The sequence below is a fragment of the Doryrhamphus excisus genome, linkage group LG2 (assembly GCF_037039965.1).
Source record: "Doryrhamphus excisus strain RoL-2023G ecotype Guam linkage group LG2, RoL_Dexc_Guam_v1.1, whole genome shotgun sequence".
Lineage (NCBI taxonomy): Eukaryota > Metazoa > Chordata > Actinopteri > Syngnathiformes > Syngnathidae > Doryrhamphus > Doryrhamphus excisus.
In genome coordinates this window covers 10218073-10483032 of record NC_136358.1, presented here as the reverse complement: position 1 = coordinate 10483032, position 264960 = coordinate 10218073, and the positions used below count along the sequence as shown (strand labels likewise).

The 264960-nt window shown below is 44.1% G+C and overlaps 6 protein-coding genes and 1 long non-coding RNA gene across 17 annotated transcripts; 1 reads left to right on the top strand and 6 right to left on the bottom strand.

Moving 5' to 3' along the window:
• Positions 1 to 3740: 3740 nt before the first annotated feature.
• Positions 3741 to 54978, top strand: LOC131126084 (glutamate receptor ionotropic, NMDA 2C-like). The gene is made up of 16 exons (XM_058068266.2): positions 3741 to 3932; positions 10184 to 10541; positions 10674 to 10772; positions 20364 to 20429; positions 22991 to 23179; positions 23243 to 23583; positions 28710 to 28824; positions 31436 to 31647; positions 39247 to 39415; positions 41257 to 41410; positions 41623 to 41748; positions 46044 to 46273; positions 47047 to 47207; positions 47877 to 48064; positions 48526 to 48758; positions 50666 to 54978. Exons 2-16 carry the CDS (start codon positions 10200 to 10202, stop codon positions 52205 to 52207), a joined length of 4167 nt encoding a protein of 1388 aa, XP_057924249.2. The 5' UTR covers positions 3741 to 3932; positions 10184 to 10199; the 3' UTR covers positions 52208 to 54978.
• A 27363-nt stretch (positions 54979 to 82341) lies between these two features.
• LOC131126091 (rap1 GTPase-GDP dissociation stimulator 1-A) lies at positions 82342 to 85885 on the bottom strand. The gene is made up of 5 exons (XM_058068280.2): positions 85572 to 85885; positions 85215 to 85328; positions 84684 to 84806; positions 84434 to 84559; positions 82342 to 84365 (listed from the first exon to the last, which is right to left on the bottom strand). The coding sequence occupies exons 1-5, from the start codon at positions 85663 to 85665 to the stop codon at positions 83911 to 83913; spliced, it is 912 nt and encodes a 303-aa protein (XP_057924263.2). The 5' UTR covers positions 85666 to 85885; the 3' UTR covers positions 82342 to 83910.
• Positions 85886 to 85973: 88 nt separating this feature from the next.
• Positions 85974 to 89057, bottom strand: LOC131125261 (uncharacterized). The gene is made up of 5 exons (XM_058066625.2): positions 88890 to 89057; positions 87432 to 87877; positions 87161 to 87361; positions 86956 to 87085; positions 85974 to 86888 (listed from the first exon to the last, which is right to left on the bottom strand). Exons 2-5 carry the CDS (start codon positions 87802 to 87804, stop codon positions 86456 to 86458), a joined length of 1137 nt encoding a protein of 378 aa, XP_057922608.2. The 5' UTR covers positions 87805 to 87877; positions 88890 to 89057; the 3' UTR covers positions 85974 to 86455.
• Positions 89058 to 89184: 127 nt separating this feature from the next.
• Positions 89185 to 110297, bottom strand: kif19 (kinesin family member 19). 2 transcript variants are annotated; one of them, XM_058066618.2, is made up of 20 exons: positions 109941 to 110297; positions 109317 to 109397; positions 99504 to 99614; positions 99346 to 99433; positions 98017 to 98153; positions 97020 to 97145; positions 96756 to 96950; positions 96543 to 96689; positions 96347 to 96469; positions 95121 to 95277; positions 94863 to 95037; positions 94596 to 94794; positions 94253 to 94523; positions 94058 to 94182; positions 93828 to 93991; positions 93647 to 93752; positions 91023 to 91140; positions 90593 to 90960; positions 89692 to 89860; positions 89186 to 89623 (listed from the first exon to the last, which is right to left on the bottom strand). In XM_058066618.2, exons 1-20 carry the CDS (start codon positions 109977 to 109979, stop codon positions 89505 to 89507), a joined length of 3018 nt encoding a protein of 1005 aa, XP_057922601.2. In that variant the 5' UTR covers positions 109980 to 110297; the 3' UTR covers positions 89186 to 89504. The 2 variants fall into 2 exon arrangements, with proteins under 2 accessions (XP_057922600.2, XP_057922601.2); XM_058066617.2 differs by having other exon boundaries at positions 89185 to 89623; positions 94253 to 94794.
• Positions 110298 to 111221: 924 nt separating this feature from the next.
• Positions 111222 to 144116, bottom strand: ttyh2 (tweety family member 2). Of its 5 annotated transcripts, none has more exons than XM_058066619.2 (15): positions 143603 to 144116; positions 134825 to 135000; positions 132067 to 132178; positions 128116 to 128342; positions 127174 to 127269; positions 124479 to 124551; positions 122455 to 122524; positions 122327 to 122382; positions 120491 to 120583; positions 120328 to 120420; positions 120130 to 120272; positions 118928 to 119110; positions 118787 to 118865; positions 111969 to 111995; positions 111222 to 111721 (listed from the first exon to the last, which is right to left on the bottom strand). In XM_058066619.2, the coding sequence occupies exons 1-15, from the start codon at positions 143729 to 143731 to the stop codon at positions 111641 to 111643; spliced, it is 1638 nt and encodes a 545-aa protein (XP_057922602.1). In that variant the 5' UTR covers positions 143732 to 144116; the 3' UTR covers positions 111222 to 111640. The 5 variants fall into 5 exon arrangements, with proteins under 5 accessions (XP_057922602.1, XP_057922603.1, XP_057922604.1 ...); XM_058066620.2 differs by having other exon boundaries at positions 128116 to 128336; XM_058066621.2 differs by lacking the exon at positions 111969 to 111995.
• A 1582-nt stretch (positions 144117 to 145698) lies between these two features.
• rpl38 (ribosomal protein L38) lies at positions 145699 to 259480 on the bottom strand. 5 transcript variants are annotated; one of them, XM_078789121.1, is made up of 5 exons: positions 259471 to 259480; positions 147197 to 147223; positions 146607 to 146667; positions 146406 to 146528; positions 145699 to 145760 (listed from the first exon to the last, which is right to left on the bottom strand). In XM_078789121.1, exons 2-5 carry the CDS (start codon positions 147197 to 147199, stop codon positions 145735 to 145737), a joined length of 213 nt encoding a protein of 70 aa, XP_078645247.1. In that variant the 5' UTR covers positions 147200 to 147223; positions 259471 to 259480; the 3' UTR covers positions 145699 to 145734. The 5 variants fall into 5 exon arrangements, with proteins under 5 accessions (XP_078645247.1, XP_057922611.1, XP_057922612.1 ...); XM_058066628.2 differs by lacking the exon at positions 259471 to 259480 and adding an exon at positions 147426 to 147497; XM_058066629.2 differs by lacking the exon at positions 259471 to 259480 and adding an exon at positions 147334 to 147450.
• On the bottom strand, positions 237479 to 241670 carry LOC131125772 (uncharacterized). Of its 2 annotated transcripts, none has more exons than XR_009129062.2 (3): positions 241568 to 241670; positions 237880 to 238351; positions 237479 to 237797 (listed from the first exon to the last, which is right to left on the bottom strand). It is a non-coding gene; the product is annotated as an uncharacterized LOC131125772 (long non-coding RNA). The 2 variants fall into 2 exon arrangements; XR_013627034.1 differs by lacking the exon at positions 241568 to 241670 and adding an exon at positions 238576 to 238591.
• Positions 259481 to 264960: the final 5480 nt, after the last annotated feature.

The window sequence follows — 264960 nt, the reverse complement described above, 5'->3', positions numbered from 1 at the left end:
CAATCAATCATTTCCCTCATGCAGTGCAACACACCTTCTTTACATAGAGTTGATCGGATTGTCAATTGTGGCCTGTGGAATGTTGATCCACTCCTCTTCAATGGGTGTGCAAAGTTGCTGGATATCAGTGGGAACTGGTACACGCTGTCGTATACGCCGGTCAAGCACATCCCAAACATGCTCAATGGGTGACATGTTCGGTGAGTACACTGCCCATGCAAGAACTGGGACATTTTCAGCTTCCAAGAATTGTGTACAGATCCTTGCAACATGGGGCCGTGCAATATCTTGCTGAAACATGAGGTAATGTTCATGGATGTATGCCACAACAATGGGCCTCAGGTCTCATCAAGGTATCTCAAGGTATTCAAATGCCATCCATAAAATGCATCTGAGTTCTTGGTCCATAACAGATGTCTGCCCATACCATAACCCCAACATCCCAACATTGACAACATTGTCCCAACATTGATATCCATGTACATCACATGACATGAACTTATTTGATTTTTGATATATATTTTTTTCAATCATTTTGCCTGAATGTGTCCATGGGAGGTCGCACGGTGAGTGAGTGGTTAGCATGTTCGCCACACAGTCAGGAGATCAGGAAGACCTGGGTTGGAATCTCCGCTTGGGCGTCTCTGTGTGGAGTTTGCATGTTCTCCCTGTGAGTGTGAATGGTTGTTTGTCTATATGTGCCTTGTGATTGGCTGGCCAACAATCCAGGGTGTACTCCGCTCTCACCCAAAGACAGCTGGGATAGGCTCCAGCATACCCCCACCTGAGTGAGGATAAGCGACATAGAAGAGTGGGCATAAGTGGCTCCAACTTTCTTCCAGTTGTGTGTTTTGACAGCGACCTTGTGTGTCATTAGAAAGATAAGATTTGGAGATGAATTAGCTGCTCGGGACACTTTCCCTGACCCCCTGCTACCCCATAAAGTTGCCAAGTGAGAAATGTGCCTATGCACGACTTTAAGATTACCGAGCTGTCAGGCTTTGGGGCCGTTGTTTAGCTAGTGGCTAACTTATCTGTGGAAATGAAATGAAAAAAAAAGCCATTTGGGAAGACGGAGGCGGAGTTGCTTTTGGCTCGGAGCTCTAGTCAAGTTGCTGACGACAGCGCTGACACATGCAGTCCGACAGAAACGTCTTCACAAGAAGTCAAACCAGGCATCCGTGCAAAGCGCAAACACAATAATATGATAAAATGTGTGAGCAGCATTCTTGTGCCATAAACGCATCACGATCAGAGACTCATGGGTCGGGTCTCGAAGTGTTCTGTCCCACCTCTGGAGCGTCATCATCATCGGGCCTCAAACCTTTCTATTTCAGCGCTGTACCATGTGTATTTATAGCTGCCGAGGGCCTGTCACCTGACCACACTGCCTGCCTTTCATCAGCTGCGCCGCAAACAAACTCAAAGAGTTGTTAAAGCCTCAAACGCCTGTCGGCCGGCGTGATCGTGGCGAGCGCGACAAGCGAGGAAGAAACAAACGTCTGTCATGATCAACACGCTAAAAACAGGAGGTTTCATGCTAACTGTCATGCTAACTCTGTGCTAACGTTCCCACAATGTTACCACTCATGCATTATTTGCAATTCATGTTGAATTGCATCATTCATTCATTCATTCATTTTCTACCGCTTTTCCTCACGAGGGTCGCGCGGGGGTGCTGGAGCCTATACCAGCTGTCTTCGGGCGAGAGGCGGGGTGCACCCTGGACTGGTCGCCAGCCAATCACAGGGCACATAAATGGGCAGGAATTGCATCATATCGCAAGAAATTGCACCATATCATATCAGATTGCTTGATGTGAACTAAATGATTATCGCATCGTATCGTATCACAATGTATCGTATCGCATCGGGAAGAGGGTGCATCGTATCACATCGTATCACCAGAAAATTACATGTATTGTTAAAAGTATTGTATCGCTGGCAGTGCATCGAGATGTGTATCAAATCGTCCTCAGTGCTGAGATTCCCAACCCTAATGCAAACATGCAATGATGGCAAATAGGGGAATCATTACCAAGTAACTTGATCTCACCAGCCAAATTAGACGACAGCAAAGGGGGAAAAAATACGAGCAGTGACACAACAAGCCGTATTCAGCTCTCTGGTAGAATGCACAGCATACGAACAAAGTTGAAGATTTCAACGTGCATAGTGCAGCATATTGACAGGGGGGTGTAATATTTGACCATGGCCATACAGATGATTCCATGTAGCCTCTGTGCAGGTGTACCTAATGTAGTGGCCAGTCAATGGGTTACTGTTAACACTGTCTGTTTACTGCCAACAGAAAAATTGCTAAATTTTTAAACTGTGGGTGGCACGCCTGTTTTATGGTGACTTTGTGGAATAAGACAAAAATTAATTTCAAGGAAAATAGCACTCATGCTACCCCTGATGCATAAGTGGCTCACGTAACACAAGCCTGCACAGTGCTGTCCTGTCAAATGCACTGTACGTTACGACACAAGTGTACCCACTAAGTTTAGATCCAAACCCAAATGGAGGCCAGCTGAAGAAAACCTAAGAAAGTGGAGGCAGTGTGAGACGTTTTGAACTTGCCAATTGCACTCCGTACGTGAATGAGGCACCGCTCAGCTCCTCTGTGGCTGCGTGTGATTGGCCAACCACAGAGCGTGAAGAGTGAATACATAATGAGCACTTATTTACACATGAATACGGGTAATAACAAACTGTACTCCTTTCATACTCATATCCAGCAAAAATGCATTATCCCTAACAGATACTGGTTTGTAACAAGGCTCCTCCCTCACATAGACACCGTGGATACATAAAGAACAAAGAGTCCACTCTAGACATACGTATATGCAAATGTCCTTGCCATGAAGGGCATCATGGAATTGTAGAAATCATTGTGGGAAAAAAGGTTCATCCTGAGCATGGATATTGGATATATGGATATTGAGTCCAAGACCTCAAATGAGCACAATGTTTGGTCCCCAGGGTGCATCCACTGTTCCAAATGGTACCTGATTTCTTTTGCCAATGTGAGCACCTGACAGTCAGGTCTCCATCAGCTTAAAACCATCAGCTTCCTGCTGTGATGCAGTGCAAAACAACTGATGAAGATTTTGTGACCTGAGTAGTTTCGCTTCACCTGACAGTCATGTGATCGATTTTCATCAGCACCACTCAAACTTTCAAAATGACTTCCAACTCATTTTGGGGGATTTGGCTGATGTTCATGTGACATACGTTGTATCAGCCACTTGAAGGGCACAAAAAAAGAAAAGGGCTGGTGTGATGAGGAAAATGAATAATGGCGAGGAAAAGGGAGCGTGGTGAGGAAGAGGAGGAGGAGTAGGAGGGGTTGAAGTGAGCGAGCGAGGACGCAAGGGAGGCTAAATCCTCACGCTCTTATTTTCCCACCACACATGCCAACAGAGGAGGGATGAAAAGGTGAGAAGAGGCGGACAAACTTCCTCCAAAAAATCAACAGGATGCGGACCTGCTAGTCCACCGCTGACCCGGCGGATCTTATTCCTGATGCTTCCTGCCAAGAACTCCACTCTCATGCTGGTTTCATCCTGATTATCCTCATCCCCATCCTCATCCTCACCGCTGGACTTCCTGCACACACGCAAGAAAACTTTGTTGACTTCCCATGGATGCTCGGCTCTGGACGAGGGACCAGGGAAGGGTGGCGGTGGCCGGGAAGTGGAAGCGTTAACTGCCATCAACCCCCCCACCCATGTCCCTCCTCATCTCAAACATCAGAACCAGACACCGGAGCACAAAAGAATCAAAAGGAGGGTATTGAGTGTGTCTTGGCACAGCTGGGGGCCAGGAAGCTACGTGAATGCTGGAAGCTCTTAACTCCGACAAGTGACTGACGTTGGGAGGCGGGATGGAGTGGTGGGGGTTGTTGCTCGATGACCATGGGAAGCCCAGGTGAGCACGCACGCACGCACGCACGCACACACAGCAGCTTAACAATTGACCATTAAAAGCCAAATGATGTTCAAGTGGAAGACTGGTGTAAGAGTGGAATATAAACATAATATACATATATGTATACATACACACATACATATATATATACGTACATATATATGTGTATATATATATATATATATATATATATATATATATATATATATATGTATATATTATCGCATTTTGTCCATAGTTAACTCAAAATTGCATTTAATCGCAGGGAGAAATACCTTTTTATCTATAATAAGTAGGGGAAATCTCTTTGTGATGTGCAACTAAAATGATAATTACATAAAATTATTGGAACTATGGGCCATTATTTCAAAAAATACAGTCAGCAAGCATATTTTTGTATGACTTTTTTTTATTTATTATTAGCATATTAGCTTTTAAACTCGCCCACAAACGTTCAGCAAATACAAAATGTGAGCAAGTGAGAACTCTCACACTAACATGTTTTTGTTTATTTGTGTCAGCTCAAAATAAGATGTGTTTATTTATGATATTGGATTTAAATTCTAAATGTTTTTGAGTAAAAAAGCCTATTTAGGAACATTAAGAAAAGATTATTGTGAAATGAAAATACCTAAAAACATAGGGCAATAGTGCAAACATATCACATATCATAACAATTGCAAACCTAATGTCATTTCATTTCTCTTTTAAAACACATTAAGATACATAGACATTCATCATTATATTACAGTAAATATTATTTTATTACAATACTGGAACTATTCATTAGAAATCCCTCAGTTTTGGAATGTTTAATGCTAGTTGCGAGTTGTCCTACTTTTTCGACGGTCATTGAACGCAGCATCCATGTTCTCCGATTCAAAGAGGGCCATATGGATGTATTTGGATGTATTTTCCCCCTTTTTCGTTCAACTCATAATTGCTCCCGAATGCTAATACTGTGTGGGAATGCATAAAGGTAAGATTTGATGACTTTGAGTGCTAATGTGCATCACAGTGGTAGTTTTATGCTAAATGGCTAATGCTAGCAAAACACTGGACTTCAACCACGGTCATCACATTGACAGCCCGTCAATAGCAGCTGGAACTCCAATTTAGTTGGCAGTTCAATGCAAAAATCATCAGAGAGATATGAAAATGTGAAAAGCACTGGTTAGTTGGGCCACTCTTATGCCAAGGTAGCACTGTATATGACAATAAAAACAATACCTGCACCGCTCCAGTCTCTGGCAGGCCATGTAATCCACGATAAGTCAAACACAGGGACAGTAGATACAAATAACTTTGGTCTTGCTACAAGAGCCATCTACCAGGGCTTTGAAGCTAACTTTACCAATCTAAATACTCTTTTCTTTCTCCATTTCCCATCAATATTTGTTCCAGCTTGTGGCTACAGAGTTACTATGCGTCAACCAAACTACGGTGGGGGCCGAGGTTCAAACAGGAGGAATGCGGTTTTTTTCAGCCATTAAAGGGACCTTCCGTTAACGTCATTAACGCAATGACTTAGCCCAAGCTATAGTTAGCTTAGCTCTCTCTCTCTCTCTCTCTCTCTCTCTCTCTCTCTCTCTCTCTCTCTCTCTCTCTCTCTCTCTCTCTCTCTCTCTCTCTCTCTATATATATATATATATATATATATATGTGTATATATATATATATATATATATATATATATTAGCATAACGCTAACTTCAGCGACAATGAACATGCACATCAACACATGTTGATAATCCCCTGGTGACTGATGATGAGGAGGATGAGGATGAGGAGAATGAGGATCCCCATCCCATCAAGTAGATCCTCTCTGCTTTTCCATCTACTTTGGGTCTCAGCATGACCACGCCATCATAGCACCGATTATTGTATTCACTCTCTACCCTACTACAGTGTACTACCTCTACTCTACTGCAATACACTCTGCACAGTGTAGGGTACTATATTTTTTTTCTAGAGCGGTGTATTCAGTGTAGTGTATATATACTCTAGTGTACTGAACTCTTGTATACTGTTGTGTCTTGTATAGAGTAGTGTTGTGTAGTATTGTCATGTATAGAAGTAGTGTTGTGTAGTATTGTCTTGTATAGAGTAGTGCTGTGTAGGATTGTCATGTATAGGGTAGTGTTGTGTAGTGTTGTCATGTACAGTGTGCAGTGTGTTGTTGTATGCAGACAAAGGTGGTAGTAAGTGTTCAGAACATGGGAGCTATAGCAATGAGTAGCAGAGACTGCGAAGGTTTGATGGACCTCCATTTCCGAACAACAGTTTTTAACCATTGAGCCCCTTTGTGCTTCCTGAAACAGCATTATTGTGAAATAATAATAATTTGTTGTCACTTCTGGCTAACCTTACCTTTCTGTGACCTCTGGCTCTTCACAGCTTGAAAATGAAAATGTGCTGAAATGTGCTTTGTTTACACTTGTTCTGCACATGCCTGGTGCAGACAATCAAATAAATAAATATTACATCCCTCTCAATTCGATGCAATATGCACCTTGCTATCTCAAACTTGTTTCATAACTACACAGTGCATTTCACAAGACAGCAGGCACCATCGTGCATCAGTCAATGACTCTGTTTTATTGTCTGCTTGCTTGGGCTGGTTCAGCTGGTAATGTAAAGTCAGTTGGAAAACTTGTCGTACTTAGCGCGGTGCTTTTGAGAAAACTAGAGTTAACAAAGCTGACTGATTATTTCCCCGTTTGCCATGTTTGCATGAATCACCAAAGTGTCAAGGATCACTTTCATTACACATTACAGACTTACAATGTTATATGAGACTATCCTGTGAATACCTCCACCACTTCGCTACCATCTTGATCAAGTAAAGCTCAGTCAATCAGCTCCCAATCAACAGGCTGAGCATTTGAACGTGTCGACATTGCAGTATCAGAGATGGCTTTTGGAGACCACGTGGGACCAAAGGTTACTTTGCTCTCCTGTCCATCATTTCCAATCTCGACCCGTCGTAGCAACTGACGCTCGTCTGGCGGCAGCAACTAATAACCACGGCTTTTGTTTGCAGCGTGCACCTAAAGGCCCCCAGGAGCATGGAGACCTTATTTAGATGAATGAGTGATATGCAGCAGCATGAAGAGTGGTGCTTTTAACCCCTGTGTTGATTTGAAAGGCCGGGCTTTTCTATCAAAGGAAAGGGGGGGCTGTTAATTACCCCACAGATGATGCCGACATGACGCACATTATCAAAGAAGTGCAAAGAAAGCCCACCTGTGTGCTTTTATTGCTATGGAAATGATGTCACATGACCAATGGCTGTATTGCATTTAGCTACTGGCTACCTCAGCATGTGTTTAACACCACATCCATTGGGACCGCCACTTGGCACCATTGTTCCACAGTAATATTCACAACTGTGGAGAAAAGAAAGTGAGAAAATCAAGTTGCTTTCTTGTCCCACGAGCAGCCAAGGTGAGGACCTCTGTGGGGACCATGAAATATCGAGCCTGGAGCTCATTAGGGTTCATTTCCTCCACTCCCAGGAGTCCTAAAAGCTCCTTGTTGGTGGGAGGGGAAGTGCTTAACATTCACGAGGAACGTCCAAACCTGATTGGCCTGCCTGTGATTTCACCCCAACGCTGACCTCATCAATACTTCATGAGGCGTCCATCCTGCATAGCAAAGGCTGGAGGTGTCGGGCATCAGCAGGGACTGTACGTCATTGTGGATGTTATGTATATCATATCTTTATGTTATGAATACAATAATAACAACTACACTGCAAAAACAGCCATACTTGAAAGAAGCCCAAATTAGATTAACGGGACAACATGTCTTCTTTCAAACAGTTGGAGTAAATAACGTTTGCTTGGCCCTCATTCTTACAACTAGAATACTTTTCTTGTGACTCCTAGAATATAAAGAGTCCCAAAATGTACACCATGCTGGTGTATGCTGGTGGACCAGCACCAGTCAGGAATGGAGGATTTTCTTACCTCTTTTCCCTATTCTTTTATACTCCGAATAACCCCTACCACATTATACCACCATGTTAGTGAGACAATCATTTCAGTGACAGGAAGAGTGAGTACTCTTCTCGCAATCTTTGACGTTTTTTTCTTCTCTCTGTGAAGCCCAAGCTAGCAATGGTAGAAATGAAGTTTGAAAAGCTCTAAACGTTCTAAATGTTCTAAAACGTTTGAGCCTTGGGAAACCTTTGTCTTTGTGAGTATCTGTGTAAAAGGCACCTGGAGTAGCGATCTCGAATGTCCCTGAATCGTTATTTTGAATGTGTTTGTAAACTCTCGCAATATTTTCATGTTCTTTGGCTTTTATCATCAGACCAGGCAACTACTACAGTTTCACAGGTTAGTCACCAGCATCCAATCACCAGGATGCCAGCATCCAAGCAGTATACAGTATGTTGGTTTTGCTGGTCTTACCAGCATACTACATCTATCCTTGTCTTGTCTTACCAGCATCCGATACTGGTAGGCTTCTCCACCACACTAGCAGAGACCAAAAGGTTGCATGAGCACCCTGCTGGAAAAAACAGCATAGACCAGCATATGGAGCATACCAGCAGGAAAACACAAGGTATGCTGGTCTATGCTGTTCTGTGCTGGTCTATGCTGTTTTTAAGTAGGGAAATGATTCATAAATTCAGATCAAATTTGCTTTCATGAGGCTAGATGCATCAGGGCAAGGTTATGCCCAGGCTTTCGCCTTAAAATCAGCTATGAAAGCACCATTCTTTCACTATTTGACTCATTCCGAGATGGCGTTGCCATTTATTGAAAATCTATAAGGTTCCCGAGGGGACATGGAGAAAAGAAATAGAAAAAAAGAGTTTTCCATGATATTATCTATCAGAGAGATAGATTCTCAGACGACGGAATATGCTAGAATGCAAGAATAACATGCAGTATGAAATATGAATAATTCGCCAACATTAGCAGACATAAACCTTGCTTGAGTACTCACATCACCACTAGTGATGACCTAGTGGTCATAACAGGATACAACACAAAGACCTGTTTCAAATATTTCAAATACTTTTTTGCTCCAATGGTTTTTTGAAAGATGAAGTATTAAAATGTCAAAGTTGTGCAATGTTGATAAAGGAAAAGACTAGTAGGGTATAGTTTGTATAAATAAATCAGTGTTAACCTGCCCATTAAATGCTCAGCATTATTCCATCAGCGGCCATTCCTCGCTCTCTTGGCAGCGGCAGTGTTGCTTTTAGCAATCATAATCTCTTGGAAAGTCCTCATAATGCTCCATAACAATGACACTCATTTTTTGTCAAATACACTGGCAAGTAGAATAATATGATGTCAAACACTCTGATGATGATGATTTTGTCAAGTTGCATCTTGACCACAGAGCCTGGCTTTGTGGAGCCATGTTCTCGCCAGAACAAGGGGAGCTGGATGGTGGCAGCCATCCCATTTAACACGTCCAATCAGGATGGACCATTTCCTAGCCAGACCTCATTGCAGGCTTTGACTGGCCATGGAAGTTCAGGTGACTTGGACACCCCAAATGACGTTTGTGGTGCCACCTTTGGTTTGTGGTGAAGATTTGTGGTCATTAGCGCATTGGAGGCCAACCCTCTTTGAAATGTCTTTATCTGTACAAAGCACTGGAAGACTTGCTGGGACCAGCATTCTTCCAGCATGAATAATGACCTGCTAACCTAAACACCATAACCACATGACCCCTCGACACCGCAACACCTCACCTCAACCAACCACAGCTCACAGTGGTGCGCTGGACCAAATTACCAGAGCGTAAGGTGCATCACACTCTGCCACCTTGCGCCACCTTGCGCCACCTTGTGCCACCTTGTGCCACCTCACGCCACCTTGTGCCACCTTGTGCCACCTTGTGCCACCTTGCCCATAGGCTCAAACAGCACCACCATTTATTGTATTTACCAGAAAAATAACAGCACAAGCAACACAACAGGGATGCAGAAGAAGAGTTGGCTAACAGAAGAAAATACACACAACAGCATGATACGACATACAACAGTTTGGAAGCTTCCGGGTCGCCTGTGACTCATGTAGACATGTGGCGATGGCGAGGTGATTACAGCCATGACACTAGGGGCCGGATTAGAATGGATTACATGTGCACACGCTTTCACACACATAGTTTTCTGCAAGAGTCTAAATGCAGGGCTAATACTACAAAAGGGCAGGGGAGTGAAATAGTGGATGCACTGAAGGATTAAACGTAAAGCAGCCTGGATGATTGTCCTCTCTCTGCAGGCAGTAGGGTGCCAACATGGCAGCTCCCAGGAGACACCCTCCGCCCTCGACCTGGCCCTTCCTCCTCCTTCTCCTCCTCACCGCATCCCCGGGCACCCTTCGCGCCCGGCCCCTCCTCCTGCACTCGTCCATCAACGTGGCCGTGGTGTTCAGCGGCTCCAGCTACCAGAATGAGGTGAGAGGTCGGCTGAGCGGTGAGAACTTTGTGGACCTACCTGTGGTGGTGAGCCCGGTGACGGTGCTGGTCAATGACACCAACCCTCGAGACCTGCTGACACGCCTCTGTGATACCATGGCGAAAGAGAAGCTGCACGGCGTAGTGTTTGAGGACGACGTGGGGTCGAGTTCAGGTGCACAGGTAAGATGAATGAAATGTGCAGTACCTGTATTGGGAGGGGGGACTGTTACTGGTGCATTGTCACCAATCTGCTGAGGACAAGAAACACCAGCGGTGCCAATATCTTATAATCATCTGACTTTGTGTCTTCAGGTGGCTGAGGTGGCACAAATCCTGGACTTCTTGTCTACCCAGACCACTCTGCCAATCGTGGGCATCAGTGGTGGCTCAGCTGTGGTCATCCCGTACAAGGTACCACTGATCCAGTCTTACTGCCAAGATCTTTTCCCAGTAGTTTTCCCTCTAAAGTCTTGCATGCTGTGTAAGTCTGGAACCGCGGTGCACAGGCACCTGGTGAGGCTGGAAAAGACTGATGTGGTCTTTGATGACTTAGGACTGACTAAGAAAAGCTCATTTAAACATCCCCGCATCAAGAACGGGCTATATGATACACGTCAAACTCCCCTTTGCAGCCATCACCTTGCATGCTAGCATTTGACGGCAGCCTTTGACCTCATTCAGCCTCTAATCTGTTGGATGCGCGAAGCATGAAGTGCTGGGAGGAACAACTATGATGAGAAGAGATTGTCATCATTCATCTCTGAGTCTCATTTAACAGGCATCTCATTCTTTGATGGACGGCAGGAAGCAATGTTTCTCCTGCTTTACCCAACTCCCCGCCACTCATCTCTTCCTCCGCACTTGCTCCCCCCTCGCACCCGCTATCATCAACACCTCCTATTTTTAGCGGACGCTCTCTCACACGTAGACAAGCGAGGCAACAGCCTCGCCTCACACACAAACATGGCGATGGAGAGAGGCCTTGCTCCGGAGCACTGGAGCTTCTACCCTGTGATGCATTTGTTCTCATCTGGGGTCCTTTTGTTTTGCAATTTGTTTGAAAAAAGGGGCACCTTCTTTGTCAGCCAATCAAAGCACTGCAGCATGTTGAGCTCCGCCCTCTAGGGTATGGCACCTCCAAGAGCAATGCTACTTGTAGAATTCTTTCACCAGCACAGATCAAATAGCATGTGGGTGATTCCCCCTCCCCCACCCCCCCACGCCCGCCCCAAATCCCCAGCTCCAGGGGCTGATGCCTCATCCATCAGGCCACATGGCCCACAGGACCAGTGTCACCTATGGCCAGAAATGAGGGTTTTATACCCAATCGTGGCTTCTCCTAGGCTGGATTTACACCGCAGGTCTGGGCTGGTGCAGTAAATTGCTTTGGGGGACTTTGGGGGACACATTTTTAGAAAGCTGATGGAAGGGGGCCGAATTTCTACCTACACTTTGGTTTTCTATTATTTTTATTTTGTATAGAGAAATGTTGTATCAGTGGTGAGCGCGCAGGCGACACAGCTAGAAGACCCGAGTTCAATTCCTCCCTCGGCCTTCTCTGTGTGGAGTTTGCATGTTTTCCCCATGCATGCGTGGGCGTCCTCCCCATTCTAAAAACACGTTGGCTTCATTGGCGACCCCAAATTGGGGGAATAGTTGTTTGTCTATATGTGCCCTGTGATTGGCTGGCCACCAGTCCAGGGTGGATCCCGCCTCTCGCCCGAAGACAGCTGGGATAGGCTCCAGCACCCCTGCGACCCTTGTGAGGATAAGCGGTAGAAAATGAATGTTATATCTTGACATCACCAAATGGATAAAATCAGCATGAAGAGGTCATACAAGAAAATAAGCAATCTTGTCAAAGATACTCTATATGACATGAGTCTTCAGCTGTTTTTAAAGATCCACTGCAAAAAATATGTGGCTGACGGGGCAGCTTGGTTGTGTCCGCTGTGGCCGCCAGGAGCCAATGGCTGCTTGGCGTTTAGATGTGTTTTGATCTGTTATCCATACCGCCTACATGACACAAGAGCAGGAATGGATGGTGGAAAGAGAAGTTGACTGAGTGCATCTGACTTGTGTGTTGAATTCAATTAAGGATGTGTCACCAGGACCCCATTAAAAGCCTTAATGAGACCCTTCAGGAGGCCCCGGCCCCCGCGGCTATGAGATCTTATCCCCAAAACTCCCAAAGCATCGGCTCCAACTTTTCCTGCACTTTTGATCCATTTAGTCAAGCCGGCCCGTTTAACAGCCTTTGTGCTCCCGAGGATGAGGTGGCCTATGGACCACGACGCATCCTGCATGAGGCCTCCTTCTCCTCACCAAGGAGGTCTCACGCAACAGCGCAGATGGATCTGCCGACGACACGCTCCCCGTCGCTTGTAAAGAGCTCAATAGTGCTTGATTATCAATAATCATGGCAAAGGAAAAGAAGCAGCAGTCCCCTCCCTCCTCCCAGGACGCCTATTTATAGTTGCCATGGCCTCTCAATGGAGAACAACAAAGACGGAAAAGCAGCAGGACAAAAGATGGAAGGGAGGAGAGGAAGTCTTTTGTCACGTGTGAGAAGTAGCAAGGAGGAAATGAAAATGTGTGTGCGTGTGTCTGGCCACAATATTAGGTACAGGGGCAAACTGTACCTAATATCTACCGTACCTAATACTATGTACCTAATCCTCTACCAAGACAACAAAGGTCTGGTTGACGAATTCATTCATCACATAAAATATCTTTCATTCTTCATCTTTGCCGTGCTGACTACTCAAATAATACAAACAACAGACGTTAACAGTCGCAGTAAATAATATTACATATTACAAACAATAGACGTTACTTACTTACTACTTAGTTTGTTAGTAGCAGATCAAATTCCCATACGTCTTCAATGAACATTACTACTATTACTACGACTACTCCTACTACTACTAGCAGTAGCAGTAACAGTACCAGTAGTGGTAGCGGTAGCGGTACCAGTACCAGTACCAGTACCAGTAACAGTAGCAGTAGTAGTATCAGTATCAGTAGTAGTAACAGTATCAGTAGTAGTAACAGTATCAGTAATAGTATCAGTATTGGTATCAGTAGCAATATCAGTAGTAGTATCAGTATCAGTAATAGTATCAGTAGTAGTATCAGTATCAGTCATAGTAGTTTCAGTATCGGTAACAGTATCAGTATCAGTAGTATTATGAGTATCAGTATCAGTAGTAGTATCAGTATCAGGAGTAGTACAGACAGACAGACTTCCTTTATTGTCATTGCACAATAACACAGCAGTGAGTATCAGTATCAATATCAGTATCAGTAGTAGTATCAGTATCAGTGTAGTGTATTGTGGCTGACTTGCGAGGTGGTCAATGGCCTCCAAAGAGGATAGGATGGATGAGGATGGGGTGGAGTCAAGTGCATGTAATAAAAAGCTAATAATTATAATAATAATGTAATAAAAGATGTTTGCAATGACGGCTGGGATGCTGGAGAGCGTGGATGCATGTAAGTGAAGTCAGAGAAGTTGCTGGTCACCAAGGTGTGTGCTTATGTCACAAAGCAACATGAACTTGATGCATGTTTGATTTGTGATATTGAACATCGCTTACTGGATCACACTTTCCTTTTTTGGCCCCCTCTTCTTTATTTATTCAGGCCAGTTTGACCTCCTTTCAGCATTTGTCCCCCCCTCCCCCCACTCCCCTACAAACCTTCACTTCTAGCTCTGGCTCGGCCTTGGTGATCCAGAAAGCAGAAGCAGGCCACCAAAGAAGCTCAGCGGTATTCCCTACTGCTTCTTAAGAAACACCCCATCTTTGGCTGGCCAGATGTTGTCTGTCACACGCTGTCCTGCAAAAACAGCAACGATGCCAGGGATGCTCTGCTGTTTTTAAAGGAGAAGTACACTTTGTTCCCGATCTTTACATGAAACATGAACACATATTTTTTCCCCTTTTCTGTGCGTTCTTGCGAAAGAAAAAGAGTTAATATGTGCTAGCTATAGTCACGGAACGTAGTTCGTGCGTGAGGAAAGAAGTTCTGGAAATGTTTTAAATCATCAAAATAGGGCAAGATTCTATACTGTAAGTATTACATCTTATCATCAGTGTACTTGGTAATGCAACGTTAGTAGAGGTTTTCCGACAGGGCTTCATAGTTGAAAGAAGTACCTCCCATTGACGTGCATTGTTAGCAAGCTCATATTAACTTCTTTCTCATCAAAATGGTAAAGAAATATATGATGTTATATTCATGTTTCTCATAAGGATTGTGGATGATGGGCAAGGTCCCCAAAAACTGCAGCTTTCCTTAAGTAGCTGCTGCACAAACAGCAGGGGTCCGAGCACGCACCCCCCGTAGCAGCAGTTTTTATGCTGCTCGGATGACAGCCCGCCATGCTGTCTTGCATGTGTGCTATTTTTACGGCCACTCAGTGTTCTGCTGGGGCTCGCAGCCTCCCGGGGCGAGACCCAAACCACCCCAGACTGAGATTACACTGAATGACGGCAAGTCTGGCTGCGATACTCTTTTGGTATTCCTCAGGCTCACGGCTCCGGCGGGGGGATTGCAGTGGTGGTGGGGAGTTTTTCATCGCCTCTCAGCTGTGGGAGACGGAGGAAAGATGACAGCTCCTCGCCTTCGGAGACGAGCCCCAGAGAGTCGGCTCCCAAAAGGCGCTTTGACAGTTTAACGCAGAGGCTTCCCCGCCTTCTCCTCACAACTTCTTTATGGCCGCACGTGTCTGACATGTTTTTATCACCCTGATAACATTACTCCAAAGTGCTGCCTTCTTGCAACAGATATCACCTCAAATTGGGAATATTTGGATTGCAGCTGACGTTCTTGCACCTTCTTACATCACAGCTGAAGCCCCTCACGTCTCTCAAATTCTACAAATTGACTACACTTTGCATTTGGAACCATAAAACATACGACACTTATCCTAATCCAAGCTCTGAGCTTGTGCAGGCATACCGATCGACCCTGTGAGTGGACGCTGAACAGGACCCCCCCCAACTGCCATCAAATTAGCATATTTTGACATGCATATTTGATAAATCATTGATATGAGAAGATGCCTCACTATGCTATGAAAGCACTCCATGTCATTGTGGAATTAGTAAAGATGATAATCACACTCATTACAATATCCATGCTAGTTAAAAAAACATCATATCTGGCTCGTCTTGTATGTCAGCATGGATATGCACATATGCTAATGTATGCTAACACACACACTGAGAATATGCTAACAAATGCCACATTGCTCCAGCGTCAGAAAGTGAGCTGCTAGTACACACGCACACACACACACACACACACACACACACATACACACACATGCATATGTGAGAACAGATGCTTATTAAAAAAGCAGTGTTGTTAAATGTGAGCGTTGGTGAGCACATTTAGTGGCATTTTCTCCAGAAAGTGATAGCCTTTAAACAGTAGAAAGACTTTGTAATCAGGTCATGGAATTGTTATCGTCATTTTATTCCCAAATAATCTGACATCTTTGTATCTATGAACACAATTATGTCAACATAACGTGATGGTGAAAAGATACTCCAGCTGCTAGAATGGAAGTTGCTCTTTATCAGGCCAGAACCTGCACACAAGAGGAATGAAAAGGGGCATAACTACAGAGCATACACAGCACACAACGCTACCAACTACCAAGACTACACGGATGATTAATATTCACACCTACAGTATTTACAAACCACGCACAACCCAACTACCAACAGGCAAGCATTTTTTTTTATTTCGTACTGCTTATTTCGTTTTTGCTTTACAGAAAACAAAAACAAATTAATAAAATGGTAGAGTGTAGATCAAACAGTTGGAGTAGTGACATGGAGAGTTGAATAGAAGTGTTTGCAGCCTGGATTTGAACATTGCCAAGGTTGAGGATTGTTGCTCATCATCTGGAAGACTGTTTCAGATTTTGCCTCACCATGTTTAGTCCTGACTCTGGACACCCTCAGGGGACCACTACCTGAGCTTTTCAGAGCTGGAGATGGTTGATGTGACTTTACCATGTCAGGGATGTATTTTGGCCATCGAGACCATGAAGACACTTGTAGAAGCACAGCTGTTTTAAAGTCTATTCTCTGAGTAACAGGAAGCCGATAGACGATGGGCGATAGACGACATCCCCTGATCTGAACCCCCATCCGGGCAAGGAAAAACTCAAAAGCCATTAGTGAAAAAGAAACCTTGAGAAGGGGGATGCAGATGGGGAAATCCCCCTTCTAAGATGACCAGGCAGGAATGGATGTCGAGAGGTTAACATGTGACAATTAAGTATAAACAGAGAGTATAATAGTCCAGGTCCAAGATGTAATGCCATCAGGAGAGTTGGTCAGCCGCGGGTCTTGGGATGATCACCAGCCAACGCGGGGCCCGCATATTTGTTTCTAGCTCTCGGGATTGTCAGAAGACTAGCGTGGGTTTCTATACGGAGCATAGGGTACAACTAGGTCAACCACATAGACCCATGTCATATTTTGTAAACAAGAAAAAGAACCTTAAAGTCACATCTTAAATGAACTGGGAGCCAGTGCAAGTTGGCTAGTATTGGAGAAATATGGTCTCACTTACATGTCCTTGTAAGAAGTCGTGCTGCAGCATTTTGTACTAACTGCAGGCTTTTCAAACTTGCCATTGGAAGACCATAAAGCAATATATTACAGTAATCAAGGCAAGATGTGAAAAATGCATGGACGAGGGTCTCTGCATCAGAAGTGGAAAGAATAGGCCGTATCTTTGCGATGCTGCCAATATGAAAAAATGCTGTTTTAGTAACATTTAGTAACAATGTGCTTATGAAAGGAGTCGAGTCCAATATCACACCCAGATTTTTCACAGAGTCACTCTGGGTAATATGCTTTTATCAAAGCTCAGGGCGGTGTCCTTAAACAGGCGACTCTGGACATCCAATGTTTGATATCAACGAGACAAACCTCCAGATTAGAGCAGTCCTGTGGGTCAGTTAGCTTTAGTGGCACATACAGCTGAGTGTCATCAGCATAACAGTGAAAGCTCATCTTCTGTTTGCAAATGATGTTGCCAAGCTGCAGCATGTAAATGTTGAACAGAAGAGGGTCGAACACTGATCCTTGTGGAACTCCGCAAGTGACACCAGAGAACTCAGAAGTCACATCATCACAAACGACACGATGCGTCCGATCCCCAAGATAAGATCAAAGCCAAGAGAGTACTGGACTAGTAACACCAATGTGCATTTGAAGGCATTCCAGTAGTGGAGTGATGGATGATATCAAAGGCAGCACTGAGATCAAGTAATAATAATACTGAGGATGTGTCACAATAGATAGAAGATCATTTATCACTTTTGCAAGGGCTGATTCAGTAGAGTGGTTCACCCTGAAATTAGACTGAAGAGGTCCAAATAGATCCCTCAAAGCCATGTGATCATTGAGCTGTTTTTTACAATTTTTTTCAAGGATTTTGGAAAGAAATGGGAGGTTAGACACCAGTCTATAGTCAGAAATACTCCCAGGATCAAGGCTCGTTTTTTTCAGTCAGGGTCAAATCACTGCAGTCCTGAAAGCTGCAGGCACAGTCCTGGATGAAAGTGATAGATTTATAATATTTAAGATTGAGGGAGCAATGTGAGTGTGAATGGTTGTTTGTCTATATGTGCCCTGTGATTGGCTGGCGACCAGTCCATGGTGTACCCCGCCTCTCGCCCAAAGACAGCTGGGATAGGCTCCAGCACCCCCGCGATCCTCGTGAGGAAAAAGTGGTAGAAAATGAATGAATGAAAGATTGAGGGAGCTAGAATTGGAAACAGCTCTTTAACAAGTTTCCCAGGAAGCGGGTCAAGCAGACATGTTGGCTGTTTTGCTACACTAACAAGTTTTATAAGCCCATCAAGAAATACTTCTTCAAAGTAGAAAAAGCTAGTGGGACAAAGGATGGAAGTAGTCCCAGCAGTGGTCATGGTAGCTGACATGTTTAACCGGTCTGGAGGTAGGGTGTCCTTTATTTCATTCCTGATGAGCTCAACTTTATTTGCAAAAAATCTACGCAGACTCGTCGGCTGAGAAAGAGGAACTACTAGGAGAGGTCCTCTTCTGAGTTAGCATTGCAACTGTGTTGAATAAGTATTTAGGGTTATTTTCATGGCGGTCAATCAGTCTCGAAAAATATTTGTTTTTTGCCGCAACAGAGCCGGTTTATATTTGGTCAGACTATCTCCCCATGCCTGACGGAAAACCTCAAATTTAGTTTGCATGCCATTTGCACTCCAATCTTTGACATAACTGTTTCAGCCTTCGAGTTTCATCTGTAAACCAAGGAGTAAGTCTTTTGGGACAAGACTTATATCCTAAAGGTGCTACAGTATCAAGAGCTTCACATAACACCTTGTTGGAATCATTTATAAGATTGTCTATACCGCTATACTTCTCTACCTCTATAACCTCATCATCATATACGGGTTATGATGATGGTCATGATATACGGGAAATGATGATGAGGTTTTAGAGAAAGAGTCTCAAGGTGACTGATAACACTTTTGCTTGAAATACAATGATTTCACTTTTGTCTGAGTTTAGCTGGAGAAAGTTGTTTTGCATCCACACACTGATGTGTTTGATGCCGTGTAAAGTAAACATGCAGAGCCATGTTCACCTGCCGTCAGTGACAAGTAGATATGAATGAGGTTTGCATAGTTGTGGTAGGACACATTGCAGCTATGCATTAGCTGGCTTAAAGGGAGCATGTAAAGATTCCCGGTCCGGGGATTGACCCCTGGGGAACCCCACAGGTCATAGCCATTTGCTCTGAGACGCCGTTACCACTTCACAAAGTACTTCCTGTCCTCCAAATAGTATATGAACCATTTCAGAGCAGTACCAGAGATTCCCAGCCAGTTTTCTAAGCTCTGTAACAAGATCACATGGTCAACACTGTCCAAGGAAGGACCTGTGTCAGGTCTAGCAGAACTAAAAGTGAGACTTTGCCTGCATCTGTGTTCAGACGTATATTATTTGTCACTTTGATCAGATGTGTTTCAGTGCTGTGGTGGGGTGTAAAGCCTGATTGGAAAGTATCAAACATTGTTAGAGAGGAAAAAGTCAGTAAACTGTTGGTCTACAACCCTTTCTAAGACCGTTCCCGAGAATGGCAGCTTTGATATGGGCATCAAGACTGCTCTTCTTCATGAGAGGATTCATGACAGCAGTTATTAGGACCTCTTGAAAGTGAGATGTTAACTACATGAGTGAGCAGTAAAGTATTGTGGTAGTAAGCTAATCAGTACATACTTTAGAAATCTAGTGGCAAACTAATCAAGGCAGCATGATGACGGATTCAGACTGGAGATGATCTCTTCCACTGTTTTGTCAATGATGTGTGAAATGTGTCAGCTCCAGGTGTCTTGCTGGCTGCAGATTAGTTATTTGTGTTGTGGAATTACCTTGAACTTTATCATGAAATAACTCATTGTACTTGTAGACATGAGTTGTGAGGGCAGTGAAAGTGGAGGGTTTGTTCATGCCCTTGCCCTGTCAAAGTCTTCTTTTCTCCATGGCGCCTGAACCATTGTAACCTTGACGGGAGCAATGGTATCCAAAACATTTGCAACACTTGATGTATAAGAGCTCAACAGATCATCAACATTGGAACATGAGGAGTTTTCAAAGCTAATCCTTGCCTTAAACTGTGTCCCTGTGCTGTCCCTGAACATCCGCAGACCCACCTCTTGTTTGAGTGTAAAATGGATCAGACAAAGCAACATCCACAAAGTTGACATTTGACATAGCAACAGTGCAGCCTTTCCTTGGATTGACTTACAGAACATAAATATTTGCACATTTACATATAATATTTAAATATTACAAAGCAGTCCAGCAAAGCATGCTGGGAAGCAGGAAGTATTCTACCTACTTCCTCTTGAAGTGGGCTTTGCTGACTAGCATTGTGACTTATTGTTTTTGATAAAAAATATGAAAATTCCATCTTTTTTTGTCTTCTCGGCAGGCTGAGGGATCGTCCTTCCTGCAGATGGGAGCGTCTCTGGAGCAGCAGGTGGTCTGCATGTTTAAGGTACAACTAAAATATGCTGCCAAGCCGGCCATCTTTAATCGGCAGGCTGATTAACGATGCAGATGCCAGATTCCAAATGCATACAGATTGACTCATGATGTCAGGATTAGACGCCCTGACCTCATGGTTGTTTGGGGAATTAATGGGAACTTAGAATAGTTCCAGCAAAGCTACATCTGGTTGCTAAGACATTAGCAAAATGAAATGCTCAAAATGAATGCTCAAAATGAAAGTACGCAGATAGTAAAAACAGGAGTGAAATGAAGGTGATGACCATCTTAGTGTCGCGTGGACGAGCAATCTCAACTCAACAAAGCCAAAAAAGTGAAATATTCCCACCAATACCACTGACTGATTGTTGTGATGAGTATGATGATACACATATTAAAACATGGTGTTGCTGTTCTGCCAGTGGCTGTTTTTTCCAACAGTGTTGCTATTTTACTTGAAGGTAATGGTGCGTTAGAAGTTCTACTATACACCGTATCCATCAAGGACCCTAGAAATGAACAGGACTGTTCATACTGTATCTGGTATGCCCTGGATGGGCTTGGCTGCCATGATGGTGAGCGGAATCCAGAAATGATGCATTTATCCATTTTCCCAAAAGCAAAGTCTCTAAGACAGCAAGGGAAACTGAGCTTCCCCTAAAATGTCCAAAAAAGTGGTGAAATATGTAGTGCTGTGAGTAAATATGCCCGACAATAACATCATCTTGTGTTGACAATTAGCTACTTATCACGTCACACAGTCAGACGCTGGATGGGGAAGATGTCATTGGATAAATGCTGGGCTTTGTCCCACCCATCGGACCATCAGCGGCTCCCTGGGTCTATGGGGCAGTGGGCCGGCCCGGGCCATCGGCTTCTGCATGTTGATTGGATGATCTGTCTGAGGCAGAATACCATTTTCATTGACAATGAAATGAGTGAAACAACTTCAACTAGAAACCCCCACTGGTCCATTTTTTCATTCCGTTGTTCTGAACTGAACCAGAGATTTTATCGTTGTGTTTGATGACTCTTTTCCGTCACTCTGTGTTTTTTTCCCCAACGAGCAGCGGCAGCCGTGGAGCTTCTCTCACTGTCACTCACACAAAGTACACAGAGTAGCCTCGTGCGGCAACTGATGAAAAGGAATAAACACATTCATGATCTAGGCTGAAAAGAATGAGCTTGCCCTCCTTGAATGACCAGCAGGTGCCACTGGGTTAGTTTTTGTAAAAAACAGGACATGGCACAAATGTACATGAAGTCTATATTGTGTGGGCCTGCCACACTCAAGGCTGGTTCTATGCTTGCACATGTTGGGGGGCAGTCAGAAATGTTAAAGGGGCTTTATGCATACAAGGGCTGGGCAATATTTCTTGATTTGCTGTATCGCTATACTGTACATATAGGCTTCCAATGATAAGAAATTACTTATACCCGTATGAATGATAAACATAAACTAGCCGAGCTGATGACCACCCCTGATACATAAGACGAATGAAACGCTGTCATTGTGAGGAGAAGGAATGTTTGTATGGGGAATTATTTACTCAGCGGACCGCTCAAATGCAGCACGAAATCACTATGAACACTAAAGTGCCCCCTCTCGAACTAAACAGGCTGAAAAGGCGGTAAACAAGCCTCCACCCTCAGACCTGTTTAACTTGGGGGTCCCACCAAAGACTCTAGCATTAGGAATGGATTCATAATGACGTCAATGTTAGCTGAGAGAAGGAGCGGCAGTCAAACAGGCCAGGAATAATATGAACTAAATGCTAAAGTCTAAAAGTAAGTCCTGAGTGGGGACTTGAACATTTCTTCTGAGGTAGCAGCTCTAATATTAACAGGTAGGGCATTCCATGGTGTTTGAGCCCCAATAGAAAAGGCGCTAGAGCCCGCATACTTCTTCCTGGTTCTCGAGATTGTCAAAAGACCGGCGTGTTGTGAGTGTAGACTCTCCGACTTTGGAAATTAATTTCTTCTCTTCCCACGATGAAAATTCCAAAGGTTTCCTCTTTTCCAAATTCTGGATCCTACTATCTGGCATTACTCCATGATCTGGATCACTCTTCAATATTTTGTACAACCTGTTGGAAACATTTCCTGTTTTATTCCCAAGTGCTCTGGCCATTTTTTGTGGAGTTACCTTCACAAATTCCGAAAATGGTGGTATCTGGCAATGTGAAATAATCCTTTCAAATAAATACGGTATCCATACAGTATCTAAGTATCTATAAGTATTACTTTGTATGTTGGGAGTTATACATTTAGAATCCTTTAGAATCCCGCTGGCCTTCCTATTGTTAGTGGTCTTGTGGCCCGTTCCCTTTCATTAGGCTAGCAGTGCTGATAACCAAAGAAGAAAATGCTAACAATATAAACAAGAAGCAAGAGTGGAACTTCCTGTTAGGCAATGTTAGCGCCATGTTTTATTGTTGTTTTATGTTACAGCTGAGCTAACCATGCTGGAATGTTAGCTGAAACATTGCCCCCATCCTCGTGGATCAGGTCCGAAGTCCTAGGGTCCGCTGTGTTGTCCTGTTGTTTCGTTAACATGAACTTTTGTCCCAGCTCATGGAAGAATACGACTGGGGTGAGTTTGCCATCATCACCAGCTTGCTTCCCGGATACGACACCTTTGTGGACATCGCCGAGTCCTACACGGACACATCTTACTTCATGTGGAACCTTCAGGATGTCCTGTCCATGGAGATGTCTGTTGGTGCAAACGATGCGAGGGCCAGGCGCATTCTGCAGCAGGTAAGGTTAAAAGTGGAAAACCTTGGACATTCTTCACCACTTTAACCATGTTTTTGTCCACAGGTGGACTCTCAAGTCCTGCTGGTGTACTGCTCCTTTGAGGAGGCCCAGTTCCTGTTCCGCCAGGCATCTGAGGTGGGCCTGTTGGGACCAGGCTACATCTGGATCCTCCCCAGCCTGGCCGTGGGCAACCCCGAGGTCCCGCCACCCGCCAGCTTCCCCGTGGGCGTGATCGGCGTCATCACCGAGCAGTGGAGGAAGAGCTTGCGGCAGCGTGTGAGGGAGGGTGTGGCCATCGTCGCCAAGGGCGCAGAGAGCTTCAAGAAGCAGCGGGGCTTCATCCCCGAGGGACACGGGGACTGCAGCATGCCCGCTAAACACTCCGACAACAACACTCTCTTCAGGTATTTTTGTTGTTGCACACATTTATCCTTCAAACATCACGCTGACAAACTTGTGCAAAGGTTTAGCTCTTAGGACGAGACTGCCATAACAGCCAACTTTTCACTGGATTTGAACGTCTTATCTTCAAATAGACTACTTCTCCATGATGTTTTATGAGTGTGTAACACAGAAAAGGCTGCCTTAATTCTTTATATTTTTATATCAAATACCTCAATTTACTTAACACACATCATTATAATGGGAAGTTCCTTTCAGCATTTCTGAAAAGCTAGATGTTTGTCATAAAGGATGAATAGCATTTAATGTACCCTCTACCCGCCTCACCAAGAAAAAAAACATTTGCATTTCCTATTGCCTTGGTTGAGTAATAACAACAATCTTTTGTTTTTTTCAACAGACCTCTTAGTTTTTAAAGTCTCCAATTTTGTAGGCCAATTTTGCGCCGCACCTACGCCGTGCCAACGAGGTGTGGCCAGCGCACTTTGCAATTTTCATGAGCCCATCCCTCCACCTCCACAAGTGGCAAAGAGGGAGGGGAGATGGGAGGGTTTAACACAGCCGAGTGTAATCTTAACCAATCAAAGGCCTCTCATTGCCTTTAAATGCCCAATCACAGGCCACCATGCATCATTCACCACATACGCTCCCTGGTGGGACATGTCATCTGTTCCTGACAGTTACATTAAACACAACAGCAGGCTAACCCAAGCATCTTACTTGTTTTCCACCAGCATTCCTGCTGGTTACATGGCCAAATAGGAGACCCTTTGATGGTACAGTGAAGAAAATAAGTATTTGAACACCCTGCTATTTTGCTATTTCTCCCACTTAGAAATCATGGAGGGGTCTGAAATTTTCATCGTAGGTGCATGTCCACTGTGAGAGAGATAAACTAAAAAGAAAAATCCAGAAATCACAATGCATGATTTTTTAACAATTTATTTGTGTGATACAGCTGCATATAAGTATTTGAACACCTGTGTATCATCTAGAATTCTGACCCTGAAAGACCTGTTAGTCTGCCCATTAGAAGTCCACCTGCACTCCATGTATCATCCTGAATCAGATGCACCTGTTTGAGGTCGTTAGCTGCATAAAGACACCTGTCCACCCCATACAATCAGTAAGACTTTAACTTGTAACATGGCGAAGACCAAAAAGCTGTCCAAAGACACCAGAGACAAAATTGTACACCTCCACAAGGCTGGAAAGGGCTACGGAGCAATTACCAAGCAGCTTGGTGAAAAAAGGTCCACTGTTGGAGCTATCATTAGAAAATGGAAGAAGCTAAACATGACGGTCAATCTCAATCGGAGTGGAGCCCCATGCAAGATATCACCTCGTGGGGTCTCAATGATTCTAAGAAAGGTGAGGAATCAGCCCAGAACTACACGACAGGACTTGGTCAATGACCTGAAAAGAGCTGGGACCACCGTTTCCAAGGTTACTGTAGGTAATACACTAAGACGTCATGATGTGAAATCATGCATGGCACGAAAGGTTCCCCTGCTTAAACCAGCACATGTCAAGGCCCGTCTTAAGTTTGCATATGACCATTTGGATGATACAGAGGAGTCATGGGAGAAAGTTTTATGGTCAGATGAGACCAAAATAGAACTTTTTGGTCATAATTCCAATAAGCGTGTTTGGAGGAAGAAGAATGAAGAGTACAATCCGAAGAACACCATCCCTACTGTGAAGCATGGGGGTGGTAGCATCATGCTTTGGGGGTGTTTTTCTGCACATGGGACAGGACGAGTGCACTGCATTAAAGAGAGGATGACTGGGGCCGTGTATTGTGAGATTTTGGGGAACAACCTCCTTCCCTCTGTCAGAGCATTGAAGATGGGTCGTGGCTGGGTCTTCCAACACGACAACGACCCGAAGCACACAGCCAGGAAAACCAAGGAGTGGCTCCGTAAGAAGCATATCAAGGTTCTAGCATGGCCCAGCCAGTCTCCAGACCTGAACCCAATCGAAAATCTTTGGAGGGAGCTCAAACTCCGTGTTTCTCAGCGACAGCCCAGAAACCTGACTGATCTAGAGAAGATCTGTGTGGAGGAGTGGGCCAAGATCCCTCCTGCAGTGTGTGCAAACCTGGTGAAAAACTACAGGAAACGTTTGACCTCTGTAATAGCAAACAAAGGCTACTGTACCAAATATTAACATTCATTTTCTCAGGTGTTCAAATACTTATTAGCAGCTGTATCACACAAATAAATTGTTAAAAAATCATGCATTGTGATTTCTGGATTTTTCTTTTTAGTTTATCTCTCTCACAGTGGACATGCACCTACGATGAAAATTTCAGACCCCTCCATGATTTCTAAGTGGGAGAAATAGCAAAATAGCAGGGTGTTCAAATACTTATTTTCTTCACTGTATATTGGCGCTGTCATTGTTTTATCCACTTACCCAGTGGTGCACTGGACCAAATTACCACTGTGTGGGGTGTTCCATGCTCCGCCACCTTGCGCTGCGACACGAAATTAGAGCCCTTAATCTGGTTGACATGTCACTTCATGGTCAAAGTATAGAATTTAACAGAAATACTGCAAATAGTAGAAAGTCAGGAAAAATGCCAGAAATATCAGGATATTGGACAGATTTTTTTTTACTACAATCACCCCTTCAGCAGACCAATAACAATTGTCTCCATGGTCCATCGTCATCAGGTCTTTGTCTACCACCAGTGTGGTACCAATGTACCTGACCATCAAGGAGCTGTCCAATCTCTGAACCAGACCACATCATGTGACGAGGTTGTCACGAAAGACAGACATGAGGGTGTTTTATGGTCTCCACTTTGTAGCATCTGTCCCTGTTCACTGAGGCCAGTTTCATTCTTCATGCATATGGATATGGATGGAGTCCAGAACTGTCACTAGTGTCCTCTGCTTGTGTGGCCTGATAACCAGTATCCTTTCTTATTTGGGCCCTTATTACTGTCACTCAGATCTGCAGCTGAGTCTTGAGGATTTTCTTCAATGGAAGGACTGCGTGGTCTGGGTTGGGAGAATGTCTTGGTGCCTACCAGGACATGTGTCATTTACTTTTAAAGGAATTGGTTGTGATATTTTACAAATAATGATTTACAAATGTTTTACTCTTCATTTTTACCCCAATAACTAACTAACTGACCTGGTCATTTATGGAGGTAATTCGTGATGATTTCACGAATTCGTAATTCGTCATTTCTACAATAACGGCAGATCTAGATGGATGAATTGAGATTATTATTCACTACTACACACCATAAAGTGACAAATCAACCAATAATACCATGTCAACCAAACGATTCCTGCCTTTCAGACTTTCATCACAAAATGGCTTTGAAGATTTTCATCTTGTGAACTCCTAGTTGGTGGAGGGTGAAAAGTGACCAACTATTTATAGCCACGGTGCCATCTGATGGATTTCTTTAGCTTTGCATACCTCTTCCAAGTGGTAGAGATGCCTGAAGCCGTTGGAGCTCAGTTTGGTCCTACCTTCAATGACGTATAGTGATTTAAAAGGTGCTCAACCATTTGATCCACCGGGCAGTTAAAGGGTTAATAATTCAATTCCATTTACATGATTTTATCATTCAACTACATTTGAAAATGATTTCATAATTTAATTCAAGGCCGTGCGGTGGACTAGTGGTTGGCATGTAGACCTGGTTTGGAATCTCCGCTTGGGCATCTCTTTGTGGAGTTTGCATGTTCTCCCCGTGAGTGGGAATGGTCCTTTGTCTATATCAGGGGTCAGCAACCTGCGGCTCCAGAGCCGCATGTGGCTCTTCAGACTCTTTATTGTGGCTCCCTTTGCGATGCTTGAATATTTTTAACACCCGAGTGGGGAAAATGCACATCTTTTGTAATGAGTTTTAAAAAATCCAACTTTGTCTGAGACCATGAATGCATCCTGAGTGAGTTCTGACTGCTATCCAGTTCAGTACATGAAGAAAAACAAGTAATACTTACCTACAAATCTAAAAAATAAATTCGAGATAATTTAAAAACAGCGACATGGGAACTTGTTTTTACGTTTACAGTAGTTTACACATACATTTATGTAAGTTTATCTCCAAAACTAGCAAGAGTACTCCAACTCGTCTTTTCTTATCTGAACTACTTTGATACCCCCAAATTCCCTCCAATGTTGTTTTAAACATACTATATGTTTTGCGGCTCCAGGCTATTTTTCTTCAGTGGGCATTGGGTAAAATGGCTCTTTTCATAGTAAAGGTTGCCGACCCCTGGTCTATATGTTCCCTGTGATTGGCTGGCCACCAGTCCAGGGTGGACCTCGCCTCTCACCCAAGACAGCTGGGATAGTCTCCAGCATAGCCCCACCCTAGTGAGGATAAGCGGATGTAATTTCATTCAAATTTAAATTTCAAATATTTTTTAATTGAACTACACTAAGTTGTATTTATTCTTGTTAAAAATTTTTGAGCTTTTTTTTTAATAGATTTATAACAATTTAGTATTTGCAATGTTTAATTCAATATTAATAAATATAATGAAATTATTTTATTCAATTGTTGCTAGCTCATATTAACATCCATTTAAAGAACTAGTCTCATCTTGAAAAGATATCAATGATACTTTATTGAATTCATCCTACATGTTGTCTATGTTGAAAAAAGACGTATGAGGCCCAGAAATTTCTGCTGTTCATGATTAGTGTTACATGTGTTGGAATGATCCAAAACAAAAACATTGCCCATTGCACACAAATATTTGATTGTTGTCACAGATTTTTTTCAACTGCCTCAAACTGAAGTGAATATGGTTCCGGCAAATATGGCTTCCACCTCATTAAACATCCCCAGAGTCTTATCTTGAACTCAAGAGTCATTTTGCAGCGTTTCTTGCATGCAAATGAAGCATGATGTATTATTCAGAGGCCAATGTGTCACGGCCATGTAGCGTGGTACGTATATCCTGGTCTAACAAAGAGCCAAAGACCCCAACGGGAACAACACCTATTATCCCCTAATGATAATAACTTCAGCCTGGCCTCCCGGGGCTGTTGCAGGTTCCATTAGAAGGTGATGATTGCCAGTGTAAATGAATATGTAGATTTCCTGATTGGGAAAGAGATGAAAGTGTTTTTATTCCTGTAACGTTGTTTGCAGGCACATGTTGAATGTGACGTGGGAGAGGAGAGACCTGTCCTTCAACAGCCAAGGGTTCCTCTCCAACCCCTCTATGGTTATCGTCGCCCTGGACCGAGAGAGAGTGTGGGATAAGGTATCACTGCTTTGGAAAATGCTTTCACCATCATTTATGACCTCCAATGATTCTACTTCTTGCATTAAATGTAACGTAATATCCTAAAAACAAGACATGGAGATGATCAGGGTTGAGTGAGTGAATGTATGCTGAATGTACCGCTCTACCATTTCAAGTTTTCTTATTCATATGACAAGAATGAAGTTTGCATTGAGGAAAATGAAAGAAACAACTTGTGTTGCTTTGCTTTGTGTTGCTTTGTGTAGCTAGCTATAACGTGCTTTGTTTGTTTGTTTTGGCTTATTCCTGGTTACAGAGTGGCCACAGCGGATCTTGCTGATCCGCATACTGATTTGGCTTGAGCCCTTTAAATTCCGGATGCCCTTCCTGACAAATGCCGATGGTGCGTCCCGGGGCGTTCGTATATTACAGTGTATCTTCTCAAGGGATAATACTACAGAAATGAAACTGTGATAGAGAGCTCTGTGTACACACAGTACAGCAGTATATATTAATTGTCATTGAAGAGGAGTCAACACAGCTATGTTGCTAATGTCAAGTGACTTGCCTGATAGTGGACTGTAGTCAAGCATGGCGGGGTCTGCACGAGTGCTGCCGCCAACAAGGAGAAAGCAGAGCTTCATTGAGGGAAAGACAAATTCCAATTCTGTTACATTGTGAAGCAGAAACTGGGCCATAGGCATTCATGGCCAACAAATTTCGAATGTTTTATGCCATACATGCCATTTCCCCCTGCTTATTCGGGTCCGGGTCGCAGGGGCAGCAGTCTCAGTAGGGAAGCCCAGACTTCCCATCTCTTCCTGTACCACTGGGAGGACTGCAAGGTGTTCCCAGACCATCTGTGAGATGTAATACCTCCAGCATGTCCGAGGTCTGCCATGAGGGCCTCCTCTCGGCTGGGGGTGCCCGGATCACCTCACCAGGGAGGTGTCTGGGAGGCATCCGGAGTAGATGCCCAAGCCACCTCAATCGGCTCCTTTCCATGTGAAGGAGCAGTGGCTCTACTCTGAGCTGCTTCCGGATGACTGAGCTCCTTCTCCTTTGGGTGAGTCCAAACACCCAGGTGGCCTCTGAACAATAAGACTAAGTCTTATTGTTGACTTCTGCCGCTTGGCCTGCTTGGTCAGCTGCTTCAGGAGCCCCACTGCCATCCATGCTCAATAGGACTCCTTCAGCTTGACAGCGGGCCGGACCTCTGGTGTCCACCAACGTGGTCCGGACTTGCTGCCATGACTGGCACCAACCGCCTTGCAGCGTCCTCTGCAGCTCTGGTGGTGAGAGCTGAAGACTTAATAAACGCAAGACTCAGCCAGACGTTCCCACCACACCCTCACTACACGTTTGGGTCTCCCAGGTCTATCCGGCACCCTACCCAGCCATCTAAAACTCATCACCAGGTGGTAATCACTTGACAGCTCAGCCCTTTTCTTCACCCGTCTGATCAGAACATGCAAACGCATGTCTGGTGATGCAACTACAAAGTCGACCATAGCCCTGCGGCTTCGAGTGTCCTGGTGCCAAGTGCACTTGTGGACATCCTCATGTTCTAACATGATGTTTGCTATAGACCAGCTGTGGTTCATACAGAAGTCCAACAACATCAGACTGCACAGGTTCAGATCGGGCAGGTTGTTCCTCCCAATTATGCTCCTGCAGGTCACACTGTCATTGCCCACATTGGGGTTGAGGTCTCCCAGTAGAACCATGTAGTCACCAGCAGGAATGTTCCCCAGCACCCCTCTGACGGACTCCAAGAAGGGTTGTACTTTCAATTGCCGTTTGGTGCATACACACGAACGACAGGACCCTTTTCCCAACTCAAAGGCGTAAGGAAGTGACCCTCTCATTCTCCGGTGATGCCAACACGGAGGCGCTGAGCTATTAGTAAGCCCACACCAGCTCGTCGCCTGTCCCCTGTAGCAACTCTTGAATAGACCAAAGTCCATCCCCTCTAAAGGAGTTTGGTTCCAGGACCCAAGTTGTGGATCTGAGAGAGTCCAACTATGTCTAGTCAGAATGTCTCAACCTCCCACACAAGCTTGGGCTCCTTCCCCACCAGAGAAGTAACATTTAATGTCCCAAGAACCGTGGCCACCGAAGACCAGGTTGCCCAGACGCCACCCTTCAAAGTCACTCAAATCACCGCCCTTATGCTGGCCCCTGCAGGTAGTGGGTCTATAGGGGGATGGGCCTGGCCGGGCCCCATGGATAAAGGTCCCAACCACCAGGCGCTTGCCTGCAAGCCCCTCCCCCAGGCCTGGCTCTAGGATGCCCCAGTCTCTCACGTCCGGGTGGGGTGAGGTCCCTCCTTTTGCCTTTTTCTCAAAGGGTCTTCTGAATGACACTCTGTCTGGCCCATCACCTGAGACCCTACTAGGTAACCCAGACAACATAGCTCCAAGGATCATTCAGGCACTCAAACACCTCCACCACAATAAGATGGCGATTCACAGAGGAATATTCCATATTTCAGACAGTCCTGTCTGATATGTTTCTGGATAAATGTTGTATTCCAAACAGGCATGGGCAAACACACTGGCATCTTTGACGTGCCGATATTTTTTACTCTATATACAGTACATAATCTGCCGACTCTGCCCTCCCTCAGGTCGGTGCCTACTCCCGTGGCATCCTCCAGGTGCGCTACCCCGTCTGGCCCCGCTATGGAAACTTCCTGGAGCATGTGACCGATGATCGCCACCTGACTGTGGCCACGTTGGAGGAGCATCCTTTTGTCATGGTGGAGAACGTGGACCCTGGGACGGGCACATGTGTCCGCAACACGGTACCGTGCAGGCGCCAGTCCAATCATACTGAGAGGTACCCCTTAACCATTGTATGACCTTCTTCACCATTCTCTTCTCTGTGTCACGCTGACCTTCTCGTGAGGTATTGCTGAGATAAGATTTTGTTTGCAAGGTCAAGAGCGAGCTGTGGAGCTGACTTGTTTGTTTTGTTGATCAAAAAGCTTGCAAGCTGAGGCTAAATTTGGCAATTTATGCAAATTGCATGCACTCTCCTTGCTCTCGTTTGGAGAACGTCTCCATCTTAAGAGTCACTTTTGTGTGATGACTGAGCTGCGTCGTGCGAAAAGGGGACCGTTCACAGTAGTTTGCAGGTTTTGCTAAATCATTTCTATTTTATTTGTATTCATTTAATCCACAAATAGCTTGTGTTCCCTCATTCACCCCATGTGGGTAATTATTCCTAAATAGTTGACAGTACTGGCCTCTGGGACTCTGTTTAGTAGGGTCAATGATCAACATCTCAGTTTTATCGGGGTTCATGAGTAAAAAGTTACAGGACATCCAATGTTTGATATCAACGAGACAAACCTCCAGATTAGAGCAGTCCTGTGGGTCAGTTAGCTTTAGTGGCACATACAGCTGAGTGTCATCAGCATAACAGTGAAAGCTAATTTTATGTTTGTGAATAATGTCGCCAAACTGCAGTATGTAATGTTGAACAGAAGAGGGCCAAACACTGAGCCTTGTGGAACTTCGCAAGTGACACCAGAGAACTCAGGAGTCACATCATCACAGACGACACGATGTGTCCGATCCCCAAGATATGATCTAAGCCAAGAGAAGGCGTTCCAGCAAGCTATACCAACCTTTGTTCATCCTGAATTTCCATTGCATTTTTAACACCTTTTTTGTACACATTGACCATTTATTCTTATACATATATGTCAGCATTATTCAGCATGTATACCTGATTCCCCAACAAAAACACCAGGAATTAGGAAAGTTCACCTGCACTGTCCGGTATCCAGCTATTTATTTCACAGTCACACTGGATGATTTTTGGTCTAAAAAGTAACCGAATCAGTTGAAACTCAATCGTTTCAAATGGTATCATTGAATCGTATCGGCAACCATGAATCGTGAATGCAATCCAGTCGCTAGTAAAAGGTGTCCCCCCTACTTGCAGTTGTAGTTGTTGGCAAGTAGGCATGGAATGTAACTCCCACGAAAAGTGAGAATCAACAGTACAGTTTTTTCTTTTGGAAAGTTGCTCAATTTTGTGGTGAGCTGAGGCATAGATTATGGCAGTATCCCTTTCATTTTGGTGCAGCATTATGTTCCTATTTTCAGACATGTTCTCTGGGATAGGCCTTGGCAGAGGTCTGGAAGCCACGTTGTGCCATTCTAGTTCTTGACTTGGCTAACTTGTTACGGTATTCCTTCGCTTCGGTCGGCTACAATGTGACATATATAAAAGTGTAACATACCGTACATGTATAATATCCAGTGTCATGTAATTGAGCACCCCCATGCTTATTGACGACCAAGTGCAAATGTCAGCTGTCCAATATGTTAAATATCATCCTTCATCCACTTCAAACGCATGGATCATGCACCCAGTGCTTCATTCATTCTGGAGGTATGTACTGTATATATGTCACATTGATTGTCACTTAGGAAGGATGTATGAGTCCTGGGGGACACTGGGGGACATCCCAGCCGGGTCTGGCTACTGTGTCCCATTTGGAGCGAGCCCAAGCAGACTGGGAAGAAATAAAGCTCTCAGTGCACAGCAGATGTTCTTTTTGCCTTATTTAGCGTGGCTTTCATACAGTCATATATTTTGTCGGTTTTAGGACCACCACCATAATCAATAAATCCATCCGGCCTCGATAAATTGACACGTGCATGCATACATGTGTGTTCAGGGCTGTATGCTAAGTTGTTTCATTAAGAGCACACATGCTCCAATATTAAAATAAATTAGGAGCACAGAAAAACATGTGCAAATTACGGTGTGAAATTTTTGAAATGACACAATTTTATTACTAAGATCTGGGTTTTCATCTACGCTTGCATGCTCTCAGGGATTTCCTCCCCCATTCCAAAAACATGCTAGCTTCATTGGCCACTTCAAATTGTCCATAAGTATGAATGTGAGTGTGAATGGTTGGTCTTTGCGCTAACCACTCGTCCGTTGAGCAGCCACGAAACGAAAAAACAATGGCATTATAAAGAAACAAAGCAAAATGGCATTATATGAAAAAAATTGCATTATATTTACTGTAGAAAATAAAAACACTATTTTGTTTCTTTACTTTATTTGCCTTTTATTTAACGTACAAATGTGTCATATCATTTTGCCTGACCCTATCCAACAAAATGACAGAAGGTCACTGGGAAGCTAAAAGTACAAACAAAAGAGTACAAAGTAGCAAATAAGGATTACAAACTACTTACAGACAGTAGGCAACGAGGCATGACAAGGCAAACAATCTGACAGGGGAACAATGGAAGTGGAGTGGTATAAGAAGGTCTAATGGCTGATGGGCAACAGGTGTGCAGACCAGGAGAGCAAGGCAGGAGTTCGTAGCAAGACAGAAAAGAGACAACAGGGGCAGCAGACCAAAACAAGTGCAAATCATGATAGTATTCCCCCCCTTATAAGACGCCTCCTGGCGGCTCACCTGGTTTATCTGGATGACATGCGTGGAATTCGGTGATGAGAGAGTGGTCACAGATCCAGGAGCGGGAGACCCAGGAGCATTCCTCTGGTCCATATACCTCCCAGTCGACTTGATGGTAAACACCTCTTGGCCATTGACCGGAGGGCTGAGGTGGCGACTGGCTTGAAGCTAAGATGTGGAAGACCGGTTTGACTGGGGTCCAGCTTCCCAGAGACCCACGCCAGTCTCAAATCTTGTGCAGAAAGCCATACGTCCTGGCCTGGTTGATAATCCAGAGCCGGGATCCTGTGTCGATCTGCCAGTTGTCTGTGCCAGTCAGCCGTGCATCCCAGGGCAGCGACGGCATCCCGCCAAACACGATGCCTCGCCGCAGATGGTGGTGGATGGAAGGTATAGACACATCTGACTCCTGGGAGGGGAACAGAGGAGGTTGAAACCCATGAGCAGTCTCATACCTGTGGCCGAGCAGACGACAGCGTACTCGATCCAGTGGAGATGGGTGGCGACCCCAGGCAGAGGGGTGGCGATAGCAGACACAGCGTAGCATAGCTTCCAAGTCCTGGTTAGCACGCTCTGTCTGATCATTGGACTGGGGCTGGTGACCGGAAGACAGGCTTACTGAACGCCCTACAGAAGGCCTTCCAGACCTGGGAGATGAACTGAGGCGCTCTGTCAGACATCAGGTCAGCAGGTATGCCGTGGATGCGGAAGAGATGTTATATGAGCAATTGTGCTGCGATGACAGGAGACTCTTGACTCATGCCCCCACTGCAACACCTCGGACCTGTTCTGTTGGGAGGAACAGCTTCCCGGGGGGACATCCCTCAGGAATGGTGACGTGCTTGGCTGCATCTGCCAACTTCTTCTCCACCTCCCACTTGAGAGCTCCAACTACCCGGCTCACAGGTATGACAGGCTCCAGGGTGGATTCGTCTGTGGTAGGGAAGTAGATTCTGGAGAGTGTGTCAGGCTTGATGCTGCGGGAACCGGGTCTGTAACCGGGGAACTGGTAAATAATTTATTAAGTAATACAAATGTGGATTCAGCCTCAGGGGTCCATTCAAAAGGAACACCTTAAGAGATGTCAGCCTTGTGAGAGGTGCAGCTTTACTACTGTAGTCTCGAATGACTCGTCTGTAAAAGTTAGCAAAGATTCTAATTTGGTGGTACACGTTCCTCAAATCAAGTTTGTAAAAAGAACGTGGTGGAGTGGAGGGACGCAAAGGCCGAATCCATGAGCGGAAGGGCATATTTGTTATTGATGGTTATGTCATAAAGGCTGCGATAGTTGATGCACTGACAGCGTGTCTAATCCTTCTTTTGCACGAAAAAGAAACCGGCAGCTATAGGTGAGGATGAGGGACGAATAAGGCCTGCTGCGAGGGAAGATGAAATATAGTCCTTAAGAGCCTGCTGTTCCGGGGCAGAAATATTATATAGTTTGGAACTGAAGGCAGAAGGTGCTCCGGCTAAAGAGCGTAGGTTTGTGGGTGGTTGTGCGGGTTGTGGTATCGTAACCATGGGAGACCTAAAACTACAGGTGCCAACTGCGAAGGCATAATAAAAAAAAACGACAGCTTTGTGGTGGTCACCGGAGAGATGCAAGCCAAGGTATTCAGCCTGGTGTGTAACAACCGCTAAGCGGTGACCATATAAGGAGAGGACCTCCTTGAGGGTCATTGGCCCCTGAGTCAATAAGGCCGGTCACCTGGAGACTTAGTCCACTGCTGGACAACATTCCTGGCAGCTGCAGAACTGCAGCTGCTGTCTCCTAGAACTGGTAGGTGAGGAGTCAGTAGAAGGGTACTCACACACCATACGTTGAGTGGGTGAGGCAGGAGAGGAACCTGTTGACTGTTGATGCTTGGCTGGGGGGTGAGTTGGGCAGCGAGCGAAGTGATGATCCGGCTCCCTGCAGTAGAGGCAGAGGTGGAGCTTGACTTGGCGCGCCTACTCACTTGGTGCGAGCCAACGTCCACCCCATTGCATGGGGATTTTGGTCAGTTGACTTGACGAGCGGCGTGGTGGCAAGTTGAAGGGCGATCCCAGTGTAGATACCGAGCCCCGAAGATACCATCTCTGGAGAACGAGGCCCTCAGCATCCAATGGGGGGCGACCTGTTCCCTGCAGTCGCTGAGCCACTTGTCTATCCGCCCTGCTAGAGCGATGATGTCATCAAGGTTCTTAAGCGTCTCAAGAGGGATGAGGTGGACAGAAATGTAAGATTGGAAATGAGCCTGTACTTGGAGAGAACATCTTGATCCAGTGTGGTTTCTTCAGTCATGGTATGATGACAGCAGTTTTTAACGCAGATGGATTGTGGCCAGCCAGGAGGGTTGAGGATCTGGATGATGAACGGAGAGATGGAAGAGATGTTGGCCTTCAGGAGGGCTGTGGGAAAAGGTGGTCGGGTTCACTTTGCTGAGGACCTCCTTCACCTCCTTCTTTGTCACATCACAGAAGGAGTGCAGAGGCTGGACTGTCTCAGATGGTGGTCATCAGTTCGGGGAGGCAGGACAGCGGTGTATGAACGAGAGAGGTATGAATGGTTGTTATCAGGTTTTGGTCTAAAAAAGGTGATATGCACCTTTTTTCTGAGGTCTCTGAGTGGGAGAGGGAAGGGGGTTTGAGGAGGTGATTTATACTTGAGAAAAGTTGTTTTGACTTGCCACTGCTGTTGTTAATGATGGCGGAATAAAACCTGGACTGAGAGCTTCTACATACGCCTTGTAATGTTCTCTGTATGCCAGTCTGTGCACATTTGTTCTATAGTGGAATGAAGGAAGAGAGTGAGCCTTCCTCTCAGTTAGCCTCTTTGTGGAGGCGGGGCTACTTGTGAGTGGATACAAAGTGCTAGCAAAAACAAGTTAGCTTCGTCAGCCAGCATACGCTAACATGATTGAAGGCACAGAAGCGATGTTTTTCAAGCCATTGGCCATGTTTTGAAAGTAGTGACGAGGACAAAAGGCACCACGGCCAACTAGTATGCACACCTGAAACACAACCATCCTTTTCAATTTTCCCAACTGGTGCAGCACAGCTTTCAGCCCAACAGCTAACACTTAGCGAGGTTTGGTCGGCACAAAATGGTGCACGCTCACAGACAGCGTTGCTCGCAACAATGCAAAAGAGAGGCTACCTTTCAATACCTTTCAATTTGATAAGCCAACATTTGGGACAATGTTAGAAACGTTTGACAGATAGAACGAATTGCCTGGGTAAGACGTACTTGTCACAAATAGTACTGTATAAGCCAGTGAAAGAAGATATGTGGTCCAGCTCACATATGGGCCCCTACATTGGTTTAACAAAACACTACATAACTACGTGTGTGGGAGTACTTTTGTCTTATTAAGTGACCGAGTCCATTTTATTTTCATTGATTTTTGGAGTTATTTTGTTCTTGACATCCCAATCATAATGTTAAATATTGCTTTTGATGGATGGAATGGAATGGAATGGCCTTTATTGTCATTATACAAGATGTACAACGAGATTGGAGAGCTTCTCCTTTCAGTGCAGTAGTCAAGTAAAAAAAAAGTATATAAAAGTAGAGTAAAAAAGACAATTTAACAAGATATATACAAGATATCCAAAATATACACATAGTATTGCACAGGAGCATATGCAGGAGCAGACATATTGCAGATATATTAATTTTAGTGCAATGATAAATTGGTCATAGTGCAAATAATGATGTATGGTGTATACAGATGAGTAAAGTCACATATGAGTGTATTGTATTGGGTTGTTAAATAAATAAATATGATTGAGGTAGTAACAGAGGAAGTGATGGAAATATTGCACATTTGCATTACGCTAATGACCGGGCACGTTGTATGTCTGAGTTCAGGGTGGTGATGGCTCTTGGGAAGAAGCTGTTTCTCAGTCTGCTTGCCTGCTTGTTTTGATGCCATGTACTAATGCCATGTCATAATTATGCTATATAATTCTAGAAGAAATGGCCTGGAAATGTCAATACTATAATTATTGACAATAATTTGTAGCTAACTTGTAACTATTGTCAGGCATAGTTAGTTTAACCAAAGCTGTCGCCCATACAGTACTATATAGTACATCTCATAATATTTATCACCATGTCACCAGCCATACTGCAACACACCCTTCCAGTCCTCCCAGTTCTCTCCCTCCAATAGATGGAACAATGCAGCATACTCAGCCACGCCATTGGCAGAGCTCGTGCCAAAGAAGCATGCAACCTCCAAGGTCTCAAGCAAACGTGAAGCAAGGTCCAATTGAAGGCTTCTATTTGACATTTAATCAATTAGTCATTCAGCTGTCTCCTACGTCTGCATGGTGAATGGGATTAGACCAGAATGGGAAATGCTTCAGAAAGGCCTTTCTACTTCTCAACAGCCACTGTGGCCCTATTCACATTTATGTTGATATTATCTTTCAAATATGTATATATTGTTTTTTTGAAATGTCATGTCAAACCATGTTTAATCCAGATCTGATCCAGATTGGACATGAAGCCTGCTCTTGTAAAAGAATAATAATAATACCAATAATTCTACACAATAAAAAAATGTAATAGTCATAATGATAATGATGTAGGGTAGTGATGATCCTCATCATAATGATAATGTAGGATGGGAATAGGATGATTTCATCTCTGTATAGGTTCTTGTTTTGTGTTGCTCAGGAGGTCCTGCATTGTTCCCTCACTGGTTTTGCAGGTGAGAAATATTTAAGCCGTTTTTTCATCTTCATCAGCGTTTCCTTCCCTCGCTTTCTGAGGTCTTCTCCACCTCATTAAGCAGCGAGGCCACACAGGAAGGCAGCACCTCCACGCTCCTTGATTAGACGCCATCACGTTGCTATAGACCGTCCGCTCAGGCTTCTTCCACGTTGTCTTGTTAACACTCATTGATTGCAGCCAATTCTGTCTGAGCACAAAGTGAAATCACAGCAGACCGTGATTGATTTGAATCTCAGTCAGATAAAATGTTCTTTTTTGTCAGCATCATCGGCCACTCGGAGTCCTACACCAAATTGTGCTGTAAAGGCTTCTGCATCGACATCCTGAAGAAGCTGTCTCGCACCATCAAGTTCTCCTACGATCTCTACTTGGTCACCAACGGGAAGCATGGCAAACTGGTCCGAGGAACTTGGAACGGAATGATCGGAGAGGTGAGAGCCGGAGGAAGCAAGCTGTCATCAAGAGACGTACATTATTTCCCTTTACAGGCGTAAACATCTTCAGCGTGGCCTCCGAGAAAGGTCCAGGTAAAAAGTTTCACATCAACATTGCGCCAAGAAAAACAAGGATTCTTCAGTATTCTTGTGGTTTCACCTGCAGGGCAACAAGCTCTTGCATCTTTCAATTGGCTTCAAGTCATGAGTTGCATGGAGAAAAACAAAAAGCTGCTGCTGCTGTTTGGGGAGCTTTGGGATTCTTTCCAGTCGCTTTTCTGAAACCATAAAGACACGTTTCACAGCAGTGGATCATTTCATTTCATTATGGAGGTAATTATAATCAGATGATGTCATTTCTAAATATAATGGCATTACTTCCATGACATCACATTACATTCATTTGTTGTTTTTCATTCTCTAATTAGAATTAGGACATTCTCCATACAAATGTCTACTTATTACATACTAGAAATTAGTGACGTCATTTAGCTAACTTTGACAGTCTTGGCATTTGAGGCCCAACAAATGAATGTTTCCAGCATGTCAGACAATGATCAATACATATTGATCAATACATATTGATCATTAGCAGCCACAATTACAGGATGTGAAGAATGTACATTTGGCACTGTTGGATTTTCACAAGCTTCAAAATGCAAAAAAAAAGACGTTTATGCAAAGAAGCATACACGTGAAATAGGCTGATCACAAGTTTACCATCATAGCTGAAGAAGCTCTAAAATAGATATAAAAGCTGTAAAAAGGAGAGAGTGATGATTAGCTATGTCATTCTTGACGATGAGGTGAAATATGGCTTTGGGCATGCTTGATGTTCCCAGGAGGCCATTGGTAATGTTCTCCAGGTGCTGAAGATGGCTTTTTGGTTAATCCATCCCAAATGTTCTCCATTGGATCTAGAAGACCCAGGATGGTCCAAAAGAGTCAGCTTATTCCTCTGGAAGAAGTCCTTTGTCAGCTGCCTCGCTCAACCATCAGCTCAACCATCAGCTCAACCATCAGCTCAACCATGCCACCTTGTCCAAGGAGAGAAAGCTTTGCTGACTTTGCCATCAGGAGATGATGACAGTGGGAATATCGAGCCACATTTTGACAAACTTTGCCTTTTAAAGGCTGAGCTCTTCAAGCTACGATGTGAAACCTCTGAGAAACAGCCCATTTCACTTGAATGCTTCTTTGTGATGAATTGTTTTTTTCTCAGTACCATTTCTTCTTTTTGCATTTTCAAGCTCCACTGAGAGCCTCCTTAAGATCCAACAGTATCAAGTGTACATTGTTCCCATTCATCACTGCCCCTCCATTGTGATGAGGAGGACGTTGTATTGGCCAGGGTTGTTCCATGGTGCTTGGGCTGCTAACATCCATCTGCTCCGCTACAGCGGCGTCTCTTTGATGGACTTTAAAGTGGGTCAGTGATGTGACAGTGCGCAGACACACACACACACACACACACACACACATCAAACAGCTGCATGTGGGAGCGAGGCAATGCGAGCAGGTGTTCTTCAGGAGGCGTTTTGCTAATCCACCTGCTCCTGCTATTCCACAATGACAGACTGACTCCCACAAAGTTTTTCCAAACCACCATGTTGTTTGCCAAATGACTTTTTTGGTGCACCTTTAATTGTCATTTTGTATGCTGTTACATTTGTGGGAAGACTTTAGGGAAGACCCCTTTGTGTTCCCACGGCAGAAAGACAGGTCTACCTGGATGAGTTTGGTGTAGAAGAAGACCTTTGGGATGAACTGGAACAGTGGACACCCCCTGAAATTGTATGAAAATAGTACAAGGTTACTGATGGCTGTCTGTCTTCCAGGTGGTCTACAGACGTGCCGACATGGCCATCGGCTCCCTCACCATCAACGAGGAGCGCTCAGAAATAATCGACTTCTCTGTGCCGTTCGTGGAGACGGGCATCAGCGTCATGGTCGCCCGCAGCAACGGGACCGTCTCTCCATCTGCCTTCCTTGGTATGGACATCAACAGACTCCTCCCAAGTTTGATTCCTGTTTGCCTTCCCCGCGCTGCTTTCTCTGGGGATGGCCTACTTTTAAAACCTCCTCCTCCTCCGCCGTTGCCACTTTCCTCTTCAGGAAAAAGTTTAATGAAGCTTTTATCCGACTGATAGCTGGAGCCTACAACAACCCCCAAACCTCACACTTTGGTTTGTCTCCCCCTGCAGAACCCTACAGCCCGGCCGTGTGGGTCATGATGTTTGTCATGTGCTTGACGGTGGTGGCCATCACCGTCTTCGTGTTCGAGTACTTCAGTCCAGTGAGTTACAACCGCAGCCTGATGAGCGCCAAAGGTGAGCTTCATCCCGACATGTCCTGCTAGCGCACCAGCCCCTCCCCTTCCGAGGCTAATCAATCCCAGCATGCAACCCCGGCAGAGCGTGCCTAGTCTGCAGGTCTGAAAGGTCATTTTCTCCTTTTAATTAACGTTCGACTGCGCGATAATCAAAGTTGGATGGATGGTGGCGGCTCCCCTAGCTTGTGCCGTGATGGAAAGTGTTGTTCTGCTGGAAGTTTGCAACACGTGAATGATGTTGACATGAAATGCGACCCGTTGTGAGTTGGGTGAGCAATAGATGAGGGAAATGGCAGACTCATCAATCAACCAATCAGTCAATCAATCAATCAATCAATCAACCACAAAACCTATGAACAAATTAAATAATCCTCTTAAATATTTTACATTTGAGCTGGCAAGGAACCATGTATGGCAGGGTGTCCCAATCGTACAGTGGCCAAAAAGTCGTCTTTAGGTTGTGGGCCAACCTGGACATTACAACCCTAACCTTGTATCCTTCTTATTCTTTCCGCTGACATTTTCAAGGCGTGTACATTTATGCATATTTAAAGTATTAAAAAGCTTAAAACCTTCCTGTCCTTTCAGCCAACATTTGGTGAATGAAGCACACTCATAAGCATCACCGATGCACACCTCGTTTCAAGTTGCCAACACGACAGGACATGTCCCAATAATCTTTTGTATCGGCCAAAATCAGAACATTTTTGATGAGCACCTCCACACCTCGATGGCGGTTGCCTGCACATGCAGTGCTGGGATCGAGGATAGCAACATCATGCACCCTCATGGTGGCGTCTTCAGGTTGGGACAAAATGTACCTGGGAGCTGGTCAATGTCTTTTTATATCGACATGGTTTTTTGAAACTTCACTTGTGTGGATGAACTTTTTCTTTACATTAGCAGGATATACGAGTACGTTTTTTTTGGCGTAGTGTTGGTTTCACTAAAGCGATTGTTGCTTGACCACCTTGTCGTCATTCTCTGGGTCTGAGTGTTTTATATCAACACAACAACATTACAATCTGTGAAATGTGTAGTTTGCAGCTGTGGAATGAGTAGAATATGTATTTCCCAGCATGCTTTGCTGGAGTTAAAATGATGACTTTTGACTTTCTTGTGCCTCTTAAAGGTGATATTTTGTCCAGACAATTGGAATAGTTAAAGTGATGCCGTTTTTAGTCATGTACAGTTAAATGTTATTTTGCAGTTCAGGGGGCTAAATATGGCCCCAGGAACTGAGTTTGTCACACGTGATTCGTGGTAACTTAGAGTGAAAAACTATACAATAACAAACTATAAAATGAGCATTTTGAAATTATTATTACTGGGGCTGTCAAAGTTAATGTGTTAATGACGCGTTAACAGAAGTTGTGCTTGAACGGCGGTCATTTTTTGGATGCACAATTAACGTGCGCTCCTCCTGTTTGACCCTCGGTCCCCACCATAGTTTGATTGAAGCACGGTAACTCTGTAGCCACAAGCTGGAACAAATATTGATGGGAAATGGGGAAAGAAAAGAGTATTTAGATTGGTAAAGTTAGCTTCAAAGCCCTGGCAGATGGCTCTTGTAGCAAGACCAAAGTTATTTGTATCTACTGTCGCTGTGTTTGACTTATCACGGATTACATGGCCTGCCAGAGACTGGAGCAGTGCAGGTATTGTTTTTATTGTCGTATACAGTGCTACCTTGGCATAAGAGTGGCCCAACTAACCAGTGCTTTTCACATTTTTACATCTTTCTGATGATTTTGGCATTGAACTGCCAGCTAAATTGGAGTTCCAGCTGCTATTGACTGGCTGTCAATGTGATGACCGTGGTTGAAGTCCAGTGCTGTGCTAGCGTTAGCCATTTATTATAGAACTACCACAATGATGCACATTAGCACTCACAGTCATCAAATCTTACCTTTATGCATTCCCACATAGTATCAGCATTTGGGAGCAAATAGGAGGTGAAAGAAAAAAGGGGAAAATACATCCAAATACATCCATACATTTCTCTGGGCATCGGAGAACGGTGCATTGGTGCGTTCAATGAAAAAGTAGGAAAAAAAGTAGGAAAGTAGGAAAAAAAGCGCAGCTCACTTTAAACATTCAATAACTGTGGAAATAGTAAGAGTATTGTAATAAAATAATATTTACTGTAATATAATGAGGATTTTCTATGTATTTTAATGTGTTTTAAAAGACAAATGAAATGACATTAGGTTTGCAATTTGGATGAAATGTTTTATGACTATTGCCCAATGTTTTAGGTATTTTCATTTCATGAAGGAAAGGTGCATTGAGGCAAATCTTTAATAATAATCCTTTCTGAATGTTCCTAAATAGGCTTTTTTACTCACAAACATTTAGAATTTAAAACCAGTATCATACATAAACAAATCTTATTTTGAGCTGACACAAATAAACAAAAACATGTTAGTGTGAGAAGTCTCACTCGCTCACATTTTGCTGAACGTTTGTGGGCGAGTTTGTGAGCTAACATGCTAATAATAAAGAAAAATAGTAATACAAAATATACTTGCTGACTGTATTGTTTTAAATAATGCCCCCAAGTTCCAATAATTGATATCCTTTTACATAACATTGGATGTAATTATCCTTGTAGTTGCACATCGAATCGTTTACCACAAAAAGATCTCCCCTACTTGTTATAGATAAAAACTTATTTCTATCTGCGATTAAATGTGATTAAATCTGAGTTACCTGTGGACAAAATGTGATTAATCATGATCAAATATTGTAATCGATGGACAGCCCTAATTATATAGTGTATGTATCAATTGCTGTATATATATATTCCTTTTTATACACCCCCATCAACAGTTAAGACGAGAGCTCAGAGAAGCCATGCAATACAAATAAAAAGAGTCAAAAGGAGTGAGTGATGAGTAGCTGTGCCATTCTTGTTGATGCTTTGGGCATGCTTGATGTTCCCAGGAGGCTGAAGATGGCTTCACTGTCTGGAACTCATGTCCATTTTTGTAAATCCATCCCAAATGTTCTCCATTGGAGCTAGATGAAGGGAAGACCCAGGATGGTCCAAAAGTGTCAGCTTGTTCCTCTGGAAGAAGTCCTTTGTCAAGTGTTAAAAAGCCAGTCATTACCACACAGACCAGGGCCTTCAGTCATGAGGGATCCCCCCCTCTTCCCTCCACATAGCCGGCTGCCGTTTGACGCCCCCGCGTGACCTGAAGCTCCATCGTTTTATTGAAGGATGAGGATGGTGGAAAACATCTCAGGTGGGATCTCCTTGTCATGCCAGTAATGGACCGTCAATTTAATTTAATTCAATTCAATTCAAAACACTTTATTTATCCCCGAGGGGCAATTTATAAAGAGCAGGATATGGAATGAAAAATGTAAAAGCAGACAAGGACAAGTAAAACAGCAGACACTACTGAACACACACATACCTAGAAGAATAAATAGTAATTAAATATTAAAGAAAAAAGTAAAACAGGTTAAATGGAGGTTGTGCAAAATCTGGACAGGGAGGGGTCCAAGTTCAGAAGCTGGACTGCTGTGGAGACAAAGGTAGCCCTCCTCCTTTGTGTTCTACAGCATGGGCATCTCAGTCTACGACCTGATGGAAGCCACTCAAACACAGGGTGTAGTGCGCGGGAGGGGTCCTGTAGGATCCTGTGAGCAGTGCGGGTTATTTGCTGATCGCAATATAAAGAAAGAGCTATAGCAGGATGGCCAATGATCTTGGAGCAAACTCTGAATAAGCGAGTCCAGTCCTGAAGATGCAGGGAATAAAACCATGAGATGAATGAAAAGGTCAATATGCTCTCAATAAAAGTGTGGTAGAAGGTCAGCAAAACTTTTTTGTTCACTCCAAAGGAACTCAGCTTCCTCAACATGTACTGTCTCTGATTGCACTTCTTGAGGATCTCCTCTGTATTGGATGAAAACATCAGAAGGCCATCAAATATAGTGCCCAGATACCTATACTCCTCAACTCCTGCTTGTTCAAGGTTCCATATTTTTCCAAGAGGTGTGTCAGCATAGTGTAGCGTTGATACTGATCTCACCTGTCCACATCTACAGTACATTTGGACATAACGAGCACAGAAAATATGTGCCATATTCAAGTATTACAATGTGATAGCGCTGAAAAAGAAGGGCAAAGCGGAGAAAACGGGAGGTAAAAAAACAAGTGTGATGCTGATCAATACTAAGACTTTTCAGCTCCACTGGCTTTAGACAATCTTTCAATTAAAAGTCAGCATACAGATGTAACTCCTGTCAGTCTCACCATAGCTTCCATTTCTGTCTCTCCAGCTTCGGGCGGCCCCACCTTCACCATCGGCAAGTCTGTGTGGCTGCTGTGGGGCATTGTCTTCAACAACTCGGTGCCCATTGAGAACCCCAAGGGAACCACCAGCAAGATCATGGTGCTCATCTGGGCCTTCTTCGCCGTCATCTTCCTGGCCTCTTACACTGCCAACCTGGCCGCCTTCATGATCCAGGAGCAGTACATCGACACGGTGTCGGGGCTCTCGGACAAGAAGGTAAGAGATGGGCTGGAAAGACGTTGGAATGTCAGAATGGAGCACAGCGCTGTCAATGAGCAAATCCATAGCTGACTGGTGGCAGCACCAGCTTTTGTTGCCAGTGTTTGTCCATCAATAATCCACCACTCAGTAGTCAGTAGACGTAGGCATCGCTAAATGTCAATATGCACATTCAATATGCACAATATTCACATACCAGAAGGGTTTGGTGCAGACTGAAGATCCCAGTGACTCTCCAGATCCAGCAGATGCAACAACAGCGTGCAGCAGTTTGCGCCTAACTTGTGTAATGTGCTTCACTGCCACCTACAGGACTGGCGTGGAAATGTTTAACTATCAACCAACCACCTTCATGCTGCATTCAGTGATGCCCTTTTGCTGATTTATGCACCAAGAGCACTCACTCTGGTCTGGTTCCATCCTGTGGTTCCTGGGGGTCCGACTGTACAATGCTTGTTGCCTTATGATTGGATGGCCGTGTCAAAACGACAGGATGACTGTCAAATTGGATTTCATTTCACTGAAAAGTACCTCATCCTCCCCCCGTCCCCCTCTTTGCCTCCTTTATGCACCTCCTTTCACCGTTCCTTCTTTGGAGTCCTCACATCACCTAATTTCTCTCCATTTTCCGCATTCCGTTCTCCCCTTTTACACTCACCCTGGCTTCAGTTTCTCTCCTCTCTTTTTTCTCTCATCCCATCATCTCCCGTTTGTTCCCTCATCCTCCCCATCCTCACCCCCCCCCCCCCATTCCCCTCATCTAACTCCAGTTCCAGAAGCCACACGAGCATTACCCTCCTTTCCGCTTCGGGACGGTCCCGAACGGCAGCACAGAGAGAAACATCCGCAGCAACTACCCCGACATGCACACACACATGATGAAGTACAACCAGAAGGGGGTGGAGGAGGCGCTCGACAGTCTCAAGAACGGGTACCCAGTTTTTTTTCACATCACAAAAAGATTATATTTAACTTGGCCTGTTGTCACTTGAAGACGTTTTTAGAAGCGCATATTTAAGGAAGATGGGGGATGTATTTTTAGATGAAAACAGGCACCAGGAGTGTAACTTCATTTGTTTTTTTAAAGTGCTGTCTAGGATGAGAGTTGGAGGCCGAGACTATGGCCCATATTTGGGATGATGATGTCATATGAAGAATATTTAGCTGAAAAAGTTATGCATTTATTAATGCACACATATTTCTTCTCAAACGTTCAATAAATGCCAAAGCATATAGTACCAACTCATAAGACGATGCACGAGATTGGGTCCTTGCTGATTATTAATGTTCCCATCTCCTCTTTGAGCTACCACCTTATGGTGGTGGTCCTGGTCTTGGAGTATCATGACAGATGACCAAACAAAGTGTAGCTCAAGTAGACCAGGATGACGGTGACCCCATCAGGGTTTCTGGAGACGAGGACCCTGAACAGTTGAATCTAAAATCACCATATTTGACAGTAAGAGTTTGATGAAACAGAGCTTCTTTTTGGACAGTGTGACTAAATGAGTGCAAATGAATAAATAGATCATATAGATTTTCAGGTGTGCCCAACAATTCTATTGCATACTGAGTGTAGACAGAAATTGTCAATTGGCAGGAAGCTGGATGCCTTTATCTATGATGCAGCCGTGCTGAACTACATGGCGGGAAAAGACGAAGGCTGCAAGCTGGTGACCATTGGCAGCGGCAAAGTCTTTGCCACCACGGGCTACGGCATCGCCCTGCAGAAGGACTCCCACTGGAAGAGGCTCATTGACCTGGCGCTACTGCAGTTCCTTGGAGACGGTGCGTGACCGATCCAAACCCACCCTGTACTGGTTTGGATCTTTGAAGTCCAAAGATTATCCCCTATGGGGTCCGTTATGGGGGCAGAATTTTTTTCCAAGCTCTCAAGCAATTGGTGACAGTCCACTTTGCTTTGTAGCAGAGAGGCTGGCTTTCTGGGAAGATGTAAACCCTGCAGAACGCTGTGGCGTGTGAGGGAAATGATTATCTCCATTACACACACACACATCCGACACAAACACAACATGAAGGCTGCCCGCGTGGACTTAATACCCGAACTCCACTGGGAGGCTTTCGGTATATTCCTAAACACACAACGCACACACGTGAGTGACAAAGGGGGCAATGGGGGTTGAAACGGTTTTTAGAGATATTGTAGATGGATTGAACTGGAGCAATCCTCCTCCTGTCTTCAGGCGTCGGCATCATAATCTGTCACTCCCTTCCTCTTCCATTTGCAGGAGACACTCAGCGCCTGGAGACGGTGTGGCTGTCGGGCATCTGTCTGAACGAGAAGAACGAGGTGATGAGCAGCAAGCTGGACATCGACAACATGGCAGGCGTCTTCTACATGCTGCTGGTGGCCATGGGCCTCAGCCTGTTGGTCTTTGCCTGGGAGCACCTGCTCTACTGGAAGCTGCGACACTCGCTGCACAAGTCGCGCAAGCTTGACTTCCTGTTGGCCATCAGCAGGGTGAGGGTTCCCGTGAATCGTGATGTGTTTGGGAGTGCTGAGGAGTAGGACATTATGCACTTGGACATCTCAGTAGACAAAAAACAATCTAAATCATTTTGTGTATCAATACCACTAAATGGACCTTTACCTGTAAAGTGCTTTTCTACACTCAAGGTTCTCAAAGCGCTTTGACAAAGTCAGCACTTTTACCGACATCATCAACTGGGGGTTCAGTATCTTGCCCAAGGATACTTTGACATGGTCACCATAGGACATAGGATTCAACCAACAACCTTCAGCTTGGACGACTACCACTCGACCACCTGAGCCACACCACCCCCAACATTAGCTACAAACAATGCCCTTCCCAATAAATACAGATCTATAGGAGGTCTTTCCCATATGTGGCGTTAGTTTGTTGTACATTCCTGAAAACGTACAATGATTGTTGAGGCTGTAGATGTAAAAGCAAGGAGGAGATGAAGCGTCCATTCCGGGTGTTGGCTCTGCGCTGAACTTTAAAGGTCTCATTGTGCTTTCACGTAACTCAGCAGCTGGTGAGCTGGCGCCATTGTTGCTGTTGGAATGTGACTATTGAGACTGCAGCCTCTGTGCTGCTCTTCTGTGTAATTACACCATTCAGCCCAGATCAGATTAACAGCTAAAAGGGCTATCAGATCCTAAAACCGCATGAGGTGCCCCCGAGGGCATCATTAAATTCAGCTTTTTTTCTAGAATGTGCGAGTTGAGCGTCCGTCGGATTTGTATTTGTCCGTGAATTGCTCTGCGGGCGTCGTTTGACTCGTCAGTTTAGTGGGTCGTCTCTCTCTCCCTCTTAGCGCTGGCACTTTTTAGTCGCAGGAGAATATCCACGCACGGGGATGCCAAGTGGCAAATCTAACCCCGGTCTTCGCTGCATGCTAAGCTAGGCTGCATTGCTACTTTTAGTTTAGTTTGGTTTCTGACTGAAAGATTACACACACGCTGTTGAAATGTCATACGTTTTAATCGTCTGATGAACCGCCCACTAACATTTTCGTCCAGTCTCAGACATTTGTCACATTTTAATCATCAAAGAGCTACTACGTTTAGCTCGTCACCGTCTCGTTTTCATCAGGAAAAAAGCTTTGTTAACAAAATGATTTGGTTATGGTCATTGTGGATGAAAACAACACTGTTTTTTTCATGATGTTCTAAGAGTAGTAATTAATATCTGTACCTGAGGCTTGTTCACGGGAACCAAACATGAGAAGACTCTATAATCTGCATTACTTGTTTGCTGGAGATTTGAGAGAAGAGGCACTTACTTTTAAAGCTGAGACTCGCATTGATAAAACGAAAAAAGAAAGACCTCCTTCCTCATAGGGACGATACCTCCTCTGACCTGCCCTCTTTGCCCCAATTATATGCCCGCCACTTTGTAATAAAGGAGGTGTTGCTACACATCTTGAAATAAAGCTACTAATTGTAAGTTTGATTATTTGTTTTATCTTCTATCAATATGCTAACCTAGCATGGTCACATTTTAACAATGTAATGTTAGCACTTGAGTTGAAATAGCTACGCTAGTGTTGCTGTGTGTGTCCTCCTGCCCGCCTTCTTTGTGATACCACATTGTATGGGATATATGGTGTATATGTCAAACGTACATAACATTTTTTTTAACACAGACAAAGCTCATTAGCACTCAAAACAACATGTTCCCAGTAGGGCTTATTAAAAGCGCTTTGAAACAATTAACTTCTGCTATGCTACTGTGGGACAACTTACTCAAAATTGTTGAAAAATGCTACAATTCTGACAAGGAACCACTGCAGTCCAATAAAGCTTCCCAATTTTCCCAAATGTTTCTTTCACACAAATTCTCTTTTCTGTTTTGTTTCTTGATGGCTTCTGTGTTTTCAACCTTTGTCTTTCACTTCCAGGGTATCTACAGTTGTTTCAAAGGGGTGGAGGATAATGGCCGTTCTGGTCTTGCTAAACCAGACCTGACGTCCAACTACGCCCAAGCCAACATGCTGAAGATGCTGCGCACCGCCAAGGACTTGGTCTCCACTGCCAATGTGGAGAGCTCTTTGGACAACGCCACCAAGACCATAGAGCACTTGAGTCGGCATGGTGGAAGCTTGCCCGTTCGTGTCCCGCACGCCGCTACAGAGACCGTACCGGGAGGATTCGCATACATCATGGAGAACCACTTACCACAGAGATCCAGCTCCCCGCCTCTGGCCGCCATTACGTCATTGAAAAAGCAGAGGGCCGTGACTAGGCCCACGCCGCTGCGCTACACGCTCCCGACTCGCTCTACTTCCTGTTTGTATGAGCGTTCGCTTCCCGTTTCCAGCCTTAGTACCCCCCAACTGGCAGTTAGTGAGACATTCCCCCATCAACATTCCCACCACTACCAGACCACCGGAAGACTCTATGCGGATGCCCACCCGCACTCGCAGTTCATTTCTTACACTGACTTGCAGCTACCTGACATCTATACCTCCCACCCCATCTCTTTGCCCCAAAACCAGCACACAGAAGTGGGCGTCTACCAGAGGAAACACAGATCTAAGAGCTTCCAGTGTGGGGACGGGGATGCAGAGAGAAAAAATTTTAGGAATCCTGAAAAGAATGAGCCTCCCATCTGCCTCAGTGAGCTGAAAGCCAACCACCTGCAGGACAACCACATCTCTGCACCCAGCATGGAGAGTATCTACTCTGTGGAGGGTACGTGTCCCCAGGTGGAGAACTACAGTTCCTGGCCTCCAGAGGACCTCATGCTCAGGGGAAAACGCAGGCGCCGCCGCTCCTCTTTCCTTAAAGCCACTTGGGGGAGCGAGCAGATCCACCAGCTGGACGAATCCCAGTCATCTCTCTCAAGCCAGTCGCCCTCCACGCTTCCAGACCTGTTCCCTTGCATCGTCACACAGACCACACCTGTTAAGGCCTACAACCCTGCCTCCGTCCGGAACAACCTGTGCCTCCCTCGGAACCAGGCCTACCTGCACATCAGGGAGGACCACAGAAGGCCTACTGGGCGTAAAGGCCAAAGGCTGCGATACTCCCACTCCACTCATCTCCCAACATACGGAGAAGCGGTGCGGCATGGTGCTGGTCTTGGGCGAGGGATGGTGCGAAGAGCCACTAGCTTGCTCAGCAAACAATACGCCCACTACCTGAACTCTTATCCTGGGCTACCACTCTGCCATTCTACCCTGCAGTGCCACAACCAGACCCGAGGCAGGCACCCGGGCCCCAGCCCAGTGTGCCAGCTGCTTGCCTGTGGTGGTGGACGATGTGGGGGTCAGCGGGCCCTCTTGTACCAGGACAGTGTGTACGGAGGTTATGGGGTCTATCAGGGCTCCCAGACTGGATCCGACACTCATGTGAGTCAAGGAGGACTCGGCCAGTCTGTGGGGAGTCCGTGTGTGCTCCGTCCCTGGAGACGGGTGTCCAGTTTGGAGTCGGAGGTGTGAACCAGGAGGAGACAACAGACCACTGTGGAGAAGGTTAGGTCCTTATAGTACAAGTTCTTGTGAGTTGAATTAGCAGTTTACCCCTGAGAACACTGTTGAAAGTTGGCAATATTGAGCCTCTCTCTGCTTTTGTGTCCATTTTATGGGCTTTAAATGTGCACTGAAGTGTCGGCGTGTCGGTGCGTGGTGGATGTATAACCAGAGTTGTCCTGCTGTGATTGTGGCGTATATATTTTACTGTGGATGGAATTCACACTTTGGTGTTGTTGACGTGATAACGCTGTGAGGAGATTAAAGGATCTTTGAAAACTGTCATCTAAAAAAAACAATACAAAGCAGACACAGTAGCGACGTGTTATGATAGGACGCACACAAATCAGACATTTTGACAGAGCAGCGTTTTTTGGGAGGACATAATCGGTTTGAGGATCTGCAAAAAGATATCAGGTACCTTCTTTAAAGTGGTTATCTATTTTTGCAGCAACTTATTAGAGTGTTTTCAAAGACGTGAAGAAGCATCACAGATCTGAAAGCTCATCTTCACAAGTTTTTGTTGGCAGGTTTATGCAAAAACTGCAGAACCCATTTTTATGGAACTTTGTAGGGAATTGTGGTGTGGGCCGGTGAAGAACTTACCAACATTTTGGTGCATATTGAGAACGTTATTTTCTTTTGTCCTCCACCCAGAATGAGAAAAGAACAGTTTGTCTTCCAAGAACCAGGAAGTAGCCTGCCACCAAGAACACTTTTAATGCTTTAGTTTTAGTTTGGCCTTGTAGCCGAGGAAGAGAGACATTGGTCAGCAGTGACTAGCTGCACACTATTGGCTAATTATTGGCGCATGTAGCAGTTTGAGAGCCCAACATTTTCCTCAGGTGTTGACAGAGACCAAAAACGAAGTTGAAGAAGGTTAGGCTTTTAGACTTTGACAAATGCCTCTAATCGGAAAAGAAACAACGTTTTGCTATCCTACCTAATATATCTACTGCCAACAAGTTGCCATAAAAGGAAAGAGAGGGCATCCAATGAGCAGCTCTTAAAGGGGAACTGCACTTTTCTTGATTTTTATTTCCATCATTCCCAATCCTAATGTGGAACATGAGCACATATTTCGTTCCCTTTTCTGTGCATTATAATGTAGGAAAATTAGTTAATATGTGCTAGCTTAAAATGCATGTCATTGGGACGCAGCTATTTTGACGCTTAAGCCAACCACCAACCAGCCAAACACCAACAGTGTTCCATTTCCATAACTGACCTGAGATATTAACCCAGCCACAGCAATATTGTTATTGTAGCAGCTCACACCAAGTACTATATTTCTGGCAGAGTATAACAACACCTTGTCTATAGCTTCGCCCTAGTAATGGTACTTGTACTGTGTTGTTAGTAGGGGTGCTCCGATCGATTGGTCAACAAACGGTATCAGTGAAAAAGGACGGTATCGATAATGGCCGATACTTGCTTTGAAACGCTGATGCCCTCCTCCGATCAGCTCCGCCCCCGCTGCAGGATCCAGAACAAACATGTCTGCAAAACGTGCCTCAAAAATGTCTCACAGGGGGCCGCGTTGAAAAGCTTAGATTGGTGCCTCATTTGGGGTGAACACTTGGCAGGGTGTGGTGAGTTTGAGGCTTGCAATGTGATCATCCGTCACGCAGCGGCTATGAAGCCCCTGACCCAACCTGACTTGCAACATTTGGGGATGAGTACTGCCTCAGTATGGATTTGGTAGCATGCAGACACACTAGCATTTTTAGTGTGGGAGGAACTTTCCTTGTGTGGGGGGGCTGCATCGGACTCTGGATGTTGTGTGATGCATGACGAGTGTGACGAGTGAGCGTTTGTGCCGCGCTTGAAACGGGCACACAGAATTAACACTATTTTATTTCCTCTCTCGGGTTGGCTGCATCTGCGCTTCAGAAGGCAGTGGATGCAGCTGAGGCGGGGGGCTAAGCAGAGGTGGATAAACCTGCTTTTCATTCAGGTTCCCAGTGAATGGTGTGAGAGGACTAGAAATAAATGCATTGTTAAATAGAATAGGTGTGTTGTGGATACCAGCATGTTGTGGTAAAACAAGCTTTGTTTGGCTTGAAATAAGCTAGGAAAATAAATGTTTCCAACAAGAAACCTTGGTGAGCCCTAATATAGCCAGTAGCAGGGCCATTGACGGGGGGGGACAAACAGGTATTTTGTCCCGGGCCCAGGCATGAGAGGAGGCCCAGATCTGGTGTGTGTGTGTGTGTGTGTGGCGAGGGCGGGGGTTATTTTGTCCCAGCCCCAGCCAATGATGTCAATGGCCCTGGCCAGTCGTACATGTAAACATTTACACTGCATCTATGGGATCAGTATTGGTCCCAGCCAACTTCATTTATGGATTAACACATTGATTGGAACATCCCTAGTTGTTAGTTTGGAAAAGTTAAGGCGAGGTATCAATCATGCCTAACATGTGTACTGTTGAGGGTTGTGGCAATAAGCCGAATAGTTGGTCAACATAGAGATTCCAATGTTTTAAATCATCAAAATACTGTAAGTAGTAGGGATGAGCCAGATACTCGATATAAGCCAGTATCCGTTACGGATAATGCATTTTTGCCGGATACGAGTATGAAACGATTACATTTGGTCATTATCATTACACAGTGCATTTTTAAGACAGTGGGCACGATCGTGCATCTGTCACCGACTGTTTTTTTTGTCTGCTTGTTTCGGGTGGTGGCTGGTGATAAAGTAAAGTCAATGCTTGTAGTACTGAACACTGTGCTTTTTTTGGGGGGGGGGGGTCTTGTCCAATCATTGGGGCAGATAATATTATTGATCTAAATGTCCTTACATGCTAAACAGATTTGCTCTGCCAGGGAAAAATGTAAACTCCACTTTCCCTGTTATAAGGAATATTATTTGGCTTTATTTGATGTTTTTTGCGATGCAAATTTGGAGCAGCCGGGTCGGTGCAGGAGGGGGTAGAAAAAAGAAAACAGAAGGGGGGAATACGGGGACATTTAATACACTTGGACTTGTTCATATAGGATCACAGCATACCAGGAACCATAAAAGGTTCTTCGAGAAGTTTTTTTATTGAGGGTTTCATAATAAAATACAGTAGGTAGTTATCTCCATGTGACATGCATTGTTAGCTAGTTCACATTAACTCTATTTATAGTGTTATAATGCACAGAAAGTGTTGATGATGTTTCACACAAGACTTGTGGTTAATGGGCAAAATCCCTCCAAAAGTGCAGTTCCCCAGGGAAGGAAAAGCTCACTTTTTGGTGGCAATGTTGTGCATCATCCACAATCCTCATGTGAGGCATGAACCCACATCTTTCTCTTTTCTATGTGTTCTAAAGATATAAAAACAGGTAAAAAGAGGCAGCCAATGAAGGCACATAATGGGACACACCCATTGGGCCTAGAAAGGCGCTATTTAAAACATTGATGCTAAGATGTCATACGTGTAGTATTTTTGTATAACTTCCTTCCTGGGTGCATTGATGTCACATAGCAACATAGTAAGGAAGGCTACATCTAGCCTAGGCACCTAGGCATCGGGCGCCAGTGTGTGCTGAAGCTAGTCACAATTCGGCTAGTAGCTAGCCCGTGTGGTGTGGTGTCACTACGCCAGTAAGGTAGTTCTTGGGCGGAACAATGTTCCAAACGATAATAATTACAATGTTCCTCTATATATTTGGCTCACATGATGGAAATTAAGCCTTGTTGGCTTTTTGGAGTTTTTTCAGGAGGCTTTATAGGTGGAAAAGGTGTCCTATCTGCCTCTTTTTGTTTTGTTGTATATCTTTAGACGGCACAGAAAGGAGGAAGCCGTGTGTTTATGTTTGACATAAGAATTGTGGATGATTGGCAACATTCCAAAAAAGTTGTTTTCCTTGAAAGAAAGCAGTCCACATGAACACAAAGCAACGATCCGGACAGCACTGACCAGCACGAGGTGTCTTATTAACCAAACATGGGCTCTTCGTCCTCATCGGGTCTCAGCGTGGGGCCGCAGTACAGCACAGACAACACACAGGGCCTCACAGTATTTATTCCAAAATGCTATATTCATCTTATTGAGTGTCATTATTCATGTAATCTACTTAGGATAGGAATTTATAGGCACTTTTCGATATTTTCCCATTTGTGGCACATGATGTAAAGCTAGCCACTTTGTTATTATTGTATTCATAACTCAGCTCTGTTTGCTTAGTAGGATGTCCACTCCCCCTTCTTTTGTATTCCCCTCTTCCTTGTCCTGCTTCCCCATCCCCCGTAATTGCTTAATGATCAATTTTAAATGAGGTGATTGAGCGCTATTATACTATCTGTATCACCCACCATCCTCAGCCCTGTAATTAATCACTTAGACCAATTAAAGAGCCTTTTTGGATGAACACAAGTACGTGTCTCTTTTTGTAAAGAGCCTTGAGTCACATTGCCTTTCACATTTACCCCCCTGTTCCCTGCCTTAGATGGTTTGGTCAATCTCAGGGCGACGGTTTGCTACTGAGCTACCTGAACCAGACAGACCATCCTAGTAGGACGAGTCCATCGTCTCAAACCAACTGCAACTGATCTTACCATGCGATGGTTAGCATCCTAGCATTCAGGATGTTTGGGGAGCAAGTCAACTGCTGATTGACATGGATCCGAATCAGAGAAGAATGATTTTGATTGTTTTTGATCATCTTTGATTGTTAGCAGGATTACGCACCAATCCTGATTTTCAGAGAATCAGACATTAGGATTTTCAGATGAAGGGCTAGGCTTCACGTTACGGCTGGGGTCTGTGTGGTGGAATCCCAGAGGTTTTGTGTCCATCATTTCCAAAACTTTTCTTCAGTTGGTAACTGGCAACTTGCTTCCAATGTGCTCTACCGGGCACAGGAACGGTATCAAGCAAGTGAGGATTGTGAATTTCAGGAGTTGTTTCTCTTGTACAACATTAAGAAGGGAAGGATTTCATCTTGTCCACCTTTACCAAATCTTGGCAGTTCTACGAAAAGCTGGAGAACTGCTTGAAAGCTGTTGAGAAACTGGACCAAGCCCAATTCCAATGTGCCCCCAGTTACGACAACAAACCTGAACAAGAGAACTTTTAACCTAATGATGGTGGAGTGGTCTGTTCACGTTTGAATGCACACAAATAGCAACCTCCTTCATCCGAGGGCTGAGGTCCACTGCCCCGTACCGCCTGACTGTGATCATAAATAATAGATGCACTGCAAAAAGGCTGGCCAAATAGAAAATAAGAAGACAAGATTTTATTGGGGAAAAAACACTTAAAATGTGGGAAATTATCTGTCCATGCATGAAGGAAATTAAGAAATTAAGAAATAAGCAGGCCTGAAAGTCTATATTTAGTAGAAAGTAGTAGTAGAACTAAAAACTATTAGTGATGAAATAACTACTTCAAATTAGTGCAGCAAACTAATTTTACTTGGGAAGAAAACTTTAAGGTGGAAATACTAACCCTATCCTTAACTCAATAAAAGTGAAATACACAGTGACAGGGTGGGGAGAGCAGGGATCGAACCACCAACCTTCAACTTTCTGAACAACCTGCTGGACCTCCTGCTGATGAAACATTATTATATTACGTATTATTTAGGGCTGCAGCTATCAAATGTTTCAGTAATCGAGTATTCTACATGAAATGTAGAATACGTCCGAATTCCGAATGAAATAATTCGTACAACCAATAAAAGGTGGAATCTGATGAAAATATGTGAAATGACATATTAGTGCTAAATTAATATGCTGTGTCTTGAAATTCACTGATCTAGGTTCCCAAAAAGTCGACTTGTTCCAGGAATGTATACCTTAACTTGTCCTATAAAGAAGTGCTGATTAGAATAGATGAATATTGATTTTCTTGAAACAGTATAGCACGCTGCTAAGGAAGTCATCGGCGTGTACTGGTCATGAAAATGCTGACAGTATGTTGTTACCTCTCTGCCGAACAGAGTGGAAGTTTAAACGTTGTTGTTCAGCACTTCTTAAATGAAGCAACCTGTGGATGCTGTTGCATCTTTAAGCAAGATTTCATTTGTTGGGCAAAGCTAAATAACAGTCAGTAGCCTTTAATACTCGGGAAATGTAGAACTACCGCTCTAAGTCAATTGCAGTTTGACTTAATATTGTGATCATGATTTATTGCTAAGTCAATGAGTAAGTAGCCCTTAAAACTCGGAAAATGTAGAACTACCGCTCTAAGTCAATTGCAGTTTGACTTAATATTGTGATCATGATTTATTGCTAAGTCAATGAGTAAGTAGCCGTTAAAACTCGGGAAATGCAGAAATACCGCTCTAAGTCAGTTGCAGTGTGACTTAATATTGTGATCATGATTTATTGCTAAGTCAGTGAGTAAGTAGCCCTTAAAACTTGGAAAATGTAGAACTACCGCTCTAAGTCAATTGCAGTTTGACTTAATATTGTGATCATGATTTATTGTTAAGTCAATGAGTAAGTAGCCTTTACAACTCGGGAAATTTAGAAATATTGCTCTAAGTCAGTTGCAGTGTGACTTAATATTGTGGTCATGATTTATTGCTAAGTCAGTGAGTAAGTAGCCCTTAAAACTCAGGAAATGTAGAACTACCGCTCTAAGTCAATTGCAGTTTGACTTAATATTGTGATCATGATTTATTGTTAAGTCAATGAGTAAGTAGCCTTTACATCTCGGGAAATGTAGAACTACCGCTCTAAGTCAGTTGCAGTGTGACTTAATATTGTGGTCATGATTTATTGCTAAGTCAATGAGTAAGTAGCCCTTAAAACTCAGGAAATGTAGAACTACCGCTCTAAGTCAGTTGCAGTTTGACTTAATATTGTGATCATGATTTATTGCTAAGTCAATGAGTAAGTAGCCTTTACATCTCGGGAAATGTAGAAATACCGCTCTAAGTCAGTTGCAGTGTGACTTAATATTGTGGTCATGATTTATTGCTAAGTCAATGAGTAAGTAGCCCTTAAAACTCAGGAAATGTAGAACTACCGCTCTAAGTCAGTTGCAGTTTTACTTAATATTGTGATCATGATTTTTTGCTAAGTCAATGAGTAAGTAGCCTTTACATCTCGGGAAATGTAGAAATACCGCTCTAAGTCAGTTGCAGTGTGACTTAATATTGTGATCATGATTTATTGCTAAGTCAATGAGTAAGTAGCCTTTACATCTCGGGAAATGTAGAAATACCGCTCTAAGTCAGTTGCAGTGTGACTTAATATTGTGATCATGATTTATTGCTAAGTCAATGAGTAAGTAGCCTTTACATCTCGGGAAATGTAGAAATACCGCTCTAAGTCAGTTGCAGTGTGACTTAATATTGTGATCATGATTTATTGCTAAGTCAATGAGTCAGTCGCCCTTAAAACTCAGGAAATGTATAAATAACGCTCAAAGTCAGTTGCAGTGTGACTTTCCACATCCAGTCAACAACCGCTCCGAGTCACCTTGAGACAAAAGGCTGGCGGATGAGAATGGGGGCAGTAGGGGGGGGGCTGCAGAGGAAAGGCAGGAGGAGAGAAGATAAGAACCTGTGTGGTGATACCAGGAGGAAATATTTGGGACAACGGGCGAATGGAAATTGAGGATGGAGTGCGGGTGATGGGTCGCTTTGGGGAGGAGATAATAACAGCAGTGAAAGAGGGCAAGACCAGGGAGTGAGATACAGGACAAGAAGTGGTACGTGAGCCCAGAGCTAGATTTATTTCTGTGAGTGTGAGATGCAAGGCGGGGATTTTATCCATGAAGGGGAGTAATGATGGAGATGCTGAGGAGAATCCCTTGAAAGACGCCTGGAAGGCTCTTTTGACAACTTTCTCAATGATAAGATGAAAACGTAAAACTCAGACAGGTTGTCCTCATGGAAGAAGAGCGGAGCTGCAACAGTTCTGCAAATACTGGGAATGATGTAGAGTGTTTGTGTGTGTGTGTGTGTGTGTGTGTGTGTCGAGGCCGCAGCTCGTCTCCCATCCGCATGTGTGTGTGTATGTGTATGTGTCGGGGCCGCAGCTTGTCTCCCATCCGCGACGATTGGATCTGCCAGCCAGCAGGAACGTTAATTACTTCAGCAATCTTCAGGCACAATTCGCACAATCGCTCCCATCTCAGCGCTCGGCCCATTCAGGCTCAGGCTTCACATTCAAACCCGATTTCAGGGGAGGAGGGCAGAACGAATAAAATCAAATAACAGAACAATAAAGATGGAATCCAAAGAAACATTCTTCTCTGCGCTTTTGAATATGAAATCACCAAACAAGCTGGGTGATGACAGATCATAAAAGCTTTGCCGGAGAATTCTGTCTGTCAGGACATTTAACGATTTAAAGAGAGGACAGATTTCATCTTAATGAATAAATCAAAAGCCTGGTTTGGATGTACTTTCATTCATTTAGCCTCCATGTCCAGCAAAGTCAGCCAAAAAGCAAATGTTGTGTTCACCTCCTAACCTGCTTTCATCAGCTTTACATGTTTGATTTTCCATCTCTTTACTTCCCACTGCCACAACCCCTCGTCACACTTTTCCCCCCCACAGCCTCTCCACCATCAGCCGGAAACCCAAGGAACAACACGGAACACCCAAACTTCACCTGGGAGGCTTGGAGTCCACCGGATGGGTCATGAAGGCGGTGGCTGTGATTAGCGGGTGTCGCATCTTGCTAGCGACACGCTGTCCATCTTCCTTTCGTCCTTCCAAGGTGACTGAGCTCTGTCAGCAAGCTCTCATGATGAGCTGTCCTGTCTGCTAACACGGTTTCTTCAGAGGGACACACCCGACATCCGGCCCCATAGCCAAAGCGTGGCCCTCTAATTAAGCAGTCTCCCTCTACTCTCCACAACCGGATAGCCGAGAGCTGCCTTATTATCAACGACTTCTTGACCCATCCTTTCTTTCTTTTATGAAATGAGATTCCTACCTGGAGGGGAACAACCAAAAATAGACGAAAAAGAATGAACAAAATGAAAATACCTTTTGGTCCATCCATGTTTGGGAGGTTCTCAGCAGGACACTTTTTTACTGGTCAGGTCCATCCAGCTATCCAAACACCTCCGTCCCCTGTGAAACAAGCCAACTTAGATCAATTCTAGATGAACCAGAGTCTGGATGCTTTTGAAGAAAAACCCGAAATTAAATCTCCGTTTGGATCACGAGAAGATCCAAATGGAGATCTAAAACACATCTAAAACCCTAGGACAGAAGGGGGCTCCAGCAAAAAGTCATCTGTCTGGAGCCTGGAGGCCAAAGAGTCCTGTTTGAGTCCCTTGTCTATCCTCTTTTAGAGTTTGCCTGGCCTCCACAAGATCTCTGCATCTGCCAAAAAGACAAAGCCACTTGAAGGACGTTGAAGGACGTTCATCAAAGCCTTGACTTCTTGCCCGGACCACTGTCACCAAATAGAGTTGACACAAGATCACATGACTTGTACTTTTCTGGTGGATATGCACTAATTCTGCTTCTTTTTGGCTGGTTTTACCATCAGATACCCAGACCTTTCATTGTGGGTGATACAGAAGGAACAGTTTGAAAGAGAAGTATTGGAGAAGATGACATGGAGAAGTATTCCATGTCATGGATCCTGAATTAAGCATAGTCAATTTCACTTTGCTCCCCCAAGGAAATCAGTCAGCAGGAGCAGGAGAAAGAGGAGATACTGACAATAAGACATTGAGGAAGATGGTTGAGACTTGCTGGGTGCGGAAAGGCAATGACACGCTGTCTGTCTCACCACATTTCTGGTAGATATTGTTTTAGGATGTCCAAAGATAGCACAAAATGAGAGTTGACGTGAATAAGCTGCCAATCAGACTTTTTAGACATAACTTTGGCTTTGCTATCACAATTGTTGAGCAGAATGCTTACAATACATACAACGAAGCGACCCCCCTCCTCAGTAAACATCAAGTCACTGTTAGTATGCACATGAGCAAAACCAAAATTAACTTAACGTTGGTCGGTTGATATTAAAATGTGGATGTAGGATATTCTATGACACAAATACTTACGACAATGACTGAGTTACATTTATTCAACGAGCATCTCTCTTTTTTCTCTTTGAATGAGATAGAATACATACTTGGTATTGCATGCTGTGGCTGTTTGTGGTTGGCTGGGAGACAGGAAGTCATTAGTGGGCATCATACTGAAACCATGTGCTGGTGCAGTTGGCCCTGGGTTCCTCCTAATGCCAGACAATGATAGACCTCATGTGGATGGAGTGTGTCAGCAGTTCCCGCAACATGATTGCATTAATGTTATGGATTGGCCCGCAAGTTTCTCAGATCTGAATCCAATGGAGCACATCTGGGACATCATGTCTCGCTCCAGCCACCGATGCCTGGTTGCACCACAGACTGTCCAGGAGTTGGTGGATGCTTTAGTCCAGGTCTGGGAGGAGATCCCTCAGGAGAATATCCGCCGCCTCATCAGGAGGATGCCCAGGCGTTGTAGGGAGGTCATACAGGCACGTGGAGGCCACACCCACTAATGAGCCTCCAGCATTCAACACGATCATCCCCCAGGACCTGGTATGCAAGTTGGAGCCGCTGGGCCTCAAGACCTCCCTGTGCAACTGGCTGCTTGACTTCTAGTGGTTAGCGCGCAGACCTCACAGCAAGGAGACCAGGGTTCAATTCCACCCTCGGCTATCTCTGTGTGGAGTTTGCATGTTCTCCCTGTGCATGCGTGGGTTTTCCTCTGGGTACTCCGGTTTCCTCCCACATTCCAAAAACATGCTAGGTTAATTGGCCACTCCAAATTGTCCATAGGTATGAATGTGAGTGTGAATGGTTGTTTGTCTATATGTGCCCTGTGATTGGCTGGCGACCAGTCCAGGGTGTACCCCGCCTCTCGCCTGAAGACAGCTGGGATAGGCTCCAGCACCCCCCGCTACCCTCGTGAGGAAAAAGCGGTAGAAAATGAATAAATGAATGAATGATCATTTTTAGGTGATTTTGTTGTCAGCACATTCAACTATGTAAGTAATATTTAATAAAAATATTTTATTTCATTCATTCAGAACGTGTTAATTTAGTGTTCCCTTTATTTATTTTTTAGCAATATACAACATAAAGCCTACATTGATTGACTTGGTTGATATACTTGTGTATGTCAACCAAAGAAGGAAATATAAAACCCAGTTTCAAGTTTCTTTACCAGCTAGTGGTCTGGGATGCTCACTACCAGCAAACTTTGTCTTATTAAATATCGTACACTCTTTCTGTACTTTCATTCTTCAGCAAAGCAATAGTCTGGATGTCACAAAGCTCCCTGCTGGACCTCAGCCCTGAACTAGCAAGTGCCTGCTCTATTATCCTGTTTTTGGGTCCCACCCACGCAGGGGTGGCACCGCTCCCCTATGTGGATCAGTGGTGCGTCTGTGTGTCTTTATCTAACTGGTTCCAGTCTTGGGTATGCGTGTGGCCTGCATGCTAACCACTCCTCCAACGAGTGGTTAAGAAACAAGATATGGCTCCCACGGACATACATTTTAAGAAAGGTGGCTTTCATAGCCAAAAAGCTTCCCGAGCTCCGTTTCATGTTCATGTTTCTTTCCAAAGTCACATTGCCAACTAGTGGCCTGACATGCGTACTACATCACTTTCGGTCCAATGCAAGTAACATTGTTCCAAAACCTTCCAGTTTGGTTGTGCAGAAGAAGGAAGAGAAACAATTGCGACACAACTAAAGTAGATTTCAGCATGGTTGTGAATCCACGGCATTCCGAAACTCCACAATGTGAAAGTAGGCTGCAAAGGTTACTGTGGTTCTTCTTTCTTTGCTTATTTATTCATGCTGATTTCATCCCGGATGTCGGCGGCGCTTTCACCCCTCCGCCTTCAAATGAGCGGCGACGTGCTCATCTATTACAAACGGCGGCACCGTGAGGGCGTAATTGCGGCGCGGCATTTAATACTCTTTAATTCAGCATAATCGCATCATGTGCTTCTTCCCGTTCACTCAGCTTCTCTCGTTTCTCTTCCCGCCAGGAAGCGATGCGAGTTGTGTTGTTTCATCTTACGAGTCCCCCGTGGGCACCATGCTCAAACCTCAGTGTTTGTTTCAACCCGGGTGGCTCACAAAACAAAAAAGAAAGTTATTTGATCAGAAAATGAATCACATAGCACAGTGGAAATTAGGACACGGATGCGTGTGGTGTTAAAGGGTCACTCACAGCCATTTTGTTTGATTAGTTTGCGTAGAAAGCCTTCAGTGTTTTGGTGCCACCGCAGAAGGGTCACGGATACGTTGGAAGGTGTGCAAGCAACTAATGACTTCACGCTCTACATCCTCCTCATCTCTCGCGCCCCAGAACAAAAAAACACTAAATGGAAGAGTTTAAAAATGGACATCATTGTGAACCCTGGGAGCTCCAAATGTCTTTTCCTGCCTGCCTTTCTTTGCAGCAGGAAAGCAACATTCTTCCTCATTTGCTTTTCTAACTTATCAGTCCTTTTTTCTTCTGTGCTTGATTCAACACTATCAAAACTCTACTTACCAAATAATTGATTTGACCCACATGACCACTAATGTTGTTGCTACCTCTTTGACATTTGTGTCCATCTCTCCATCAGCATTTAGCTGCTAGCTTTTACATGCTAACTTCAAGATGCTAAAGTCTAGCCGCTGGCTTCTCTAAAATCCAGCTACTAGTGTCTCGCTGCTGACTTCTAGCTGCTAAAGTCTACCTATACTAGCTTCTTGGTTCCAGCGTCTAGGTTGTAGCTGGTAGTTTCTAGCTGCTAAAGTCTAGCTACTAGCTTGTAGTTATTAGCTTCTAGGTTGTAGCTGCTAGTTTTGAGCTGCTAGAGTAGAAATACTTGCTTGACCCCACCCATCAACATTTTAGAAGTGAAAACTTCGCCACAAAAACCAGAAGACATAAGACCACTCATCTCCATGGCTGCATCCAATCACTGTTAGTATGCAAATGAGCTAACAAGCAGCGCCGACTTTGTGGAAACAGAGAAAGTGAGCCATTAGACAACTAATAATGAACAACAAGTATGATCAGTAGTTAAAATCTGGCTGTAGGATACATTTTTTTACTGTTAATCTCAAGGATGATGAGGAGGCGCTAGCACCAATATACCATCAAAGGTTCTCCTATTTAGCCATGTAACCACCAGGAATGCTGGTGGAAAACAAGTTTGATGTAACTGTCAGGAATAGATGACGTGTCCCACCAGGTAGCGTATGTAGTGAATGATTCATTGTGGCCTCTGATTGGGCATTTAAAGGCAATGAGATTGGTTAAGATTACACTCAGCTGTGTTAAACCCACCCTTCTCTCCTGCCTCTTTGCCACTTACTCACAAAAATTGCAAAGTTGAAATTTGCTGGCCACATCCTGTTGGCGCAGCTTAGGCGCGGCACACTTGCTCTTGCAGAACAATTTTTTGACAAACGCGACTCTGTGGCACGGAACACAACTTCAGTCTAATCACTGTTTCCGCTTGGATGCCTTTCACTGCAACACACAACTTTAATTGGGGAACCGATGACTTTAGTAGGTTCCTGTCAAATTGTCCCGCTATGTTGACTTTGACGTGATTCAGCACGCTGTTAATATTGGAAGTTCAGTGTGCTGCAGCATATTTCGTATTATGCCCCCCCCCCCCCCCCCAACTTGAGCACTGGCCGCCCCAATGAAACATTTCTGGCTCCGCCACTTTTGCACCTGGTCTATGAAATTAGAGCCCAAAGGGTGAGTGACAGGTATCAGTCTGTCACATCTATTTGGCTTGATGCTTTTCTATAATATTACTATTATGAACTATAATAGTTTTTTAATCATAAAAACTATAACTATTATGAACGCTGCACTGCTCTGGTTCTTCAACGCCTGGCTTCAACCCCCCACGCTTTGGAAGCGGTCTGAGACAAAGCAGTTTTTTTTTATTTTATATCAACGTGAGGTCGGCGTGGACGTGATGATGGACCTGTGTGGGACAGGCGGCGACGCCCCCAAATCTCTTTGCCTCTCCTCTATGTGTCCTCTCAGGAAGCCATAAACGTCATCTTCAACATCGTCAGCATCAAAGACCAGACAACGCTCACACATGCACGCACACACACGCTGAGAGAAGTGGGGATAAGAAGGTGACCATGATGGTTTGATGTCATGAGAGTGGCGTGCAGACAGCAATAAAACAAGAGCTCATTGCAGGGGCCAAAAACACGCCAATAAAAAACATCTACACGCCATTTCCATCCCAACAAGCACAGATTTGTCCCTGGACGCTCACCAACCTTCTTCCTCAATGGCAAGGTCAGCTCACCTTCAAAATGTACGTTTGTTTGCATGCATATAAAGGTGAGTTAAGGATTTAACTAAAGGAAAACATGGATCTCATGCTGGGTTGATGTCCTATTTGTGTCATGGCTGCCACAGGATGACATCATGCCCAACATCATCCTCCATCATCACCCGGCTAGTTTGGTTATTGCATCATACCCGACATCATCCTCCACCATTTTTGTCTTAACGCTTCCTCTTTTGGAAAGATAAGAAACGTCCAGCATGACTGGGATACTGTGAACATCCAGCAGCAACACAACATTTGGCATGACTACTATTTGAATGCAAAATATACTGACACGCGTCCAGCATCCACTGATAGGTGTCACCTTGATGAAGGCTAAGCTACAAGCTATCTCGTCATGGCTGCTGCCAGCAGCTATAAATGTCATTTTCATTAGCATTTGTTTTTTCCAAATCAAAGAATGTAGGACGTAATTACAAACTATTTATAACCTATTGAAGCAAAGTTGATGACTTGATGTTTGCGCCCAGCTTTCCAGCCAAGCTACCTCCACTCCAGCAAAGCTCTGGCCAACAACAATCCAGGTTAGCTTGCTTCTCAAGCAAGCTGCTTTACTCAGTGAATAATTTGCTACAATGGCGTCGAAACAACTTCAGATGGAGGTAAATGAAATGAAGGAGGCTATTAGTATGCTCTCAAGTGCCATGGCCAGAATATCCAACCAACAGGTCATAAATATCCTGGTGAAGGAGATGGCACAACTGAAAACACTGAATGCAGAGCAAAAAGACAGGATTGACACACTGGAAAATAAGGTTGATGAGCTTGAGCAGTATTTGACACTTAATTTTAGTTATTTCATTCCTAAGAGCTGGATACTCTTGCCAAGCGACAAGGCAACCAGATACCACCGCAGACTGCTTCAGTAAATCTCTCTCTTTTCTTTTTTAAAACCAGCAGAGAGCTCCTGTCACATAGAGGATCTTTGACAGGTGTTTTGGCAGTAGGTTGGGGGTGTCCAAACATTTTCCTGCAAGGCCTGCATACCGAAAGCAGAGGATGTGGGGGCCACTTTGCTAGCTGTTTGTTCGCTGTACAGTAAATACAGTAAGTACAGTAAATACAGTAAATACTAATGCCAGACTGTGTTGCTCTGTGGCAGAGATGTGCCAAGTCTGTCTAAAAGTGTGTAGCCGCGCACATGAAGCATATCAAGATGCTGATTGGACAGCAGGCTGGCCACAATAAGTCCTTTTCAGTTGGATAATGTGCAGAAAAGGGATGATATTGGTAAATACTCAGCTGCATGATAATTAGAAGTTTTGGTCCTCATGTGACCTCCATCCTTGAAGCAGCTGACAGCAGGTGACGTTCTGAGGAACAAAAAAGAAGCAAAGCAGCGTGATTGATGGCAGTGATTAGAATATTGGATGATTATTGTACTCTAGAGATAAAAAAGACAACTTCCTGCTGTACCTAATCTAAATGGTGCCTGTGTGTTGCGCTAATGAGAAGGCGAAGCTGCGGGAATGAATCACGGCTGTCAGTGGCGGGTATTACAGCCGGGGGCCGTGGGCAGCGTGCCGTGATGGATGACGCTCCGGAGCGACGGCGAGCCGAGAGGCCGAAAGGGAGACAAAGATTGGCCCATAATGACGGTAATCATCATCTCATGATGGCTAATGAATCCATAGTTAGCAAAGAAGCTTTCCTTGTCTTGCTTTCTTTCCCCGATTTCCTCAAGGTGGGGGGCACTTGGATACATTTTGTACGTGAAAGATGCAAACAGCAATCTCTAATGTAGTTTGATCAGCTTGGTGTCACCGCTAGGTGGTCAATAGCTAATCATACTCTACCTACTGGTCATTCATCTAATCATGTACTTCATGTACTTTACTACATGCCAAGGGCCAAGAAAAACGTGGCCCCCTGCTCGCACTTTGGACATCCTAATCTCAAAAGTAATGGGACAATAATATGACCCTCAAAAAGTAGACAAGATACTTTTGTGGCTGACTATTGGAGGTATTCTATAATATAATAAACATGGAAAATGTTAAGACCAGTTAAAAGCATGTTACTTATTTTCTTTGAAATATTGTCCATCATCATCATCATTCTTATGTCAGTCATGAACACACGTCTCTTTCTCTTTTCTGTGCCTTCTGAAGACATGAAAACAGATCAAAAGGGGCAGCTATGTCATGGGACACAGCTATTCCACCTCCAAAAGGCCAACAAGGCACCAAGCACATTGTTATTATTATTCTTGTCAACATTGTTACGTCCAATAGCTATAGCTATAATAGCTTAGTGGCCTAGTGACACCTAGCCTCACCACAGTGGCTGCTACTAGCCGGCTATATTTTTAAAATAAAAATCAATAATAATAAACCCAATATAAATAATAACACACCCAAATAAATAATATGAAATATGATTGGACAATTATGGACCTTAACATGTATCACAATATGACAATATCAAATGTAAATTGGACAGACTCTTGTATAAAAACTACAAAGCTAAAGCCATATGTTAACATAGACTTGTGCCAAATGCTAAAGCACATGTATTTATTGGTAACAATCTGGCTAACTGTTCTAATGGATGTCAGCCTCTGCACACATTGCTACTAAATCTTCAACCAACTGTAATGCCTGTGCTTGTCATGAAGGAAGATGTAGCCACCCATGCCATTCCACCTGCATATGGAAGATATTTATCACACTCGTGTTTGTTTACGCAGACATGGGGCAAACGGCACCGGGCACTGGTGAAAATACTCATCCAGCCCGAGTCACACACACAACCACGCAAGCTAATCTGATCTGATCTGCCACTGCCAGGCTAACAGCGGCAGCTAGCAGGCACAAAGTGGGCCAAACCATTCATGTAGTGGGGGGTAGAGGGCGGGTATAGATTCTATACACACGAGAGAAACCACGAACGCCAGCATGTACATATGAAAAACAGTAATTATTGCAAGCGATAAAAAGATATCTGAATACAACACAATTAAATACATGTATTTGTACGCTTGTGTCTTCGTTGGAATAGGTGTGTATGCTATGTCAGTTGGTTCTTCTGTTGCAGGCATGTGGGGCGGGTTGAGCATGACCTGTGAACCAGGAAGTGCGGGAATCGGTGTGTGTGCTGTGCTCTGGTGGTGGAAGTGTGAAAAATAAAGTTGACTGGAAGCAGCCGTTCGCCGTGTTCTTTTTTGGTATTGAAATCCTTAAGCAAAGATTGATTTAAGCTGCTTTTGTATCGATATAAGCAGACCAAATTGGCTGGCGGGAGATGAAAAGGGCATCGTAGTAACCGGATTATCATAATAACCGGGTATTGTACTAACAGAACTAATTATATCATAAAAGACTAGAAATTTGCCGGGAAATGAAAATAGTATCATAATAAGCAGTAATTCGTTATAACCGATATCGATATAACGAGACTTTACTGTATATATCATTGTGTGAGTGCCTCTTATCATTTCCTGTTCACTTACATGCGCCAGCCTGCGTGAAAGGCAGCCTTACTAACCACCTGACAGCCAGGAACCTCAGACGCCACCTGGGGGACCACCACCTCACAATCACAAACCTGGATGACCTTTGAACCCCGAAGAGCATTCTTTCACATATTACAAGAGGATGAGAGTTGGGACGGGATGAATGAGGAAGAGGGTGAGCACACACGCACACATACACACACACATGTATGCAGTCATACTTCTGCCATCTCCCTTGCGGTGCTGACAGATTGAGAGCAGGCAGATGAGCTTCCGGCAGCTAAAAGATGAAGCGCCGGTGCGGCGGTGAAAGACTAAAAAATACTAATGACTCTTCTGAGAGCAAACATCATCAATCCTCCCGTTACTCCTCCATGTAGGTCTCCTCCAGCCACCAGGGCGTGGCCTACAAAAGCAAATAACTGCTGGGGTTAATACAACTGTGGCTGTAGGCAACCTCCTATAGCAGTGGCTCCCAGACAGTGCATGTAGCACAGGTCGTCAGAGCATGGCTATAGGGGGGGGGGCACAGGGGCGGGCCAATGTGCTGCAGGAAATGCACCTCTAGTAGCGTAGAAAGCAGCAGGAAGATGATGATGGGTGTGGGACGAGGAAGACATGCTGATGGGGGTCTGGCCTTTCCTCAGCCGTGACCTCATATTATGTAAATGAGAAGAGTCAACGTCCTCCCATCACCAATGGTTGCTGTCCTTTCCAGTATGCCGTCATTTCCAGGCTTCTCATAATGCTGAAGGCTTAACAATTAAGGCACTAATGGCCGCCCCATGCTTGGAGGATGCAATGGCGGATGTGGCGCCACAAGCAGGGAGAATGTAGAAGGAAAAGCCGTTTGGATTGGTGACTTCAGTTTGAAAGCCCTGGCAGATGATCTCCCCACAGACCAAAGTTATTTGGGTCCACAATCGCTGGAGGTCCCCTCCTCAGCCAGGACGTCCACTGACAGATTTTTAGAGCTAACATGATGGAAGGAGCTGCTCGGTTTTTGGGGCAGATATTATTGTTGATCTAAACGTCCGATGCTCTTCCCCTGTGACATGGAGTATGATCTGACTATTTGATGTTTCATTCTTCAGCAAATTTGGAGTGGTTGGGAGACAGGAATAGAGAAGAACAGTGAGACAGGAAGAACAAGAACAAACGCAAAGACAAGAACAGGAGAACAGAAGCCAACAACGTCTCTGAATGCTAGGAAGACCATGATGGAGAGGACGGAGAATGAAACGGCCTCAGTGATCATGCTGCACTGATATTAGTGGTCTTAGTAGTCATGATCAATCAGCAGTCAATCAATCAGTCAATCAGCAATGAGTAATTCCTCATGAGTTAACTATGGGCAAAGATTAATCATAATTAAATATTCATAGTATTGACAGCTCTCATTCCAATGTCAGACATGAACACACTTGACTTCCGCCTGCTCTGCTGCGGGGTTTGGGCTCTGGAGGGGTCTGGAGCATCAAGCCGCTGGGCACGAGAGCCAGGGGTTGCTGGGGCTTGAAGCTGCGCGGCTTGGGCACTGGAGACGGGGTTTGGGAACCTTTGGGACTGCGCAGTTTGGGAACAGGAGGGATCTTTGGCATCACACAGCTTGGCACGGGAGCCGGGGTTTGTGGAACCTTGAAGCTGCGTGGCTTGGGGACTGCAGGAATCTGTGGCATCACGCAGCTTGGCATGGGAGCCGGGGTTTGGGAACACTTGGAGCTGCGTGGCTTGGGCACTGGAGGGGAACGTGTGCTGTGCTCCTCTTCGTGTTGCACTGGAGGCAACGGGGATCCGGAAGAGGGCGGCGGGAGATCAGTATGCTTACACGGAATGGGAGCCTTCTTGTGCTCGATCGCAGGCCGGCACTCTGAAGCGGGAGGGGGGGGGGGTGCACTGGGGGGCGGGGGTGGTCACCCCGGCTTGGAGCGGAGGTGAGCGAGGAGACGGCTTCGGCATCGTCGGCAGGATGGTGTATCAGCGCCGGGTCCGAGGTACACCCACGCCATGGGGATAAGCGTGCCGTCCGGCCCCCACACCATGTCCTCCAGCTCCTCCGGAGTGAACTTAGCGCACCTCCTCCATCGCCTTAAAGACCTGCAGGGTCCAGAAATCCATCTCCGCGAGGTCGTCGTCTGGTTGGCTCATTCTGTCACGTTCCGGCTTGTGAGTTTTGCGGTTCGACCCCAGGATGCAGAGATAAGGACCCAAATGCAGGTAAAAATATATTTATTAATTCCATGCAGCAGAATGACGCACTAGCAAGTCCAACTCAAAACATGAACTGACAACGAAGGGAGCGCGCCAATGACTTATTGCCTGCTTCCTTCCTCATGAGCTGCTAGCATTAACATTAGCATCAACGCTATTGGAGCACATGTGTCACCCTGCCCTGCAGGTTTTCTCTCCAACCAATTTCTCCAGCAGGTGATTTCATTGATGAGCGTCTTCCTTCAAACGGAAGGAGGTGTTGATCATTAAAATCACCTGCTTTAACGACCGGCAGTGTCTCGGCCCTCCAGTTGCCACTCCAAATTGTCCATAGGTATGAATGTGGGTGGGAATGGTTGTTTGTCTATATGTGCCCTGTGATTGGCTGGCCACTAGTCCAGGGTGTACCCCGCCTCTCGCCCAAAGTCAGCTGGGATAGGCTCCAGCATGCCCCCACCCGAGTGAGGATAAGCATAGAAAATAGATAGATGGGATTATCGTCCCACACAAGGGGGGATGAAGTGCATGTTGTCTGAAGATTGCCATGATGGGCTGTGACATATTTAGCAGCATTTTTGCTAATGTAGTGCAGTGGAATTATCATGCCATGCTGTACCTAATGTTATGTCCATGTGCACCTGACAGCAAGCGCACGCAAGCTCACTCCATTTTTCCCAGAGTAGTAAGACCTTGTTGTGTCGCTGCTTGTTACTTGCGCCCACATTGATTTTGCCGCGTAAAATAGACACGCCGTCTCCCAGGGTGACATATGTCTTGGTAGGCGGCGTGCTGCGACGTGGCGAGATGGTCGATGCCTGATGAATACCACGACAAAAGCGCAGCGGCACAGGTGGAGAAAGGGAGCCAGAGATGAAAAAGGTGTCACGTTGGTCTAAGTGCGGCAGGCAGCGTGCACGTCTAACATGAATAAAAATATCCTCATAGATGGACACTTTCATCCGGGATGAAAGGCTGCCTCTCTAACGACCAAAGAAATGCATCAAAGTGACATTAAAAACAGACAAAGTTTGCTACACTGCAAAAAGAGCCAAATGTGAGATAAAAAGACGAGATCTTTGGATAAAATGACGTTGAATTTGTGAAATTATCTGTCCATGCTGCCAGTAAATTTACTTGGTAAGAAATCCTAAATTAAATCAGGACATGGGACATATTTACAGGTGGGTGAAGATGACCTACTACTTCATAGTAGACATGCTTCTATCTCAAGCATGTCAGAACTTCTTAAATGAAGCAACCTGTGGATGCTGTGGGATCTTTAACCAAGGTTTTATTTGTTGGGAAAAACAAAATCACTTATTTTACTATACTATATTGTAAACAGGTACTGTAAACTCACTCACTCAATCACTCTCTCACTAGCTCTCTCATTAACTAACTCCCTCACTCACAAACTAACTAACTGACTCACTCACTAACTACCTCACTCACTAGCTCTCTCACTAACTAGCTAGCTCTCTCTCTCACTAACCGACTCACTCACTAGCTCTATCAATAACTCACTCCTTCACTGACTGACTGACTCACTCACTAGCTCTCTCACGAGGTAACTTACTCACTAACTGACTCACTAACTCTCACTAACTAGCTAACTAACTCACTTACTCAATCAGTGACTCACTAGCTACCTCACTCATTGGCTATCACACTAACTAGCTCGCGCTCTCTCTCTCTCTCTCTCTCACTAACTAACTAACTAACTAACTCACTCACTCACTACCTCTCTCACTAACTCACTGACTGACTGACTGACTCACTCACTCACTCACTAACTAACTACCTCACTCACTCACTAGCTCTCTCACTAAGTAACTCACTCACTAACTCACTCACTAGCTCTCTCACTAACTGACTAACTCACTCACCAGCTCTCTCACTAACTGTCCAAGTAACTCACTCACTCACTAGCTCTCTCACTAACTCACTGACTGACTGACTAACTCACTCACTAACTACCTCACTCACTCACGAGCTCTCTCACTAAGTAAGTCACTCACTAACTCACTCACTAGCTCACTCACTAACTGACTAAGTAACTCACTCACTCACTAGCTCTCTCACTAATTCACTGACTGACTGACTGACTGACTGACTCACTCACTAACTACCTCACTCACTCACTAGCTCTCTCACTAACTCACTCACTCACTCACTCACTCACTCACTAGCTCTCTCACTAACTGACTAAGTAACTCACTCACTAGCTCTCTTACAACTAACACCCCCACCTGAGAGGCTGCTGGATTATTTAGTAGTTATTTATGTGTCCAGTAAGTGGCCTGCTAGCATAAAGATGGTCCAACACCAACACAAAGCCAAGTGTACCATAAAGACATGAAGGATTGTCACTTTGTTGGAGATGGAAAGTGTGAGGAAGACGTAAGGGCTGTATGCTATCAATTAGCTGACACGTTTGTGGTGGGAACATGTTGCATGCTAACACCAATCTGTTGCTCAGGCGTCATGAAGCCATCCATCATCCTGTCACCTAGAATGACAAACATTCTCTTTACAGATCAAATGGTTGGTGGGGTTGTTTATTTTGGATGCTTCTTCTGCCCCCTGCTGTTTTAGTCCAGACAGGAAGACAAGAATCTTTCATGGAAATTGCTTGCAGACGGAGGATTCCAATCCAAATGGGAGTCGGACGAGAGCAATGGAGCCAAACAGGAGGGCGAACAAAGCAATGGTGTATCAATCCAAAGATCTCACAGAAGCATGGCGGTCTGGAGGGTCCAAATGACTCCATCGCTTCTGTCACGCTCATCACCAATGCTGTCGGAAAAAAGGCAAAAAAGGTTCACGTTTCCTCGAGACGATCCACTGACATGTTGATCTTCTGTCACATCTCCTCTGGAGATTTCTCTCCACCTTCCTTGGTGATGTTTATTAATTCATTGGAGTTCTTTCTGCTCACAACTTCAGAGAGTTCAAAGGTGATTAAAGCACCATCTCGCTATCTTTTGGACATCAAACAGCTCCCACATGACATTGTTAATGGCCACGGCTCCTTAATGAGAGGAAATATTCCTCTCATGCCTTCCCCAGTGAGACAGCCGCTGGCGTCCCTCCACGCTGCTGGAGATGACGGCGGAGTGACGGGGCCGGGAGACTCTCGCTGACAGATGGAGCGAAACGAGGAGAAACGAGCCAAGAGGACGACAGGTGAAAGCGGGAAAGCTGGAAGCAAAAAGCTTCACTTGTTGATACGGACGCTCCCGCCTTCATCAGCAGCTCATCAGGTGGAACACCATCAGTCACCTATGCTCCGCCATCTTTCTCCACAATCAAATACACCTTTACAAGCGCCAACACCCGAACAACGTTTTTTATTACAGACGCTTTAAAAGACCTCACAACAGACATGATGATAATAACATATTCATAATGATAATAAAAGGATGTTGAGGGACTGTATTGGCCGACACGTCTCTTCAACATTGAATGGAAGTCGGGAACAGTACCTCAGGGTTGGCAGACTGGTGGTGGTCCCCCTTTTCAAGAGGGTGACCGGAAGGTGTGTTCCAACTTTAGGGGGATCACACCCACCTTCCTGGGAAAGTTTATTCCAGGGTGCTGGAGAGAAGGGTAATCTTTGAACCTCAGCCACAAGAGCTCTACACTCTCGTGAGGGTGCTAGAGCGTACATAGGAGTTTGCCAAAACAGTCTCCATGTGCTTTGTGGACTCTGAAAAGACGATGGACGGTGTCCCTTGCGGTGCCCTTCGGGGGGTGCTCTGGGAGTACGGGATTGGCGGATTGGTTGCACGCTACATGCCAGTCCTTGTAGAACCGAAGGAAAAACCTGGTTGGCATTCCCAGCTTCAAAGTCCAGCCTGTTTCCGGTGAACATTGGCCTCCGCCAAGGACAGAATTTCTAGGCACTGCCAAGGCGTCGAGGGAGTCTGGATCAGGGGCCTTAGGATCTCATCTTTGCAGATGATGTGGTCCTGATAGCCTCTTCAAGCTGCGACCTTCAGCGTTTACTGGGACGGTTTGCATCTGAGTGTGAAGCTTCTGGGGTGAGACTCAGTACCTCCAAATCAGAGGTCATGGTTCTCAGTCGGAAAAGGGTGGAGTGCTCCCTCGGGGTTGGGAATGAGGTCCTGCCCCAGGAGGAGTTCAAGTGGGAAGGTGGGAATGTGAGGTCGACAGTCGGATCGTCGCAGCGTCTGCAGTAATACAGAGAGCTGAGCCGGAAGGCCGACCGGTGCATCTGTGTTTCCACCCCCCCTATGGTCATGAGCTTTGGTTCGTGACCGAAAGAACGAAATCACAGATACAAGCGGATACTTCGTAGGGTAGCTGGACTCACCGTAAGAGATCAGGGGAGCTCATCTGGGAGGGGCTCAGAGCTGCTTCTCCTTCACATGGAGAGGAGCCAGTTGAGGTGGCTCAGGCATCTAGTCCCCCTGGTGAGGTGATCCGGGCATGCCCAGCAGGGAGAAGTCCCTGGGGAAGACCTCGGAGACCTATTGAGACGGCTGCCCGGATAAGCGGAGGAGAATGGAAGTGAATAATAATAACAATGTCTACTGCTGCCGTATTCCACAACAAGCTTAAATTTAACTCTGAACCCCTGACAGCACTTCCTGTCTGCCACCCATGCTGCGCCCCCACCAGGTAAACTGTCTAACATGTCTTATTTTCTCCTCTTCTGTCTGTATCTGTAGGAGTGTAAAGGTGAATATAGGGGTGTTATGTCATGTATAGAGGGCTCGAATAATGTAAAAAAATATATTTTCAATGTATTTTCATTGTATTTTTTTAACATGAAAATATTCCATTTAGAAATAATGAATCCTAATTTGCTAATATTCACTTATCACTGAACCAATCATTGGTTAATTGGTTCCTGTGACCATTTTTTTTTTCTGCAAACAAGCAGTTTTGTCTCGGCCAAGGCATGTGGTCTGGGTTCTGCTGGTTGAGTATCCAGTCTCCATGCAATGTGAAAGGTAATGTCATCTACTAACTCATATCATCACTGGTGCCGTGTGAGCATAATACTATGTATAGCTTGTCTTTCTATATTTTGGGACTAATAATATTAATTTATGATTTAACAATTTTTGGAAAAACTGTCATTTAGTAAGGGGTTGTATGTCAACATAGAAATAGAGTATAATAAAATGTACGGCGCTGTTGCTAGCGGTGCCCGGTTAGGTTACTTATTGCCTCAGGGCTCTATTTAGATGACTGCATGACTGCTTTTAAAGACTAATTGGCCAATATGTCATAAAGTAAACGTGACACCGGCAGCATAAAAAATTGCACATATCTGCATGTAGAGCTGTCAATCATCCCAGCGTTGCACAAAGTACTTCCCTGGGGGTCACGTCTGAGTTATCCCACAGCGATAAAGCTTACATTAGCATAAATAAACACTTGTTGCTTCATATATGGAAGTGTCTTTTCTGTGTCTTCTAAAGACATAAAAACTGATACCAAAAAGCCACCAAAAAGCCACCATCATGTGGGCTTGATTGTAATTATTATGATAACATTATTTATACCATATTTACATACATTATTTTAACACTATAATATCATTATTATTATTATGTTATTATTATTCTTATCAACATTGTTACACCCAACAACTACCTTATTGGCATAGTGACACCTCGCCTCACCACAGGGGCTAGCTACTAGCCGAATAGCAACTAGCTTCAGCACACACTGGCTCCCGATGCCTCATGCCGCTAGCCAAAGGTAACGCTACATGTTTTACTTTTGGAGGCTAGATGTAGCCTTCCTTTCTATGTTGCTATGTGACATCAATGCACCCAGGAAGGAAGTTATACTAAAATACTCCAAGTATGACATGTTAGCGTCAATGTACCTGTGACTACATACTCACAGCGTCGATAGAAAACCTTGCTGCTTTTTGGAGCCGCCTTTCTCAGCCCAATGGGTGTGTCCCACGACGTGCATTCATTGGCTGCCTCTTTTCACTTGTTTTTGTATCTTTAGAAGGCAAACCAAAGAGAAAGACGTGTTCATGTTTCACGCAAGGATTGTGGATGATGGACAACTCTAAATCAATACAGTGAAGAAAATAAGTATTTGAACACCCTGCTATTTTGCTATTTCTCCCACTTAGAAATCATGGAGGGGTCTGAAATTTTCATCGTAGGTGCATGTCCACTGTGAGAGAGATAAACTAAAAAGAAAAATCCAGAAATCACAATGCATGATTTTTTAACAATTTATTTGTGTGATACAGCTGCAAATAAGTATTTGAACACCTGTGTATCATCTAGAATTCTGACCCTGAAAGACCTGTTAGTCTGCCCATTAGAAGTCCACCTGCACTCCATGTATCATCCTGAATCAGATGCACCTGTTTGAGGTCGTTAGCTGCATAAAGACACCTGTCCACCCCATACAATCAGTAAGACTTTAACTTGTAACATGGCGAAGACCAAAGAGCTGTCCAAAGACACCAGAGACAAAATTGTACACCTCCACAAGGCTGGAAAGGGCTACGGAGCAATTACCAAGCAGCTTGGTGAAAAAAGGTCCACTGTTGGAGCTATCATTAGAAAATGGAAGAAGCTAAACATGACGGTCAATCTCAATCGGAGTGGAGCCCCATGCAAGATATCACCTCGTGGGGTCTCAATGATTCTAAGAAAGGTGAGGAATCAGCCCAGAACTACACGACAGGACTTGGTCAATGACCTGAAAAGAGCTGGGACCACCGTTTCCAAGGTTACTGTAGGTAATACACTAAGACGTCATGATGTGAAATCATGCATGGCACGAAAGGTTCCCCTGCTTAAACCAGCACATGTCAAGGCCCGTCTTAAGTTTGCATATGACCATTTGGATGATACAGAGGAGTCATGGGAGAAAGTTTTATGGTCAGATGAGACCAAAATAGAACTTTTTGGTCATAATTCCAATAAGCGTGTTTGGAGGAAGAAGAATGAAGAGTACAATCCGAAGAACACCATCCCTACTGTGAAGCATGGGGGTGGTAGCATCATGCTTTGGGGGTGTTTTTCTGCACATGGGACAGGACGAGTGCACTGCATTAAAGAGAGGATGACTGGGGCCGTGTATTGTGAGATTTTGGGGAACAACCTCCTTCCCTCTGTCAGAGCATTGAAGATGGGTCGTGGCTGGGTCTTCCAACACGACAACGACCCGAAGCACACAGCCAGGAAAACCAAGGAGTGGCTCCGTAAGAAGCATATCAAGGTTCTAGCATGGCCCAGCCAGTCTCCAGACCTGAACCCAATCGAAAATCTTTGGAGGGAGCTCAAACTCCGTGTTTCTCAGCGACAGCCCAGAAACCTGACTGATCTAGAGAAGATCTGTGTGGAGGAGTGGGCCAAGATCCCTCCTGCAGTGTGTGCAAACCTGGTGAAAAACTACAGGAAACGTTTGACCTCTGTAATAGCAAACAAAGGCTACTGTACCAAATATTAACATTCATTTTCTCAGGTGTTCAAATACTTATTAGCAGCTGTATCACACAAATAAATTGTTAAAAAATCATGCATTGTGATTTCTGGATTTTTCTTTTTAGTTTATCTCTCTCACAGTGGACATGCACCTACGATGAAAATTTCAGACCCCTCCATGATTTCTAAGTGGGAGAAATAGCAAAATAGCAGGGTGTTCAAATACTTATTTTCTTCACTGTATATATTTTAGGTATCTTCTCTTTAGTAATGATAATAACAATAATAATACGTTAATAGTTGTTGTAGGGTTAAATAAACAATATAAAATACAAAGACAAAAACTAAAAAATACAATAAAGGAGTATGAAAGACAGAAGACCACACAATAAATTTAAAAATAATAACATACACACGGCATTAAAAAAATCTATATATCCTACTGTGTATATATATATATATATATATATATATATATATCTTGAAGAAAATTCAAATTTCATAGGAGGGCTGATAATTTTGTCCTCAACTGTAAATCCCAGCTACTACTAAAGATAACAATAGTAAATAGAAATATAATCATTATATAATTAAAATAAATAAGTAATATAATTATATTAATAATAATAATAATAAAATTATATTATATACAGTATATATCAGGTTAACACTTGTTAGCAGTTGTCAAGTGACTTGTCTTGCTGAAAAGGGTGATGATGGTTTTGAGTGGTGGCTGACGTCAGACCAGGAGTGTTCCACCCATGGATCATTGGACTTCCACAATAAAACGAACAAGCACCCCTGAACTCGATCCAAGATCTACCAGGTTCACTCTTCTACCTGCCACAAATTTCAGCCTCTGGCACTATGATGGCAAAGGATCAAAGGTCAGTGGACTGTTTATGCTTTCAGACACTGACGGGGGTGTTAGGGAATGATGCTGATGACGAGCGTCACGTACAGACATCGATGTTCGGCGGTGGCGCCTGATTTTGGTGAGACATGACACCGACGGCATCCTCTTCTAGGCTTGATACCAATGTGCTCCCTGCTAGGATGGCATCCATGGTTGGTGCGCAGCGCCACTCCATGTTTATTGTGCAATTACCCACAAAACCTGATGCAAGGATGCCAAAAACAGCAACAGGGTTCAAGTTCAAACTCTTCATTTGCAAAGACAAAGCAAGAATTAAAAAAGCCTTCCGTGCAAAAGTTCCTGTTGAATTATTGATAAGAGTTTTATTACTGTAATATACGTAAGCAAATCAAACTTCCTGCATCTTCAGGTTTGGTGATTAAACATGTTGGTTTGTTACGATGACCACATTGTTTCCATTCATGGCTGTTTTAATTTCACTTTATTATATGAAGTGAACACACAGAAATATCCTCCCATAACAAAGACTGTGTGGATGACATCATTGCTGATATGGCTTGCATATGACCAATTCATGCAGAGGATCTGACACCACAATGATATCATAATCAGCACCAACGCTAAAATCTCAGCACAACATCCATCCATCAGCTTCCACTCATCCAAGGTCAGGGGGTCGCTGGGGTAGACCCCAAGGCGTTCCCAGGCTAGTTGTGGGACATAGTCTCTCCAACATGTCCTCAGTCTTTCCCGAGGCCTCCTATCGGGCTGGCCCTAAACACCTCCCCAAGGAGGCGCCTGGAAGGCATCCTGAGCAATCTCATCTGGCTCCTCTCAGTGCGGAGGAGCAGGGGTTTGACTGCAAGTTTCTCCTGGATGACGGTGCTTCTCTCCTAATCTCTAAGGGAGAGCCCAGCCACCCTAAGGAGAAAACTACCCAAATCTCATGATAATGGGTGAGGGTAGATCCACCACTAAATTGAGAGCTTTGCCTTTCAGCACAGCTACCTCTTCGCCAGAACATTCTGATGCAGAGTCCGCATCTGTGAAAAAGATGTACTTCAACTCCTCCACTTGGGGCAGGACGTCATCCCTGCCTTGGAGATGGGACTTTTTTCCGAGCCAGAACCTTGGACTCAGATGTGGAGGTACTTATAGGTTATCACATGGTTTGTGATAACCTTTGGTCTCGGGCTGATACTGACACTTGGGGGCATGATACTGGGCCTGATACCAGACAAACCATGTGATGATCTTATTATCACATACTATTTAATCAAAAGACCATTTTGTTTCCAGATAATGTTCAGTTTATTACATGTATTATATCTAAACAGTGTAAACACAATAATTGCAAAAATATTTCAACAATAATATTTTATCAACAGTCTTATCTTATGACAATTAAAGTTCCATTAATCAAGTTTGGGTTTTTTTTGTGACTGGAGAAGCACTAGGAATATTTATAGTTACAGTGATATTTCCTGTCACATGCGCGGAGTTTAGAAAGTTAAGCCCGACTTGTATTTGCATTTTTAGTTTTTTTCGATCATTTCAAGAGTGTCCTCCTTATTAATGGTGATAAAACGTTCCATTTCTAATATTCTGTTTGCTATTTTCCCTATTTGTCTTTCGCCGGGAGTGTCAACCGCTGACATGTTGACAGAGCACAGACGGCAGCAAAACAAACGCTCGTGCACTGTTCTCTGATTGGTTGTTTCACGGGCACGATACCAGAGCAGCGCGCTCTGAGTGGACAGCTACGGGGGCTGATACTGGACATGGTTAAACTCTATATTTTATCAGGATCACTGCCCTGGGAGATATCCACAACATGCAGCTGTCCTCCTCTCCTGAGATGGCAGATGGTTGGCCTGAATCTCTTCAAAGACATCCGGAAGTCCTTCTCCATGCAATTCCAGAACTTCCCAGAACAGAAGTCTCCCAAGAGTTTTTGAGGAGGTTAGGTGATCACCAAAGCCACATATCGCTTGGCCTGCTGGTACCTGTTATCTGCTTCCAGAGTGCCATGCGCCAAAATGGCCCGCTAGGACTCCTTCTTCAGCTTGACAGCATCCCTCACCACTGGCACGCTAGCATCTAGCGAGATTGTACTCTATACCCTTTTGGATTGTGGGTGTCAGTTGAAGATACTAATCAGTTTTACTTTATCATGTTTTACAATGAAGGTCTTGATCTTGGACAGACCATTATGTTTACAGTATTACATGCTAATGTGCACTTTTTCCTTCTCGTTTCCCCCCCACTAAGTATTTGATTTCATAGGTCTTTGTTTTTTCATTCATTCATTTTCTACCGCTTTTTCCTCACGAGGGTCGCGGGGGTGCTGGAGCCTATCCCAGCTGTCTTTGGGCAAAGACAGCTGAACCCTGGTCTCCTAGCTGTGAGGTCTGCGCGCTAACCACTAGACCGCCGTGCCACCTCTTTGTTTTTTCAAATGTTTGAAAATAAATGAAACTTGCTTTCTAAATTCTGTCCTGTAATTTTGTAAATGTATCACATTCTTGAGCACATACAGTAGGAGTAAACTTGAAGAATACTTTAAGGAGTATATTTAAAGTACATAAACAGTAAGCTACAAGCAACAAGTAAAGTTAAAGTATAAGACTTAAGTTAGTAACTAACCAAAGTGTAGTTAAAGTATATTATAATAAAGTCAAAATGGGGACTCAAGGTATATAACCAGTACAATGGCAGTATATAGATAGGTGTACTTGTGGTAGTTTTAAGTATTCTTAAAGTATACTTTTATCATCTTAAAATGTTCCAATTTAGTCCAAAGATGTATTAAATTTGTATACTTTCTAGTATACTAAAAGTATAAATGATCTTTTGGATCTTTGGACCCCTGACTGAAGTTTGCTATACATGACGTGTCTCATTATGAAATATTGAAGTGACTTCTGCGTAATAATAAAGTTGGGATTGATTGTAGGCCTGCCTGCAGCCAGTCAGAAGCAATAACGGGAGTGCTAATTAGAAGGGAAGTGGATTGAACGCTTTTCTTGATGCTGCAGTCCAATAACGTTGGTTCATTTCAATGCTCTCTTGGAGACAAGACGACTTCATGGAAGTAATTGATAAGAGGTGTATGTGTACGGTACAAGCCCGCCACCTAGTGGTTGAACACTAAGACTATCAATGTGTGCCAATTTTAAAGACAACAATTGATGTGGTAAAATGTTGCTTTTCCATGCAGTGTACCCGACTAAAGTGGCGCCAAAGAAGCTCCACTTTTCCACGATATTAGTTGTCCAATAATGACACTGCTGCCAACAAGACAACAGCATCTAACGCAAGCTGCCATTTTTAAGGGTAAACAAGAAAGAGACCGGAAGTGAGTTAGCCTAGCCTAGCTTAGCATCTTAGCAGCTATCAGAGGAAGGTGTGGAACACCAGCGTCCTCAGACTGGAGCGCCTCGGGACGTTCCTCCCTGGAATCTTTGAACATCTCCACAACCCAGTGAAGGGGAACCATCCGGTGGTTCGTTTGTTGCCGTGGAAGTTCAAGAAGGACGAGGAGCATCGTTGCACCACCTCGATGCTGACGGCGTGCTGCGCCGGGGCCCAGTGGCACACACGCACCAAAGTCACAGACGACAGGAAGCCACACGTGTGCGAGGAGACGCCGTGGAAGACAGACTCCCCGGGTGTTGCAGACTCGTTCCTCTCCCACACCACACCCCCCTCTTCCGGTACACCCATGCCGCTGAGGTTGCACAGGGCCTGAAGGCACAACCCCTCCAGGACCTCATTGCCAGGGAAGCGGAGCAGGACGGCCACCAGGCGAGGCACCGCCCCTTTGCGGAGGAGCAATTGCTGATGCTTATCTGAGGGACACAACGGGAGAGCAATTCAATAAGCCCTTGTGGAGTATTCCTTACCTTCTTCCACTTACAGCTGTCATAAGACACTCGAGCTACGGCCTGAGCGGCGTGTCTCAGCAGGTCCGGATCTGGACTGGTCAGCACGCACAGCAGAGCCACCACCAGGCCAGAGTCTCCGAAAGCTTTACGCACCACAGCTGACAGGAAAAGAAAAAGTGGGTGGAGTTCAGGTCACCATGGTGTAGATGCCGAGGTTGCCCGTGGGTGCCGTACCACTGGTACGCATCGGTACCTTTCACAAGCCTTCACGCTTGGACTTACATTCCTTGGCGAGTTCCGACACCAGTTTGGCCGTCAGCAATGCCAGAGAACCTCTGCTCCTCAACAGCCATGCCAGAACCGGAAGGATGCCGCTGATCACCACCTGCTCAGCGGCGCCCTTATCTGAACACATGTGGAACAACATGTGATACGTGAACGATGCCAACGCCAATCCAGTGGAGGCCACCAACGTGAGCCCCCCATGACCACAGGAGGGACTTTTCATTCAGTTAATAATGTGAGAAGACCAGAATTCAGCATGTCCATGTTCTGTGCTTGGCTTGAAGGAAGCTATGAATTTAGTAATAGTAAACATTTTGTAAAAGTAAAAGTTAGGAAGTTGGGTTAGTGGTAAATATTAAATAAATCAGAAATGAATATAGTAAATAACAAACCACCAGGATAGAACACAGCATCTGTTCACACGTTGTTAAAAAATATCTGCTAAATCCGCCAAAGGTGAAGTATGATGTAGCAAGGGAACGCTGTACATGCGGCCTACAAAGTGGTCCAACTTGTAGAGCAACTCACTTCCTTCCTGGATGTTCACCAGCACGGTGCACAAGTGAGGCTTCAGCTCATCCTCAATCATCTCCAGACCAAGGACCCTGATGGCACCTAAAGCATTGTTCAGGTTCTCTGTGGCTGGGGGTGGAGGACAAAGAAAGCATCATCAAATGCGTCAACATGGAGGACGCAGGGTGCCTCCAATGGACCAAGGACAGCTTAGAGAACCCCCCCCAAATCAAGTGTCTCCAAACCCTCTTAAAGTACATAAAGGGTCATCAAATCCCAATGGTGTCCTTAAGTTACAAGAACGTCTCTAGTGCCTGCAAGCACACTTTCCACCCTCCCAAGCCTTCGAGGAGCACGAAGCATCCAACTCACCCTGAGGCGTGTAGGGTTGCAGGCTGCTGGCCTTGTGTCGGTCCCTGTGGATGGACGGGTAGGTGAACGTCAGGAGCATGTTGGGATGTCCCATCCTGCTGTCCTTATCTCCTATTGCTTTCTCTCCACATTTTAAAACAGGACTCCTCTTAAAGATGTGCCATCCTGCTGGCTGCTATGAGCTCCAGCGTCTGGAAGGGCTGCCAGCTCTCTTCTCTGGACCGTTGGGGGTTTAGCGCCGTGCAAATCCGCTCTCCCATCTGCGCATGTTTGTGCACAGCGGAGGTATTAGCGAGCCGGCTGACGCTGCTGAGGCTACCTATTTCTTGACCACTGTTAGCAACACATCACGTTAGTCCAAGGAAACCCTTGTCTACTGCATGAACAGAAATACTAACCAAGTAGCGTCCAGACGTGTGAAAAGCCATTTTATTAAACCCTGTCAAGGAGCTATCCTATACAGTTTAATTCAGAGTAGTCAGTGTACATCTTATTCTTATCGACTGACAGCCATTATTGTCTCAATAGTTGCTAACACAAGTAAGAACTTGGATGATTGCTGTTGGCACTGGGGGAGCTGCGGTTCTTTGAGGGGGAAGATCAATTCCAACATGACATTGTGAAGCAGAAACTGGCTTTCCAATATGATCAGGATTGCAAACGCATCCCAAGGGAACAAGTGCCCTCCTGAAGAAGAGGAAGGTGCTGAGCACCTGTGGGCCAACTCAAGCAGAAGGAAGGAAGGAAGGAAGGAAGGAAGGAAGGAATCAGTAACAGTGGCCAAGAGGATTAAGGCAGTGCTACGTAGGAATGTTGACTATGAACCATGAACGCTTTTCTGTTTGCTCCTTCCTGAGAAAGATCTTGTGAGACCTAAAGGGGCATCAAGCGGGTCTGGAGCCAGTAAGACCAGTAGAAACCGTCTCATATCCCACAGCCACCAGAGTGATCATGTTGTCCTGCATGTCGTCCACTTGGCCGGCGTTGGCAGCGCCGCCTTCCTGTCGGAGCTTCTTCTTCCCTCTGCTTCTCCCCTTGCCCTTGGAGACGACCTTCCCTTGCTCCTTGACCCCGAGGGACGCTTTATTCGGAGTCCTGCGCTGCCGCCTGCGGATGCGTTGCGTCTGCCGAGTGGCGTGGGTCGTCCCGGCCGTGGCAGCGGTGCCCGACAGGATGTGGATCTGCTGCTCGATGACCATGACGATCACGTCCAGAGCCACGTCCAGCATCCCCAGACCCAGGCCGTGCGTCACGCTGTCAAAGGAGCCGCTGTTGGTGGGATCCTTGAAGCACTTCCTCATGTCCTCCAGATGGTTCCTAACCAACGGTAGTGCTTTGAGTACTCATCTTCTCTCTCTCTCTCTACACGTATCTGCTCACCTACTTGGTCTCGATGATCTTGGACCAGTGCTGGACGGTGTTGGTCTCGGGGATGAGCTGTTTGGCCATGCTGCCGTAGTCGATGTAGTCGTGCGAGAAGTCTTTCATATCCTCACACAACGCTCTGGTGTCACCTGACAACACATGAAAACATCAACACCCCGAAGAGCTTGTTCATAGTGTGAGCCGCTTCCGGGAGATGTTCAAACCTTCAGTGAGTTTGGAGAAGGAGGAGGAAACGGAGGTGGTGGTGCTGGGCGTGAGGCCGAGGACATTCAGAGACTCCAGGAGTGTCTTCTTGCTGGCCGGCCCTCGGCTCACTCGGGTGTAGGCGGCCAGAGAGCGCAGGGACATCTTCTCTGGAGCCTGCAGGCGACGTTTGATCTCCTCGTAGGAGATGAGATGTTTTCCTGAGGAAATTGGGGGATGGATGTCAGTGATAACGCCCAACACGGTGGCATCGTTATTCCTGCTACTTACGAGCCTTTGAGCCCTTCATGTTGGGGTCCAGGAGGGAGGACACCTCCGCAAAGGGCATCTGGGTGGAGAAGTCAGAGTTCTGTGGAGGTCCCTGAATCTGGCCCGCTTCCTCAGTGTGGACTGGAGCGGGAACCTGCATCTGAGGCTGGACTGCTTCCATTTCCACCTGGGTGGTCTCCAGCGAGACCTGGTCTTGGGTGGGAGGGAGGACCAGCGTGTTTTCAGCTAAGCCCTGCAGACCCATACCCCCCTGGGTCACGGCGCCTGCTTGGTCTGAGGAGGACACCTGGAAGAGCCCCACGACAGGCTTGACCACTGTGAAGACCATGTTGCCCTGGGCATCCAGACCCAGCACCCTCGTGGACTGATCCATCTCTCACAAGTTATGTTTCCGTTTTTACACTTTTAGGAGGCTCATCATCTCCCTGGACGACAGTGGACGCTTCCTACAAGACAAACCATGTCTGGTATTAGCGGAAAGCTAAATCAAGAGCTGGCTGGCGTGGCCAAACCCGGTCCTGGAATCACATCACACATGACACCACCTGACCAGCGTATGAAATATTACATAACAGCTCAGCACAGGGATGCTTTTCATTGCAAAATACATTCATTATCAATAAGATATTATTGTGTTATATTTTATTGACAGTCAGCATAAAGCACACCAGTAATAATATTGTAGATCGTTTCCGACGCTATGGAAATGACAACTGTGGTCAATAACAAGCTATTTATTGTGAAACAATAATGGCTACTGTCGGCCGTAACCACGCCACTAAGGTACCAACAACAGCAGTGCTTCCTCTTAGGTTCCCTCAGCACAACACGCCCCCACCCCTGGTGCATTCAAGGCCACTCGGAAAGGTCAGACACTATAGAGCGCAACATGTCAGAAGGAACACATCAGGGTCGCTGCAATATCAAAGGTAAATAAGACATGCTAAATAATAGACCAAGGTAAAGGAAAATAAGACCTTTACATGATATACAATATTATACTCTTTACACTGATTTATGCCAATATTGAATATATTTCACATTTCCATAGCTTGGAAATACATTATGTTGAGTCTTCATCTGCTTTTTTGCTTTACGTGATGACGTCACAACACTACGACTCTGCTGGCTAAGAAAAAAAGAAACATCAAATGTTAAAACATCATGTTTTTTCCCGTTACGGGCCACTTTGGCGGTACTGTAAATCTATTTCTAAAAACAATTAAACTTGAAATTATTTTCACTGTTATTTGCCAATCGCGATGAAACACTGCAACCGTTGTCATATTCTTTCACATTACAGACAAAATGGCTGCCACAGTCTTTCTATTGTGCTCCGGTTCCAAGCCCGAACACAAAACCTTTTCGGAGAAGCGCAGCTGTTTTTGGACAGGGACCCGAATCCAAGCCGGCACCGCCGGTCTTGAAGAAGCAACCAGTGACGGTTGTTCCACTCACCGGCTCGCCACGCGGTCACACTGATCCTAGAACGGTCCTCGTCGAGTCAAGCGACATTTTCCCTTCTTTACTGTTGCTTCGGCGGGTTGCAAATCAGCTCAACGCTCACCACAGCCGGGTAAACTTAAGAGGAGCGCCAATTGGTCGTGTGTCACGTCAGTCATCCAGGAAGTGACTTTCTATTCGTCAGAGCAGCATATTTAAAATGATTGGTTGGATTGAATGCTCGTATTTTAAAATATTACTGACTTTTCCCTTATGCTGCATTTAATGAAACTAAAGAAGTAAAAACAAGCATCTTACTTTGTGGTTTGAATTTATTTGAGTAGAAATAAAAAAGTACAAAATAAAGCATAGGAAGTATAAATAATTGCAATGCCATCAACATGAAGGCAACCATGAAATAATAATATAATTAAAAAAAAAAGCTAAAACATTTCTATTGACTTTGTAAGAGAAGGCCTTGACTTTAATCTTGTTGTCTAAAGAAGAGCACAACAATCACAGTTACTTTTGTTACATGAGACAACCAGACAAAGTAGACATCTCATGGGCTTTGGTTGGGGGCACCATCACTTCTACATCCTGGCTTCTGTGTCTGTCAAATGTCAAAGGTCAATGTCTGCGTGGACGCTGGCCCCCCTGGGTGATGTGGAGGAGAGGCTGGGGTTGCCGCAGGAAGGGAACTCGCTTCAGGTTGTTCGTCTGCGCCGTGAAAGCTTCCGAGGTGGGACCTGTGAGGGGGAGAGAAGACGTTCAAGCGGAAGAGCAGCTTCAAAAAGGAGATGCGACGCTGTCTGACCTGCTTGCTGGTTGCCAACCGGGGCTCTCACTTTGGCAAGAGGCGGGACTCCTCTTAAATGGGGGCGCAGAAGGGGCACCTGGGGCTGACCGTTGATGTGGAGATGAGGGTCTGATGTGCTGTCCAGGGGTCTGAACCTCGCAGCTGTGGTTGCTTTGGACTGAGGCAGCTGCAAGGTAACATAATATTTTATATATATATATTAATAGTATATATAAATAATATATTATATTAATAATATATATATATCTACTCACTAGGGTCATTGCTCACTAAGATCATTGATAGGGTCCTCGCTAGGGTCCTGACTAGGGTGCTTACTCAGGTCCTTGATAGGGTTCTCGATAGGATGTTGACTAGGATCCTTACTAGGGTCCGGACTAGGGTTCTCAATAAGATCCTGACTAGGGTGTTCACTAAGGACCTCACCGGGGTCCTCACCAGGGTCCTCACCAGGGTCCTCACCAGGTCATGGGTCACACTGTGGACTGGTTGTGTTTGTTGAGGTGTAAAAGTGAATAGCTGGTATTGGATGTAAGAATTGTGAGACTCATGTCTTCAGGTTTAGAGATTGAATAAGCTTTTTAGGGCTTTTAATATCTATTGTGTGGCTTTCTTCAGCAAATAATCAGAGATGAATATCCATATTACATATTATACCATGTAGTATGTATTCATGTTGTAGACTAGGGGCGTCAAACTCATGCCATGGAGAGCGGAGACACTGCAGGTTTTCTTTCCAGCCAGTCACTAAAACAGGTGATTTTAATGAACAGCACGTCCTTCAATTTGAGGGAAGGATCTTGTCGATGAAATCACCTTCTGGACCAACCAGTTGGAGAGAAACCCTGCAGTGTCTCGGCCCCCCATTGACATATGTAGGTCTTCTAGACACACTCACTGCTTGCCCGGTGACCTCAAACGAGCGTGAGCGCCTCTTCTTGCGACGTGCCTCAAAGTCCGCCTCTCGGGGGGTCTGGTTCTTGCTGGTGGCCTTGTGGGGGCGTGTCCAGGTCACCTGCAGGCCGAGCCCCTCGCCGGTGCTGCTGGACAGGTTGTCGTCGGAGGTGGTGTGTCGGAGTTCGGGGCTGGGCTGTCTGCCGCGCCGCACCGGCAGCTCACTGGAAAACAGGCTGCTCTTCTGCTTTGGGGGCTCCATCGGCGAGGACGCGGGGGGCAACCGCAAGGCCTCTGCTTCCCGGACTTTTGAGCGCCGCCGGGCTGCCTTGACTGAAATGTTGTGGACCCCCTTGAGGATCTGCTGGCGCTCTGTGGACACGCAACATTGTTTTGTTATTGCTCTCAGGGTGAGGCAGCCATGGATGTCTTACCATTTTGAGAAAGGGGGACATCAGGACCCGCCTCACTGCACTCAGGCGATGAGTCCAGGTGGCTGCTGACGCTGTGGCTGAGTTGAGTGAAGCTCAGTGAACTGACTGGGCCCAGCGGCTGTTTGCACACAAAGTACTGCCAATGTGATGACTAGCACAATCATCAAGGTTCATCACTTCTCACAAGGTCAAAGCCAAGTGCAAGAAGGTCATTTTTAGGTTACTTTCATACATGAAACATACATAAAGCATACTATGCATGCTCTGATTAACAACTCTACTCAGTTAAGCGGGTTTCCTACAATCGATTGGTGCATGGTGTATATAAGCAAGTAACTGTGCCAAAAACTTCAGCCTCAACAGCTGTGGCTGTAGGCAACCTTCTGATGAAGATTTGAAGATCTGAGCTGCTGATCACAGCTTTGTCTACAGTGGGTTGCAAAGCTATTCATATACCCATGAGCAACATTCGATTTCTCGGTACAGAACAAAGGAAAGGTGTGTTTCTCCTGTTTACATGAAAGGAAATAGCACAAACATGACAATACACCACTGTTTTTGTTCATAAGTACTCTTTACCATAAATAGATTGTATAGGTCTGTATTTCATTGTTGCAAAAGTATTCATACCATTGCACCAAAGTTGTCATTTTTAGTCAAAAATGACTGCACACCAAAAACTCTTGCATCATAGTGTCACAGGCCCACATTTCCACACCAGTGACTCTTACAGGCTTCATTACTCCCTAAAATAATAGTCACCCAATAGTCACCTGTCCACAGTCACTCCATCTTTGTCAGCAGACAACAGTCGAAGGAGCTGTCAGAAGACCTCAGTAAGAAAGTTCTAGAGAAGCATAGAGATGGGCAAAGATATGCAGGTTCTGTCAATGTGCCAAAAAGTTTGTTGCATCACTGGTCCGGAAGTGGAAGAAGATGGTGCCACTGTGAACTTCCGAAGAACAGGGCACCCCTCCAAGATCACGTCAAATGTCAAGAGAAACCGCTCAGGCAGGCAAGAGCAAACCTCTCAGTAACTCTTGGAGGCCTGCAGCAGTCTCTCCAGGTTGCTGGGACTAATGTACACAAGTCCATATATCCCGCACTTTACACAAGGAAGGTCATGGGTATTTTGCAAAGAAAAAGCCATAACTGAAGAAACAACATCTCAAAGCTCGTTTGCAGTAATGTAGGAAAAAGGGATCTGGTCAAATCCGGGACAAACAAAATTGAACTTTTTGGCCTGAACACCAGAAAGCTGATGATCCAGATCAAACCATACCTACCATGAAACATGGAGGTGGGAATAAAATGCTATGAGTCCTGGATAAAGCCTGGACCTTGGAAGGAGGTTGATCTTTCGGCAGGATAATGATCCAAAACATACAGCTGGAGTGACACAAGAATGGCTCAGGGAGAAGATCGTGAAGCTTTTAGACTGGCCAAGCCAGAGCTCGAATCTCAATCAAAACAAAACCTGTGGCGAGATGTGAAGATTACCATCCACCGAAGGTCAGGGGGTAAAACTTTCCGAAAAACACATTGCTGGCGATCCAAAGTACAACCAAGTACTGACTCTGACTTGATGACTTGCTGTGAATACTTTGGCAACAACGAAATACAGACTTACACAACTTATGGAAGTAAAGAGTGCTTAAGAACAAAGACAGTGATGTATTGTCGTGTTTGTGCTATTTCCTTTCATGTAAACAGGTGACACAACTTCCCTTTGTTCTGTGCCAAGAAATCGAGTGTTGCTCATGGGTATGGATATTTTTACAACCCACTGTATGTCATGTTACACATATCTGTATTGGATGATATAACCATATCGAGTTATCGGTTATTAAAAAAACACCAATATCGGACATCACCGACTGTCAAGAATAGATGCAGAAGGAACAAAAAATGGAACAAGAAGACAGAAAGCAGAGGTTCCCCCCGGACAGTTTATGGTGATGCACCTTGGCGCTACCGTTGAGCTTAAAAATGCTTTGTCATACAAGCTTAAATATTATGGCAACACGACAAGCGAAAGAGGAGGAAAAGCAGCCAGCTGATGTTGCTGCCAACCAGAGAACCATGGAGAAGGTCATTCATTTCACTAACTCATTTCCCAACAAGAAAATCACTAAGTCATGGACAGTAATAGCACCCATATGTAGATTGTTCTATTTAAAAATCACTGTGTTTTGTTTTCCTTTTGCACACACCTTTGACCGGACCGAAGACGGGAAGGCTGGGCACACCTGAGGCTGATAGCTCGTCCCCGTTTAGCCTGACTGCTTCTCACTGATGGCTCCTGCTCAGGTCTCATATTGTTGTTGCTAGTTTTTGTATTAAGCCAGGTTAGCCCAGCTACTCCCCAGCTATCCAGCAAGCTCCTTAGTTTAGATTCGTCTGCTTTGTGGAGTTCTCTATTTTTGGTTTTTGCTAACGCCATCGCTTTCTGGACTGTTTATGGACTAGTTTTGCACTCTGCTTCATTAAAAAGACTTGAAGTGCTCCACAAGCTCTCTACCTCTCCATGTGGGGTCCAAACCTTCACAAGATTCTCACAAAGACTTTTCAGCTCAAACCATGAAAATGATGAGAGTGCAGTGGCACCACCTACTCAAGCTCACCTCTCTGCTGCCCTTTGCGTTGATGTGGATGGGGGGTGGCGTCATGACGGCAGAGTTCTTCATGTGTCGGGTCTGAGCGGTGTTCTTGAAAACTCTGTTGCTGTCCCTGATACCAGACAAAAGACAAACATTGGGAGGAAGTGTTGGTGTCATGGTGATTTACTGCACGGGGTGTCCTCACTGGTCAGGCTCAGGCAGGATGGGAGGCAAGGTGTGCCTGCGAAGTTTGGCTTGTCCTCGTCGTTCATTGCCACACATGTTGCGTATGCTCTCCGGGTCCGAGTCCATGTCCTGCATGGCGTCACGACCCTGAGCGAGCACGGCGATCCTGGGGAGCGAGCCGCCCTGAGAGGATCAGAAGTTCATCACCCGGTCTGAGGATAGTTGAGATCTTGGTGTGGGAGTTGATACCTTCATGGTGTGCCTGGTGGTCACCTTGTCCAAAGCCACAGCGCGGTCCAGCTTCCTCTCGTCCAGTTCTCTGGTGTATATTTCATAGAGCTCCTGTAGGTGGGGTGGGACAAGAAGGCTGTGGTCTGGAGAACACAAAGTCAGGTAGAAGATCACAACCAAATAAAAGCTCTTCAGTAGAAGTTCCAGACTGACCGTCAATGAATTGCCGCTGCTGTTGTATGATTTCGTCGCAGAGGTGCCGGTGCATCTCAAAACGCTGCACCACAAAGTTCTTCTGTCGGATCACGTTGTCCTTGAGCAGAGCGTGCGACTGCATCTCCGCATTCTCGATCTCCAGCTCGTGCACCTTGCACAGGAGACCCAGTACCTCCCGCTGCTCCTCCGAGCTCACCCTCCTCGGCAGAAGCTCCTCCAGGTGACGGGCCCGATCCCGCAGATCCAGAAACCTGCGCTCCAGCTGCGCCTTAAAGGGGAAGAAAGGCGAGGAAGTCATCAGATTCATGTCAAAGTAGATCTTCTGAAGACCAATGAAGACCTTCTGCTTATGGAGCTTCTTCTGCTCTGCCATTAGGGCCACCAGGTTCTCTCTGGCCAACACAACCTCCTCTGTCTCGTTGGTGTCTGGTGGGGAGTCCGGGGAATCCGAGTCCTTGTCGCTGTCATCCTTACTCATACTTTCCTTTTGCTTTTCCGCTCGCCACTTCCTCCTTCTGCAGCTGCGTTCATGCTCCCAGCTGAAGATAGGACACAAATATTCAAAAGCTCTAAAGCTGATGAACTTTCTAGCGACTTGGAGACTGACTCTGCGATGGCGAGCAGCTGTTTAGACGTGTCAATTTGGATCTCCATGTTATTATTCTCCAGCTCCATCAGGTTCCTGCGGATCTCCATCTGCTGTCGGAAACTGTCCAGGAGCTGCTCCCTTAGCTGGTCCATGTCAGCCCGGCTCTGCTTGCAGGAGTGGGCTTGGACCTCCGCTGGTGTAAGAAGATAAGCAGGAGCATCAGAACCGAAGCCGTGATTGTTGTCAGATGATGGCCAAGAGGAGGCGGGGCTTCACCCTGCACGTGGCGGATGTCGGCCCTGTCAGGGCCGTGCTGGCGGCCTGCTTGGTCGGTGATCTTCTTCTTCAGCCGTTCGATCTCACAACGAAGGTCCGAGATGATGTTAGTGTACTGAGCGATATGGTATGACACATTTATCAGGTTCTTTTTCACCTGAGGAACACAAACACAACATTATTATTATTATTTAAAAATACAATTATTATTATTACTATATTTTTACGATTTGCCAAAGGGCAACTAAATGCATTTTGCAAGTAAAATATGAGACATGTACTCATGCATGTGTGAGTAGATAAAAGTGCATGTTCCGTACTGAGTGGACAAGGGACGTTCCTTAGCACCATGAGAATAAAATAGTGTGTGAAATGTGAGCTTGTCATAGTCTTAAGCTATGCATTATACATCTACCTACTCTTTGGTCCACAGACTCTAAATGCAGCTTTAAAAAAAAATATATATATATATATATATATATATATATTTATTTTTTAACCACAGTGACTTTTTGTCCCACAGGGAAGGTTGGATGTCATCTTCATTTGCTTTTTTTTAAGTGTCACTTAATTCTTGCTAATTCTTAGCATTATAACAATGATGTCTTGTTAGCATTATAGCAATGGTGTGTTGTTAGCATTATAACAATGGTATTTTGTTAGCATTATAACAATGGTGTCTTGTTAGCATTATAACAAGAGTGTCTTGTTATCATTATAACAATGATGTCTTGTGAACATTATAACAATGTCTTGTTAGCATTAAACAAGAGTGTCTTGTTAGCATTATCACGAAGACGTCTTGTTACCATATTTAACAATGATGTCTTGTTTATGATAATGGTAATAGTAATTAATAACGATGTCTTATCTTCCAAACAGTAGTTGTTGAACATAAAGACGTAATGTGTGCAGCTTGATGGTAGTGATGCTATCACAGGATCATAATAGGTAGATGGCAAACTACCAGTAGCTCATCAGTTGATGACCTCCACTACATATTTTGCAATCATGCAAAAATGCAACATATCATAGCAAAATTTTAAAAAATTACCACAGACTACACAGCATGCCTTGCGGCGGCAGGTAGGTAGGCTACTTTGTGCGTTGTGTATTGCCAAAATAAATTTTGGGCAAAAAGGCATAACTGGAAATACATTTGGAAGAATGAGAAAGAAATAAAATTTTTAAAGAAGGAAATAATTATTGGTGCATTTTCATCTCACCCGTGTGCGAATGCTTTTGGCACGGTGCGCATATGCCAGTGTGTTGCGGGACTCCTCAAAGGCGACGGAGGCGGGGCTTATGTGGGCTATCATGATGGTTCGGCTGTTCCCGCCCAGGGAGTCCTGTCAATCAAAGACATCAGCCGTCAATAATCAATAATCAATGAAACGGAGCATCAATCAAAGCGTCAATCACCTTCAGGAGTCGTGTCAGCTTGCTGTCCCGGTAGTTGACGTACTTGTTGCTGTTCTTGTCGCTCAGCGCATTGATGCAGTTCCCCAAGGCCAGGAGGGAACGGTTGATGTGGGCCCCCTCTTTTAACCTTTGACCCCGATTCTGGGTCTGATTGACGCATGGACTTTCATGAACACAATGAAGGACCTACCCCACCACCACACACACACACACCTGTGCTGCTCGCTCTGAGCCGGCCAGGTCGATCATAAAGAGGCGTGCAAAGCGGACTTCCTGCAGGACGTCCCGGCAGCGGCTCTGCTGCTTGACGGCCACCTGCAGCACAGCGTGAGAGCGCGAAGACGTCTGATTGGCGGCGGTGGGCTCCTGCGTGCGTTGCTTGTTGCCCTTCATCAGTAGCTCCATTATCTGCCAACACACCATGCTAGCTTACTGCACTGTGCTCGGAAACTTTTCCACTTCAAACCCACGGGTCACCTCTTGGGCATTGACGGTGGACACCTCCGTAATGCCCGCCACCTGAATCACTCCTTTGGCGTCCTCTCTGAGGTCCAGGAAACCCGAGGATGGGTTCAGCAGGTCACGGATCATCTCGTTGTAGATCTACAATCAGGCAGATCATAAAAAGGCTAAACATGCTGACAATAATGAGAGGATTGAAATAGCCCTGTGCTTATACAGCCATCAATTTGTCATATTATTGACTATAATAACGTTCAGATATTGACACGCACCATTCAGAGGTTTTTATGACTGGGTTCATTGTGACTTTTACCAGAATACTTTTATCAGAGTGCTTTTCTTGTCCACTAGATGGCGCCACATATATTGGCAGGACATCCTCATACGCAAAATCCTCTTCCAAAAGGCATTTCCAATCATTCATCAAGTAGTATAATACAATGTAATAATATGACTGTAGTCATCTATTTTCTTTGGGGAAAGGAAGTTGAGTAAAAGCAAATCAAATGAGTGTATATGCATGTTTCTGTTTCTGTAGTGTCTTCTTCTTTCTCTTTCTCTTTCCCTTCAGGGGCCGCCATAGCAAATCAATCTCCACAGCACAGCTAATAACACTTCTTCTAACTTCACATCCCCACGGCACCCCAATAAAGCTTTCCATCACGGAAACATGACAGTGCTTTGCAAAGCTGCATTTCCACCCAGGAAATGTTCTCTGATGAAGGAACTTGGTTGTCTGGATTGCTTCATAAAGCATCTCCATCTGTGCTACTCCATCTGTTCTCCTACAAGTGATTCGTCTTATCTTAGCCAGACATTCGCTATGCTTAGAACTTTGCTAGAGGAGCGTACTAAACATCTTTGGTCAGAAGGGATCCATCACTTCCAACATGACGAACATCTCAACCGCACACCCACGCCAGAAGAAGCTGCTAGAGATGTTGTAAGGCTCCACATGTGTTCCACTACTTGTGTTACAACACTTGAAGATGGAGAAATGTGGATTTCTGACCTCCAGATAGGACATGGAAACACTGTACATCATGTCATCACTGGTCTCCTCGATGGCCCTGAAGAGGTCGTTCAAGGTGCGGACGTAGATGCCGGGCTCCTTGTCGGTGCCCAGCATGGTGTAGGTCTTTCCACAACCTGGAAAAAAGACATCTTGGCATCTTTGAAGATTTTGTATGCCATTTGTTAACCATTGTCGTCACTGTTTCACTTGCTTCCTTGTCGTTCAGAAGAGAACATCATTTCCTTGTCCTTATTTTCCATCTGCTTCTACTCAAGACGTCTTCAGTAGATAATGCTAACATATGACAGTGAAGGACTCAATAAAGGCCAATTTTCTTGTGGCTGCTTTTAGGGCCATGAACTTTGATTTGATTTTAGTTTGTGTGTTTTGAGTTTGTGAGTCTTAAGTTCCCATGTACGCCTCCTTGGCCCGTGGTGCAGAATGGTTGATATCACAGACGACTCCCTGTGTGGAGCACTCCTTAAAGTCGCTGGGGTTAGGAGTAGTGACTGTGCAGCAATGTGTACCATTAGGATGGTCTAGAAAGCACCCACAGATGGCATCATTCATTCAATGTTTCAATGTGGATGGAATATGATTTAGTGTCAGGTGTTCACACTGCCATCATCTCTTGATGGCAAAAACAAATAAGGGGTCATAATTTGACCTCCTAGAGGAGCACGAACAGAGTGCAGACCTCCACCAAGGGCCATAGTTCCCCCATATTATTCACACACAAAATAATAATCCTACAGCTTTTGGTTCAGTCTTTGACATTTTGTACAACCTGATGGTCATTGTCGTGTATTTTGTTTTCCAAGTTCTCTGACCATTTTTTGTGGAGTTGTATGCACAAATGCCGACAATGGTCCTCACATGTTAAAGAATCCTTTCAAAAATTCCTGGATTTAGACGGCCATCTGCATCACCCCCAAAATATAATCAGTTCTTACGTATCCCATTCACCACAATTCCTGAAAACTTCATCCAAATCCATTCAGAACTTTTCAATTTATTTTGAACACAAACAAACCACAAAGTACCCTCTGTGCTATACTTGATCTTGGCAGAGGTAATAATATGGTAATAACCACTCTATAAGCCAACAGAACTTCCATCAAGCTCTGTATTTAACTGTTGCCTACTTTGTCTAGCTAATAGCCTAGCCTGTGAAACCTGCTTGCCAGTTATTCTTGGGTGGAGTCAAACCTGCCTAGCAACAAGTGTCCATACATATGTATTTACTGATGTTTTATGAGTAAAAGTGAAAGATGAGTGGAAGTATAAAGGAATACAAATGGTACTGTGATGAAGATATAATCCAACCTGTTGGTCCGTAGGCAAAGACGGTGGCATTGTAGCCTGATATGAGACCCTCAATCAGGCCTTTGGTGGTGGCCCGGTACACCTCCTCCTGCACAAGCCACATTTAGTCTCAACGTCAGCAACTAATGTTGCAGTATTTGTGTGTCTATTGGACTAACCTGACTGGCCAAATAGTCGAAGGCCACGTCAAACACGTAGGTCTTCTCCCTGGAGCGGTTGGCCCGCAGGACGTCATCCGGATCCTCCAGAGGGTCCATCAGGACCACCATCTACAGAAGACAAAAGCAGGAACACACACACTTTTAGTAGCTAATAAACACAATTAGACAACGCTCAATTCCCCACACCGCACTTGTTGGGGGGGGGGGGGGGGGGGTTCTTGGAGATAAATGTAGCAAAGCGACTGTACTATTTTTTGGCTTTCTGTCATGTTGGGCTTTTCCATCATGCATCACCGTATTGTATATAAAACAATATAAGACTATATACCAACATATATAGCACCATATATAAAACTATATCACACTATATAGCAGCATATATAACACTATAAACTAGCATATAAAGCAGCATATATAACACTATATACCAGCATATAAAGCACCATATATAACACTATATAACACCATATACCAGCATATATAGCACCATATATAAAACTATACACACCATATATAACAACATGGGCTATACTTTTGCAGACCAGGCAAAAATATATAAATAATATATATATATATTTAATATATATACTATATATATATATATATACATATATATATAGAATAGCTAACACTAGCACAGTTTTGGTAAAATATAATAATATGCAGTATAGGTATGCTGGAGCCTATCCCAGCTGTCTTTGGGCGAGAGGCGAGGTCCACCCTGGACTGGACAGTGGACCATGAGTTCCTAATTTCTCACCTGGACCAGTGGGTGCGTATTAGGGATGTGGCAATGGAGTGGTTCAGGTCATACTTGGCGACATAACTTTTTGTATTAGCCTTGGTGACTCTGTGTCCTCTGCACCCCTCTCATGTGGGGTCCCACAGGGCTCGGTGCTTGGCCCTCTCCTCTTTTCACAATACTTGCTCCCACTTGGCTCCATTTTTAGGAAACATAACGTTTCTTTCCATTGTTATGCAGATGATGCATATATATGTGCCTCTCAGCACAGCCCGATCAGTTCTGTCGTTAGATCCAGTTTCTACCACCTGAGGCAGCTGGCTAAAATAAAACCTATTCTATCCAGGCAGCATTCTGAGACTGTAATCCATGCCTTTGTTATCTCTCGGTTGGATTACTGGTGCAGAATGCTGCAGCACGTCTTTTAACTGGCACAAATAAACATGAGCACGTTCCCCCCATTTTAGCTCCACCCACTGGCTGCCTCTACTTTTAGGGTTCATTTCTAAATTCTTTGGTTTGCTTTTAAATCCCTCAATGGTCTTGCCCTGCGGTACCTCTCCGAGCTTCTACATTTTTACACTCTGTCCTGGTCTCCCGGGTCAGCTGATCAGCTGCTCCTAAGAGAGCCTAACTACCGCTCAAAAGTTTGGGATATATTGGAATTTTTTTTTGGCCACTCTGAGATATGGCTTTTTTTTAGCAATCCTGTCATTAATTCCAGCATCCTGAAGTCGCCGCTTCACCGCTGATACTGACACGGATGTTTGACGGGTACTATTTAGTGCAGCTGCCTGACGACCTGTGAGGCGTCTTCGTCTTAAACTACACACTCAGATATTTCTCTTCTTGCACAGTTGTGCATCAGGGCCTCCCACTCCTTTTTCTGTCCTTGTTAGACCCAGTTTGTGCTGCTCCCTGAAGGGAGTAGTTAACAGCATGGTAAGAGATTTTAGTTTTAGTTTTCAATTTTAGATTTTTTAAATTGAAAACTAATAATCTATTAGCCTTATAAAATGATTAACTTGGATTAGCAGCCATACCAGGAGATTGATGCAGAGGACTGACAGTTGTTGATAGTAGGCCTCTATGCCAAAATGTAGATCGTGCATTGAAAATCATTTCATTAATTTTAATTGTTTGTTAAATGGATAAAAATGTTTGTGAAATGCATGAAAATGTGTTTTTTTGTGGAAAAACAAAGACATTTGTAAGTGATGCCAGACTTTTGAGCGGTAGTGTATATACAGTGAAGAAAATAAGTATTTGAACACCCTGCTATTTTGCTATTTCTCCCACTTAGAAATCATGGAGGGGTCTGAAATTTTCATCGTAGGTGCATGTCCACTGTGAGAGAGATAAACTAAAAAGAAAAATCCAGAAATCACAATGCATGATTTTTTAACAATTTATTTGTGTGATACAGCTGCTAATAAGTATTTGAACACCTGAGAAAATGAATGTTAATATTTGGTACAGTAGCCTTTGTTTGCTATTACAGAGGTCAAACGTTTCCTGTAGTTTTTCACCAGGTTTGCACACACTGCAGGAGGGATCTTGGCCCACTCCTCCACACAGATCTTCTCTAGATCAGTCAGGTTTCTGGGCTGTCGCTGAGAAACACGGAGTTTGAGCTCCCTCCAAAGATTTTCGATTGGGTTCAGGTCTGGAGACTGGCTGGGCCATGCTAGAACCTTGATATGCTTCTTACGGAGCCACTCCTTGGTTTTCCTGGCTGTGTGCTTCGGGTCGTTGTCGTGTTGGAAGACCCAGCCACGACCCATCTTCAATGCTCTGACAGAGGGAAGGAGGTTGTTCCCCAAAATCTCACAATACACGGCCCCAGTCATCCTCTCTTTAATGCAGTGCACTCGTCCTGTCCCATGTGCAGAAAAACACCCCCAAAGCATGATGCTACCACCCCCATGCTTCACAGTAGGGATGGTGTTCTTCGGATTGTACTCTTCATTCTTCTTCCTCCAAACACGCTTATTGGAATTATGACCAAAAAGTTCTATTTTGGTCTCATCTGACCATAAAACTTTCTCCCATGACTCCTCTGTATCATCCAAATGGTCATATGCAAACTTAAGACGGGCCTTGACATGTGCTGGTTTAAGCAGGGGAACCTTTCGTGCCATGCATGATTTCACATCATGACGTCTTAGTGTATTACCTACAGTAACCTTGGAAACGGTGGTCCCAGCTCTTTTCAGGTCATTGACCAAGTCCTGTCGTGTAGTTCTGGGCTGATTCCTCACCTTTCTTAGAATCATTGAGACCCCACAAGGTGATATCTTGCATGGGGCTCCACTCCGATTGAGATTGACCGTCATGTTTAGCTTCTTCCATTTTCTAATGATAGCTCCAACAGTGGACCTTTTTTCACCAAGCTGCTTGGTAATTGCTCCGTAGCCCTTTCCAGCCTTGTGGAGGTGTACAATTTTGTCTCTGGTGTCTTTGGACAGCTCTTTGGTCTTCGCCATGTTACAAGTTAAAGTCTTACTGATTGTATGGGGTGGACAGGTGTCTTTATGCAGCTAACGACCTCAAACAGGTGCATCTGATTCAGGATGATACATGGAGTGCAGGTGGACTTCTAATGGGCAGACTAACAGGTCTTTCAGGGTCAGAATTCTAGATGATACACAGGTGTTCAAATACTTATTTGCAGCTGTATCACACAAATAAATTGTTAAAAAATCATGCATTGTGATTTCTGGATTTTTCTTTTTAGTTTATCTCTCTCACAGTGGACATGCACCTACGATGAAAATTTCAGACCCCTCCATGATTTCTAAGTGGGAGAAATAGCAAAATAGCAGGGTGTTCAAATACTTATTTTCTTCACTGTATATAACACTTTTCCTCACAGAGGTGCGGGGGTGCTGGAGCCTATCCCAGCTGTCTTTGGGCGAGAGGTGGGGTACACCCTGAACTGGTCGCCAGCCAATCACAGGGCACATATAGACAAACAACCATTCACAGTCACATTCATACCTATGGACAATTTGGAGTGGCCAATTAACCTAGCATGTTTTTTTGGAATGTGGGAGGAAACCGGAGTACCCGGAGAAAACCCACACATTTACGGGGAGAACATGGAAACTCCACACAGAGATGGCCGAGGGTGGAATTGAACCCTGGTCTCCTAGCTATGAGGTCTGCGCGCTAACCACTCGACCGCCCATATAATATTATATTACAAGATATAACACCATATCCTGTAACATATATCACCATTACACAACCCCACATACCAATAATGTACCAATATAAGCATATATATGACCATATAAAACACCATATGGTAGGCGCTGATAGAAATGCAACTGGGATATTGTGTTGGCTTAAATGCTATCACGGGACGCTTGCTCAAGGTGTCAGACTCATTCTTACCCAGAGGCAACCTGAGAACCTTGTTATGGAAACGCTCCATTGTGCATGCACTCACATACACACATTCACACATGCACACATGCACACATACACGCACAGACACACACAATGGAGAGACAAGCTGCTGCAGAGTGCAAATGTATCACGCCTGGATGCATGTTCATGTGAAGCTGAGCTGCTCTTGCGTGTGTATTAGCACACCTTGGCAAGGTGGATGATTAGAGGGGGGTGTTGATAACACATCAGCCCCCCATCTGGCCTTTGTTGACTGCAGCATGCTGGAACCAACCCCACTCATTTCATCTTGAAGTTTAAAAAAATAATAATATTTAAAATAATTATGTAAGGATTTATTACTGTTCATGAAAAACTGTACCATATGGAAATGGAAACTGTTTACAGTGTCAGCATCAATATAAAAATATTTATTTGGCTGTGGCCACCTTGCCACAGACGGCAGTCAGCAGCTCTAACCTGAGATGCTAAGCTAAGCAAACTGGGGATGTTAGTCTTTGGGGAATTATTGTTGGTGGTTGCATGGTAGCATGATAGCAAGGTAGCATTATATCATGATAGCAAGGTATCATGGTAGCTAGATAGCATTATAGCATGATAGCAAGGTAGCATTATATCATGATAGCAAGATATCATGGTAGCTAGATAGCATTATAGCATGATAACAAGGTAGTATGATAGCATGGCAGCATTATAGCATGACAGCAATGTAGCATGATAGAATGATATCAAGGTAGCCTGACAGTAAGGTAGCATTATAGAAAGGTAATATGATAGCAAGGTAGCATACAATAATGCTACCATGCTCCCGTTGCATGCATGGAAAGAAAAGTTAGGAATAGTTTGTCCCTTATTTGAGGAAATACGCTAATCTAGGAGAGAAGGTTATTTGAAGGTCATTTTGAGGAAATTGACTTCATTGTCCAACAAGAAAAAGCAAAGCAGCAGCAGTTGGATGAGATTAAGATGTTCAACAAAAGAGATTAAGCTGTTCAACAAAAGACCACCACGCTCAGCTACCAAGGTCACAAGGTCACTTGCTAACTCACTTCTGGTGCATGCCGCAGTGAGATAAAGACGAGCGAAAAATGCTTGTTTATCTGCGTACTGGTTACACTAGTGATGTTGCGGTCGTCATGGTGGCCCAAAAAGCTTGGAATGCTTGGTTGGAGGCTAGAAAGGGTGATTTAGCTTTGTTATCTTTATGCTGCCGTGTCAACAATGAGCTTTGACCTTTTCTGCTGCTTCGGAAAGTCTGATGCTGACAATGTGGTTATTTGATAGAAAAGCCTGGCAGCTGTCCTCGCTGCACCCCAACAAGGCCAACCGAGATCTCCTTTCAGACCTTCTCCATGTCACTGTTATGCAAGACCTCACCATCCTGTCTGGCTAACAAGACTCAGTCATAGCACTCCTGGCTTTTCAACCACATGCTAATAAACACATGCTAGTCACATGCTAGTAACATTCAGAAAGTGTCCCTACAGGCTGTTTCTACCACATGCTTACAGTAAAATACAGTAAGTGTCCTTACAGGCTGTTTCTACCACATGCTAACAGTAAAATACAATAAGTGTCCCTACAGGCTGTTTCTACCACATGCTTACAGTAAAATACAGTAAGTGTCCTTGCAGGCTGTTTCTACCACACGCTAACAGTAAAATACAGTAAGTGTCTATCTATGCAGGCTGTTTCTACCACATGCTAACAATAAAATACAGTAAGTGTCCTTACAGGCTGTTTCTACCACATGCTAACAGTAAAATACAATAAGTGTCCCTACAGGCTGTTTCTACCACACGCTAACAGTAAAATACAGTAAGTGTCTACTTATGCAGGCTGTTTCTACCACATGCTAACAGTAAAATACAATAAGTGTCCCTACAGGCTGTTTCTACCACACGCTAACAGTAAAATACAGTAAGTGTCTACCTATGCAGGCTGTTTCTACCACATGCTAACAATAAAATACAGTAAGTGTCTATGCAGGCTGTTTCTCCAACCTACTAACAGTAAAATACAGTACTTGTCCACACAGGCTGTTTAATTGATTTATGAATTTATGATAATGCTAATTCTGGTGGCCACTACACAGTTTCTTCTGAGCAGGAAATAAATCTTCTTTACGCTCTTGTGACAGCCCTACTGCTACTGCTCGTAACTAATACATTATGTTAGCTAAATAGCAAGGCAGGAAGTGATATGCTGATAATGATGCCATCGATAATCCCCTCAGCAATGACGGTTGTGTCATATCAATATGAGAAGCACGGTGCTTGCTGATCAAAGCGTCCTCGAGACGGCCTCTCCACGAAGAGCAGCGTGTTTACCACAAGTGCTGCTAAAGCCACCTTTACCACTCATGCCCCCTTCAGAGACCACGCCCCCTCCCACTTCACATTGGGAGCAGACAGTGGGCCAGGAAAGCTAGAGAGTCTCTCATTTGACATTTTGAACAGGATAGGCAGAAGAAGGATGTACGTTCTGGCATGAAAAGAACAACATGGCCCCCCACTGGCACTCATGAACATTTGAAACATGCTAAATGCCAACAAAACATGAAAAAGCAGTTTTAGCTAAGAATAGAATCTAAGCAGGTGGTAAGCATGCGTGTGCCACCTATTGGCCTGGCATGCTTATGATGTGTCCTTTTAGACCTTCTGCAGCTAGCCTGTCACAGATGTACTGCCGTCTTTGGCATCATAGTTCTGCAGCCAACAGTGGCAGGTATATTTCATGTAAATACAGTACACCCTTGCATCCAAGACGGGGAAGGAGAGGAGGAAGATGTGCCCGTAAGAAAAGAGAGAAGAGGAGCGCCAAGAACCTAGAACTGAGAGTAGGGACTTTGAATGTTGGAACTATGGCAGGAAAAGGTAGAGAGTTGGTTGACATGATGCAGAGGAGGAAGGTAGACATACTGTGTGTGGAAAGGTAGCAAGGCTGGAGGTTTAGGAGCAGGGTTCAAGTTGTTCTATCATGGGTTAGATGGGAAGAGAAAGGGAGTAGGAGGAGTTGGTTAAAAATGTCCTGGAGGTAAAAAGAGTGTCAGACAGGGTGATGAGTGATGAAAAGTGATGGTGAAGAAGCATGTGCATGCAGGCAGGATGGAACGGGTGGAGAAAAGTGTCAGGCGTGATGTGTGATAGAAGAGTTTCAGCTAAAATGAAAGGAAAGGTATACAAAACTGTGGTGAGACCAGCCATGTTGTTTGCTCTACAGTCAGTGCCACTGAGGAAAAGACAGGAAGCAGAACCGGAGGTAGCAGAGATGAGGATGCTGAGGTTCTCACGATGGATAGAATCAAAAAGGAGTACATCAGAGGGACATTCCATGTTAGAGGCCTTGGAGATAAAGTCAGAGAGGTCAGACTGAGATGGTTGGGACATGTCCAGAGGAGAGATAGTGAATATATTGGTAGAAGGATATTGCCAGGTAGGAGGCGTAGAAAAAAACCAAAGCGTGCATAATCCCGCCAAAGGACAGACAAAGATGACAGAAGAATCTTCTTGGAAGAGATAAAAGCAACCAGGAGATTATCCACTTCCCCACGTCACACAGTCTATTTACAGACACTTCCTTCAAAACAACAAAGTAGTAGCAAGTGTCGTCTGAGCCTGTGCTGCCTTCCTAAACATGAACACTTTCATACACTAACTAGCTCACCAAGGAGTCAAGTTGGACCACCTGAAGCATCTTATCCCACCCTCCTACCACCCTGGAGGGAGCTTCAGGCACCACGAGCTGCTCCTCAAAGCACCTGCAGCCTGACTTCTTCTCTGACAACAATTCTCTTGGTTTCTTCTCTCCATTCTGCTTTCACGCACTTTCACTCTGAAAACACCACCCTGGAACACCCATTTCGTTATCTTCACTGCATCACTTTGACACCACAGCAATGTGCCACTGTTGCTGGACACAACATCAGGTACAGCGCTGGACACAACATTAGGTACACTCGTGCTGTCTAAGTCATGCAGTGCTGGGGAACTCTATTTCTCAAAAGTTAGAAAAAGGTGCCATTAAATAGAAACTAGCAGCTGTTGAGTGTGTACGTTAAAAGCTAAACGTATCTTCTTCCTCATTCGCCTGCAAAAGGGGGCGGTGCCACAAAAACCCCAACACAAACAATGGCCATGACCTTGCCTGGCTGTCTCCATGGCAACGGGGCCTGGCCATAAAGCACCCCCCCACTGTGTGCTACTGTCAGCTCACCAGGCTTTCTGTGCCCTTGCCCCCCCCACTAATATGAACATATGCTAATACTAAGTACACAAAGTACAACACATCAAATATTGCTTAAACATGTACACAACCCCCCCTTGATAAATCCCCTCTATGACACTACAGTGTGTCCAACTGGTGGTGTGGGTTAGGGGTAAGGAGGCTTAACCTGAGACACAAAAGCACCCAATCAGCAAATTCAACTCCCACCCCAAGGATGGCATATGGCATTCGTGGATCTTATGGACGGGTGGGGGGGGGTGTTATGGTATTTGTGTAGACACGTACGCACGTAGAGCTAAATGGCTGACTTTTAGCCAGCAGCCAGTGCATCATGCTAGCATTAGCCATGTGCGTCTAATCCCTCGTGATGATGTCAGCAGTGCTGTCCTCAAGCCTGCCGATAATTCCATCACTTCCCAGACGGCAGACAAACAAACACATCTGATCCTGTTACAACATGGGGGATGGGTTATCCCTCCAGGTAAAACCCTCCAGTGCCATCTTGGAAGATGAGACGATCCATCCGGCAAAAGTGAGTCACTGGGTCGCCATGCAGGGAATGACTCTAAACGCCGCCTGCGGGGGGCGCTTCCTACTGGCCCCAACTGGCAGCCCCTTTCGCACAGACATCATGGTGGGGGTGTGTGTCGTATACGTATACGTCACATCATTACATGTGACATATGGACGCCTGTCAAACATCCATTCTTCACACTGGTCTTACACGCCGTACATCCACCAAGGTGCTGGTTCAAGGTTCATGTATCTACCTGTCTACCTGCCTGCTTGACATCACAACGACTGCAGAAAGGCAGGCAGGTGCTGGCCTTGGCAGACGGCGTGGGAGGGGCTAACATTCCCAAAGTGGACCAGACCATTTTCACACAACAAAACAACAACATGCGTGGCAGAAGATACCAAGACAACACACGACTATTTACAGCCTGGAGTCTCCTTCACACTGCCGCCAAACGCTGGCTTTCTCATAGTGCTTTTGTGTGGAAGTGGTCCTGAGGTGGAATTGGAAAGAACTAACTACGACCACAAACATTCTTGTGCGGTACTATCAGAGGCGGAATGGCACATGTGTGGAACTCACTTCCTGTTGTGCTGAGAAGAATTGTGGCTGTCCAACAGGCACTTCTTACCTCACACCAGATGCCAGGGACACAATTGTGTCCAAGGCACCAACAGATCAGTGACTGAATCCTGCCGTGTGCATGCCAGGCCACTAGAAGGCAGTGTCCACTCTGGGGTGCTAGCATGCCACTGGTGCTTTACACTTCATCAGAAAGAGGCAGTAGTGCTGTCCAACTGTACCACAACATCACGCTTCTCCATCAGAGCATTGTTGGCCTTCCAGAAGCAAACCCCAGCAGGACGACCTGACACCACCTGATGCCCCTTGACCTCAAGTCCACTCTCACCTGCTCATCCAGCCTGTGGGCCACGATGGTTGCCGCCTCCTCCTGCTCGCCGTCGCCGAGGGGGCGGATCCTCAGGGCCACCTGCCGGCACAAGGGCGGGTTACCAACGTATAAAGGCAGACGCTTATGTAAGACTGTACGACGCTAGCTCATCATCATCACCATCATCATCATCATGCCCGTGGGCAGTAGAAAGTCAGCTCGGTTACAACCGCTGCTTCAATTATTCACCGTCACACCCGACTTCTTTCTTTCTTCATCCACCCTCCCTTACACCTTTGGGACTATCTTCCATCCATATATTCATCCATAGCATATACAGTACCGCAAAGACCCCCCAGTCCTGTACTACCACTACTACTACATGCATACAGTATACTACTTGACTGTGCAGGGTACCTAGTGGTGTATAGTGATACATCCCACATTATAGATAAGACAATTAATCTCCAAGAGAAGTTCACACAACAAACTTCAAATAGGAAACAGTAAGATTTCTGAGAGGAAAAGGTCAAACATCATAAAAGCTTATTGACTTCTTGCATCTTTGTGTCTTTCAACAATGATGATGGGGAAATGAAGCTTAAATAGTATAAATAGTAGAAAGTACTGCTTTGTACTCACAGTCAGTTGCTGCTCCTTGGACTCTCCGGTGTCCTTCATGTTCCCTTGGGGTCCCGGCCGAGGTCCGAGGGCATTACTTCCAGTCCAGCCTGGACCGTCCCGTACCTATTTGACCCGGCATACCTCCTCCTCCCCCCTTCCTCCTGGGGGAGCCACCAGCAGCGCCTCCCCCTACAGCTTTGATCTAATCCTCTTGCTTTTGCTCCGTCCCACGGCGGCCTCTCCACGGAGTCGCCGCCGGCCGAGTAGCGTCGATGTTCGCCCGCAGGAGGCGCGTCTTCCCGGTGCGTGACCCCCGGGCAGGTAAGAGGAGGCGCTCACCTGCGCGTCGGGTCAGTCAGTCGGTCCGCCTACTCCCCTCCCCTCCCTCCCCCATCCCCGAGGCGTACGTGCGCATGCGTGCATGCGTCTCAGTGGACGCGGACGTCGCCCCTGGAGACTCGGACTCGGTAAACAACGGTGACGTACTTTTTATTCACGAGCACGGGCCAAAATATTAGGTACACCCGTGATGCCAAACATGAAGAAATAAATAAAACATCACGACACATGAAAAGTACTTATTTTTCACAATCACTTGAAAGTCCCATAAACTTTTTTTTTTAGAAAAAAATGCGATTCTTTCTTTTTCAATCTAACGTTGAGGAATTCTTTCAGCTTTGCTGACCCCTGCTGAAAAAATAGGAACCTCAATCTCAAGCAATGTACGGAATAATAGAAGAAGATAACATTGATACGTAAAATTCATTTATTTAACTCACAAACGGAGCCCAGATCTTTCAGATCCTACACAGAATGAACGACCACCCTCGGTGCCTGTGCCCCCCCCCCCATGCTCAAACACTGCATGATTTGGGAATATGATTATGCTGATACCAAGACAGCTAGGATAGGCTCCAGCATGCCCCGCCCTAACCATAGAACAGGGTTTGTCACAATCCGCATAGTCTCCTGTGTGACAGTTTTTGTGTTTCACATAGTTTGCCTTAGTTCCTGTTTGCATGCTTTTATTTTGTTGTATTTCCTGTGTTGGTCTGCCCTGTGCCCCGTCACTTTTACTTTCCCTTGTACGCGCACCTCTTTCGAATTTGAGTGTCTTATTTAGTTCAGCCGGGTGCGTTGCCTTTTGTTGGTTCATTGTATGTTTTTTGCTACGTGTTGGAAGACAGTGCTGATTTCGCCTGTTCTAAAAATAAAAGCAAAGCTTTTTCCTGCACCTCCCGCTTCATCTCCGCATCCTGGGGTCGCATCGCAACACCAGCAAGCCGATACGTGACAGGGTTGTGCTGATGAGAAGAATGATGCTGTTACCTGAATATCTTCATGCTGGTTAGAAGAGCAGCAGAGACTCATAAGGAGGTGAAAAATGGCACCTTGTGGTTGGGAACAAAACAAATATAATATCGAAAACATAAACACAGCTAAGCTACTGTCCAAGTAGTTGACAGCAGTTCAGTGTGTGCAGAAAAATAGAAATGAGTGAACCAATAAAGTCATGCTAACTGAAGCTGTCCTTTAGTACAAAATGATATAGAATCTCATAAGAAAAGATTTAGTAGGATGTTGTGTCATGGAATCACACTTTGGGCCATTCTTTCCATTCTACACAGTCTTTGCTCACCTTTGACCTGGGAGTGGTCATGTGACACCTACACTTGGAAGACAATGTCCCTGAAGAAAGAAAGCTTCAAATAAAATGTCTATGCTTGAAAGTCGTTCCCAAAGTGGCGGCTCTGCTGGTCGGTCATGGACAGGTAGGTGGCCCTCATGCTGGGGGAGTACTGCCGGGAGGGGGGGAGAAGAGCACGACGGAGGTAAGACTTCATCAGAAAGAAGAGCATTAAGGGAAGTTTCTTAGAATATTTCAATGATGACTGCATGCCCTTTAAAACATTCTTCATAGGTAAACCTATCAGCACAGACAAGCACTAAGACAAGGCTACTACACCACAGCGCCCTCTGGTGGCCATGCAGAAAAAAGCAAGGTGAGGATGGGAAGCGTTTTTAGTCAAGAAAAAAAAGACTTACTCTGCTTCTATACTGCTGAGTGTATACCTCCAAAAGTTGACAGAAATCAAAGAGAGATAGAAATGACGAACAAACAAGCAAAACAAACCAAAGAAAATGAAAGTTAGCCAAAACGCAGCAAGCATGGATTGTAGCACTTTAGACAAGAAATGAAAGAAACGTTGCAGCAGCTGACAAGAAGAAGCAAAGACTGAAGCGGCGTTGCTGCCTCTGCCCCTGAACGACCAGCGTGTGGCGTCCAGATGCAACCTCCCTCCTGGCTTAGAGGCCATTTAGTCTGCCATTCAATGCAGCTCATTATGAGTTAACTAGTTAACATGTGATTAATTATGATTAAATATTTGAATTGATTGACAGCCGTAGTATATATGTAAGTATGAGCCCGTCGAGGTGTAGTGGTTAGCGCGCTGGACTTTGGAGCGGATGCCTCAGGTTCGAATCTCCACTCGTAAGCATCATCGGTATTCGTCAGGAAGGGCATCAGGAATATAAGGGGCTCAGGCCAAAAATCAGTATGCGGATCAAAAAGACTCGCTGCGGCCACTCTATAAGGAAAAAGCTAAAAGAAACAAACAACGATATATGTATGTATATATTAGGAGTGTGCAAGGCAGCCTGTATTTGTAACAAAATAAATGCAATAAAATAAAAATACAAAAACACAAAAACACCATGCTTGGTGTTCTTTTGACACCAAGCATGAAGTCAAAAGAACTGTCTGTAGACCTGCGAGACAGGATTGTCTTGAGGCACAAATCTGGGGAAGGATACAGAAAAATTTCTGCTGCTTTGAAGGTCCCAATGAGCACAGTGGCCTCCATTATTCGTAAATGGAAGACGTTTGGAACCCCCAGGACTCTTCCTAGAGCTGGCCGGCCTTCTAAACTGAGCGATCGGGGAAGAAGGGCCTTAGTCAGGGAGGTGACCAAGGCCCCGATGGTCACTCTGTCAGAGCTCCAGCGTTCCTCTGTGGAGAGAGGAGAGCCTTCCAGAAGGACAACCATCTCTGCAGCAATCCACCAATCAGGCCTGTATGGTAGAGTGGCCAGACGAAAGTCACTCCTTAGTAAAAGGAACATGGCAGCCCGTTTGGAATTTGCCAAAAAGCACCTGAATGACTCTCAGACCATGAGAAACAAAATTCTTTGGTCTGATGAGACAAAGATTGAACTCTTTGGTGTGAATGCCAGGCGCCATGTTTGGAGGAAACCAGGCACTGCTCATCACCAGGCCAATACCATCCCTACAGTGATGCATGGTGGTGGCAGCATCATGCTGTGGGGATGTTTTTCAGCATCAGGAACTGGCAGACAAGTCAGGATAGAAGGAAAATGAATGCAGCAATATATATGTAGAGATATCCTGGATGAAAACCTGCTCCAGAGTGCTCTTGACCTCAGTAGACTGGTCGTGTACCTTGACCATATAGACGGTAGACATTAGCACACAGCCAAGATCTCAAAAGATTGGCTTCAGAACCACTCCGTGAATGTCCTGGAGTGGCCCAGCCAGAGTCCAGACTTGAATCCGATCGAACATCTCTGGAGAGATCTGAAAATGGCTGTGCACAGACGTCTCCCATCCAACCTGATGGAGCTTGAGACTTATTGCAAAGAAGAATGGGCAAAACTGCCTAAAGATAGGTGTGCTAAACTTGTGGGATCATATTCAAAAAGACTTGAGGCTGTAATTGCTGCCAAAGGTGGATCAACAAAGTATTAAGCAAAGGCTGTGAATACTTATGTAAATGTGATTTTTTTGTTTTCTATTTTTAATAAATTCAAAACATGTCAAAAAAACCTTTTTTCACATTGTCATAATGGAGTATTTTGTGTAGAATTTTGAGGTAAGAGATTAATTTAATACAGTTTGGAATGAGGCTGTAACATGACAAAATGTAGAAAAAGTGAAGCGCTGTGAATACTTTCCGGATGCACTGTATATATATATAATGATGTATACAGTGCCTGACAAAAGTCTTATCCAAGCTGTAGGAAAAAACAATTTGGTTATTTGGTTGCTTACTTGAATGGCAACCACCTCTAAATTATGTTTTTATAGCAAAATAAAGTATTGTATCATTTATTGTATTTTATCATTGAATTAGGGCAGAAAAGTCAGATTGTACCTGGACAAAAGTCATGTCGCATATGAAATGAATGCACGGTAGTAATGATATTTTCCTTTGAAAACGCTATCATGCAACAGAAACATCAGAACACAAAGTCAGGGTGCTTTGGTAAGACGAATGAATATTGTGTATGACTTCGATGAGCTTGGGAAGAAACTGTTCTTGAGTATGTTTGTTTTGGTTGTGATGCACCTGTAGCGCCTCTTAGAGGGCAGCAGGTCAAAGGTAACAGGTCAGACCCAGGGTGGGAAGTGTCGTTGATGATACTTTTTGCTCTGCTGAGGCAGCGGGAGGTGTAAATGTCCATCTAGGACGGGGGAGGACAGCCGATGATCTTCTGTGCTGCCTTGACCACTCTCTGGAGCCTCTCCCTGTCTGCTGTGGTGCAGCTGCCATACCACGTGATGCAGTAGGTCAGGAGGCTCTCAATGCCTCTCAATGGGGTCAGGTTGTATACTTTAAGGACTCTCAGGCAGTGAATCTGCTGCTGAGCCTTCTTGATCATCGCCGTGGTGTTGTCTGTCCAGGTGCTGCTGGAGGAGATGAGGACGCCAAGAAACCGGAAGGTGTGGACCCTCTCCACACACTCGCCATTGATGGGGGGCTGGGTCGGTGCTGAGTTTCCTGAAGTTGACAGTGATCTCCTTGGTTTTCTTGGTGTCCAGAGCCATGAACACATGAACATAATTGAGCATGTTTGGGGTTAGATGAAGGAGGAGGCTTGGAATCTTCATGAAGTCTGGGAGTCCTGCAGGACTACTTTCTTTGCCATTCCAGATGATTTGATCAATTACTTATTAGCGCCATTGCTGGGATGAATGGATGGAGCCCTCTAAGCTCACGGGAGTCAAATATAACATTAACTGTTCTTACCATGGCATCCTGACTTTATGTTCTGAAGTTTTTGTAGAATGTTTTCAAAGGAAAATATAATTTCTACTGTACATAATCTTGGGATGCAGCAAGACTTTTGTCCAAGCACAATCTCACCTTCTTCTTCTTTCTTTTCTTTAGATGGAATTCAGGGGTCACCACAGCAAACCAATCTCCTCCATCCAACCCTGTCTTCTGCATCGCTCTCACACCAACTACCTTCATGTCCTCCTTCACTACATCCATAAACCTCCTCTTTGGTCTTCCTCTACGCCTCCTACCTGGCAGCATCCTTCTACCAATATATTCACATTCTCTCCTGTGGACATTTCCCAACCATCTCAGTCTGGCCGATAAATGACTTTATCTCTAACATGAAATGTCCCTCTGATGTACTCCTCCCCGATCCTATGCATCCTGGTCACTCCCAATGAGAACCCCAGCATCCTCATCTCTGCCACCTCCAGTTCTGCTTCCTATCTTTTCATCAGTTGCACTGATTCTCGAGCAAACAACATGTCTGGTCTCACCACAGTTTTGTATACCTTTCCTTTCATTTTAGCTGAAACTCTTCTATCACACATCACGCCTGACACTTTTCTCCACCCGTTCCATCCTGTCTGAACACACTTCTTCACCTCCTTTTCACAATCTCCATTGTTCTGGATTGTTGACACCAAGAACTTTAATCTCACAATACAATCTCACCTACTTCCCTAATTAAATGATAAAACACAATTAATGATAGAAAACTATTATGCTAGAGTCGCAGGGTACAGGAATGATGCCTGGTGTGACAGAGCAGGAGCCTGACCCAGCGTCACCCCGCAATGCACAGACCCTTTAGGTGACACAAGCAATGAATGCACACAGAACATCAGAATATCGTTGAGTAGCTCCAGTTCGATAATGTCGCTGACACAATCCTGGAAACAAGTGCCAAAGGAGAAGCTAAAGATGCCTTACAACCAAGACCATGATCATCATCAGCCTGACTGCAGAGAGGTTCGGTATAGGACAAGCAAACAGCAGTGCTCCCTTACACCATGAACAACAGATCTCGTAAGATCCATCAGGTCAGACAGGAGCTCAAAAGCTTCAGGCGGCAGTTCAAGGCGGCCAGTGAAGAAAAAAGGGACCTCTTTTGCATAGTTTCGCAGCATAATCCGCAAGAAGCTCATGACCCTGAAGAGGGCCAAGTGGCACAGGAAGAGGGAGAGGTGGTAGGTGCTAGCTGCTAGGGCAGAAGCGCAGTGGTCAGCTTGACTGCTCCAAAGCTGAGGTCGACCACCACCAGGGAGAACTACAGCGATGAAAAAACAAGACCTGGGCCCGTGCAGGTCCTTGATTGATCCTTCCTTACCAGCTTTGGATTTCGACAGGAAGGAACCTGGGTAGAAGGAGATCCAGGTGAGATCTTCAGCCTGAGAGTCACCTCCAGAATATGGAAAACCAAAATACCATCACTCACTGAGGAACCTGTAAAAAGCCTGGGAAAAGGTTTTCAACTGCAGCCTGAGAGACGTAGCCTCCACACGTGCAACCAACCTAGAGACCTGGCTAGCTGCTAAGTCTGGCCTCCCTGGCAAGTTCAAGGCCTGGATTTACCAGCATGACATTCTCCCTCAGATCCTCTGGCCCCTCTTAGTCTACAAAGTCCCCATTTCAGCAGTGGAAATCTTTGAGACAAGGGTCATAAGGTTCCTCCACAGGTGGTTGGGACTGCCGCGAAGCCTGAGCAGCATTGCTTTATATGGGCAGAACAACAAGCTGAAGCTTGCCATCAGCAGCCTGTGTGAGGTGTTCATGGTGACTCGAGCCAGGGAGCTGCTTCAATACTGGGATTCCAGTGACTCAAAGGTTGCCCAAGCTGGGATTGATATCAGGACGGGACATAGTGGAGAGCTGTGGGCACAGCAGAGTCAAGGCTACAGCAGAGGGTGCTAGTGGGCACAGTGGCGAGCTGGCCTTGGTAGAGGTAGAACATCTCGCTATGACAGCCTAAAAGTTGATCTGGGGAGCTGAAGTTCCCAGTAGCAGTCAATGCAACATCCCTGAGACATCGTCCTCACTTCAACAGCATCTAGGCAAGTAATCAGAGGACAGAATGCAGGAGACCCATAAAAGAAAGAGGAAAAAGCATGAGGAACCGGTGGAGGAGTGCTGGAACTACGGTTCACGGGCAGGATGGCAGCCCATCGAAGTGGGATGGTTTTGTAGGCCAATCCAGGCAGCATAGAGTGTTGAGGTGGCTGTGGATCAAGAGGGGAGATGAGTGGCATGTAAGGTCGTGCCAGGACCTCAAGCCCGGCTGGGTCGTCTGGGGGAGGGGGTCTGATTGTCGAAAGACCCACAACCCCCTGTGATCCCAGGTCACATGGGTGTGCTTTGCCTGTGTCGAGAATAGACCAGGTTGGAGCTGGCGAACTTTCAGCACACCTTTGGCACGCTGTTTTGCCCGAAATTGTCACTGTGCCACTGTGAAAATGTGGACACCATGCCCAACTCGGGGCAGCCCAGTCTACCAAATTACCAAATTGGCTGCGCTTACTGGTGCACTGGACCAAATTACCACTGTGTGGGCCGTGCCACATATCCTAAACAAATTATTCACACAAGGAGTTTATTCACAGGCACGGTATCGATATTGGCCGATACTTTAAAACGCCGATCCCCACCGCCGATTCAGCTCAGCCCCCCCGCAACATCCAGAACAAGTATAACTGCCGTGTGTGGGACTCCCTGTCTTTGTGAGAGTAATAGAAGTTTTGCACTCTTTTGCACAAAATATGCCTCAAAAATGTTTCACCAAGCTTTAGATTAGTGTGGCATTTGTGGGCGGGCACTGTACTTGCAAGTGTGTGGCAAAATTTGGTAATGACTACCGCTTCAGTACAGATTTGGGAGCATGCAGACACTTTTAAGTGCAGGAGGAACTTTTGTTGTGTGCAGGGCTGCATCAGACTATGGATGACGTGTGACCCTGCAACCACTTCTGAGTCAGTGGTGGGTGCACATTAGTCTCTGCACTTTCCCAGTTCCGCTGTCCAATACACAGCTTGTGTGGACCCTGATGAGTGAGCATTTGTGCTGCTCTTGAAAGGTGCTGATTTCAGCAGTGACCGCTGGCATTTTCTCCAGCCACAAAAGGGGGAGTCAATTGCATCTGTGGTTCAGAAGGCAAAGGATGCAGCTGGAGGGCCCAGCAGAGGTGGGAAAACCTGCTTTTCACACATGGATGATCAGGATTGGTATTGGCAACATAAAAGCCTGATCGGAACATCCCTAATATACAGTATACGTATAAACAGTATATATCCTGATGTATATACAGTATATCATTAATTCATTCATTTTCTACGGCTTGTCCTCACAAGGGTCGCGGGGGTAGTGGTGCTGGAGCCTATCCCAGCTGTCTTCGGGCGAGAGGCGGGGTACACCCTGGACTGGTGGCCAGCCAATATATATATAGCACATAATATAATATATAGCACATATAGACAAACAACCATTCACACTCACATTCATACCTATGGACAATTTGGAGTCACCAATAAACCTAGCATGTTTTTGCAATGTAGGAGGAAGCCGGAGTCCCCGGAGAAAATGCACACATGCACGGGGAGAACATGCAAACTCCACACAGAGATGGCCGAGAGTGGAATTGAACTCAGGTCTCCTAGCTCCTAACCACTCGGCCGCTGTGCAGCCCTACTATTAAATCCTGGAGCTCTGGCCTAAATGTTGTTGGCTGGTTTCTTTATGCTTCATTTGTGCCTCAGGGTGGGGGGGTCACACAAGGGGCTGGACCTACCGAGGGTGGGGGCGAGCCTCGTCCAATCAGAGGCACGTTCTCATAACGAGGGTTCCCTCCAAACAGGGCATGCTGGTTCCTGAAGAGACAAAGAAGAGGAAGGAAGAAGAACATTTTTAACATCGGTCAATAAATCCATACGTGTAGTCGCCCATGGGTGTGCTAGAGAGGGGCGGGGGAGGCTGGAGGCTGTTTTGGCTGCCCATGCTGCTACTGTAGCTGCACAAGCTGTGCATGTTAGTCTGGTTCTGGTTCTGTGAGGCCATTCCGTTCCGCCGTGGGTTGAAGGGGTCCTCATCATCGATGTCGTCGTAGTCCTGCTCCCTGAGGACGGATGGATATGAGAGGTTTTTAATGGATTCCTCTTGTTCTCACAAGCTGGTCGTGCTGGTCCTCCAACCTCCTAACCCTAACCTAGTCACCCCGAAACCCAAACCTTGTAGGACCTAACCTAGTAACCCCTAACCTAGTCACTTCTAACCCAAACCAAGTAAGACCTAACCTAGTCAGCCCTAACCTAGTCACCCCTAACCCTAACCGCTAACCCAAACCTTGTAACCACTAAACTACTAACCCCAACCTAGTAAGGCCTAACCTATTAACGCCTAACCCAAACCTAGTAACCCCTAAACTACTAGCCCTAACCTAGTAACCCCTTACCCAAACATAGTAACCCTTAATATACTAACACTAACCTAGTAACCCCTAACTACTAACCCTAACCTAGTAATCCCTGACCCAAACCTATTAACCCCAAACCTAGTAACCCCTAAACTACTAACTCTCAACTAGTAAGGCCTAACCTAGTAACCCCAAACCTGGTAACCCCAAATCTACTAACCCTAACATCGTAACCTAACCTAGTAACCCCTAAACTACTAACCCTAACCTAGTAACCCCTAAACCAAACCTAGTATCCCCTAAACTACTAAGCCTACCCTAGTAAGGCCTAATCTAGTAACCCCTAACCCAAAGCTAGTAACACCAAACCTAGTAACCCCTAAACTACTAACCCTAACCTAGTAACCCCTAAACCAAACCTAGTATCCCCTAAACTACTAACCTTACCCTAGTAAAGCCTAATCTAGTAACCCCTAACCCAAAGCTAGTAACCCCAAACCTAGTAACTCCTAAACTACTAACCCTAACCTGTTAAGGCCTAACCCAAACCGAGCAACCCCTAAACTACTAACCCTAACCTGGTAAGACCTAACCTAGTAACCCCTAACCTAGTACCCATACCAAAACCTTGGAACCCCTAACCTAATCTTTTTGTTTTGTACTTTTCTGATGAAGACCTATTTCTAGAAGGTGGCAATGATGAAAGCTGACACCAAACGGACCTGCTAGCTATTTGTGTCCAGGCTTTGGGGACGGCACACAGCATGACGGTGAAGGCGCATGCCGCCAAAATAGAGAAGAGGCATAGGTAGAGCACGCCCTCCACGCCGTCGTAGCACACGCCCACCATAGCGTCCAGGTAGTCCTGCGCAAAGGAGAGTTGGCATGTGTGTTGTTGTGTTGTGTAGTCGCGGCCTCACCTTGTTGAGTCCCCTGCAGTCCAGCAGAGCAGTCAGCTGGTGCAGGCTGGCCTCTGACGTGTTGAGAAGGCGTTGGATGCCCAGGAGGTCTCTCTGCACGGAAGACACCACACCGGTGATGAGGAAGGCGGCATAGTAAGACAGCAAACGTGTCATGCTTTACCTCCGCCGTAGGGAAGAGCGGCACGGCGAACTGCAGCAGACCTTGGATCTGGATCTGCATGGTGGTCAGAGACCTCTGGAAAAGCGTAAGAGGCTGCAAACAAGGAATGGATTACCTTGACTTTTATCAGTCAAAACATCATACATGTGCTATGTAGTAAATTGTGAATACTACATGTACATATACAGTACAAATACATATACCGATGGAAAAGTGTTTGAATTATTACTAAAGTAGTAATTAGCATGTAATTGTAATTAGCATGTTATTGAAAAAGTATAATAAATCATGTAAAAAATGACAGTTTTACTATTAACATGATATACTATCATTCTTATTTCTATTTCTTATTGGATACATTAGGTATTTCAGGGATTTTTGTTTTTAATCATGTTTAATTACATATATCAAAATGCTAAACACATCATTCTGTGTTGTTATAGTATATTTTTATTCATGCATTTTTAAGCTTCAAAGCAGTCACTTCCTGGTCAATATTTGATTTATTTCGGATTTATTGCCAGTCCTGCTTTGCAGTGAAAGCATTGAAAAAATGAAAAAGCATCAAAAATGAAAAGATGTTTTCGAGGGAAGATGAAACAACAATAAATCACTGTAACACGTGGTTTGGTGTCATTATGGATGTTGTAGGTCTACATGTTTACCAACAGGGGGTAACATTGGCCTAAAGATGGCCTCAACAAGCACAACCTCGCCTGGAGATGACAATGGCCTCCATATTTCACAGTGGGGGTGGGGGGCACGGTCATGTTTTTATACACAGTGGTGGGGTGCTTGCCTCCCTCCAGATTTATTATCTTTAACATATTTGTCACACTTAAATGTTTCAGATCACCAAATAAATAAATATTAGTCATGGCGTCTCAACACTTGATTACCCTTTTCCAAAGCTCCATGTCCTTGTGTGAAAAGGTGCTCCCTAAGGCCAATAAGTGCTTGAGCCCCCCTTAGCAGCAACAACGGCAACGAAGCCTTGGTGATAACTCTCTTCCAGTGCTGTGGAGGGATTGTTGTCATTCAGACACATTGGAGGCTTTTCCAGCAACCCAATAGGATTCAGCTCAGGACTTGGACTAGGCTGCCCCAATGTCTTCATGTGCTTTGGTGGACTCGCTGCTGTGTTTTGGATCATGGTCCTGCTGGACGAGCAAAGTTGCCCTGGACCATCACACTACAACCACATCTGACATCTGACCCTTCTTTTTCAATGCGAGATGGAATGGGACACACACCTTCCAAAACGTTCCCAAGTATTTTCCCAAAGGTCTTGGAGATCATCAACATGTTTTACCAGCCTTAATGTTATTTTTCGTCAGCCGTGCTTTTGGTCTAGAAACTTGTTATTGCCCAGTGGTCTTATGGTGGAGTCATGAACACTGACATTAAGTGAGGCAAGTGGGACCTGCACTTCTTTAGATGTTGTTGTCGGGTCTTTTGTGACCTCTCAGGTGAGTTGTGGCTGTGCTCATTTTGTTTGGCCGGCTAGTCCTGGCAAGGTTCACCTCTGTTTCATGTTTTGGAACAGAAGGACCATGTAGCTTTGGATCTTTTTCTGTCCTTTCATTATAAAATGTTTCATTTGAAAAGTGCATCAAGTGTTGAGTTATGATGTCATTGACTAATATTTACATTAGTTTCATCTGAAACATTGAAGTGTGACAAACATGCAAAAAAAGACTACTGTCCACAATATTAGGTATCATGTATATAATAGGTATAGGTATATACAGTTTATGTAATATGAGGTTGAGTGCATGAAGTCAGAGTATAGCTGTGTATATTATTATTTACTGTAATATTTGTATGTGTTCCTACCTGCTGGTAAGGATTGGAGAGGGTGTGGTTGCAGTAAATGTAGTAATGCAGGATATCTGCAAGCAGACACAACATTAGGAACGTGCTGGGCGTTTATTCAGTGTTGTGAACGCGCACAAATGCCACACCTGTGCCCACGACACCTTTGACTTGGCTCATGATGTACTTGTCAGGTGCCACACAGAAGTCACTGGTGCCCTGAAAATAAGAGAGAGAAAGCAACGTGTGATATCAATATTTCAGAAGCACTCTGTGGCCAAGCGGAGGAAGAACATCTTTATCTCATCTCTGAGAGCTCAACCCACAAAGGCTGAAAACCTCATATGGAGCATCTTTACACCTCCGTCATGCAAACGTGCCATATCAATGGTGTGCTATCATCGGAGCACACTTTAGCAGCTACATCTTCTCCTCCCTTTCTTTGTTTCACTTTGGAGAGAAGGTGCAACTTTCCATGATGACATGAAGGAAAACCCCCTCCCTTCATGGACATGGTGGCACCTCTAATTCGCCCCCAGCTAGACCGGTCCGCCTCCTGGATTTTAGCTTCAGCCATCAGTCAGCAGGGGTGTGCTCACAGCTTCCGAAAATGGCTTTATAAAAAAACAACAACAAACAACAGGCTTCGCTACACTTATTAAAATAAACGCTGGTGTTTTGCCAAATATCTGTAATCTTTTTCTTCAGTTACTATGCTAACTTAGCATGATGCTTGTTTTGAAATGTAATGGTAATGGTTTTATTTCATTTGAACATGCATCAGATTACAATTGAGTGCATCCCATAATCAGTTCACAGTTCCACATGTCCAAAAGGAGTAGGAAGAAGCAAAGCTTATTAAATCCTATCCCTCCATCTGTTACTTTTACAATCAGTAACTGTTACATTTGTTCACTTCCTGCTTTCCATAATACAGTTTTAGGTTTTTTTTTTTTTTTAAATAATGTACCTTGTACCGAAGTACAAGGTGATATGACCATACATGGCATAATGGGTACCATAGTAAGTGTCAATATAGTGATATATATAGCACATTATGACTGGTTCAAGACTCTTCATCCTTGTATTTAACAAACATCAACTGCTTGTATTGTTTCTTGAATTGGCTCATCATTGTGCATTGTTTGAGGTCCTTGTTTGAGGTCCTTGTGAGTACGTTGTGTTAGCGCTGTAGCATGACACAGCTATGCTAGCGTTAGCACCTACATTGGCAGTGTGGCCATTACCTCCAACACAAGCTACGAGGTGGTTTGGGTCCAGGGCATGAACCATACCATATATCAGTCAGCTGACATGAGGCTCCCCTGCTGATTCGCTGGTGCCCCACAAGCAAAGTGGTGAAGAGATGTCTGCAACTGTATACGGAGGTGCAACTTTCATTTTTCTTATTGGGATCATGGATGTACTACGTGAGAGCTCATGTGACTGTATCTCCACCAAAAGTTGTGTTGACTCGTAGCGGCTAGAAAAGACTTCACTATGGAGGAATGTCATGTGTCATCATCTTCATTGCCATATTGAACCGAATGATTAAATGATATAAACTACTTTAATCACCCTTGGCCATGTCTGTGTGGAGTTTGCATGTTCTCCCCGTGCATGCGTGGGTTTTCTCCAGGTACTCCGGTTTCCTCCCACTTTCCAAAAACATGCTAGGTTAATTGGCGACTCCAAATTGTCCATAGGTATGAATGTGAGTGTGAATGGTTGAATGGTTGTCTATATGTATGTGCCCTGTGATTGGCTGGCGACCAGTCCAGGGTGTACCCCGCCTCTTGCCCGAAGACAGCTGGGATATGCTCCAGCACCCCCGCGTCCCTCATTAGAATAAGCGGTAGAAAATTAATGAATGAATGAACTACTTTGATGACCCGTGAACTTTGAAAGTGTGAATGTGAAATACTAATCATTAGTATGGTAGTGTCACCGCTTAGACTAATACATGAGGATGTTTTACAGTAAGATGCAGCAAGAAGGCTAAGAAGACACGTCTTCCAAGTACAAGTCAGGGTTGTTGAATACGTGCTAACAGTGCCGATCAATAAGTGCTGGCTTTGGGACACAGGTGGAACATTGTCCTTTTGTTGTGCACAGGACAGTAAGAGGAATGATGTAATGGAGGGCGGCGAAATGAAGCCGTGTAAAAACTCACCACAGCAGTGGCCAGTTCAGCTCCAAGTGACGCCCAGCTGAGGATCAGGGTCAGCACCCCACACAGCATCATCCTGGGGAGGGGGGGAGGGTTCAAAGGTTAAAGTTCATCCAACTAGACCATTGGTTCTCAATGGTCATGGACCCACTGGGGGGTAGGCATGTTTTCGCACCCCCCCTGATTAGAAATACTATCGAGAAAGTGATAATATCTATTTATTGATCTGTACTGTACAGAGTGAAAGCAGAGACAATGGAGAGCAGTGAAGCATTCAAGCATATTTAAAGTGGTTGCTGACTACAAGAAATTCATACATGTTGGCAGGTCTGCACTAATAGTCCTGATAGTCCACCCTGCCTCGCCTCTCTTGGCCCCCCCAGGGACAGCAGACATGCTTGACAAAACACGGTTGCAGCAGGGTGGCGTGTTGTTGTTAGTAGGTCAAGCTGAGCAAAGCAGGGGGACACCATCGTGGATTGGTGGATGGATGGATGGATGGATGGATGGGTGGGTGGATGAATGGAGGGATACATGGATGGATGGATAGTTGGATGGGTGGATGTATACATGGAAGGATGCACAGAGGCGTTGTGATTCGATCCCAAGCATGCAGAAACCAGGACCAAATGTTCAGGTCTATACTTTATTAACAAGACTCACTGAAAACAACAAACCAAAACGCACCAGGACAACTCACCTGACCTAAATAGGGAAGTGACTAAACTAGGAACAGGTGCAAGTGATTAATGTAAGTGATTAACGCTGTGCATGGCAGACCGTCTACCTTTGCTCTATGTTTGCTCCTCATATGGTTAATAACAGTTTTTGTCCAGAATGTGTCACCGTGACTGATGTATGATCGCCAGACCTTGACCTTGCTTGATAAAGCCTAAGATCTATGGCTGTAGGGGACAATCAAAGTCGCTACCACCGTTTTTGTCGTCTGTGCCACACTACCTGCAGAGTCTACCTGTTCACCTGCCTCGCAAACGTTGCCACAGAAAGTGGTGTGACTGAGGCGTCAGAGAGCCTTCCTGGCCCAACACTGCTAAATGCCCAGACAGCTTTCTGTCATCTTTTTATTCGACTTGCACTGGGATCCTGGACACTATTGCTCCTCTCAGGCACAGGTCCTCTAAACCAATGGCCGATCTCTGGTTAAATGACTCTACCCGGGTCCTCAGACAACGCTGCAGACAGGCAGAGTGACGCTGGAAGAAGCATCATTTACATGTATCACTTGAAATACTGAGGGACAGTCTCGTTCAGTATCAGAGGGCTGTGAAAGAGGCCAAGTCCAAATACCTGTCCAATATTATTTCCACAAATGGGCATTGCCCTTGTGTGTTCTTTCGTACTATAAACTCTGTTGTGAACCCCCACACCTCTCCTCTGTGTGACGCCACTGTTTCCACCTGCAAGGACTTCTTACACTTTTTTGTTGACAAAGTGAAGTCTGTGAGAGCACTGAGCAGCTACCAAACTGTTACTGCCTCACACTCTGCTGTGTTCGACCATTTTGAACCTGTTTCTCTTCTTCTCTTACAGATTATGTTACGTATATGAGAACTACAAGTTGTCCTCTGGACAGAGGTGCTTTCCACTTCCCTGATGGTTTTAATGAACACTTGACTGAGCTCAGGATGTGTTCCTAATAATTAAACATGCCATAGTGAGACCACGTCTTAAAAAAGCACATCTTGATGCCAGTGTTCTGTCCAATTTCAGACCTGTCTCTAATTTGCCTTTTATTTCAAAAGTCCTTGAGAAAATAGTTTTTACGCAGCTGCAATTGTTTTTAGAAAGTAACTGTGTTCTTGAAAAATTCCAGTCTGGGTTCAGGACCAGGAGTTCAAGAGGCCGCAATCTTAAAAGTGCACAATGACATTGCCCGTTCTGTTGATGCCAAAAAACAACAGAAGTCGAAAGTGAAGTCAAAATCTACTGTGAGGAATCTTGGGGTTATCTTTGATAGCAGCTTCAAATTGGACAAGCAAATTGACAGTGTGGTCAGGGCCAGTTTTTATCAGTTACGGGTTTTAACAAAGGTAAAACCATTCTTAAATCGTGCAGACTTGGAAAGAACCATTCATGCTTTTATTAAATAAAGAATTGACTACTGCAATGCATTGTATGTTGGTGTCTCCAAGTATTCACTCAACTGTCTTCAGATGGTCCAGAATGACGTTGAACGCTTTTTAACAAACACTCCATGTCGGGAACACATCACCCCAGTTTTATTTGCGCTTCACAGGCTTCCTGTTTTTTTAGAATTGATTTTAAAATGTTAATCATTGTTTTTAAAGCCCATAATGGCCTTGCTTTGTCTAAACAGGTGCAGGTTCGGAACCTCATATGATCCACAAACCAGCTTTTGTTGGAAGTCCCCAGAACAAGGACTAAACTCTAGGGCGATCGGGCATACGTATCCATGTATCCACGTATCCACGTATCCACGTATCCATGTATCTATGGATCCATGTATCCATGTATCAGTGTATCTATGTATCCATGCATCCGTGTATCTAGTATGTATCCATGTATAGTATGTATCCATGTATCCATCCATTTATCTATATATCCATGTAGCCATGTATCTATGTATCATGTATCTATGTACATATCTATGTACAGTATCTAGATCTAGATGTATCATTGTGTTTCGGGCATGCAATTGAAAGAGGTGAGGACGTACGTGGTGAGCAGCCAGCGAGACTGCTTGGCGAGTCCCAGACAAGCCAGCAGGCAGATGATCAGGTCCAGGATGAGGAGCAGCAGGTAGGCCAGCCACCTGGAACACAGTAACAAACTTACAGTCCGACTCACAGGGCCTCGCCACCCCACCACAGACCCATACACATAACACAGCTTGGTACCTTCGTCGCTCCTAACTATTCCTTCCTTTAGCATCCCTTGGTGTCCTCCATTGTGCTCCACTGTCTTATTTCCACCCTCATCGACACGTCCCCACTCCAACAGACCCAAACGGGTGTGTGTTGGTGTCACATATGCTTCATTCAATCATAACACACCAAGCACTCCTCATGCACTCTCATACCCGCACATTTGATCCTGGCAGGCCGCTGTAGAGACAGAACCATCTTTCAGGCTGGGAAAGACCAGGCACATTACACACACACACACACACACACACACACACTAATGCACTCCTGCACACACCCTGTAAGCTCTTGTTTTTCTACATAATTTTCATGCTGGAACTGACATCTATTTTTTGTGTGGACCTTTAATGCTAATGCTAACCCAAGAAGTGCTATTGTGTACTTCGGTACAGTGTAAGTGTGTACCCAGGGAGTAGATGACAGATGCAGTAAAGGTAGTATCACATTCAGCAGCGTTAGGGTAGGTAACATTACACCCACATTTTAACAGGAACATCATGCCAGCTTAGCATATTTGCTGAAGAAAAAGTCAATGATCAAACATAGAGGTATTTTAAGATGTACAGTGAAGCCTGCTTTAGTGCAAAGTTATTTTTACATGCCGTGATAGCGCCCCGTGTATTTTGGTGCATGCTACAAGTTCCTGGACACGTTCCAAAGGCAACTTTTGTATTCTTCAAATGTCGATGTGTCTCACCTGGCAACAAGACGAAAGAAGGTGTGGTGCTCCTCACCTGTAGTACTCCACGCTCGCTGTGAGGTCGGCCACTGACGCCAGGTCCATGTCGGCCCGTGCCCAGTCCGGCAGGCCCAGAAGCTGCTTGATGATGTTGTCGGCCATCTGCTGCATGAACTGCAGGGTCTGAACGTAGTCGCCACGTGTGGCGAAGATCTCGTCCAGTCTGGCCAGGTGCTGATGCAGACCGCTCTTCATGCTGCCCATGGTGGTGGTCACCTGCAGCTCCCCACGCAAGACACACACGGCAAGGTTAGCGCTCTCAGTGCCTCCACATCTTAGCTACCGAACACCTTTCCATCATACGAGGCATATTGAAGATTGCTTTGTTTGGCCACTCCATTTGGTGGACGGATAAAGCCACGACTTTACTACGTGCAATGTGATACCAAAACACAGGCAAAATCTGGCATTTTTTCCAAAAGCAAATGAGAGAGACCCTGGGGGTACCGTTCTCTCACACCTTAGTGTGCGCTACAAAACCACCTGCTGTAACGTAATGCTGCTCAGCCCCAGGAACGCTGGTCCACTGGTGCATACACTATGTCTTAATGTTCAACAACATCATTATTATAACAGAGCAAAGTTGTTAAGTGATACTTTTAGAAAGTAAGTAGCACATACCCCATGAATGTTACAGCCATCCTAGCTTCCTTAGGTCAAAAACCAGCTTCCGATGAACCGCATTGCTTTATTATTTTAAAGAAAAAATGTCACTTTTGGAATGCGTGGACCAAAGACGAGGCATATAGCTAAAGCTAGCTGGTTAGCTGCCGCCAGAGAGACAGTGGAGCCAGGCAAAATGTGTTGACAAAGATGGTAGAATAGTTAAACATCAAGGTGAACCAACCACTGGCATGGATAGCTTCAGACTGTGACAAGATGACTCCATATTTCACACATCATTTTATTCTCACCATGATAAGGAACACATATTTTTATCTGCTCACACATGCACGATGATGATACCATCAGTCATGGGGTCAGACAAGAAAGCCTCAGCCTCCAGCAGCAATAGTTGGATGTGAGAGGCTGGGCGCAAAGCAATTTTTACTCCTCCATTTTTATCTCAAAAAGAAACAATAAGAGAACATCATGCGGCTTAACGGGGAACGTCCTCTTGACGGGAAAGCTCATTCAAGATTAATGTGGAAACCGCAGCGTGAAAGGGAACACAAACTCGGCCTCTTGGTCACCCCAGAAACAGCAACTATTTTCACGGCTGGCTCATGAACATCAGAAAGTGGCCGTCGGCTTCACCAAAAGATGAAAATGAAGGCAGCTGAAGAAGATCATCCATCCAAAGGGTTCAGGATAGTGAGTGCAGGAACCTTGCAGGAACGTAGAAAACACTTACATGTAGATGCTGGATTATGCAAAGTGTCCCCAACATGGGCCCAGACCACCAGTCCACCGGGCCGTGCTTTCTGCCAACCTTCTCCAAACAATGGAATTCTTATTCCTGCTTCTTTGGTCCCTTTAAAGCATCTTAACAACATCCTGTTTGGCCAGGCTCCATCTTTTTCCTTCATCAACACATGATCAGCATAACTTCCAGACTGTGGCCAATCAGGGTCTTCTCGCAATGGCAAGTCCACAAAAGCTCCAAAGGCCGGTGAGGCCTCCATTCTTCATTTGCACATCTTGCTCTGCCAATCAGAAGCCAGGAATTCATTTTCATTTTGTTTCCTCTGCTTGGTGGGTCAGAGGGGGGTGGTGGGACTGCGGCACACTGGACTCTTTGTCCTGCTTAAGAAGTGGACTCCTTGGCAGTCTATAGATGCATGTTTGCCATGCACTCCCTCCAGGAAAGCAGCTAGCATGAGATTCCCCAAATAGAGAAGGTCACATCCAATGACGCAGTGGCTGGTCTCTCAGGACTGTTGACAAGCTGTGCTGTCTGGTCCTGTGTTGCTAACCCTGGATGGACAAAACCATGGAGGTGGTCTCCACTGTCCAACTTCCACTCTTCTGGGAAGACTTCTGGGGGGCGTGGAAACATTTCTGTCCCTTGGGGTAGTGGGGGGCCATGACAGAAAATAACTGAGAAGCAGAGCATTAGCTTAACACCGCATGAAGTCAGCTATGGCATGTCTGTCATGATGAAGTGAACAAGGTTATCCTCCCGTTCCATGTGGAAGTTTTTGGCGACTTACTTTGCTCTTCTTCCCCACTCCTTTGAAAGCCTTTCTTAAGTTTAGAATAAGAACTAATTAGCTTGTTAGCATGCTATGCTTAAAGCTTACACGAGGGATGACATCATTACATCATGAACATCATTAAAAAGTCCCTTTTGCATCATAGGAGGCTTTCAAACAATCCAGTAGCTTCCATCCTGGTCCCGTCCATACTGGTTTGGTTTTATTGTTCCAGAATCCTACTAAAAGAAGTGACAAGAGAAAAGCCAGCAGCTGACGTCTATCTCCAGAAATAGAAGCATCTGAGTGGAGTTTCAGTGATCTAGCAAGCGCATCAGGCAGAGGCAGAAAGATCATCTGTGGAATTCAGTCATCAGCAGCAGCAGCATCTCGCCTCATTAGTCGGATGTTCCTTTCCATACCCGACTCTTTACATTCCATCTCACGCTTGAAGCCGCGATGCATCACCCACGCGTCATCGCTCTTCTCTGCGTCAGGAATGTGGCGTCCTGCTCCTCATTGCTCTTCTCAAGGAGCCACCAGGCAAAAGCTCACTTAGCAGCATATTCATCTCCATGAACACCTCTTTCCTGGGCAGCATCCCCAGGGTCCTAGCGTGGTGCAGCTAGACAATCTACGAACTCATCTCTGGTATATTTATTGAATATTACTAACACTTAATAAAATAAAACATCCCATATATGTGACTGATGTGGTTCAACCAACACAGGAGCTGGAACACTTCTGGGACAGATCCCAAGAGGAGCAGGACCTCTTCTTCTTTTTCTTCAAGTGTACAAAAGCTCTTATTTTATTTTGAAGTATACTGTATGTTTTTAGCATATAAGCTAAGCACACAACAGCCAGTCACAGCATGTCAAAGCCAACAAACTGGATTTCTTGTATTAGTGTTCAAACGCCACTGTCATCATCATCTCCCCCACAACTGAAAGAGAAAACGATATAAACACAGACAGATAGCTGAGCAGGAAGCAGCCAGGTATTAAAGGGGACCCATGATGATCATGTTGGGCCCTTTGTATTAGTATTTGAGTTGTGGACTCCTAGAGCAGCTACACATCATAACCTGGACAGAAAACTTCCTAGGTCTTCCAGAATCGGCACCTATTCCAGCTAGATTTTCTTGGATCTGGAAAATGCTCGATTTTCATTTATTCCACCCACGACCTGCCCCCAGGCATGCCCACTCTGCTGTGATTGGTCACACTTCCAAGCGCTCCGGAGTACCTCCAGGCTACTGCCGGACTCACTTTCTAATTGTGTCGGTATAGATATTGATATTAAATGAATAAATACTTGAAGAGCTATTTCAAAGTGGTTAGGAGCTACTGGGAGATTATAAGACCCCCGGAGACCACGCCTACTCTGTTCCGATTGGTCAAGAGTCAGCTCCAGCCCCCCATCCCCTCAAGCGGTTAGCTGCTCATGGCAACGAGAAATGAAGAGTAGAATTTGATAGTGGATGAATACGACAATATGAAATGAATACTGTGTGAAACTGTGCCTTGTTCACCAAACAGCTAGCCATGAAGGAGCAGCGATCATGATCATGAGGTAGGACTTTAGCTCCCTGAAAACATAAACATCTTTCCAATGATGCGTTATTCCGGTCTGAATACACAATTCCTACTTCTTAATTGGTCTTACCAGGTTCAAGAAAAAAGTTTTCATACTCAGACTTTCTGAAGGTGAGAAATTCTTCTACCCTATAACAGACCAACTAACTAGCGAACTCACTAAGGCTAGCGGTTGCTAAGTCAACAGTCCAAGGCTGCTAGTGTTCTACCTACCAGGCTGTCCACGCCGCCCAGCGTGTTGTTGGCGTTGTACAGGGAGTAGGTCAGCTGGTACACGCCGTCGTTGGTCTCGCTGTTGCCATAGAAACCCACACCCACTGCCACGCTGCACAGACGGAAGGCAGGCAACCAGGTCACAACAGTCATTTGCATGAACACATCAACATTTGTGTCTTAAAACTGTGAAGAATTAGGTGAGCTGCACTAATGATTGATCCTAGATTAATATTCCATACAGCCTCATAACTTTTATGTCTTCTGATCATACTATATTCCTCATTCACAGCACAATTCCATCCACCTGAATCTGAAAGGATCCCCAGGTGAGGACCAGTAGTCAGGATACAACTCAAAGATGCTAACTACTATACAAAATACTTTTTTCATTAAAAATGAAATAAAGAAAAACAAGACTTCATCTTATCTGCTGGATAAGCACTATTGCTGCTTTTTTCTGGAACTTTTGAGGGACAGCTTTCATGACAATCAAGCGAATCAAGCGAACGGTACTTGGTGCAAACATATGTGTTGTTAGCGCCATGCTAGCATAACTGTATACAGTCAGTACGTACTCCATTTGATGTCATATAACCACCACATTCATTCTCATCGATAATATGAAAGGCATTGCAACATGCTAAATTATGTGCTTTTACTTATGCATGTGGAAGTTTGATACAGTATGAAATATGATATTGCTTATGAAATATTGTCAAGCTGTGTGATGAATACAGTTGTAACAAGGTCATGTCATTGTAAATACTGTTAATGTTAGCATTACACAAATGTCTGTGTTTTAAGTAATACCTGATGTGTTTGCATTGTCATATTAACGTGGAACGATAAAACCTTCACTGTGTACCCCCCTACTGCTCTAATTAGTGCAACACAAGTTTAGGCCACTCCTTTCTACTTGTTCGCGATCTCGATGTGAGAGGTCGGCGTGCATATGGCTTCACAAATGTGTTCAGTTTAAAACTTGTAGGGGCACATTTTCGGCCACATTTTGACTGGAACATATTTGTTGTATTTCCATCGGATGTGAGTAAACCCTGTGTGTGTCGTCACTCTTCAGTCACAATGCAGAGAGTCAAACACCACCGGTTACAAGTATTCAGTATTACAGTATTCACTCTCATTAGCATTTAGCCTGCAGCTAAAGCTAGCTCACACACAGTCGGTTTGAACATAGCGCCTGGGGGAAACATGCAGCGAAAAGCTGGGTGCGGGTGGGGTGGGGGTAGGGGGTTAAAGACATGACATAAATAAATAAAAAGGTTTGCAGAGCGGATAGAGTGAGCAGTCATGATGAAACAATTCAGACAAACAAATTGGAACATGTTCTCATTTCCTGCACGTACACGTACATTCATCTTTCTTCCTTTTCTGCTTCATGCTAAAAGATGCTAAGCATGTCCTGCTAAATTATGCGAAACATGTCATGCTAACCATGTTGTACTACAAAATGCCAACGATGTTCTGCTAAAAGATGCTAACCATGTCACACTAACCATGTCATGCTAAAAGATGCTAACCCTGTTGTGCTAAAAGATGCTAACATGTACTACTAACCATATCGTGCTAAAAGGTATTAACCCTGTTGTGCTAAAAGAGGATAACCATGTCATAATAAATTATGCTGACCATGTTGTAGTAAATAAAGATCATAATGTTAATGTTAATAATGTTAAATATATATATAAAAACAATGTTTAATGTTAAATTCTGCTAAACGATGCTAACCGTGCCATACTAACCATGTTGTGCTAAAAGATGCTAACCCTGTTGTGCTAAAAGATGCTACCCATGTCATACTAACCATGGCGTGCTTAAGTATGCTAACCATGTTGTTCTAAAAGATGCTACCCATGTAATGCTAAAAGATGCAAACCATGTCATAGTAAATGATGCTGACCATGTTGTGCAAAAAAAAATGCTAAAAATGTTGTGCTAAATTATGCTAACCATGTTATGCTCAAAGATGTTACCCATGTCATGCTAAAAGATGCTAACCATGTCATTCTAACCATGTTGTGCTAAATGATGTTAAACATGTAATACAAACCATGTAATGCTAAATGTTGCTAACCACATTGTGCTTAAAGACGCTTTACCGTGTCAACTGTGGAGAGAAAAAACAATGAATTCAAGTGGGAAGGAAAAGATGATGACAAGGAAGCAATATGTATTTTTTATATGCCACCGGTGCCCCCCCTACTCCTCCTGCAGCATCATCCTCACAGAAAGAGCATCACAGATTGGAGCAGCTGTCACGCCAGGAACCACAAAGCGCAGGGAAGATGGAAATTTGGAAAACAAAATGCTCACTAAGCAGCAGACAGACAAAGTGGCTGTTAGCTAAACTGGATGGACTCGGGCAGATTTATTAAATATTTACATTTTCACCCAAACTGGCAGCCACAATTCTCCTGAACGAAGGAGGAGACATGATGCTATGCTATGTGGTGATGCTATGCTGTGATGCTATGCTGTGCTTACAAGCTGATATCCCAAACCAACCTTTATCCAGCACATTTTGTGAGCACTGTGTTTATGTTTGCTAGCCTTTCCATTAGCGAGCATGCTACTTCCTGGTTCATTAAGGCTAATTTAAACACAAATCAATATTCATTCAAACCTTTTTCAACATTATTTACAAAGTTTGACAAACATCACTATGGTAGTTGTTGTGCAACTCTAGGAGCTAACTGTTTTCATTTGTTAGCGGGTGAGAATGAGCACACTTTCTTACCATGTGACCAGGCCAGCGCTAACGGCCGACCAGGTGACGCAGCAGGACGTGGGCTTCTTGCTGTCCTCATCCTCCTCGTCCTTGCGGCGGCAGCAGAGGCAGCCGAGGTAGACGGCCAGACACAGAAGGTTCACGCCGAGCGCCGCCGCCGCCATGCAGCACACGAACAGCAGTGACTGTGCAGTACAACATAACTCTATTTAATACATATATACAGTAAATATCACATTCAATACACCCAGTCACCCCTAAAGAACATTTCATGGTAAACGCTCATCTTGCAAGATCCGCACTTGATGGCCCAAGCTTAAACTTAAAGTGAAACAAGAATAAATGGGATGGCTCAAAACGCCTGGTTTGAAAAGACGTGGTAAAAGACGTGGTTCCTTTGTGGTGTCACAGAGGGGCGGACTTATGGTTCATAAGTAGAAAGCACTTTGGGCATGTGACCAATCACAGCAGAATGGGCGTGCCCAGAGGCGGGCCGTGGGTGGAATAAATTAAAATAGAGTGTTTTGGCAGAAAGCACAAATCAAAGTAAATACGGCTGGAATAGGTGCAGATTCTGAAAAAAGTTTTCTGTATGGATTATTGTGTGTAGCTCCTCTATATGAGACCAAAACTCAAGGGTGGAAAATGAGAATAATGGGCCCCCTTTAATAGAACAAAGAGTGTCTTGGAGACAAGACATGCTTATGTTGCATCATGCTAACATGCTAAACCATGTGTGAGTTTGTTGCATGCAGGTAAAAGCATGCATGAAGTGAATGAAATGCTCCAAAACTTTCCTCATGCATGACGTCTTTGATCTGACATCAGATGTGATGGGACAATGAATACAAAAATGTACATGCTGGTTCAGGCCCTTACATTAAGTAGTGTTTGCTGGTTGCATTGAAATGTGCCTGACACTGTGAGGTTTTGGTGACGAGTGTGTACTGTGTGCCTGTCAGTCAATTTACCACTGTGCAGGATGCACTCCTGCCTGCGCTAAGAATAGGCCAGGTTGGAGCTGGCAATCTTGATACTACGCACCTCACACCTGGCCTCTCACCTCAGCATCATCCACAGATGGAAGAATAGATAGCTAGCTCTCCACTTGGCTACCAAGACTCAACAAGATGCTGGTTTGTGTCAGCATTTTTGACCTGAGGACTGGAGCACACGTCTTGTGCTGGAAGACACAGCCATCCCAAGGAGACCAGTGTGGTCACCGCTGTTGTCGTTGACGGAACTAGCATAAGTATGTGTATCAATCTGCCTTGGAAAGAAGAAATATGTGTTCATGTTTCACATAAGGATTGAGAATGATGGGCAAAATTCAACCCCATCAAATCTCATCAATGTCATCACCCCCATCAATGTCACCAATGCTCATGTAGTAAAAGAAGAATGATGATGTCTTGTAAAAGACCAGAAAGAAGGGGATGGGGGTTCTATTATCTTCTATAATAGACTCTATTAATAGATTCTATTATCTTATCTAGTAACACTACCTAATGATGCTGGTAGATACTCACTTAGTTTAGTTTAGTTAGTTAGTTTAACGCTAGGTTATAAATCATGACAAAAACATCACGCCAGCAACAGGACAGACTGACGCAGTGGGTACACCGGCTCTCAACTTAGACCGGGACCAAATCGCTAACAAAACTCAGGTGGTGGCTTCTTTGTTCTCAGCGTCTTTTGTTAACAAGATAATTATTTTAAACGTACCAGCTCAACAGGGAGCACACATCATTCCATCAGTCGGCATCCCAGTGTAAGTAACAACAATATTCTCTCCCTGGGGGAAGGAGGCGTCTTACCTTGTTGACAGGAAAGTAGCGTTAGCGGAATGAGCCTTGGAAAATGTTCCAGTAATGTTTGAAATAATCAAAATATGGCAAGATACTGTAAGTATTACATGTTGTCATCGATGTACTTTTTCTTGCATGATCATAGCAGGGTTTTTTTTTAGAGAGTTTCGTACTTTTATAGTAATTTTTGAGAGGAGTCATGGTTTTCTCGGTCTCCCAGTCACAAAAGCCATTGGTGGCGCAGGTAGTGAGTACGCCCGTGTTGCAATGGAAATGGGGGGGGGTCTGCATGACCCTCGGACAATGCCCACACACGTACGCCCCTGGTGAGTGAAACGTACGACAGCCTTACACGAAGCGCACCTAACATGCATGAGTGGCACTCACCAACTAAAAGCAACCAATTTGGCGAGCGGCAAGCACGTGGTGTCACGAATCACATGCTCCATAAGCAGGACACACCTGCAATTCCTCTGATCCTGATCCTCTACGTGCGGGCCACGGTCAACCCAGTCCGAAAAACTGTAACAGATACGACGGGATGTAACTCCCTCGAACTGTTGAGTGAAATCACCTAAAATCATCCTATTGACTTGTTCTCTTTTTAAAACACATCATTTGTGTGTATCTAGATGTGTGTATCTAGATTCAAATCAAATCATAAAGATTTACATCCCGGCAGGAAATTAGAGAGAAACGTATACCACCACTTAAACAGGGTTAGGGTTCACCTGGGCGCAGTCAAAAAATGCAGAAGTTGAAAAGAAGAAGAAGTTCCCAAGGATTGCCATGGCAACGTGCAGGTCTTTCTGGGGGGTTTACCCTGGTCTTTGCAATGAAGCAGCATGTGACCTGCTTGCATTGCCTGCCTTGTGATTGGTTACACAGAAAGGCGGGAATGTCACAGGGAGGCAGGGAGAGAATGCAACTCTATCAGACTCCGCTCAGCTGTCAACAGAATCGTTTAGGATGCGGAGGAAGAAGAAAAAGCACTATGAATGCTTCTTTCCCAGAACAACACAACCAACTACTGTGTGTACCTTTCCACTTTATTCAAGCCATCTAGCTCTGTAATAACACCCCTATAGACATCTTTACACTCCATGACATAACATACGACACATAATAAGAGGAAGTAGGACATAATTAGGACTGGTGAGAACTCCGGTACTCCGGTTATGATCTTTTACTCTCTTTATCACTCTTATACGATCTTTTACCCTCTTTATCAGTTTTATATGATCTTGTACACTATATCACTCTTATATGATCTTCTACACTCTTTATCACTCTTACTCAATCTTTTACCCTCTTTATCACTCGTATACAATCTTCTACACTCTTTATCACTCTTACTCAATCTTTTACCCTCTTTATCACTCGTATACAATCTTCTACACTCTTTATCACTCTTACTCAATCTTTTACCCTCTTTATCACTCTTATATGATCTTCTACACTCTTTATCACTTTTACTCAATCTTTTACCCTCTTTATCACTCTTAAATGATCTTCTACACTCTTTATCACTCTTACTCAATCTTTTACCCTCTTTATCACTCTTATACGATCTTCTACACTCTATCACTCTTACTCAATCTTTTACCCTCTTTATCACTCTTATATGATCTTCTACACTCTTTATCACTCTTACTCAATCTTTTACCCTTTTTATCACTCTTATACGATCTTCTACACTCTATCACTCTTACACAATCTTTTACTCTTTATCACTCTTATACGATCTTTTACCCTCTTTATCACTCTTACACGATCTTTTACCCTCTTTATCACTCTTATACGATCTTTTACCCTCTTTATCACTCTTACTCAATATTTTACCCTCTTTATCACTCTTACTCAATCTTTTGCCCTCTTTATCACTCTTAGACGATCTTCTACACTCTTTATCACTCTTACACGATCTTTTAACCTCTTTATCACTCTTATACGATCTTCTACCCTCTTTATCACTCTTATACGATCTTCTACCCTCTTTATCACTCTTATACGATCTTCTACCCTCTTTATCACTCTTATACGATCTTCTACACTCTTTATCACTCTTACACGCTCTTTTACCCTCTTTACCACTCTTATACAATCGTCTACACTCTTTATCACTCTTACTCAATCTTTTACCCTCTTTATCACTCTTATACGATCTTCTACACTCTATCACTCTTACACAATCTTTTACTCTTTATCACTCTTATACGATCTTTTACCCTCTTTATCACTTACTCAATATTTTACCCTCTTTATCACTCTTATACGATCTTCTACACTCTATCACTCTTACACAATCTTTTACTCTTTATCACTCTTATACGATCTTTTACCCTCTTTATCACTCTTACACGATCTTTTACCCTCTTTATCACTCTTATACGATCTTTTACCCTCTTTATCACTCTTACACGATCTTTTACCCTCTTTATTACTCTTACACGATCTTTTACCTTCTTTATCACTCTTATACGATCTTTTACCCTCTTTATCACTTACTCAATATTTTACCCTCTTTATCACTCTTACTCAATCTTTTGCCCTCTTTATCACTCTTAGACGATCTTCTACACTCTTTATCACTCTTACACGATCTTTTAACCTCTTTATCACTCTTATACGATCTTCTACTTTCTTTATCACTCTTATACGATCTTCTACACTCTTTATCACTCTTACACGATCTTTTACCCTCTTTATCACTCTTATACAATCTTTTACCCTCTATATCACTCTTATACGATATTCTACACTCTATCACTCTTACACAAATCTTTTACCCTCTTTATCACTTTTACACGATCTTTTACCCTCTTTATCACTCTTATATGATCTTTTACCCTCTTTATCACTCTTACACGATCTTCTACACTCTTTGTCGCTCTTATACGACCTTCCACACTCTTTATCACTCTTATACAATCTTCCACACTCTTTATCACTCTTATATGATCTTCCACACTCTTTATCACTCTTATACAATCTTTCTACTCTCTTATTCAATGTTGTACACCCTTTATCACTCTTATATGATTTTATACACTCTTATTCGATCTTCTACACTCCTATATGTTATTGGTTGGATAGTTGCATCCTAACTACTACATACTTCAATGCCCATACTATCCACACTCCATAATGCATACCCAATCCATCAGACAGTATGCAAAGCGTTTACACTACAGTGTACTGCATGATAACCCACAATGCATTGCGCTCTTACCTGAGCCAAAATCGACAGGCTGAAGCTGATTTCACTTTAGCTCTAAACTCTTTAAATACATCACTTAATTGAGATTTTTTTTTTTTAATCAGGCGAGAAAGTGGCCGATTAGATCCCGAGTGTGCCATTTATTTGTCCAAATACCAACCGTTTACAATTTAGTTTGGACAAATTCGGCAACATTTAAGCTAGCAAAGTGAGCAACGCACTTTCAGTTATTTTCACAAAATAAAACACCCCCTGACTTTTCTCATCAGGAAAAGGAAAATCAGACAAAAAATTAGACTGTAGAATGATTCTTTGGTATTCCTACTCTGGGAATGGATTGGATATGGTAACGTTTCTGGTACATTTTGGAACAGGCTGATGATGAAAGCGAGCTTTCATTCTGTGTGTTTCTAGGAGATGATTGACATGCTGCTGCACATTTTCACGTCGCCAAAGAAAAACTTTTAGTTTCAACAATGTGCTGGTACAAAAACTCAGAATCCCGTTTCCATCATGCCAGATGTTGGTGTAGTACAGGCTTGCTTCTTTTTACACTTGTATGACCTTTACTTCAAGCCTTGCCTGCTGGCCGCAGTTTGCCCTTGGAACGGATTATTTCTATTCCAGTGTTTGCTGCAGGAATGATGATTCTTCTTGTGTATGCTATGACATCATTAACAGCACCCCCCCATCCTGCACCATCACCAGTCCCACCGCTCCTCGCCTCGGGGCAATGGAGGCTCTTTCCGGCACAGTGCGCCCGACTGGGTCGTGTGCATTCCCAGCTGGGACGCCTTGGAGTCCCAGTAAAGCGGCCATGCTTGAGTGATGGGGGAGGACGGAGGAGGAATTGGAAGGAAGGAGGAGTGTTGTGTTGGTTCGTGTTCTGTGCTCTAGAATATTTAGTAGGTGTGGAAAAACAGACAAAGACACGGCTCCCTCTTGGGACCTTCTGAGACCTCAAAGCCCAAACGGTGCCCTCAGGAGAGTGGAGGGGGTCGCTCTCAACAAAAGGACAAAGCCAAACCCTAACCCCCCCGCATCTTCTTGCGTATGTGAGCAGGAGCAGGCCTCTTCATTGTTGACTGGGCGGTGGGGGGGCTCAACTGTTAACAAGGGCTAACCTAACGTGTGTTAGCCTGCAAGCTACCTCCTGCTTCTTAAAAGATGATGAAGTGCAAAGAAATCCCACTGTAGTTGTGCTGAGCCACTTACTCCATCTTCCTGCCAGCTAATGCTATCATGCCTTTTGGTTAACATGTAATCTATTTCATATTCATGCTTCTGATGGTTTATTGCTATTAACTGTGGACATACATGGACATACGTATATGATGATGGACAAAGGGCAAAATCAGATCATAACAGCCTCACTGGACACTACATTAGGTACACATGACACATAGTCAGGTCACATGACCTCCAACCCGCTGACCTCCACGTGGTCTTCTTCACACACACACCATCCCATTCAAACAATTAGCCCACACAACAACTTTAACAGCCAATCAGAACTCTTCCAGGCAGTCATGTGATTCCTCCTTAATTGAATTGTAGCCTATTAAGCCAGGACACACACAAACACACACACGAGGCTAGCAATGAAAAGAACGTCACATGAACCTTACAATACTGATATTATATGACAATCATTTACACATGCAGCCAATCACACGTCACTCTTCCTATTATGCCTATTCCTTCCTATTATACTTATTCCTTCCTATTATACCTATTCCTTCCTATAATACATATTCATTCCTATTATACTTATTCCTTCCTATTATACCTATTCATTCCCATTATACTTATTCCTTCCTATTATACTTATGCCTTCCTATAATACATATTCATTCCTATTATACTTATTCCTTCCTATAATACATATTCATTCCTATTATACTTATTTCTTCCTATTATACTTATTCCTTCCTATTATACTTATTCCTTCCTATTATACCTATTCCTTCCCACTATATTCATTCCTGTTATTCTGCCAAAAGCCTCTAGAATGTTTTTATTACAAAAATAAATAGTATAGTATAGTAGTATAGCAGAGTACATGTGTAGTAGATCATGCTGGGTAGTGTATAGTACACTACCCACAAGTATACTGTAACTTATACTATACTTATACTGTAAGTAATATAGTACAAGTGTATACTGTAGGTAGTATAGTAAAGGTGTAGTAGATCATGCTGGGTAGTGTATAGTACAAGTGTATACTGTAGGTAGTATAGTGAATGTGTAGTAGAGCATGCTGGGTAGTGTATTGTACGAGTGTAGTAGAGCATGCTGGTATTGTATAGTAAAAGTGTATACTGTAGGTAGTATAGTACGCGTGTAGTAGAGAATGCTGGGTAGTGTATTGTACAAGTGTAGTAGGTTATGCTGGGTAGTGTGTAGTACAAGTGTATAGTGTAGGTAGTATAGTACAAGTGTTGTAGATCATGCTGGGTAGTGTATAGTACAAGTGTATAGTGTAGGTAGTATAGTACAAGTGTAGTAAAGCATGCTTGGTAGTGTGTAGTACAAGTGTATAATGTCGGTAGTATAGTACAAGTGTTGTATATCATGCAGGGTAGTGTATAGTACAAGTGTAGTAGATCATGCTGGGTAGTGTATAGTACAAGTGTATACTGTAGGTAGTATAGTACAAGTGTAGTAGATCATGCTGGGTAGTGTATAGTACAAGGGCAGTAGAGCATGCTTGGTAGTGTGTAGTACAAGTGTACATATACTGTAGGTAGTACAGTACAAGTGTAGTATATCATGCTGGGTAGTGTAGAGTACAAGTGTAGTATATCATGCTGGGTAGTGTAGAGTACAAGTGTAGTAGATCATGATGCGTAGTGTATAGTACAAGTGTAGTAGCGCATGCTGGGTAGTGTATAGTACAAGTGTAGTAGATCATGCTGGATAGTGTATTGTACGAGTGTAGTAGAGCATGCTGGTATTGTATAGTAAAAGTGTATACTGTAGGTAGTATAGTAGGCGTGTAGTAGAGAATGCTGGGTAGTGTATTGTACAAGTGTAGTAGGTTATGCTGGGTAGTGTGTAGTACAAGTGTATAGTGTAGGTAGTATAGTACAAGTGTTGTAGATCATGCTGGGTAGTGTATAGTACAAGTGTATAGTGTAGGTAGTATAGTACAAGTGTAGTAAAGCATGCTTGGTAGTGTGTAGTACAAGTGTATAATGTCGGTAGTATAGTACAAGTGTTGTATATCATGCAGGGTAGTGTATAGTACAAGTGTAGTAGATCATGCTGGGTAGTGTATAGTACAAGTGTATACTGTAGGTAGTATAGTACAAGTGTAGTAGATCATGCTGGGTAGTGTATAGTACAAGGGCAGTAGAGCATGCTTGGTAGTGTGTAGTACAAGTGTACATATACTGTAGGTAGTACAGTACAAGTGTAGTATATCATGCTGGGTAGTGTAGAGTACAAGTGTAGTATATCATGCTGGGTAGTGTAGAGTACAAGTGTAGTAGATCATGATGCGTAGTGTATAGTACAAGTGTAGTAGCACATGCTGGGTAGTGTATAGTACAAGTGTAGTAGATCATGCTGGATAGTGTATAGTACAAGTATATAGTAGTATAGTACAAGTGTGATAGATCATGCTGGGTAGTGTGTCGTACAAATGTACACTGTACTATACTATCATGGTGTAATACTACTACTACTACTAATGATAATAATCATGTCATATTGACAGGGGGCTGCCGAATGTAGTGCCCCATGGTCCACACTGACCTGCTGGTAGTTCTCCTGCTCGGGATGGAAGGTGTTGTCCACGGGCTGGAAGCTGAGGTTGATGTGAGGGAAGGTGTGCAGCCAGTAGGTCCACCATGGCGCCACGTAATCCACGCGGGAAGAAGACATCCCTGCTCTGCTCGGCGGCTTCAAAACAATCAAGAAGAAAAAGTGTAAGTTCACCCAACGGAGCCTCGACCGGAGGCCAAGTTGGCTCTCAGCAGTCCCGACTCATGTGAGACAAAGACGGGATGACAACATGCTACGTGAAGGTGGTGGTTGGGGGGGTGGGGATACACGCACGCCTCTTCCACAACACACCACGAACACGCAATAATACTCCGATCCAGGAGTGAAGGGTAATCTCACGGAGCGCGTGGGTGGACGCGCGTCTCGCTCCGAACACACGAAGAGCGGCCACCGCCGAGCGGGAGCGCGCACCGTAACCCTGAGGGGGGATGCGTGAGACTTTAAGGAGTGGAGGAGGAGGGGCATGGTGAGGGACAGGAGACGAGTGTCCAGGATGAGTGGGTGGTCCCTTCAAGTCTATCTTGTCCTTTTTGTGCCCATTCCTACTTGCCACCCTCGGAAAGCAAGCGTGCTGCTCTGCTGCCATCTGGTGGACAACTGCTGTTGTGACAAGGCAGGTACTGCAATAGCAGCGGTTGAATTACGAAATGTCTTCCAACCATATCCACCTTTCTTACACTGCAAATGATTTGCCACTTGCCAAGATTTAAAATGATACTTCTAGATATGGTAATTCATCTGCTTGTTTTAAGGTCTATTGACTTACTGACCTTATAGCATAGTCTTCATTTTAGAATTAGGGATTACTTTTTGTCTACTTTAGTTCAGAAATGTTAAAATAACTTTCAAAAAAAATATTTTGGTTTTCCCAACAAACAAAATAATGTATAAAAATGTTTGATGCCAAGCATTTGATGTAAAGCATTATTCACGACCAACACTAACCAATTACTAGATGAGGGATTTCAGGCGGTAAAGTATCTTTGGGCAAGATAGTGAAGCCCCAGTTGGTCCTGATGCTGCGCTATCACTAGCTAAATGTGCTAACGGTGTCAAAGCGCTGTGAGTGCCTTGGAGGGGGAAAAGTACTAACCAAGTCAAATCTTATCAAATGATCCGCTTGGGACTTGAACAGCATGAGTTAGGATATACCTGGATATTCCTGGAACCACTAGACCTTTCTTCGAAAGACAGTTTGGCCCACTTCGAAAATGTCAGTTTCAGGATACTACAAACTCCTTTTGGGAGGTAAAATGAACTACCTGCTCATTCCACTAGTTGGGAACCTTTCTTCCTAAAATCTAGTCTGGATTTTTAAGGATTAAAAGGAAGTCCTAAGGATTTCAGATGGATTTACTTATTTCAATGTGTCGACTATATGTACATCCCCCCCAGTCACTGTGTATTACACTTTTAATCAGTTGCAAGAAGGTTAAAAAAAATATCTAAGCATTTCCAACTTTTGGTCCTGCTTATTTGTAAATATAGAAATCTTAATTTAAGATTTGTTACCAAGTTAAATTTGTTTGCTGCAGGGAGAGATCATTTCACTAGTTTGAAGTCTCTTTTCCACAGCATCTAGCCTTTTTATCTTGTATTTGGCTGGCCCTTTTGTAGTCTACATGTTTGCTTGCATCCGATGCTGAGATCCTTGGGTTGAATGGCTTCAATGTGAGCAAGACTTTTCTAGTCCACTCCCGATGACGATGGTTTCATTCATTCATTCATTTTCTACCGCTTATCCTCACGAAGGTTGCAGGCATACTGGAATTGGCATTGCCGGAACTGCTGTAAAATGAAATGATCATGTTCAATAGCTGAAGTGAATGAAGATAAAGGATGTTTGTCAGTGTGCATGGGCAGGGGGACATGGCATCAGGTGAAATGTGGGGTACGGGACTGAAACGTTTGGCAGCCAATGATAAAGCCACTTTCAGGGAATTCCACCATGTGGGATATAACATCAATATAAACTGTCATTGCAATGGGGTAGACGCAGCCACTTTGGGATGTATAGCATTTAAAACTAGCATCTTGAAGGCTTTCAGTGAGCAGAGACAAGAACGTGAGTTTTCGCATTTTTATTACCATCATCTGTACATTTACTTCAGCTCCTTCACAGCCAGACCTGCAAAAACAAAACGTGGTGTATTATTTTCCGCAGCATCAAATAAATCATTACGCAATTAAACTTAATTTGTTGTTGGCTTGGGCTTTTACTACACAGGATAAAACACGCCACACGGCAGGCAAGGAGGGCAAGTAGCTATCCAACCATCAGCAGGCACGCTAAACTCATGAGTGTTAAATGTTGTGCTGGTGCATGTCATTGCTGGCTTGAGACAACCTCCTAGAAAAATGAAAAACCTGTTTCACGGGTGGACCAATGAGAGGACTGGATACTATTGGGTACATTTCAAAAAGAATAGGAAGGCAGCAGCATGTGATCTTGTTGGCACTTGAGTTAAGTTAAGCTGACAAATATACACCAACATTTATCTACATTTATTTTCAATACTAGCAAGAGTACTCAACACGGGCCACTTTTCAACCACTTTGATTCCCCCAACTTAGCTCCAAATCTGACAGCCAATCAAAAGCATGGGAGACCGGTCACTGGATGCCAACACATTGCCAACCCATGTAGCTAGCTAGCCACAGCCACTCATCACCTCCTATGTGCAGCAGTGTGTCAGCGAGGAGTTTCGCCAACCACAGCTGTGTGTGGCGCCCTTCACCGGGTCATGATTTCAGTGTGCTTGACAAGGCTTACCTGGAGGAAGAGACTGCTTGAGCTTCTCCGCCTTTTCCTTGTCTGTGATGACCAGCGTGTACAGGTACCTGCTGCAGCGCACCTTGAACTTCACATTGTCCTTGTTCTTCTTGATCTTTACGGCTGCAGAGATGCACACACAGATGACTCATGAGCACACATGCATGCTACTAGCTGTAATATTAGGGTGTTACCACATACACTTGGCATCCTTCCTCCTGGCGGTCAGCAGGAAGTCTTTGATTTCTTCAATCTTGCGGGGCTGCAAACCCCACAATGACACGTTACTACCTAAGGATAAACATCAAGTAGCTAACATTGCTAATTCCTTCGAGTGTTAGTGGACCGGTGGAACTGGGCTTTCTGTGACAATGCGAAAGTCAGCACTTGGTCCATGGCTTATTCTTGCAAGTGTGTAATGCATCAGAGGCACAGCAGCACTAAGATGCTTGGACGCCTTGCTACTTCAGTGCTGCTAAAGCTGTCTAGCTAACAAGATGGCCGCCGCAAACCAGAGAGCTATATTAAAAGGTTCCTATCATATCACCAACAACGAGACTTCTTGGCTTTAGTATCGATTGTTCACGTGACTTTGCATCGCATCTGTAACAACATGTTTAATAAGATGCGTTAACACATGTCAACCTATGCGGGGCACCATGCTAATGCTAACATTTAGCCGTCAGCGTTCGTTAGCTCATCTTTAAATTCCGATCACTTTGCCCTTAAGCACAAAGTACATCACGTTATTAAAAGGTTAAAAAGTACTATTACAGAGAGTCCAATCTTACCATGATGCCGTGTCAGGGGGCTGGACGCTAGGGAAGAGCACAGACCACGTAAGACTGTCGGTTAAAACACGGAACACAAACACTTCATGTAACAAATAGTCGGGTCAAAGGATGGCCATAAAATAGTGTTACTATACTTTAGTGCCAATGTGGTGAAGTTGTTAGCGTTTGAAAGGGATGGATGATGATTCTTAGTTCAATGCTGTTGGTGTAGGAATGAAAGGCTCACCCGGTTAGGCTATGCGGAAATAGAAAGAGGGCTTGTACTTCCGGTAAGAAGTCCTTAAATAGTCTACTACGGCAAGCGCAGAGAGTCAAAACAAGCTATTCGAATGAGGCTTCGGACTGTAAATACCGAGGAACGCTTATACAAGGCATACAATGCGTTTACATGTAAGTTAACAATTACAGTAGTGCTGAACTCAAATAAATTACTGTAAATTACAAAGAGTGGCTGTAATGTTGTGAAAATAAACAGTTGTGGATGGTCCTTAATGTACTCCTTGTCTTTGTGTAGGTTTATTCAAGAGTGGTCCTCAAAGCTTCCCCCACATCCCAAAACAAGCATGCTAGGCTAACTTGAGCCACCAAAGGTGTGACTGCTTGTTTGTTTCTGTGTCCTGCGATTGGCTGGGATAGGATCCAGCTCACCCGAGACCCTAATAAGGACACGCATCGCTGAGGTTAGCGTGTGGCACGAATGACCAACTTGTCAATAAATCACACCAGGAGCTTCCTTAGAGCCGAGCACTCGCCGCTTGTTAACGTTTGAGTGACACTCTGGCCCGTTTCCATGGAGACCCACTTCCACGTGAATTTGTGAGGATGGGTGAGTGCCAGAGCCCTCCCCTTCTTTTTAATTAACTTATTTACCGGGCTGCTTTGTGCCCGCAGGCCGTCCCCCACCCCCAGACACCCAATTAGACTTTGGACTTCTGCGAGCGTGTAAGACAGCCTCTTGAACAGTTCAGCAGTCTGCTGTCAATCATTGCAACGTATGCATAACATACCCTACACACATGCTCTCCATTTAAAATATTGATATTGTTTTCATTTTTTCCCCCAATGGCCTTCTAATGACATCACTTCAAGATAGTTTCAAGATAGATTTATTCCTACAATACTACTCCTACTAATAGTCATCATCATCGTTTATCAGAAATGATACCTAAAAATTCACAACAACAAAAAATAAATTATTACTTGTAGAATTATTACAAATTATTATTATTGAAATTATTAAATGGTTAGCAGGTAGGCCATATAGTCAGGAGATGGGAAGACCTGGATTTGATTCCCCCTTTATTATTATTTATTACATTATTATTAATGGAGCGTGGCTTTTCTCGGGGCACTCCGCTTTCCTCCCCCATTCCAAAAGCATGTTATAGCTTAATTGGCCACTCCAAGGTGTCCATAGGTATGAATGTGGGGTGGGAATGGTTGTTTGTCTATATGTGCTTGGCTGGCCACCAGTCCATGGTGTACCCCGCCTCTCGCCCAAGACAGGTCGGATAGGCTCCTGCATAGCCCCACCCTAGTGAGGATAAGCGGTATAGATGGATATCATTATTAAGCATATAATACCCAACATAATAAAATGCACGTAAAACATCAGAAAACAATCATAAATAGCAATAATAATAGTACAATGGAAAATAACGAATGATTATGATGATCTCCAAATATGACAAGTAATATAAAAAGGTGTTGGCCAGCCTCACACGAGGCTGCTAAAAAGCGGATTAGCATGAGCTGCTATGAGTTCACTGAAGTTTAATTACTGTATGTCATCTTAAAGTTGCAGTTCCGCCTGGCTGACAATAGAGGGCAGTATATAAACATTCAAATCTCCTTCATGGGAACAACATCCCTGCAGGCAGCAGTGGAGGGTGCTGTGGGTTAACACACGTCCTATAGCGGGTTGAGTATGATTGGCGTATTGAATATGAGGGTCATGTGACGAGCGAAGAACCAAGCAGTGTAGTCAAAGTTGACTTCCATCACATCCCAATATCACATCCCCGTGCATGCCTGGGTTTTCTTCGGGTACTCCGGGTTTCCTCCCACATTCCCAAAACATGCTAGGTTAATTGGCATCCATAGGTATGAATGTGTGAATGGTTGTCTGTCTACGTATATGTGCCCTGTGGTTGGCTGGCCACCAGTCCAGGGTGTACCCCGCCTCTCGCCCGAAGACAGCTGGGATAGGCTCCAGCACCCCCGCGACCCTCGTAAGGATAAGCGGTAGAAAATGAATGAATGAATGAATGAGCTTTCCATGCATCTCTCTCTCTCTCTCTGGCCGATCAAGGGGGGGTCACATGTTAACAAGGGGAACAAGTCTTCCAAATGTCCGAACAATCGCCTCTTGAACCCTCCCCCCCTAATGAGTACTAATTAAAAAAGGACTCCTTGGGAGGCGCCTGGAGACTGTTGACTTGTTTCCTGATAGGAAGTGCTTTTGGATCCAGATCCAGATGATTTTTGCACACCAGCCTGCAGCTGATCATGAACGATCAAATGGCTTTTAGAAGAGGAAAGGAGCTCCCAGGAAAGTATGGATGACTGATTTCCATCCAATCATTCATCTCACTTTCATTGTGGGAAAAAGAAAGCCCAACATGAAGTGCTGCGGGTGAGAGGCGCTGCGATGCATTTGGGGATTTGAGGGGCTAAAAAGGTTGCTATTCAAGTTTGCATGCAACCCAAATGAAAGTCACAGCAGATGAGAGCACCTCATCAATCTCATCCACTGGTCAGGTATCGAGCCGCCCTCTTATCAACGCTAATGCACACATGAAGATGATGAAGGATTTACTCCGACAGAATCTCAATCAGATCCTTTAAATACCTCTCATGTAACCCTCACCAGCCCTCAAATAGCGACCATAACCCATTCATTAAAAAAAACCCACACCAATGAGGCCAGATTGCCATGGGGATCAAATCAAGCGCTTCTTTTTACTCTTGCCTATGTTGTTAAAGGGGAGATGTGCTTTTGGGGAATTTTGTACATCATTCCCAATCCTTATGTGAAACGTGAACACATATTTCTTTCCCTTTTCTGTGCATTATATCAGGAGAAAATGAGTTAATATGAGGTAGCTCACAATGCTGTCATTGGGATACACCTATTTCCAGAATGAAGACTCTAAAAACCTCTACCAAGGTTGCATGGTTTGATATCCCTGCTGTGATCATGCATTCACAGGGCGCATATAGACAAACAACCATTCAAACCCACAAGTGGGAGCCGAACATCAGCTCCCTCATCAAGAAGGCTCAGCAGAGGATGTACTTCCTACGGCAGCTGAAGAAATTCAGCCTGCCAAAGACAATGATGGTGCACTTCTACACCTCCATCATTGAGTCCATCCTCACCTCCTCCATCACCATCTGGTACGCTGCTGCCACTGCTAAGGACAAAGGCAGGTTGCAGCGTGTCATTCGGTCTGCAGAGAAGGTGATTGGCTGCAATCTCCCGTCCCTCCAGGATCTGTACGCCTCCAGGACCCTGAGGCGTGCAGAAAGGATTGTGGCCGATCCCTCTCACCCCGGACACAGACTCTTCGAGACGCTCCCCTCTGGCAGGAGGCTGCGGTCCATCAGGACCAAAACCTCACGCCACAAGAACAGTTTTTTCCCGTCTGCTGTCAGCCTCATCAACAAGGCCCGGAACCGCCCCTGACACTCCTCACACCCCACCTCTGCCTCATCCTGCCACTTTGACACTTTCATTATATGCGTTACATTAACGCTCAGTTTGGACTCTTAGGAAAAACAATCAGACTGCACTTCCGGAATAACAAACAAAAACAGACTGTGTACATATATTTATACTGTTATTCTGTATATTTTGTATTTTCATATTTTGTATTTCATATTTTGTATTTTTCATTCTTTTTTAATAGATGTGTATGCACCTACTATACCAAAACAAATTCCTAGTATGTGTTTGATCATACATGGCAATAAACCATTTCTTATTCTGATTCTGATTCATACCTATGGGCAATTTGGAGTGGCCAATGAAGCTATCGTGTTTTTGGAATGGGAGAGGATGCACAGGGAGAACATGCAAACTCCACACAGAGATGGCAAGTGGAGATTCCCACCTTCGACTTACTGTAAGTTAATTATTTTTCTTCGTAATAGTATGACACTATTCTCATAATGGTATGGCCTGGTACAGCAGTCCAGGGTGTACCGTGCCTCTTGCCCCAAGACAGATGAGATAGGCTCCAGCATACACCAACCCTAGTGAGGATAAGTGGCATGGAAAAAGGATCTATGACTTAAAACGGCAGCACTTGTACTCTTCCACCCTGTCTGTACAAAATAACACCTGATAACACCTAAGTGGGGCTACACGGCGGTCGAGTCGTTGCACACACCTCACAGCTAGGAGACTTAAGTTCAATCCCACCCTCGGCCTTCTCTGTGTGGAGTTTGCATGTTCTCCCTGCCCGTGCATGCATGGGTTTTCTCCGGGTACTCCGGTTTCCTCCCACATTCCAAAAACATGCTAGGTTAATTGGTGACTCCAAAGTGTCCATAGGTATGAATGTGAGTGTGAATGGTTGTTTGTCTTTATGTGCCCTGTGATTGGCTGGCCACCAGTCCAGGGTGTACCCCGCTTCTCGCCCGAAGACAGCTGGGATAGGCTCCAGCACCCCTGAGACCCTCGTGAGAATAAGTGGTAGAAAATGAATGAATGAATGAATGAATGAACACCTAAGTGAAAAGTAATAATTTCAACAACAGGAAAGCATGCTGGGAAATGTGTCACTGTCCATTGCACACATGCAAACTCTGCCAGGTTACACAGATTGTAATGTTTTTGTGTTGATCTAAGATACTGTAGCGTTGTGTAACATTGAGAGACTGATGAGGAGGTGGTGGATCAACAATGATTTATTGGGACTAACAACCACACCAAAACAACCACAGTGGGACTTGGGACTATGCAGATTTTGCACAGCAGACACAAAAACCCAAAATAACCGTCCATGTGCATGGGGGTTAACGTCCAGTTTGGCCCACAACCTAAAGCAGGCTAGAAGAGTAAATCAAGGCTAATAAAGCCTCACACTCTTCAGCCTCACAGGATTTTGTGGGCAATGTTTGGAAAAGCGATTTGCACTATGATTCCATCGATGTGACAATCGTTCGTCAAGGTCAACGCAGCATGTGTCTTCACCATGGAAGGAAGGAGCCCGGGCTCAAGTTCACACTTTGCAAACCCAGCATGTCTGACTGCTTGCCAGACTCTCTTCAGACGATGTGACCCAGCCTTCTCCCCTTCATGACGCTTGTTGCTTGTGATCAAGTTCTCTGCTTCCTCCTCACAATCATCTTCCAGTGTAGGAAGATGGAAGGCCTGTATACCTATCAGCGTCATCAATAGACTCAAAATGGCAGCAAGGCTAAATGATGGTGTGGCCCCTCCCCAAACCGTCGGCTGCTGGTTTTAATGGAGATGGCTTTCAGCTTTCATGACAGAACACCAAGTGTGTGAGCTGCCATCTCGAACAAACAAACCCACTGCTTCTTCCTAGTAATTGCCGCCATCGTGTCAGGTTATCATGAATGTTGCAAACATTCATGATTTCCCTTTTTACTTTCTGTCAGCAGAGGCTTGGCTAATGTTTATGTCCTCTCACCAGGATGGGCGAAGACGAAGACGACTGGGAGAAGATGTTCCTGGGAATGATCATGCAGGTTGAAGGACAACTTTGAGGACACGTGAAACGGCAGGTTTCCAAGGTGATTAAAACGACATTTGCTGAACGAGTCTCACAGGGGGTTTGCCAAGCGGTGGCGGGACACCCCGTTAGAGTCCAGCACCACCTCCCGCTGATGAGATCTTGTTGCATCATTTCAAATTGCTTAAGTGCAAACTAGCATGCCCAAAATGTCATTTCTCACCCGGCAGGGAATCTGGCCGCAAATATTTACATTCAATTTTTAGCTCCAATGCTAATGCTAATGCTAATGCTAATGCTAATGCTAATGCTAATGCTAATGCTAATGATATGAGAGCGGTACCTTTAAATCTCCATCTTGGAGGGTGTGCTGACTGAGTTGTGATTCAAATGTGTATTTGTACTCTACATTGACCACAAACTCCAATCTATTTCTATTCATGGCTTATTTGCTTCCATCCTTCATTCCAAGCTCCATTATCTCTCAAGATTGCTTTCGTGCTGTTTCATGCTACGCTACACAAACTCAACAAACGCTAGCGTACATCTACAGGACAGCACTTCTCTCACCGTAATATCCCATAAAATGACAGTCTCGTATGTCATCTTCTCGCTTTTTCTTTTCTTGGGGGCCAGTTTTACACCAAACAATGTCATCATAACACAACACAAGCGACACTTACTAGGGTTGGAACCTCAACCCTAAATCTTACGTTATTGTCATGTCTTTGGGTCGACATTAATCATTTTTACGTTTCATAAGTTAGTTAAAATGAAAGTAATATCTTGGGCCACTAGAGAGTGAGTGCTCTCGCATATAGACAAGCTTTGTCGCTTTCTCTCGGTGAAAAGCAGGCTGGCCTTAAGGCAGAAACAAACGAGGAAACCTCATAAACACCCTGAAAGTTGCTCAAAGTTGCTGAAAGTTGTTTCTTAGGAAATTATCGTATTTGTAAGTATATTGGTGTATAAAGCACTTACATAGATGCACATTGTAATTCAAAAGTTGTACTTGTTTTGTCAAGTTCACTAACTTCATGCTACTGCTAGTTTGCATTTGCAGTTGGTGTACGTGTGTTAGCTAGCTGTTAGCTGATTTCGCTGTTTAGCCTGCAACGTGAGGAGTATTGGAATTTTATTTTATGTTTTCTGTATTTTTCAGAGCTTCATAAAGCAAGAAAAGCAAGCCTTGTGTGCGGAGTTTTCTTCATTGGTTTGCTGGCTGTCTAGCGGCATACAGACACGTGTTGTGAGGACAGCACAGTTATGTTTATCTTCCTCTCTTCTTGGAGCCGCAGTCAGACAGCTATAACACACATTGGACACGTCATCATTGAACATGTAATACACATGTGACACGTTGGACACATCATCATTGAACATGTAATACACATGTAACATGTTGGACACGTCATCATTGAACATTTAATACACATGTGACACGTTGGACACATCATCATTGAACATGTAATACACATGTAACACGTTGGACACGTCATCATTGAACATGTAATACACATGTAACACGTTGGACACGTCATCATTGAACATTTAACACATGTGACATGTTGGACACATCATTGAACATGTAATACACATGTAACACGTTGGACACGTCATCATTGAACATGTAATACACATGTAACACGTTGGACACGTCATCATTGAACATTTAATACACATGTGACACGTTGGACACATCATCATTGAACATGTAATACACATGTAACATGTTGGACACGTCATCATTGAACATTTAATACACATGTGACACGTTGGACACATCATCATTGAACATGTAATACGTTGGACACGTCATCATTGATCATGTAATAACCATGTAACACGTTGGACACGTCATCATTGAACATTTAATACACATGTGACACGTTGGACACATCATCATTGAACATGTAATACACATGTAACACGTTGGACACGTCACATTGAACATGTAATACACATGTAACACGTTAGCCATTTCATTGAACATGTAATACACATGTAAAAAGTTGGACACGTCATCATTGAACATATAATACACATGTAACACATTGGACACATCATCATTGAACATGTAATACACATGTAACACATTGGACACGTCATCATTGAACATATAATACACATGTAACACATTGAAATGGTCATCATTGAACATGTAATACACATGTAACACATTGGACACGTCATCATTGAACATATAATACACATGTAACACATTGAAATGGTCATCATTGAACATGTAATACACATGTAACACATTGGACACGTCATCATTGACCATGTTATAAACATGTAGCACATTGAAATGATGAAATAGAAAAGTTAGATAAAGAAGCAGTCATCGCTTGTTCTGTAACTGCTAACAAGAAGAAGGTGGTTTGTTTTTGAAGAAAATGCATGTGGAAGCTGCACGTCAGGAAAAAGTGGACTTAAGGAAAGTGTCCGACAGTTTGGAAGTAGAAACTCCTGAGTGAGTGGGAGGTTTAGACGGGTAGGTACAATAGGTCATGGGAATGGAATATGACTCCATTGATTTCCACTGGACTTTTAGTCATAAAATGTGCACTTACAGAAACATTATCAAGTTGGAATTCTCATATTTGAATGTGTGAAATATGGAAGTAGCGAAACATCCCAATATTCTCTTTAGCTTTCACTCTCGTTAGTTTTATTGTCAAAAAAGGATGAACTGGTTTGCCTGCTTAACCAAGGCTATCAGCAGTGGCCCTTGGTCTTGAAGACCAATGGAATGGATGATGGTGGCCAAGGTAGAGGCTTCTGGAGATACGTTACCAGTAAAAACAAGTTTTCCTGTGTGGATTGGTGACAGTGTTTTACCAGCACATGCCACAGCTAATGTGGGAGTGTCACAATGTTCAAAAGTCCAAATAAAGTGGACGTGATGTCTCATGTCCTCAGAGTGCTGTGTGAAATGCAAATTGTGACTGAAAGAAGTGTGATCGTTTTCCAGGAATGGAAGTGAAGTTGACGTGGAAGCTGAGAAGAAATCAATTCATCCAAAGTGTTTGACATCAGTCACGCCAGCTGTTAGCCTGCAGCTAATTGCCTGAACTGGTAGAGCAGTTGGCAGGATGCGTTTGGATATCTCCATCCAGCCATAGACGTCTTTTGTCTCCTTGCCCAGGCGGCTTGGACAGGAGATCTGTTGAAATTCTCAAATTATCTTTTAAAGTCTCAGCGTCCATCTTAGGGGGTGTTGGTTGTTTTATTCACTGTTTCTTTTGGGGGGTTTTACATCTGATGGACATTGGTTCTGCTGGGCCTTCATGGACACACAGAAACGTCATTAGGCTTCCTGTTGTGTTCAAACGTTGGCATTTCCCTTCACAAGGCTTTGAACGAAGTCAGTTTATCTGGTGCGTACTTTATACACACACACACACACAAACATCTTTCACAAGAAAGCTTCCATCAGTCTTCATTCTTTTGTCCCTTCAAGTGCTTTGTGACACCTCCAAGACAATAAGAAGTTAGAATGGAAGACACAGCAGTAGACCTCTCGCTGTCTCATCCAAGGACACGTCAAGGTCATTGATCCCCTTTCATTCAGTCAAGTGATGACCTTCACTTTTAAAGTTTGAACATCCATATGGATTCTATTCACCTTCTTGCAATCTTACCCAAAGGTCTCCAATTGATTAGGTGGTAGGGGATGGGGTTGGGAGGTTAGGGGGGGTGAGGTTGTTAACTTTGGCATCAAAAGAGACATTTTGCCACCTCATCCAGTAAAGAAAAATGGTCGGGAGCCACAAACATGACACAGCTTATAAACATTTAAAAGTTAAAAAAAAAATCTTTAAAAAATGATTTCAACAGCATATTTCAAGTCACAGAAGTGCAGTGTGCTAGATGTGATAGATGTGGTTTGATAATTGGACCCCAAAATGCAGAGAGGACACGCTGGTAGTGAACAAAAAAGTTTAATACTAAACAAGATAAACACAAACACAGGACCGAGCAACAGAAAAATACGAGACAAACAGCACTGCCAGCAAAAGGTGCTGCAGGGTAAAAAAAACACACACACTACTTCTGGACAAAAGATTCTGCTGAAAAACCAGCAGGTACTTATCTTAGCAAAACAAGATCACTGCTGGAAAAGCCAAACGGGTAACAATACTCACAATCGGGTAGGCTAATGATCACACAGCCAGGGAACAAAGAAAACATGAGGCAGGTGGACACGTGGAGCTGGAAAGGTACAAGGAAACAATCTGGCACTGGACTACTGCCTACAGCCAGCTTAAGGTCAGGTCAACATGCAGTACAAGACAAGGCGGACAACTCAGATGATGACATGTGATCAGTCGACACAAGTTCATGACACGTGATCAGTCTACACAAGTTCATGTGTAGGCTAAACTGGAAATACCGTAAATTCCATTTATATATATATATATGTGTGTGTGTATATATAAGTAATAAGTATATCGCCATGCCTGGTGCATGTACATTTGGGTTTGAATCCCTGAATGCAGAGGCAAGGAAACTCCAGGTAAAAAACAATGTATAGAAAAGAATGTGCAGCAGACAAATGCAGAAACACAAACTGCAATGCGACAAAACAGTCCGAATGCACCACGACAAGTGAGGCAAAAGTCCAAAAAAAGGGGAACTAAAAACTACTTGAGAGTCAGGCGGGCTACTGGATGAGCAAAAGGCTGGCTAATGATCAAACTAAAAAGAGGTGCATCCAGAACAAAGTAGGGAGAGTGTCTAGTCTAGGGGTCAGCAACCCACGGCTCCAGAGCCGCTTTAGTCTTTTTGTTGTGGCTCCCTTTGCAATGCTCTAATATTGTTTTAACACCCAAGTGGGGAAAATGCACGTCTTATAATGAGTTTAAAAAAATCCAACTTTATGTGAGACCATGAATGAGTGATGACTGCTGATTGGATGAGCAGACAGGATGCGCTTCAGTTTTCTCTCACACGTCATCATTGAACATGTAATACACATGTAACACGTTAGCCATTTCATTGAACATGTAACACACATGTAACACATTGAAATGGTCATCATTGAACATGTAATACACATGTAACATATTGGACACGTCATCAGTGAACATGTAATACACATGTAACACATTGGACACGTCATCATTGAACATATAATACACATGTAACACATTGAAATGGTCATCATTGAACATGTAATACACATGTAACACGTTGAAATGGTCATCATTGAACATGTAATACACATGTAACACGTTGAAATGGTCATCATTGAACATGTAATACACATGTAACACATTGGACACGTCATCATTGAACATGTTATAAACATGTAACATGTTAAAATTATGAAATAGAAAAGTTAGATAAAGAAGCCGTCATCGCTTGTTCTGTAACTGCTAACAAGAGAAGGTGTTTGTTTGTGAAGAAAATGCATGTGGAAGCTGCAAATCAGAAAATGTGGACTTAAATGTGGACAGTTCTCTCTCACACAGGTAAACATGGAGGAAAAAAAGTCATACTTTCCCAGAGCTATTTGACATTTCTCAAAAATAAATGAGAGATCAATTAAAAAAGAGCAGCATGGGAACTTGTTCACGCCAGACTAAACAAATCAGGTAAGTTTACAGTGATTGACACCTACATTTATCTATAAGTTTATCTCCAATTCTAGCAAACTGGTCTTTTCTTATCTGAACTACTTTGATACACCAAAATTCCTTCCATATTTTCCTGCCCGCCAAAACGGTGGGAGACTTCTAATTGGCTCAGGATGTGATCTCATCCCAACCATTGGTGGCCAGCTAAAAGAAACAGGCTGTCAATCGACGAAGATGAAAAGATGACGAAAAGATGATAGCATGATAACCCCACAGGTTGGCATCCCTTACACATGCACACTTGGGGATAAGGGATAGGGGTTAGAAAGGTACGGTTTGGCGTAGTGTTTCAGTCAAGAGTAGAAGAATGCAGATTTACACTGTATACTACCATGTTATCTGTATTTAACCACTATTTCATATTCCATTAATATTAGTATCTAATCAATCTAAAGTATCTATCTAATTAGTATCTATTATTAGTATCTCTTAAAATATACCGGCATCCATATTTCTTTTTCATTTTCTTTGCATTTAAAGTGCCCGCCATAAAATAAAGGACGCTTTAGCAACACTTTCTATACATCAAAATGTCAGCAATTATCCGAGAAACAGTTTGGCAAAGAACATTTCAAGCAATTTCCGAATCTTTGATCATTTCAATTGAATCCCAGCAGGACATCAGTGGATATCTGTCGGGTTGCCACAGGAGGGACCGCAGCGTCTATCGTTTCCCCTCAGACGTGCGTATTAATAATGACTGCTATCGTCGTCTTCATGCTATCTTGCCTCCCATTAAGGCTGTAATTGCATTAGTGCTGCCACAAAAGAGGGATAGACGTGCGCGGTGTGGTTGGCCAGGGAAGTCGCTAATTGAATGTTAATGCTTTTTTTATGCAGCACGGGTGTAAATAAGAATTGCACCAGAAGCAATAAGCCACCTTTACCACCTTGGATCTTGGTCAAAACATGAAGGCTATGTCCACACTATTAGGGATAGTTGAGAAATGCATCTTTTTCTGTGCGTTTTGGTTTCTCATCCACATGCAAATGTAACTTTTTTTCTTCCCGCAGGAGGCTTTTGGAAGAGTGGCCATTTTGGTTCGGTCATAATAAATATGTAACACGAAGTTTTACATGTGTGTGTCTTATAACAGGATTAAAAGAACATTAATACTCTTTCCTGGACTCGTGTTAGCATGAAAGCTAACTACAGATCTTTGTATGTGTATTATGTCCTTATAGTGATTAATGCAGTCATCCCTCACAAGATCAGACATGAATGGATGAATGACTGTGGCCTATTATTAGTCCAAACATAACTTCATAAAGTACAGTACAGGCGGTGTCTGGAAGACATTAGACAGCGCCGGGATCCTCCTCTGCGGCACCATTGTGGTCCAGGTAGCAAAGATCAAACAGAGGTGTCCCAGCAGAGCTCCCCAGTAAGTGCTAACCGGGAGGCAACGTTGGGCAGCGCTCCAAGGGGCAGCGGGGGCTGCCATATGGCTTTTTGAAGATAGTGCTTGGAGATCCCAAAATGGGAAGTATTGAGAGTAGAAAAGTGTGAGTGCAGATAAGGCCAGCATCAACTGACCATCATTTCTTTGACTTGTTTTCCAACCCCCCCACTGGGACTAATATCTGCTGCTCTCTTCTGTCCAATTGGAAAAGACAAAAAAATAATCTAACAAGTCCTTGACAGCTGCTCCCCCGCGGATGCTTTTTATCTCCCAAATATCTCAGTATTAGAAAAAAGCACTCAATTGTACGCAGGGGCGGTGGGGGTGCACCCCACTTGACTGAGACTTATGACCACCGTTTCTGTGAAGTGATGTCTTGGCGATATTTGCTCTGATAAGATGGCAATTTCAATAAGAGGCTTCTGGCCCCTCCAGGCTGGGACGGGAGAAAGAGGGGATTTATTTCAGAAGGGGGCGGGGGTGATACAAAGAGTTTGCAAAAGTCACAGCATGGATAGAAAACCTTGGTGGAGCTTTTTGCAACTCTTTTAATACCCCAATTTCTGGGCCCAATGGGTGTGTCCCATGACGTGCATTCATTGGCTGCCTCCTTTCACCTCTTTTTATATCTTTAGGAGGCATAGAGAAGAGAAAGACATCTTCATGTCTCACCTTAGGATTGTAGATGATGGACATCATTCCAAAAAAGTTCACTGTTCCTTTAGCAAACACTGTGTGCATGTGGGCGTGTCGTGTGCGTGTGTGACAAGCCACTGAACGGTTGGTGTGAAAGTGGATTTTTGCAGCAGACATGCACACGTAGCTCGTCTACAGCCGTGGTGAGCTGTCGTGCACGTGAAGCACGGCACGTGTCAAAGTGATGGCGTGGAAGAGGACAGGTGGAAAGGGAAGAAATGTAATTGGCCATCCCAGCGTGTCTAATGGGATTTAGAGCCATCAGATAAGAGCTGGGAAAAGCTACTCAGTAAAGAGACTAAAAAGTGGAATAAGTCAACACACAAACGCTGGAGTCCAATGGTAGTTTCTGCATTCAGCACTGTGCGCTCTGACCACGCAGTAGATGAGATTAAAGGTTCTGTTAACAACCTTTTAACTCCATATAGCATAAATCAGTATGATACCACTGATTCAGTTTCTGATATGACACACAGTAAGATTCTCACCTGTATCGGTGATATCCATCCCATAATTCACCTCTTCGTCTTTCTCTTTGGGCTTTTCCCTTCAGGGGTCACCACAGCAAACCAATCTCCTCCATCCAACCCTGTCTTCTGCATCTGTCTCTCCAGCTCATGTCCTCCTTCACTACATCCATAAACCTCCTCATTGGTCTTCCTCTATGCCTCCTACCTGGTAGCATCCTTCTATCAATATATTCACTATGTCTCCTCTGGACATGTCCCAACCATCTCAGTCTGACCTCTCTGACTTTATCTCCAAGGCCTCTAACATGTAATGTCCCTCTGATGTACTTGTTCCTGATCCTATCCATCCTGGTCAAAGTGAGCACACCCATTATGTCAAAGTCTACTTTCATTGGCCAGTTTTTCTCCCCAGTGTTATGTGACTTCCTGGTCTCAGGTGTGAACGGGAAGCAGGTGCGTTAAATTTGCGGTTATCGTTCTCATCCCTCTCATACCACTTGCTGAATGGTCAATATGGTGCGTCATGACAAAGGACTCTAACCAGCAGACACACATGCACTTCTCAGGTGCGTCTGACACGTGTCACCTTTTGATGTGACACAAAAGCTGTAACATAGAAGTCTATTTGTGACGTGCTTACACCTAAATTCAGCAGCATACTAGTTGGAGAAAAAACGCAAAACAGCTTCTGGTGTCAAAATAAACTTCCGCATTTAACAAAAGGTTATGTAACCAGCATTCAGTGCAACAAAGACGATGACAACAACGAATGTCCCGTTGTTTGGCTAGCTCAAGTACCCAATGATACGTCTTCGTTACTGGAGCAAAATACAGCTGTGTTCCAAAAGGGAGCTGGGGGACACGCCCCGCTGCACTGACGCCTCTAATGTGAAGTGACCTTTTAAATCAACGCGCGTAAAAGGCTATGCAGACGTGACCTACGCCGTACACTTCTGGTGTGAATTCAACGTAAGGATGTGAAAACAGGTCTTAGCTGCTCTATATGATGACGTTCTAGGCCTGTTCTTGCCCTTAGAGGGCCGCCTGTAACTGGGTGAAGCTGATGATATTATTCCGCGTTTCATTCGTGCCCCCCAATGTGAGTGTGTTACCTATCATTCACTTAATAATCATCATTAAGAAGTAAAAGGTCGTCTGTGACATGCTTTCTTGAGTTGGCCACATGTTCTACCATGGAGACCCATCCTGAACACCCTGACAGGCAGCATGAACAACACAGTGTCCATAAAGACATATAGAAGACATACAGTGAAGAAAATAAGTATTTGAACACCCTGCTATTTTGCTATTTCTCCCACTTAGAAATCATGGAGGGGTCTGAAATTTTCATCGTAGGTGCATGTCCACTGTGAGAGAGATAAACTAAAAAGAAAAATCCAGAAATCACAATGCATGATTTTTTAACAATTTATTTGTGTGATACAGCTGCTAATAAGTATTTGAACACCTGAGAAAATGAATGTTAATATTTGGTACAGTAGCCTTTGTTTGCTATTACAGAGGTCAAACGTTTCCTGTAGTTTTTCACCAGGTTTGCACACACTGCAGGAGGGATCTTGGCCCACTCCTCCACACAGATCTTCTCTAGATCAGTCAGGTTTCTGGGCTGTCGCTGAGAAACACGGAGTTTGAGCTCCCTCCAAAGATTTTCGATTGGGTTCAGGTCTGGAGACTGGCTGGGCCATGCTAGAACCTTGATATGCTTCTTACGGAGCCACTCCTTGGTTTTCCTGGCTGTGTGCTTCGGGTCGTTGTCGTGTTGGAAGACCCAGCCACGACCCATCTTCAATGCTCTGACAGAGGGAAGGAGGTTGTTCCCCAAAATCTCACAATACACGGCCCCAGTCATCCTCTCTTTAATGCAGTGCACTCGTCCTGTCCCATGTGCAGAAAAACACCCCCAAGGCATGATGCTACCACCCCCATGCTTCACAGTAGGGATGGTGTTCTTCGGATTGTACTCTTCATTCTTCTTCCTCCAAACACGCTTATTGGAATTATGACCAAAAAGTTCTATTTTGGTCTCATCTGACCATAAAACTTTCTCCCATGACTCCTCTGTATCATCCAAATGGTCATATGCAAACTTAAGACGGGCCTTGACATGTGCTGGTTTAAGCAGGGGAACCTTTCGTGCCATGCATGATTTCACATCATGACGTCTTAGTGTATTACCTACAGTAACCTTGGAAACGGTGGTCCCAGCTCTTTTCAGGTCATTGACCAAGTCCTGTCGTGTAGTTCTGGGCTGATTCCTCACCTTTCTTAGAATCATTGAGACCCCACGAGGTGATATCTTGCATGGGGCTCCACTCCGATTGAGATTGACCGTCATGTTTAGCTTCTTCCATTTTCTAATGATAGCTCCAACAGTGGACCTTTTTTCACCAAGCTGCTTGGTAATTGCTCCGTAGCCCTTTCCAGCCTTGTGGAGGTGTACAATTTTGTCTCTGGTGTCTTTGGACAGCTCTTTGGTCTTCGCCATGTTACAAGTTAAAGTCTTACTGATTGTATGGGGTGGACAGGTGTCTTTATGCAGCTAACGACCTCAAACAGGTGCATCTGATTCAGGATGATACATGGAGTGCAGGTGGACTTCTAATGGGCAGACTAACAGGTCTTTCAGGGTCAGAATTCTAGATGATACACAGGTGTTCAAATACTTATTTGCAGCTGTATCACACAAATAAATTGTTAAAAAATCATGCATTGGGATTTCTGGATTTTTCTTTTTAGTTTATCTCTCTCACAGTGGACATGCACCTACGATGAAAATTTCAGACCCCTCCATGATTTCTAAGTGGGAGAAATAGCAAAATAGCAGGGTGTTCAAATACTTATTTTCTTCACTGTACATTACAGCGCTGCCGGTCAAAATCTCACACTCCTCCTCGCGCACAGTCCTCCTCCATCGCCTTGAAGACCTGCAGGGTCCAGAAGTCCATCTCTGCAAGGTCGTCATCTGGTTGGTTCATTTTGACACGTATCGGCTTGAGAACATTACGGTTTGACTCCAGGATGCAGAGATGAGGACCCAATAGCAGGTAAAAATGTATTTATTGTTGATGCTATGCAGCAGCACAACTCAGTAGCCTGACCAACTCAAAAATGACAGTGACCCAACAAAGAAAGGAGCGCGCACCTGAACTAAATAGGCAACACAAACAATGGGAAACAGGTGCGGGAGGTAATGGAAAGCAACTGAAAACAGAACAGTGCAACACAGGAAGTTAATACAAAATAAGGGCATGAACTAGGAACTGAGGAAAAGAGGAAAACTAAGAGCTGTCCCGAGGGGGAGAAGCCCAATCGTGACACAATCACTCACAAGAGCAAAGATAGTTTGGGCTGTGCAACAACAATGTGGGTGGATGCTGTATGAGGGTGAGTCAATCAGTGGCAAAGGTAGTACAGACTAACTTCCTGTACTACGTGGACCCAGCTAACCCATGCTTGAAAACGCTTCATTTGGCCCAATAATACATCCACACAACACCCAGATGTTTGACAAACAATCAGTTAGCCAACCAGAAAAAAGCAACCACTAATTCATGAATCAACTTCTGACGCAGCATGTTGAGGGAGCGATCATCAAACTGCAATATTGTGATTAATGTAGACTGAAATATCATTCATTCATTTTCTACTGGACAGGCGGGGTACACCCTGGACTGGTCGCCAGCCAATCACAGGGCACATATAGACAAACAACCATTCACACTCACATTCATACCTATGGACAATTTGGAGTGGCCAATTAACCTAGCATGTTTTTGGAATGTGGGAGGAAACCGGAGTACCCGGAGAAAACCCACGCATGCACGGGGAGAACATGCAAACTCCACACAGAGATGCCGGAGGTTGGAATTGAACCCTGGTCTCCTAGCTGTGAGGTCTACGCGCCAACCACTCGTCCGCCATGCCGCCCTAGACTGAAATATAGTTTGTATATTTGTTTCATTCTGCTTTTTAAAAGTATAGTTAAAAGCAGGTTTGGTTCTCGCAGACACCCCCTGAAACCCCTGCCACAAACCAACTGTCAGGCATAGATCTAAGTTACCTGGTAGCATTCACAGGCAAAGCAAGAGAGGAATTTAATGCAGTGGAAGGTCATGGCAGAGGGCGTCTCAGAACGAGGATGGGGATGCGGGCTTTTTGGTAGACAATGACAATAAAAGCGATAGATGTTATGGAATATGCATTGTCTTCCACTCTGAGATAAACATGAATATGAATTTCCAAGAGGCCTTATTTCTATTCCCAGCCAATGACCTCTGCTAATCTGCTAAAGGCCAATCTTTCCCGGGAAAAGTGCTGGGGGAGTGCAAGCACAGGTGTTGAATATTACTGGATGTGTATTGAAAATATTCATGCATCCATGGCAGCACCCCACCACTCCTTCCTGCCCCATCGTGCACCCACGGGACGATGTGGTCAATCTATATTCACATCGCCCAAAATATGACACCTTTGGTCTGCAGGAAACGTCATTCTTTGTTTGCTAGGGAAGTTTATTCAACTTCCAAACTTAAATACTCCTTTCACTTTGACAAGCTTAAAGGAAAAGTGCACTTTTGGGGGGATTAGCCACCATCCTTATGTGAAACATGAACACATATTTCTTTCCCTTTTCTGTGCATTATAACATCTTACAATGCTGTCATTGAGATACACCTATTTCCACTTTAAAGCCCTCTAAACAAACCTTTACCAAAGCTGCATGGTTTGATACCCATGCTGTGATCATGCATTAATACATACACTGATGATAAAATGAAAAAAACTACCCAAACTTCTTTCCTGGGTGCATGGATACACATATGTATGCTAGTTCCATCAACAACAGCAGCATAGATACAGCAACAACACTTCTGAAGTCCACTCTGTTAGTCCGCCAGATGAATATAGCTTTTCATGTTAGCTGCTACCGTGACAATATGGCTGTTTCACACAAGGATCGGGAATGATGGGCAAAATTCCAAAAATGTGCAATTCCCCTTTAATATGATGCATTGGTTTGATGCAGACGTTTGTTATGTTCAGCGTACTCTGCTTCAGCAATGCGAGGTTTGTTTGTCCTTTGGCTTAACCTGATGATGATGACAGACATTTTGATGCAAGTATCCATGTCGAAGACATCACATCCACCCTGTGCTTGTAGAAGGTACCTTATGAGCTGCTCTGGCATGAGAACCGCCTGCTATGTGATGCTCAGTCACAATCACATGTTCATGCATGTTGACTGCTCTAATCATCCATTCTACGCAATATTTGTGATATAAAGTCATCCATTTTGCTTTTTTTAAGGGTCCCTGACGTCATTGCGTTAATGATGTTTGTAAGTATGTTCTGCATTGTTTGAGTTTTGAAATCAGACAGCAAATTTGAAAAATGACATTTTGCTCTTTCAGTTCAGCCTCATGTCCCGAAGTTATGTATCGAGGTATGATCGATCAGGTCGACAACATGGCAGTGGACAAGACACAGGAGGTTTCCAGTCATTCCAGCAAAGAACAGAACTGGGTGTGGGCATCCATCTATCTCTCCTTCCCTGCACTAGCTTCCTCCATTTTTATCTTAAAGCTTCCTCTTTGGGAAAAGATTAGAAACTTCCAGTGTGACTGATATACTGTGAACATCCAGCAGCAACACAACATTTGGCATGACTACTATTTGGATGCAAAATATACTGCAGCACGTCCAGTGTCTACCGCCGTAAGTCTTTGTTTATTCTGCTTTAGCAGAGATAGATTAGAAGGTAGAAGGATGCTGCCAGGTAGGAGGCATAGAGGAAGCCCAAAGAGGAGGTTTATGGATGTAGAGAAGGAGGACATGAGTGTAGTTGGTGTGAGAGAGACAGATGCAGAAGACAGGGTTGGATGGAGGAGATTGGTTTGCTGTGGTGACTCCTGAAAATGTACTTTTTGCTTTCAAGAAACAATATATATATATAAAGAATATATAAGGATCATGTCAGGGACCCTTTAAAGCCTCCAGCACATTCGTTTGTTTCCAAAGCGATGCCTTTTAATTCCTGAAATCCTTCATGTTTGACGTCTTCATGCTGTTTCTCTATTTTGCTGTTTATCTCCTTCCTTATGTCATTCAACACCACAATTATCTGCTTGCTGGCTTCCTTCCATGTCCTGCTCCTCAGAAATTAGCTTGTCTTGCTAGCAATTGTCAGCACTTGACATAACTCGTCTTTACGAGTTAGTTTCTCATGCCAGACGCTGTGTAAGCTTGTGGTGTCAGTAAACAGATCCTCCAGGAAAACTGAAAAAATAGTGGAACACTTGGTGCGGAGCTCCTTTTGGTCCATCCACACAGGAAGTCATGTGAAATAAATAAATAGAATAATTTTGGTGCACAATGGTTAAATGAAAAAGGAGCAGTCATAGTTAGTATTTCTCTACACTTTTAATATGAGGCTAGCGGAAACATTTCCTTCAGTTAGTAAAAGTCTGATAACACGACATGCTAGCATCCAGGAAGGCAAACAGAGAGAAGGAATAAAAGCATGGAGATGAGCTGAGGCTCCTTGACATATCGAGAGATGTAACACTTGTGTGTGTGAAGTGGTCATCTTATTCGACATTGTGTGTATTTTTCAAGTAGTAACGGGCCGTACGGAAGAACAGCAGATGTGTTCAGACCAGCATGTTGGCAGAAAGCAACCAGATCCATTGCATCCCTGAGGATCGGGGTCGACACCCCGGCCAACGTGAGCCACTGGTCGATCTTTGGGACTCCATTGTGAGAATATTAGAGAATATTCCCAGAGATAAACCTGCCTGCTTTATGACAACTGAGCATGGAGGCATGCGATCAGTCAACTCCTCAAAACCCGACCGGAAGTGTTAGCATATGTGCATCGAATGGCCTCGCCAAGCAAGCATGCGGGGCTAAAGCAGGACGAGAGAGAAGGTCAGAGGGCAGCAAAGTGCCCGAGCCCACATTGGTAGTTCCAAAGCTGCCTTCGCTACCCTAAAGTGAAGGCAGAGCTAGAAATCCATAGACGTGCACCTCCAAACAAACTCTGACCAGTCTCTCTCTCCTCACCATCGCTCGATCACGAGTCTGAGCCAAGCCGAGTTGTAGTTTGCTCATAAAAAAAGGTTGGTGGTCCTGCTCTCCATTCTACCATTGGTCTCCCTGGAGAACACGCTGACTACAAATTAGTTGGAAAGGGTGTTGTACCATTTTGTGGTCTGATGGACTGATGGAGGAATGAGCACGTCATGTTTACAGTTGGCAAAAATGCATGGAGGACATCGGGAAAAGAAGCGTGGAGTACAGGCTAGCTGCAGTATTGGTGTAGAAATACTTGGAAAAAAAACGCGGCCTTCCCCACCTCATTCCTGGTGAATGTCCAGTCGCTGGTAAAAGTTCCATTTCATTTCTTTTCTAAGCTTTGCTAGCATTATTTTGATCAAACAAGTCTGTTGTTCTCTACTGCTGCTTCATTGTGACGTGTGCGCCTCACTGTTGCCCCCTGTAGGGAAGAGCAGGTACTGCAGGGTTGGCAGGCAAGATGAAGCTTTGGTCAGACCTGCTGTCGCCACACATTTATAAAGATATTAAAAACATAATCACCAACAAAATGGCATGAATGTGAAATGGAACCAAAGAAAAAATCATACAAAAAGAAATACTGCAAAGAAAGAGTATAGAATAGAGAAAAGAAGGAAATCATAAATAAATCACAGTAATAACTCCATATGGCAGATTGATGTCCAGAAGCCTTGACATGTGTTGCCTGGTGAAGCCAACACCGCCATACTTCCTGGACAAGTCAGAGGTTAAGCAACCACCAAAGTGAGTGTTCAAAACGAGGCGGCGGCGCTAATTAACACCGGAGCTTGTTTGGGCGTGTTGTCTCCAGGTGAGGCCGTCAGACGCATCCGGTGCAAATGTAATTTCATGGCCTGTTAGACACAACAAGTCTGCTGGCGGGGTAGTTGGGGGGAGGGACCACCGGGACCTGTGCGGCTAATCTGGCAGAGAGAGAAAGAACTCTGGCTTAGACTACATGAATGTCATGTGGCGTTTCCTTAATTGAATAATGGCCGCTACTTTGAATCAGAAAGTGATGTGGCGTGATGCCAGGCTTGCTCTATGGATCAAGTATAGCTACAGCACACATATGGACCAACGCATAGTGCGTCAAGCTGTGGAAGACGACGGGGGGATACGCCGACCTTGTAAAAGATTCAGCGCTGCTCCAAGCCCGGAATGTGAGCAAAGAGATGGCTAATGAGTCCCTGAAGGCATCAAACGTGAGGAAAAACACATCACGCTCTTCATGGCCATCAAATGAGAAGGTGGTACCGCCCTCGCCTTATGAATGATGGACTCGTGTGTCTGTGGATGGAGATAAAGACATTTAATAATTCACATGGTTGACCTTTGACTCCTCCCCCAGGAAGGGCCACTTTCATCCAAAGTCACACACACCACAAAATAAACTTCTGGCTCCTCCAGCCCGAAGATGGGGGGAGCACATGAGGGGAGCACCTCTCAGGAATGACCTTCCATAATGTTGTCATTGTCAAAAAAGGGTACACCAATGGAGTAAAAACAAGCTAATAGCAAAGACAACAAACATCAACTATACTGCTCTTGGCTATTTTTCCTTGTCTTAAAAGAACTCATTAGTATCTGAAAAATACTGATCTTCATGACAGAATGAAAGCCATCGGTGAAAGAAAGGTAGCGCCAGGGAGAGAAGTCCCCTTCCAGACAGGAACTGCAAAATCCACGTGTCAGACATCAGACGTTATAGAATTCATAGATTTTCATCAAAGATAGGATGTATTTATTAAGTCAGGTTGTCTATGCTCTAACGACAAACATATGGATGTATTCCTATTGAATCCTATTCTGTGTACATTGACTACATTGTTCGGTCTGGAACCACTTCAAGCCGGTGCTTCGGTCCCCTTTTTCAACATCAGAATGCATCAAATTTAACTTGGTGCAAAAGTCGCTTACACGGAGAGTTGGGATGTTTCGGCATGACCTGGTATGACATCCCCATCAGCAGTCTAGTGCAACAACACTGAACGCCCCCCCGAGAGACCACAGGAAATAATTGGCTACTTTAGAGGGAATCCAGAAATCAAAAATAAAACAACTTGTAAATCCCTCCCATGTACTGTGACACTGTGGTCATGTGGTCAACAGCTGTAAAATATCAATTTGCATCCAATAACAAGAAGAGTGATGAGTGCTGACACGTTTTCTTAACCTTTAATCACAAATTGATGTGAAAGGAAAATAGAAAACATAAGGATAGAAAATGGATAGAAAATGAAGCTGCCTTGTCGATGTGTCAACGTGTCAACGTGTCCTTGGGCTAAAAAGCAGAATAAACATTCCTGGGCTGCTAATGGACAAAAGGCAGCTTTGAAAACGCTTCTGTTCAGAACCCCCCCCCCCCCCCCCCCCCAATGCTGGATTGTTCATCCAACTCAGGTATGATCATACACACACTAGGAATTTGTTGTGGTGAAGTTGGTACAGACACATCTATTCCAAATGAAAATACAAAACAGGTCCTTGTGGTCAGAAAAGAAAAAATCGAGTACCATGACGCCTGGAAAACTCATACAGGGCAACGTGCAATGTGCCCCATAGTTTTTTAAGTCTTCATTAGGCACCCTTTCACTGCCTTCAACACCTCCTCTTGCACACACTTTATCAATACAATACATACTACATCAATACACAGCCCCCTCAATACAATACGCATTTTATCAATACACACTTTATCAATACACACTGTATAAATACACACTCTATCAATACAATACATATTGTATCAACAGACACTGTATCAATACACTTTTTATCAATACAATACACAATGTATCAATACAGCCTGTATCAATACACACTTTATCATTAGACACTGTATCAATACACAGCTCCATCAATAGACACTTTGTCAATACACACTGTATCCAATACACTGTATCCAATAGTAAGGACACTTCCAATAGTACTAGGATGGTACTAAGATGAAGCCAAGACGTTGACCACGGTTACAGCCTAGATGGGACTGATTAGCAGAGAGAATCCTATCACCATGGAGGAGAACAAAGCAACAGACAGAAAAACTGTGCCAAGTCTCAAGGTCAAAGATGCCGCCATATCTTTTTTTGTTGTCCTGTCCAGCCATCGGGACAGATAGTATTATGGTAGTATTATGATAGTATTATGATAGTATTATTGATCCAGATGCCCTGATCGAAAAGTGTAAGCTACACCACCTTCCCTGTTATAGGGAGTATTATTTAGCTTTATTTGGTGTTTTTATGGTGGCACGGCGATCGAGTGGTTAGCGCGTAGACCTCACAGCTGGAGACCAGGGTTCAATTCTACCCTCGGCCATCTCTGTGTGGAGTTTGCATGTTCTCCCCGTGCATGCATGGGTTTTCTCCGGGTACTCCGGTTTCCTTCCACATTCCAAAAACATGCTAGGTTAATTGGCGACTCCAAATTGTCCATAGGTATGAATGTGAGTGTGAATGGTTGTTTGTCTATATGTGCCCTGTGATTGGCTGGCAACCAATCCAGGGTGTACCCCGCCTCTCGCCCAAAGACAGCTGGGATAGGCTCCAGCAACCCTGAGACCCTTGTGAGGAAAAAGCAGTAGAAAATGAATGAATGAATGAATGAATGAATGAATGAATGAATGAATGTGTTTATGATGCAAATTTGGAGCGGCCGGATCGGAGTAGGAGAGGATAGAAAAGAAGAAACAAGAAAATACCGATATGAAAATACCCATATGATATTTGGTAGATTATTGTGGTAAAAAGCCTACTTGTTGACTCCTTTAAAGCCTTTCAACGTTACTAGCGTGATACATTTTGCATGAGTGTCAGACAAAAGAGGCAGGAATCAGCCATCTCTCATCTCAAGGATGTTAACGTGGTGGTTACGAAAAAAAAAAGGCCAGGTAAATGAGCACCCATGCCGATGTGCCTCCGACCAGGCAGCGCAGATTGATTCCCTGTGATGGGAACAGCGTGAGAGCCGATCGTTATTGCCGACTGGCTGAGTGATGACCTCATTGCATATTGTCACAGTCCATGCATAAATGCATGCACATTTCCAGCCAACGTGACCATGAGGAATTATTACTGTTGGCTTTCCTCCCATCATCCCAACCTGTATGCAACACGTCATGAATAACTTGGCCCCCTTATGGAACCTGCACAACAATGTACCGCTCTGGCTGATGTCACATGATCAGAACATGCCAGGAATATTTCAATCATTAGTACAAGGAGAAAAATACTTTCTTTCTTTGGCTTCTTCAGCCCATTATTATATGGTGGCTCAGGAGGTCCAGAAACCATCAGGTTGGTGGTTCCAGCCTCGGTCCCTCCACCCTGTCTTCAATCAACCTGCCTCCAGTGCTGCCCACAGTGGTGGATGAATATTTGCTAGGTGGGAATTGGCAGCCATGCTTCCGACACCAGAGCAGATGTGCTTACAGATGTAGATTACCACCACCAGCGTGTGACCTCACTGCTTTGGGTACCTTGAAAATCATGATATGAAATCACTCCAGTGTAATTACTACGCAAACCTTTTATTGTAGCCTTAATTACTTTACCTTACGCCGTAACAACATGTGTGACTATTTGTTTTAAAACACATGCAGATCTGGATACATGTTGGATGCTGTGGAGCTGATACACAAGTGCACGAGGAACCTGCCACTGATTTTGGAGCACCGGAGACCTGGACACAGGAGACCTGACGTTCACAGGAGCTGTATGGTGTCTAAAGAGCTTTGCCTGTTGCGAGGGTAAGAAAGAAAGATGAAGGTGAGGATTCTTTGAACTCACACGCCATCAAGGTGCTTTTAGAAAATGTTTGCTTTGAGATGAAATTAGTGTGGAGTGGACCTCAGTGACAGTTACTGTCCTTCACTGAGGCCAAGGATGAGCTGGAGAAAAGAATCAAGTGTTTTCTGGCATTTAACCCATCTGATGGGTTCCAACTTAGCATGAAAAGACATTTGTTTAACAAGAGCCAACACTTGCAAGGCTGTGCATTGTAAGAAGCACTCAGAATATTTGATGTATTAATGAGCCACAGTACACCATGTGTGTATTTGTATGTATTCATGAGCCATAAAGTACACCGTGTGTGTATTTGTATGTATTAATGAGCCAGAAAGTACACCGTGTGTGTATTTGTATGTATTAATGAGCCATACAGTACACCATGTGTGTATTTGTATGTATTAATGAGCCATACAGTACACCATGTGTGTGTTTGTATGAAGTTTGTATGTATTAATGAACCATACAGTACACCGTGTGTGTATTTGTATGTATTAATGAATCGTACAGTACACTGCGTGTGTATTTGTATGTATTAATGAGCCATACAGTACACCATGTGTGTATTTTTATGTCTTAATGAGCCATACAGTACACCATGTGTGTATTTGTATGTATTAATGAGCCATACAGTACACATGTGTGTATTTGTATGTATTAATGAGCCATACAGTACAGCATGTGTGTATTTGTATGTATTAATGAGCCATACAGTACACCATGTGTGTATTTGTATGTATTAATGAGCCATACAGTACACCATGTGTGTATTTTTATGTCTTAATGAGCCATACAGTACACCATGTGTGTATTTGTATGTATTAATGAGCCATACAGTACACATGTGTGTATTTGTATGTATTAATGAGCCATACAGTACAGCATGTGTGTATTTGTATGTATTAATGAGCCATACAGTACACCATGTGTGTATTTGTATGTATTAATGAGCCATACAGTACACCATGTGTGTATTTGTATGTATTAATGAGCCATACAGTACACCATGTGTGTATTTGTATGTATTAATGAGCCATACAGTACACCATGTGTGTGTTTGTATGAAGTTTGTATGTATTAATGAACCATACAGTACACCGTGTGTGTATTTGTATGTATTAATGAATCGTACAGTACACTGTGTGTGTATTTGTATGTCTTAATGAGCCATACAGTACACCATGTGTGTATTTTTATGTCTTAATGAGCCATACAGTACACCATGTGTGTATTTATATGTATTAATGAGCCATACAGTACACCATGTGTGTATTTATATGTATTAATGAGCCATACAGTACACCATGTGTGTATTTGTATGTATAAATGAGTCGTACAGTAGACTGTGTGTGTATTTGTATGTATTAATAAGCCATACAGTACACCATGTGTGTATTTGTATGTATTAATAAGCCATACAGTACACCATGTGTGTGTTTGTATGTATTAATAAGCCATACAGTACACCATGTGTGTATTTGTATGTATTAATAAGCCATACAGTACACGATGTGTGTGTTTGTATGTATTAATAAGCCATACAGTACACCGTGTGTTTGTATGTATTAATGTGCCATACCCCCTTCACAACAAGAAAAGCACCCCCATGTATGAATGGGGGTAAAAAAGAGAAGGAGCAAACATTAGGCGTACAGAAGAGGTTTGGTGAAATATTGGGCGGTCAGGTCCCACCTTGAACTGCTGGATGGAAAACCAAAGTGAACACAAAAACGGCGTGGCTGACATCTCTTAAACATGCATTAATTTTCACTGACATTCAGGATAATTGCTATCAGGCATTCTCTCGTTCCCTTTTAAAGGAAATGTCAGTCATCATTAGCATAGTCATTTATCCAATCTTCCCCGCCGTCCAGGACAGCCGCCCGCTGACCCGCCGGATCCCCCGAGCCCCTCGGCCAACCCTTTCAAGGAGGGTTATCATCGCTCTTATGAAAAATGACTCCTTAAGAAACCCGATGTGACACATTATCTCAATATTAAAAGGAGTGGGAGCCAATAATAACTTTGCTTTATTAATGGAGGTGCGAGAGGTGCCACGACGCTGCCAAGTCAAGTTAAATGCCGCCGTCAATCTCCGATGACGACATCTCACCCGGGCCACCACAGTCTATTAATAGAAGCTTGATCAAAACAAAAAAAAAACTTGCTAACCAAAAGTCACCATGGAACCAGGAACATCTTTGAGGAACAGATTTTCTTTGGGATGCTACCTCCATCAAGACAACCCTCCCTGCTTGTACATGTTCAGAGGACCTCACCAGGGAAGAATCCACCCAGAAGATATCTGCAGTCCATGCCTGAAGTGTTGGCTAATGCAAATGAGGACTTCTACAGGCTCTACTCTTAGTTCCCAAGTCCCAATGCTAATATCAGGATCTTCTGACAAGAGCATGAGTAACTATTGCAACGACACATCATCAGGAGGGTAAAAGTACAACTATACCTGCCCACCACCACCCCCACCACCTAAGTAGCTGGGTCTTAGCACAGCAGAGGTCCAAACTATCCACGTTGACGCTGACCGACATATGTTGGTCCTCTGCTTGACTGTCGAATCATTTCCTGTTTATTTTCTCATTGGGAGAATAGATGCTCTGATATTTCTATAAACGATTCGGTCATGTATTGTCCATCCATGAATGCCTTCCCATCTCAAATCAAATCAACCAAATCAATCACCGTGCTCAGCAAACAAGAAGGCTGAAGAGCCACATGCAGCTCCAGAGCTGCAGGTTGCCGACCCCTGACTGATTGGGTGAATTAAATTCAAAAGATAAGAAGAAGAATTAGCAGTTCATTTGCAGTAAAATGAATCAGTTTTCAGCATGAGTGTCATTGTTGGGGGCCGCTATCTGGCGTCCCCAGATATTTCCAGGTCACTCCAGAGGAAGGGATTTTTAATTTGCTCGCACTGATGGCGGATGATGAGAGGCGGTACACAAAGGGAGCTTTTGTAGCAGCGAGGGGGTTCGCTGGGAAAATGGCAGCTCGCATCTTGGGAGAAATTCCACCGACGTTGCTTTTCATGTCAGCGAAGGCAAGAGCAGCGTGGAACCGCAGCGGCCAGGGTTTGATAGCGAGGATTTAATCGCAGATCATTAATGCGCTGCCATTTAAAATGCCTCGAATGTCGAGAAGGTGACATTTAAAAAGCCCCCAGTTCTCCCACCGACACCAAACATTTTTGCAAGTTGCTGAAATGAATTGACTGATGAGCTGCTTTGAGATATGAGCAACACAATGTGACAACGCAGGGGAATTACGACGGGAAATGAATCTACGCTCGGCAAGCTTGTGAAAAACACCTTTTCCTCACGCACACGCCTTGATTGCCATTCTCCATGGGGTGTCACATGACAGAGCCGAGACCTCTCGCCGACGTGAAACAATACATTCAGCCTCAGCTCATACATAGCAAACATACTCATATCTTCTTACTGTGGAGGAACAAAGAGACCTGCTCCTTTGCCTCTCAAGGTCAAAGCTGTGCTTTGACACATCTTGGTATTACCACCTCCGTGTTGGATGGATGTGGCAACTATTTCGCGTGCATTCATTTCAAATCATGTGTTTAAACGCCAGATTTTTAAAAAAAATTTTCAAGACCGATGCCGCTGGTGGAGAAAAACATGAGTAGTTAGTCGCTTTTTCCCCGTTTATGTGTCATCTTCCTTCCTTCAAAGAAGCACTAAAAAACAGCGATCCTGCCAATGAGGGAACAACCTGATGAATCCACACACCCACAAATGAACCACAAATATTCTTGAACACCTCATCAGGAGTAAGGAGACAGACACAGAGTTGTTCATCATTCTGTGTGCACTCTATGAACAAATAAACCACCCACACGCAGTATCATGGGATTATCTGTCCGGAATCAGCCTATAGTGTCCCAACTGTTAAAGAGCCATCGCCCATTCTTCACAGATGTTTTCTTTGAGCTCCTGATTCTGCAGATGACTTTGTTAAATGGACTGTTTGGCTGTGATAGCCGAGACCTAATACTCAAACCTACCAAAACCGGGGTGTCCAAAAACTGAGGTACCAGTATACTTTCCTTGAACACTGCATTGGCAATAGTACTTTGCCTGCTTCCAAAGAAGTACTTCACACAAAGAGAGAGAGAGCAAACATGTTGTAAAAAACGCTCAAGGATCCCAAATTTGAATGTACAAAAAATCAGCGCTGACCTTTGCATTTGGAAGACAGTGACAGCATGAACACCCCCCCCCCCATAGCCCCTTCATGCACCAGCAACTACAAGCAACAAACAAGGCTCGGGCATCAATTGGCTTCTTCTACCTGCAAACTGCTTTCAGTTGTCAGTTATCCTGATTTGATGTTGCATGAGTTGTCCCAATTAACTTCACAGTGCAACCGAACACACACACGCGCACACACACACACACACACACACACACACAGAAAAGCATGAAGATGAATTGGAAGCACCTGCTCCAGTAGACATCAAGCCTCCATTGGATCAGTGTGGAGGATTAAAGCAGAATTGATGACGATGTAGGGGTGGGGGTGGTGGGGGGGGGGTCAGGGCCAAGCGGGATAACATAACACACGTGGCCACGGTCCACGCGGTGATTTACTGGACTGATTTAGTGCGGCAAACCTTTGGACAGAGTTTAATTAGCACGCATTTAACGGCGTTTTTCAGCTTTAAAGCGTGATGAATGGAATCATTAAACAGGATGGTGATGTAAATCAGTGGGGCGGAACCTGAGAAGCTAATTAAAATGGAGCGTGGAGGTTCTCATGCTGCAACACTTGTTGAAGGAATTGACACACGACTGCTAGCATGCAAATAACTCTGCTGCAGCCGAGTTTACCCGAGGTTATTACATCCTAGACGCTTTTATTTCCAGACTATAATTAGGCTGATACTTATACCCCCATGTATGAAATGGTGGTAACTAGAATATACGCACCGCCAGCTCGGAATCCACTTACCCATGCAACCAGGTAGATGTTTTCATGACTTTTAACATGAAACATGAAAGCAGGTCATTTTTTTATCCAGTAAATCCCAAAGTGAGCTGCTTTATGAGCTTTACTTTGAACTGTTTGAGGTGTCCATCCATCTTCTTCCATCTGAGGTCAGGTCACAGGGACAGCAGCCTCAGCAGGGAAGCCCAGACCTCCCCTCCCAGGCCAGTTGAGAGAGCATGTCCTGGGTCTTCCCAATGCCCTGAACACCTCAATTCTCCCGGATGACAGTGGTTCTCGTCTTATCTCTTGTCTGGGCTGTTGCAGCGTTTAAACCTTTCATAAACCTTTCTCCTCACGTGTTTCATACGTGTCTCGGTTCCAACTATCCCATTCCAACATTCCTAACTCACATGAAGTCACAATCCCTGCAAGGCATGCCTTTAAACGGCGTAGCTCCACTACACACTACTCCATACTCCATTCTTACCCTTATACCTTCATACCTTTATACTACCTCCCTACCCTTATACCTTCATACCCTTATACCTCCCTACCCTTATACCTTTATATCCTTATGCCGTCATACCCTTATACTACCTCCCTACCCTTATACCTTCATACCCTTATACCTTCATACCCTTATACTTCCCTACCCTTATACCTTCATACCCTTATATCTCCCTACCCTTATACCTTGATACCCTTATACCTTCATACCCTTATACCTTCTTACCCTTATACTGTCTAACCCTTATACCTTCATACCCTTATACCTTCATAACCTTATACCTCCCTACCCTTATACCTTCATACCCTTATACCTTCTTACCCTTATACCGTCTAACCCTTTTCCAGCTCCTCCTAGTGGATCCCGATGCGTTCCCAGGCCAGTTGAGATAGCATTTAATGGGTCTTCCCCATTAAATGTTCAGGGGAACACCCTTGTTCTTATGGGCACACTCACTATCGAAAGAAAGTTTATTTGGCTTACAGCCACGCCCATATAAGGAAGCCCGACCCTCTGTGACATCACAAAGGGGTAGTTTTACCACACCTTCTGAAACTGAGCATTTTGAGACATCCCAAATTTCTTTCACGGCTCACTTCCAAATGCACAAACCTCATTATCCGAATAAACTTTCTAACTACATTTATAGGTCAGAAAAGTGGAAAAAGCATCATTGTTAGAGTTAGGAGTAGTTAGGAAGTGATGTTTCTTGACGACTGGGGCCTTTCTGGAAATGAGCATTCTCTGTCCGCCAATCGACTCACTGCATTGTGTCTAGCTTTAGGTATATTACCCCTGCTCTTGGGAACACCACCAGTATGCTGACCATCCATTTTTTATGCCGCTTATCCTCACTAGGGTTGTAGATATGCTGGAGCCTATCCCAGCTGTCTGTAGTTGAGAGGCGTGGTACACACTGGACTGGTCGGTAGGCTGACCAAATGTAGCATCTTGCTTATTTTGCTCCTTTGACAAAGGTTATGGCAAGCAAAGCCTTCATCGGATGGATTGTGTGGATGACACGGACTGTGCTGCGTCAACGTGCTATCAGCTGTAAAGTAGTTGTCATCTGCTTTATGCGGAGGCACTAGCGCAACTAAACACCTGCTGAGCGCTCAAAGGACGCCCACCGCGAGCATTTGGCCTCACTTGTCGTATCTCCATTGAGCATATCAGCATGTGTGATTGTGAAGAGTAACACTCCATTGAATAACTTACGCTGTCACACTCCCTGCTTTCCTCTTTTGTCATTTGGAAAAGGATTACTTCCTGTCTTGTTCTGCATACGCTGCACCTGAACGCGCTAGTGCAGCCTTTGTGTTGCTGGAAAAGAAGAGCAGCCGGCCGCCGGGGGGGAGGGGTTGGTGTTAAGCTTTTCAAAGGTGGAAATTAGACGAGCAACGAGAGTGGAGCGGAAAGTAGAGACTTTGTGCAAATATCACAGCGTGCCAAATCACAGGAGCTCTCCCTGAAATGAGTCACATGGTTTGCACGCTGTCACTCGTGAAGCTGCTGTGAAGATTGAACAAACAGAGGAGGCGTATAGACGGGGTTGGGGAGGCTGATCATGTCCCAACTGTGCTGTACTGTACTACATACTTGACTTCAACTTCATAAATCAGCAGATAATTCCACTCCAGTAATGTAGGGAGCGCCAATGCTCATTGATGCTAAAATACATAAAGGAAGTAAAATGTTTGCTGGACTGGATGTCTGTTTTTTTCACGAAAACACCAAAATGCTTCAGGAGCTTTTCACAGTGCACACCCAAATTTACGTCCTACATAAACACAGACCCTTGAATGCATCACAGCCAATTAATCCCATTTCATTTCTAATCACATGTTCGTTCAACCTTTCAACTCTTAATGTCAATGACTAAAAGTCACTGACTTGTAGACTAGCCAATGACATAGGAAACAATGTACATGTAGACTAGCCAGTGACATAAGGGTTAATTGACATGTAGACTAGCAAATGTCATAAGACATAATGGACATAAAGACTAGCCAATGAGATAAGAAATAACTGACATGCAGACTAGCCAATGACATAAGTCATCATGGACATGTAGACTAGCCAATGAGACAAGACATTATGGACATGTAGACTAGCCAATGACACAGTAGTACATAAAGGACATGTAGACTAGCCAATGAGACCATATGACATTATGGTCATGTACACTAGCCAATGACGCCATATGGCATTATAGACATGTAGACTTGCCAATGACATAAGACATAATGGACATGTAGACTAGCCAATGACACCATATGACATTATGGACATGTAGATTAGCCAATGCAATGACATAGGACATAATTTACATGTAGACTAGCCAATGACACCATATGACATAATGGACAAGTAGACTAGCCAATGACACCATAGAACATAATGGACAAGTAGACTAGCCAATGACACCGTATGACATCATGGAAATTCAGACTAGCCAATGATGTAAGATATAATGGACATGTAGACTAGCCAATGACATAAGACACAAGGGACATGTAGACTAGCCAATGACATCATATGACAAGATGGACATGTAGACTAGTCACTGACATAAGGCATAATGAACATGTAGACTAGCCAATGACATAAGTCATAATGGACCTGTAGACTAGCCAATGACATAAAACATAATGGAAACAATAGACTAGCCAATGACTTAAGACACAATTGACATGTAGCCAATGGCACCATATGACATTATGGACATGTAGATTAGCCAACGACATCATATGACATTATGGACATGTAGATTAGCCAACGACATCATATGACATTATGGACATGTAGATTAGCCAATGACTTCATATGATATCATGGACATGTAGACTAACCAATGACATAAGACACAATGGACATTTAGACTAGCCAGTGACAAACGAGACAATGGACATTCAAACGAGCCAATGACATCATAAGACACAGTGGACATTCAAACGAGCCAATGACACCATATGACATGTCGAGTCATCAATATGTGACAGAAGTTGGTGGTGTGTTGTTTGACTAGACAGTATATAAATGCAGTTTTTAGTGGGTGCAGTGAGTGTGTGTAATGTGAACAAGTCCTAAAAAGAGCAAAATGAGGAATATGCAATGCTGCCTTTGTTGGAAGTCTTTGATAGCTAGCTAGCGTTGATGTTGCTGACTTGTGTAATTATGCTAATGTACATTTCCCCCTTTTCACCCCCCACTGATGAAAAATGCCTGTCACATAAAACACCGTGTGGCCTTTTAGCCTGAGTCGGTTTTGGGATTACCGCCACCCATACAACCCCCACCCTCTCCCCCTGTATGCCACTTTCAATTACTGCCCTCGATATTGGCGGGCGAGCGACGCCAAGCTCTCGCTGCTCACCTCTCGACTTCCGCCTGCGAGAATCTCCATCTCCAAATTGCAAAACGGCATCTCGTCACATCTTTAAAAGCAGAAGTTGATTGGAAAATGTGTGTGGGATGGAATGTTGGGGGGCATTTCTCTCTGGCCACAATATTTGGGGATGGAAGACTTACTTAAAAAATCATCAGGCACACCACACCTGTCAACATTTATTTGCATTATGAAACAAGCAGGGCTGTCAAATGATTTCATATTTTTCTTCAGATTAATCAGTTTTCAAATGAATTAATCGTCATTAATCACCATTTGCAACTATGTCTGAAATGTGCCCATTTTTTCACTGTATTTTATGGATTGGAAGAGAAATAGTTTGTAAACATTTTTATTAGGGCTGTCAAATGATTAAAGATTTCAATTAAATTAAGCCAAAAATCCATATGCAGATCAAAAAGCGACTCCGTAATCAGGAAAAAGCAGAAAGAAGCAAACAAACAAAAATCATAGCTGTCAAATTCGTCAATCATGATGAACTTATTTGTATCCAGTATTTTTGTATCCAGGGTTTCCGCCACATGTAATTGATCCTGGTGGCCCGCTACTACAAAATAAATGCCACCACACCTTAAAAATAAACTTGAAAACAAAGTTACATAATATCTTGTTTGAATGTATATACTGCACATGCTACAGTGGTTCTGATCATTTTCAAGATTTTCCTTAATAAATGACTGGTTGAGAGTGAAATGAAGTTTGAAATAAAAGTTTATAGGATAGAAAGTCTGCAATAATTATTTCAACAAAAGTAGGAAGGTGCAGCCTTGTTGTTTTATTGATTGGAATACCTTTAACACTAATTATTGAAACGCAATATTAGTGTGGTTAGTTCATTGACCCTTGACCTGCATACCCAAGTGAAGCCAATCATGAGAACGGGTAGTTAAGATGGCCAATGGCAAGTTGCATCTTCTCTGAAAAGTAGCACCATGGTAGCCTTAAAACAACTGTCACATGACCTGAGAGAAGAGATTGTTCATCATCATGGTCTAGGGGAAGGATACAAAAGCTAGCTCAGAGATTTCAGATGTCATTTTCCACTCTGAGGAACATAGTGAGGAAGTGGAAGACCACAGGCACAGTTCTAGTTAAGGCCTGGAGTGGCAGGCCAAGAAAGATCTCAGATAAGCAGAGGCCAAAGATGGTAACAACAGTCAAAGTCAACCCACGACCAGCTCCAAAGACCTCCAACATGATCTTGGTGCAGATGGTGTCACTGTGTATCCTTCAACTATTCAGCTATTCTGAGAGTCATGGTGAAGAAGCCTTTTCTCCACACATGCCACAAACGGAGTCGCTTGAGGTATGCTCCAGCACATTTGGACCAGCCAGCTTCATTTTGGAATAAGGTGCTGTGGACTGATGAAAGTCTAATGGAGTTATTTGGACATACCAAGGGGCGGTATGCATGGCGGATGAAGCTGACAGCATTCCTAGACAAACACTTGTTACCCACAGTAACATTTGGTGGTGATCCCATCATGCTGGGGGGGCTGTGTGGCCAGTGCAGGTACTGGAGATCTTCTTCAAGTTGAAGGTGGCATAGATTCCAGTCAGTATCAGCAGATTTTCAAGAATCAGTGACAAAGTTGAAGTTGGCTGGATAAACACTGCTCCAATTCTACTAAGGCATTCATGCAGAGGAACAAGTACAACGTTATTATTGAAAATCTGTGGTGTGATTTAAAACGGGCTGTCCATGCTGGGAAACCATCAAACCTGACTCAACTGGAGATGTTTTGGAAAGAGGAATGGTCCAAAATACCTTCAACCAGAATCCAGCGCTTTCAATCCCATTCCATTTTCTCGCGTTTACTACCCATTTGTACTTCCTCTCTGTCGGTAGTTAGCTATATCAAGGGCGAGCTAGCAGTGGCTATCGCATTCACAACTTACGTTTTGAAGTGTCACTTCAAACGAGAGAACTTTGAGATGGAGGCCGTCCTCTTGGAGGAATGGCGTGACAATTTCTGAATGTCAGGGGCCTCGCTGCCAATAATGTTAGCATATATGTGGTTACGTGTGAATGCATTTTTCTAAATACAAGTTTGTGTGGACACCATTTTTGTCATAAATGGAGAGGGGGGACGATGTGATTGTAGAAATACCCTGCTATGTGTGGACAAGGTCTTTGTATTTGTACAAGTGCGGTATTCACACATGACTCCTGGAGTGGAGATGTACAGTAAAGTCTCGTTATATCGATATAGGTTATAACGAATTACTGCTTATTACGATACTATTTTCATTTCCCGGCAAATTTCTAGTCTTTTATGATATAATTAGTTCCGTTAGTACGATACCCGGTTATTATGATAATCCGGTTACTACGATGCCCCTTTCATCTTCCGCCAGCCAATTTGGTCTGCTTACATACGTATATCGATACAAAAGCAGCTTAAATCAATCTTTGCTTAAGGATTTCAATACCAAAAAAGAACACGGCGAACGGCTGCTTCCTGTCAACTTTATTTTTCACACTTCCACCACCAGAGCGCAGCACACACACCGATTCCCGCACTTCCTGGTTCACAGGTCATGCTCACAGGTCGTGCTGCTCTCTGGTGGTGGAAGTGTGAAAAATAAAGTTGACAGGAAGCAGCCGTTCGCCGTGTTCTTTTTTGGTATTGAAATCCTTAAGCAAAAATTGATTTAAGCTGCTCGACATTGTTCTATACTATAGAACAATGAGTGCATTATTGCCCACTTTTAATGCAGTTCGGCGCAGGATCGGATATATGGACAGTCCGGTTATATCGATATTTTTTCAGACTCCCGACAATATCGATATAACGAGACTTTACTGTATTTGGTAAAAAAAAAAAGTATCAATAAATGTTTGCAGTCACCTTATCTTTCCTTTTCTTTTTAAAATAGCTTAATAATGCTGCAAGTCGGATGCACCCAGACTCCTCTCCATTTATTCTCTTCATACACCACACATTTCTGGAACAAAGAAATTGCAATATTTGATTTTGTTTCTTGTGTTACTTTGAATTAAAATATATATCACTGAACAAATAGTGTCTTTGTACAACAGATTTGTACAGCAAACCAATTTCCTCCATCCAACCCTGTGTTCAACATCAGTTTCTCTCACACCAACTACCCTCATGTCCTCCTTCACTAATTGCAGTATTCAGAACAGCACCAATAATGTTTTTTTTGTTTCGGAATAATGAATTGGAACAAATACTTTTAGTATTAGTATTAGGGAATAATGAAAACATCCTATTGGAAAGCTGCGTTTCCTGGTGAGACCACAGTGTACGTCCAGATCAGCCAATGGAATGATGACTGGTTTTCAGCAGTCGGGGGCGGGGACAGAGCGACACAGATCAGTCTGTCACATGAATAGCTAGACATCAGGATGGCTGTATTCAGTTGGCCATTTATTGTAACAGCAGCACAGAGCACTTCCTGTCTTGCACGCTGACTCTCGTCACGGCATGAACACCTCAGCTCCAAGAAAAGTGTCGGGAGCAGAACAAAAGACTGTATGTAACGTTTGTCGACTTAACCAAAGCGTTTGACGCAGTGAGCAGGAAGGGTCTTTGGCTAATCATGGGCCGCCTCGGCTGCCCCCAAAAGTTCCTCACAATGGTCATCCAGCTGCATGAAGACCAGCATGGCCAAGTTAGGTTAAACAGCGACCTCTCTGAACCCTTCCCATATTGTCAACGGCGTGAAACAGAGTTGCGTCTTGGCACCGACTCTGTTCAGCATCCTCTTCAGCCTGATGCTCAAGCAGGCCATGCATGGAAGGCCTTGACGATGACGATGCTGTCTACATCTGCTATCGCCTCGATGGCAGTCTATTCAACCTAAAAAGACTGCAATCCCACACACAGACTGGTGAGCAGCTATTTCGAGACCTTCTCGAAACCCGCAAAACCTTAGCAGTGGTACCTGATGTGACCTTTGACTGCAGCCGCTACGGCCGTACCTGTCTATCTGGCATTGGCCTTGCCAGCCACCTGCGTGCATGCAGTCCACGTGAGAAACCCCCTTCATGAAATCTTCGTTCGCGAAGCCAAGCCAAGAGAGAGAGAGAAGATATTTTTTCCTTATAGGTTCATTGGTGGATTTATGAAAATAAAACTTTGGTCAATTTATTACCAATTATTATTATTGTATTGTTGTAATTATTATTATTTGTATTTTTATTAGTTTAAATTTATTATTTTCTATGCAGGGTGGTATTTTAAATTCCTCACCTAATTTGACAGTATTGTTATGAGCCACGAGAGTTCAAAGACATATTCATTTCCGGTGAAATCACATGTTTGGAGTGTTTCTGTATTTTCAGGAATTTCTGGTGGACTTAAATGCACTTAGTTAAGTTAGTGAGTGATAAGAACATCCACTTTGTCCTTCCGTTCATTTAGACCGTACATACCTGCATCATAAAGACATGGTGTGATTTTCGTAGCGTCCGTGAATGCATCTCACGGGCGCTGAGTGCCAATGAGGACCAGTGCGGTTCCAAGGAGGACTAGAGACGTGCTATGCTATGACATCTTCTTCTGATGTGTTGTAGGCGTATGCAAGGTTGCTGAGTGAGAACTTTTATTTGAGGCACTCACAGCATTTTGTCTTATTGCCAAATAAACGTTTGGGAATTATGCCTGCTTATCGACCGCCTTATAAGTCAATCTGTTTTTTCTTTGGTACATATTCCTCACAAAACATCTCCAGAGGTGAGAACATTGCAGCGGTTGCCAGGTAACAGACAACGTAGCGGCGCTAAGATAATAAAACATCTTCCAAAGACACGTGTCTTCACCTTGTGCATCATCTGCATTCCCAAGGAAGACCTCTCGGCTGGGTGGGATCACAAACTCCCCCAGGTGTCTGGGGGGGGTGGTCAGGTGGGGGTCGGAGCGTGGCATAACACGAGGCCCCCACCCCCTGCTAGTGACTGATAGGACGTGGAGTAGCATCGAGATTGGATGCATAAACACCAGGGCTGAAGTTTCCATTTGTTTTAGAGGACATCACATTGACTCACAAATGACTGCAGTGCATCTTCAAGAAGAACAATAAGCCCCTCCCACCACCTCCCGGTGCCGGTACAGGTGGCGGTGTAGTGCATGATGCAGTGTGTGTGTTTAGATAAACACTTTGCAGCTCCCTCCCCAAGCAGTGACAGCTCCGCAGATGAAACCCTGAGAGCTCCAAAGTGCTGTTTAGTATTCCTGTGAGGTCACGCTAAATGCCCCCCCCCCCAGCCTTGAAATGGAGAAAAATGTCTTCAATCTACTTGAGCTCTTGAGTGTAATTCAAAGAAAAGAAAGTGCACTGACGTCAAACAGGTCATTCCAAAATGGGTGGATCTCAGAAGAGAGTCAAGCCTGCAGTCTTCCCGAGTGGGGGCAAGGGTGGGGGCGAGGGTGGGGGGTGTACTGACTACTAACTTGGCTAGTAGTATTCCATCTAGACCAGGGGTGGGCAAACTTTTTGACTCGCGGGCCGCATTGATATGACAAAATTTACGCCGGGGGGGGGGGGGGCAGACGATATATTTTACACGTAACAGTCCACCTGGTATTATTGTATCTGTAAAATTGTCATGCAATCTGCTATTATTATTTATTATTTTATATTTATATTTCAATATTTTAAAAATAATAAAATATTATAATAATTACAATAAAATTAAAATAATAATTATTATATTATTATTATGTAAATATGCAAATATAACAATAATATTATATATAATTAATGTAATAATTAGCATTAATATAATAATTATAATAATCATAATAGTTCTAATAATAATTACAATAATCTAATAATCTAATAATAATAATAATAATTATTATTATTATTATGTGCTTGTGTCCCTTTTTTCAGGAGCACTTTGTAAACAACAGACCATGTCAAAAAACGAAATTGATAAAACCATCAAAAGGTTGGCTCAGGCCATGATGCCAGGTTGTATGTTGAGTTTAAATGAAATACTTTGGAAAGATTGGGCGGGCCATATTCAAACACTTGGCGGGCCGGATGTGGCCCCCGGGCCGTAGTTTGCCCACCCCTGATCTAGACGCTAGTATTCCATATAGAATTTAGTAGTATTCCATCTAGAAGTTAGTAGTACTCCATTTAGAAGTTAATAGTATTCTATATAGAAGTTAATAGTATTCCATTTAGAAGTTAGTCGTATTCCACTTAGAAGGTAGTAGTATTCCACTTAGAAGTTAGTAGTATTCCTTCTAGAAGTTACTAGTATTCCATCTAGAAGTTAGTAGCATTCCATTTAGAAGTTAGTAGTATTCCATCTACAAGTTAGTAGTATTCCATTTACAGTTAGTAGTATTCCATCTCGAAGTTTGTAGTATTCCATCTAGAAGTTTGTAGTATTCCATTTAGAAGTTAGTAGTCTTCCACGTAGAAGGTAGCAGTATCCCATTTAGAAGTTGGTAGTATTTCATTTAGAAGCTAGTAGTATTCCATCTAGAAGCTAGCAGTATCCCATTTAGAAGTTGGTAGTATTTCATCTAGAAGCTAGTAATATTCCATCTAGAAGCTAGCATTCATTGTAGAATTTCGTAGTATTCCATGTAACGCTAGTATTAGCCCCATCCCATCTATGTTCCCACCCTCATCTATGGTCTAAGGGTGTGGAAAATAATCGATATTAATCGATACATCGATGCGCATCTGCATGATGCATCGGCTCATTCACTGGCTATGGATGCAATTGACGGGTGAAATTTTGATTCATCACGTTGTGTTTGAGGGTATCGGTAAAACCAGATGCAAGCGGCGTTTTTTGTTAATGTTCAACTTCCCTCCATATGCTGTTCCCCAGGTGCAATGAATGCACCATCATTTGTATTGAATACGGACAGAAGCGTGGGGCACATACAACTACTAGTAGAACAGCATGGACGTTCGTAGCAAGCAGCAGCGAGGAAGTTTCTATATTTAACCCCCCCACAACGTTTAAATGGTATGTTTGGAAACAAAACGGAGTCGCAAAGAACGGCGGAAAGCTCGACAAAATGTCTGTCGTTTGCAAAGAATGCCATGTTAAGAAACTGTACAATGGCAGCACAGCGAACATGCAGACCCCCTTAAAAAGGGGACACAGGGGAAAACCAAGCAACTTAGGTCAGAACAAGTGGATCTTCCGCTGCTTTCAAAATTGTCCAGGAGCTATTTGTTCGTCCCTGCAACAAGTGCACCGTGGTGAGGTGTTCCGGATATGCGCAGCTGTGGCTGTAGACAACATCCTTTTATCTCCACTAGATGGCAGTTTTAAAAACACTTTAAACTCTCTCATGCACTTCAAATCATGATTAAAGAAAACAAACGTGTTATATTTTGCCCCGCTGCCATCATTGCCCCCTTCCTAGTCCTAATAAACCCCCCAGCCATGATGAGATCCTTCTGGATGGTCTTGGGACTGCAGTGGGGACAGGTGAGTTGTTGTGGCAGTCGCACTACAAGTTGATCTTCAAGCGCACACAAAGGAAAACTATTTAAAGAACACACACACACGCACACACTCTGCAAAGGTGCTCCACTGCTGAAACAAACGCTTCTGGAATCTCATCTAGTGCCGCCATCGGGGGGGGGGGGCAGCAAAGGTGTTGTGTAAAGGTGTGTGCTGCAGTAAAGTGATTTGGGGCTGGGGGGTCTTCTATAAGAGGCAGCATAATGGAGTCACAGTGGAAGTGGGGGCTCTATTTCACAGGCTGGGAGAAGATGTCTGACTAATGAATTCTCTACCTCGCACCCCCCAACCCCATTCCTTCTTTCCATCACCACCTTCTCCAGACAGCACCTGCAGGGTGTGACGTTGTGTCAGTCATGATGGGGGGGGTCATATGCTGTTCCCCAGGTGCAATGAATGCACCACCATTATTTCGCATTTTGTATTGACAAACCCCCTCAAAAAGGGCACCACAACACAGACAAGTCTACCGCCGCCTCCCCGTCTAGTTCTTCGTCGGACAAAGGGGAAAAACCAAGCAAATTAGGTCAGTGGATCTTCCACTGCTTTCCAAATTATCCAAGAGCTATTTGTCCGTCCCTGCAACAAGGGCCCCCCCTTCTGATGGAGTGTTCAGCACAGCAGGTGACATTAGAACAGCAGAGCAGTTGGCTTCTTCCTGAATTTGGAAACAATTTTAAAAGGGTATAAGTTGTTTTCCACTTTCTGCTCCTCACTACTGTATTAGCCTAGCTGCTAGCTCATTCATATTAGCAGTATGGTTTACAGACAGGAATATAAACAAACATTGATTGCACTGTTGAAAGTGTCACTATTAACTTTGTAGTTGCTGTACTGTATTTTTTACAGCAGTAATTATTAATTGTTTTACTCCACCACTGAACCACTGCTATTGTAATTGCATAGCCGATGGGAAAGTGTGAGGAAAGTTGTTGCTGTTTTAAGATGGCAAAAAGAATGATCAAGAAGTGGTGCATATTAAAAAAGACAAACAGTACATTAGTTGAATTTACTGCCAAGTGCCTAGAAGGAATAAAGCCAAATCCTTTTTGTAGGACCATACTGAATTCCATTTTTCCCTTTGCTTATTTGCATCATGTTGAATTGCATCATATCGCAAGAAATTGCAACATATCATATCAGATTGCATTGATGTGAACTAAATGATTATCGCATTGTATCGCATCATATTGCATCACATCGTGAAAAGGGTGAATCGTATCACATCGTATCGCCAGAAAATTCCATGTATCGTTAAAGTAACGTATCGCTGGCAGTGCATCGAGATGTGTATCGAATCGTCCTCAGTGCTGAGATTCACACTCCGACTGTGTACCACCTTATGCTGTGTAACCTTTGGAGTAGGCTCCTTCATAGCCGATGCTAACAGACAGTACACAACGTGGACAGAGTACTGAAGTGTTTGCTCATCACACATCGAGCAGAAGGGGGAGACGGGGGCAACTGCACAGAACACAAGCTATAGTCATGGTGTCAGAAGAGAACAGATACACAGTGTATTGAAATACACGTTGTGTATCTAGTTATGTACATGGAGTGACAAAAACCCCAGTACACAATATTAAACACATAGTATTAACAACACTAGACTTACTTGCCATGCCCTACTGCAACCCTAAAAGTAGTAAAAGTTGTATTGCACAGCTGGTCGAGCCCTTGGATCAACACTCAGAGATGGTTGGTTCAATTCTCGATTTGAGATTAAACGACCAATTTATTTTTACTTTCATTCTACAGTTTAGCATATTTCCACAGCATTTCAGTCCAGCTTCAGCTTCAGTTTCCAAATGGATCCTGTGTTCATTCTAAATGTTTATTTTTGTGCCTTTTCAATGCATTTCAGTTTTGCTTCAGCTTTTCAGAATTCACAAGCAATGTCTGCTGACATTGCATCATGTAGTTCAAAATTATACTGTATTTGTTCATGTATTATCTATGCAGCATACATATTTGCACTTTTTTCAAAATAACAATTCATCATTGTATGTATTTACACTTATTTACACTGTTGTTTGTTGTGTTTTTGTTGCCAATTTCCCGCATGCTGTAGAGCAGTGACGCCCAATGGGAGTTCCAGCAATGCATAAACACATTAAAAACACGTGCAGCAGCTCCCCCCGACCACACAAACCTGCCTTTCATCCACTTAATAATGTTAAAACGCTAGAAGGAAATGCATCCTGAAATACAAAATGGGAGTTTTAGATGCCGGCCTGTTGTTCATGTTGTGGTCAAGCAAGCATATTTGATTTGTTTGGCTTGAAATAAGCTATGAAAGGGTTACAACAACAGGTACATCTACAATAATATTAATAATAGTAATAAATCCACACGCCGTATTTTAAAGCGGCAGTAGCCTTTAAACGGGAATGAAGCCCAATGAAGCGCAGGCGCCAATAAAAGTGTCATCCTTCTAATTGGTGCTGGTGTGAAGCGTCTGCTTAATAGACTCCTCACCTCGCCTTACTTACTTCACAGATGAGGCAAGAAATCTTTGTCTGGAGCCAATCTGGGCTTGGACTGGACCACTGAGGCTCCACGGGCTTGTTAGTCGGCCTCAGGCAACATTTACATCATCTCTGCCCTGATGAAGACTCTTGCTTTGGAGGGCCATTATTTATTATTATTGATATCTCTATGCGGCTGCACTTGTGTTTCAGACTCGTCTGACACATCAAAGAAAAGGAAAGTGAAATTAGACACGGTCAAATGTGGATGGACGTTTTCTGCATGCTTGTGTAGCACGCTGTGAGGGTAACGACAGCCATAACTACGCAGAATAGTGATCTCATTATTGAAACGTCCTCCCCCAGTAAGCCTGTTTCTCCCTCCCTTGAGTTGAATAGAATTCTTGTATTTCATGTTGTTATGAGTGTATTTAATATGTGTGTTCTCTGTACACATTCATTTAGTTATCGTTTGCTGTAGTTACAAATGTAATAATAATCATAATAAGACTAGATTTGATTTTGGAAAGCACTTTTCAAAGCACCCAAAGGGCTTCCCAGCCAAGTGAAGCCATTATTCATTCACTTCTCAGGTTATCTACATCTGTAGACACAGCCGCCCCGGGGTGTTCTGATGGAAACCACCTACAGGAATGTTATTAGTTAGCTAACATCAAAGATAATAAGGTCGTCAAGTTGCAGATTTAAAATTATTCTAAAATGCATCATCTAAAATGTAATTCATAAGACTGATTCAGGGGCGAGTGGTTAGCACGCAGACCTCACAGCTAGGAGACCCGAGTTCAAACGCACCGTCGGCCATCTCTGTGTGGAGTTTGCATGTTCTCCCCGTGCATGCGTGGGTTTTCTCCGGGTACTCCGGTTTTCTCCCACATTCTAAAAACATGCTAGGTTAATTGGCGACTCCAAATTGTCCATAGGTATGAATGTGAGTGTGAATGGTTGTTTGTCTATATGTGCCCTGTGATTGGCTGGCGACCAGTCCGGTGTGTACCCCGCCTCTGTACCCCGAAGACAGCTGGAATAGGCTCCAGCACCCCCCGCGACCCTCGTGAGGATAAACGGTAGAAAATGAATGAATAATTCAATTATTGTATTTATATTCTATGTCAATTAGATATTATATGTATATGTATATATAAATATTCTAACCCTTTAGCTTGGATGTGTGGTTGATCCATGGCTGTGCGAAGGCAAGTGATGGATGTGATGGCCTCTTTACTTCACATCAAGGAAACAAAACAGGAGGGAGCAGACATTTCAGTGACCCCTGCTGGCACAGTGGCGACACTGACTACATTGATGGTTGAATAATAAATAACTATGATGGTCAATTATTCAAATGGATTATGAAATGGGGTTAAATAAAGGAATGAGAGGTGAGTATGTCAGTATTGGATTCCAGTTTCCAAGCCAAGTCGTCTGCGGCAGACATAAATGGATGCAATTCTTATTCTTTCGGATTCTATTGAGTGTGTTTGTGTTATCGTTGCATAGCCAAGGTTCCCATTTTGGACACTAAACGAGTGTTGACAGTCCCTTTGAGCCCCCTCCTCTCATTAATGTCTAGATTGTGGAACGTATAAGCTGTGGGTGGTGGTGGCGGTGCGGTGGGGGTGCTTGGCAGGACGAGGCTGGCCGGACTCGCCGGCACGGCGGGGCCAGATGGTGGGAGGAAGCAGCTGTGTGGCCGCGCAGACGAGCCAAAGCGCTGTGGCAATGTCACAACCTTGGAACCCTCGCAGGTTGGGAGTGAAGATGGAAGATGATAGCGGGAGCCATGTTGGCGTCTCGTGCACTATCTGCATCCCCTCATTGCCTTTCATCCCGGCCCCCGGTATTCCCGGGCCGGATGCAGTAAGGTTCTGGCTGATATCTCCAAGCAGCAAACATCTACTGTACTGCTGGCTAGCGGCGGGATCTTTGCTCATGCTGCTTGATGTGCTGCTTGGCAGCAAGGATGAGCAGATACATGCCAACTACGGGTGGCTGGGGAAATAAGCTATCATTTGTAGATAGTAGGATGTCACAAGATGACTCCAGATTTTAACATTACTTGAAAGAAAAGTACAATAAATACATGTATGAGAATATACTGCAATATGCTAATATAATTTCTACGCCCTTTGTTAACGGCCCGCCTCCACCCACCAAGACAAAGACATCAATCTGTTGATGCCGTTGTTCTATGGAACAAATGTGGTATGTGAATCCTCTTCCTGCCAAACAGGCATGCACATGGCGATATATTGATCGTCCACTTCATTTATTGTGTGATTGATTTGTTAGCGGCGGTCTAGTGGTTAGCGTGCAGACCTCAAAGCTAGGAGGACCAGGGTTCGATTCCACCCTCGGCCATCTCTGTGTGGAGTTTGCATGTTCTCCCTGTGCATGCGTGGGTTTTCTCCGGGTACTCCTGTTTCCTCCCACATTCCAAAAACATGCTAGGTTAATTGCCAAATTGTACATAGGCATGAATGTGAGTGTGAATGGTTGTTTGTCTATATGTGCCCTGTGATTGGCTGGCGACCAGTCCAGGGTGTATCCCGCCTCTCGCCCGAAGGCAGCTGGGATAGGCTCCAGCACCCCCGCGACCCTCGTGAGGAAAAAGCGGCAGAAAATGAATGAATGAATGAATGATTTGTTAGCATCCCTGTTCCTCATTTTCTCAATGAGTCCCCTTTTAATCTCACAAGATCTTGTGACACCCCTATTAGAAAGGTAGGAATATTTGCAGTCGAGGATAAGCGGTAGAAAATGAATAAATGAATAACAATAACAACAATAATATGCTTCATATGCAGCTTTTTTTCAAAAGGCTTTATAGGCAGAATAGGTGTGTCCCATTACAATGCATACATTTTGATACCTCTTTCTTCATCTCTAGAGCGTACAGCAAAGAGAAAGACTTGTGCTGGTGTCTGACATAAGGATGGTGGATGATGGGCACTTTTCCTTTAAATGGTGGCTGACATGCTTGGCTGGTTGAGCTAAGGTTAACCTGACAATGGAACATGTTGTCTCTTTGCTCTGATGAGCACCACTCATGCAGAGGTCGTCTGCGTGGTTGCGGCCAAGGTCACATGTGCGCTGTGACCCGGAGAGCCTGAGTGGGCGTGCGGCGAAGCACTTAAAGCTTTCCACTCATCTTCCAAAGGATGCGTGTTCGCACTCATGCGATAGGTAAGAAGCACTGCATGCTATTAGCGCTCGGCTGGAGAGGCAAGTGGAGTGTAATCGGGGAGATTAGTCACCAAAATATTAGCGTGACAGTCAGAGATGTTTGTCTCTGAGTGGACACGCGCCGATGACGCATGCCTGCCTCGTTCCAAGGCCCTGAGACACCCTGGCAGCTTAGCGCCATTACTGGGGATTACGCTCGCCTGTTGCTAAACATTTGAACAGCAATGCGTCTCCCGTGGAAGCTCCTGATGCATTATGGATGCCACACATCAATCAGTCCAACATGTCTCCTCCTGTTGGTTGCTAGCAGAAAATATAAGGCACACTTTCTGTCCAAGCAGGACACCCGGGGTCCGAATCAACAGTCGAGCAAAGCTCCATCGCCATGGAAGCAGCGAGCATTTGAGTATTAGAAAATGCAGCGGCGGAGGCCACAGTTGTTTTGATGAATAGACCTCTCCCCGCCGCCGAGTGACCAATGATCAGAAGCACAGAAGGCTCGTTCATCATGTCGACCCCGGACTGTTAGCACCCTGCCTTCAGCAAGCCTTACCGCCCTGGAGAACAAAGAACATTGTTGCTTCTGTTTTGCAGCCTAACTGTTGGACCTTACACGTGTGGAACATTTGCAAACAGTTACCTTGGGGGCCAGTTATTACTCCCAACCCACACAAAGCTGGATGTTCATCTGGTCACATGGGGGCAGGGGAGTTATACTCCTGAAATGTTTTCAAGATTGACAAGTCTGTTAGTGTGTTAACTCATGCTAGATGTGGCCAGCAAGCCATACAGGGCTGTGCTCAGGTAAATAGGCTCATATTAATACCAACGCTATTCCAAATAAAGGGCCTGGTCCATGCTGTCCCCCTGGTGAGGAGGCATGAGAGAAAATAATTGGGAACCACTGCTCTATGACTACTCTAATAGTTGTTAATAATAACTAGAAAATTCCCGCGGAAATTTTGATGGGCTTGCCACCTGTGCAGTGGACCTCGGGCCCGGTGTGCCAACGGCTACCGTTCTAGCACCTAGCAAGAAAGCCTCAAGTGCCGAAAAGGTTGATGCAGTCCCATAGTGTCCCCACATCTTGGCATGTGTCCGTTTGCCTTTAGACATGAGTAAATTAGCTTAAATGCTAACATGCTAACGGCTACCATGCTAGCACCTAGCAAGACAGCCTCAGGTCCCGAAAAGTTTGGGGCAGTCTCACAGTGTCCCCCGCATCATGCCACGTGTGTATTTGCCTTTAGACATAAGTAAATTAGCTAAAATGCTAACATGCAAACAGTCATCATGCTAGCACCTAGCAAGACAGCCTCAAAGTCCCAAAAGTGTATAGGCTGTCCAATAGTGTCCCCACATCATTCCATGTATTTGCCTTTAGACATGAGTAAATTAGCTAAAATGCTAACATGCTAACAGTCATCATGCTGGCACCGAGCAAGAGACCCTCAAGGTTAGCTTTGCAGCAGTCTATGGGGCTTGTATGGCTGGGCAAGCCCATAATAATAATTGTATAAACACGCTGATGTTGACGTTGTATTTGACATGATGTAAATACACATTTTACCAAGCATGATGATTTATTACTGGCTGAATTGAGATGTTTAGAGTGGTGACTAAATGAAAAGATAAACACTGAAGACAATTTGGAGCCAAAATGACGTCCAAGCGGCATCTTAAGCTCTCACGAGTGTCTGCTGAAGTTATTTAGCGAATGGCAGGCAGGCTGGCAATAAGAGTCCTCATGTTGGAGACACCTGGACGCTTAATAATGGAGTTGTGTGCTTCCCTGCTGGGGGTGGGGGGGGCTTTAACGGCGGGAATCTTTATCTCGACGTTGGCCAGCCAGACGGACGACTTAATGAATTACCAAGAGCGTCGTTAACCGGGCCAGCATTTCTGTGGCCTGTTGTGAGATCCAGATGGACGCTTTGTGACGGCCATCAGCAGGCAGGAGGGCAGTGAGGACCCCCCCACGCCCCGAAAGGGACACGCCTAATTCCCAGCTCTTATTTTGTCAATAAGGCAGCCCAGCGGCACTCAATTAGGAAGTTTTATTGACTGTCTCAGGTGTTGGCAGGTGACATCTCACTTTGATGTTTTCTCTGAGATGACGGCAAACAGCAGAGCTGCAAATAAACGGCAGCAATGACTGATTTGTTGTTGAGGAATAATACGAGCAAGGAGGAAGTCAGGAGGAGGTTAGCAGGACGCCGTCTGTGTTGCAGTTCATTTTCTTCTTTTGTTCCACCGCCATCCTGGCGGTGTGTTGATTTTATGACAAAGTCTCTTTGCTGCCATCGTCTAACCGCCGTTTGTGTTCGCCATCCCGCAGCGAGTGCACTCACTTCATTGGCGGCATAGCCATCTTTTGCAGCGTAATTGGTGAGGAGTGGAAGTGGTGTCACGCCGTTTTTATTTTTACCCTGCTTTCAAACGCCTCTCGAAGGCAAAAAACACCCAAACGGGAATCCTGTGGATTTTTAGCAAACTACAACAAGTCCATCCTCAATACACTGGTCCCTCGTTTATCACAGCTTGCTCTGCCCATGATAAGTGTAGAGAGAGAGAGAGAGAAACAGAGAGCGAGACAGAGAGAGAGAGTGCTGGCGAGGTTCCCTAGAGTCCCTTTGTTTTTTGTAAATGAATCAGGTGGTAATGATTAAGAAATAATTATAATAGAAATAATAATAGAAATAATAGAAATCATAATAGAAAACCAGGATAAACAGATGTTGCTCCACTCCACACACACTGAAGTCGGCATTGCGTTGAGACCCCAGGATGCGGAGAGCAGGTCCAAAATGCAGATAAAAATGTATCTTTTAATGGTAATAATGGTAATTGTGCTATGCAGCAAACAAAGAGACGGCAACTGATCAAACATGGCAAACAACTGACAATGAAGCGACAAAAGAAAGAGCACACACCTGAACTAAATAGGGAGTCGAAAATTAGGAGCAGGTGCCGGGAAACGAGTAGTGATTGAGAAAACAGTAGGGAACAACAAAGGAAGTAGTTACAAAATAAGGGCATGGACACAGGAACAGAGGCATAGAAGGAAACTAAAAGAGCTGTCACAAGGGGGTAACGCCCACATCTTGACAGGTTGGTATAGCTTGCTAGGAGGAATTATTGACTTTAAATACTGCAGTCCAAAGCTGCACTTTGGGATCGTATGCAAATTCCAAAGCAAATGAATGTGGAATGTGGTATCAGAGTCTGTGATTGGCCAGTCACACACAGCGACCGTCTCTCTCGAGATGGCGGCAGTAGCTTCACACGGAGAAATTGGAAAGTTGAAGATGGCTCAGCGTTTGTCACAATACCTCCACTTTATTATGTTTACTCTAGCTGGCCTTTATTTTGGTTTGTATCTACGTAAAGTTACTTGGTAAACTTGTTCCTTGATAACACTCAATACATATAACCATCATTGACTGCCATGATGTTTATTGACTATTCATTTTTGATGAGAACAAGATGCTGTTTCAGAAGTCTGTGAGGAATATTTAAGGATAAGCCTGGATTGTGTGGCAAGGGAACAATGGCAACTGAAGAGAGAATGGGAGCTGGATCGAATCTCATCATCACAATATCATCACGTTTTTTGCAAATGTTGATCCAAAATTGGAAGAGGCCAAAATTGGCTTTGGAGGAGGAGTGAATCATGTGGCAAAAACAGATATTTTTATGGCCGTATGAAATAGAATTACTTTTTTTTTCACCATCTTAGATTTCACCTCTCCCTCTGTGATGGAGTGTGAGAACAGTAAAAGTTTATTTTAAAAGCTTTTCTGACATGGAAGTAGAAGAAAAAAAAAAGCAAATGCAAATAGTCGGCGTGTGAAGTTTGCTGCTGATGCTGATGATGGCCTCAGCACGAACACCTGGCAGCCCAGCAGATGCAAACTGCAGAGAGCAAGCGAGGTGTTTATTGTTAGCACATCCTCATTATCATCATCATATTTCCATCATGCATCTTCCTCTTCAAAAGTGCTTACTGTCACATACCTGAGCGAGAACACAGATGACGTTCCTGATTCATTCAACTAGTTTATACTCTCAAAAAGTTTTTAACACTCTATATTTGATACAATAATCGACGTTGATGTCAGCTTTGTGCTTGTGAATGAGTGAGTCCTCATTGACAAAGCAAGAACCCTATTGGTGTTGAACGGTGTTAAAAGGTGGCTAAAGAAGGAACAACTCAATGGTTTCACATCAACCAGCAGGTTTTTTAGTGCTGAAATACTAAAAGTTTAGCAAGATGAAATCAAAGTAAAACACTAAAGCTTAATGCGACTAAGAAGATGTTTTTATCTTACAGGTGAATAAAAAGAAGTATAATCCATCCACCTGAAAAAATACAATTGCTTTTAGGGAAGTCATCTTTTCTTTTTTTTGTTGCTTATGTCATCTGATGGAAAATTAAATAAGGAAATGTAATATCGTGGTTGTCAAAAGATTTATGATGGTCTGCCCACGACTTGTGACGTATTGTGAAAATAAAATCATAGGATCATGCAAGCATGGAACATAGAAACAAGGCACACCCGAAAAAATCTGACAAAAAAAAAAACAGTCAGTGACTGATGCACGATCGTGCCCACTGACTTTAAAAAATGCACCGCGTAGTTATGAAACAAGTTTAACACCATATGGAGAGGGGAGTAATATTTTATGTATGGATCATGTCGGCCATACACGCTCTTGTGCTTGTATGTATTAAGTTGTTGAGTGTTTACGCAGCGCTGTGCTCCATGCATGTTACGGAACAACTTTACCAAGTAACTTTAGATACAAACCAAACTGGAGGCGAGTTGAAGAAAAGCTAATAAAGTGGAGGTATCGTGACAAACGCCGAGCCGTCTTCAACTTCCCAAGTGCACCGTGTGAAGCCACTGGGCCACTGCTGCCATCTGGGGAGAGGCGTGGCTGTGCGTGACTGGCCAATCACAGAGCCTGAAGAGTGAATACATAATGAGCATTATCTTTGAACACGAATATGGCTAATGACCAAATGTACTCCTTTCACACTCGTCAGTATCCGTAACGGATACTGGTTTTTAAGGCTCATTCCTACTAACTCGTCATTAGCAAGATGAACAGGAACAGGAAGCACAAAGATGAACCTGAGAATTCACTGGTCACTGTATTTACACTTCTAGACGTTATCATTTCATCAGCATGTAAGCAAACACTTTAAACTGCTGGCTTCTCTGCCAGACATGTGAGGCAGCCAAGCAGACTGCGGCCTGCCAAACTCCACTAATTATACGCTCTGGCCGACGCCTTGGCTTGGTTGGACTTCATGCGAGTGTCAAATGCTAAGAACAAGCACCAGCTCAAGAGCAGGACCTCCTGTATCTTTGGAATAGAACCTCCACAGGATGTTTGCCAACATCCTTCTGGAAAGCCACTACAGGAATTCCTGGTAACTTTCTCCCTTTTCCAAAAGGCTCCAGGAACATCCCAAAGACACAGCAGGCAAAGATCCATCCATGCCCATCTTGGGCACCATCTCAGTTGAGGTTTGAGGCCATCCAATCAGACTGCTAGTGAAAGACTATGGACTATAAACTGTGGTCACCTGTCAATCATAGGACACCAGGTACCACTTACAGATATTTCAGCATTTTCTGTAAACCCCACTTGGATTGGTAGTTGAGCTTACGTAGCTTGTACTCATAGGTACAGGTGATCCTCAGGTTCCCAACAAGTTCCTTTGTACGTGGAATTAGCATCTAAGCTGGAATTCAAAACATAAAGCAACACACCGTAGGCCCTCACACTTTATACACAACACATGAAAGGCATCAAATGCAGTCATGAAAACATTCAGTAGCATGATTTTTTTTGCAAAACTGTGGCTGAAAGTAGCCTGTTTTGTTTTTACTGGACAGCATCCTCGTCATCCTCACAACGTGCGGCTCGACATTACAATACCATCTTTACCTTTTATGATGCTCCCCACCATCCATTGTTGTCATGCGTCGTCTGCCATTGTCTCAAAATGATTATTTCTTTCATTTTCATCAAAATCTTTTCTACATATAAAGTTTTACATTTTTTATTGTCACATGTTTAGTTTTTTCGCTTCAAAATGATGTTTTTCATGAATTTATGGGAGTGTGTTTGTAACGCCGTAACACAGAGCACAGTAAACCACCTGTGGAATATGAGTTAAGTGCTTTTGTGAGATTATTTCACAAATATTTCATGTGCATTACATTAAACATCTCTCTGTGTTACATTACATTAAAACATCTCCTTGGGTGGAATGTTTCTGTGTACGGCTAGATAAAGTCTGCGTACCACCACTGGTACCTGGACTACAGTTTCAGAATCAGGGGCCCTCTCTGATATGAAAGACTCTGGACATACACATAGGGGGCCTTAGTCCTGTACCCTAAGACTGGGGACCTAAGACTAGTGCCCTAAGTCTGGTGACTTAAGACTAGGACCCTAGTGTCAATCTAAGACTGGGGACCTAAGACTCTGGACCTTAGACTAAGATACTAAGAATGGGGACCTAAGGGACCAAACTCTGGAGTCCTAAGAGTGGGGACCCAAGAGTGGGGCCCTAATATTATGGCCTTAAGAGTGGGAAACTAAGACTAGGACCCTAAGACTGGGGGCCAAAGACTAGGGTCCTAAGACTGGGGACCAAAGACTAGGGTCCTTAGACTGGATGGTTAGTAGATGTTAATTTGTGTCTTGACAGGGACAAGAAAAAGAATGTGGAAGATTGTATTATATAACGTGTTCAAGTTGCATAAGCAAAAGAAAAAAGAATGAAGGATTTGTTTTGCTGTCAAATCAAACCTCCTCTCATTCGTAACTCCCATGGGGCCCCCAGAGCTTCAAACTAGACAGACAAAAAAAGATGAGATTGTTTGGACGGCGTGGAGCTCCGTGTCGCTTGGGATGTACTAATTAGACCACGCTAAAGCTAATGCTAACATTGTTGTCACTTAGCAGGTTTCAGTTTCAGGGTTTAGTTGCTTTGTCTGCAAAACAAAAACGTCCTTCGTTGTGGGGGGGGGGGGCTTAAGTGAAGTGAATTGGGGCATAAAGCAATAAGATTTGGAGGAAGTGACAGGGACATCCAAGTCGAAGTCTCTGGGGTAGCTAGGTCACCAAAAGAACCATCAGTTGACTGTTAGCATCTCAGGAGAACTTCCTCCTGGCAGGTTTTGGTCTCATGCTCTCCTTTGCTTAACGCGTCCTCAGCAAGTCCTGCAGTCTACTGAGTCACTGCTTTGAGTTTTTCCAAGCTCGGATATCTCTGATGCTGTGTTGATGTGGTCCCAGGTTCTACTGCTCTTCTACTGAAGCTCAGCCTTTCCTGCTTTATTGTCGGACATCACAGCAAGAATACTGTCTATTTCTAGCAAGTCAGCACTGACCACTGAACTTCTCTGGTCTTGGTGGTGGGTTCATGGCATTTTGTATTATGATTCAGTTATGGATGCCATGCTCCCATAAATAAATGAAAAACATCATTTTGGTCTGTGAGCACAACACTTTCTGGAGAACTATTTATAGGAAGAACACAGTGTGTGTCTGCACAGTCACACAGAGGAAGGATAACCTTGCTTATTGCTTGTTTTTTTTTACACTGTGTTCCAAGTGAACCAAAGGAAAGGAAAGCCATCATAAATATTGGCTGCTCTTTTGCTCCCAGCTGTGGCAACCATCATTAAGGGGACGATGATCGGTTGCTAATGATACTAGAGGGGTCATGGATTCTGTGTACTGTAACACAGAGACATGGGGGTAAGGAGATGTGACTTGCCTCAGACACAAGCAAAAACTGCAAAAAGTGCAACCAATACAAAATAAGAGCATGCAACCCAGAAATAAGACATAAAAATGGAACAAAAAAAGGAGGAGCAAGCTGTTCGTCTTGGCCAGCAGGACGAAGAAGGGACCAACACCCAGCAGATGGCACCATTCCCACCTTCCACAGGCAGATCCTAGACGCCGTTCACAGCTGGAACCGGAACCAGGGAAGGGGGTTCCGACCGGAGCTGCAGGGGAACTCAGGCATGGTGTGGGGACGGGCTGGAAACACCTTGGGAAGGGGGCACCGGGAGCGTCTGATGGTCCAGGAAGCACATGGTGTGGAATCTGGGGGTTCTGTGGCTTCAAGCGGCGCGGCGGAAGGTGTATGCTCTGGGAGGGTCTGTGACATCAAGCAGCGTGGCACAGGGGGCACAGAAGCTTGAGAGGCCTGGTACAGAATCCAGGGTATGTTAAAAGCCCACATTTTAAAAGAATAAATCACCGTTCACTATTAACTGCTATAATGTTTATCAACTTCTCTAAATTTGGGTTGCAGCTAGCAGCATAAACCAGAAGTCACTGGGGAGTGTGACCAACTACAGCGGACTGGGCATGCCTGGGGCTGGGCTGTGGGTGGAATACATTAAAACAGACCATTTTTTTGGGAAGCATGAAATCCAAAGAAATACAACTGAATAGGTGCAGATTCTGGAAGATATGGAAAGCTTGAGAAAGTGTGCAGCTGCTCTATAGGAGTTTACTTAACTTAATACAAAGGTCACAAAATGATCCCCTTTAAACTTTGACGGACAAGTTGTCAATATTGAAGCCACCTGATTTTGACGGCCATCCCACACAAAATATGGAAGGCGAAGACTATGTTTCTAGCTGTCTATGTGGTGTGTCCTCCTGGTATATGTCCCAGTACAGACATATGAGAGATAAAAGTGAGCAAGATGTTGATTGTAGTGTTGCTGAGTGATGAGCTTCTGACATTTCATGCATCACCTACGTGCCAAAGGTTAGCATCTGCTGTGTTGGCACTAATCAATCCCTGCTAAGCGCCAGGGAGGAAGTGTCCTGCTAAAATTTAGTCCTACACATTTAGCTTCTGCTCTTCTTCCATCTTCCACCGGAGAGAGAGGTGAATAGAGGAAGGATGCTAGTGAGAGTGTTTGTCCTGAAGCAATCTCCCAAATAGATGAGCATTTATGAAGTGAAATGATGGAAACGGTGTGAGTGGAAAAACTCCTTCCAATTGCATCAGTGCCGCATCTGCACGCTAGGTTCAATAATGGCGAGGGGAAGGACTGGCCGGTCAGATTACACGAGAGCACTAAAGAGTTTAGTGGGTGGGACAAACAGGGAAGGGTATTGCAAACGCAAGAAGTGGAGATGTTGGGAGAAGATGGCCTGCTGGATTGAAGAAATCCATTACTTCGAAAAAGACAAGGCACATATTTGTTTTTTCAAGCACAAGAAATTAAATCCCGTTGGATGACTTTTATTTGAAACAATCTTCCTTTCTCACAATACCAACTTTCTTCTTTTCTGGAGGAACATCACACGCTAGAAGGTGTCATTTTAAAAGAAATCAGTTGACGTTCTCAAACCTCGCTTCAGTGGAACCTGCAATGTGAGACTTGAGTTGTGTTGACACCACAGTGTGTCTCAAACAAATTAACCAGTCAAAGGTTTGGAGACACTTTCACATGTTATTGTATGACAAAGTGTTTGCGACTGTGTTAAACATATATGTTCCTGTGTTACACATGTGCAGTGTTACACATCGTGTTACTGTGTTACATATCAACATCACTGTGTTACACATGTATGTTACTGTCGTACACATCATATAACTGGTAAACATCAATGTAACTGTGTTACAAATTTATGTTAATGTTACACATCCATGTTACTGTGTTACACAGCTAAGTGACCATGTTACACATCATGTTACTGTGGTACACAGCTATGTGACCATGTTACTCATCATGTTGTGCTTTACACATTCATATCACTGTGTTACACAGTCATGTGACCATGTTACACATCATGTTACTGTGGTACACAGCTATGTGACCATGTTACTCATCATGTTACTGTGTTACACAGCTATGTGACTGTGTTACACATCTATGTTACTGTGTTACACATTATGTTACTGTGTTACACATCTCTTTACTGTGCTACAAATCTATGTTACTATGTTACGCATTGACGTTACAGTGTTACACACTGATGTTACTGTGTTACACATCATATTACTGTGTTACACATCATATTACTGTGTTACACAGCTACGTGACTGTTACACAGCTACGTGACTGTGTTACACATCTATGTTACTGTGTTACACATCATGTTACTGTGTTACAAATCCATGTTACTGTGTTACACATTGATGTTATTGTGTTACACATCATGTTACTGTGTTTCACAGCTATGTGACTGTGTTACACATCTATGTTATTGTGCTACACATCATGTTACTGTGTTACACATTATGTTACCGTGTTACACATCCATGTTACTGTGCTACAAATCCATGTTACTGTGTTACACATTGATGTTGCAGTGTTACTGTGTTCATGTTACTGTGTTACACATACACATATGTTACTGTTTTACAAATCTACATTACCGTGTTACACATCTATTTTACTGTGCTAGAAAATCTATATTACTGTGTTACACATCTATGTTACTTTGTTATACATCTATGTCACTGTTTTACATATCTATTTTATCGTATTACAGATCTTGGTCACTGTGTTTCACAGGGTGGCGGCTGGTGATCTGTCTGCAAATCAAGAAGTGGGGGGGGGGGTCTGATGCTCTAATTCCTTGCCACATGAGGAGAGCGGAAGTGACAAAATGGCCAGAGCAGAAATTTGCATTTTAATGTGCTTGTCGGAATGACTTTGGCTAAGAGCGGCGAGTAAAGTCAACACCGCAACCAACAAACAGGCCGTAATTGCCACCCCCCCAGGAAGCAGGTCTATCCATAGGAAGTTGTTGAGGAATTGAAGCTGTGTCGCCCACGACTGTTTGAAGGCAAAAGGAAGCAAAGGTTGGAATTTTTTTTCTTATTCTCTCATCATTTGCAAACTTTCCAACAACCTTGAGAGAAGTTCCTGCGTGCACCAGTAAACACTACCATTAATTGCAATGACGGGCTCGTTAGATACATGCGTTTCCTGAAGGACGACTGCATTTGTCACGTCTCAAACAACAAGTAACTCCAAAAGTAATAACAGAATGGATAGGGAGTTTTTTTTCCGATTCAAAAAGGGGGGAAAAAAATCATTATTGTTTTCACTTTGTAGTTGTGGCATGGAAATATTCTGTGCTTTCCGGCAGCAACAAAGCACACACACACACACACACACACACACACACACATTCAGCTCCAGAGAGACAAGGACGGCAATTTGAGAGCATGAGTATGGGACTTTATCGCCTCTTCCAGCTATTTAAAGTCGTCGCTCACATTGCCGTCTGGCACAAAGTGACTCCAGCATCCAGCCTTCTTTCAACCACTCCCACTTTTAGCCTCCCGCCTCCCCCAGCGTGGCGGCGTATGGACTGGCGTGGAGTCGTGGAGCAGACAGACGGCTGTCAGGACGCCGGATGGTGAAAGCCTTTTGGAGCAGGGGGCCCAAAGTGCAGCCCGGGGACCACTTGCAGCATGTCACTCTTTTGTTATTATTGGTATTAAAAAATGAGGTTGCAGTTGTTATGAAAATAAAGGCAAAATATGGCAATTAAGGCTTAAAAATGAGTAGCAAATTTAGAGAAAGAAAAAAACCCAGAAATGGGAAAAAGAGCTGCTATTTTTAGTTTTTTAATTGTATTATTTTTATATTTCACAATTAACTCTTGAGAGAAAAAAGTTGAATTCTAACAAAAAGAGAGGAAGAATATAAACTGATAAAATGATGGTGGTGTCATTTTAGTTGCATAAAGTTTAAATATAAACAAAAAATATGTAAGTCGTACTATTAAAAAACGAAACAAAGCAAAGTTGACATGTTTGGAAAATTAGGTTTTGGAAAAATCATGGGAATAAAGTCATAATATTATAAAGAGAAAATTTACCAAGATGAAAGCTGGAATATTTGGAAAGTATTTTAATATATTAGTATATTATATAGGATATTAATAACATGCTTTTAACCTATATGACAAAGATGAGATGCTCTTGAAAAAATATAGATATATACATACATACTGTAGCTTCTGAGCAAATTCATGATTTATTTTTGTAGACCAGGCAAGGCCCACCTGCCCTGCCAACGAGGTGTGGCAAGGCAGTCCGGCGCAGCGCGGTGCACCCACACTTCCATTCATCCCATAGTGGCAAAAAGGGAGGAGAGAAGGCATGACAGGGTTTACTACAGACCAGTGTCATCTGAATCAATCACATGAACACTTCGCATTGCCTTTAAATGTGTCCACGTCTGTTCCTAACAGTTAAATTAAACACAGCAGCAGGCTAATCCAGGCATCATGCTAAGCATCGCCAAATAGGAGATCCTTAAATGGTATATTTTAGGGATCTCCTCTGTTATACAGTACCCCCTCTTGTACGTATATTCATATTATGAGAAAGTGAGAAAAGGGAGCATTTGATTTGCTTGGTTCCAGTGTATTTTATCTGAGCTATTTTGAATGCTATTGTATTTACCGGTTTGACGTCTAATATTTACAAATTGTACATATGTGAGTAAAAGCAGAGTGATGAAAGTGTAATGTTCTACCACTGCCACCAGGGGGTGTCCGCCCAACTCCACGCCACCAAATATGTAGCTCACAGCTGTCTGCTGGAGCGCCTCCAAGTGGCCGCCCGCCTCCGCTCACTCTTTTCCGCTCTGTCGCCTCTCCTCTCGCCATGGTCGGTAGAGGCGGCGTCAGCCTGGCGGGGAGCCGCTGTTGTCTTTACTCATTTACCCAAAATAGCTGGCAGTTCCTGGTGGCTGCTCGGCCTGCCAGCGCCAGTGGAGAGCATCTGTTTGACGCTGCAGGGATGAAGGTAATCAGCGACCATGGCGCAGTCAGCTGAGCTAACAGGCCTTTAACTCACGCTACCTCCTTTTCTGCTGCCAAAACCACCTTATTCTAGGAATCCATGCTTTCTACTGTCTGTAAATAACATCAGAGACATGTGAATCAATCACAGCACATGTCAAAATATGACAGGATTCAAGTCACTCAACCTCACTATTTGATTGCAAAAATGATGAGAATGAAGTCATAGAGTGATGAGAAAAAAATCTTCTGAACAAAAATCATGCAATTACAAGAAGAGGTCGAACTGTAAGTGGAAGAAGTTGATATGAAAAAGTCAACATTTTACAAAAATATCTGAATGTCAAAAAACTGTAACATGATAATTGTCATATTTTATCATATGATAAAACAAACTCTTAATTGTATGTGAAAATCCATCCATTGTATATGGCGCTTATCCTCACACGGGTGGTGGCATACCCATGCTGGAGCGTATTCCAGCTTCCTTCAGGCGAGAGGCGGGGTACACCCTGGACTGGTCGCCAGCCAATCACAGGGCACATATAGACAAACAACCATTCCCATCCACATTCATACCTATGGACAATTTGGAGTGGCCAATTAACCTAGCATGTTTTTGGAATGTGGGAGGAAACCGGAGTACCCGGAGATACCACAGAGTACCACAGAGATGGCCAAGCGGGGAATCGAACCTTGGTCTTCTAGCAGTGTAGCCTTTACTCCCAACACAAAAAAGTATTATGAAAAAGGTTTTACATTTACTTGGAAAAACCCCATAACATTACCATATCCATCATATTCCTTTCTACCTCTTCATTTTACAAGACGAAAAAGACATACGATTACAGCAGGGGTGCTCACACTTTTTCAGCATGCGAGCTACTTTTAAAATGACCGAGTCAAAATGATCTACCCACTACAAAAATGCAAAACATCTATTTATTTCCAAATGTATTGAGGATTATTTGTACGTACAATGTATGTTGATGTACCTTACATAACCAAATGAGCCAATATTGCAAAACACACATAATTAACTATTAACATTTTTTGTAATTACCTGAGTTTACTTTGATGACTTGCACTGAATTGAATCATCCAGGGATGCATAGTCCGGACAGTAGCTGCTGATAGCCAGGTTAGCCAGGCAAACGCACTTCGAAAAAGACATTGTGAAAAAAAAAAGTCCACCTCCCATTCCGTATGGAAGTGATATGTTTTTGCCTTTTTACTTGGTCCAGCTACTTCACTCATTTTAGTGACCATAAACTTTAGCGAGGGCTTAAAATCTGACGCTATTCGCCGACTAGCTTGGCACTTTGCATCGTTGTTCAGCCATTTAACACCAGCTATGACTCAAAATTCAATTCAATTCTTGTTCTGGCATACCAATTTTGGTAAAAGCTGGTGAAACCTGGTAAAGAAACAGCAAGAAAAAAGTGCTGGATTTATGTTTAAGCATAGTATGGTCAGCCGCTTTATATCAAATATGACACAAAATCAATAGGTATCTTATTCCAACATACTTTGCATCAAAGTGTTGGAAGGAGTTTGTCAGGGTTTGCAATTTTGAAACAGTTTGATTTGTTTTCCTTTCTGTGCCTGAGTTCCGGTTCCTATGCCCTTATTTTGTTGTCACTCTCTGTGTTGTTCAAGGTGCGCTTCGCCTGCGCCAAGAAGAAGGTTGTAGTTGGCAAGCTTTCAGGACACCTTTGGCACACTGTTTTGCTGTTTTGTCACTGCACCAAGCTGAAAGTGTGGACACCTCCCTTGGTGCACTACCACCCCCATCTCAGCGCAGCTCAGTTTACCAAATTCCCAAATTGGCCGTGTTAGACCAAATGACCACTGCATGGTGTGCACTGCACTCCACCACCCTGCGCCGATTTAGAGCCCAAAGTGTGAAGTATGACCAGTGTGTCATTACTAATCAATAGGATTCTTGCATTTGTGTTGGTAAAACGCAACAAAGCAGCTACCCCTATGCATTTTGACCTCAGCTGTCTGGGATCTTCTTGCAAAAATCCATACTTTTTTGAATGAAGTTTTGTTTTTGCCCATAAAGCAGGATGACGCGAAGGTGAAATTATCCTGCCATAATTGTCATTCATTTCCAGGGTTGATCACACAGACAGTGCTCTCCTCCTCCTGCTTGTTGTTGGAAAAGTGCTGTGTTGGTTTTGAGCAGTCAAGAGGTTTTAAATGCGGCCCCTTTGCAGGTGCTGCATTGTCATGTAATAAAAGCTAATTGGATGGCACCTAAATTACACATCATTACATCCCAAGCACTCACATGATGATGATGAGGACATGAAATTGTTGGGAGATGGTAACACGTGGTAACATGCGCACACATACGCAGCATACACTCACGGTCCAGGCTCCATCCAGCCAAGAAGCCAGTGGAAAGTGACAGTCAAGCGATGCTGGGAGCAGCCTGATGGTGCTTGCTGCATGTGTGTGTGTGTGTGTGTGTGAGAGAGCGAGAGCGGAGTGGTGGTGGTGGTGGGGTGAGGGGGGGGGTGTTGTTTAATATGGCATCTGTGGCACAAAGCTGACAGTCCAGCTGGATGAGAAGCTTGAGGCCCGCCGTGGAGCCATGCAAGCACAAACAAAGAGCAAACGTGGAGAAGGTCACTCTGTCGTCACACGCGGCAGTTACACGTTCATTATGATGTGGGGTGCATGAAAAAGCTCTTTGAAAGAGCTCTCTTTATAAACAGACATATTGCACACAGTCTGTCAGCATTTTCTATCAAAAGTGAGCTGCCATCATGGAAGGGTCTTAGGTTGACAAGGTACATCTTAAAAGGGAACTGCACTTTTTGGGGAATGTTGGCCATCATTCCCAATCCTTCTGTGAAACACATATTTATTTCTCTTTTCTGTGCATTCTAACCTGAGGAAACAAGTTAATACGAGCTAGCTAACAATGTACGTCATTGTGAGACAGCTGGTTTCATGCTTTTGACGATTTACAATGTTACAGGTCCCATATTCACAGTGTTAATTCTCGAAGAGTGTGTAGTGCAAAAACACTTCCTTGGGCAGGTTGAACTTCTTGATCATGGTCAAAAAGTACATCCTCTGATGTGCCTTTTGGGAAATGGTGTCTATGTGGGCGGACCGCTGCAAGTCCCATGAGATGACGGAGCCCATGAATCTGAAGGAGTCCACTGTAGACACAGTGTTGCTGAGGATTGGGGGGTGGATTGCCTGAAGTCCATCGTCATCTCTGCAGTCAGATTTAGTCCCAGGTTTTTGTGACCATACCAGTACTCCGGCTGATCCACTTGTGTCTTTAAGCAGCCCCATCACCATCACTGATGAGGCCAATGACAGTGGTGTCGTCTGCATATTTCAACAGTTTCACAGCTGGTCCACCTGAAGTGCAGTCACTTGTGTATAAGGGAAAAAGCAAGGGGAGGGGGGAAGTCCACAAACTGGATCCTGGCATATGTCCCGGCAGAGTTGGGGTTTTTCAGGATGCAGTGCAGCCTCACGCTCACTGCATCACTCACTTCATCCACCTGAAAAGATTTGAGGGCTAGGCTGAAACGGAGGATGATGAGGTTCTCATGTGGAATATTGTGAACTAGAAGAATGCCAAATGTAACCTTAGGGCTAAAACAGGCACAAGGCAGCATCTGCTAGTTGAATGAGTCACATATGATGAGGAATCTACTCAAGTTGGATCTGTTGGAAGATGTTGGGGATTTTTAGAGTTTTCATTTCAATTTCTTGTTTTCATTTGCCCATTTCCATACCACATTGATGTATTTGGGCTGATTTACAGTCCCTCTGCGTTCTTCAGTGGACTCCAGCATATTTTGGTTTTCATGAAAGTTGGAGGACCCTGCAGGCTTTTGTATTTTTTGCATAGTGCAAGGTAGCGCAACGCATGTTAAAATTTGCGTGACTCAAACTTTGTAAGTGTTGCACAACATGTTTTCATAATTGGAAAAGTCTGAATAAATGGCCAAGAGCCAGTTTGTAGGTTTTTGCAGGCTTGTTTCTTGGTCTACTGTGCATGCTGGGGTCTATCCCAGCTGACTTTGGGGGAGAGGTGGGGTACACCCTGGACTGGTGGCCAGCCAATCACAGGGCACATATAGACAAACAACCATTCACACTCACATTCATACCTATGGACAATTTGAAGTGGCCAATGAAGCTAAAATGTTTTTTGAATGGGGGAGGAAAGCGGAGCACCCGGTTTAAAGCCATGCACAGGAAGAACATGCAAACTCCACACCGAGATGCCCAAGTGGAGATTCCATCACAGGTCTTCCTGATCTTCTGACTGTGTGGCCAATATGCTAACCACTCTGTCACCGTGCGGCTCGTGTACCGTGCAGTTTGACGTATTTTGGGGTCCAATAGGACAACAACATCCTTTTTATTATTGTTTAACTGGCACACAGTTAAAACTTTTTGAAGTTCTTGACTTGTACTTGAGGTAAGTTGTAGAGTCTTCAGTAAGATGTTCTGTTTTGAATGTCAATATTAGCGTTCGAGTGGATAGTAGTGCATCCGCCTGCTGCTATTGCCATGGGTTTTACATTCCCACTTACCTTGAGCGGTGTTTTAACAACGCAACATATCCTTCCAACCCAAACATGGTTAAACAAAGTATCGACTCAAGTATGTGCTGCATGTTGACTGTTATGGTGGCCGGTCTCACTGCTGCATGCACAAGGTGCTTCAAAGTCTATAAACTAAGTTGCATTAAAATGCCTGCAATTGTAGCGCAGACTGAAGGCACACTTTGCAATTGGCGGGGGGTGGGGGTCTTAACCAATCAAATGAACGCCTCTCATTGCCTTAAAATGCCCATCAGAGGCCACCATGCATCATTCACACGTCATCTGTTCCTGACAGTTACATTAAACACAGCAGCAGGCTAATGCAAGCGTCTTACTTGCTTTCCACCAGCATTCCTGGTGGTTACATGGCCAAATAGGAGAGAACCTTTGATGGTATATTGGCACTATCTCCTCCTCATCTTCCTTGAGGAAACATGAACAGTAATAAAATATTATATCCTACAGCCAGATTTGAATTACCAACTTTATATTCATCCTTGGTTTTACTAGTTGTTCATTATTAGTTGTCTAATGGCTCTGCCACGATTGGGCTTCACCCGCTCGTGACAGCGCTCTTAGTTTTCCTCTTTTCCTTAGTTCCTGGCTCATGCCCTTATTTTGTAGTCACTTCCTGTGTTGCTCTGTTCTGTTTTCCATTGCTTTCCATTATCTCCCGCACCTGTTTCCCATTTTCTGTTATGCCTATTTAGTTCAGATGCACGCTCCTTTCGTTGTTGGGTCATTGTCGTTTTCACGTTGAACTTGCTCGTGAGTTGTGCTGCTGCATAGTAGCTACAATAAATACATTTTTACCAGCAATTGGGTACTCATCTTTGCATCCTGGGGTCGAACCGTAAAGCTCTCAAGCCGGAACGTGACAGGCTCTATTTCTCTGTTCCCACAAAACAGTAGAGTGCAGTGGAGTCAAGACATGTCATACTATGATGTAATTGGCTGCTGTCGACCACAACTGTTGCAGAGGCATTTAAGGCATTATAATTATATGGTAATGGTAATGTTTTAATTTCATTTGACCATGCATCAGATTACAATTGAGTAAATTTTTATTTTATTTTATTTATTTACTTTTTTTTGGTCACGTACCAAAGTACGAGGTGATATGGTCATACATGACATAATGGGTACCATAGTAAGTGTCAATATAGTGATATATATAGCACATCATGACTGGTTCAAGACTCTTCATCCTTGTATTTAGCAAACATCAACTGCTTTTATTGTTTCTTGAATTATAGATATAGTAATTATGTGTTGTCGATACATAAATGGATGATCTATCTGTATATTGTACATTTATAATGACTGCATTCATTACTGTTTGGCCTTGGTGGAGGTCTTTGGTCTTTGTGAAGGAAGAAGAAAATCCTCCTCAAACGAGCATGTGATGATGATGCTGATGTGTCTTCATGGTGAGAGAGGGAATACAAAGGTAGGATTTTAGGAGTGCGAGCGAGTCGAGAGCCATAAAGAGGAGGTACAACTGAGTTCAGACGAGACAAATAAAAGCGAGCGGTTGACACGACGCGTATAAACAAAGCGTGAGCATATTTATGCCACGGGATAAGTCAGCAGGCTTTTAACTGCTAATGGAATTCATCTCCTGCGAGAGCGTCTGCGCTGCATCAACAGCAAACACTGGCATATAAATATTGCATAAATCAAAAATCCATTTCGATCGCAGCCACGGCGCGTCCATCAGCTGAGATCACTCGCTGCGACTCTCACAGAAACGACTGCGGCTGAAAATGCTAGCAAATAAAAAGTCACTTATGATATTATTATTAATACTCTTGTGCGTCCTCTGGTGATTAAAAGCAGAACTTGACACTTTAATTTCATTCCAGGAGTGTGAACGTGGTTTCACACACCACTTTCACCCGGGCATCCAAAATCGAGGCCATTCCGTCTGCCACTGATCTGTCTTTGCAAGGGAGAATACTACAGAAAGTACTGTAAAGTAGTCAATGTACAGCTTGTATAGCAGGCACACGCCTGATCCAAGTGTTAAGAGCTGTTGAAAGGTGTGAAGAATGTTGGACCTCCAGGAGTTTCTGAGTCAGGGTGGGCCAACACATCCGGTGTTCATTCTTTTTCAAAGCTTTAACATCCGGCAACATCACTTGCAGTGTTGAATCGTGCAGCAAGTAGTCAGATGCAATCTGGTTCGTAAATAAATAAACAGGACTAAATAAATAACCACACAGTATTAAAATGGGGGGGGCACATCATGATTACATTGTTTTCTTCACTGCATGGTTTGTTCGCATTATACTTTGCCACGCTTCTACCCTGAGGCCAACTCGGGTGTCCCACCTGTCCCACTGGCGGCCGAGTGGTTAGCGCGCAGGGCCGAGTTCGATTCCATCCTCAGCCATCTGTGGAGTTGCATGTTCTCTCCGTGCATGCGTGGGTTTTCTCCTGGTACTACGATTTCCTCCCACATTCCAAAAACATGCTAGGTTAATTGGCCATAGGTATGAATGTGAGTGTGAATGGTTGTTTGTCTATATGTGCCCTGTGATTGGCTAGCAACCAGTCCAGGGTGTACCCCGCCTCTCGCCCGAAGACAGCTGGGATAGGCTCCAGCACCCCCGCAACCCTTGTGAGGATAAGCAGTAGAAAATGAATGAATGATAGAAAACCTTTGCTTTCTGTTGGTAAGAGGGCGCTTTCTCGCTTTCTCCCTTTCCTCAAAGTGTTGTCAATGCTCAAATTCCGCCCCCCCCCACCCGTAATCATCCAATCACTGTTAGTATGCAAATGACGCATCACTTTAGTGTCATGTTTTAAAACAGCAGAGCACTGTTACCTTTCAATGAACCGCAGAACACCACCGGCAGCACTCGTGCAGCCCCAGACTCCCACCATGCTGATTATCTTGTTGCTCACTTGACAGTAATGGCTGTGTGTTGACTCTTTATCAGTGAATAATAAAGCATTACTGCCCTACAAGCTGTACACTACTCTAAAGATGTAATACATGGTGAACCTCTGTGTTATAAAAATGCATACAATGTTCCCATCCAGCTAGTGGTGATCATATGTCTCCATGGTGATGAATGATTAAAAAAGAGGCTGCAAATGTCACCCCCCCACTCTACTGACTAATCATTTGGCTTCCGTCTCCCTCCTGTCAGGAGAAGGTGATAAAAAGGGAAGAAAAAGTTCCCTCCAAAGTCCTGAAGGTCGCCACAAGTCTGTTTAAGCGTAGCTGCCGTCGTTCTTCTCTGCCACTGATGGGCCTCTTTCATAGCGCGTCATCAAAGCTAGCATCTGTGCTAGCTGCAGCTATCGTGGTGTTGCATATCGGCTTGCTGAAAGGCTCGTAAAAGATGACCCCCAAGCGAGCCAGTGGGGTTCCGTGTGCCGTTCACTTCTCGGGTGCACTCAGCCGGCAGTTTGTTGCGTTTATGTGCAACAAATTGCGCGGAGAATGGCAGCCGGCCAAGTCAATCACGGCCAGGCCAGCTGTGCATCTTGGCGACAAGAAGGTAATTAAAGCCAACTGAGTAATTGAGGTGGGTTTCATCACTCCCTCCATTGCGCACCCCCCGATGAATAGAAAACCACAAACATCTTTCTTCCTCAAACCGGGGGTGTCCAAAGTGCAGCCTGGGGGCCATTTGCAACATTCGAAAAATCCCACCATCCATTTTCTTCCGCTGATCCAGTTGGTGGGGGCAGAGGGGCCTCTCAGGGGTCTCAGGAGGGAAGTCCAGACTTCCCGGTCGCCAGCCACCTCCTCCAGCTCCACCAGGAGGACACCAAGGCATTCCCAGTAAACATAATCCTTCCAGTGTGTCCCCAGTCTAGATGCCCCAGCCACCTCAGCTGGCTCCCCTTCATGTGAAGGAGCGACAGTCCAACTGTGAGTTTTGTTGTGGACTCTGACAGCTGCAGGATGGAAAGACATGCCACATCTTTCCTTCACACTCTTTGTGTGCATCTTCCTGTCTCCAATGGTGCCCCTTAGTGCAGTGAGAGTGTGTTGGAGGGGGTGGGAGTCTTTGGGGTGTTCTAGAGGACATCCCAGGACAGAGGTGACCTTCACACCTGTTGTGATGCCACCCCCCAGCAGACCACAGAAGATGGCGGAGGCCATCACAGAGTCATAGAAGGTCTTCAAAGGTACCCCCTCCATCCCAAAGGCCCTCAGCCTCCTGAACAAGTAGAGTCTGCTCTGACCATTTATCAGGAGGTGTGAATGAGTTCTCACGTCCCTATCGGTGATGAGTCCATCGGTGGCAGGAGGGTATTGTTAGCATATCTGCATGTGTTGCTTTTAGTAAAGTGACAAAATTGCATCCTTTCATGTTTCATGATGTGGCCCTCACCGGACAACCCTTTGGATACCCGTGTTTTACAAGAAGACCTTTGACTTGAAACTTTAGTTAGTGAAATGCTGAGTTCAGGAGCCTCTGAAATATTTGGACGCGTCTGAGGTATAATTTCACTTGGGTACGGGATCTTGGTAAAGGCCAACTTCTGAGCAAGTTGCTGCCCCCTACTGTCGAGCCAGAAGGAATGCAGCGTTAGTGCCAAAGACAAAATGCTCTATACTGGAACTCTCTACATTTGGCCTTTTCTCCGCATGTCCTCACACTCATACCTGTCCCAGGAAGCAAACAAGAGGCCCCCAACCCCATCCATGCAGCATCCATCCATCACCCCCACTGTCCCCCGCTTGAACATATTGGCATTTGTGAGGTGCTTGGCAGTAATTGTCAGCCACATGGTGACTCCTCGTTTGTTTCCATGACATTTTGCCTTTGCTTGATTGTCTGTTTAACACAGGGAGGAAAGCAAAATTAATTGGAGGGAGGCCCTAATCTGTCTGCTGGAAATGTCACCCCTTTATTGGGATGCTGCCGTTGACACGGGGGGCAGAATGGGAGAAAATTAGAGAAATGCTAAATTAGAGGAGGGGATGGGTGTGAAGGCGACCTTTGCAATAAATGTTGCATACTTTTGCTTTTTAAACCGAACATGCACGCCTTCATCGCCAACCTTTGTGACGGCACTGATAAAGTCCTAAAAGTTTTGTTGTACTTGTAAGTACAGGTGCCCCGTATCGGCTTTCTCACCCACATCATCCAGGCACCATTGTTATCAAACCATACAACACAGGTACCCAACTGATGGGGTGTAATCAACACATAAAGACAAAGACTGAAATATGAACTACATATTTCACCCCGTCCTCACAATCCTTAACACCGTGTCTATAGTGGACTCCTTCGGGTTCCTGGGCTGCCCTAGAAGTGCTCCTCCCACATAGACACAACTTGAGATGGCTCCAGAAGTCCATCCTGCCGAAGTACGTGCTAACAATGGAATAATGGAACGATGCAACGATACAGTCTGTTCTTTACCCCTCCACCATGTTTGCTTTGGCTCTGCTATCCAACGGGACAACAGCAGATTGCTACGGACAATCGGACCAGGCTGCCCGCCATCAAGGAACTGTACTCATGGAAGAAAAGGGAGAGCAACATTTCTGCAGACCAATCACACCCCTGCAAACTGTTCCAATTCCTCACCATCCAGACAAAAAAACACTTTCTTGCCCCTGGCTGTCAAACTATTCAACACTATTCAACACAAAGGTGCTCTGAGTAAGCCTGTTAGGAATGGAATATTTTCCAACGCACAGCAATGTGCTTATCTACCAGAGACCTAACACAATCACAAGACCATGGATGGATGGATGGATGGATGGATGGATGGATGGATGGATGGATGGATGGGTGGGTGGATGGATTAGGTGGGTGGATGGATGCATGAATGGATGCATGGATGGATGGATGGATGGATGGCTGGATGGATGGGTGAATGGATTGGATGGATGGATGGATGGGTGGATGGATGGGTGCATGGGTGGGTGGATTGGGTGGGTGGATGGATGCATGAATGGATGCATGAATGGATGGATGGATGGATGGATGGATGGATGGGTGGATGGATGGGTGGATGGGTGGGTGGATGGATTGGGTGGGTGGATGGATGCATGAATGGATGCATGGATGGATGGATGGATGGATGGGTGAATGGATTGGATGGATGGATGGATGGATGGATGGGTGGATGGATGGGTGGATGGATGGGTGCATGGGTGGGTGGATTGGGTGGATGGATGCATGAATGGATGCATGAATGGATGGATGGATGGATGGATGGATGGATGGATGGGTGGATGGATAGATGGATGCGTGGATGGATGGATGGATGGATGGATGGCTGGCTGGATGGGCGGGTGGGTGGGTGGATGGATGGATGGATGGATGGATGCGTGGATGGATGGGGACATACTGAAACATACAGCTCCCACATCTGTAACATAGTTGGGAGTGCTTTATTTGAAGATGTGTAGCGAAGCTTGCAACGTATACAAAAGCAGGGCTCATCATCCGACTGGTGTCCTCATAGTTCAGCCAAACTATCCATCTGGTGTTCGTTCACGCAACCACAAACACGTGTTGACCAATCAGTGCCAGAATCAGGATGAGAGTAAATCATGCCGACAGTTTCAATCTCTCGCCTTTATTTTTTACATTTTTATACTCACCCCCCCCCCCCCCCCCCCCACACACACACACTGCCACAAGGTCAGGCGGATGTGGACGATGAATTTGTTTTATGTTTCCTGACACAAAATCCATCCCATATCACTGACAGCGCCTTCCCACAATCCCTCAGTGCAGCCACGCCGCCGGACAACGAGCGTGTGTTTGAGCTTTTTCTCTCCTCGCTGCTGTCAATCATTTCCAAGTTGACCAAACGTCTTCCTTGAAATGTTTTATTTGTGTGGAAAGTAGAAAAGTCTTGTTTTGGTGCTTTTGAGAGCTGCATCCACCACATGGCTTTATGACGCTAAAACAATCATATATTATACATGACTTAGTCTGCTTGAAGTATACAACACAGCCTCCATCCATTCCTTCATGTGCAGACTAGCATAGCTTCATAAATAATGGCATTTGGAGTCCGGTGGATGTTTTGTTTTTCCCAGATGAGAAGAACAGCCCAAGATGTCTTCCTGTGGGATGTCGGTGGAGGCAGCGTGCTTGGAAAAAGGAATAATGGGTGAGAAAAACAACAATGATTATGTTTTGATTTGTTTACGCTAATTAAAGCATGTCTAGAACTCTATTCATTTTCAACAACAGACACCAGAAGCCAGCTGTGGTTATTGCCTTTGCTGATCAGGGATCAGGTTAAATACTGTATCATCTGTAACGGTGATGGGCCGTTCACAAACAAAGACACTCTTTGAGTGGATCTTTGAAGCAAGTGACTCTTGGGAGCTATCCGCACGGAAACATGTTCAGGTCAACACTGACAAAGAATCCTATGTTTCAGCCTTACATCCGCACGGAAACGGCTTCCAGAGTGGGAACATTTACAAATGCCAGCTTGCAGCTGACACGAAAACGATCCCACCGTCACCCCATCATCATCACGTGACCTGAAGTGAGCTTTGACTCACCCTGGTCCGCATTCTCCTGATATTTGTTTGTCGCATATATTGCAAATATGTAAATATTTACAAACCTGGCACAGTGTGGACAGGGCCTTAGAGCCGGCCATTGTTTTTTTCCATCTTTTTTCTGCTCACAGTCTTTTTTCACAGTCACATTTGGCGGAGTGGCCAATGAAGCTAACATGTTTTTGGAATGGGGGAGGAAGACCCGGAGAAAAGCCACGGATGCACGGGGAGAACATGCAAATTCCACACAGAGATGCCAAGTGGGGATTCCAAGCCAGATCATGCTAACCACTCATCCGTGCGGCCCAGTTTTTTTAAAATTTGTTCATCATGATTAATCACAATTCAATTTGATTAATCACCAAATATGCACATATTTACTGTATTTTTTGTTGAACAGAGAGATAAATGGCAAGACATGCGTATCTACGGGATATCTGCCGGTAGTAACAGCTAGAAATGAAGTAAATGTTTATATCAAGCTAAATCTGACCGTGTCATACCAAAATATTTTGTTGAATGAAAAGAGACTCAACATTGGTACAAGCCTGGAGTTTGTTCTCCAGAGAGAAGATGGTTGTCTTAAGTATGGGTGACAGGAAGTGTGCTACCATGAACTAACCTGACACCCAACCAACACGTGCACAAGCACTCAGCAGATCATTTGGGTTGACTCTGATCCACTTGGTTCACTTGGCGATGGCTCTGACTCTGGGATGGCCCCTTATTCCCCAGGCCACCCTTGTTGCCATTCTGGTTTCCCATGATGTGGAATACTGCAGCAGGAACAACATAAAGCAACATAAAGAGACAAAAAGCAGGGCAAGAAATGCCTTATTGTTGTATTTTTCAAGAGGAATAACAGGTCTATACACATAACATTTCCTGGTAGAACAAGACCCAGTTTCAAACTTGTCCAGCAACTTGAAGATGTTTTTGTAACTCTAAAGAACAAACATTATTATTTTATCAAAAACAGCAGAATGATGTTTAAAGCCAATTCTGTTTTCTCACAGCAGAGAGAGAAGAATGAATAAAAATTGGGGCAGGGAAGTCCAGACTTCCCAGTTTTTGACCACCTCCTCCCGTTCCTAGGGCTACACCACAGGGCCTCCTCCCATAAAACCTCACGAGATGGACTACTAAATTGGGAACTTTACCTTCGGACTTCTGGCTGGTTAGTGACAAATATCGACTGCAAGATTTCGCCGCGGTTTGCATACATCTTCCGGTTAGCGTACAATACGGTGCTGGTCTTGTGGTGGTATCTATGCGCTGTGACTTGTTGTGTTCTGTGGACTGTGTTCTTGTTTTTAATTTCCTCTTTCAATCGTGGAATCAACAGTAACAGTAACTACTGTAATTACATCCAGAATGTCAGCGCTCCAGTCCTGAGTAGGAGCAGAAAATGTCAGCTTCCTGTTGCTCAGAGAATACTTTAAAACAACTCTGCTTTATGTCGTTCTGTGAAGCAGGGTGAATTACCTTGTGTACCAAATGTGTTCTATAAATAAACCTGCCTCCCTTAACCTAGGTTCCACTGTACTTTCCTGCTTGTGTTCTTATCAAACGTTTCCATCTCTGTTTCCGTTCATTTTCGTCCAGTTTGGGCTTACAGTGAAATCATATTGAGCGTAGGCGACAACCAAAAAGCGGGTATGCCTTGTTGTGTGATTTCTTTCTAGCAAATTTCTGATAAACGTATTGGCTTCAGTCATAAGTCATGGAGTCAAATTGCTGTGCTTTGCTAGATTAGATTACATCAGATTAGATTCTACTTGATTCATTCTACAACAGGGAAATTTAAATGTAACAGCAGCGGAACGATACAAAAAACAGATAAAGAATATCGGATGAAAACTTCACTAAGCATAGTAACATAGTTGAGTAGATGAGTAGAAGTGAGGGAGTCCAAAAATCAGCAATGGTTTTACCCTTTTCTTTCCTCTCCGAGATAAATACTACAAGATTAACCAGTGGCAGATTGTTACCACAGTCCTGCTCCACTGACTGAAGACTGAGCAGATCATTTCTCCTCCACGCCATGCAGCATTCCAACACAACAGTCATGAAAACATATAAGAATGGACTAAAGCACCAATTAAAGTGAAAGGGAACTATAACAACGTATAATCATTCTTGCGGAGCCTTCACAACGGCAGTTGTCTGGCGCAATTACTACACGTATGACAGCAAACACAGTGATGTCACTCAAAATGAGCCAATGGAATGATTTCCATCCATCCATCCATTACCTATGCTGCTAGACTTTGAATAGAACCCAGGCTTGCTCGAAAGTAAGACTTTGATGGAGAAAAGCCAACATTTCAAAGTGAAAGAATGGACCAAAAAACTATATAAGGTTAATCTAAGGTTAACTATAAAGGTTAGCCTAAGGTTAACTATAAATGCCAACCTAAGGTTAACTATAAAGGTGAACCTAAGGGTAACTATAAACGTTAACCTTGGGTTGACTATACAGGTGAACCTAAGGTTAACTATAAAGGTGAACCTAAGGTTAACCATAAAGGTGAACCTAAGGTTAACTATAAAGGTTAACCCAAGGTTAACTATAAAAGTTAATCTAAGGTTAACTGTAAAGGTTAACCAAAAACCCTAGCCTTTTATACACCACTGAATTTAATAATGTCATTTCGTGATACATCCCAAAAATATCCTGATACATGTTCGGGTCCACATTGCCTAATTGACTGTCACGTTGTCAAGTGTGAAACAAAAAAAATGCAAAACAAGAAGAAAACAAGAAGAAATCAGGAAAGGGTCAAACACTTTTTAACCCCACTGTATCCACTAATATCATTTCTACAACGTTCTACACAGTCCGTGTGTATGCTAGTGGTCCCGCCTCCACCCACCTAGAAGAGAGTGTATCACTGACAAAGGTGCTCAGTCTGTTCATGCCATTGTTTTATGGCACAAATGTGGAAGCCAATGCACAGAGTGAAATTTCTTCCTGCCTGCTTGTGGGATGAGGCTAACAGGCAGGAAGCCAGTGTACACGCACACAGTGAGAGAACATGCAAACTCCACACTGAGATATGAACCCAGATCTTCCACATGTCCTGACCCTGTGGCCAACAAGCTCACCACTTGCATGCACAGTGAGAACATGCAAACTTCACACAGAGATGCCCAAGCTTTGAACGCAGGTCTTCCCATCTCCTGACCTACATGGTAGCCATGTTTAGTGCAATTTTAAGACGTAAAAACAGTCACAAAGTGGCAGAAGAAATGGAGACAAACCGAGTCAAAACTACTACAGTGACAGGAAGAAATATGTAAAGCTAGGAGAACACATATCTGTGAGTTTAAATATTATGTGTGGAGTACCCCAGACGTCCCTACCTGTACCCGGTCAAATTGAGTTGGAGAACACCGCTTTAAATGAATCGAGCTCTTTTGTCCTTTTTTATTTTTGTGAAATTGGAAAGACGTCCACAGAAAAGTCTTGTTTTTTCCTATTTGTTATTCTTTAAGGATGAATCCAACATACCGTCCCATCTTGGCTTGTGATGTTGGGACGACCTGATTATGCAGAAAGCAGGAACCAACTGCAGGTCAAATACCTTTTTTAATAAAAGCTGCCCTGCAGTGGCACGGACCCAGCAATGACGGGCTTGCAGTGGCGTGTTATGCTCTCACAATGTGCAGGGACATAACAAAGTAGCATGCACAGTACAGACCGCCCGAGGAGACATCGAAGGCGATGCGAGAGGAAGCAGAAGCGGGGTTGTCGTGGTGGACTTACAGCTAAGCTAAAAGCGAACCCGTTCCGACCAGCGCTTCCATCAGTCTTGCTCGCCAACGTACGCTCCCTGGAAAACAAATTGGACTACCTGAAACTGGACTTAAACACCAAACGGGAGACAAGAAACTGCTGCATCCTCATCCTCACCGAGACATGGCTCAACTCATCTGTCCCGGATTCCGCCATTAACCTGGACGGGCTCACAACATTCAGGTCTGACAGGAGCCATGCACTCACGGGTAAAACCCGGGGGGGCGGTGTTTGCATCTATACTAATAACAGTTGGTGTAACAACGCTACCCTGGTCTCCAGTCACTGTTGTGTGGACATTGAGTTTATGATTGTGAGATGCAGACCATTCTACCTTCCCCGAGAATTCACCAGCGTCACCATTGTTGCCGTCTACATTCCACCTGATGCTAACTGCAAGCAAGCCCTGAATGTACTCTACCTTGCCATCAGCGACATGCAAACCACACACCCGGACAGCGTGTTTATTGTTGCTGGAGACTTTAACCAAGCCAACATGAAGACGGTGCTTCCGAAGTTCTACCAACATGTGGATTTTGCTACTAGAGGTGAGAATACTTTGGACTTGGCTTACACAAACATCAAGGAAGCATTCAAAGCCGTCCCCCGCCCCCACCTTGGCTCCTCAGATCACAGATCTGTTATGCTAATCCCAGCATACCAGCCCCTGCTCACCAGGGGAAAGCCTGCTGTGAAGAAGGTGAGGGTGTGGCCAGAGGGAGCTATGTCTGCACTGCAAGACTGTTTTGAGTGCACCGAATGGGACATGTTCAGAGAAGCTGCAACATACAACGAACACATCAATGTGGGGGAGTATGCTGCATCTGTAACAGGCTACATACAGTGGTGCATGGAGGAGGTTACAGTCACCAAGACGATCATCACACGGGCCAACCAGAAACCTTGGATGACTAAAGAGGTGCGTGAAAGACTAAGAGAACGCAATGCTGCGTTTAAATCTGGTGATGTGATGGCACTCAGATCAGCAAGGGCAAATCTGAACCGTGCCATCAGAGTGGCAAAGCGTGCCCACAGCCGGAAGATCCAAAGCTTCTTCCAGGACCCCGGCAACACCAGACAACTGTGGCAGGGCATCCAGACTGTCACTGACTACAAAGCCAGACCTGCTCCCTGCCAGAATGACATCAGCTTCCTCAATGAGCTAAATAACTTCTTCGGAAGGTTTGAGGCTCTGAACAATAACCCTGCGAGGAAGGCTACCCCCCACCCCGATGAACAGGCAGTCAAGTTTGATACTGCTGCTGTGTGGAGAGTCCTGAGGAAGGTCAACGTGCAGAAAGCTGCAGGCCCCGACGCCATTCCAGGACGGGTGATCAAGGAATGTGCAGACCAGCTGGCCCACGTGCTCACAGACATCTTCAACACCTCACTGGCCCAAGCTGTAGTCCCCCCGTGTTTCAAGTCCGCCACAATAATTCCAGTGCCCAAGAAACCATCTATTACATGTCTGAACGACTTTCGGCCCGTTGCACTCACATCAACCATCATGAAATGTTTCGAGAGGGTGGTTAAGGACCATATCACCTCCATACTCCCCCCATCACTCGACCCTTTCCAATTCGCGTACCAGCCAAACCGCTCCACTGAAGACGCCATCACCACTGCTCTCCACCTGAGCCTGGAGCACCTGGAGAAGAAAAACACCCATGTACGGATGCTGTTCCTGGACTTCAGCTCAGCATTCAACACGATCATCCCCCAGGACCTGGTACGCAAGTTGGAGCCACTGGGCCTCAAGACCTCCCTGTGCAACTGGCTGCTTGACTTCCTCACAGATAGAACCCAGTATGTCAGAGTGGGCAACAACACATCCAGTGTCATCTCCCTGAACACCGGCTCACCCCAGGGATGTGTTCTGAGCCCCCTGTTGTTTACCCTAATGACCCATGACTGTCGCCCCAAGTACAGCAGCAACCATATCCTGAAGTACGCGGACGACACAACAGTTGTGGGCCTCATTCAGGACAACAACGAACTGGCTTACAGGGAGGAAGTGAAACATCTTGTGGATTGGTGCAAGGCGAACAACTTGGTCCTGAATGTTGACAAAACAAAGGAGATCATCGTCGACTTCAGGAGATCCAGACCCAGCCACACTCCACTCAGCATCAACGACACAGCCGTAGAAGTTGTGAACACAACCAAGTACTTGGGGGTGCATATCACGGACAACCTCGGCTGGTCACGCCACACCTTCGCTCTGGCGAAGAAGGCACAGCAGCGACTGCACTTCCTGCGGCGGATGAGAAGAGCCTCCCTCTCCCCGCCTATCCTTACCACCTTCTACAGAGGGACCATCGAGAGCCTGCTGACCAACTGCATCTCCGTCTGGTCTGGGAGCTGCAAGGCCTCGGACTGGACGTTACTGCAGAGAGTGGTGAGGACAGCGGAGAAGATCATCGGGACCCCGCTCCCCCCCATTATGGACATAGCAAACAGCCGGTGTGTATCTAGAGCCCATCGGATCTGCTCTGACCCCACACACCCCCAGCATGGACTGTTCTCTCGCCTGGCGTCTGGGAGAAGGCTCTGCAGCATCCGCTGTAGGACGACCAGGTTCAGAGACAGCTACTTCCCCCTGGCCATCAGACTGCTGAATGCCAAATAAGCCCCTCTACCTTTACTTACATTATTATTATTTATTTAAATTATTTGGGCAATTTACTGTTCACGCTGCACTTTACATTATGTTGTTCATATTTGGTGTCTATTCTATCTATTTATTCTCCACATTATTATTATTATTATTATTATTTATTATTACTTATCTTTTGTGTCTGTTATTATATGGGAGCCAGGCAACGGCATTTCGTTGGCAATTTCACTACTGTGTTTTTGTGCAATGACAATAAAGGGAGTCTATCTATCTATCTATCTATCTACAAGTGAGTACAGAAAAGCAAAGCAAGTAAGCCCTCTAATAGAAAATAAGAGCATGGAAACTGAGACATAAAAAAGGGAACAGAGAAACCGTCACACACAACTTTAAGAAGGTAAAAGAACCTCTACTATAAACCTACAAAATGACTGTCAGGACAAACTGGTGTATACGTACATACTATATCAGGCGTGTGGAGTCATTCAGTGCCAGATCGTCCCTTCATGCTCAACTAGTTCTCCACGCTGCCCTGCCTTGTGTTCATCTCTACTAGCGTTGTATTCCTTCCGGTCCTTTCGCTATTATTTCGCTATGCTTGGCACTTCCGGCAGCATTTTCTGTTTTAATTTTGGTCACTCTGAGCAATGGTCGTGACCCCAGGATGCAAAGTCAAAGTTCAGGTAAAAGTCTCTAGCTCGGCAGGAATAGATGTGCATACTCAGTTTTGTAGCCAGAATGGAAACAAAAGACGACAGAAAAAGATAAAAGAGATTAGTGCAGGAGGGATTAGCAAAGTAAGACTGAGAGGCAGCAAATAAAGACATCACACAATGCATGCAGCATCGACAATGAACCAGCAAAGTCCTAACAACTTGGCTGGGCTTAAGAGGCCTACTGATAATCGCAGCCAGCTGGTGCACGCTGCAGTACCAGCATCGAGCAGCAGCACATAGCAAATAACAGGAAGAACTTACCAAAACAAGAGTGCAGAACAGGAAATAAGGAAATAACAAAGGAAAACCCAAACCGCCTGTTAGCAGAGTCATGCTGAGCATGGCACATTGGATATACACAATACTACATCACAAGTTCCTTATACACATACTTAGGTTAGAAGTCAATTTAGGCAACAAAAAGTCGAGGAGGCGTGTCTGAAGACTCACAGGAGGAATGAATGTCAGAGGCATTCTTGGTCGGAGGCAAAGTCCAGGACTGTGGAAACAACATTGCCTGTAGCTGCAAGACAATTGCACACACTTGTTAAACCTTTGAAGCATTTCTCCTATTTAGTCCATGAAGTTTTGCTGTCACTCTTCTGATCCGGACTTTGGCTTTGGGGCTGTTGGATGATGACCTGAGGCTGAAGGGGGTTCGTCATGGGCTGAACAGGACTCACTGGGGGCTGAAAGTTTGGGATTTGGGGCTGAGTGTTATTGATTTGGGGTTGACTCAGAAACACTTGGGGCTGAATCTGATCCACTTGACCACTGTGGTGCAGCTGGGGCTGGCTGTGACTCCTCTCGACTCCCCTGCTGGTCCACTTTGTTACTGCGGTTCCCCATGGTGTAGATTACAGTGGAGGGAACAACAAACCTATCCTATGAGAGAAAGAGCAGGGTGGGAAATGTATTCTTTCTGCATTTTTGTACTTGTACTCAGGAATTGTAAGCCTTTATGTGGTAGAACAACATCCAGTTTCTAGCAACATTAAATTTTTGTAAGTAACCAATATTGTTATTTTCTTACATTTACCTGCTTGGGCAACACAGTGCCCAAGTGATTAGCAAGGTGGCCTCACAGTCAGGAGATCATGGCTTTGTAGCCAAAAGGCAGTAGTATCATCCACAAAAAAAAACAACTTTAAATATTTCATTACTATCAGGTATAAGTTAGGATTGGTATTTAGGGTAAGGTGTGAGGGTTGGGTTAGGAGTGAGGGCTGGGGATAAGGCTTGGGTTAGGAATCTGGAAGATCGACTTCTGTGACACCAGACATGGTGATGCCATTTGGTTTGCCCGCTACTTTTCAACGTCTGATGTCAAAGGTTGTGCCATCGGGTGCTGGTCCCCCGATGGCACGGCCTGCAGCTCCTCCCAGTGTGGACGGCAACAAAGGTGGCGTTTCCTTGATCCTCAGTGCCATGCCATGTCTCCCTACTGTGTGTGGTTGTGTGTGTGTGTGGATGGGTGTCTGTGTCTAGTATGGAGGGTGGGAGGGAGCGGCTTTCTTAGTATTTGAAGAGCTTGCAACCAAAAGGCGCTAAATCCAATTTTCACTAAGTTGCATGTTTTTCACGAGTTTAATAGACCTCTGTCATGTGTATCCAAATCACATATTTTGGTCTTGAAATCATTTTAAAAAATATGAAAAAAAGTGATATGAAATTTATGCTTTCAACCAAAAGGCGCTATTTCCATTTCAGATTTCAACCAAAAGGAGCTAAATCCCTTTCTTTATTCTTTATTCTGATTGGCCCAAGTTTCCCATCTATTGATAATCTGACCAATCAGAGAGAAGAATACAATTGGCACTGCACATACAGAAAGCCAGTATCAGTGCGCATTCTGTTTTGTTTGTGTACATTAAGTACACGTATGATAGTTACAGTATGTTATGCAAATCAGGAGAACACAAATTGTGTTTTTACAGTATTCTGTAACATGGAAGTGTAACATGGCTTCTGTGTTGTAATTATTTTATTAGCATAGCACATTAAAGCACCTTACATTATTTTACAACAATGCCATTGTAGAAGTTAAAGGTGACTTCAAATTTATTTCAGCCAAAAGGCGCTAAATCCATCATTTCAGCCAAAAGGCGCTAAATCCGAAAAAAATAAAAAATATATATATATAAAATATATGGTGTGTGCAGGATTTTTATAGCATGCATTTTTATGACCTATATTGATAGCTCTTTCATTTGAAATCAGTCAAAATGGATTTAGCGCCTTTTGGTTGCAAGCTCTTCATTTGTTTTTCCTTTTAATTGTGGTAATTGTTTTTAATTCTGTAAAGCACTTTGTGTTGCATGTCTTTGCAGGAAAAGTGCTATACAAATAAAGTTGATTTGATTTGCACCAGCTGAAACTGCTCTTTTTACCAAGCCAGGAAAAAAAGTGTACTTTAAACGCACTTTAAATGTTACAGGTCTGGCCAAGACACTTGCCAAGGAATGACACGTTATGTTCCGCTTTCCTTTTCTTTTATGCACCACCATCACAAGAGAAGAGTGTGCCTGCTGCTTGGGAAACATCATGAAGGAAATAAAGTAGTGACTATGTATTACGATATATTAGGACGATATTGTTGGCAGAATATAACAGGATTCTTTTAATTTTCTTTTGTTTATTTTGTTTCCTAAAAAAACATTAAGGAAATGCAATTTTAGACTTTCAGATTATTTCAAGACTTAATTAAAAAAATATATATATATATACATTATTATTATATATTATATTATTATAATATATACCTCAACTTTAGATGTAGTGGACTGGTGGAAGGAATACCTTGAAGACCCCACGGAAACATCTGATGAGGAATCTTCTGATGAGGAAGCAGTGTCTGGTTACTACATAATGGGCCCTCCTATCTCTAGGGCTGAAGATGCAAAGGTGATCGAAAAGTTGCAGGGCCACAGGGGTGGGTGAAAGTTCCTGATGGCCTTGAATAATGTCTTCGTTGGTACGACTCTGTAGCATCATCTGGAAATTGGGGCGGTGCCTATGGATTGGCAGACCAGAGTGGTGGTCCTCCATTTTTAGAGGGGCGACGAGGGTGTGTTCCAACTATGGTCCGGTCACATTCCGCAGCCTTCCTGGTAGGGTCTCTGCATGGATTCTGGAGAGGATAGTTCAATCTTCAATTTAGTAGGAACAATGGGGTTTTCTTGCTGACTGGGAACTGTGGACCAACTCTTCTGCAGGGTCCTTGAGGGTGCATGTTGACGACTGTGGTACTACTCTGCATGCAAACAACAAGAATGGAAGCCACTGATCCCAGTCTGACCCAGAGTTACCCACAATTGTTGTCAACATGGACTTTGGAGTCTTGTTAAAGTGTTCCACAAGGCCATCTGTAAATCATAATATATACTATATCATATCTGATACACTGCAAATGATTTGCCAAGATTTAAATTGATATCTCTTGACATGTTTAGATCATCCGCCTGGTTTTAAGGCCTATTAATGACCTCCCTTTTAGAATGAGAGATTACTTTTTGTCTAGTTTAGTTCAGAAATGCTAAAATTGAGCAAATAACCAAATAAGTTCTTTTTTGGTTTTCCCAACAAATAATATCTTGTTTAAGGATAGTAATAGAATATCCACCAATGACAAAAATGACAGGTTTTCTAGAGCAACTTGGTATTATGCTTGAAGAAAATACATATTTATGATGGGGCGGCATGGTTCAGGTGGTAGAGTGGTGGCCTCCCAAACCAAGTTGGGGGTTTGAACCTACTGTGATCGTGTGGATGTACTTTGGGCAAGATAGTGAAGCCCCAGTTGGTCCTGATGCTGCGTTATCACTAGCTAAATGTGCTAACGGTGTCAAAGCGCTGTGAGTGCCTTGGAGGTGGAAAAGTACTAACCAAGTCAAAGACTTTTTACCAGCTTATTAAGTGGGACTGTGTGGAGCTTAAACCCAGGCTTAAGGCTGTACATTATTTTAAGTCTGAAATTGATTTGGATTTATGACAAATTACTATATGTATTGTTTATTATTCAGCTATATGTGTATGTCTGTAAGTGATGCTTGAGACTTAATTCTTTCATTATTTATATCTATTATCATTATTTCATATATCTGAGCTGTGTGAGGTGAGATTCATGCAAACATAACAATAAACATAACAATAATATGTCAGCCTTGCTGACTGTATTTTTCTCAAAGCACCATGTTCAGTACTCCGCACAGTTTTCCAACTGACTTTATATCACCGGCCACCACCCCAAACAAGCAGACAAAAAAAGAACACCATCAGCGACTGATGAAACACAAAACACGATTACGCATAATGACAAAATGTACTTGTTTTATACTTGTATCTGGCAAAAATGCATTATCTGTAACAGATACTGGTTAATAATGAGTGTGTGGCTCATCTCTAAAATGTCTTTAGTGGGAAGTAAAATTAACTACAGTAGCTGCGTAGACAGATCATTTCACTAGTTGGAATTATTTCTTCCCAATATCTAGTCTGTTTATCTTATATTTGGCAAGGCCTTTTACGGATTTAAGATGGATTTAGACTTATTTCAAGGTGTCAAATCCCCAGCGTGCTGTACATTTCTTTTAAGCAGGCTTGAGGTAAAATTGGTGCCCCGGTCGGTAATTATCTCTGTGGGAATTACGACTCGGGGGAATAGTTGGATTTAGCTATTTTAAATCTGGCGTGCCTTGATCTTCTTCATGGGGAATGCTTCTGGGTATCTTGTGGCATAATCACAAACTACTAAAATGTACTTGTGACTTGTACTACTCCTTTCTAGAGGGCCATGTGGGAAAAGGATTAGGGATGAGTTGGACACTCGTTATAGACAATTATCCATTACAAATAATGCAGTTTTGATGGATACAAGTATGAAATTAGTACATTTCGTCATTAGTCGTACTGTACACGGTGCATTTCACAAGACAGCGGGCACAATCGTACATCAGTAACTGATGATGTTTTTTTTCCGTCCGCTTGCTCGGGCTGGTTTGGCTAATGAATCAGCCAGGAAAGATTCAGCCAAACCTGCTGCCGCCTTGGATGTTGGATTTTGTATTTTTAAGGTGAGTACAAGGTGCTGCATTCAGGACCATGAGAAATTCTTCCATTAAAATGGTATCTCCTGTTTTCTCTTATAACTTGAATCACATCCACTTATCAGATAGATCCTTCATCTTCACCATCTTCTGGCACACTGGAACAAATTCTCACCTGATAGGTCTCTGCACTGATTTCATAATATTGCAATGCTGTACACTTTCCTTTTTCATGGAGCTTTTGTCACCAGTGTCCATTGGCACATAAACGGGACCAGTCAACAGTGGAGCCAAATGCAGAACCCACCCTACTTTAGGCCACTGACAGGCATGAGCAATTCTTTCAAAGGTGATTAAATGATATTGTAGCTTATATTATATATATATATATATATATATACACTACCGCACAAAAGTTTGTGATCACTTGGAATTGTTTTGGCCAGTCTGAGATATGGCTTTTTCTTGGCAATCCTGCCATGAAGTCCAGCATCCTTAAGTCGCCGCTTCACTGTTGATACTGACACTGGTGTTTGATGGGTACTATTTAGTGCAGCTGCCAGGTGACGACCTGTGAGGTGTCTTCATCTTAAACTACACACTCTCACATATTTGTCTTCTTGCACAGTTGTTCTGTGCACAGTTTTTCTGTCCTTGTTAGACCCAGTTTGTGCTGCTCTCTGAAGGGAGTAGTTACCACAGCATGGTAAGAAATTTTAGTTTTAGTTTAGATTTTTAGATGGTTTTTCTAATAATCTATTAGCCTTAGTGTCACGCCCTGTGTGGGTTCCTAAGTGACAGTTTGGGTTTGAGTTTACGGTCTGGGCTTTGATTTCCTTTTGGCACGCTCTTATTTTGTTTGACTTCCTGTTTTTCCTTGTCTGCCTCCGTTGTCTTAGTTACCCACACCTGTCCCTAATTTGAGTGACTATTTAGTTCAGGTGTGTGCGTCTCCCTTTGTGGGATTATTATCATTTGTCATTCTGCTACCTGAGTTGCCTTTTGCCTGCTGCTACAATTATAGCTAAAATAAATATTATTTACCTGCTATTGGTCCTGCTCTCTGCATCCTGGGGTCGCACCGCAACACAGACATGCCGTACCGTGACAGAATAATCCCACCAAGTGACGACGACCTCGCGGAGAGCGATTTTTGGACCTGGCAGCGTTTGAAGGCCATGGAGGACGAGGAAATGGCAATACCGCTATGGGAGATGGAGGACTTGGTGCGCGGTCCGGACGACACGTTCGTTGCTACGGCTTGGCTGTATCCCGGACCCACCGACGACACTCCAAACCCTCCGCGACGCCGACGCAAGCCGCGGCGCCACAGAGCGACGCCTAGCTCGTCTTCCCCTCCACGCCAAGTCGAGGTGCACCCGCCCTCATGCACTGCCGGCTTCGACAAACCCAACGACGATCTCGCGGAGCTCAACGAATGGACCCGGCAGTTCTTCAAGGCGATGGAGCAGGAATGTGCAAGGTACACGCCGCAGGAACTGGAGACCATGGTGTGGGGGCCGGACGGCACCCTAGTGCCCATGGCGTCGGTGTTCTCGGTACCCGCTGCACACCCTCCGACGCGGCGGCGTCGCCGACATACGGCACGTCGCCAAGAGGTGTGGCCGCCCTCTTCCGCCTCGCCATGTCACGCCATGGCACAGCTCTACCCTCTCGCTGTTGCCGAGTCGCAGCCTGTCGTGCATTCCCCGACGGTTTCCGTGCCAAGTGGCGAGGCATCCCAAATTCCTCCAGTGCCCAAGCCACGCAGCCTCTGGGGTTCCCAAGACCCGGCTCCCGTGCCAAGCTGCGTGGCGTCACAGATACCTCCAGTTCCCAAGCCACGCAGCCCCTGGGGTTCCCAAGACCCGGCTCCCATGCCAAGCTGCGTGGCCTCTCAGATTTCTCCAGTGCCCAAGCCACGCAGCCCCAGGTGTTCTCAAGACCCGGCTCCCGTGCCAAGCTGCGTGGCGTCAAAGATTTCTCCAGTGCCCAAGCCACGCAGCCCCAGGTGTTCTCAAGACCCGGCTCCCGTGCCAAGCTGCGTGGCCTCACAGATTCCTCCAGTCCCCAAGCCACGCAGCTTCAAGGTTCCTCAAACCCCGGCTCTCGTGCCAAGCTGCGTGACTCCACAGATTCCTCCAGTCCCTAAGCCACGTAGCCCCAGGTGCATCCCAGATTCCGCCTGTGCCCAAGCCGCGCAGCCCCAAGGGTTCCAAGACCCGGCTCCCATGCCAAGCTGCGCGGTGTCCCTGATTCCTCCCGTGCCCAAGCCTCGCAGCTTCAAGCCCAAACAAGTGGCTGCGGCCGGGACTGCTGACCTGGAGGAGCCAGTGACCCTCCTCCAAGCCTCCCTCCTCCCTTCCCTGGTTTTGGCTCCCTCTGATGACGGCGTCTGGGATCCGCCTTCGAGGGGGGGGGGCTAGTACCACCTGCTGGGCTTTGCTGGAAGCCCAGCCCGCCAATGGAAAGGGTGGATGGCGCCACCTGCTGGGGGAGTGAGGAGGCACAGCCCACTCCACCTGCAAGACGAGGAGCAGGGCCTGCTGGAGCAGATGGAGAGGCTCTGGCATGGACGATGCCTGCTTCTTCGCCGTCTCCGCGTCAGGGCCGGATGCCTGCTTCTTCGCCGTCTCCGCGTCAGGGCTGGACGCCTGCTTCTTCGCCGTCTACGCGTCAGGGCCGGACGCCTGCTTCTTCGCCGTCTCCGCGTCAGGGCCGGACGCCTGCTTCTTCGCCGTCTCCGCGTCAGGGCCGGACGCCTGCTTCTTCGCCGTCTCCGCGTCAGGGCCGGACGCCTGCTTCTTCGCCGTCTCCGCGTCAGGGCCGGACGCCTGCTTCTTTGCCGTCTCCGCGTCAGGGCCGGACGCCTGCTTCTTCGCTGTTGGCCGGGCCTGCCGCCCCGGCCGACCCCCTGAAGGGTCCCGTCGGCGACCCACCTCCGGTCCCCCCACCACCCATCCCTCTTTGACTTCTAACTGTTTTGGACGTCTGGGATCCGTCCTTGAGGGGGGTGTACTGTCACGCCCTGTGTGGGTTCCTAAGTGACAGTTTGGGCTTGAGTTTATGGTCTGGGCTTTGGTTTCCTTTTGGCATGCTCTTATTTTGTTTGACTTCCTGTTTTTCCTTGTCTGCCTCCGTTGTCTTAGTTACCCACACCTGTCCCTAATTTGAGTGACTATTTAGTTCAGGTGTGTGCGTCTCCCTTTGTGGGATTATTATCATTTGTCATTCTGCTACCTGAGTTGCCTTTTGCCTGCTGCTACAATTATAGCTAAAATAAATATTATTTACCTGCTATTGGTCCTGCGCTCTGCATCCTGGGGTCGCACCGCAACACAGACATGCCGTACCGTGACACTTAGAAAATGATGAACTTGGATTAGCATACCAGGAGATTGATACAGAGGATTGACAGTTGTTGATAGTAGGCCTCTATGCAAAAATGTTGATCGTTCTTTGAAAATCATCTGCTTCATTTTCATTGTTTGTGAAATGCATGAAAATGTGTTTTTATTTGGAAAACAAAGGCATTTGCAGTGATCCCAAACTTTTGAGCGGTAGTGTATATTAATTCATTTTCTATCACTTATCCTCATGAGAGATACAGGGGTGCTGGAGCCTTTCCCAGCTGAGGCATCAGCCTATCCCCAGAGGCGGGGTACACCCTGGACTGGTGGCCAGCCAATCACAGGGCACATATAAACAAACAACCATACCCACTCACATTCATACCTATGAATAATTTGGAGTGGCCAATTAACCTAGCATGTTTTTGGAATGGGGGAGGAAACCGGAGTACCCAGAGAAAACCCACACATGCATGGGGAGAACATGCAACTTCCACAAAGAGATGGCAGAGAGTGGAATTGAACTCGGGTCTCCTAGCTGTGAGGCCCGCCCGCTGACCACTCGCTGCCATGCAGTCATATAATAAATAATAAAATATATATAATATTACAAGTGAAAACTCCGACAGAAAAAGCTCGACACGGCTCCACTCATTGTGCTCCATGTTTCCTCCCCCTTCCCTCAGTAAACATCCAATCACTGTTAGTATGCAAATGGAAGCAAGTGACCTATCAGACAACTAATAATTGAAAAAAGATTAATATGGAGTTGTTTGTTAAAATCTGGCTGTATATTTTTTTACTGTTAATTTTTCCTCCAGGAGGATGAGGACGAGATACCGCCAATATACTATCAAAGATTCTCCTATTTGGTGATGTAAAGCAGGAATACTGGTGGATCATAAGCATGACACCTGGATTAGCCTGCTGCTGTGTTTAATTTAACTGTCAGGAACAGATGACATGTCCCACCAGGTGGCGTATGTGGTGAATGACGCATGGTGGCCTCTGATGGCAGTCCAGTGGGCCCTGCGCATTTAAGGGCAATGAGTGAGGCATTCATTTTTACCCTCGGCTATGTTAAACCTTCTCAGGCCTTCTCTCTTGCCTCTTTGCCACTTGCGGCGGTGGGAGGCATGGTGGGTTCACCAGACTGTGGCGCTCACAAAAGTGTGCTGGCCACACCCCATTGGCACGGCGTAGATGCGGTGGAGGGCAGGTGCTGGTCTACGAAAATAGAGCCCTTGAGGTTTCTTTTGTCGAGTTGATATATTCTTCACTGCCTCCTACAGGCCTGGAACCACCCCTGGCCCCATGTATCCTATTGAGGTGTCCAAGGGCCGGAAAAATTACGGAGGCAAACTTACAGATTTCCCAGGCTTGTCAAGTTTATTGGCAGGGAAGACTCAAACATGCGGCTGCACAAAGTCACCCGGCATCCACCAAAAAGGCCTTTATCTAACCCCAGCTCCCCTGTTATAGACTCAGCCTACCCACAATGCCCACTATAGCCATAGTTTGGTCTATTAACCACAACTAACATTATGACTCTCCACAAACTGAGTTTCAATTGCAAGGATAGCAATAATGCTACAAATACAGTATTATAATACACTCATACATAGCGTTATTTCCCCCACCTTACCCAAGATTAAATCACAGTACATGGTATGATCTGAAGCGGTTAGTGATGACATCATCCCCTTTATAGCTGTGGAGTTTGCGTTAAATGAAAGCAGCACTGATGTAAAGGAAGTCAAATTGAACTATGAAATAACTCAATTCTGTGTTTTACGAATCTTAAAGGGCCAAGTGATGAGTTCTAAACTTATTCACTTTGTTTTCCTATCGTTTTTGCTCATTTGTGTGTGCAGGGTGTCGCTGTTAATGAAGACCGCAGACGGGCGGCGCTCATTTTTATTGGTAGCCTCTGACATTTAAAGCGTATAAAAGGTGTCATTTTCAATTCTAACTGATACACAATTTGACCAAAGGGCTTCCTGTATTCTTTTTATTTGTGTGGCATTGGCAATAAGTCAGTAGAGCTGTCTTATTTTTCATTCTTTAGTGTAATACACAACTCATAATCTTAAAGACAGTAAAACAATTCAGAATTATGAAGAACTGTTGCTTTAAACACACAACACACACATAATTCCTTCCTTAAAGTGCGAACTAGCATGTATTCAGAGATAACAGTGTTCAATGTTTTTTCACCCTCATTTTTTCCAGATGAGAAGAAAAGCACAAGATGCCTTCCTGACAGGATGTTGGACGATCCTGGTCGTCCCCACGGCTTGGTAATCTGTTTCTGATTGGAGATTCTGTTGTGGAAAATAGGAAATGATGAAAAACAACAACAACATTCTCACAAGTGTATAGTTAACGATGTGTTGTAAGACGTACAGACAAAAAAACGCAGGCACAAAGCACAGCTGGCGACCACGCTAGAGATTTGGAGTGCTCTGCCACACTCAGCGCTCATCAGGCAGTCACGAGTCTTCAGGCAACATTTGGGGCACTTGCTTTGGCTGTCAGAGGTCCTAGTCTTGCTGTGCTGGTTCCTCTGAGTCTGGCTCTGGTGCGCTTGGGGCTGACTCTGGTAGGCTTGGGGTGCGCTCTGATACATTTGGGGTTGGCTTTGGTACGCTTGGGGTGCGCTCTGATACACTTGGGGTTGGCTTTGGTACGCTTGGGGTGTGCTCTGATACACTTGGGGTGGAACCGGTGCCACTTGGGGCTGATACATGTATGCTTGGGGAGGACCCTGATATGGTGGAGGGAGATCAGGATACTCTGGGGGATTCATTTTAGCTCCACCCTCAGCATTAGTGTGGCTCATGACGTGGTATTCAGAGGCAAGACCAACAGAAAGTTACTGAAAGACAAAGAGCAGGGCAGGAAATGGAACAATTCTGCATCTTTCATGAGGAATAACAGGAATTAGAACAGGGATTATAAACATATTGCGGTAAAAAATCCAGTGTCCATCTTTTCCAGCAACTTTTTTTTTGGAAGCAAACATTATTTTATTATGATAATACAAAGAGAGAATTATGATGTAAAAAAATGGAAAAATGTTCAAATAAAATAAATAAATACATGAGTGCTGGATCGGGGTGCCCCCTGCCTGTTCTGTGACACCTTTCGCCGGGTGGGTGGGTGCTGTACTCTCTCTCCGGGGATTTGCTGCCCGGGGAGTGCTAGCCGGCGTGATATGGTGGGTGGCCTTGCTGCCTGTCCGTTCGCCTGCTCATTTGCTCCTTCTTTCTCTGCCCTGCTGGGGTTGTCTGGCCCTTGTGGTGGGGGGAGAGGGGTGGCCTCATGTTTTCATGCTCCCCAGCGGCCTGCAGCTTGGGGTCTTTTTATTGTAATTATTTTTTTTAATTCAAATTTTCCATCTATATCTATGTATTATATATGTATGTACATACATTAGGGCTGTCAATTGATTAAAACATTTGATCATGATTAATCACATTTTTTGTCTGTCGTTAACTCAGAATTAATCACATTTAATCACCAATAGAAATATGTTTTTATCTATAATAGGTACCGAAATTGCACGGTGGTCGTGTGGTTAGCGCACACACCTCACAGCTAGGAGACCAGGGTTCCAGGGAGTTTGCATGTTCTCCCCGTGCATGCGTGGGTTTTCTCCAGGTACTCCTGTTTCCTCCAACATTCCAAAAACATGCTAGGTTAATTGGCGACTCCAAATTGGTATGAATGTGAGTGTGAATGGTTGTTTGTCTATATGTGCCCTGTGATTGGCTGGCGACCAATCCAGGGTGTACCCCACCTCTCGCCCGAAGACAGCTGGGATAGGCTCCAGCACCCCCCGCGACCCTCGTGAGGAAAAAACAGTAGAAAATGAATGAATGAATGAAAGGTACTGAAATCTCTTTTTGGTAAATGATTCAATATGGATCGACATAACGACATAAAATTTTATGTAAAAGGATATCAATTTTGGAACTACAGGCCATTAGAAATAGTAAACTCAAAATCACAGTAAATATTAGTTATATTATTAATTAGATGGTTTTTGAATGTTTAATTCCAGCTGCGATTTGTCCTGCTTTTTTGATATTGAACGCACCACCTATCGACCATCCACTGATGCCCAGAGAGATGTATGGATGTATTTGGATGTATTTTCCCCCTTTTTCTTTCACCTCGTACTTGCTCCCAAATGCTGATACTATGTGGGAATGCATAAAGGTAAGATTTGATGACTTTGAGTGCTAATGTGCATCATTGTGATAGTTGCTAAATACTAAATGGCTAACGCTAGCAAAACACTGGACTTCAGCCACAGTCATCACATTGACAGCCCGTCAATAGCAGCAGGAACTCCAATTTACCTGGCAGTTCAATGCAAAAATCATCAGAGAGATGTAAAAATGCGAAAAACACTGGTTAGTTGGGCCACTCTTATGCCAAGGTAGCACTGTATATGACAATAAAAACAATACCTGCACTGCTCCAGTCTCTGGCAGGCCAGGTGAAGCTACACCATCAAGCAAATCGTTTGGTAATCAAGTAATGATTGAAAATACGTCATACGTTTGGAAGTCGTGATGCTTGTTTGTCTTCTTCATTGTTTAAAAGGAAACAACGACCCGCCCTTTATCTCAAATTCAAGTGTTTTTTTAAAGCTTAAATATGACTTTTTTAAATATATTCTCAACAATAATGAAATGAAATAACAAGTCCCCATCTAGATCATTTTAAACTAACTATCCTGGATCCAGACGGCAATATGGACAACCCCCAAAATGACATCAGTTCTGCCATATCCCATTTTCTACAATTCCTGAAAATTATTAGTGATTAGAAAATTACACATTTTTTGAACACCACAAAACAAACAGATTAACACCGGGGAAAACAAAACCTCCATGGAGGACGTATTTAGATAAACGACTTTGGAATTGTCCTGACTTTTCCCGTTTATACAGCACCCCTGACCAATAGCACTCATTGTAAATAAATTGACAAATGTATAATTAATCCATGTGATCCGAATCGGCCGATGGGGAGCATCCATACTAAAAACAAAACAATCTCAGAAAAATGGCTGAGGGGTGGATGACCGGTTGGATGGGAAATAACAAGATTGAAACTGCTTTTAATCCAGGGGGAGACACATGCAGTCATGGAAAACATGATGAAACAAAGCTTTTTACTTCAGTTTTTGTTCCTTTTAATGCCTGGTACAACCAAAAGTCCCTTTGTTTGGGCAAATATAATGATGACAACAAACATAGCTCAAAAGAGTTCCACGTGTTTTGCAGTACAACGCTACAGCCATTCATGTAAGAACTGGAGTGATTTTGGTTGTTATCAAGAAAACCATTGAAGTTGTCCGAATGTCAACACTTAGGAGCTATTATGGTTGTCATGGTTATATCTGATCAAACAAATGCACCTTTAGTTGTACCAGTCAGTGGATCAATGGATCAATGGATCAATAACCTGCAAGCTGGTCTTGTCAATTTTTTCCATGACTGTCGGTATGTGAGACGTATGTTTTCCAGAATCCAATATGTCCGCCTGTTGTTTTGTTTTGAAAAGTGCTGTGTTCACTCAATCGTATCTGTTTGGTAGTGTCACCGTTTTCTGCTCAGACACTTCCTGCTCCTAGAACACGTCCCACACGGATGGCAAGACGGGAATTCAAACCAAAAAAAAAGAAAATGGCGTTTTCCTGTGAAGCTTTTCAGCTGGAGTGTGATGCATTCCCATTTTAGAACGAAGCACAAAGACGTCACTGAGTGAAGTTGTCTTGATGTGATGCCATTCTTCCACCTTGATGAACGTTTTCCAACCACCCGCGGCAGCCATGACGGGATATTAAATGATAACCCGGACAGGGAAATAATAATAATCGTCCCATCTTCCATATTATTCCACATGAAATGAGATTGCTGGCATCCCACAGGGTACAGCAGCATTTTAACTGCACCTGTTTTCAAAACCCTACGTGGTTTCAATCACAAGTCATGAAATTCCATCACCATCTTGGGCCGGCAGTGACGGCAGGGAAGGCTCGTTAGGACAAGAGGTCAAAAAGGAATAATGAGCTTACCCTTCGCTTTCAGAGGCCACTCCGTCCGTTCAAATCTTTTGGTTTGACTTGATGCTTGGTCTCCACCAGCTCAGACTGCTGCTGGAACGAGCGAGTCCGTCAGGTCTTACAGGTTTGACCATAGTCACCTGGCAAGATGATACGCCTTACTTTTGTTTCCTTAAAGACACAATGGCACCTTTAATGGGACACACTCAATGGTGTGTAGGACACATAAGCAGAAAACCACAGGTTTTTTTTTTTTTTTTAGTTTTCTAAGACTGGACCTTTCTCTTAAATAAGGTACTATGTTGACCATGAAGGATTTTATTGTTTGTGTTTAATGTAACTTTCCTAAATAGGAAATGAACAGACAATACTTTATTAATCCCTTTGGGAGTCCCTCAGGGAAATTGGCATCTCCACTGCTCCATGTGTAGCACTGTTTAAAGTAAATGAATAATAGTAATACTAATTAAAGTAAATAAATAAATAAAATGTAAACGAATATAAGATAAAATATAAAAACTCAAAATGATAGACATCATAGACGTCATACACACTATTATTATATATATGTTATGATTATAATCACTCTGTCAAAACATACAGAAATACAAGTGATATGTAGTATTCTGGCCAATGACACACAAAACTTTGATGAGACATTAACTTACATACATAGAGGGGGGGTGGAACTGTCTGGTTTTTAATAGAGTGCAGCCCTGCCAAAATGTAGACATTTATAGTACTCAACATGCAATTTGACTTTTGAATATGCTCGTATGCTCTCTATTTTGTTGCATTTTCCTGGTTTCAGTTTCAAGTTCAGTTTGTACAGGACAGATGAATAGATATCAGTTTCTCTTCTATTTCAGTGATAAGCAAAATTCTGAATTCCCCTTAAAGTGTCGGAATTTCTTGACAACGTCCACTGAGTTTTGGACATGATATGGTGTTTTGTCCTGATATGCTAAGATGTTGGCCAGATATTTCACAGTATTGTAAGATATACAGTTAATGCTGCTGACTATGAGTCTGAGGGGAGCCCCTTCTTTGTGTATTTTAGACCATAAATGCCAGGGATGGTCTCTTGTGGGTATAATGGGTACAAAAGTGCACAGCTAATCGTTTCTGACTTTTGCAGGTGCTGTGAGACTTTGCAATCCTTGAATCCTAAAAAACTTTACGAGCGTGTAAAGGAGCGTGTAAAGCCAGTCAATTTTACCAACAAAAGCTTCAAGGTGAAATTAGACAAAATCCTCAACTTTCAAACAATTTTGCCTGAGGAAGTCTGTGAAAAGGTGATTCATTTCACCAATAAAGCCCAAGACCAAAATCAAAAGCAAACAAGAACATTTCATAAATTGCAGCTGTGACACAGCAGTTCTGAATCACAACCTACCAGAAAAAAACTGGGAACTGCGCCAATGAGAAATGACACAGTACATTGGCAAAGAACTTGTCAGACAGAAATCTCACACAACCAGAGAAGGAGGTTTTGGCTAAGGGGTTGAATTTTGCCATGACACCACAGCATGTTCAAATAGTTGATCTGATCACTGTGAAATAATCAGCTATAGGTAAAATAATCTAACTGAAACCCAAGGGGAACAAATTCGGCTAAAAGTGTCGGCAGCTCTTTCAAATGCGAAGACTCCCTTTTCTCACCACGCCCTCGGGAAAGAAAAGCTGTGACAATGCTGAGCATCACAAATGCACAGATGCACAGTAGTATTACAGTAGTACATTTGGGCGATTTGTATTGAGCTGTAGCCTCCTATAGAACATCTACACATGGTAACACATGGAAGCTTTCTAGATATTCCAGAATCTGCACCTATAGATAGATAGATAGACTCCCTTTATTGTCATTGCACAAAAACACAGTAGTGAAATCTATTTTACTTCATTCCACCCACAGCTGTTACTTACAGTTTGCGTGACACGACCAAGCAACTCCAACCACTTCTGCCTAACGCTTGCCTTGAAGACATATTTCCTGGGAGCCATTGCTAACACCGTAAACAGAGAAGTAGATCTGGGGGAAAGGCAGGCCTATAGTGCATCTGGGCATGGCGTCACAAAGCTCCCAACATCCTAAAATTATTTTCATGGCTCACTTCCGAATGCGCAAAACTCATTATCTGAAACTTGGTTTAACACCAGAATACAACATTCTAACTACATTTATAGATCAAAAGTGGAAAAAGCATAAAAAGTCCCCGGTGTCAAAGTTTCAGATGATGAGGTTTGTGCATTTGTAAGTGAGCCCTCAAAGACGTTTGGGATGGCTCAACGCTGGGTTTCAAAAGGCGTGGTAAAATTGCCCCTTTGTGATGTCACAAAGGAGTGGACTTCCTTATATGGGCGTGGCTGTAAGCTCTCTGATGCTCTGTTTACAAAACAAGCTCAGGCAGAAGTTATTGTATTTTGTGATTCCCAGCAAGAGATAAATATTTTCATTAATCAAAAACATTTCCCACGGGTCTGTTTTTATGAACATGAACGTGAAATATCATCATCATTTCGGACACGTTGTGCGTCCACACGGTGTCCTCACATCCAGCTTCTGAGCTCCACCGCACCGACATTGCGTCTGACAAAGTGTGTGGAACAATGAGCCACACGTCCCACTTCTCCTGAGCTTGACCGCACCAGTGGTGCTATCTGAGTTGATACGCAGTAAGCCAGGGGTCTCCAGCCAGGAGATCATGAGCTGCCAGTAGCTCCTGAACACTTTTCAGTTAGCTCTCCAAAGATTTTATTCATTCATGTAAGAAAGTGGGGTTTGTTTGTAGTTAGGAAGCACTTTGGACGTGTGACCAATCACAGCAAAGTGGGTGTGCTCGGAGGCGGGCCGTAGGTAGAATACAGACACACACATGAATACCTAGATTCCTCAGCAGCAATGTAACAATTCCTACAAGTAAGCAGGGTAAAATCTGCCATTGTGTGTGCACTCGTTTGGGCCGGTGGGGACGTTCGTGAAAATACAGATTTTTCATATGAGAAGGGGCGTATCTTCAACTGTATTCATGTTTGTCTGTATGTGACTAATGGGCTCACCTTGGCCACCACTGCTGCTACACCAAGAGTGCTCGGCCTACATGAAAATGATGAAACTCTATTTCCTTCCCTGGACTTTTTGATGGTCAAAAGAAAATTAAATGGCCTTACGACAAATATCACAGCCCAAGCCTAATGGCAAGTATTTCTCAAATGAAGTTTGTCAAGCTAATTGCTGATGCTTTAATCCGTTACCTTCGCATATGTGTTCCTTCCACCACAAGAGATATGTCATGATACACATATCAGTATAAGAAACTGAGAGTTAGACAATATCGGCATATCAGTTAGCCCTAATTATGTATCTCTAATTATTTCCTTTTTCGTCACACCAGTTCATTCCCTTCTTCTGTCGTCTTCTTTCTTCCAGTTATCTGCCCTCCCCCAAGCTCAACTTCTCTGTTTACATTGCTAGGTAAGGGAAAGCACATTTGTTTCCAATTCCTAAAGACGCCACCATCAGCCACAAGTGTTCCTGATTCGCTACCAGCAAAGAAATGCATTTTAATCTGTCAAGGGGATTTCATACTGGACTGTTTAGTGAACATGAGCCACTTTGCAGCTGGACTAGCCCACAAACTTGCTGAAGCTCTACACCTTTCCAACGTTACCTGGTGGTGTGGAAGAGTCAGAAGAGCAAGCGGTAAGGTACAGTTTATCAGTGTCTTAACTGTCTTTATTTCGTGGAAGACATGCAAAAGGCTTGTCTGTGTAGCATTATAGAGTGTGCATACAAGAGGTTGCTTATAGCCTTTTCCCACCACAATCAGTAGCTCTACCCATGTTTTTTAAACACTGGTAGTCCCGCAAAACACATTAGACATTACCCATGCTGTAGAAAACCTAAGGCTAAAATGCTAACACTACTTACTATTGAGAGATGTATTGAAGTAACCTCTTTACTTGAGAAAGTTCGACTGTCCAGTCTCTACTTCCAGATGGGATTGGGGATCCAACACATATGGCTGGTATAGTGCTGTTATGGCATGGTGTAGTGTCCTCTCAGTTGGAAGGGTACGTGGGTGGCGTAAGAGCATGAAGCGGGTGTCAAGCCAGTGTGTGTTCTCGGCGAGCAGGCTAGGCTCCCGGAATATGCCTATCCTTATGGTTAGCCTCAGCAACAGGAACACTGAGGAGGACAAACAACGGTTGCTCGTGCATTGGGATGGATGACAGACGACTTGTGATTTGATGGCAGCTGATACTGTCAGTTGAAGGCACAATACTAAACTTACATGCAAGACTAATTATGGGAGCCATGGCGGTTGATGGGTATGCAGGAAGAAGAGAGTGTCAGAAACTTGGGCCTGGTTTGGTGATTTTGGCTCTGGTAAGTGTCCCTTTTTCTTTGAGACTCTCAGACTTGATTAGCAAATGTTGGAGTTGGTGTTGAAACACTGCAGGTCACAGGCAGCTTTGGCAGCTACGTCGTCTCCTGGACATGGTGATGATGTCACATGTCATTGCGCAAATGCGTCAAGGTTATTGCACCATTCCACCCAAATGTTTTTTGAAGCCAACCCCAACAGTCCAGTTGCAATCGATTGAATGCAGAGAATATGATTGTGATTGAGAATATTTACAGGCATAGATCAAGGAAAATAGCATTGGACCCAAGGTTTGCCATCCTCCCCTTTCTTTCTAAAGTGCTGGAAAAGGTGGTTTTAGCACAGCTCCACAGCCACCTTGAGTCACACTTGGGCTCATCAGGCAGTAACATGTCTTCAGGAAACACTCTGCTAGAGCTCTCTGAGGTCCTAGTCTGGCTGTCCTGGGGGCTCTGAGGCTGGCTCTGATACTCTTGAGGTGGAACCTGTACCACTTGAGGCTGATATATGAAGGCCGGGATTGGATCCTCATATGGTGGTGGAGAATCCGAATGCTCTGGTGGACTCATTTTGCCCCCATCCTCAACATGGCTGTGGCTCATGACATGATATTCAGCGACAAGATGAAGTGAAAAGACCCTGCAAGACAAAGAGCAGGGCAGGATATTGGTCATTTCTGCATGTTTCACTGAGAATAATAGGAATTACAATCACAATGGCAGTTATCTCACGGCACTTTACACATGAAGGTCACATTCATAAATTACCAAGCACTTGGTGACAGAGGCAAGGTAAACTCCCTCTAGGAAGAAACCTTTGACAGAACCCAGAACTCTGTGGGGCGGCCGTCTGTCTCAACCAGTTGGGTTAAGACACAAAAAAGAGTTGAGGAATAAATCATAGATCAAGCCACATGTCTTAGTCCAAAATACATAGAGGTCACTCAAGTATCAAATGAGTACATTTCTTCATTGTCCGTATTTGTGTGTAAAGAAAATGCTCATTATGTATTCATTCTTCACGCTCTGTGACTAACCAGTCACACACAGTGACCGCCTCTCCCTTGCTCAGCCGTGCTTCATTCACACACACAGTGCAATTGGTAAGTTACAAATGGCTGTGTTGCATTGGTCACCCTGCCTCCACCTTATTAGTTTTTTTCAGCTGGCCTCTATTTGGGTTTGGATCTAAACTTTGGATCCCTGCTTTTCTTCATTTTCTTTCAGAGACTGGCACTGGGATTGCTGAAAACTGTTTATGTTTATGTTTATGTTTATGCACCGGGGTATATTTGACCTTGACCTGCTACTACCAGATGCTGAAAAACTTGTTAATGCTTTTGTGACCTCCACGTTGGATTAATATAATCTGTTTTGTATTGTATACAACACAATTATATACATATATAATTGTGTCCAAAGTCCTGATGACAAACATGAACACATATTTCTTTCCCTTCTCTGTACATTATAACATGAGAAAAAAATGTTAATATGAGCTAGCTAACGATGCACATCATTGGGATACATGTATTTCAACCACAAAGCCCTCTAAAAAACCCTCTAACAATGACTTATGGTTTGATGTGCATGCCGTGATCATGCATTAACTATTACATTCATGATAACATGTAATACTGTATCTTGCCGTAGTTTGATGATTTAAAACATGACCAAAATTTCTTTCCTCGGTGCATTAACTTAGCCCATGAGCTAACGCTACTTCCGTCAACAAGCATAAAACATAGCAGCATAAAAACAGCAAAAGACATCCGCTGTCATCGGGATGGCTGTGTGTTCAGTGTGCTCCAGACCTCCAGCATCGGACGTTGTGTCAGTCCGCCAGATAGATATCATTTTTCACGTTAGCTGCTGCAGTAACAAGATAGCTGTAGCTTGGTTAATATACTGTACAAGTCAGTTATGTAAATGGAACACTATTAGCATTTTTGGACGGTTGGTCCCAATTCCCTACATTGTTAGCTATCACACTAATTCATTTTTCTCATTAGAATGTACGGATCAGGGAAATAAATATGTGTGTTACATAAGGATTGTGAATGATGGGCAATTTTGTGTTTAGCCCAAAATACTGCAATACAAATCTTAATGCAATCGCGCGGACAGAGACACAGAACTTTCCGTCAAAACTAAAGGTGGAGGAATCTGTTTCTACATCAACAGTGGTTGGTGCAACGACGTGATAGTGATCCAGCAGCACTGTTCTCCTGACCTGGAATCTTTCACCATCAACTGTAAGCCTTTTTATTCACTTGGTGAGTTCGCTTCATTCATTCTGGTCGGCGTCTACATCCCGCCACAAGCCAATGTGCAGGACGCAGCGCATGCTCGCTGACCAGATACTGCGTGTGGAGCAACAAACCCGGACTCCTTAGTTATTGTCCTTGGTGACTTTAACAAAGGTAATCTCACCCATGAACTCCCTAAATACAGACAGTTTATCAAATGCCTGACCAGAGAGGAGAATATTCTGGATCACTTTTACACTACAGTCAGGGATGCTTATCATGCCGTCCCCCGTGCTGCACTGGGACACTCTGACCACGTCATGGTCCACCTGATTCCTGCGTACAGGCAGAAACTAAAGTTCTGCCAACCTGAAGTGAGGTCATCAAGGAAGTGGACCATGGAGGCTGTGGAGGATCTCCAGGCATGTTTGGACTCCTGACACCACCCTCATCGGACTCATCTCTGATGGCAATGAGTCCGCCTAAAGATGGGAGGTTGAACATCTGGCGACTTGGTCCAACCAGAACAACCTGGTGCTCAACGCTCTAAAAACAGTGGAGATGGTTGTGGACAACAGGAAGAACTCAGCCTCACCTGTCCCCATCAAACTATGTGACTCTACTATTAACACTGTGGAGTCTTTTTGTTTCCTGGGAACTATCATCTCTCAGGACCTCAAGTGGGAGCCGAACATCAGCTCCCTCATCAAGAAAGCACAGCAGAGGATGTACTTCCTACGGCAGCTGAAGAAATTCAGCATTCCAAAGACAATGATGGTGCACTTCTACACATCCATCATTGAGACCATCCTCACCTCCTCCATCACCATCTGGTACGCTGCTGCCACTGCTAAGGACAAGGGCAGGCTGCAGCGTGTCATTCGGTCTGCAGAGAAGGTGATTGGCTGCAATCTGAGGCGTGCAGAAAAGACCCTGAGGCGTGCAGAAAAGATTGTGGCCAATCCCTCTCACCCCGGACACAGACTCCTCGAGACGCTCCCCTCTGGCAGGAGACTGCGGTCCATCAGGACTAAAACCTCACGCCGCAAGAACAGTTTTTTCCCGTCTGCTGGCAGCCTTATCAACAAGGCCCGGACACTCCTCACACTCCACCTCTGCCTCATCCTGACACTTTTTCTGGAAAATAGTCCGACTGTGTTTCTGGAAGAAACAAACAAAAAAACAAAAAACAGACAGTGTATATATATATTTATACAGTTATATTTTGTAGAGACCATATCTCACCTGTATTAGCCTCACTGCACTGGTTACCTGTGAAATTTAAATTGACTTTCAAATTCTCCTTCGTCATATAAAGCATTACACGGTCAGACACCCATATATCTTATGGTAATATCGTACATGTAATGGTAATGTTATATTTCAGTTGAACATGCATACAGTTCCACATGTCTAACAGGAGTAGGAATAAGCAAGGCTTATTGACCCCCCCCATCCAACCCTTCCACAGCTTTACATTTGTTCACTTCCTGTACTCCATGATTTTTTTTTACAACATGGAAAAGTGATAACGTCACATAACCGGTTAAACCAATTATATAAACAAGGGACAACTGTATTACAATTTTCTTTCCTTCTTGCTACAGGAGTCCTTGAATGTGTGACCTCGGCCACAGGCCCCGCCTTAAATGGCCAATTTTGCCATAGAACACCATGAACTGGCAACCTTCTCCACAGAACCCCCAGAATGGCCAACTGCTGCCACAGGACCTCCAGAACCGACAGGCTTTGTCACAGGACCCAACCCCCTTAATTGGCAACCTTAGTACCAGGACCCCCTTAACCAGCAAGGTTTCCCATATGACCCCCTCAGCGACCTTTGCCACAGGACCCCCTCAACCGTAGTTCACGTGGAGAAAATAAATCCTCCTTGCAATTGATTGCTTAACGTATTGAAGTGACCCAACGCTGGCCCCAGATGTCACAGACGAGACTGGATCAGGGGAATCAAACGCTTTTCTGTGTCCTGGTCTCAGTGGCTGCTTGTTGCTTGGCAGACTTCGCAGGGCTCAGTCATACACGGCCCTACTGGCAGTGTTGGGGTTAGTGTAATCAGATTGTAATGCAGTATTGTTACTGCCACTCAGACAATCCTCCGCCATGGGTGTCGCGACCTTGCATGCAACTTTTCATCGGATAGCGTCTGTCATTCTGATGAGTTGTTCGTGTGAATGTTGCAGTTAAATCGTTGGAACCCTGCACACAGCTGCAGGTCCTTTGGAAAATTCAATCAAGCTTTGGCAAATAAACACACGGGACGATTAATTATGTCTGATTGGATGCCTCCTCTCATTAAGACAGGAGCGTTGATTCATTGAGGGGAACAACAAAAGAACCAATCATTGCAATGTGTCCACATTGTTTGCATGTTTCACTGACTTTTATCCATCATTTAAGGAATGAAATGTACACTTTTAGCCATCATCAAGGACACCTGCAGGGGGCAGTCATAGTCCACTTGGATGCACCACCAAAGAAGACTTCTACTTCTGTCTCAAGCCGTGAGAATGATGCTTTCAGGAAATTCCAATCTTTGAATGACTCCACTTCTTATGAGTCTCTGACTGAAGCGAATCTTCATGTGATTCATCCGATCATCACAAAAGGCATGCACAGAAACTCACACATGAACACATGAACGCCGGGTGGGGTGCCCCCCCCCCACACACACACACACTTTGTGTTGTAACTCCAATCTTCATTCAATACCTGTAGGCTTGGTCGACACCAGTGAGTCAGTTAAGACTCGAGTATTCTTTGGGTAGTCCTGAGTGAGAAACTCAAGTCTTCGTCGAATACATAAGTCAGTGAAAACTTGAGTCTTTCTTATACACTCTTGAGTCTGTAAAACTTGAGCATTCATTAAGTACTTGTAAGTCTGAGTTTTTTCTAGTAGCCATGAGTCAGTTAAACTGACAAGCCTTCATTGAGTGACTCCAAGTCAGTGAAACTTGACATTTTGTCAGTACCCATGAGTCAGTGAAACTCAAGTCTTTGTTGAGCACCGGAGAGTTGGTCAAAGTGGAACTTGGGTCTTCTTGGAGTACTCAGTGACTCAGTGAGACTTCAGTCTCCATGGAGTACCCACAAGTCAGTACAAATCACATCTTCCTCAACACCTGCGAGTCGCTGAAACTCAAGTATTCGTACTCTTGGTCAAGTAGCTGCGAGTCAGTGAATCTGTAGTCTTCAGGGCGCGTCGGTGAGTTAGAGGAGCAGCAGTGAGCTGGTGGAAGTCAAGTTTGGGTCAGCGCCTGTGAGTCATTAACAGTCAGGGAGCGAATGGTTGGTTTTGTTGGTCTGTGATGCATCTCAGGCAGGATCTGTAGCTTTTATTGATCCAAATGGCAGCTGGAGTAAGATTACACAAAGAATGAATGAATCACTTCTTTCATTTCGGGGGAAAAAGTGAAGGAGCCAAAGACGAAGACGAGTCCCGATCCAGGGAGAGAGTGGGGAGTTGTGAAAGACGTTTCGAGCTGTGCAAATGAAGCGTTGGAGAGATGAAATGTTATGTTTACCCCCCCCCCGCCTCCGCTGTTTGCTGGATATTGTATTGCTAATTTATGCGAGGGTGGCGACGGCGTTCCTATTCATTTGTGGCTTCCCCCATGGAAAAAGTCAAACGAGTCATTTTAGATTTGAATTGGGCCATCGGGATAAAAGCCACAGTGGGAACATCTCTATGGCGACACATCCCGGGATGACGTATTTAAGGGATGCCAAGATAGCTGGAGTGCCAATGCTAAGAGTCAACATCTTTTTGCATTTGCTGGGGTGTGTTTCCCGAGGCTTGCCAGCGGGACGTGAGGTGACATTCGGCTTTATCTCAGGTGAGGTTTTATCGCCTGCGTCGCATCGTTAGCCAAGCAGACCATATCTGGCGTTATCTGGCACAAACATGACAAGCGGTCCATCTCCACAGTTATGGTACAGGCCCCCTCCTGCAACCCCACACCGCCAATCCCAAAGAAGAAGATGGATTATTCCACTTGGTGACGCCTTCACTTTGTCCAGACGGGCTTCCTTGTCAGCGTTATCACAACAAGTGTCAGGGATTTCCGTCTGTCAGGAGACGTAGTGCTTAAAATAGAACTTTACTGGCTGCAACGTCATCATCCTCAGCTGAGGTCAAAGGTCAATGCTGGAGGTTGTAATTGGTGCTGAAATGTCAATTGCTTTTCGTGAAATTAAATATTTTGTTGCGCTACTTTTTGTTCATCTTACTGTTTATTTTTATTTCAAAGAAATGTGCTTCGAGCACCTCAGAGGTGGAGCAGCACTAACCAAGTCAAAGAGCATTAGCATCCAATTACATTGTATTTTATATAGCATTATTAATATTCTTATTACGTATTAACAAGAAATAAGTGGACACATTTGTTTTGCGTTATTTTATTTAAATTCTCATAAAATTAGACTCCACAAAAACAACAAGAGGATTCATTTTCTTGTAAGTGTGTGACTTTATTCTGGTAATATGATGATTTTGGGGTCACGTCGGCCATGAATTACTGATAAGGTCAATCCTTCATCTCTCTTTATGTGGAATATTAACATAAGTTACCTCATCAAATGAGTCAATGGAATTAGGCAATACAATATCCACAATCTGCTCTTTGCTACACTAGAAATAGTGGCTAGTAATTTGCTATTAGCTCCAGATACTGTACAGTCACTATGCTATTAAACATACATGCACCATACAGCATGTGGAGGCCAGAGAGGCAAGGAGTACTTCAAATGTTACTGCAGATGTGCCATAGTGTACATATTCATCATACTCATAAATACTAATGTACTGTTGAATATTGATAAACTGTGTTATAAATAGAAATAAAGTAGTGTTGTCCCTTAGGGGAGGCCATGGGTGGACAGTTTATTGTCTTCCTTTTGTCCTGCTGTCACGTATGAATGCCAAGAACATCTTTGTCTTTCCAACTAGAGCATCCCCATCATGCTCTGTTAGTGAGAGCATTGTGTCTTCTTTCATTGTGATCGTTTACACACATAAGACTCGTTCACTTATGCATATTCAGCAATGTGCGCACACACACACACACACACACACACTCACACACACAGACTGCAGGCTTGTCAAGCATGCAGACGTGACCTTGAGGTGAAGATAAATGAAAGCATGATAGTGTATGGGGTGTTGTGTATGTTTGTTTTTTTGTGTGTGAAAATAGTCCGAATTGCCTCGGAATGGGGCACAAACGTTCGACTTTGGTTTAGCGTCTTCTCCGGTCCCCGTGGCCCAAGGTCCTGAGTGGGTTTAACCACACATGAAACGCACCATTTGGTTTGCCGCCACTTTCGCCTCTCAGCGTGACAATAATTGGATATTAACCATCAGAGGAGAAGTCACGACTACCCCCCCACCCCAGACCCCCCACCCCCCACGCCTCAAGTTATCACAAGGAAATGTACCACTGAATGAACTATTAGGTCTCCCACTTCTTTTCATTTTTACAGACTAAATCTTTTCCTTGTATTACCTAGTCTGTTCTATTGTTCTTTGTGCCTGTCATACCCGCTTGTACCAGCAGGGGACGGCCTGGGCATGACGCCACCAAGTCAGGGAAGCTAGAAGAAAACGGTTGTCAACACACTCACTGTTTTCCTGACCTGCTTTTTGGGATGGAGTTCTGTTTCACAGCTAATGTTGGTGTGAACTGAAATGGATGAATATACAATTTCCTTTGGAGATAGGTATCGATATCAAAATATATTGACATAAAAATATATCGATATAAATATTGACCAGCTGGCTAAAATGTTGTAAGTCATTTTGCCCTTGAAAGAGCTCTTTCAGGATCTTTTGTGATTGACATGACATTGACTTGACCCACCTCATTCAATTCAAGGAACTGATGGTAGCTTAAAGTTCCGGTGCTGATTAGTGCAGGTGCTACTCGTCATCCAGGTGTGCATTCCCGGTTCAATATCACTTACCAAAATAAGAGTTCAATCATACAGAAATAGTTGAATTGATGATGACTGTTTTTTTTGTGGAAGTGTTATATGATGTATGAAAACGTTACAATTAAGTTTTTTTTCCGGTGTGAAAAATGAAAGGATGTGACGTTGCCCCTTTCTTCTTCTTCTTCTTCTTAATTTATTTCAGACATGCATACTATGTTACATTATTGTTTCTCAGATATACACTTACAATACAATACACTTACAATATCTATCTATCTATCTACATATACATATACATATACATATACATATACATATACATATACATATACATATACATATACATATACATATACATATACATATACATATACATACACACACATAACACCTCATTACTACACATGTCTGAAAAGGAGCAGGAAGAAGCAAAGCTTATTAAATCCTACCCTTTCTCCATGCCAGAGCAGTTACCAATTCAATAAATGATTTTTTTCCACACATATAATCACAGAATCTTACATAAGACAAAACAACAAAAGAAGAGTGGGAACATCGGACACCCCAGTAAAACCCCAGGACATTGCTGAAGCACACCACCAACCCCGCCAGCCAGCCAACCTGGCCCCGAGCCCCCCTAGCCCCTGAGTGCACCCACCTAGTGCCCAGCACCCCAGCAGTCCCCGCACACCCCGCTGCCCTCAAAAAGAAGCAATTTTGGCTGGACCCACAAATGTGTGTGATCCCTGGGCGGGATTTGCTATTGGGTAAAGCAACACATGTACATATGCTCACAATATTTCATCTCAGCTTTTAGAATTGAAAAATATCAACTGTTTTTTTACCAATTTTTGCCATTTAAAAAAAATATTCCAAATACTTTAACTCTCTTCTTAGATAAATTACAAAAATTTTGCTTTTTGATCATAATGACTTTGTTCTTATAATAATTTGACATTATTCTCATATTACAACTAGGGATGAGTTGGACACTCGTCATTAACGACTTTCTGATACGGATAATACAAGTATGAAACGAGTACATTTTGTCATTATCCGTATTCGTGTTTAAAGAAAATGCTCATTGGCCAGTCACAAACAGCAACGCCTCTCCCGAGACGGCCTCTGCAAGTGGCAGCCACAGAAGAGCTGAGTGTTGCCTCAGTCACGTCAACGTGAAGTTGAAGACAGCCTCCACTTTATTAGGTTTACTTTAGCTGGCCTCTATTTTGGTTTGTATAGTAGTTACTTGGTAAACTTGTTCCGTAACAGGCACGATGCACGGCGCTGTGCAGACACTCAACCATTCATTTGGGGTAGCATGACCATTTTTTTCCTTGAAATGTGTTTTTACTTTAATTCCATGAAGTCCTCATAAAACAGGCATGCTACCTACAATATAACAAGTACACAGACAGTGTAACGGTAACTTGCGGTAACTCAACGGTAACTTGACTGACCACAACATTAGGTACACTTACACAGTAGTGTACCTAAGAGCGGCATCAAGCATCCTGCATGTATGGCTGACATAAGCGTGCTATTACACCCCTCTCAAGACGATGCAGTATGCGCCTTGCAATCGTAAACGTCTTTCATAACTACACGGTGCATCAGTCACTGACTGTTTCTTTTGAAAATAGAGTCAACAAGGCTGACAGATTATTTCCCTGTTTGCCATGTTTGCATGAATCACCAACTTCACACAGCTCATTAAAAATAATGAAAGAATCAAGTGTCAAGGATCACTTACACACATACACAGTACACATATGGCTGAATAATAAACAATAGATATAGCAGCTTCTCATCAATCCATGTCCATTTCACACTTACTGTACAGATTTAAGCCCGGGCCATTCCCATGTTTACTTTCAGTTCATAGCCCGCCCACTCCGAGTACGGATACACATACAGATTACTAATTAGAATGTTTTCCAAAAAGAACTACTTTCTTTCATTTTCTTTGTTTCTCATGTTACTATTTGTTTAATCACATGTTTTTTTCTGTAATATTTTAATTCTATGCTACGAAAATGACATAATAACAATAGTTATATATATTATGGTTGTTTGTTTATATGTGCCCTGTGATTGGCTGGAGACCAGTCCAGGGTGTACCCCGCCTCTCGCCCAAAGACAGCTGGGATAGGCTCCAGCACCCCCGCGATGCTCATGAGGATAAGCGTTAGAAAATGAATGAATGAATGAACTATATACAGTGAATCCGGAAAGTATTCACAGCACTTCACTTTTTCTACATTTTGTCATGTTACAGCCTCATTCCAAACTGTATTAAATTAATCTCATACTTCAAAATTCTACACAAAATACTCCATTATGACAATGTCAAAAAAGGTTTTTTTGACATGTTTTGAATTTATTAAAAATAGAAAACAAAAAAAATGACATTTACATAAGTATTCACAGCCTTTGCTTAATACTTTGTTGATCCACCTTTGGCAGCAATTACAGCCTCAAGTCTTTTTGAATATGATCCCACAAGTTTAGCACACCTATCTTTAGGCAGTTTTGCCCATTCTTCTTTGCAATAAGTCTCAAGCTCCATCAGGTTGGATGGGAGACGTCTGTGCACAGCCATTTTCAGATCTCTCCAGAGATGTTCGATCGGATTCAAGTCTGGACTCTGGCTGGGCCACTCCAGGACATTCACGGAGTGGTTCTGAAGCCAATCTTTTGAGATCTTGGCTGTGTGCTAATGTCTACTGTCTATATGGTCAAGGTACATGACCAGTCTACTGAGGTCAAGAGCGCTCTGGAGCAGGTTTTCATCCAGGATATCTCTATATATTGCTGCATTCATTTTCCTTCTATCCTGACTAGTCTGCCAGTTCCTGCTGCTGAAAAACATCCCCACAGCATGATGCTGCCACCACCATTCTTCACTGTAGGGATGGTATTGGCCTGGTGATGAGCAGTGCCTGGTTTCCTCCAAACATGGCGCCTGGCATTCACACCAAAGACTCAAATCTTTGTCTCATCAGACCAGAGAATTTTGTTTCTCATGGTCTGAGAGTCATTCAGGTGCTTTTTGGCAAATTCCAGACGGGCTGCCATGTTCCTTTTACTAAGGAGTGGCTTTCGTCTGGCCACTCTACCATACAGGCCTGATTGGTGGATTGCTGCAGAGATGGTTGTCCTTCTGGAAGGCTCTCCTCTCTCCACAGAGGAACGCTGGAGCTCTGACAGAGTGACCATCGGGGCCTTGGTCACCTCCCTGACTAAGGCCCTTCTTCCCCGATCGCTCAGTTTAGAAGGCCGGCCAGCTCTAGGAAGAGTCCTGGTGGTTCCAAACGTCTTCCATTTACGAATAATGGAGGCCACTGTGCTCATTGGGACCTTCAAAGCAGCAGAAATGTTTCTGTATCCTTCCCCAGATTTGTGCCTCAAGACAATCCTGTCTCGCAGGTCTACAGACAGTTCTTTTGACTTCATGCTTGGTGTTTGTGCTCTGACATGCACAGTCAACTGTGGGACCTTATATAGACAGTTATTATATTTCCAAATCATGTCCAATCAACTGAATTTACTGCAGGTGGACTCCAATTAAGCTGTAGAAAGATCTCAAGGATGATCAGTGGAAAAAAGATGCACCTGAGCTCAATTTTGAGCTTCATGGCAAAGGCTGTGAATACTTATGTAAATCTGATTTTTTTGTTTTCTATTTTTAATAAATTCAAATGTCAAAAAAACCTTTTTTCACATTGTCATAATGGAGTATTTTGTGTAGAATTTTGAGGTAAGAGATTAATTCAGTTTGGAATGAGGCTGTAACATGACAAAATGTAGAAAAAGTGAAGCGCTATTCCAACTTTCCCCGTGTATATGTTCATCTCTAAATTAAAACTTTATTCGCATCATGTTTTGTCGTTATTGTCACGTTTAGGCGTGGTTGTAACCCCAAGATGCAGACACAGGAGCGTAGTGCAGGTAAAAAGTTTTAATACAAGCGCAAGTAGTTGCAGCAACTCTCAATAGGGTGAGCTTCCTTCCAAAGTGGCAAGAAGGGAAAAATAGACAATGTGGCTGATCAAAACGTATAAGTAGACATTCGTCCAAAGCCATCAAAACAATCACAATGAACCAGCAAATGAGACAAGCCACACCCTCTCCTGAAGAAGCCATTATAATAATTGCCAATCGCCACCAGCTGGGACTTGCAGCTTCCATGGAAAACAAGTAAAGGCGACTGCAAATAGTAAAAAACAGGGAGTTATTCTGGTATTATTATTATTCTGGTAGAAATACAACTTTTTATTGTCAGATTGAAACTGCAAATACACTTGTGCTGCACTTTTAAATACAATAATGGCCCACATTTCCAAAATTGATATCATACATTTCCGTGTAGTTATTTACAAATGTACATTTTTCGAGGCTCACAGATGATTTTTTTTTTTTGCAGCACATTCTAAAAATTCCCATCCATAATCAAACTGAAACAAAAAAAGCAAACTTGGAAAAATCAGCAGCAGTTTTACAAGAATAAAGTAAACTATTAAGATAAAGCAGTTTCAATCTGACAAGAAAAAGTTGTATTTCTACCAGAATAATATTGCAATATTTTGAGAGAAAAAAAAATATATATTTTTTTCTCTCAAAATATTACAATATTATTATTAAAAAAAAAAATATATATATATATATATATATATATATATTGTAATATTTTGAGAGGAAAAACATATATATATAATATATACCTATATATTGTAATATTTTGAGAGGAAAAACATATATATATATAATATATACCTATATTTTTTTTCTCTCAAAAAATTACAATATTATTACAATATTATTATTAGATAATATATATATATATATATATATATATTATTATTTATTTTTCTCCCAAAATATTACAATATTATTCTGGTAGATATAAAACTTTTTCTTGTCAGATTGAAACTTTTTTATCTTAATAGTTTACTTTATTCTTGTAAAACTGCTGCTGATTTTTCCAAGTTTGCTTTTTTTGTTTCAGTTTGATTATGGATGGGATTTTTTAGAATGTGCTGCAAAAAAAATAATCATCTGTGAGCTTCAAAAAATGTACATTTGTAAATAACTACACGGAAATGTATGATACCAATTTTGGAAATGTGGGCCATTATTGTATTTAAAAGTCATACACGGCAACATGGAAATTTGATGGATGGATGATAAAAAATGAACGTTTGCTGCATTACAGGAAGGACAGCACTTATTCCCCCTCCTTTATCATCCATCAATCAAATGTCCTTGTTGCTGTGTATTTAATTATTTTTCATCATTGCACCTGAATGCAACTGAAAGCTTCCTGCAGCCCGGTTGGGGAGCCCCCATTTGGGACACTTACTGCATAGATAAACAAACAGTTTAGAGCCTCCAACTGAGGTAACATGCTTGTTTTTGGTTCAGATGCAGACCAGCAGTTAAGATCTCCTCATGTTCTGCCTCCATCCTGCAGGATGACGTGGTCTTGCTGCTCCGCCACGCCTGGCAGTCTCTTTCAAGGTAAGATGGGATTAAATGCGTGCAATAAGGTCATGAAAAAGTGGGGAAAAGCCACGCCATAAATGCGCCGCCCTGCAGGTTGCAATTACTTTGATTAGCAGCATTTGCTTTGCCTACATGATGCCGGGCGGCCAGGCAGCAGAGATGGGGCTTGCCTCCACTCGCATGCGCTGCGACGTTATTCCGTATCATAGCAGGCGGGTTTAATTAAACGGGATTGGACACGGTGATTGTTCAACATTCATATATTTCGATAAACTTCATATTTTCAACTTTCAAAGCGTATCTGGAGTCAGAAAGCGGAAAAAAAACTTGCTGCTTGCTGAAATGAACTCCGTGGCTTTCTGATACAGGATGAATGAACGTGTGCCGAGCGAGTCAAGCGACAAGTCAATCGACAGAAAAGTTTCAGTTTGCAACTTGGGTGCTAGCGAGGCAAATGGAAGTGAGTCTACAAAGCTGCAGAAATATTCTCAGAAGACGTGGACTCGGCGTGGCCCCTTGCCTTTTTCAGGGTACATCACAATATGAAAGTCAGCGTATCAAAACCCTACATTTGTACGTCGTAGCATTTCCACGATATGAGAGAACGGGCACAACGTGGAAACACTTTGCCACCTCCTGGGTCATCCCGGGCTTCCCAGTGCTGTGTTGCCAAACGTCACGCTCGATAGCACCGGCGTCGTTAGCTGCCTCGTTAGCACCGAGCTAACGGCCATGCTGTTGCGTGTGGACGCATGACCCACGTGGTGGGAGTGTGTGTGATGGAGCAGCAGACAGAGTGGAGGAAGTGATGTAAAGCGTTTATTCCCCACTCAGCAACAAGCACTTAACACCGTCCCTCGGTTGCCCAGTGACCTGCCACTATGAAATAATAATATCACCTTACAAGCGTTTTATGTGCTGACCTTCCTGAGCCCATTTTGTTTTTATTTTTAGCACTAGAAAGTATTTATTGTGTTGTGACTTGAGTTGCAGGAGTAACCACAGTGGATTATTCATGTATTATTTCCTTAGAAAGAATCCACTTCTTTGTGTCAAATACATATGTTCATGGTGTTTTATAATATAATATATATATATATTTGTTATTTAAAAATAAGCTGTGATTATAATTATTCTGTAATAAAAGCATGACATTTGTCCCCAAGGTTATCGTTCCATCACCTGTGTTAAGTATCACCTGCCTTCTCCTAAGGTATGCCCCACCCCCTCAGTGTAGGCGGGGTCAGGGAGCAGCATGTGTAAAAAAATGAAATACAGCACCAGCATAAACCTGCCCGGCCATTCCAACTTTTTTATTTGGATTGGCAAGTCGGCCCCAGGAGGATCATATTTTATCCTCAAGTCTTCCTCTGCAGTATTCCTGCCAGCGCCTCTCCATCATGCTTGGCCGAGTCATTTTATTGAACGACACCAAGATGGGATTGGATGGTGTGTGTGCGGGTTTATTGAATTGCATCCACGCCGGGGTGGGGGGGGTCGCGAGGTTACAGTAAAATGTGTTCGTTATTTCTTGTCATCGACTCAGCTCTCGACTTCCTGTTTTATTTTGAAATCTAACACTCGTGGGAGAGTGCTTTCCATCTGTTATGTCTTTGTCTGACCAGATTGGTGCTGCTCTGGCTGACCCTCTCAATGGTCACCTTGCTGCTGCATTTCTCTCTAAGGCCAAGGTTCCTTTCTTCCAACGCTATCCCACCCGTGTCAGTCCCACCCAACACCCCCATCTGACTGTCCATCCACCCGTGTCAGTCCCACCCAACACCCCTATTTGACTGTCCACCCACCCTTGTCAGTCCCGCCCAACACCCCCATCTGGATGTCCACCCACTTGTGGCAGTCCCATCCAACACCCCCATCTGGATGTTCACCCACTCTTGTCAGTCCCACCCAACACCCCCATCCGACTGTCCACCCACCCGTGTCAGTCCCACCCAACACCCCCATCTGACTGTCCACCCACTCTTGTCAGTCCCACCCAACACCCCTATTTGACTGTCCACCCACCCGTGTCAGTCCCACCCAACACCCCCATCTGACTGTCTACCCACTCATGTCAGTCCCACCCAACACCCCCATCTGACTGTCTACCCACTCATGTCAGTCCCACCCAACACCCCCATCTGACAGTCCACCCACCTGTGGACCGTCTCCCACACCATGTTCATTCACCGGGGTCTCCTGTCCACAACCATGACAATGCTAGCCCATCCGTGTCCTTCACCAAATGTGTCCCCAGCTGTCCGTCTTTCTCTCTAAAGTAAGCCCACCCATGTCCCGGACAGAAGATCCCTGTGTTCCCACCAAATACTCACCCACTTGGGCCATTCACACACTTCTCTCCTATCTCTTCTCTCTGTCCAAATGTTTACCCACCTGTGTCTCTCACCAGTTCTGAGTGGAGTCTGAGAACTTTGCTTTTCCATGCCGCGGTTCCAATTGGTGTCCAATTGAAGATTTCTTTTTTGGTTCTACAAGCTTGCTGGGCTGAATGAGCAAACTGTTTGCACGATGAGGTGGGTGGTGTTGGAGAAAAATCTCCACTCCTAATTTAGGCCCCAAGGACTACTCTGTTAAATACATTTCACCTTCCCTTATGTGGTCCTTAATCCCCAATTATGCCTTGGAATAACACTAACACACTCATAGTAAAGGTTAACAACATGTATTATAAATAGGTCAGAAAGAATAGGATTACAATCACAGGATCCAGGGCTGAGTTTCTCTTCCAACGTCCGCCTGCTGGGTTTGGACATGCCAATGAGTGTGACTTCAAATGGATGGGACCTTCTTGGCCCACAGTTCCTCAGCAATGATCTCTACACAGAGAAGACCATTCAGCACCGTTTTAACCTTCTACCGGCTACTTTTCAGTTGACGAGCTTGGTGAAAGTACTTTAACTTGGGTTTCACGTGATCTACTTGAATTAAATACTCATTTATTCATACATTCATTTTCTACCGCTTATCCTCACGAGGGTTGCGGGGCTGTCTTTGGGCAAGAGGCGCGGTACACCCCTGGACTGGTCGCCAGCCAATCACAGAGCACATATAGACAAACAACCATTCACACTCACATTCATACCTATGGACAATTTGGAGTGGCCAATTAACCTAGCATGTTTTTGGAATGTGGGAGGAAACCGGAGTATCCGGAGAAAACCCATGCATGCACGGTGAGAACATGCAAGCTCCACACAGAGATGGGCGAGGGTGGGATTGAACTCGGGTCTCCCAGCTGTGAGGTCTGCGCCCTAACAACTCGACAGCAGTGCAGCCCTGAATTAAATACTAAAATACTAAACAAATACTATAAATATACATCTGCTCACCTAGTAAGTTAATAAAACAGTCTTAACCTAGAATCCCCTTTGGGCCACAGCTTGACTGTGGGTCCCCCATTCAAATCTTTAGGACACCTCCACCCCCCTTCTGAGTTCCTACGATGTAAGTTGACCATAGAAGAAAGAACTGATGAGCAACTTCTCTGTCTCTTTGTGGCAGAGTGGGATGGGTTCCAGCCCTGAGTGATATACGCTGAGCATGGACCCTCAAGGTAATGGAAAACAAGCAGCACAGACCGGGGATCTGTTTTTTTTCTTTCAATATAAATCTTGGCCTCATCTTGCCCCCCCCCCCCCCTCACTCGCTCCCCCTACCGCCCTTCTCTTGCGCCTGTGGCCGCAACCGTCTTTTAACCATCTTGACCGATAAAGAGGCGTGATTTATTTCCATGAGTCGCTTCTCCCGCACAAAATTAAATGGAGCCAGCGCAAATAGAAGATAAATGGCCCAACGCTTTCATTTCTCCGCATTGCTCATTTCCACAGCACCTTCTCTGCACGACTACGTTTCATACATTTGCTAAAAAGATTTGTTTCAGGCCCACGATGATTCATGTCGATGTGTTTACTACCGCCCACAGCCAGAAAATAAAGTTGATATGCCAGAAATGGATATTAAAACTCTTCCAGGATGTCCTTGGGCTTCGTACAGGCTTCCTTCTGACCACCGCAATGGAAGTCCAGTTTCAGTCGAAGCCAGGACTTAACCTACACGAAGACCCGGGTCGCTCACACGGTACACACATGAAGTACAACATGAGGTACAAGATGAGGTATAACATGAGGTACGTGTTGAAGGACATCAGCAGTATTATATTTTACCCACCACCAGATACAGTATATGTGGTCTGAGAGAGACAGGGTCTATACAGGCACCTTCTGTGTCAAACTACTGTACTGGTACTGGTACTGGTACTGGTACTCTACTGTTACAGTACATAACTTCACTTCCTGTATCGCTACCATATGTGATCTTTTTAACACATAGAGAAGTGATAAGCTAATGTAACAATATGGTTGTAGACTTATTTGCCAATTATATAAAATTATATGTAATATTCAGTATAATCATAAATCAATAATAATACATCGAGATAAACATAACAGAACAAGTTGGAATCTCCCCTCGGCCATCTCTGTGTGGAGTTTAAATGTTCTCCCGTGCATGCGTGGGTTTTTTCCGGGTACTCCGGTTTCCTCCCCCATTCCAAAAACATGTTAGCTTCATTGGCCACTCCAAATTGTCCATAGGTATGAATGTGGGTGGGAATGGTTGTTTGTCTATATATGCCCTGTGATTGGCTGGCCACCAGTCCAGGGTGTACCCCGCCTCTCGTCAGCTGGGATAGGCTCCAGCATGCCCCCACCCTAGTGAGGATAAGTTGGATAGATGGATAACAGAACACATTCAAGACACTTCATTCTTGTAATTAGCAAATATCGTCTGCTTGTATTGTTTCTTTGTTTCTTGAATTGGCTTCCTTACTCAATCCGTTCCGAGGAGAACATGAAAACTTCACATAGAAGGGTTTCAATTTCAGTTTTTCCTGAGATCATATTTCTCTCTTGCACAAAACAAGTTGTATGATAGTTTTGGGTAATCAGTCATTGTTAGCACCACTTTTGCTTAATCAGCAAATTTTAAAACTGGATTACCTACTTACATTCATGTCTGATTTTCTCTCATTATGTCTACTGGATGTACTGTACACTGTAGGGGTGTTATTTCATGCCTAGAGGGCTCTAATAAAAACATATTTAGGAGAAGGAGTGGGTTTCTATGCTTTAACTAGGTCAATATTCCATATGGATGAACCATCATAGATGAGGGATGACTGTATTCATTGATGGGTGGCGTACGTGAACATGGAAGGTCATCACACAAGGACAAGAACCTGGCTAACATACGGTGCAAAAACAACACCACACTTTCCATTTGGGAGCGGTTGGCAC

What these genes read in the sequence shown, in the direction of transcription:
- LOC131126091 (XM_058068280.2), bottom strand. Translation starts at nt 85,665, where the DNA reads ATGGGACATCCCAACATGCTCCTGACGTTCACCTACCCGTCCATCCAC. An exon ending in GGTGAACATCCAGGAAGGAA is followed by an intron (nt 84,807 to 85,214) that starts GTGAGTTGCTCT and finishes ACATGTGTTCAG; the next exon opens with ATAAGGGCGCCGCTGAGCAG. An exon ending in TCGAGTGTCTTATGACAGCT is followed by an intron (nt 84,366 to 84,433) that starts GTAAGTGGAAGA and finishes TGTGTCCCTCAG; the next exon opens with ATAAGCATCAGCAATTGCTC.
- LOC131125261 (XM_058066625.2), bottom strand. Translation starts at nt 87,804, where the DNA reads ATGGATCAGTCCACGAGGGTGCTGGGTCTGGATGCCCAGGGCAACATG. An exon ending in CATGAAGGGCTCAAAGGCTC is followed by an intron (nt 87,362 to 87,431) that starts GTAAGTAGCAGG and finishes CAATTTCCTCAG; the next exon opens with GAAAACATCTCATCTCCTAC. An exon ending in TCCAAGATCATCGAGACCAA is followed by an intron (nt 86,889 to 86,955) that starts GTAGGTGAGCAG and finishes ACCGTTGGTTAG; the next exon opens with GAACCATCTGGAGGACATGA.
- ttyh2 (XM_058066619.2), bottom strand. Translation starts at nt 143,731, where the DNA reads ATGTCTTCTTCCCGCGTGGATTACGTGGCGCCATGGTGGACCTACTGG. An exon ending in CTGAACTGGCCACTGCTGTG is followed by an intron (nt 122,525 to 124,478) that starts GTGAGTTTTTAC and finishes TCTTATTTTCAG; the next exon opens with GGCACCAGTGACTTCTGTGT. An exon ending in CTCAGCAGTATAGAAGCAGA is followed by an intron (nt 111,722 to 111,968) that starts GTAAGTCTTTTT and finishes CCCTCCCGGCAG; the next exon opens with TACTCCCCCAGCATGAGGGC.
- rpl38 (XM_078789121.1), bottom strand. An exon ending in CAGGAGGAAGGATGCCAAGT is followed by an intron (nt 146,529 to 146,606) that starts GTATGTGGTAAC and finishes GCATCTCTGCAG; the next exon opens with CCGTAAAGATCAAGAAGAAC. An exon ending in CAAGCAGTCTCTTCCTCCAG is followed by an intron (nt 145,761 to 146,405) that starts GTAAGCCTTGTC and finishes TTGTTTTTGCAG; the next exon opens with GTCTGGCTGTGAAGGAGCTG.
- kif19 (XM_058066617.2), bottom strand. Translation starts at nt 109,979, where the DNA reads ATGAAGGACACCGGAGAGTCCAAGGAGCAGCAACTGACT. An exon ending in CCAAGGAGCAGCAACTGACT is followed by an intron (nt 109,398 to 109,940) that starts GTGAGTACAAAG and finishes TTGTGCCGGCAG; the next exon opens with GTGGCCCTGAGGATCCGCCC. An exon ending in CAGCTGCTCGCCATCGCAGA is followed by an intron (nt 94,795 to 94,862) that starts GTCAGTCTCCAA and finishes TCCTATCTTCAG; the next exon opens with CTGGGAGCATGAACGCAGCT.
- LOC131126084 (XM_058068266.2), top strand. Translation starts at nt 10,200, where the DNA reads ATGGCAGCTCCCAGGAGACACCCTCCGCCCTCGACCTGGCCCTTCCTC. An exon ending in CTCGACAGTCTCAAGAACGG is followed by an intron (nt 47,208 to 47,876) that starts GTACCCAGTTTT and finishes GTCAATTGGCAG; the next exon opens with GAAGCTGGATGCCTTTATCT. An exon ending in TCCTGTTGGCCATCAGCAGG is followed by an intron (nt 48,759 to 50,665) that starts GTGAGGGTTCCC and finishes TTTCACTTCCAG; the next exon opens with GGTATCTACAGTTGTTTCAA.